At 40.3% G+C, this 288358-nt stretch overlaps 3 protein-coding genes and 2 long non-coding RNA genes across 18 annotated transcripts; 2 read left to right on the top strand and 3 right to left on the bottom strand.

Moving 5' to 3' along the window:
- The first annotated feature begins 1623 nt into the window (after positions 1-1623).
- REEP5 (receptor accessory protein 5) lies at positions 1624-28746 on the top strand. The gene is made up of 5 exons (XM_038402718.2): positions 1624-2153; positions 2891-2984; positions 21547-21685; positions 26101-26269; positions 27886-28746. The coding sequence occupies exons 1-5, from the start codon at positions 2036-2038 to the stop codon at positions 27933-27935; spliced, it is 570 nt and encodes a 189-aa protein (XP_038258646.1). The 5' UTR covers positions 1624-2035; the 3' UTR covers positions 27936-28746.
- On the bottom strand, positions 25918-43338 carry LOC119855867. Its single transcript, XR_006281446.1, has 2 exons — positions 36291-43338; positions 25918-26428 (listed from the first exon to the last, which is right to left on the bottom strand). It is a non-coding gene; the product is annotated as an uncharacterized LOC119855867 (long non-coding RNA).
- Positions 40196-44749, top strand: LOC122460251. Its single transcript, XR_006281447.1, has 2 exons — positions 40196-40331; positions 43294-44749. It is a non-coding gene; the product is annotated as an uncharacterized LOC122460251 (long non-coding RNA).
- A 4937-nt stretch (positions 44750-49686) lies between these two features.
- On the bottom strand, positions 49687-61072 carry SRP19 (signal recognition particle 19). 4 transcript variants are annotated; one of them, XM_038402716.2, is made up of 5 exons: positions 60830-61072; positions 58007-58082; positions 56383-56454; positions 52128-52239; positions 49687-50328 (listed from the first exon to the last, which is right to left on the bottom strand). In XM_038402716.2, exons 1-5 carry the CDS (start codon positions 60871-60873, stop codon positions 50195-50197), a joined length of 438 nt encoding a protein of 145 aa, XP_038258644.1. In that variant the 5' UTR covers positions 60874-61072; the 3' UTR covers positions 49687-50194. The 4 variants fall into 4 exon arrangements, with proteins under 4 accessions (XP_038258644.1, XP_043370672.1, XP_043370673.1 ...); XM_043514737.1 differs by lacking the exon at positions 60830-61072 and adding an exon at positions 59114-59133; XM_043514739.1 differs by having other exon boundaries at positions 50252-51982; positions 52080-52239; positions 60830-61057.
- A 16750-nt stretch (positions 61073-77822) lies between these two features.
- APC (APC regulator of WNT signaling pathway) lies at positions 77823-269387 on the bottom strand. Of its 11 annotated transcripts, XM_038401208.2 has the most exons (19): positions 269056-269345; positions 259408-259525; positions 223108-223193; positions 214253-214459; positions 212180-212332; positions 185952-186036; positions 185230-185431; positions 163410-163518; positions 147774-147887; positions 132148-132231; positions 117511-117615; positions 108645-108758; positions 103447-103825; positions 102114-102209; positions 99236-99375; positions 94701-94778; positions 90935-91051; positions 86402-86616; positions 77823-85280 (listed from the first exon to the last, which is right to left on the bottom strand). In XM_038401208.2, exons 5-19 carry the CDS (start codon positions 212312-212314, stop codon positions 78686-78688), a joined length of 8568 nt encoding a protein of 2855 aa, XP_038257136.1. In that variant the 5' UTR covers positions 212315-212332; positions 214253-214459; positions 223108-223193; positions 259408-259525; positions 269056-269345; the 3' UTR covers positions 77823-78685. The 11 variants fall into 11 exon arrangements, with proteins under 11 accessions (XP_038257136.1, XP_038257138.1, XP_043371494.1 ...); XM_038401210.2 differs by lacking the exon at positions 259408-259525; XM_043515559.1 differs by lacking the exons at positions 214253-214459; positions 223108-223193 and having other exon boundaries at positions 108669-108758; positions 269056-269382.
- Positions 269388-288358: the final 18971 nt, after the last annotated feature.

The raw sequence follows: 288358 nt of genomic DNA, 5'->3' as shown, positions 1-288358 counted from the left end.
AAACTGAAGGACTTCTTACACCAAAATAAAAGTATTCACACAAGGTTTGCACCAGTTTAACTAAACTGGTTTAATTATATTGGTGTAAGTTTGAATATATACAATGCCTCAGAACCTGATTGTGTTGACTTGGTGCAACCCTCATATATGGACACTTATTTCAGTTCAATAATACATTATAATGATTTAGCTTAAGTGATTATTTATTAACTGACATTTGTCATGCAGAAGGTCAAGGTGGGTAAGGTAATATCTTTTATTGGACCAACTTCTGTTAGTTAGAGAGATACATTTTTGAACTTACACGGAGCTCTTCTTCAGGTCAGCTCACTAACAGAAGCTGATCCAATAAAAGATATTACCTCACCCACCTTGTCTCTCTAATATCCTGGGACTGACATGGCTACAACAGCACTGCATACATCACATAGCAGGTGTCAGATCAGGTAGTTTGTGCCATTCTGTGGTCAATATTGTTCCTATTTTCAGATGGCAAGTGGAGCCAGAACAGGGTTTGATCACTAAAGAGAGAAGAGACTAAAGTTGGAGAAAGAGACTGAAGAGAATAGATATGAAAGAAAGAGGTGGAAATGCAAGGGACTCCTGAAAGAAGAAAAAGTTTTGCAGTGCTAGGTATATTTGTCTGAGTCCTTTGCAAGATGCACTTCTCCATAGACTACAAGAAATGTGCACTTGAGAGGAACAGATAGCAAGTGTGAAAAGTTATACCTTTGAAGGGAGGCTGTGCTACTTACATTTGAAACATTTCCAGGTATGGGTAATAAGCAGCAAAGCCTCCTGAGAAAGCCATCTTGTCATTTGGCCATCATGGCCGATTAATCTTTTTCTGCATGTTTATGGCTTACAGAGATTTGAGGGAGGTCTGAAATCCTTTTAGTTAGAAGCTCTAAAGCTGAGTCACATGAGTAAATGATATCAAGTAGCTTCTGGTAAGGGACCAGGGCCAAAACAAAAGGGTTTACTGGTCAGCAGGCCAAGAAAGCTTCCAAGATTGCATCATACTTTGTAAATTACATACTGTTAGGAGAGAAACTGTTTTAAACCTGTGGGAGATGTGACTTCCAGGGTAAAGTTACAAACTTCTAGTACTACTCTGATGCAGTCATGCAGCTTCCCAGTACAAGTGAAGTCATATTACCACAAACTTTATTCTTCCTCACCTCATCCCTTCCCTAGTTTGTTACCCTAACTCATTGCTTCAAATTTATAATTAGATTGTCAGCACTTGAGAGCACAGACTGGGTCGTCTATTTAATCTGTGAAATCCGTATACAATTTTGGGTACTGTAAGCCCTGTCAAAAGTAAACAAATATAAAATAAGACTGGATTCCAACCAAGAATGATGACCTAGGCCTATTTGCACAAAATATCACTGAAGTTCAAAAAAAAAATTCAGCACCTTCCCAGTGACAGGTCTTCTTGACCTTTCAGCTAAGCATCCAATTAGTACCCGTTTACTACGTGGATATCTCACTGCTAGAGGGGCCAGAGCTGCGTTTGGCGGAGGGGGGATGAGACCTGGAGAAGGCAATGCCCTAGATCGCCGCCGCCATGCAGCGCATGCCCTAACCCCGCTGGGTGCGCTAGGCTGTGTTTACTGAGGGCTTGACGTCCCGGGAAAATGTGTCCCCGGCCCGGCCCGGCCCGGCCCCGCCCTTCAGCCCACAGCCTGGTCCGGTTGCCTGTGGCTGCTCATCCCCCAGCACCACCCGCCTCTCTTGCCATAGCAGCCGCAAAGGCGCCTGCAGCACGGCAGCGGCCGGGGCCGGGGCCGGGGCCGGGGCTGGGCGTGGTGTTTGCAGTGCGGCCCGGGCGGGGGAGGGCAGCCGGGCCGGGCCGGGCCGACGCTCGGATCACGTATCCCGTGATGCTGCCGCGTGCCACCGCCTGCTCCTCCTCTCCACGGCCCGGGTTTTCCAGCCCGCAGAGCAGCCGCCGCAGCCCCGGCCTCGCAGCGCCAAGGCTGGGCGACGGGACCCGGGCGTCGCCTGCTCTCCAGCCAGCGGTCTCGCCATGACGGCGTCCATGAGGCAGCGGTTTGATAAGTTCCTGCATGAGAGGAACTGCCTGACCAGCCTGCTGGAGAAAATCGAGACCAAGACCGGGGTGAACCGATCCTGCATCGCCATCGGTGAGTGAATGCCCCCTTGCCGCCGCGGGCCCCTGGGACACGCCCGGCCTGCGGGCAGGAGCTGGGCTCGGTGCCGCCGAGGAGCGGCCTCCCTGCTCTGGGTTTCGGCGCGGAGGAGGCGGCGTGGGGAAGCCTCCGGCCGGCCAGAGGGGCAATGGAGGCGGAGGCGGTACGTCTGGGATTGCGTGTCTGCAGCAGCTGAGAGGCGCGACAGCAGCAATGTTGTGCTCTCCGGTTACGCCAGCCCAGCTCCCCCCGGGTCCGTTATTGCTTCCCCTGCCTTCTCCTTGGGGCGATTTCATGGAAGCTGCTGAGCCATATTGTCAATTCCCCGCCCCCCCCTCCCCCCAAAAAAAATCGCACGGAGAGAAACCCCTTTCTCCGGGGGAAACCCTCCCTAGTCGATGGCATCTGAGCCGGCGCCTTTGCGTGCAAGGGGGCGGAGGGGAAAGAGCGAGTTACTCCCAGGAGGTGGAAATTGACTAGCCAGCGCGGCTGGTGTGTCTGCTTCCCCGCCCCGATCCGGCGTGGTGTACCCCTTTAGCGTCACGGGTTAGGAGCTGCTCCCCGGGCTGGCAGTGGCCGACTGGGGCTCCATGCGGCAGTGGGGGAGCGAGTGGCTGACTCCAGAGCTTGGTTTCTTTCCCACCCGTCGCGAGCCGTTGAGAAAACGCCCCGTCTATATATAACCGGTCGCTTCCCCCCTCTAATGCGCTCTCTGCTTTCTCCCTGGGGAGCTGTCATTGGCGTGCTGGCCGTGTACCTGGTGATCGGCTATGGAGCATCTCTGCTGTGCAACCTGATCGGATTCGCTTATCCTGCCTACATCTCGTAAGTGCCTCAAACGCACCCTCCTGCACAGTGCCGTCCCCGAAACAGGCCATCTGAAAGGGGAGGAGGGAGAGAAAACTATTCCATTGCTGTTTTTCCTCCATGGGGACAATTTTTTAGGCAATGTTTGTGGCATTTCAAGTTTATGGTGATTTTGTCCTGTTCATTATTTTCTCCTCTGGCATTCAACTTGTCCGAGTTTGAGACAATCTGGTGGATGGACGTGCTAGTGAAATGTGCAGATGGTGAAACTTCCCAAGGGCCTTATGTTCACAGTTTGCGAAAACATTGCCTGTGGCTTTTTAAAAAGACAAAGTCTCTATGGATTTCTGACTATGAGAACAGGGTTCCTTACTACAAGGTGAAACGTTAAGTCATTGGGTGCTTATTTCTGTAGGCTGGCCCTTGGTATAGATTATAGCTGTTAAATTAAAATTTGAAAGTCATAATCTATTTCTTAAATTAAATTAAAGACTTGCCACTTCAGAACCAGGGTGGGCAGACGTTGTTACAAAACAATGTTGAGTAAACTGATGAGTACTGTGAAGTTGAGACTCTGCCCAAAAGGCTAATAAAGAGTTGGAATTTCGGAAACATACATGAGATCAAATACTGGTTGGATGGGGAGTGCCTGTGATTTTAAAAAAAATATTTCCATGGGTTTTGCCTTTTCTATCATGAATGTTAGCTGATTTATTTTATTTTTTGAAACTTTGTATTAATGCAAAGTTACAATAAAACATTAACATACTGCATCAGACATTACTTATTCAGGATCAGCATAATATTCAAAGAACTTGGCTAAAGATTCTAGCTTGCTGGCTAGGGGGCTTTCCTCCTTTGAGTATGGTTGAAAGGATGGCCACATTTCTAAATACCTATCCTCTTTTTGGTGCTTTTCTTGTGTACGAATTTGTTGTGTGAACTTTTCCATTACAAGAACAATCTGTTTGACTATACCTCAATTCCATAGAAGGAAGCGATCACATTTTTCCAATTTTAGTGGGTATTTTTTAAAGATTTTTTTTTTTAATTACCATTGCAAAATGGCAGTCATCTAGCTTAAACTCTTTGTAGTGCCTGTGGCATCGAAGTGCCATACTCCTGAATTTTATCACTCCTTTGATCATTTTTAGTTTATGTTAGTCGGTAATGAGAAAACTCACTTGAGTTTTTATATGGTTAAAGTGGAAACCGTGAAAATCTGTCATCCCCCTCATTTTTTTTTCTTCATGTGCTAGATGGTAAGGTATTATGTTAAGCAATCTTTATGTTTAAAAACCTGTTCTAATTATGTTCCAGCTTATGGTTTTGAAGTGTAATGTCTTAATGAAAGGTTGAATCATATGTTGCATTTGCTTTTAGTGACAGAAATAATTACTATTGTTACAATATTGGATAAGACTGATATGGATATTTTAGTTTAGAGTACACTTTGAGATATTCACTAGAGCAGTGATCTAGTGTAAGCATACAACCTAGGCCATGATAAAACAAACAGCATTGTATAAAGGATCTGAGAATAGATCCATATTTAAGGAAGGCTCCTTGCTCCAAAATGACTTTGCTATTGAAGAGGCTAAAAATTATATGAAGGAGCAGCATTTGACAGTAAACATCAGAGAGAGAAGATTTAAAAATATTTTAAAAAATCCACAAGTCAATATGGGGATGCAGTCTGAACTTGTTCTGTAGCAAGGGCAGTCAATCTGGTACCTTTCACAAGCACTACATTAACTTGTTACAAATACATTTTTAACATATGTGCCTTTTAAGTTAGATTTTATTGTTTCATGTTGAATGAGTACTTTTAAAATTCCATACTACAGGGTCTCCACTAATCAAAACTTGCTGTAAGGATAAACTGTTCCTTCTTACTAATTTAACAATGCTATCTGATTAATTTTAGTGCATAACTTACTGGATCTTCTTGAGAGCTATACACGTATTTGAGTATGCTGAATAGTATAACAATACTAGTGAAATCTGCCTTAAAGGTGTTGGATAAAAAAGTCCTGTTCATTAATAACACGCTCTTGGGACACTTGCTGTAGGTAAAACTGAAAGCTGTGGTTCATGTTGGAGGTGGGAAAACAAAGTGAGCTAAATTCAGCATATTGTCACAGGGTCTTAATATGACTGCTACCGAAGCAGTTAGCTGCATCATTGTTAAAATGGTTCAGATCTCAGAAGGTGATGGGGGAAAAACAAATTTTTCCCAATTAATTTTTTTTCTAGAACAAAGTGGGTCCAAGTTTCATTTTCATGGTATGTCTAATAACTTGTCTCATTTTAAAGTTACATTTAACAAAGAACTCAAGCACACTGCTGCAAAAACATGCTTTCCTTGGCTACTCGTTCACGGGATGCGTATGTTGCTCATTTGTATTTAGACCATATCAAGTCCCCATCTCCCCTAACCCAGTCCGCACCAAGCAGACTGTGGGAACACATTTAAATGTTAGCTTCTATCTCTAACTTCTATGACACTACGATTTTAATATTGGGTGGCTTCCTGTGGCAACCACACTCCTTCCTCTTTTTTTTTTCCTTTTTTCTTTTTAAAACAGATATTCACAAAGGATTTAGTCAGTTTCAGAATGCAAGTTTGAAAGTAGCTGTGCATTCTCACACAAGTCCCCTTATGAATTTGTATGGTTTTATAATTAACTGTATTTTCCTATTAAATTTTCTCTTCCTTGTTTTTGAGAGTCTTTCACGCAACAGAGATATGAGCTATAGAGTGAAAATGAATATAAAGTGTATCAAATGCACAAAGTTAACCGGCGGGGAGAGGGGGAATCTATTTTTTCCAGTTAATCTAAAATCACTATAATGGAAAAGAAATGTTGTTTGTAATATTATCAGGTAAAAATTTTCAAGAAGATTGATGTTCCTTTATGTGTGTTTTGTGTAAACTACATTGCCATCAGTGGCCGATTATCTTTTTTTGGTACCTGAGGAAGATTCTTTTTTTTTTAATGTCTAAACTTTTTCCTCTTGTGTGATACGATCAAAGACCCAATCCTACTGTCCTTTGCCATAGAACTTAGAAGGAAACTTTTTATTTCCAGCCACCTTTAACTCTGAAAAAGGGAATAGCTAGACTGCTAAACGAGGGAAGAGGTGAATATTAGAAAACATTTTTGTTGGCATTGCTTAAATAATGCTATTAATACTTTCTCCGCTCTCCTATGCGTTCCAGAGCATTAGTCTGTTAAATGTAGCCCCACACGTAACCAGTGGTGGTGAACTACCTAACAAAAAAAAATTATATATTAAAAAATTCCTAGCTGTGTGTGTATGTAAAATATGCATACACTTAAAAAATGGAACAGGAAATGTCTTTGGTGATTAAGTGATGAGGATCATCTGAAACTTTCTTTTAATGTGCTTACTTTTTCATTTTTTTCCTAATTGCTAAGAATAAAGTCACTTGAAGCAGTAAAGCTGCCTAACTCCTAGTGCTAATGTCAAAAAGCAGAAAATCAGTTAAGTATAATTAAACTCTGCTGCTTTACATTTTTGGTGGACCCTACTATGTATGTATATATATCACAGACGTGAAATGTAGCCCTGTATCTGGAGGGTGGCAGTCATAGTCCAGAGCACAAAGCGTGTCAGTGGTAGGAAGGGAAATCATTACCAGGCTTAATTTATGCTATTAATATTTTGATTAAGCTACATTTTTGCTACATCGGAAAAAACTAACAGAAATACCCATGTAATGAGAGGCAGCATAGTCTAGTGGATTGAGTTTAGGGGTTGGGAACCAGAAACTTGAGTTCTAATTCCAGCATTGTCACTGGAGCCTTGAGCAAATCATTTTAGCCCTTTTGTCTCCATTTTCTCCATCTCAAAATGGGGATGATACTGTATTGTGGAAACCGTTCAGCATTTTGAAATGTAAAGCATTTATGTAAGTGCTAAGAATTAGAGCAATGAGTTTCTTCAACTTCTCTCTTCTCCCTCTTTCCAAATCTGATGGGGGAACACTATTTACTTTTTTCCATATAATTTTTCTCATAAATTTCCAAATGAAAAATGGCCCATTGCGTCTCCATTGCTGATTATGAAGAGTATATGAGAAAATGTGCTTGAGGAATTTGATTTTGAATTTAAATTTGAGAGGAAAGCTGCTAAATCTTGTTTTCAGAAATGTTTTCATTTCTACCATTTCCCACTTCCTATACTCCTTGTTTTTAATGAGTTTTTAAACATTGAATAGTATATATCAACTTGATGCATGCTCTGCAGAGTCAGGTCTTCTCAACCTGTTTACCATTTGAATTTCTGAATCTTGTGTCTTAGGATTTTTTGTTTGAACAAATCACTGTATCTGGTGGTTAGATAAGTCATAAGTTTTCTTTCCAGTAATGGTACGAAAATTAGAATTGCTCTTTATCTTCATATTTTAAGTGGCTCCTCATCCTTTCACAGGGAAACTGAACAGACTTTCCTTACCAGCTTATAAGTGATGCAGATATTATATATATTTTTATGATATATAGGGGTGTGTGTGTGTGTGTGTGTGATTATGTAGTGCTTTTTTATAACAAGTGAGCAGATACTCAGCTAGTGTAAACTGGTGTGTAGCTCCACTAATGCTGGGGGAGTTATCCTGATTTACATCAGCTGAAGTTCTGGCTCAGTATAGTTCTAAAGTGCCTTTGATCCTTAATGATCTCATATGCAATATTGCCAACCCCAAACATTCAAAAATTATGAGTTTGGCATCAAAAATCAGGAGGCTTTTAAAAAAACACAAAAAACAAACCTGGGGTTTATTTTTAGTTGACTTCTGTTTTTTGAGATTTTTAGGGTATGATTTAGTCACACCTTTAGGCTTTTCTCCATAGCTGTGAGAGCTAAAACCTTACTTTATCTATTTTTGTGTCTAGCAGTACAATATTGAATATTGTGAGACTCTCAGTAAAAATACAAGAGTTGGCAATGCTGCACCAGCCCAATGGAAATGCAGCCTTCCTCTGAGTTGAGAGCACCAATGAGAATGTGCTAGTATCAGGAGGGAAAATTTTGGCCAGGGACTACAGGGCAGTCTCTTACTCTTAAGAAAATAAGAGTGTCAGTGAATCTTTGTTGTCACTGTCCAAAGCTGCAGCTAAAAACTTATTTTTTTTTAAAAAAAGTTTTCTATGAAAGACTACTACGTAATTGAGTACCTTGCAGTTTACTATCTAGCTTCAGATAGATGAAAGGTTGAGTAGGCCATGCAGGGATTTGAATCCAGGAGTCTATTAGGTCTTCTAAATCTGAAGATTTAGACACTAAGCCATCCCTCCGATTGAATCTGGTATTTCTGTGGTTATTGGAACATAAGAATGGCCAAACTGGGTCAGTGGTCTCCAACCTTGCTACTCCCAAGATTACTTTTGGAATTTAAGGGCAACCCAGGATTTACCCCGCCCCTTCCCCAAAGCCCCACCCTGCTCACTTCATTCCTTCTCCCCCGCCCCCTGTTGTTTGCTCTCCCCTACCCTTACTCACTTTCACCGGGCTAAGGTAGGGGGTTGAGGTTTGGGAGAGGGTGCGGGCTCTGGGCTGGGGCCGAGGGATTTGCAGTGTGGGAGGGGACTCTGGGCTGAACCTGGGGCAGGGGTTGGGGTGCAAGAGGGGGCTCCGGGCTGGGGCAGAGTGTTGGGGTGCAGGAGGAGGTATAGGGTGTTGACTCTGGGAGAGGCATCATGGCTGGGGCAGAGTGTTGGGGGGCAGGAGGGAGTTTGGGGTGCTAGCTCCAGGAGGGGGCTCAGGGTTGGGGTGCAGCTTCCTGCACTGCCCCTATCTGCAAGCACTGCTCCCGCAGCTCCCCATTCCTGGCCAATGGGAGCTGTGGGGGCAGTGCTTGCAGGCAGGAGCAGCATGTGGAGGGAGACCCCTAACCCCGGGGTCATGCTGGCCACTTCCAGGAGCGGCCTGGGGCCAGAGCAGGCAGGGAGCAAGCCTTAGCAGCAGCCCTGCTGCACCACCGGAGATTGCAGTTGATTGGGAGATCCTCTAGGATTGACTGGTAAGTGACCACTGAACTAGTCCAATATCCTGTCTTCCCACGGTGGCTCATGCCAGATGCTTTAGAGGGAATGAACAGGACAATGCCATTTATCGAGTGATCCATCATCCCTTGTTGTCCTATCCCAGCTTTTGGCAGTCAGAGGTTTAGGGACACCCAGAGCATGGGGTTACGTCACTGATCATCATAGGTAATAGCCATTGATGGACCTATCCTCTGTGAATTTATCAAATTCTTTTTTGAACCCAGTTAGACTTTTGCCCTATTGGAAGGATGAAATACTTGTTTTTTTGGCCCCATAGCAAAATAACTGTTCTCACTGCATTCCTTGTGGCACCTTAGAGACTAACAAATTTATTAGAGCATAAGCTTTCGTGAGCTACAGCTCACTTCATCGGATGCTGTAGCTCACGAAAGCTTATGCTCTAATAAAATTGTTAGTCTCTAAGGTGCCACAAGTACTCCTTTTCTTTTTGCGAATACAGACTAACACGGCTGCTACTCTGAAACCTGTCACTGCATTCCTGATTCAACATATCTACCAACATCTTGAGGCAAACCAAATCACTTTTAATTTAAATAAACTGAATTGGGCCTTGCCAAAATCAGGATCTGCTCTGATTCTAGTGATCAGTGTAGACAAGTAACCACTCTTTGAATTAATGTAGCTGATGCTGTGGTTTCAAGGAAGGGTAGACTCCACCGGTGTGAGTGGTGTCTTTGCCTGCCAAGACAAAGGTTGCACCAGGCAGCTAAGTCACTGGCTGGAGTTAGGGCAAATCACCATTCTAGACAAAGCCTTTGGCTGCTGATGGAGCAGGAGCCTACAGTTTACTGGAAGGGAGAGGAGCTTCCATGTAGGCCTGCATTATTGGAACCTTCAGCTGCACAGGGAGAGAAGCTGGAAGCTCCTGCACCATTGTCAAGCCTCCCAGTTAGTATCTGCCTCTCCAAATACACAGATTCTTCCCCCCCCTTTCTCCATGAATTAATGTGCTGCTACCCCCCCCCCCACAGGGAGTGTGTGTTGCACATGTGAAGGGGGGGATGTTGCAAACTAATTACTTGGGTTAGAGAGAGAGAGAGTGAGTGTGTGTGTGTGTGTGTGTTGGCAGAAAGTAATTTCAGGTAGTATCTGGATACAGTTAAGGTTTTTTGGTAGGGATGGTAACCAGGAATAAAGATGTGAGGTAAGAGTCAGTATTTGATGGCTGAAAGAGTGAGAAAAGAATCAAGAGCGAAGCATATATAAACATGGGCACCTTCTGCATAAAATGTGATACCCTAGTGTGAATTTAGATAATTTTGCCAAGGGCAGGATGTGATAATGAAGAAGACAAAGAAGGAACTATACTTGAGAGATCTGTTAGTGGTAGAGTTCATTGTCAATTGCAAAAAATATGGCTAAAAATGCAAGTGCCATGTGGTTGAGAAAGGTCTGGTTGGTAGTACGAAATGCTAAGTTCAAGGGGAGAGAGAGACTGTGGAAGGAGGGCTGCACATTAGTAGGGTGTTTCAATATTGTGTAGGTGAGAAGGTACTGGAAACAATCAAGGAAGGCTCTAAACACAAGTGTAGTGGATGGGTAGGAGTTGTGTGTGTGGTTTCAGAGGGGGTAGGGAAAGAATCATCCTTCAGGTTTTTCTTTTTTAACAAAAAAGGAAGATCTGCAAAATTCATGTTTTCAAAACAAATATCAGTAACTATAAACACACAATAGTCTATTGAGTATGGTGGAATGTTAGTTCATTATTGCAAAAGGAGTCTGTACCATGTATTAAAGGGTCCCCACTAAATAGCAAGCTTAAGTATGCAGGAGTCTACAGATGCCAGCTATTGTTTTCTATCCCTATGCCTTTTAAAGCCTTTCTATTTCCTATGGCTATGTCTACACTTAAACCGTGGCAGCTGCTGCGGTAGCACTTCAGTGTAGACACTTACTACAGCAATAGGATGGGTTCTCCCATTGCTGTAGTTAATCCACCTCCCCAAGAAACTGTAGTTAGGTTGAGAGAAGAATTCTTCCATTAACCTAGCGCTGTCTACATTGGGAATTAAGATGGTTAAACTACTTTGTTCAGGAGTGTGGATCTTTCACACCACTGAGTTGTAGCAGGGTCAACTTAACTTTTAGTGTAGACCTGGCCTAAGATTGTGTGTATTTGTATATTTTAACTAGTATGCTTTGTGGGGGAGGGTGTTGCTTCTCTTCCTGGTTGTAAAGATATTTAGTAAAAAGTTTATCACTTGAGAAGGAAAGTGGGAACGGATATGAACGCTTCCATTTCTTTCCCCTCCAAATTAAAGTATTATTGTTCCAGGTTCTCCCCCACCCCTTAGTTAACTAATGGTGCTGCCAGGAAAGTGTTTATCTTACCTATAGGTGGAAAAACTTGTGTTTGGTACCACTTGAAATGTGATAGCAATAGTGTCCGTATTCTCTTTTATTGACAGGTTTTCTCTGTGTGACTTCATTTTCCTTGCTCTTTATATATTGATACTATCAGTTTTAAAACAAAAGCTATTTTGTATGTAGACCACTTTGTGTTCTCTTCTGCACTAATTAGACTGATGACATAAAATACTGAAAACATGAAGCCTGTAGCATTCATCTTAGAAAAGTAAGCAATGGAGAAAGTGGTATATCCCTAGTTTCTTAATTCTGCACATCTATAATGGGCTTTATTTACATGAGTGATCTGGTGTGCACTGTAAATTCCAAGGTTTTCCCATTTCCCATGACACTTACAGTAACTGCTTTTGGCATCTCTCAATTGCTGGACTCCATCCTTTAATAATAAGCAAAAGAATTTAAAAGGATATATAATGCCTAATACGCATAAAGGGAAGTACTGTATATGTGGATTGCTAACTTTAATTATAGTAATAATTAGTAGCATCACAGCTTCAGAAAGCATCACAGCTCCAGGTTTTAGCCTTTCCCTGCCAAATAGCTGAATCTTGTCAAAAAGGAATCTGGTAACTTAGTTTTCTGGCTTAGTTAATTCACTTAAAATCGGAAGATGGTTACAGTAACTCTTTTTAATTAGCTGGTTGCAGAAAACGTGAGCAGTATTGGTTTAGACTTCTGTTTGACTAATTCCATGATACAGACAATCCAATAGAGCTGACGTTCTCAGTCTCAAAGAGAGATTAGCTTTCTTTTGTAGCATTTCTTCTATTGGATGTTCATGGATTTTTAAAATAAATGTAGCCGTGGTATGATTCAATCTGCTGGAAACTGCCTCTTGTATCAGAAAATGCTGTTGAGGAGCAACACATTTCTGTAGGCACCATTGTCACATCCTGTGTGCCATAGTCACAGGAGTTTTTAAATAAATCTCCTACAGTTGTTTTATATCTCATGTCTACATAATATTTTTTTGAACAGTTCAATCTCCAGACAATGATTTGCACTGTTATTTGGTCATACATCAGTGTTATAGAAACTTTTGGATTGGGGTGGGACTGGGACTGGCAGCCAGTCCATTTTTTAGGTTTTAATTAAAAAATATAAAGCTATCCCATGTGATTTTTAGGTATTTCCTTCCTTTTTCAATTCTAAGAACATTGTAGTTTAGTAGGTCTCAATGCTAGAGCTACCATAAATTATATGTTACCTGTTCTTTCAGGATACAAATAACATTGCAACAAAGATGTCTTTGTAAAATAACCTACCTTTAAAATTTGCATACTAAAATTGCTCTAGTGCCAGTATCTCACAGTCTGACTTCATCTGTAATTTATATTCCTGTCACTTGTTAAGGCAGATGATGTGCTGAATATTATACTGAGTCATGATTTAAGATAAAAATAAAATGTTTTTGGTTCTTTTGTATTGTGCATGACAAGGTCTCTCTCTCATGTTAGTTGGAGACCACTGTCCTGTTGCAATATGATATACTATAAATGCTGAAGTTCAGTAAAGATATGTTCAGAAATAAATATTGAAGAGAAAGTGGAGATTGTACTGAAACAACTTATTTCTATAAAAATAATCAAAGTACCCAAACTACTCTAGCTGCAATAAAGTATTAGTTCTTGGTTCATCACTATTGCAATCTGATTTGCTCAGTGAATAGATCATGTGGGCATTAGCCACTTGTGAACATCTCACTTGTTCCATGTGCATTTTCATACTTGAAATATTATTTATTCTTCAGTACACATCTTCCACTTTAGTAGTGTGTTGTTTGGGTTGAATCAATAAAGCAAATCTAGACTCCCTTGCTTGTAGTGCTGTTGATAATGAGATTACAAATTTCATTTCACTTGTTTTGGATGCAAAACAAACCTATGCTCGCACAAATTGCACAGGAATATTAGCGTTAGCACGTTATTGCTGAAACTTCATCATTTAATAATGCTCTATAGAGTCACATTAACTAAAATTTGGTAGTTTTTAAACAAACAGGAAACTTGCTGGTGACTTAAGGGCTAGAAATGTATTGAAGGTTCCATAAACAACTTAATTCTGATCCTCTATCTCTGCCCAGGGGTTCACTGTAGGTCAGAGCCACATTAAGGCAAACGTATATAATAATTTCGTGGCGTGAAAATTTTTATTTTTTCTGAACAAAGGACTTTTTTTGACAAATTCATTCAGAAACTATGAGCCAGCTCTAGTGTCAATATAATACATATAAATATACTTTTTGGATGAAACCAGAAAGCAATGGTTTTTTTAGTCCCTCTGCCTTTCAGGTAAAATGGAAAAAATGTTTTGACACTGGAGTTCAGCCTGAGTTCCAGTCTGTGAGGCTGTATGCGAATCTGTGAATTTAATGTTTTACGTCAGTTGATTAATGGACAGTATTAAGGCTATGTCTACCCTGCACAGTTAACCTAGGTGATTGGCATCTGATTCTGGACATCCAGGTTGACCCAGAGGGATGCTGGGTGCATCCCCACAGCAAAATCTCTACCTGCATTATTATGTGCTTACTGTATCTGCACTTGCCCATGTGTATCTGGGGGCATATCCCATGGTTCCTGGTGCTGAGAAACATCCTAAGATTTTTTTTTTTTCTGCCCAATCAGTTTTCAATTGAGGGAAAAGTTATCTGTCCTTCAGGGAGGAATTGTGGGAAGGACATTCAGCACTAGAGTGACTTTTGCTTGCATCCTCCCTGAAAAGTGGGTGGGTTCTAGCTCAAGTTAAAGCAAAGCCTGGGCTCTAACCCACACCCTCAGCAAAGTAAGCTATCACTTCCAGACCTATGTCAGAGGTTATTTTCTTGCACTCTGTGTGGACAGTAAAGGGGGCAGGGGTTAAGGTTAAAACTTGGGTAAGAGCCCAGGTTAACTGCACAGTGTAGATACACAATTATCTATTTGGTGTAACAAATGCCTCCTTTTTATTGCACATAACCATAAAAGATTGTCTTGTTTTATAAATCCAAATATCCCTCTTATCATTCATAATTGTGGGGTTTATCTGTATGCTTCTAAGCAATACAAAGAGGTAGGTAAATATCAGCCTCATTTTATATTCATAACTTGCAATTTACAACACAGGCTCCAAAGGAAACATCAGTTCTTGGGAACAAGTGCTTGCTTTCGGTTTTGCTTGGCAAGGGTGGAGTGGTGGCAGATACTCTCTCCCACCAGCACCACTTTCAAATGGTGCAGGGATTCCAGTCCACACAAGAGATCCACTTCCTGGACGCTACGGTGCTAATAAGCGATGGTCACATAAACACCACCCTATATCGGAAACCTACTGACCGCTATTCCTACCTACACGCCTCTAGCTTTCATCCAGATCATACCACACGATCCATTGTCTACAGCCAAGCTCTACGATATAACCGCATTTGCTCCAACCCCTCAGACAGAGACAAACACCTACAAGATCTCTATCATGCATTCTTACAACTACAATACCCACCTGCTGAAGTGAAGAAACAGATTGACAGAGCCAGAAGTGTACCCAGAAGTCACCTACTACAGGACAGGCCCAACAAAGAAAATAACAGAACGCCACTAGCCATCACCTTCAGCCCCCAACTAAAACCTCTCCAACGCATCATCTTCAGGATAGGTTGTAGATCCTTGGACGACCCATCACTCTCACAGATCTTGGGAGACAGGCCAGTCCTTGCTTACAGACAGCCCCCCAATCTGAAGCAAATACTCACCAGCAACCACACACCACACAACAGAACCACCAACCCAGGAAACTATCCTTGCAACAAAGCCCGTTGCCAACTCTGTCCACATATCTATTCAGGGGATACCATCATAGGGCCTAATCACATCAGCCACACTATCAGAGGCTCGTTCACCTGTGCATCTACCAATGTGATATATGCCATCATGTGCCAGCAATGCCCCTCTGCCATGTACATTGGTCAAACTGGACAGTCTCTACATAAAAGAATGAATGGACACCAATCAGACGTCAAGAATTATAACATTGAAAAACCAGTTGGAGAACACTTCAATCTCTCTGGTCGCTCGATTACAGACCTAAGAGTGGCTATCCTTCAACAAAAAAGCTTCAAAAACAGACTCCAACGAGAGACTGCTAAATTGGAATTAATTTGCAAACTGGATACAATTAACTTAGGCTTGAATAGAGACTGGGAATGGATGAGTCATCACACAAAGTAAAACTATTTCCCCATGTTGTTTCTCCCCCCACCCCCCACTGTTCCTCAGATATTCTTTTCAGAGTAGCAGCCGTGTTAGTCTGTATTCGCAAAAAGAAAAGGAGTACATGTGGCACCTTAAAGACTTACAAATTTATTAGAGCATAAAGTAGCTCACAAAAGCTTATGCTCAAATAAATTTGTTAGTCTCTAAGGTGCCACAAGTACTCCTTTTTTTTTTTTTCCAGATATTCTTGTTAACTGCTGGAAATAGCCTACCTTGCTTGTCACCATGAAAGGTTTTCCTTCTCTCCCCCCCCCCCCCCGCTACTGGTGATGGCTCATCTTAAGTGATCACTCTCCTTACAGTGTGTATGATAAACCCATTGTTTCATGTTCTCTGTGTGTGTATATCAATGTCCCCTCTGTTTTTTCCACCAAATGCATCCAATGAAGTGAGCTGTAGCTCACGAAAGCTTATGCTCTCAAATAAATTTGTTAGTCTCTAAGGTGCCACAAGTACTCCTTTTCTTTTTGTAAATTTGTAGTGCGGTTTGGGGGAGACTTAGTTTCTCAGTACTCTCATCTTCAAGCATTCAAGTTGAGGCTGGCTTAAAAAACACGATTTAAAAAAAATCAACTTGGGTATGTTTTATTTTCCATATATTTTTTGAGCCTGTAAGGTTCATGTTTTCATACTCTTCTTTGAAACCAGCAGGGCTAGAAATTTACCTCGCCCCCCCCTCAAAAAAATAAAAGCCCAAATTTCTCATATAATTGCATGATTCCAAGATCTGGGGTTTAAGAAATGCCCCAGATATCTCAAGTGTTGGCAACATTGTGCAGGCTGGCACCCAAGAAGCAATTGACTGCTTTACTGAGATAGTGAGCTCCTTGGAGCAAGGACTGCCTCATCTTGATTGTTTGTTTGTGAAGCACCTAACACATCATGGGCGCTACCAAAAACAAATGTTTAACCATAGGCCGCAAAGCTGGGAGGCCTCAACACTTTTTCAGGCCCTGGAGCTTGGGCTGAATCAGGGAGGGGTCAAGGTATTGTTTGGGGAGGGCCCTGCTTGCATGCTGTGTTGAAAGACAACTGGCCAGAGCAGTGAGCCAGGCCAGCCCTGTGGGACAGGTGCCACTGTGGGGTGAGTGCGGGGCAGACTTGTTCTTCCACCTTCCTCTGTATGCCCTCCCCCACTTTAAATGGCACTCTGCAGCCCTTCTATTTAATTCTTGCTATTAGGCCAAAATAGAGAAGAGCAAATCCAAATGTAACTCCTTCTCTGTCAGCTATTATTCACTTCCTTTTTGGGTGGGTGGGGCTGTCTCCCTCACTTCTTGGATTTCACACTTTTGTTCTTTCTTTCTGTGCTCCTTTCTTCCCCAGGGCCCACACAGGTGCAGCTCTCTCTCTGAGTTGATTAGGTAAATTGCAGCTCCTTCAGCTGGCCACAGTAGATTACCAAAGACTAGAGCACTTCCTCCTTGCACAGTGCTATTTCAACAGAGCTCTTAGTCCTTATTGGCTCACAGAGAAAGGGCACAGATTCTCTATCCCAACTAATATTGGCAAATGCAAATAGAGCCCTATGTATTCCGTGATATCCTAGAACTGCCCCTTACTGCGGAATTGTAGAATTCATTTAAACAAACAAACCAACAAAACAAAACATAATAGTCTCCATGTTTGTGAAGACAGCCTTGGAAATGTGAGCAGAATCTCAGCAAATGCAGTGGTCTCTTCCTGAGTCTGGAGAGCCTGAACCATGCCTCAAAATTGTTAACTATTTAATAGCTGATCACTTTAGCACAAGTATCCAGCTGTGTTTGCCCACAATCCCAAATGTCCATTTTTAATATAAATGCAACTATTGAAGTGTTTTCAGTCTGTGCCATTAGAGTGAAGCAAAAACTTTGCCATGGAATTTAGGTCCCTATTGGCATTAAACATGGGGGAAGGCTTTGCCATTAGACCATCTGTGCAGTTCTTTTCTCCCTCCTCTCCTGTCTGTCACTGCTCCAAAATCTCACCCAGCCAGTGGTGTAATACTAGTGCTGTGTTAGCGGAAGCAGCAGTGGAGTGGAAATGCAGTCCTTAACAGCATTCTTTGAAAAGCCTGTTCTTCCAGTTGCTGTGCCAGTAAAGTGGCTTGAGCACCACAGGTTAACTGTGCTGGATGGGTCACGGCAGGTTCTGTTAATATCCCGCTGTGGGATCTCAGAAAAATTTGAGTACTTGTGGCACCTTAGAGACTAACAAATTTATTAGAGCATAAGCTTTCGTGAGCTACAGCTCACTTCATCGGATGCATCTAAGTCAGCCATAAAAATGTTGGCATACTGTGGGGCCATGCGGGTACCCATTGCAGTGCCGCTGACTTGAAGGTATACATTGTCCCCAAATGTGAAATAGTTATGGGTGAGGACAAAGTCACAAAGTTCAGCCACCAGGTTAGCCGTGACATTATCGGGGATACTGCTGCTACTCTGAAAGAAAAATTTGAGGATGTTTACTCTGTCCAGATAACGAATAAGTTAAATCAATATATTTGTGTCATACTGTGCTTCAAGATAATTTGGTCAAAGAGAGCTAAGTCAACCGGGGAGTGTTTTTTCCAGTGTTTATTCTAAAACATAAAATCAATAGTGTGACAAGGTTGTTTTTTTTTTTTAACGTGTAGAACCAGGATCTGAAGCACTATAAAGAGTCTAGCATTTCATAAAACAGAGTGGTATTCACAGGCAGCACTGTCAGTAGCTATGAATTACAGGACTCAATAAGCATTATTACAGACTTTCAAAAAAAATCTTGTGCAACTGATGATCTCCCCCCCAGACTCAACAACAAACAATATTAAAGGAATAATATATACAAGAAAATTACCAAACAAATTGAGTAAGTACACACACTTTATCCTATTACTATAGAATTATCCAAAAGAACATTCTTTCCAGTACTACCACATTCACAAATAAATTGTATATCTGTTAACCTGGGTCATCTAACTACTACTCAATCCTTGGAATTTCCCTCAAACTTATCCAAAGCGGTAACATTTCACTGGTGTTCTCTAGGACTTATAGGATTCCTAGATCTCCGCTCTTTCTTCAAAAAAAGAAAAGGAGTACTTGTGGCATTTTAGAGACTAACAAATTTATTAGAGCATAAGCTTTCGTGAGCTACAGCTCACTTCATCAGATGCATACAGTGGAAAATATAGTGGGGAGATTTTATATACACAGAGAACATGAAACAATGGGTGTTACCATACAGACTGTAACAAGAGTGATTTGTGTCCATTTATTCTTTTATGTAGAGACTGTCCAGTTTGGCGAAAAAGAATAAATGGACACAAATAAGACATCAAGAATTATAACATTCAAAAACCAGTTGGAGAACACTTCAATCTCTTTGGTCACTCGATTACTAAAAGTGGCAATTCTTCAACAAAAAAGCTTCAAAAACAGACTCCAACAAGAGACTGCTGAATTGGAATTAATTTGCAAACTGGATACAATTTAACTTAGGCTTGAATAGAGACGGGGAGTGGATGTGTCATTACACAAAGTAAAACTATTTTCCCTTGTTTATTTCCCCTCCTACTGTCCTTGTAAACTGCTGGAAATGGCCCACCTTGATTATCACTACAAAAGGTACTCCCCCACGCTCTCCTGCTGGTAATAGCTCACCTTTCCTGATCACTCTTGTTACAGTCTGTACGGTAACACCCATTGTTTCATGTTCTCTGTGTATATAAAATCTCCCCACTATATTTTCCACTGTATTCATCCGATGAAGTGAGCTATAGCTCACGAAAGCTTATGCTCTAAAAATTAGTTAGTCTCTAAGGTGCCACAAGTACTCCTTTTCTTTTTACGGATACAGACTACACGGCTGCTACTCGGAAGCTTTCTTCAGTAGCTCACCCTATAATGTGAAGACACACACTACAGTTTACTCTGGTTCGGGTCAAACTCCATCCAGCCTCTCAAGCACTGTGTACTAGTTACAATCTAGAACTTCATTCCAAATATTACAGAAACTCTGGCAACTCTAGATTGCCCTCTCTAGAAAGCCCAAGGGCTACAGATGTAATATTTACAACACTTAGGTACATGCTTGGATCCAATTTAAAATAAAGGCTACTACCACCTTTCTTCTGGCCCATAAAATAACGAGCAAGTTTGTTCACTTAAAATTCAGGCTCTGGTAAGACTTTCTTGAATCCACACTAGCAGCCTTGGGTGGGTTCGGGGGGTACTGGCTCCAGGTCCAGGGTGATAAACGGTTCTTGGCTGCTGGGAAAACCGGTTTCTCCGCTTGTTTGCTGTGAGCGATCTACAACCTCCTCATCGTCGTCTTCCTTGTCCCCAATACCTGCTTCCGTGTTGCCTCCATCTCCATTGAAGGAGTCAAACAACACAGCTGGGGTAGTGGTGGCTGAACCCCCTAAAATGGCATGCAGCTCATCATAGAAGCGGCATGTTTGAGGCTCTGACCCGGAGCAGCCATTCGCTTCTCTGGTTTTCTGGTAGGCTTGCCTCAGTTCCTTGCCTCAGCACTGCTTCGGGTCCCTGTTATGGCCTCTGTCCTTCATGCCCTGGGAGATTTTCACAAATGTTTTGGCATTTCAAAAACTGGAACATAGTTCTGATAGCACGGATTCCTCTCCCCATACAGCAATCAGATCCCATACCTCCCGTTCAATCCATGCTGGAGCTCTTTTGCGATTCTGGGACTCCATCGTGGTCACCTTTGCTGGTGAGTTCTGCATGGTCACCTGTAGCTTGCCACACTGGCCAAACAGGAAATTGAAATTCAAAAGTTTGCGGGCCTTTTCCTGTCTACCTGGTCAGTGCATCTGAGTTGAGAGTGCTGTCCAGAGTGGTCACAATGGAGCACTTTGGGATAGCTCCCGGACGCCAATACCATCTAATTGCATCCACAGTACCCCAAATTCGACCCAGCAAAACCGATTTCAGCGCTAATCCCCTTGTTGGGGGTGGAGTAAGGAAATCGATTTTAAGAGCCCTTTGAGTCGAAAAAAAGGGCTTCGTCATGTGGACGGGTGCAGGGTTACATCAATTTAAGGCTGCTAAATTTGATCTCTACACCTAGTGTGGACCAGGGCATAGTTTCACGTTTTTGCCTCTGCTTGTATGAAATTTGGGTTCTTGCTCATGCAGAATCATTATGTGCTAAGATAATCATTGCACTTTAAAAGCTGTTAGTCTAGAGTTCATTCGGCTTTCGTCTAGGGAGCTGTAGTACAATCACATCAGTAGCTTGCACAGATCTGCATTTCATTTCTGCTGTTTAGACTGTAATAGTATGCAGAAGCACTACGTGCATTCCAATGATTGGAGGGGGACAGTCTCTGTACTATTTCTTATGGAACCTGTGAGTAACTTTCTTTAGTAACCAGCAAGAATGTAACAGCAAATGAACTTTCTGCGAGCCGTATCTTGTTGTCTGCAGGGAACTGGAACATTTTTATTATCTTAGCATGTGAACAGAAAGATCATGTGGTTCATTAATGTGGAACACCTTTGGTTCAATGGTAGACTCTCCACGTTATTCCTGCTAACATTACCTAACCTTTTCTTAACTATCTACTGGAATGGAAGGCCACAAATAATTTGTCTGTGTTTGATGTCTATGTATGTATGTTTTATCATCAAAGTCAGAAGTAGGAGACCTAAAAATATATTTATCGGCTTCTTTCGTATATAGAAAGGTTTTAGTGTACAAAGATCTGGGGCAAGTCCTCTGTATGAAAGGAATGTTTCAGCCCATCCTCCCACGTACATATGCACAGGCAAATCAAAGTGATCGGTCTCTCCACTGTATCATAACAGATTGGGGACAAATCCTTGTATCTTGTAAATGAGATGGCATCACTGAACTGCTCACTTGTTATGCTTTCCTTTTCAGAATCAAGGCTATTGAAAGCCCCAACAAAGATGATGACACACAGTGGCTGACCTACTGGGTTGTGTATGGCATCTTCAGCATAGCAGAATTCTTCTCCGATATCTTTCTGTCTTGGTTCCCTTTCTACTACATGCTGAAGGTTTGTTGGTTCACTCTTTTTCCCTTAAAATAAGAATATATCTAATGTAGAATCCACTAAAGAAGTAGATGGCAGTAAGATTCCCCAATACTGGGTCATAGTTAACTTTTAAACTGATTAGCATATAAATTGTCACTTTGGCACAATGAGCGTGAACTCTCGAGGTTAGGGGGAGAATGAAGAGAATGACAAGAGTTGCAGGGAGGAGGAGCACAGCATGTACAACATAGGGAAGTTGAGTCCTTAGTCAAATTAGGGAAGTTGAGTCCCTAGCCATATTTTTTAGCTAGGCTCAGACAAGATGACTGTGTGTGCCCATGCAGTGAAGGGACCTAAGGCATTTGCCCCCACTTCATGGGATTAGCAGAAGTAACTCCGAAGACTACAATAAAAAGTATAAATCCTGTGTATTGGGTGGTGGGGTTGTGAGAATCAGGGAGTGAATATATAGATTTGGATCATATGGGCTTCAGATGTCCTTTAATGTGTCCTTGTCTTTCTGAAAGAGCAGAGTTGGAGTTACAGTACTTTGTCACTAAACTATGTTTGCAGCACTATGAACGCTTTCAGCAGGCTGTAAATAATCAGCTACACTTTAACTACAAACTACAACTTGCCTAACATGCTTCAGGCTGTCTTTGCCAACAAAGATGTGATATTACCAGACTTTCAAACATTACATTGTTTGTGTTCATTTCAATAGGCTATCTTTTTAATACACTTCTGGGTGGAGGAAGCTCTAGGTAACTGAGTAGCTTTTTAACTGAGCAATTGACTGTTATGTACTTTCTGGGTTGGCTGCTTTTCTCTCTCACTTCTCTCTCCCCACACCTTTGCACTTTGCTATTTTTGTCACAACTGTTTGCAAAGAATGCTGAATTCTAAGTGTTAGTTTAGTCCATCAAGGTTTTTGCAATTCTGACTTGCTTTTAAAATTGTATGATTGCAATATGATACATGGTTTGATATTCTCTCCCAGGAAACACCTTATGTTAAAGCCAAGATTCTACTCAAAGCCCTTAACTGAACTGTTCAGTTGATCCTGGCTAAAGATTCAGAGGAAACTATTGTCCCTCTCTTGAGAGGGCCATGCTTCTTTCTCTCAAGGGTCCAGTTAATAATGCAATGTTAGGTCTTTTTATTCATTTCAGAAAAGTTGGGTTTTGGGTTTTTTTTTATACATCAATTTAACTATCTTGTTGTAAAATCCTAGTGGAAAGTAAGACAAGTTACAAGCCTGTGAAAAATTGCAGTTCGCGTACAATTAGTATATATGAGAGTTTAGCTTCTAAAATCTTGAAACATTCTTTGTTCACTTAACATTCTCCATCCCCTGATTGAATATACATCCCCACCCCTGCGTGGCTAAGTATGCTCCAGCCAATGGCTGGAGGGGTGAAACAGGACTTCCCTGTGACAGCTGCTTTCAGCTAGAGAGAGGCCCTAGAACTGAGTTCTCTATGCCCCCTGCTGGCGCCTAGACAGCACAGAGAAGTAAGCTGCCTGACTCAAATACATAGGGACCAAAAAGTCAGATGTGGAAGTGGAATAGATTGGAACAAGGAGCTTGAGACTGAGACCAGTGGGGGAGGGAAGAGGGAAACTGACTGGGCGTTCAGGGTGAAAGGGAGACTGGGACTGGCTTGGAAAGGAAATTGGACAGGGAGACTGTGAAGGAGTCTAGACAAGAGGTGCTAATTGAGCCAGTAGGATGGGAGTGGGAGAAGAAGCTGGGGTGGCAAAGCAGAAGTGAACAGGGACCATTAGAGGGTACTGGGCAAAAGGGGCCAAACTTTTAGAGAGGGAGAGGGAAAAGAATGGGCAAGAAGGATCTGATCACTGGAGAACCCTCCCTTTCAGAACCTGGAATTGAATTCCTGAGTATCTTCATTCCTCTGCTGTGAGTATATCTATGAAATCCACTGGCAAAATGTCTCATCCACATAGAGGAAGACAACCTAATATTGCTGTCAGTTACCTTACATGGCAGAGGTCTGTACTATGAATCTAAAGGTTCCAATCCTGCCAATAACCGATATGGCTGTCAACATGATTATACGTGATGGGATTTGTTTTTTCAGTAAAAACTTAGGAAATTGCACCAAAATCTACACTAAACATTCAGGTTGCAAAATCAAGCACTTAAAAAATTAAGAAATACTAGGATTAAGGTGCAACCTTATTTCAGCCCATTTGTGTGCTGGGTTATCATACACTCTTGAATTACTGTCATCCCCCCCTCCCCCCTTACCTCATTCAGAGTATAAGATGAATGGGGCTCACTTAAATGAGAACCTATTCAATATTTTGTTTTCTCCTTGTTCAATATGTGGCATGGGTCTGCCTTACAGTACTTCTCCAATGTTAATTATCTTTACAGCACCTCTGTGCGGTGAGTGGAGTGGTGGTTATCCCCATTTTCCAGATGGAGAATTGAGATGCAGATAGGTTTCAGAGTGGTAGTCATGTTAGTCTGTATCAGCAAAAACAACAAGGAGTCCTTGTGGCACCTTAGAGACTAAGAAATTTATTTGGGCATAAGCTTTTGTGGGCTAAAACCCACTTCATCAGATGCATGGAGTGGAAAATTCAGTAGGAAAATATATATATACACACACAGAGAACATGAGAAGATGGGGGTTGCCATACCAACTCTAACGAGACAAATCAATTAAGGTGGGTTATTATCAAAAGGTTTTTTTTTCCTCCTGCTGATAATAGCCCACCTTAATTGATTTGTCTCATTAGAGTTGGTATGGCAACCCCCATCTTTTCATGTTCTTCAGGTGCCCCAAGGGCTCCTCATAGTTTCTGAGATGCAGATATTAAACTCAAAGGATCTGCTATTTTGGGTGCCCAGTCTGAGACACCTAAAACTGGATTTTTCACAGTACTTAGCATTTTAAGCTCCCGAAGCACAGCTCTCATTGATTTCCATTGCAGCTGAGAGTGCTCAGCACTTCTGTAAATCAGACCCCAAGTCTCAGGTTGAGCACCTAGATAATGAAGAGAACTTTGTGACTACATCTGAAACTTGGTTTCAGTGACCGGCCCAGTATCACATAGGAATTCTGTAGCAGAGACAGGGGTGGCATCAAATACTCCAAGGCAGCATTCAACTGCTTAGCCATCAGATAGGGGACCACAGAAAGAGAAAAGAGTCTGCACCTGCCAAATCTTGCAACAAATGAAGTAGGTGTCCTTCAGAAAACAGTCTCCTTCACTATGCAATCCTGATTCATCCTCAGAGCAGGTCCTCTTTCACACTATATATCAGGGGTGGGCAAACTTTATGGCCTGAGGGTCACATCAGGGTTCCAAAACTGTACGGAGGGCTAGGTAGGGAAGGCTGTGCCTCCCCCAAATCCTAACCCTGTCTGCCCCCTCCCACTTCCTGCCCCCTCCCAGGACTCTACCCCCTATCTAAGCCCCCATCTAAAGCCCCTTTCAGAATGCGGCCCTACAGACATGGGCGGAGGACTTAGGAGCAGCAGGGGCAGCCACGCAGCCGGAGAGAAGTGGCGGTTTCTCCTTCAAAGTGCCGCTTCTCTCCAGCCGGTGGTTGCGGCCGCCTGGTGCTCCTCCTGAGTCCTCCGCACACGTTCACTGCGCTCCTGCCTGCTCACCCTGAGGCTGTAAGTGAGCCTTCCTTCCTGCTCTTCCCTGCCCCCCACAGTGCAGCCCCCTCCCATGCTGGCGGCGTGGCATGCTGAGGCTGCGGGGGAGAGGGGACAGCAGGGGAGGGGTGGGGGACTAGCCTCCCCAGTCGGGAGCTCAAGGGCTGGGCAGGACGGTCCCGCAGGCTGTAGTTTGCCCACCTCTGCTATATATGTACCAAAAGTCTTAATTTAGGGTGCATAGGTGCTGACTTTGACTAATTCTGATGTTGACTTTGCAACCTAAATGTTCTTTTTGGTATTTGTACTGGGATGGTTGCCATAGAAATGTGTATAGTGCCAATTCCAGTAGTGCATAAACCTCTCATATGCTAAAAGATCTATCCTCCCAACATTCTTGTGAGGTATCCTTTTGTTACAGCCAGGGAATTGAGTCACAGAGACTAATACTTGATTGAAACAACAAAACCATACCCCTGACCCAGTTCTACAGTACAGTCCCCTACTATGGATGCAGTTTTACTGGTATAAACAAGCCGTAAACAGATATAGCTTATTTTTCCCCTTCTCATATGAAAATAAGCGATATCTGTATAACTGAATCCATGCTGGAAGGGGGTTTGTGCATATCACTTTACTATATAGGTTAATTAAACCAGTACAGCTTTTGTGTGTAGAAAAGGCAAAAGTGACCTTAGCAAGTCACTGAGTCTGTGGCAGAGTAAGGGACAGAACCCAGATCTTCTGAATCTCATCCTTCCTCTCTCAACACCAATATTGATTGTTTTTTCTGAGCAGTGTGGCTTTCTGCTATGGTGCATGGCTCCAAGCCCTTCCAATGGAGCAGAGTTTCTCTACCACCGAATTATTCGCCCTTTCTTCTTGAAGCACGAGGCTCAATTGGACAGCGTTGTGAAGGATCTGAAAGATAAAGCTGCAGAGACTGCGGATGTCATTACTAAAGAAGGTGAGACCAAGAATGTAAACTTACCTCAAGGAGTGGGAATTTACCTTTATGATTTCAGGGCTGATGCCTTTAAAATGATTATTTTTTGGTCTTAAAAGATGCTGCTTTTGCAGATGTCTGGTGGGATGTGTGTTGTCTTGATTTTTGTGAGGAAATTCCCTTTGGAGCAAAGTAAAGGAGAGAGACTATTGTAGAGGGCATAGATGCAGCAAGTACCACTTCTTTAGTGTGCGTCTACATTAAACAACAAGTCCCTTGAAGGACACTGCTTGTGTGAAATGGTCTAGCTATTTTGCTTGTTCCTACAACAGCTTAGCACGTCCATAAAGTGGTGTTACTAGTCAGAGAATCTATTCAGCACATCACACAAGGCAATCCATACAACTATGGGTATTCTAGTGCATTCTAGGTCACCTGAAGTACTTTGAGTTTGGTGTTGTGGAATAACTGCCAAATGTTTTATATGGCAAACTTGTTAACATTACTTGGAATTCAACACGAGGTGAAACATTACTACCTATTAAGTGTTTGTATTTTTCCCCTCCCAGAAACCAAAATGTCTCAATCCAACTTTTTCTTTAAAAAACACAACAAAAAACACCAAACAAAAAAAAGTGATTTACATCTCGGGATAAAAGTGAAATCTCCATAGCGACTCCTGGCTGTACAATTGCTGGAGCTCAAGCAGCATGCTAAAATGGTTCAGAGGGGCTCACATGGAGGAAAGAAGTCTGGAGGGTGTTCTGCACTTATTTAGCTCCCAAGGAACCCAGGCAAGAAATTTGCACTGTAAATGCCTCATGTAAAATATGGATGAAGGAAGGAGATGTAACTGAACTTTCTGAAGTGTTTGAATCTAAATCTGAAGGGGGAGAGAACCTTTCATAATTTTTTAGGAGTTTTCTTTGATTTCCCTGTTCTCTGTCTTACCTCTGTTTTCCTACTTGATGTAAATGACTCACTTTCCTATTTTTCCTACATTTCTGATGCATGACCTTTACTGAGACAAACATCTGTTTGGTAGACAAGGTTTAAAGCACAATAATTTATTTCTTCAACTATTCTTGTTCTCCTAGTTATTGCCTGTATTCTCTATTCCTGTCTTTTTTCATGTTCTTCCTTAAGTCTTGACCTCTTGTTCTCTTTTCCTTCTCTTTCTCCCCTTTAAACACCCTCAGACACTAAGGTTTGCATATATCTGCTTATTCAGTATGTTATTATAGCCCATTCTGACTGATGGGCTGCTTCATGCTCTGGACATGTTATAGTGAAACTTTAAAAATATACACAGATCTTCAGGTACTACAGCTACACCTGGTATAGCCCATATTAAATAGTGCTCTTTTCTTAAGTTGGTCTGTGATTTTCACTGTGGTGCTATCAATCTATGGCTGGTTTGCTGTAATGATTTTCACAGACTCTGTTTCTACAAAACTTCACAGCTTTGATCCACCCCTATTGTCAATTTTATTTGTCTATTTTAAAATGGCTGGTTTTCCCCAGCATTTGGAGGTAAAATGTAGATTTTTTTCTCAACTGCAGCCAATAGTGATTACACAGGCCTCTTATTTGTAGCAGGATAGAAATTTAACATTTTGTTTTCTCCCCTCCTCCAGCCAAGAAAGCTACAGTGAACTTACTGGGTGATGAGAAGAAGGGCATTTAAACTGTTAGCAGGATGAAGAAAGTTGCCCCCCCTCATCTCCTTTATACTGCTCGATGTTACTGGGGGACTGCGGTATAATTTTAATGTTGCCTTGGAAACATTTGATATATTAAAGGAACGTGTTGTAAGTTTGCTTACTTTTATGTTGTCTGTATAGAAAGTAAGCACTTTAAATGCAGTGCAATGGGCAGCATCTAAAACTTATCTTATTCATCTCTATACGGGAGAGAGACCTTTCAGTAGTGTCTCATCCTGCCATGAACACACTTAAATAAAATTATATCTATATCCCACAGGCTCTGCATGTTAGTTTTTCTTTGTGCATGCATTCTCTGTATTTACAGTTAACATTTGACTGGTTCTTCCTGTAACGATCATTTTTGTATGCAAAAGTAATGCGTTCTACTTGGATTTTCATGCACATGTATTTGCATATACAGGAAATAAATTATCAGAGGGAAGTGGCTTAATACAGCTCTTCCCCACCAGTGAAGCCAACTGCACTATGCACTTGGTCAAGGAGATTCTGTATTGTTGCATGTACCACTTGTAACCTGCAGTATTTAGTACAAAGTATGTGTGTTCAATATTAAATGGGTAGTTCTTAAACACAGAAAAGAGCACGTTAGTGCAAATGACCCAGGTTATACTGGTGTGAAGTTATTTGCCAGAAATGGATGCATTGAACTGCTGGTGCAAACTGACTAAAGCATAACCCCTGACTTGTTTGTTAAATGTAATTGGCATGTGAAACAGTTCAGGAATAGAGTACCTTACAAATAAAATTACACTCAAGCAGAAAGCAACTGTATAAAAAAAAATCAGATCTACTGCCATGATTTATAGAAATATCTGCTGAAGTCTATTACAATTTACACTGTACTCATGGGCCTTGCCTCTTATCTTGTTCCTATCAACCCCTTCCTCTGTGAGCTTTTTCTGCATGCAAAAGGTGCTGTCTGCTCTGGCTACGTAAGGAGATGTGGGTCTTCCGCATTACCCACCAAATCAGAGCCCATGAAATGCATGGGCATCAAAAAACCTCTTACAGGGGAAGAAATAAAACATCTAGGTTACTTAGACAGGACCAGAGAAACACAAATGTGACCAAAGCCTTAAAAATAATTCCTACAAGTCAAAACACTCTGCCCCTTTACAATCTGTGCTTGCATCTACCTGTTACCATTGCTATTTTATTTGAATGATACATTCACACTGTAGACAACAATTCTGTAGTTTTACATGTTCTCTTCCTTGTCATTATGCCTGTGATGTCTCCTTAGAGCTTGCTGGCTTTGCAGCATTTTTAAAATATAAATAACTTTTCCATATTTATAATTGTGGCCCAGCCCATCTACCTTAAGGAAAATGCATTAATGTAGAGAAGCAAATAAAAGCTGTGAAGGTTTCTAGTTTCCCACAAAAACACTTTGAATTCTCCAACTGGAGAATGAGACAGCAAGGGTTAATCCATCTGGGATCTCTCAATGCATGAAACAATTCAAAAATGTAATATAGCAGCTTCAGGGTTATATCTGAAAAAAGATTTTTACATCAAAGCTAGACTAAGAGTTATCACATACATCTTAGAGTATAATCTGTAATCAAGAGAGCAATTTAAATAAAATGGGAGGTAGTGAGGACTCATTGCTAGTAAGGAATGTGGGTGACTTAGGTATATTCCCCCCCCCAAAAGGCAAGGTTTGCATGCTGAATGGAGAACTTGAAATAGCATAGCTTGCACACAATTATATATTGTGTATATTTGGCTGGTAAAACTCAAAAGTGCTTTGACCACTTTTTGCTACAAGCTGGCCTAATGCATAGAACAACAGATAGAGGTAACTTTGAAACTGAGCAGGTGGAGCAGTGCCACAGGCAGCTATCCTCACTAACTGTGACCTACCCTTAAATAATTGTTGGGTGCTGTTGTAGCATTCCCTGCCTCCTCCATCCTCTAAAGTTTAAGGGGAAGGGCTGTTGGAACTTTCAGTTCAAACTGAGTTTCTTGCCCTACTTTTAGGGATGCCTCAGAGCAAAGGTTCTAGGTAGAAGAGCTCAAGGTGTGGGGTCTTCTATATCTCTTCCCATGCAAACAGGAAGTTTTCCCTTTGTCTCCAAAGGCTACTGTGGACAAAAGAGGGGTACAGTGTGACTGCAGGTCACCTAAAGTTGGGAAGGTTGCTATTTCCCACAAACTATTTTAGCTGATGAGGAAGGGGTCAAATCAGCCAATCCCCAGCATTAAGCCCAGGATAGCTATAACACTGGCTAACTTACAGCACCCCTGCAGCTAACAAAAGTGTGAACAGCACAGTATGAACTTAGCTAGGACAGCAATGGAAGTGCAATAGTAACATTAAAAAAAAACCTCATAGTAGTCCTCTGGGTTTCACTTCTGCTAAGAATTGCAGTGTAAAGGTAGTCTGAGGAAAAGCTTTATCATCATCCTCAGTGCTACATTTTAGTGGAATTTTGTGGGGGTAAAAACCCATTTTAATTTGTTTTATGCACTTTAAATCAACTCTGCACAAGCCTGTCAGCTTATGTGACTAACATTGCCAGTTTCCTTTTTAGAAGGATGTTAAAACACTTGAGAATTTTTAGGTTTAACAGCAGCAATACCCATGACAAAATACCCATGCTCAGTAACTGAAAAGAACTAAGTTCTGTATAAGTAAACAAATGACACTTCATAGGGCCTTAAATACTGTCCCTATTTTAAAGAGGTGGGAAACGAGAAATTAGAGACTTTCCAAGGTCAGCAATCCATCCTTGTAGGGACACATCCTAAACTTCCTGATACTCAACCCAGTTGATTTTTATTCTGAAGAATCCCATCTTTTAAACTTCACCCCAATCAGTGGAGCAAAGCCCTTTAAAGGGAAGTTTAGTATTCTTAAATAAGGTTCAGAACTGAATAGTTAAATGTTTTCTGTGTTTACAACAAAGCTCTCTTGATCAGACAGCTGTTAACACTATGTTTAGTGCAACACCTCCCCCAAGTTTTGTTTTGTTTTTTTTAAAAACAATTCTTTGTTCCAACTTATTTACAGGTTGATACGCACATTAAATGGCTTAGTGCTGCTTGTTAAGCTGAGTGCATTACTGCTAATAAGTTGCTGTATGGGAAATTCAAATTGTACAACAACTTAACATTCTCTTAAAATTGCTTTTGGGCTTGATATATTGAACCATTAGGTAAGTGAGAAGACTTTTTCAAAGGTATGCAAATTAACAGGACCTGTTCAATCAAGTAGTCTTAAAAGGGAAGGGAAAGATTGCTGCAGCAACCCATTCTGTACTTGCAAATAACTCCTCTGGGCACTGGCCATTCAGTAAGTCTTCTCCCAGCAGCTGTTTGAAAAATTCGTATATCTTAGCCAATTTGTCTATGCTGAAGATGTAATGTACTGAACAGAAAGATGCAAATAAAGAGCAGTATCTTACAGTATTGGAATAATGCCTTTCAATATGGTCTTAAATAAGTACCGTCTGCTCAACTCTATGGAAAACTACTGGGTTAAAAGGGCAAGGAATCTTTACAGCATACATACTTTTCATCCTTGCCCCCCATTCTAGCAGAGCTCAGAGGTACCTAATACTTCATTGCCAGAGCTCTTAGTTTGTGTGCCTATGTGTTAGAGGTCTGCTCCTCTAAACAGCTGATAGTGGACATCTATAGTATAGGGCAGGGGTAGTCAATAGACAAACTAGGGGCCAAATCCAGACTGACATGTTTTAGAACAGACCCCCCCCCAAATTTTTTAATTTTATTTTCTTCTCTGAAGCCTGGACCATGACTAGACCTTGACAAAAAGTAATTGACTGTCCCATAGGTGGTAGTGAGCATCCACAAGTGTATTGCAATGCCAGCCTGGATTTTCTGACTTTCAGTGACCTAGTGATCCTCAAGCCTTGGGTAATAAAAGGGCTATGCAGAGAAGAAACATTGGATATAAGCTACAGGGAATTCAGACAGCTTTTTCCTCTCCTGTAGGTTTGCCAGTCTTTAGGAAACATATAGGCCCAAGTGACATGGAATATTGCAGGGGTGCTCAAATGGTAGATCGGAACAATCATACCCTCCTTTCAGCTAGCATATACATATTCCATCAATTTCAACTCATTCCATGCAATTGTAAACACAATATAGCAATAGCTTCAAGAAGGAAATGTAAGCAATGCTGTAACCACTAAATTAATTTTTCCCACTAATAAATTAAACTGTGATAATTCACTCATTAAAAGCAAAACAACTGCTGTATCAAAAATCCTTATCCTTTTCTATTTCTATCCCCTCTTACCAAATATCAATTCTTAGAATGAAAGCTGTAACAAATGCTGGGTTCTCAAAACCCCCACTTAACTTTTTCAATTTGATACTCAATTTCTTAAGTCTGCATTCCAATCTGTCAGTGCAACCTGTTAGTTAACTATTCTGCAAATTCAAGGGAAAATGGTGTGCAGAGGTTTTTAACTTTGCCGCACCTATCTCTCAGATAATCAGTCCCCCGAGCAAAGAGGAAGTACACAGTCAGAAGAGCTCCTTTTATATAACGCACAGATGTCAATACTCTAACAGTTATAGTTAATTACACACACACCCACAAATAAGAACATAAGGTTGCAAAGTTGAGCACTCATTTTGTCCCCTTTTGGGTATGTATTGTGATTAGGGCTGTCAAGTGATTAATCGCAATTAATCACACTGTTAAACAATAATAGAATACTATTTAGTTCAATATTTTTGGATGCTTTCTACATTTTCAAATATATAGTGATTTCAATTACAACACAGTATACAAAGTATAGTGTTCACTTTATATTTATTTTTATTACAAGTATTTGCACCGTAAAAAACAAAAATAGTATTTTTCAATTCACCTAGTACAAATACAATAGTGCAACCTCCTTATCAAAGTTGAACTTACAAATGTAGAATTATGTACAAAAAAACCTGCATTCAAAAATAAAACACTAAAATTTTAGAGCCTGCAAGTCCACACATTCCTACTTCTTGTTCAGCCAATCACTCCAGTTTGGTTCCAATTTGCAGAGATATAATGCTGCCCGCTTCTTGCCACCTGAAAGTGAGAACAGGAATTCACATGATACTGTTGTAGCGGGTGCCACAAAAATAGATTCATAGGTCCCTTCATGCTTCAACCACCATTCCAGAAGACGTGTCCATGCTGATGACTGGTTCTGCTTGATAACTATCCAAAGCAGAGCAGACCAATGCATGTTCATTTTCATCATCTGAGTGAGATGCTCCCAGCAGAAGGTTGATATTCTTTTTTGGTGGTTTGGGTTCTGTAGTTTCTGTATGCAAGCGTTGCTCTTTTAAGACTTCTGAAAGCATGCTCCCCACCAAGTCCCTCTCAGATTTTGGACAGCACTTCAGATTCTTAAACCTTGGATCAAATGCTGTAGCTATTTTCAGAAATCTCACACTGGTACCTTCTTTTCATTTTGTCAAATCTGCTGTGAAAGTGTTCCTAAAACAAACGTGCTGGGTCATTATCCAAGACTGCTATGACATGAAATATATGGCAGAATGCAGTTAAAAACAGAACAGCAGACAATTCTCCCCTAAGGAGTTCAGTCACAAATGTAATTAACGCATTATTTTTTAAAAGGAGCATCAGCAGCATGGAATCATGTCCTCTGGAATGGTGGCCAAAGAATGAAGGGGCATACGAACGTTTGCACCAGCTACAAAAGTGCCATGTGAACGCCTGTTCTCACTTTCAGGTGACATTGTAAACAACAAGCAGGCAGCATTATCTCCTGCAAATTTTAACCAAACTCGTTTGAGCAATTGGCTGAAGTAGGGTTGAGTGGACTTGCAGGCTCTAAAATTTTACATTGTTTTGTTTTTGAATGCAGTTATTTTTTTGAACATAAAATTCTACATTTGTACGTTCAACTTTCATGATAAAGAGATTGCACTACAGTACTTGTATTAGGTGAACTGAAAAATACTATTTCTTTTGTTTTTTACAGTGAAAATATTTGTAATGAAAATATAAAGCGAACACTGTACACTTTGTATGCTGTGTTGTAATTGAAATCAATATATATGAAAATGTAGAAAACATCACAAATATGTAATAAATTTCAATTGTTTAACAGTGTGATTAATTTTTTTGAGTTAATCGCGTGAGTTAATTGTGATTAATTGACAGCCCTAATTATGGTACAGTAATTATCATATACTATTTTGTCTAAGGACCCCTAATTTATTCAGTGCACAGGATGGACCATCTGTTTAAAATAGTAAATGCTTGCACAAAACTAGGTCTTTAAAAGTTCCATCATGTGGCATCATACTGACACCCACATAGGTCACCAGCAGGGTTGGAACCTTAGACTACCACTTGAACAAAGGGGCTAACTGACTGTAATAGTAGATAGGCAACTTCTATGTGGACCAGCACTAAAGGAAGATGGGGCATTTTGCAAATGTCTTTCATAATTATTTGCTGACAGCAGAGGAATGCTGAGACTGAGGAATCCATTGCAGGCTGTGGAGGGGAGTGCTTTCTAGGGGGCAGACTACTGTGCCCTTTTCCCTCAATCTTGACCCTTTCAGCCCCAGTGGTTAATTTGTGCCAGGGCTCTGCCCCAACACCTCTTCTGTCAGTGGCATGTAAGGTGTGACCTTGCACACATCATATGTACAAAGTCACGCTGCCCCTCTTTCTTTAGAAATTAAGCACTGGTCAGCCCCATCTCCTCCAGTCCATCCCTCTCCCTTCCTCATCCCTAATCCTATTCCCACTCACACCTCATCAGTCTCCACTCTTCAGGTTTCTCATTCCCATCTCCATCCCAGTCTCCTTGCCCACCCATTTCCAGTTCCCCTCCAAAAAAAGCTTTATCTCCAGTCTCTTTGCTTAATTCAGTCCTAATTCCCTAAGTGCTCCTCATCCAGTCTGTCTTCCTCCACCCCCGCCCATGTTGCCTGTCTAAATTCCCCTACTGAGACTACTCATCCAATCTCAGTTTGTTTCCTCCATCCCAGATCCTATGCCAGTCTCTTTCCCCAGCCAGTCCCTCCTGTACCCCAGTTCTTTGTCAGTTTCGTCTTCTGTCCCTCTCCCTCCCACTCCAACTAGTTTTCAGTCTCCTTGCCCAGTCAGTTGTAGTCTTGCCTCCTGCATATCAACTCCCAGTCCCAGTTTCCGTTTCCCTCCCTGCAAGCCTTCAGTCAAAGTTTCCATCTCTGTCCCAATCTGCTCCCTCTGTCCCCCAAAGGCCCAGCACTTGTCCTTTCTGTATTCAAATCACCCAGCTTCCTCCTTCACTCTGCTGGTAGCTAGTGACAACTAGCTAGTGTAGTCACTGACAACACAGGCAGGCTCCCTTCTCTCAATTTAGGTGGCTGCACCTGGTGTGGCCCACAGCAGCCCAGACTTTCATTTGCAGGGAAAATCCTCCTCATCCCCAGATGGAACCTGACTAGCGTTGACTGAATCTTTGGGGAATTTAACTGCTAAAATCTTAGAAATCCTTATTGACCTTGTGCCAACTCCAATTTTTCAGAGGTATATTACCTGGCCAAATTTTGACATTTTCACAGGGATGGCAAAAGATCTATCCTGACACAAAGGCCACCACCTGTTAAATTTCAAGTCCCTGCTCCAAAGCATGGGGCTGCTAGAACTTTTCATAAAAGAAGTGTTTATTTGTTTTTTAAATGGGCAAAACAAGCTATTTTTCTCTAGTATCAGTCTTAAACAGCTGACCCATTCTGGCTGAAGTTTTTCCAAAAAGATTAAGTCTGAGGTAGATACCGGACATGGAAAATTTCAGTCTGAACAGTTAGAGTTTGGCAAAGTTACAGGTTACTGAAGACAGGGCCTTGTAATGGAAAGTGTTAGGTAACCTTAATAATAAGCAGCACTACCAACCCAGCCATTAATAAGAGATATTTTATGGAAAATGCTTCAGTTGGCTTATTTGAAGGAAAAAAGCGTCTTAAAAGCAGTAAATGTTAACGAACAGCATATTCTTTCCAAGTTTTAGGTATACAGACTTTCATTATTTCATGGTAATAAAGTCGGATAGTTTTAAGAACAAAAATACCTACGTCTTAAATATTGATTTTCAACAGTAGATCTCAAAAAGCATACATCATTATCCCCATATTACAGATGCCAAAACTGAGGCAGAGGTGAAGTGACTTCTCTTAGGTGCTATTAAAAAAAAAAAAGTTGTTTTCTTAAAGTTTTTCCTCTGAGATTAACACATTGTGGATAAGGCTGGAAAATTACATGTAGTAATTTTTAAATGCCATTCCCCAAATCAAACATACATTTTAAAATAAAATATTTGAAACTAACTCACTTTCTTTACATCAAGAGCTTTGTGCAAGGGTCTGCATTTCCACTGCAGCAGATTCTGCCCTCAGATATCTGAAAAAAGTAAATAAAGTGCCTATATATAATCTATCACACTGTTGAATTCTTTCATTCATTTTTAAAGAAGCCTTTTCTTTCATTGTGTGACTTCATTTTTCAAAGCAGTCTTTGCTCTGTGCCTAATATCAATCTTCTTACCTACCGATCTATAGAAAGTGTTACACGAACACTGTCAGCTTGGGAAAAAAAAAAAAATCACACTCCTGTCAGAAACTTTCATACCCATTCTAGTTTAAAGTAACAAAAATGTTATTATAAGAAACAAAGTTACATGCCCTGCAATCACCTCTTTTTTTTTTTGCTGTATATTTTTGTGCAGTTATGTTTCTTTCCAGCCAAAGAGATTCAGATGTTGACACAGGAGCTGACATGCTATTTAAAGAGCACAACAGAAAAAACTGCAGTATTAAAAACCTGTTATTTAAAAAAAAAAATCAATCAAGTTGATAGTATTCCTAAAACATGATGGAAACATTTTATTAGCACACAAGGTTCCCCTCCCCCCCCCGGCAGATTTCTTTCACTACTAATAAAATTCCTATTACTTTACATATAATAAAATAGATTATAGTATTTATCATGTATATTTTATATATAAAATGTTGCTTAATATTGTTAGGAACTGGATGTAACAACAGTGTCACATTGTCAAATACAGAAAAGAAGAAATCTTGAGACTTCTAAAGCAGAATTAAGAGGATTCATAAGAATCACGTTATGAAAAACAGAAAAGCTTTTAAATGGTATGACTTGTAATTTCAAATATACATACAAAAAATTAAGGTGTATTGTTTTGCTATGGCAGCAAAAACTATGTACAGATATCAGACTCCTAAAGGCAGAAGTGTTTTGAATGAACATACAACTACTTATTTAAAATTCCCAAAGTAAAATATGTTAGAGAAACTTTGATTGAACTGGTCTCAAGTAGTGCTTTTAAAAATAAATGACAATGAAGGAGAGACTTTGAACTGTTACAAAAATTTTCCTAGCTGTAGAACAATTCTAAAATTTTCTATCATTAAACAAACCAATTCAGTACTTGATTTCAGTGGGAGCTGAAGCTGCTCAGTGCTTATGGAAAATTAGGCATCTTATTTACATGCCTAAATATGGATTTAGGAACCTAACTTTATGCACCTGTTTTTAACAATCTTGGCTATTATTTTTCAAGAGAAACATTACCTTTAAGATATTCCACACTTGCATGGGACAGAGCCTTTTAATTCCCAGAATGGATTTATGCCTTTGCCAATACCGCCACCTGGAGGAAACAGATAGTTACCTTTTCCATAACTGGTGTTCAAGATGTGTTGCTCATGTCCATTCCATATTAGGTGTGCATGCTCATGTGTGCACCAGGGCCGGAACTGTTTCCCTTAGCGGTATCCGTAGGAGACCGGCTCTGGTGCCCTCTGGAGTGGCGCCCGCATGGCGCGGTATAAGGAGCACTGCTGGCTCCCCTCACGCTCAGTTCCTTCTTGCCAGATACTCAGACAGCGGGGAAGGAGGGCAGGCTGTGGAATGGACATGAGCAACACATCTCAAAAGAATACCAGTTATGGAAAAGATAACTTTTTTCTTCTTCAAATGCTTACTCATGTCCAGTCCATATTAGGTGACTCCACAGCAGTACCCTTGAAGGTGGGTAGGAGTTAATGGATGTGTAGATTGCAACACAGCTCTGCCAAACTCAGCATCATCCCTGGCCTGCTGAGCGATGGCATAGTGAGTGGTAAACATGTGAACAGAGGACCACATTGTGGCTCTACAGATGTTCTGGATACGGATGTGCACCAGGAAGGCTCCCAAAGACTCCTGAGCTCTCATCGAGTGGGCTCTGACAATCAGTGGCAGTGGAACCTCCGCCAGGTCTTAACAGCTCCTTATGCATGAGGTGATCCAACTGGAAATCCTCTGGGAGGACACCGGAAGGCCCTTCCTTCCTGTCTGCTGTAGCGATGAAGAGCTGAGTTGATTTACAGAAGGGCTTGGTATGTTCTAAGTAAAAAGCCAAGGCCCTTCAGACATCCAGAGTGTGAAGTTGCCTCTCTTTACTGGTCGTGTGTGGTTTGGGACAGAACACCAGGAGGAAGATGTCCTGGTTCATATGGAAGGTGGATACCACCTTCGGAAGGAAGGCTGGGTGGGACCACAGCTGAACTTTGTCTTTGCAGAAGACTGTGTACAGTAGTTCTGAGGTCACGGCTTGAATTTCAGAGACCTGTCTCGCGGATGTCACCACCACAAGGAATGCGACCTTCCATGACAGGTGGGAAAAGGAGCAGGAACCCAGCAGCTCGAAGGGTGAGCCAGTGAGCCTAGAGAGGACCAAGTTAAGGTCCACTGTGGGACAGGAGCCCACACTTGCGGGAAGAATCTCTTGAGCCCTCTCATGTCATGTCATGATTGTCACGTCATGGGAAAACACTGCCTGTCCTTAGATTGGCGAGTGAAAAGCAGAGATGGCCACAAGATGCCCTCTAATGGAAGAGTGTGCCAGGCCCTGGTTCCTCAAATGGAGCAGGCAGTCCAGAACAGCCTGTATAGAAGAACACGAGGGAGAGATGCCACGCTTGGATGCCCAGCGGGAAAACCTCATCCTCTTGGCCAGGTAAGTCAGTCTAGTTGAGGGCTTTCTACTTCCAGAAGGACCTATTGGACTCCTTCCGAACAAGTCCTCTCCTCCGGGTTGAGCCACACACATCCACATCAAGAAGTGGAGGGACTGGGGGTTGGAGTGTAGGAGCCAACCGTGGTCCTGTGACAGCAGGTCCGGTTGGTTGGGTAGGGGCCAGGGAGGGGATGCTGACAAACTCATGAGCATGCCGAACCAACACTGGTGAGGCCACGCCAGGGCAATCACGACAACCTGCACTTTGTCTCTTGATCTTTGCCAGGACTCTGCTGATGAGTGGAATTGGACTGAACGTTTACATCAGGCTTCCTGACCACAAGAGGACAAAGACATCAGAGAGGGAGCCTGACCTTGCTCAGACCTTGGAGAGAACAGAACCGGTGGCATTTCCTGTTCTGTCTGGTGGCGAACAAGTCCACTTAGGAAGTTCCTCACCTTTGGAAGATCATGCAGGCTACCTCTGGATGGAGTGAGCACTCGTGGTGAGAGAAGACGTCCCTGCTGAGTTGGTCCGCCAGTGTATTCTTGACGCCAGGAAGGTGACAAGCTTCCAGATAGATTTTGTGGCTGATGCAGAAGTCCCACAGATGGAGGGCCTCTTGACAGAGAGCCAATGGGCGTGCCCTCCCTTGCCTGTTGATATAGAACATCGAGGCTGTGTTGTCCATCAGGACCCATACCACCTTGCCCAACAGTTGGGGCAGGAAGACACCGCACGCCAGCCGGACTGCTCGGAGCTCTTTGCCATTTATGTGCTACTTCACCTCCTTCGGAGACCTCATCCCCTGTGTCTGGAGGTCTTAGGCGTCCGACACCAACTTGATGGAGTGATGGGGGTTGTCGAATGGAACCCCTCCAGGACAGTCTCGTGATCGGTCCACCATCGCAGCGAGGTAAGTATCACCCGGAATGGTAACGATCTTTTCCAGAGGGTCTTGGGACTGGGAATAGACCATTCCCAGCCACTGTTGCAGGAGCCACATCCAGAGCTGGGTATGGTGGATCACATAAGTGCACGCCGCCATGTGGCTCAGCAGGCACAGATAAACCCTGGCTGTAGTCAGAGGGATCACGGAGACTTCCACGATGAGGTTCGTCAGCGTGTGGAACTTGTCCCATGGTAGGAACACCCTGGTGCAGGTCAAGTTGAGAACCACTATGATTAACTCTACCCTCTGCACCAGCATTAATGGCAACTTTTTGTCGTTTACCAGAAGGCCCAGAGAGTGGCACGTGGCTTGAAGCACCACATCATCCCTTTGGACTTAAGACCTGGAACTACCCTCAATCATCAAGGTACGGATAGATCGGGATACCCCAGAGCCTGAGGTAAGCCGCTACCACCGACATGCACTTGGTGAAACACTCTCGGTGCTGTCACCAGGCCTAATGGGAGGACCGCAAACTGGTAGTGGTGGGGCCCCACCGTAAACTGGAAGAAGCATCTGTGTTCTTGAAAGATCACCTATGTGGAAGTATGCGTCTTTCAAGTTGAGGGCAGCATACCAGTCTCCCAGAACCAGGGAGGGGATAACAGAAGCCAGGGAAACCATGCGGAACTTCTTTAGGTATTTGTTGAGGTCTCGCAGGTCCAGGATGGGCCATAGACCACTCTTGGCCTCTGGGATTAAAAAGTACTGGGAATAGAACCCCTTGTTCCTGTACTCGAGAGGAACTTCTCCCACCGCACCCAGCTGTAGCAACCCCTTTACCTCCTGTGCAAGGCGACTCATCAGAGGGGTCTCTGAAGAAGGATGGGGAAGGTGGGTGGGAGGGGGGGTAGAAAGGAACTGGAGAATATAACCCTGTTCCACTGTACTGAGGAACAATCGGTCCAAGGTTATAGCAGTCCAAGGAGGGAGAAAAAGGGAAACGCAGTTGGAGAACACTGGGACAGATAGATTCAGGGAATAGTCTGGTAGGCCACCCTCAAATGACCATTTGGTCCCTTGCTTGGCATGGGTCGGGCCTGACTGGGCAGAAGATGGAAGTGGGTGGCTCGGACGTTGCCTGTAGCCATTGGCTCATTTGTGGGGCTGCTGAGGCTGGCTCCCCTGGCCCTACGGCTGCTGCGGTCTGAACTGCTTACATGCTGGGGCTCGGACGTAAAGACCCAGGGTTTTCAGGGTGGTGCGGGAGTCCTTTAGGCCATGCAATTTGCTGTCTGTTTGCTCCACAAATAGGGCTCAGCTGTCAAAGGGCAAGTGCTGCATTGACTGCTGAGCCTCAGAGGAGAGCCCAGAGAGGAGCAGCCAGGAGGCTTGCTGCATGGAGATGCGGAAGCCATGGTGTGGGCAGCAGCATCAGTGGCATCTTATGCCACCTGGAGGGCTGCCCTGCTCGCGGTCGTGCCCTCAATGAGGGTTGCTCATAACTCCTTCTTGGAAGCCTCGGGGAGCGACCCTTCAAACTTGGCCACGGCTTGCCACATATTAAAGTCATACCAGCCAAAGAGGGCTTGATGGTTGGCCTCTCTCCGTTGAAGGCTAGAAGATGAGAAGGCTGGAACTCTTTGGACATAAGATTTATTCAAGTCTTTATTTTTGGGGGTGGCCCCGGTTGCCCTGGCCTGTCTTTGTGGTTAACTTCTCCTACCACAAGGGAATTAGGGGCTGGGTGGGAGTATAAGTACTCATGCCCCTTGGTTTGCACAAAGTACTTGTGTTCGGCAGTCAGAGATATGGGCCAAGGAAGAGGGGGTCAGCCACAGGACATTAGTGATTTTGGAAACCCCTTCACGAAAGGCTAGGGCCACCCTGGCAGGAGCAGAGGACATCAAACAGAGTCTAAGAGCTATTCCAGTTCCTCTGCCTGAAGCCCCAGGTTGGAAGTGACCCTCTTCAAAAGTTCCTGGTGCACCTTGGCGTCAACCTGAGGAACTGGGTGAGGGGGCCCCATGATAGCCTGGTTTGGTGACGATGAGGACGATGCTGGTGCTGCGGGAACCTCCATGTCCACTGGTGGTCCAGCAGCTTGCTCCCCTGGGTCCTCCTGGACCTACGGATTCCTTCCCCCTGAAGCGTCGAGCACTGGAAGGGGATGGGATACCAAGGCTGCTGGCCTCTGAGGCTCCTGACACTGATCAGGCAGCTTGGGATGGTTGGGTGAACCCCCAAGGGTTCCACAGGTACTATGGCACCGGCCATGGCCCTTGAGGCCATGGAACAGGTTTCAGTGCCGTCGATGCTGGCGTCACTGTAGGTACTGGGGCTTGTCCCACAGCCAGGGAACATTGCTTTGTGTTGGAGCTGTAAGCGGAGTGGTTGGTACCAAGCAACCAGGAACAGGTGGCTCTTGTCCAAGACTGCGGTGCCGGTCGCTGTGACCCAAAGCAGACCTGTCCGAAAGACTGGTGTCTTGGTCGGGTTTTCAGAAACTGATGGCGTTTGGAGGATCCGTGTTGGAAACCTGGCAATCTACACCTCATGCTGCTTGACCAGGACCAGGAGCCACTACAGGCCAGCTGTCGGGAGGAACTTTGTGAAAAGGGCAATCTCCTAGGAGACGGACAATGGCTGGGTGATTGGTGGACTCTGCTCCCCGATCAGTCCTGTGATCAGTATCAGGCCTTTGGAGATGGTCAGGGTCAATCCCTGAGATCTTCCCGGGCAGCATGTGCCCTAGAGGGTCTGTGCCAATCCGCCAGTGAGGAATGCCTCGAATCCCTCCATTGGTGTCCCCAGTGCAGGGACTGAAGGGGGCTCCACTGAGCCTGCTGCTCTAGTCCCGAGGCATGACGCTATCTGGAGTTGCAAGCAAAGTACAGGATGGGCTGCACCGCTCAACTTGAGCTGGGGCCCGACTTCCTGAAGGGGGCATTGAGCTGCCCAGTACAGGTCATGGCTCGCCCCCAGCCCTCTCCTTTCCCTTGCAGGAGGTAGATCATCCCTTCACTTTCTTCTTCAGCTTCATGACTGGAGCCATGGAGGGACACCAGTGCTGGCTCGTGGACGGCGCCGGCAGAGCACTGCGCACGGAGGCCATGACTCACTGCTGGAGTGAGTGCCAACTCCATTAGGAGCGCCTTAGACGAGTTTCATGCTCCTTCGTCCTAGGTTTAAAGGACTTGCAGATACAGCACTTGTCACTTATGTGCCCTGTGCCTAAGCACCTTAGGCAGCTGGTATGTGGATCGCTGATGGGCATAGGCTGTTTACAGCCATTGCAGGGCTTAAAGCTTCTGGACTGGGGCATCCCCCGGCTGAGTCCCATTCAGGACTAACGAAGAGTTGAAAACTACTATTAAGGGTTTAACTAAGAAACTACTAACTATATATAAACTATTTTACAGGTTTTCAAAGTTTGCAAGAACAGAAAATGAAATAACGCTAGCCGAAGCAGATGTTCTAGTACCATCACTGGCAGCAAGAAGGAACTGAGGGCGACGCCCCTTATACCATGCCATGTGAGCGCCACTCTAGAGGGCGCCAAAGCTGGTCCCCTAAGGATACTGCTAAGGGAAATACTTCCAGCACTGGTGCATATGGTGAGCACACACACCTAATATGGAATTGACATGAGCAAGCACTCGAAGAACTAGTTTTTCTTAGCTCCAAGCAGCAAATTTTGAAGGCTTGAGTGAGTTTTTACTGTCCTCATGCCAGTAAACTCTCATTGGCCAAAATGTAAGCTAGGCTAAGAGCTACAATGGATGCCAGATTCTGAATTCCTTAAGAAGTCATCTCTTATCACCCAGGTTTTGAAGCAAAGCAGGTTTACTTCCTGAATTGTTGATCTCAACACCTCCAACAGGATTTTCATATGGCACTTAGAATATCTGCTTCCTCTCCTTTTAAAATAGAGGATACATGACTGGGTTACATGAAACGCACACAAGGCAATGGTTCCATTTTCACCACTGAGAGGAAAAAACACCTGGAGAAGTTTTCCCGCCCACAGCCAGTTATGATAACTTGAGGAGTAATTTTGTAGCTATCTAGCATGCTATTGAACCAAACAACTGCATTCTGTCCTTACTTATAAAGTAAAAAGCTGTATTCGCTATAGTACAACCTGTCTAAATTGCCACCCCTATTTAAACAACCAATTTGTCAATCTAATAAAAAGGCAGAACAGAATCATATTTGATCAGTTTAGATTCACCCCTACAGACAAAGCTGTCCCTAAGAAGGGATGGACATATATGGAACATCTTTTAGAGATGGTGCTCTAAGCAGCAATATTTTTGGTATCAGCCCTGCTCGCCACACACCACATAATAAAAAGCAAATAGGGGGTCGCAGAATTTGCTCAGGGTCCTAAGCAATTGCTGAGTCTGTTTATGCCTAGTGTCGGCTCTGCCCCAAATCAGGCTTCCTAAACAAGTATTTCTTTGGTGACCCCAGGCAATAGACAAAGAAGGTTACCTAAAGGCACACTGCATAGCACAATAAGAGGTAAAGCAGCATTATTAGATCAAAGTATAGAAGACCTGGAAAAATGAGCTAGGTTAGAGACAATTGGTGCCATTTAACTGCTGCCTTATGTACATCATGATGTGGAAAAGATGATGAAAATACGTTTAAATGGCCCACTCTCTTAAAAAATAAAAAAGAGGTGTTTCACTAAGTGAGGTCTCTTGTCAAAGTTTCACTATTTTTTTTTTTGTAACTGACTTTTTTTTCCCAAATATTTATTAAGAGACATTGTTGAAGGCTAGAAGAGTCTGAGATTCCATTACATACAATGAGTGGAGCATGTTTATTGAAATGTCCATTCTATCTGAGAAGGATGTCATGGGCGAGGAGGAAAAAAAAAGACTAATAGGTTTTAGGATCAGTATCCCCTAACAGTCTAATACCTTTGTTGTCTTTTACAGCTCTTAGTATTTGAGAAGTTGTTCAAAACTGAAGCCTAGAGACCAGAAAATTACAAGCCAATCCGTTTCATCTCACGGAAAGAAGGGTCAAAGTTTAACTTTAAGATGCTCCTGAAACAATTTATGGAAGTTAGATCATTCATGTTAAACTTGACTTCACACACAGGAGCTGTTCTTAAGCCACTGTGTACATAACACATTCCTGAACTTATTTGTGAGTTAAGAATAGCCTTTTCTAAAAGGCCCCAACACTGTCAGCTGTTTAATTCTCTAAACACCAGATGTCTGTTCAAGGGTATAGCCAATTTTGTACCTAGCAACTTAGAACAATATTTTGTTAGTTTCGTTTAATCTCAGCAGTTCAGAGGTCAGTCACCCCTGTCAAAGCATTACAGTATGGTCATTGCAAAGTATCCATCTCAGCTCCTTTTCAAAACATATAAATGTATTAGGAGTCAACATGGACTAATTTTCTTTTACTACATATTTACTATATTTAATAACCAAGGTGGCAATGTAATTAAAATGCTTTTATTTATCAGACAGTACACCAAAATAGAGGTTGAATTGTACTCTTCGCTACTATGATCAGTAGATGCACATCCGATCAGTATTTAACCTCATACATTTTTTAATACACCAATTGCCTAAATTTGAACATTCAAGTTTTGTTCACAAGGATAAGAATTAGGTAGATCACAGTCCTAAGGAGCCTCACTTAGCTGTCACTTATCAAAACCATGGTGCCAGATTGTCCCCTCCTGCACAGAACTTTCTAAGAGGAAAAAAAAGATAATGTTCCTGGGGCTTTCATTTTGCAGAAAACCAAAGTCAATCCCTCCTCAACAGTGGACAGGAGCTACCACGAGGGGGGAAGAAGGTATAGCATGCTGTTGAGCCCCAGTATTTGGAGTGCAAATGCCATGTCTCCCCTCTTCCTTTCTAGCATGCCTTGTAATTACACTGCCGTTCACTCCCCCATTGCAACTGCACAATCCAACCCTTTCTAGAGACATATAAGGTACATAATGGAAGTTAACTGTGACCAAAGTAATAACTCCTGCCACATTTGCCACTTCCCAGGAGAGCATGCCACTGACTTGCACCCCATGTTTACCATTCATCCAGCTCAGCCAGACATACACCTACAGTGTCCCAACCACATAGCATTCACATGGTAAGGCTTCCATCAGTTCAAGCATTCAGTATAGATGCAGCTTCTTTCTTTAACTGTTACTTTTGGAAATCTCAGTGCGTGTTTACAAAGAGAAAAGGAGTACTTGTGGCACCTTAGAGACTAACAAATTTATTAGAGCATAAGCTTTCGTGAGCTACAGCTCACTTCATCGGATGCATTTGGTGGAAAAAACAGAGGAGAGATTTATATACACACACACAGAGAACATGAAACAATGGGTTTATCATACACACTGTAAGGAGAGTGATCACTTAAGATAAGCCATCACCAACAGCAGGGGGGGGAAGGAGGAAAACCTTTCATGGTGACAAGCAGGTAGGCTAATTCCAGCAGTTAACAAGAATATCAGAGGAACAGTGGGGGGTGGGGTGGGAGGGAGAAATACCATGGGGAAATAGTTTTACTTTGTGTAATGACTCATCCATTCCCAGTCTCTATTCAAGCCTAAGTTAATTGTATCCAGTTTGCAAATTAATTCCAATTCAGCAGTCTCTCGTTGGAGTCTGTTTTTGAAGCTTTTTTGTTGAAGTATAGCCACTCTTAGGTCTGTGATCGAGTGACCAGAGAGATTGAAGTGTTCTCCAACTGGTTTTTGAATGTTATAATTCTTGACGTCTGATTTGTGTCCATTCATTCTTTTACGTAGAGACTGTCCAGTTTGGCCAATGTACATGGCAGAGGGGCATTGCTGGCACATGATGGCATATATCACATTGGTAGATGCACAGGTGAACGAGCCTCTGATAGTGTGGCTGATGTGATTAGGCCCTATGATGGTATCCCCTGAATAGATATGTGGACAGAGTTGGCAACGGGCTTTGTTGCAAGGATAGGTTCCTGGGTTAGTGGTTCTGTTGTGTGGTGTGTGGTTGCTGGTGAGTATTTGCTTCAGATTGGGGGGCTGTCTGTAAGCAAGGACTGGTCTGTCTCCCAAGATCTGAGAGAGCGATGGCTCGTCCTTCAGGATAGGTTGTAGATCCTTGATGATGCGTTGGAGGGGTTTTAGTTGGGGGCTGAAGGTGATGGCTAGTGGCGTTCTGTTGTTTTCTTTGTTGGGCCTGTCCTGTAGTAGGTGACTTCTGGGTACTCTTCTGGCTCTGTCAATCTGTTTCTTCACTTCAGCAGGTGGGTACTGTAGTTGTAGGAATGCATGATAGAGATCTTGTAGGTGTTTGTCTCTGTCAGACTCCAACGAGAGACTGCTGAATTGGAATTAATTTGCAAACTGGATACAATTAACTTAGGCTTGAATAGAGACTGGGAATGGATGAGTCATTACACAAAGTAAAACTATTTCCCCATGGTATTTCTCCCTCCCACCCCACCCCCACTGTTCCTCTGATATTCTTGTTAACTGCTGGAATTAGCCTACCTGCTTGTCACCATGAAAGGTTTTCCTCCTTCCCCCCCCTGCTGTTGGTGATGGCTTATCTTAAGTGATCACTCTCCTTACAGTGTGTATGATAAACCCATTGTTTCATGTTCTCTGTGTGTGTGTGTATATAAATCTCTCCTCTGTTTTTTCCACCAAATGCATCCGATGAAGTGAGCTGTAGCTCACGAAAGCTTATGCTCTAATAAATTTGTTAGTCTCTAAGGTGCCACAAGTACTCCTTTTCTTTTTGCGAATACAGACTAACACGGCTGCTACTCTGAAACCTGTGATTTTACAAAGATTCTCCAAAAGTAATTCACAGTAGATTATGCTTGCAAGGCCCATACAAAGAGCCTCTATAACTAAAAGTTTTAAAATAAACTCACAAAAAAACCCACAAAATTGATTTCCTTCTGTGGCCTTCAGGCCCCTTTACAGCAGGTAGCCTTGTGAGTTATTGCCCCGTTACCCTGGCTGAACTCCATAGCACCTTTGGCTATCCGACTCTAGATTTGTCATGAATTTTTGAATTTGCTCAGCTGCAACAAGGATGAAACGGTGTAATTAATGTATAATTAAGTATTGTGTAGTTAGTAAATAAAAATTCTCACCCTTTGTTGTTGTGCAAAATTTAAGAGTAGTCATGACAGATTTCAACTAACTGTTACAGAAAAAGAATTCTGTTCCCAATTAGAAGACTACATAGGAAATTAAGTATTTATCAGTCCAGATTGCCCAAAGTAACAATGACACTGATTCCAGAAAGTGTCTAATTCCCCATGCCACCTGCAGGTAAGATATCCAAAGAGCTATCACGACACACTGACTTACAGAACAGAAGAAATGGGTAATATAAAAACTAAGATCTGCATGGAGACTTTAAGATAGATACTGTAGCTACTATATCTTCGCATGACTGAGAATGTCCTAGCATACACTTTACCCCCATAGAAAAAATACTAGTCAGCTGTCACACTAAATACCTATTGTATTTCAGCTGCTTACGACAGAAAAAGCAATGACCGTATAGCAAGTGCATCTACTTTCCCAAATTTTCCAAACCCAGTGTCAAAACCTACCATAAAACAAAAACTACCACTTTTCAGGGCCAGTGCTTTATGTATTTTTTGTAAGCAGTCTTTAAAAAACCCTCAGTGCTATATAACGAGTCAAATTGTAGACACTCACATTGTCTTACATTGCATATCAACCATTATCTATGTTTTAATAAAAGTTGAAGATCACCCGCTGAAATTCTTGTGGGGCTTCTCTTTATGCGGTCAAGAATTAAAACTCTGATGTCATCCCACAGCCAGGCTTTTTGATTCCTCACAGTGGCATACACAGGTGTTAGTAACACTGGCTGGGATGGACTGCAAGGTCAGTGAGGTAGGAACTGAAATTAAGTGAGCATATCCTTGTGATTTTATAATCCACCACAGCCAAATCTAACACTCCATACATTTAAACACTGCTTAATCAGCTACCACATAAAAGATGCATGTCAGGGAAGACATGCAGGAGGGAAGAGAAAAATATCATCCTTAGATGGAAGGCCTGCATCACAATTTACATGCAGGTATATGGATAAAACTGATCAGTTTCCAGTGTCTGTAAACACACGCTAACAAGCACTATATTCACTTTTACAGAGTTATCCTGAATGGAAACAGAATGATTATTTAATAAACATGGAGGTTCACTCAACATGTAAGTGGGGGAAAAAGACCTACATGAGATCACTTATTGAACAGGCTCTGCTGTTTCCTCTCCAATCTCTCCCTCTTCATGCTCCCAAACCATCCCTTTCTCTGAAACTTATAAAGTACACTTTTTACTCTCTGCGAGGCCCTTCCTTCCAAGAGTCTTCCTTATTTTGGATTCATCAGCTGTGGGGAGTAGGATAGATCAGCTTAAGCTTCTGCACCAAGTGAACTTTTCCCCACCAAGGCAATATGCACCTCTAATAAAATAAAACAAAAACAGATATTTGTATGATGACGACATTAATAAAGTTGTTTCCAATATCTGATTGTAAGACTAAAGATAGATGGTACTTTCTTTTTAAAGACGAAAGAATATTAAAGTCAGTAAGCCCTTTCTCAGATACATGGCAGCATAAGAGAATCTGTGACATTCTATCCCACAGTAGAATGCAGCCAGCCACAAGCTTTTAATGGGCGTGAGATGAACAAAATATCTTCTCTTCAAATAGGCATCTGGGGGGAAAAAAAGAGTGATGAAGCTCCAACTAAAGTATTTTATACAATTAGGTTTTCAAAATTTGTTTTTGCCACCTTTATTAGGCTTAACATTTGTGAATGATTAAAAAGTGAAATGTACAGAGTAATGATAACTTCATTGCTAATTTTCCTAGTACAGTGATATATAAGGTCCAGATTTAAGACAAATTTATCTTTATCAGCATAGATACATTTTGTACTAAGGCAATCAACTTCAGATATCCAGCCTGCATAAAATAAACTTTGTTTTTATTTTGAAAGCCAAACAACTGCATATGTATCCGTGAAAATAATCATGTTTCCACCCTCAAATTATCTATGTTGTTTGTAACTTCTAAAACTAGCTGCTACCTTTGGATTTGGGGTTCTGTGATTACTGTTACACGTCAGGCACAGGACACGCATTCCACTTCAGTAAAAAAAAATATGAAGACAATTCTGTACAGCTTCACCAGTTTTCTTGTTTTTTAGATCTCAGTTGAGATTCACAAATAGTAACGTCCATCCATATCTGCCATAGAATGACTATATAAAGTAACAATTATGCCAGAGACAGGCTCACTTCTTCTTCTTCCCTTTTCCTTTTTTGCCTCCCTCTCCTGGCTGGAGATTTTGGTCACTACCTCCCATTTTTTGTGTCCTTGTTTTCAGTTTTGGAATTGTTTCTGCTGCATACAGCATCACTGATTTACCTAGAAATCAAAGGCAAGGGTTAATATTTGTAACACTTTGAACATTAGAATCCCTAGCTAATGTTCGGGCCTACCTGGAACCCCTGTCAAGTCGGATACGAAGTCCCAAGCTCTGCTTCTTTCCCCTGTATCCATGGGATACTAGGTGCTCTCTGGAAGTAAGCACTCAGTGCTTACTGGGGGAACTTGCAGAACAGTTTTAAACTGAATCATTAGAACTAAGAGAATCCAGAGCAAGCCTAGAGAAGTGTCACAGTAATTTGGGACCTAATCAAGGAATTGAGTTGCTTTTTATTAATCAGATTATGATCTAGCTCAAGGGTTCTCAAACTTCATTGCATTGTGACCCCCTTCTGACAAGAAAAGTTACTACACGACCCCAGGAGGGGGGACTGAAGCCTGAGCCTTCCCAAACTTCACCGTCCCCCATGGGAGCCAAAGCTAAAAGGGCATGGCCCAAACCAGAAACCCAAGGGCTTTAGCCACAGCCAGAGGACCTGAGCCCTACCACCTAGGGTGGAAGCCCTTGGGCTTCAGCCCTGGGTGGCAGGGCTCTGGCTTTGGCCCCAGCAAGTCTAATGCCAATCCTGGCAACTCCATTAAAATGGGGTCCTGACCCACAGTTTGATAACCGCTGACTAGCTTGCACAGACAGACAATGAGGCACAGCCCCCGCTGCCCCTTACTTTCCCCTAGCAGTTACTTGCCTTAAAAGGTAAAAGTGCAGGGAAAGACCAAGCCTCCAAAAAGCCACCACATTGCCTTCCGTTTATATAGACTTGGCATACTAATATTGTAACTATCTGGGGCTAGTGTGGACCTCAAAAGGACAAGTGGATGGACAACCAAAACATGCTACAGGGGAGCAAGATCCTGACCCAACTATTTGCTCCCACCAGAAGACTCCATGGCTCTATCTTCCCCTTCTGATCAGTGGAGATTATGAAGCCATCACACCATCAATGGCACTTTCTAGTTTCCAGCACTTCCATTCTCTCTTTCTGTAGATTAGTCTTTGCCCCCTATTCTTTCTGCACACTAATTCCTCACTTACCTGTCAATATTAACAAAGCTTCTTTAGTTAGGCCAGTTAGTATTTTAGATTTCCTATGAGCATTTTAGGCAGAAAACTGCAATATCAAACAGGATTACTACATCAGTTTATCAACTGCACTGAAATTTAACTGAGGTATGACAACAGTTTACACAAGAAAAAACTAAGTGAAATACAGTAGTTTTAAAGCAGAATTTTTTTTTTTTTTGGGAGCGAAACCGTCTACCACAACACAGTACACTAAAGTAGCACTACTGCTTTGTTGGAGACAGTGGTCACACAGTGTGCCCAAAAGAATGTTCAATTCCCAATTTTTAAAATGAGAATGAAGCACCATCTAAGGAAAAACTGGACTGACGATCGTACCCTAAAACCGAATCACTTCCTCACTAACAGGCTCTGGCTCATCTCATTTAGCTACCAGTTTATATGGCTTATAGTGGCCAAATGTTTCAAATGGTAGGAACTAAAATGCCTAACGACAAAGTTCTCTATTAATGTTTTAACAGACTGGTCACAATAACATTAGCATGGGAGACAAACACAGCCTGACATTATGGCAACAGACCCTAACTTTTTCTAAATAGGTAAAAATATATTCACAAAAAGAAAAGGAGTACTGGTGGCACCTTAGAGACTAACAAATTTATTTGAGCGTAAGCTTTCGTGAGCTACAGCTCACTTCATCGGATGCATTGTTACCCAAGTTTTCTCACTGCACATACCCCCTCACTACTGCACTCACGTGTTGGAAACTGAGGTAAACATAGGTTGCCATCTTCCAGCTTGAGTTGAACTCGTACTCTGCCTCTATATTGCACATCACGGTTCCACTCTCTAGGGTACAACTTGTTCTTCTAGCAAGTGGAAAAAAAGACCACCACAGTTAAAGTAGAGAATAAGAGGCAAAAAGGCATTTCATAAGATAAGCAGACATTAAAGAAATCTGAATTTAAAATTGCTATGTACTAAAATGTCCATAACCAATGGACACTGCTCACAGATGTACCTTTTTGAGAGAGGTGTCACAGCCGTGTAGACTTTAGATACATGCTTTGAAAGTGAAGGGTCACACATGCTTATTGGGAAAATGTGATAATACTCTGCACTTTATAACTAGCACCGTGGTATGTATGCTAAACTTCAGAACAAAATTTCAGAAGTTAAGGCAATCTTCGTCTGGGCTGGACTAGTGAGGATGAAGTGAATACTGTTAAACCACTGGAAAAAAAATTCTTTCAAAGGAAGCAGAATAGTTTATCCTCACCCATATTTCTCTTCACAAAATAATTCATATAGCACAAAACCAGAGAGGTGTTTGAAGACATACTGATAAAAGTAATTTACAGATGACAAAGATTGGTGAAGAGTTAAATAATGATGTAGACAGGACAGTCATACAGAGCCATCTGTATCACTTGGTAATCTGGGCCCATTTGAACAAAAGGCATTTTAATGCAGCCAAATGCAAAGTTATACAAGTAGGAACAAGAAACGAAGGCCACACCTACAAAATGGGGGACTGTACCATGGAAAGCAATGACTGAAAAAAAAAAATTAAAATTGTAGTGGACAGACAGCTGAATATGAGCTCCCAGTCTGATGCTGTAGCAAAGAGTCAATGTGATCCTTGGATGCATGAAGAGGGGAGAAGTGAGTATGAAGGGGATTTTAGCTTTGGTGAGACAAATACTGGAATACCATGTCAGTTCTGATGTCCACATTTTAAAGAGGATGTGGAAAAATTGGAAAGGGTGAAGAAAAAAGCGACAAAAATTATTCGAGAACTGGAGAAAATGCCTGTGAAATCTCAATCTGTTTAGCTCAGTGGTTCTCAACCTTTCCAGACTACGGTACCCCTTTCAGAAGCCTGATTATAGTTTCTCAAAAAAATTAAAAGATAACTTGATTACAGCATCTAAGAACTTTCATGGGGAGAAAGTACTGAGTAATAAAAATAACCTTAATCTAGTGGAGAAAGACATAAGAACAAATGGCTAGAAGTTAAAGCCAGACAAATTCAAATTAGAAATTAGGCACAATTAAAAACAAAAATAAAAAAAACCAAATCAACCACCAATAAAAGCCACACAGTGAGGGTGATTAACCAGATGAACAAACTACAAAGAGAAGTAGTGGATTCTCCATCTGTTGGAGACTTCAAATCAAGATGTATTTTAGCCAAGCCCTAGTTATTAGTCTCAATACGGGGTAATGGTGAAATTTAATGGCCTGTGACATACAGGAGGTCAGACTAGATGATCTAATGGACCCTTCTGACCCTAAAACAACAAAAAACCTTGGTCTATGACATATGGAAACCATTTATAGGGCTTAGAATTCAAGTATGACAATCTGTATTACTACATTTACTGAAGAATATCAAAGATTTTATCTTTAAAAGACATTACCATAAATTAATTATTTATGTTTGTCTATTTTCTGTGTAAGTTTTGTTTAGAATTTAAACACACATTTTAATGATTGTTAATTGTGTTGTGAACGTACTAGCAGTTATGAGAGGAAAGTTATTTGTAACTTAGCTGCATACCTATTTGTATTTAAACATCCCAATCAAGTCACTGCTCCCAAAGTTCCAGAGATAAGCCACACAACCTGATAGAAGTTATCTGAAAGGAGGAGTATGAAACATTACATCAGCACTGCATTTTGATAAATCTGATTAAGATTTTGTCAATTTTATGTTAGAAGTTTGTAATTTAGAAATGAAGGGGGCATCATTTGAGCAATCCATACAGAATACTGAGGGAAGTGTCATCTAGACACAAGGGAAAGATCTAAACCTTTGACATTCTTCAAGACAATAGAGAAGATTGAATGCTGCACATTCAGAGCCCAGGGGCAAAGGGGCAAGGCTTTAAAAGCCTTGAGATTCTGGGTAGTTCGAGCACTGAAACCGCCCCAGGCGTAAGTTTATCTGCCTAAATTATAACAGTCCCATATGGGATTCCTCTGAGCAGCTCTACAACACAGTGCTATGGCCCTATCTCCATCATACTTCCCATGCTTGACCTGTGAGAGCCATAGGCTGTCTTACGCAGCAACCACAGCTGAAGAACTCTTCTCCAGGTAGCTAAGGGGCTTTTATAACTCCTATCCAGCACACTGGGTCTAGGTCAGGAAATGTCTATATGCATCAGAGATGCACAGATATGCTATAAGTGACTACTGCGATCATCATAAGATAGAGGTACTTGAAAGTTCCCTTTCAAACAACCAATCTTTTAAATTTTCCTGAAGATGCTGATGAAAGCAATCTAATGCATTAATTCTTAAAAACTGTTACTACTGAAAAATATGACGCTCACTTGAAAGTTTTGAAACCCTTTTTAATTCCTAGTAAAGATTCTTCCTCTCTCTTATTTGTTTTTGCTCCTGTTACAAAAGTAACAGTCAATATTTGTGTGTCTCCAAGGGATAAGAAAAATACAGACAGTTCTCTGAAAGCATAATGATAAAGGTATATATGCTTTAAAATATATCAAGGTCCACTTAATTTCCAATTTTTATTACAATAATGCTAGCAACTTTGATCGTACAGATTAAAGAAAAAAATCTGATTTATGAAAATTTAAGATGGCGCTGGCAAAATCTGTACCTGAATGAGCAAGTTTTATGGTACTACTGGTTACATTTTATATTAATGGGCATTTCATGAGAATAACTGAAGTGCTGTTTACTTCTCAGAAAAAATCTCTTTATATTTAATTATGACTAGTGACTTGGTTGATGTTTTCAGGGTATTTGAACGTATACATTAAAAGGAAGATCTTACTGATGAAAACCTAAATGGTTTTATGAGGATACAAGTTTTACAGTATTCACTTTTAGGTTAATGTAAGGTACTGGAGTAATTACTCTTTTCTATTGCCAAACTGCACTTTATGCGCCAATGCACTTAAACTATCAGAACTTTAATGCCAAAAGAGACATCTATGACCTGTGACATACAGAGGTCAGACTAGAATTGCACCGTTACCCCTGCATGAAGCCCAATAACTTATATTTGGCCAACACATATCTGTGAGAAAGGCATCCAGTCTTGATGTGAAGATGCCAAAAGGAGAGTAGCAGCCGTGTTAGTCTGTATTCGCAAAAAGAAAAGGAGTACTTGTGGCACCATAGAGACTAAAATTTATTTGAGCATAAGCTTTCGTGAGCTACAGCTCACTTCATCAGATGCATTCAGTGGAAAATACAGTGGGGAGATTTATATACACAGAGAACATGAAACAATGGGTGTTACCATACACACTGTAACCAGAGTGATCACTTAAGGTGAGCTATTACCAGCAGAAGAGTGGGGGGGGGAATCTTTTTGTAGTGATAATCAAGGAGAATCCATCACGTCTCTTGCTAGTTAGTTCCAATGGTTAATTACCTCCAAAGTTAACAAAATTGTGCCTAATTTCAATTTGAATTTGTCTGGCTTCATCTTGCAGTGAGAGCTGTCCCTTGAGTAGGGCGAACTGGGGAAACTGCCCAGGGTCCTGGCTTTGCGGGGGCCCATGTTTCAATAAAATCCTGATATTTAGCCCTTTGTCCCACGTCCTGACCAATGTATGATCGGGACGCCCTTCGTCCTGATATTCAGGTGAGGAGGTAAGACGGGAGGGATAAGGCAGAGAGCAGACTAACAGGGAGGCTGATTTGTTCTGGGCCCCGCATCCCCATAGGGACGGCCCTGCTTGCAGCCATTGTTTTCTGTTATGCCTTTCTCCAATAGGTTAATGTACCTTTAGTACCTGTATTTTCTCCCCATGAAGGTACTTAGACCCTAATCAAGAAAACTCTTCATGTACTTTTTGATAAACTAAACAGATTGAGCTCTTTAAGTCTATCTATCTGTAAGGCGTGAGGAACTTAAAGAAATCAGAGGACTTGGTTAATAAGTTTATATGACAGTGGTTTTTCTACAGCACATTTTTTTCAATTAAAAAAAGTCTTTATCAAGATGTATTCATAAAGTTTCACATTACCTCTACAAGCACATTGAGTCCAATTGCTGCACATACATCTTGGATTTCTGTAGATGTGGGATTTTCAATGGCCTATTAAAATAATGTTTTAAATTACTACATTGCCTTTTTTAAAAAAATTAGTCTACTGCTGAAAAATAAATCCATCGTAATTAGGTGTTGATTGGATGAGCTCCTGAAACTCCTCTGGTGAAGCAGCAGTCAGGGAAAGGGAGGGCACAAAGATGGATCAGGGAAAACAGATCTGCTTGCTTCTCCACTTATGCAAGTTATTTATGAACCAGGACATATACATTTTCTGGAATATATCAGAAAGAAAGGAACAAAGCACCAAAGGAGAGGAAAAAATAAGCATGGGCTCAAACATTAGCTGTAGATAAGCCTGGGCAAGAAACCAGGAAGGAGTGGGGACAGAGTTAGTACTTTAGAAAAACAATTTTGGTTTCTTTGGAGTGATATAGGAGTAAGAGATTTCTTTGTGTGTGGTTTAAGCAATTAGAAGGGGGAAAAAAAAACCCTAAACCCAAACACCAACCTGCAGCAATGAGTCTCAGAGCCCAGGCCTACAGAGTTGGGCTTTTGTGACGTTCTCACTTGGGCTGGAGCCTGGGCTCTGAGACACACTCTGCTCAGTGGGTTTCAGAGCCCAAACTTCAGATCAAGTGGGTATGTCTACTCTGCTATTTTTAGCCTGTAGCACAAGCCTGAGTCTATGAGACCCAGGCTCAGAGACTTGCTGCTGCAGGGTTTGTGTATGTGTGTAGACACACCCTCAGCTACAGACTGAGGAACTAAGAAAGGATTGACTTAGTGACAGGCATCTCTTGCCAAGGATTCAGCTAGAGATTGAAGAGAAAGGAACAGAAGGCCAGGGCATCAGTTATCAAAGATGTAGGGGCCTGGTCACTCAAGTAACAGACTTAACTACTAGTTCAAGTTAAAACAACTGACTTTTTGCTATAGCAGGAAAAACATCTAAGAAAGTATATGGAGAATATGGATGTTTTAGTAGTCAGTGTTTAATCAGTGGCACTTCTCGGTAAGCCACGTACTATATGTCTATTCCACTATCAGCTGGGCTCCTATTGGAGCACTAGTTATGGACTCAGAAGTAACAGACAAGAAATGGTACATTACAGACTGTGACTCAAATGTGTTCTATTTCCCATCATCCTTGATATTACAGGGGGCCTCTAGGGTCAAAACAATAGTGCAAAACAAGAACATCTGAACTAGTTAGATAATGAAATTACAAGCAAATTATTAGGCAGAGTTACAAAATCCTTCTTGACCAGGTGATCCGTATCTGTTTCCTTCATCACTGCAAGGACAGGCAAGAAGATTTTGTACTAGTAAGTTTTCAAGAGATTTTCAAGGTTGCATTCAGTCTCTCCCAGCTGATGTGTTTGAGCCTTGCTCATGTGAAAATAAGAGGTTCTGAACGCAGCCTTTCCCATGTTGAATTCACATGTTGACACCAAAGGTCAGTCTTCAAATATATGTTACAGAATTCACTCATCAAAAAAGCTTAAGTAGCCTTGTTCACAATTGTTAGTTCCTTCCCAAACTCCCTCCAAGCTATCATGAAGCAAAACTTAGTTTTCCCATGCCACCCACAAATTACTTTGTCCATAGGTATTCTTCTTCCTTCTGCTATTGTCTTCTTGTTATTTAAGTATGCTGGATAGATGCAGATGAATCTTTAAAAAAAAAAAAAAAAAGAGCAATATAAGTTCTGGAAAATACTGTTTTTTGTAATATCTTCTAAAGCACATAAAAAAAACACAAAAGGAATGCCCACTTGTAAAACTTGGAAACTGTCGTACTAGATAAACCAATGGTTTGATCTGGTATAATTGCCATATTGTGAAAGTACCACACAATTCAGGGGAAGATGCAAAAAACCACATCGTGGACAATGATGGACCATAGGGAGAGATTCTTCCTAATACTAGGATAGTGGCTAGCTAAAACCCCGAAGCGTGAGGTTTTTATATCCCTTACAATTTTGTCCTATTTTAAGCAGCTGTATAAATTATTATAAAAAACAATTCCTTTGCTAAATCCTGCTAAGCTCCAGGGTTTGATATCTTGCAACAGAGAACTCCACTGTCTAATTATGCAAAAACAATAAAACCAACCAACTAACCAAACCCCTTGTTAATTTTAATTTGTCTTCCAATTTTGTTTGGAAACCTAAAATATAGCATTATTAAAGAGTAAATAGGAATTCCGTACTAACCTTTTCTACATTGATGATTATATTGAAGTTGCCAGACATTTCCCATTATATGACACTGCCAGAGTTGGAGCAGAAGAGGGAGAATGGGGAATGATGGGGCAAAGAATCTATGCAAATAGGTGGGAAACCTACTGGCAATGTGTGTTCTCCCTTCACCTCTAGTGCTGGTCTACACAGAGGATGACAACCTACTATTTTTATCAGTTACTCCAGTGGCAGAGGTACGTGGAGTGAATCTAAAGGTTTCAACCCTGATGATGATCCATATGGCTATCAGTATGATGCTACGTGACAGAGTTTGTTTTTTCAGTTTGCCTTTTTTAAAACCTAGGCAACTACATATAACAAATGACAATAAAAGAACATAATCAAGGTGACAAAAATCAAGCATTCAAACGTTAGGACATGGCTGAATCAAGGTTGCCCTTGCGCACATGCATTATCTTTATATACACAATAACTCCTATTTTTTCCCCACAGGACCCATGCCTCATCCAGTGCACAGGATGGACTGACCTCTAGAAATGAATCAGGGTTGTATAGTAAAGGACACTGTTTTCTGTATAATTCCCACCTTATTTGTCACCAAAATTGGAAAGTATGTAGTAAACAAGGTAGCACACAGCAGGAAGATATAGGATGGTTCACATGATTAAAGCAGATGAATACTGCTCTGGATTAGATGTCACTGCCACAGAGTTCTTGTATGCTGTTCATCAAGTCACAAACCCAGCCTTTCATAGGTTGTCACAAATTGTTTGTTCCTCATTTTCTGGGGGCCCAAATTGAGACCCTGGGACCTGACTTGCAGAAGTGCTGAGCACTCACAACTGCAACAAATATCAGTGGGAGCTGTGCTTGAATATATAAAGCGTTATACAACACTAAGTACCCTGAAAAAAACAGGTCCTAGGCACCTAAAATTAGTGGATACTCTTCACCTTCTATTCTCTGTGCTTCAGTTCACCATGGGTAAAATGAGACTATCATCACCCCCTCACCTCACAGGAGTATTGCAAAGATAAAATTCATCTCTATGAAGCACGCCGACACTGCAGTGATAATCACCATAGAAAAGCCCATGAAAAAATTAATAACTCTGTCTTCAGAGTAGGGTTTGAATAGTGTGCAGCACATAAGGCCTAGGGCTGCACAATGAACAATAGGAAGAAAACAAAATACTGAATAGTGGCTCCCTAAGTGAGCACAGCCCATTCGGCCCACTGAATGAGGCAGTGGTGAGTCCTAGGGAAAAAATATTTCTGTGACCATGTAACTAGACCAGGGTTTCTCAAACTGGGGGTCAGGACCCCTCAGGGGGTTGCGAGGTTATTATATGGGGGGGCATGAGCTGTCAGCCTGCACCCCAAACCCCACTTTGCATCAGCATTTATAATGGTGTTAAGTATATAAAAAAGTGTTTTTAATTTATAAGGGAGGGCCGCACTCAGAGGCTTGCTAAGTGAAAGGGGTCACCAGTACAAAAGTTTGAGAACCACTGAACTATAGGCTGTAGTATAACATAGGTGCCCCAGGGGACAGATTTTAGATTCCCTGTGCCAACTCTTGTGGCACCTTAGAGACTAACAAATTGGGTTTTAGCTGACGAAAGCTTATGCCACAATAAATATGTTAGTCTCTGAAGTGCCACAAGGACTCTGCCTTCTTTTTGCTGATACAGACTAACCGAGCTGCCACTCTGAAACCTGTGCTAGCTCCGAGTGCCTGACTTCGCAGCCCTGCTCATTTAAGGCAACACTGGCTAGGCGCGACTGTAAACACCTCTTGCTGCCATCTATTGCCCCCCTCCACGCTGGATCACTTCGTTACACCTCGCCGCTCACTCGCGGCCCCCGTTCAGCCCCATACACGTTTCCGCCACCCCTCCCAGAGCTCCTTCGAGGAGCTGTGGCGCCCAGCCCCGCACGCAGCTGCCACCGGCTCGCCCAGCAGGTGGGTCCCGGCCCCCTTCCCCAGCCAGGGAGCGCGGGGCGGGAGCAGCGCGGGGGCAGCGCCGATCCGCCCAGGGCCTGCTCGCGGGGACCAGGCCTACAGGACGCGTGAAGGCCGGGGACAGAGTAGCCCCAGCGCCTCCTCCCACCCCACCGGCGCAGGGGCCACAGCGACCGCGCAGCCCCGGAGCCGGAGCCGGAGCCGCCCCTGAGGTACCGGAAACATGGGCTGCCCCCCGCGGGGCGTCGTTACCTTTCCTTGTCCGCCGGGGAGGCGGCGGCGGCGGCCCAGGCCATGGCGGTTGGGGGAGGGGGGCGGATGGCGCGGCGCAGCACCGGCTCCCCCACTGTCACCCGCTACTACTCGCTCACCCCCCACAAACACAGAGCTCTCGCGAGAGGCGAGCCCACACACAGTCTCGCGCAAACCCTCGGCGTCACGTTCCTATTGGACTACAGAGCTGTCACTCAAGGAAGACTGTACACGCGGCATCTTAGGGGGCGTGCTCTTGAACTCTCGCGACATTTGAATGGGGCTAGCGAGAGGCTGGGCGAACAGCTTCCTGCCGGGGCACGACGCGCGTTTGGTTGCGCGCATGCGCTCTTTGAGTCAGCGGGGCGCCGTGGAGGGAGGGAGGCCGGCGGTGCGCGGCTTGCTGCCCCCACCGTCGCAGCGCTTCGCGGCCCGGGGACGGCCTTGAGGCCGGAGTGCGGTTAGGCCTTCGCAAGGGTGGCCGCAGGGCCCAGTGCTCCTCCAACGGCCCTCCACAGCGCGAGGGGCGCTGAGACCGCGCGGGTCCGCGCTGCTCTGTCCGCGGGCGGCCGGGCTGTGCCCACTGCTCAGGCTCCCCGGCGACGCAGCGTCTGATCCCCTGCCCGGGGGTGGATGGATGGAAGCGCGATGCCCCAGGTCCTGCTGGCAGATGAGTCGCCGCAGACGCTCCCATTGAAGTAGTTCTTCCAGCCCTTGCCCTTGCCGATTCAAGCTTCAGAGCGTGAAACCCAAAGGTTCAAAGCCCAGCTGGCAAATGCAGAGCGCCCAGGCTTTGTGAAAATCACATGGCATGTACAATAAGCTAATGCCTTCCTCGGGGGCTGACTCATGATTTTTGGAAGCCCGGGGTGGGCAGTCCTGGCTCAGCTTCCACTCAGTCAGGCCAGCAGTGATAACAATTTATGGCAAGACTACTGCTGACCAAAGTGAACACGAGGACAGTATGACGTTGCCAGCATCTCGATGGAAAGGGCTTAGTTTGGGGGTAGTTGGTTTGAGTATCACTGGTTTCCCCCTCTAATCTGAATTCTTACAGTTGAGCAATGTATGGCAGAAGTTGCCTATAGGGTAGAACTTCAGTATATGCAAAATCGGTTCTAGCCTGGAGGAAATAGGTGGATGGACCTTATTGTATAATATAACCATCTATTTTATTAAAGGCATGAAATGTTGATGCAAAGCCTTGGCATGACTGCTAGTCTCTGCAAGGGTAGCGATGCTACAACCACTGAAACCATTGACAGTGTTAATTCTGTATCCACGTCCCTAATTTTCTTGAGATGGGAAGAGTTGCTGTGATCATCCAATTCAATAATTAAATTTAAAGAGGCCTGCAACACATTTATTTACATGACTTATGCTGTGATTTGCCATACCCATTATTAAGACAGACTCTAACCCTTTCTGTTTTTCTCACTTAATTGCCTGATAAGTACAAAACTACACTACATGTGTGTGACAAACCAACAGTAGGTGGTAGTATGGCAATTGTACCTAAGTAGGGTTGGAAGGATTAGATCATAAATAAATGTCAATTTCACCATACATAAAAATGATGAAAAAATATTTTCAATAAAATGTACATATAGGCAAAGTAACAAATGCTATTTGAGAAATGTTTGATTTAAGGAGATATATACACACACACACGTATATTTTGATGTGATGTTTACAGTTTATTTTAACGGTTATAAAAGCTTTAACTTTTTGAATCTCAACATTTACAAGTCCCTCACCCCCCCAATTTCCAGTAACCACGAAAGTTTCAAACATTAAAAAAAATGCTTAAACCACATAATTTTGTGCAACTGTGAATTTAAATCAATAAAAATAGAAAAAATGCTTAAAAATGGATATTTCAAAATTATTTTTAAAAAAATCAAATTGTGCCACACCTATATGTAAGGCATATATAATTCAGCAGTACATCACATTGCGAGTCAAAAGGAATCAGTGTTGTAATTTAAATTAAAATTTGTTGTCCTAATCAGAATATAAACCAAAAAGGTGCTTAGGATACTGTTTGCTAGGGGGCTTGAACCAAAGCCCAGTGAAGTTGATGGAAAGGAACCCATTGATTTCAATGGGCTTTGGATCAGGCTCCAAATGACTAATAGTGAAGTATTTTAAACTAAACGTATTAATTATTAACTATTATTAAACTAAACGTATTAATAAAAATATTAATCTTATTCTGTAGAGTTCTATGATAGTCATACTTTCCTTTTAAATTCATGTTTTGTGATCAAAAGCTTCCTCTTATGGATGGTGGTGTACAGATTAAAAAGGCCCTTATAAAACCCACTAGAGTAAGAGAAGTTGAAGAGCGGTTAGGGCTGTACTGAGAGGCAAGCAGAAGAAAAAATTCCCTCACCTGGATTGGCTGTTGATTAGGGTGACCATATTTTCCCAAAGGGAAAACAGGATACCACTTGGGGCCAGCTGGTGGGCCCTCCCGCAACATGCAAGCCCAGCCCTTCCTGCCTCCTTCCCACACCAGGCTGGCCTGAGGCCCTCACTCCTCCTTCCTCCCCCATGTGCTAGGCCAACCCAAGCCACCTGCCTGGGGCCGGCCAGAGGTCCCTTTCCTCCTTCCCCCGACACACGGGGCCAACCGAAGTCCCCCTGCTGCCCACCCACGCAGGGCTGGCCCAACTGAGCCACTCTCCGGAGTCCTCCCTTCTGCACATGGCTGGCATTGCCACTAGCCCCCCCCCCCCACACACATTCCTCCATGCCCTGCTAAGGGGTTGCACCCCACTTTTTTGGCAAAACTGCACATCTCCAGTTTGGTCTTTGCCAGCCAAAACGGGACGTGTGGTCACCCTACCGTTGATAGAATATGGAAATGTTGGTTCTTTAATGTTATAGTAGAAGGATTCCTATTCTATTCCTATTCCTCATATACAAATTTAAAATCTCAATGTTTAGAAAACACGCTTGACTGCACACAGGCCAAAGTAGCTTTTTTCAAATGCTTGGGCTATTATACACTAGAGTAACCAGCAGGAAAAGGAAAAGTTGGCTTCCGCAGGCAGAAGCTTGATTTTTTGTTTTTGTTTTTAGAAGGAAGGGAAAAGGAGATTCTGGAAAATATATCAATGTGAAAATCAGACTTTGTTTGAAAATTGTTTACCTTCTATTGTTACATACCCATCTAAGCTTACTATAGAAAAAAGTTGGCAAAACTGTTTCTCATCTATTTTGTGCATTTGGTAGGACTTTATGTAGTCAACTAGGAAAAAGCTGACTTAAAGACTTAAACAGGATGTTAGAAGAGCTCTTAAAAAAAGTTAAGGAACTTCTGGATATATTGATGTGATGCTCTAATAGAAAATTGCAATTTTTAAAAAATTCAGTTTGATAGTGTATCTTTAAATATTTCTCAGTGTCTGCATGGAGTTAGGAAATGTTGTAAAGTAAACTTGTTTGAGCTATTTGTGTGAAATGAAAGCGGGAAAAAAGCTGTGTGGCTGAGAAGTACATACACTCCAAATGTTTAGGTGCTTTTCTGAATTGGAGTTTACATGAGGGGAGAAGTAGATGTTCACAGAGAGGCTTTGGAAGAACCACTACTTAAAAAAATTGCTTAATGCTATAGCCCACTATTGGCCTGTGTTAAAATTGAGAGATTTATCAAGAAAGTGGTAAAGTAGCTCTAGCAATATTTAGCATCTTCTGGTTTATTTCCCATAGGTCGGTTTGTTGTTTTGCTCTAACTATGGGACTAAGAGTGCATTAGTTGATAACATCCTTTTAGTAGTAGATGAAAATAAAGTGTCCATACTGATTCTATTGGATCTAGCGGGTGCTTTTGATACAGCTGATCATGAGATATTGATGTGATTATGGTCCCTAGCAAGAGCACTTGGAAACATTTCAGATTGGTTTAGCTCCTGTTTGTTTGAGAGGGCCCAGTAGATAATTATGGACCATTGTTCATCAGAGATGAGGAGTGTGGCATGAAAGGACTGCAGGGTTCTGTTCTGTCCTTCTCCCATTCAAGTAGGAAAGAAATAAATCTGATGTCTTTGTAAAAGATCCGTTTATTGCAGTACTCCAACACTTTCAAATTAAGCCACACTTTTGTCAAACTGTTTTATGCTGTAGCATTTGGTAATTTACACACTTGTTTTTTCCTTTGAATGCTGGAATTAACATAGCATATTAACAATAGCATTAAGAGTATTAAGGAGTTGTCTTTCTGCACGTCTTTAAAACATCACTGAAAGCTGTATTTCCTATATGAAAATTTGTGTGTGTATTAATGGTACAGAGATTAAATGAGTCATGATCATTTCAGTTGGAAAACAAATTAAAATGACAGCTTTCTCTAAACAAATATTACTGAGTTTGTTTACTTGTAAACTGAATTATATTCTGCACATGACCTACCCCACCAGGGCTAGCATCTCAGCTTTTCTACAGGTCAGCTGGCTACCATTATTATGCACCATTCTAACTTATTGGTGCCAGGGTTCAGGATTTTCTGAAACTAAGTGCCTGGGGTGAATTGTTCATACAAGCATGTCAATTTAATTCCCACCATTCTTATAAAATGACTTCACTGAGTATATGGCATCCACAGTCACTGCACTTGTTCTAGTGTCAAAAGTAATCTATTCATATCTTGAATTCTGCATATTTATGGCCTGCAGAAGTCAGAGTCAAAAGTAGGTCGGAAAAGACACTAGATCAGGCAAGATACAGCAATATGCATTCTCCAACTGTCCAGTGCCCCTGTCAAGGTTCCTTCCCCACTCTGAACTCTAGGGTACAGATGTGGGGACCTGCATGAAAACCTCCTAAGCTTACTTTTACCAGCTTAGGTTAAAACTTCCCCAAGGTACAAACTATTTTACCTTTTGCCCTTGGACTTCCACTGCCACCACCAAACGTCTAACCAGGTTTATTATTGGGAGAGTGTCATTTGGGAAAGTCTTTCCCCCCAAAATCCTCACCAAAACCTTGCCCCCCCTTCCTGGGGAAGGTTTGATAAAAATCCTCACCAATTTGCATAGGTGACCACAGACCCAAACCCTTGGATCTTAAGAACAATGAAAAAAACATTCAGTTTCTTACAAGGAGAATTTTAATAGAAGTAAAAAGAATCATCTCTGTAAAATCAGGATGGTAAATACCTTACAGGGAATTAGATTCAAAATATAGAGAATCCCTCTAGGCAAAACCTCAAGTCACAAAAAGACACAAAGACAGGAATATCCATTCCATTCAGCACAGCTTGTCTTCTCAGCCATTTAAAGAAATCATAATCTAACGCATATCTAGCTAGATTACTTACTAAATTCTAAGACTCCATTCCTGTTCTGTCCCCAGCAAAAGCATCACACAGACAGCCCCAGACCCTTTGTTTCTCCTCCCCTCCAGCTTTGAAAGTATCTTATTTCCTCATTGGTCATTTTGGTCAGGTGCCAGCGAGGTTATCTTAGCTTCTTAACCCTTTACAGGTGAAAGGGGTTTTCCTCTGGCCAGGAGGGATTTTAAAGGTGTTTACCCTTCCCTTTAGATTTATGACAGCCCCTAACATCAGAAACTCAACAAGTAAGCAGTGAAGTTCAAAACCTGATGGCTTGTGCATCTTTTTAAAAGCAATATGAAGCTAAGATGCAATTGCTCTTGCATACTGTACCTACATATGCCTGAATATTAAGCAAATTTACACAATTCTTTATTAATTCCTTGTCTTTACACCAAAGATATGCAGGTTGCAGAGACTTATATAGACTCATGAAATTATTGTGTGTGCCATGTCTACATAATGCTAGATGTGGAAGTGGTAGGGCACTGAGAAGAATGAAGGGGTAACTTTGCAATATATAAAGCGTGTATTTCAATTGAGGATTCTGTAAAATTTGCTTGTAGTACCCAATGTCAGCACGGAGTTAGCCACCCACTCAGCCAGGCATGCATTGTTTTGTCACTATTAAAGACATCAGGAAGGGGAAAAATTCAGTAGTCAAGATTCTAGTGAGCTATAGGACTTCTAAATTCTGTTCCATTTTAAATGCTTATAAAATTTAGAACAATGACATTATTAAAAAAGGGGGTAATATTTTCAGGAAGGCTAGTGCCTGAGCTTCTCCAAAGCATATATAATACAAATCATATAGGAGTGATATGTTGAGTGAAATCCTGGCCCCATTAAAGTTTTGCCATTTACTTCAATGGGGCCAGGATTTCACCCATGATCTTGAGAGTTGCAGTGCTTCACAGAATGGAGAGGTGGGTAGGACTAAAAGAAAAGAGGTAGGAGCGGGAGATATTAACTGAGAAGCTATTCCAAGTGCTGCATCAAATAATGAACTAAGTTGGAAATGGACAAAGTCGTTAAATGGAGTATTTGGGAAAATCTTGAGTGTTAAGGAGAAAAATGCTCATGTAGATCTAGGCAGAATTGGGTGAGAGTGATTTGAAATAAGCAGAAGCTTGAACTTTATACAAAAAATGAGGGGAAAATAATGCAGACATTGACCGAAGATGGGAAGTACAGTCAAAAAAAAAAAGCGGGTAAATGTCATCATTATAATCATGTAAAGTGACAGGACTGAAACTCTGCAGTACAGAATATGCAGGGGTAGACAGGTATGCAACAAAAAATGACATCTTACTCTATGTTGCTAATTGGCTTGTAAAATGTTGACTGCTTACAAACTGGTTTTGTGGAGATTGTAGTATAAAGTCAAAATAAATTTCACAGAGTGAATTTCACTTGTGTATCATGGTAACAAGATCCATGTTCTAAAAGTCCCTCTCTGGTCCTATTTTGCGGGCTTGGATAGGGACTTAAGTATTGTGTAGACCAGTGGTTCTCAAACTTTTGTATTGGTGACCCCTTTCACATAGCAAGCCTCTGAATGCAACCCCCCCCCATTGAAATTAAAAACACTTAAATACATTTAACACCATTATAAATGCTGGATGCAAAGTGGGGTTTGGGGTGGAGGCTGACAACTCACGACCCCCCATGTAATAAGCTCACAATCCCCTGAAGGGGTCCCAACCCCCAGTTTGAGAACCCCTCATGCAGACTATTTGTGTTTGCCTTCTGCACAGAAGTGAATTTTGTCCAGAACTTTAGGGTTCTAAATGTAAGCTTTTCAGCTACTATGGACAATCTCATACAGATCTAATTTACTGCATTCAGCTCTGAGGAACTTCAGTGATGAGCATTACAGAAATGTCTTATACAGAAAGTGTGTGTGAATGCAAGAGGTAAGATAACCTGTGTATCCCTGCATATGCTCCACCCAGATGCATGAAGCACTTACACCTGCAGGCAATACAACTTTAGTAGGGACACTGAGCCATATACTTCCACTATGTCCCATTCAATAAACTATACGCATCAGCCTCCCAAATACAGTAAGCGTCTATTTCACCTCCACAGACTCTCCTCCAATTCTCCCCACCTTGACAAGCCAGTTACACAAAAAACTCTTGTCTCTTAATTTACACATACACGCCAAAGCTCTGTCCCATACCCTTCTCACTTCTACAATTCAGGAAACAATGTTTACGCATCTCATCTTTATCATGACACAACAGAAAACCTTCCACTGTCCACCAGTACAGTGGAGTCCTAAAATCAATCTCTCCCCATAAATAGCTGGGAATAGCCCTAGAATTTTCAAAAGCTACATTATACTTAGCTTGTTTTACTGTGCAAGTCCTGGCCCCTACAGTGACAGAGAATCAAATATTTACCTTGAATCGGTATACAATCTGCAGAACTAAAAGTATCTGGAAACAGGCTCGATTGGCTTAAACCTTAACTAATTTACATAGAGAAGTAATTTATAAAGTGGAAATTTGTATACAATGGATCACTGGGGTATGGTGTGGCCAGTTTGCACCAGACTGTCAATGGATTCTCCTTCAAATCCTAGTTTAACTGGCTACAAGAGCAGTGACCTAGTACAAGGCGGATCCTTTGAAAATTAATAGGGGCTCTTGCACCACCATTCTCATTCCCTGCTATTTTTATCTTGTCTCATACTGCTTTAATTTATGCTGGGGAACCAAAACAAGCACAGAATTGGTTTAGGATTGGGAGAAGGCAAAGGTGCACTTTACTCTTATCTTTGCATCTTCCCTGCAAGTTGTGCCATGTGCAGTATGGCCAAACCTCAGGATCTATGTCCACAGAACTTTGTAACAGTCTGGAAAATATGCACAAGTGAATGTGAAATTTAGACACTTATGTACAATTCAAGTTTATTTCACACTGCTAAACTTTTTTAGATTTGTATTTACAGGGCCATATCTTATAGAAGTAGTGCAAGTTGTCAGGCTACGGGGAAGAATTTAGGCTGCTCTGGGTACCTTAACTGCATTTCCATGCTGTCAGATGGTTATTTTAAATGTAAACTTAATTTAAATATAAAAACTTAATTTAGAATTTAAACTGCAGCTTTTTAATAGATTTTTCCATATGCTATTTATGAAAATTTACAAAATAAACTAATTTATTGAAATTATTTATCTGTAAATTTTCTTTTTTTATATAAAAACAAAATTCCCTATTTTATGAGTTCAATCCTTGAGGTGGCCATTTAGGGATCCGGGGAAAAAATTGGGGATTTTTCCTGCTTTGAGCAGGGGGTTGTACTAGATGACCTCCTGAGGTCCCTTTCAACCCTGATATTTTATGATTCTATGTATTTTTCTTCCCACTTGGCTCTGACCAAAGAGTCTCAGAGGCTAGAAAACTTGATTTTATTAACTCAACAGGAGAGTGTCTTTGGCGTTTAAATGCTCCATTGGAGCGTACATACAGAACCGAATATGAACAGAAGTGAGCTGTAGCTCACGAAAGCTTATGCTCAAATAAATTTGTTAGTCTCTAAGGTGCCACAAGTCCTCCTTTTCTTTTTGCAGAAGAGATTGTGTGTGCAGAGTTTATAATCTTTTTTTTCCTGTAGCAGGGTGAACTGATGTAAATCAAAGCAATTTATATAGCCAATTCTAATGAATTTAAATTAGCAACAATAATAAAGTACAAATGCAAAACAATTTAAAGCAATAATGATTTAAATTATTGCTTTAAATTGTTTTTGCATTTGTACTTTAGTCATTTTCCTAAAGAAAAGTTGATTCACATTGGCTGGTAATCATTAAAACATGTTTATTTGAAACTATAGCCTTTTCATTAAATTTGGTGTTTCTTTTTGCTAACCAGGAAAATACACTTTATCTATAGTTATTTAAGCAATTATATAGCTTAACTTATATTTATTCAGATTCATAATTTTTAAATTCTTTGTTTAAGAAATGGATCATTTACCATTTTCTAATTTACTAGATGGTGATTAACTTTTTACTTGTGATTTGTATCACACTCTATTTGGAACTTCAGATTCAATTGAAATGCACAAAGCCGACATTTTATAAAAGTAAAATGAGAACTACCTTAAATGAGCTAAAAATGTAAGAAAAAAGTTTATCAAAACATATTTTGCATTTAAAATTAACTGAACAAACAAAAAGTATAATCTGTAATTAGGAAATTGAACTGATTATTTCTGATCACTTTATCCTTCATGATTCTAAAACTTGTAGATCTCATCTTCTCACATCTAGTTTTTGCTTATAAATTGGAAGAGGAAAACAAGTTTTCCTACTTTTTCAACTCCCCACTGATTTTTTTTTTTAAACTTTGACCAAGCTATTCTGGTCAAAAGCTGGTTTAGCACTTCAGCAAACTCTAGTTCCAAATGCTTAGCCAGTGACTTCCATCAGTTCAGTGGTTTGATTTCGGACTTGGCAGCAACTACGTACTGCTTAACATTTTTTGTAATTAATTTAAATGATTTTAATGGATATGTTTAGGCCTTAATGTAGTTTTAATATCACATTTAATTTTAAATAGGTATATTTTAAAAACAAACCTGTATTTAATGTAAATAAAAAAATCTGCATTAAATTGATTTTTATCCACCCAGTCTTGTGGAGTGCAAGTGACAGGTTCCCAGCCCCAGCACCACTCTTTGATGAGAGATGTCCTTTGTGCAGAGGAGGAGGTTTAGTTAATCGAAACTGTACTGTGCTTAAAAATATCAGGATGAAATAGGCTCCCTTCTGCACAATTTATAAATAAGGCTGAGTGTCTGTCATGGAAGTCACCGATTCTGTGACTTTTTGGGACCTCCGTGACTTCTGCAACCAGCAGCTGTGACTGACCCCAGGGCCACCCGAGCTGCTTGGGTGGCCCTGGGGCCAGCTGCACCAGCCCCAGGCTGAGTCCTCCCACACCTGGCAGCGGTCCCAGGCTCCCTCATGCCAGCAGCTGCAGTGGTGGTCCTGGGCCAGTGGGGCCTTCCCCAGCCAGCAGCAGCGGTGATCCCAGGCTGCCCCATGGCTGTGGCGGTCCCTGGCCGCCCTCCCCCCCACCACACACACACCAGCAGGCACTCTGAAGCCCCCAACCCCAGCACCAGCGAGTGCCCCAGAGCCTCCCCTCTAGAGCAGCAATTGCATCCCTGGAGCCCCCCAGAACACCAAAGATTTAGTCAGGGGTATATAGTACAAGTTATGGACAGGTCACAGGGCCGTGAATTTTTGTTTATTGCCCATGACTTGTCCATGACTTTTACTAAAAATACCCATGACTAAATCTTAGCCTTACTTATAAATGCTGAAGAAGAATGCTTGTTGCATTTATATGCTCTGCTGGAGAAAAATTTCCTCTTATGAATCTTATAAAATCTGCAGGAGAACAGACAGCTTTTCTTACCTGTGAATGATATTTCTTGATTAAGTAATTTTACAACTTAATGGGCTTTTCTCCATCTACTTAGTGGGGATAGAGCGCTAATAACTGATGACATCAAGAAAACGGAGGTATTTAATGCCTATTTTGCATTAGTGTTCTCTAAAAGTTAATTGTGAACTGATACACAACACAATTAATATTAACAACACGGGGGAAGGAATGCAGGCCAAAGCAGGGAAAGAACAGGTTAAAGAATATTTAGATACATTAGATGTATTTGAGTCAGCCGGGCCTGATGAAATTCATCCTATGGTACTTAAGGAAGTAGCTGAAACAATTTCAGAACTGTTATAAATTATCTTTGAGAACTGCTAGAGGACAGGTGAGGAGGTCCCATAAGACTGGAGAAAGGGAAACATAGTACCTATCTTTAAAAAGAGGATTAAAGAGAATCCAGGGAATTATAGACCAGTCAGCTTAACTTCAATACCTGGAAAAATACTGGAACAAATTATTGAATAAAGCACCTGGAGGACAGCAGGTATAAGGAATAGCCAACACGGATTTGTCAAGAATGACAAACGGCAAACCAACCTAATTTCCTTCTTCGACAGACTTACTAGCCTAGTGGATAGTAGGGAAGCGGATGATGTGATATATATTGATTTTAGTAAGTCTTTTGACAAAGTCCCACATGACATTCTCATAAGCAAACTAAAGAAATATGGTCTAGACGAAATTACTATAAGGGGGAGGGCACTGGTTGCAGGACTGTAGTCAGAGTGTAGTTATCAATGGTTCTCTGTCAAACTCGGAGGGCATATATAATGGGTACTGCAGGTGTCAGTCTTGGGTCCAGTATTATTCAATATTTTTATTCATGACTTGGATAATGGAGTGGAGAGTATGCTTATAAAATTTTCAGATGACACCACACTCGGAGGGGTTACAAGCACTTTGGAGGAGAGCATAAGAATTCAAAACCACCTTGACAAATTGGAGAATTGGTCTGAAGTCAAGACAAAATTCAGTAAAGACATATGCAAAGTTCTTCACTTCAGAAGGAAAAATCAAACACACAACTACAAAATGGTAAATAAATAGCTAGTACTACTGAAAGGGATCTGTGGGGGTTATAGTGGAACACAAATTGAATACGAGTCAACAATATAATTCAACTATGAAAAAGGATAATATTCTGGGGTTTATTAGCAGGAGTGCAGTATGTAAGACATAGGAGGTAATTGTCCTGCTCTATTTAGCACTGGTGAGGCCCCAGCTAGAGTACTGTGTCCAATTCTGGGTGCCACACTTTAGGAAAGATGGGGACAAATTGGAGATAGTCTAGAGGGGAAGTACAAAAGTAATAAAAGGTTTAGAAAACCTGACCTATGAGGAAAGATTTAAAAAACTGGGCAAGTTTAGTCTTGAGAAAAGACGACGGGGGGGGGGGGGGTGTCGGGACCCTGCTGTCTTCAAATATGTTAAGGGATGTTATAATGAGGACAGTGATCAATTGTTCTCCATGTCCACTGAAGGTAAGACAAGTAGTACTGGGCTTAATCCACAGCAAAGGAGATTTAAGGTAGACATTAGGAAAAACTTCATTGGAGGTTTTTAAAACCTGGTTGGACAAACACCTGTCAGGGATGGTCTAGGTTTACTTTGTCCAGTCACAGCACAGGGAACTGGACTTGACTTCTTGGGGTCCCTTCCAGCCCCACATTTCTATGATTCTATGTTTGAATAGGATACAAATAACCACAAATGAAATCAACTGGCCTTTTTAAGCATCAATTCAGTTATCCTCTGGCATATCCTAAGTGCCTCATCAGCAACTGCCTTTGCAATTAAATCATAATACTGACAAAGGAGACAGACACTGGACCTAAGTAAATGCTAGAAAAGAAAAAAGTTCCGCTCTGACAAAGTGCAATCAAAAGAAATTTTATATAATACCGCAAGTAATAAATAAGTTTTGCATAGCAAGACTAAATCCAGAATTAGAATGTTAAACAAGATACAATCAAATACTGTTGAAGGAAGGATACATTATAGAGTTAGGACATCAGCAACAAGAATGAGTCTCAAGCAGAAGCAAAAGAAAACCGAAGGAAAGTTTGTTGTGGATGGAGCTTATTAAAAAGAGACGTAACATTTTTGGATGGGGGAGAGATAGCTTAGTGGTTTGAGCATTGGCCTGCTAAACCTAGGGTTATTAGTTCAATACTTGAGGGGGCCATTTAAGGATCTGGGGCAAAAAAAAAATTGGGGATTGGACTAGATGACCTCCTGAGGTCCCTTCTCCAACTTTGATATTCTATGAACGTTCTATGAATTTGAAACTTGTCTCTGTGCAGAGAGCCAGCATAAAGCTTATGCATCACTTAAATCCCATTAAAAATCTCAAAATAGTGTTTAAGAGATAGTTAATTGGTGTATAAGCATTGGGCTGGCCCTCTGCACAGGAGCCAATTTCACAAGCTCTCGCTGGGTCTTCCTGGGATCTTTATAGCAATCCCACAGCCACAAGCAAAAGGATTCTTTGTCAGGCAGGGAACAGTTCCCCTGAATGCTGCAGAGCCATAAGTACCTACATTCAGCATGGTTTGGAAATTATAAGAGAACAAACTGGATCTTTAAAAATCTATTCTAGAGGGGGATTACCCACCTTCTTCTACAAGGTGGCAGCACATCCTGTAGACTGAACCTGGACAGGGCAGGGTTGACTTTAGGAAACATGGACATCAGCAATTCACATTTATATTCACCTAGACATTTTGTTCTTAAGAGCATTGTGACCTTTTTTGGGACTTCAAAATAAAGAGATGAACTGTGCGCTTGCATTTAATTAACACACAAGTTAAGGTTGCAAGTGAAAATCCTGACACAGTCATTTAGAATCAACACAATCGCCAATTAAGGCAACATAAATACCAATCACCACATTACACACTGACTCTTCAAAACCATAACTCCCTTGTACTTCCAACAAACCACAGTAAGCACACAAATTCCTCTACCTCCCACTCAGATCTCAACCTTAACTTCGATATAGCTAAATTAACATTCATTATAAACATGTTTAAAGTCTTTAATATGTTATTACTACTTGAGAAAGTATGAAGTCACAGTGTAATTGTATGTTTGAATGATGCAGAGAAATTTGGTGTGGGCATCGTGATGGGTTATATCGTGGAGGTGTAAAGGAGTTGGTGGCAGTGATGAGGCATCTGAGTGCACTTGGGGAGTTTGGTATCAAAAAGATCCCAAACAACCACCTTTCAGCCTATTGGAAGGCATTAAACTTGAAATTGGCTGACAGTTCTCCACTGCCTCATAACTTCATTCAGAATACACTGCTCACCATGAACATAGTCATATAGTTGGAATCATGCAAGGCATCCCACATACAACAGTACATGAAACCAGCTACAGAAGGTGAGTCTCCTTGGGACCTTTAGATGTGATCTCCTGGTAGGGAATAAAGAACTCAAACTGTTCAATGAAAGCCCTGGCTGAGAACAAACAGTAGATGGTGGCATCAAGTAACAAGAGAAGCTATCAGTTGACCTTTCACCATTGGAATGTCCATCCAGTGGGTAATATGGTCTTCGCTAGGGAAGGAATTTTTTTCTCTGAAAAAACAACTACAAACAAATTAACTCAGGACACACAAACTAGACTCTCTTTACTAGCAGGACAGAAGGAACTTTTACTGTTTTTTTTTCTTTATATATGTGAGGCTTTGCCAATAGGATAGGACCCTCCACCTCAGCTCTGACCATGACAAAGGCTTTTGCAAGCAGGACTGCGAGAAATAAAAAAGGAAGGGAAACATCTATTCAGTAAGTTGGATTCATTAAGTATTAGTTCTGCCAACTCTATTTTTGGACTGCTTACCTCTGGAAGACTTCCTCTCACCAGCTGAGGGTGAGTGTGCAGAAACTGAATTTTTTTTGCTGCCTCAATGTCTATGGCAGATAGGTCTGAAATGTCACGTTAGACAAAGACGCATGGAGACACCAGCTAATAAAGTCTCACCACAAGAGACATCATGTTCATTATCCTTTTGGTTGTCTCCATTTTCCTTTCCCTCATCTGGGGAAAAACTAGATAGGAAAATTCTAGAATGAGTAAGAAGGAACTCAGTGGTCAATTTAGCAGACAAAATATTCTGCAGTTTCACTGCCCACATGTGACAAGCAAACATTCATTAATTTGTGGACTAAGTTTGTTCTCCCTCCTGTGCAGTTTATAAGATCCAGAGGAAAAGGTGAAAAATTCTCAAATCCTATTCACTGCACACGTTTGGCTATGAAGTTTAATTTTCCAAAACCACCTGTGAACTTCTTAAATTCTGGCAACATGAGTTCCATTTTAAATCTCTAGTAGGCTGGTGGAATGGCTGAGCAGAAATAAAACAATAATGAACAAGAGTAAATCTATAGCAACATGTATCAAAACAGGTTACCATTAAGCAGAACATACATAATAAAATTCCCCTATCTGGCGTTTGTCTAGCATCTGGATGTACTTCCCACAGCCTGACTTTTGAATTTTTTTTTCTCTCCAGCAGCTGTTTTTATAGCTGAGCTGTACAAGGGAAGAGGAAGTGAGGCTAGAGTTAACCCCTTGAAACCAGAGTATGTGATTGAATCCTTCATGGGTCCACGGATAATGGATGCTGAACATAATGTATATTTAGATATACACACATTTAATGTTAATTAGTTTCATGATATGGATGAGATTTAATTTAACAGGAATCAGACACTGGGCTAGCGTAAACTGAACATCCTGTACTATTGTGGTATGCCTTGATATATCTTACTTGATTAAAAGACAGACACAAAAATTACATCCCTGATATGAAATGTGGTCTTGCAGCTAAACTACTAGACTGGAAATTCTGGGTTTTATTCTAAGACTTCCTGTGTGACTTGAGCAAGACATTTAACCTCTCTTTGTACCTTCATTTCTTTATCTGAAAAATGAGAACAGTACTTATCTCACAGAGGTGTTGTGAGAATTAGTAGTTTGAGACCTCACATTTAGCGTATTATTGAAATGTAAGGAATTATTTATTATTACATTCACCAACACTTCTACATAAATAATATGTCTAGGAATGTTACAGCAAACAAATGGGAAGGGAGACAAAGTACAAAATAGCGAATTTAAACATTTTCTCCTTCATAGAGGGCTTTTGGAGTCTGCATTCAGTGTAGCCCAGATTGACTTTAATGGGAATGCTTTGTCTGCAGTGGCTCGTATGTTTTGAAATGCTACAGGTCATAAATATTCAAAATTGAAGATAAAAATAGATTAATTTCAACACTAGATCAAGTGCAACGGCTATGGATGCCATATACTCAATACAACTCTGTCATATGCTGTTAAACTGACGTTTGTATGAGTGCCTCACCCCTAGGCACTTGATGTCAGGAGATCGTGAATGCTGGTACCAGTAGTTAGATTGACGATTTTGTAATAACAAAAACCAGTTACGTTTCAGAAAAGCTGAGTTGCTACTCCTGGTTTGATCAATTGTGCATAAACATGTCGATATATTTGTGCAGAGGACTTACTGTTATTTTATCTGAGGGTTTCCTTCAGAAACAGTTTAATAAGCATCTCTACTTTAAACCAAAGCTCATTTCACTTCAAAAGGCTGCAGGCATTGAATATCATAGATCAGGAACAAATCTGATTTTTTTACCATGACACTGAAGATTTAATATCCTAGATCTTATTCCCTCCGCCTCTTAATTTTTTCAAATAAATCCAAAATGTATGGAAGTTTGAAATCAGAATAAAAAGTTGTCAGACTCCCAATTTTATATTTTCTCAATTAAAAAAAAGAGAAAAGAAATAACCATACTTTTAAAAAAAAATCTCCATGTTATACACACAATATTCCAGGCTATGCAGTTGTGAAACAACTACACTTCTTGGCTCCTAGACATACTCTGCCTTTAGTCTTTTTACGCACCTGAGATGTGTGAAAGTCTGTCAACTGCAAATAGAGTACAGAAGACCTAGGGCCTGATCCTGTAGCCTTACATGCATTTGTAACAAACCATTGATCAATGGAGGATAAAAGTCAGAGAGCATGAGGTGTGTCTAAGACATGCTTGATCAGGCTTTAAGTCTAAGTGCATTATACAACATATTTTAAGGTGACATCTCAAAATGAAATATTGATTTCTTCAGCAGTGCAGAAGTAACACAACAAGATTTACATACAGTAATAATTTATTCTGAAATTTCATTTTAGTTTCTGTTGAGACATCACCCACGTCTCATTAATAATAGAGCAGCCATCTCACCTCAAATACCAGAATATACAACGAGTTACAGCATAGCAAAAATTCTATCTACTTTCAGATAAAATCTAGTTCAGGTAAAATAATTTTGTTCAAGGTTTTACAGTTACACAGATTTCCTTTTTTGCAGAACATAAAGAAAGTGTAAATTGTTACACCATAGCTATCTATGCACATTATGTGACCACAGAAATGTTAATCATTACTTCAGAAAATGAACCATCATTTCCATTCATGCAGAAAAGCAGGCTGGGAAAGCTTGTTCAGCAGAAACCATATTACTGTGAATTTCACAGCCACATGATTAATTATAGGGTTAGATGGATTCACAAATACCAAAACTGAGTATATTTTTTGCATAAATACCACCAATTTTTCCCTGATGTCGTTTAGTCAGTTTGTAATCTCGAAATGATTGAAACAGCAATATAATTGTATCATCTCTATCTGTAAGTGTTCATTATTTCAAGACAAGCAATATTTAAAGGATCATGGAATGGGATGCTAATTAAATACATGTAAAACATACTGTACAAATATACTTGCTTGTAGCGATTTTATTCCAAACTATCAATCAGGTATCCCTCCAAAATTTACCAGTGAAGACAAAGTATACTATCAAATATGGCTTCCAGAACAAGGACCCTCTACAGGAATCAAACCTATTTACAAAAACAAACAAAAAACCCCAATCCCCAGTCTTTTAAAGTTTCATTTGAAACAAAATTTCTACATAGCACTTGTAAATAATACATCAGGTTTTTTTTAATTTATTTAAACAGAAGTCACCAGGTAAGACCCAGAATGACGTTTAGGACTCTGAGTTCCACTAGAGTCTGTATTTTCAGTCTTTGAATCTCGTTTCTTTGTGCTGTTATTTACTGGTGTTGGTATCTGTGATGGTCGAGCAGAACTGTTGTCTGCACTGCTCTTTCGTGGACTTGGATTGTAGTTGAAAGGAGTTACTCTTGCTGCAACAGCTCCACTAGGTGAACTGTGTTTGCTTGAGCTGCTGGAACTGAATGGTGTACGTTCATTAATAATGCTTTCATTGGTCTCTGGTGCAGGAACAGGATTACTCAGCACTGGTTTTGTTTCAGTTCCCTTCTTATCTGGACTATCTATCTGAATGAATGAATTCAGGCGATTTTCTAAACCCATTATGCGAACAGGAACATTTCCATTCCCTGCATTTTGTTTTCCCTGAATATCTTTAGAATCTTTACCATTCGCATTCCCCTTCTCTAAAACACTGTCAATAACTGGGGGAGTATTTCCAGTAGGTGATCGTCCAGATCTAGGATTATTAATAGGGCAGTCTTCAATCCTCACCCACACATCCTCAGTCTTAGAGACAGCAGGTGCCATCTGGTAAATTAAAGTTTTTGAATCAGCACCATTTGTAGCATCTGAAGAGGAATTATGAGAAGGATTACTCATTATCTGAGAAATTTCATTTTCCTTTATCTTTCTCCACGTCCCTTTTGCTGGTACTTGACTTTCTTTAGTTTGTATGTGTCCAGAAAAAGAACTTCCATGTTGCTTTTCATCTTCACTTTTTGCCTTTTCACTGGATTCTGAAGAAGCAGACAGAATTGAGGAAGAACTTCCAGTTCTACGCCAAGTGCTAACACGAGGAAGTGATGAAGAATGCTTACTGTGCTCACGCTTCCATGTTCCTGATCTATTGATTGGCAGTCTAGATGGACTCTCAGAATGAGAGCGAGCTATATCATGACGTTTTGCTGGTCTCCCATCATTATATTCTACAGAAGAGTTAAGATTAGGAGGTAATTTTCGCCAACCACTAGCCTGTACAGTTGAATGAGAAGATAAGGACATATCAGGAAGTGACGGACTTAAAACTGGGGTCTGTATTTGGGATCGGATGGGAGAATCGGGTCTAGAAGGAGACAAAGATTCAAATGAAGCCGACTCTTCTAATTTCCTTCGTAGAGTTGGACTTGGAGCTTCTTTAATAAAAGTTGATTGGCGCACTAGAACAGGTCTCTCTGATCTGTCAGATTCACTTCCACTGGATTTTGTGGATGACATTCTAGATAGTTCAATCTTTTTGTTTGAGCCACTACTACTAAGAATTTGGTTCAAACCTTTTGAGGCAGACTCACTTCTGGGAATACCACTGGCACTTTTGGATAACCCTGTTTGTTTTGCAAGGTTTTGCTGGCTCATCTGTCTGCCTGGTGACGTGTATGACATTCGTCCTGAACCCGAGGACTTAGTTGAAGCAGTACTGGGAGATGAAGTCCTTGGCAGTTGAGACAGTTTATTAGGAGGGCTTATACCATTTCTGCCTGGGGAAATTGAGCTTCGACCTGGAGACTGCAGAGGTCTGCTTAATGGCTGCTGTTGAGGTCTAGAAGGAGTGGAATCTCTAGATCCTGACCTAGAAGGTCCTTTACTTGACCCACCCTGTTGAGATGGCTGCCTGGTTATAGGACTTGGCTCTGATTTCACTGATGACTTGGCTCCTCTCGGGGAACTAGTGGAACTCTGGCCTTCATTGGGACTTTTGGAGGCTGTGTTCTTGAGTGGGGGCCCTTTTTTTGAAACTGGACTTGTACTGGAAGAACTATTTCGAACTCCTGGTATGTGAATCATTGTCCTACCTCGTGAGATTGAAGGCATATTTGTTTGCTGGGGCTGCTTCAACTGGCTTGAAACTTCTGAATTAGAGCGAACTTTTCCTGTAATCATACTTTTATACACTTTCTTTCCTCCTTTGATTCCTTTATTTTCCGACTCTACTTTTTTAGTTTCCAATGTACTTTTCTCCCCTGGCTTAATAATTCTCGGACCTTTATTACTAGTAAAGGGTTTTTCTTCTTGGTCTGGAGTAAGATGAAATGGTGACCCTAAAGAAATTCCAGATTTTAGTGAAAGGATGGAATCAGAGTCTGACGAAGCTTGTCTAGACAGTGAAGCAGCAGCAGCAGCAGCAGCTTGGTGTAAGCTGCTAACTATAGAATTTGCACCTTCTTGAATAGCTTTCCAATCAAAATTTTCTGAATCAGGTGAGAAACCATGTTCTGAATCAGGCCTCTTTATATCTCTCAAATCTAGTGTCAGGTCTTCTGCCAATATACCACCCATGTTTCTGGAACTATTCTTTTCACTTTCATTCTTTACTCTTGAGGGCTTTTTCTTTTTAGGCATGGCAGAACTAATGCATTCCTGCAAAAGGTCATCTTCTGAGTCAATACTAAGAGAACTAAGAGAACTGTTTCTAGAAAAACACACAGGTGTATCTTCAACATGAAATGATTTGGGTGCATAACCAGAAGCCTGTGGTCTACTTGATTCTATTTGTGAATCAGGAGGTTCAGTTCGTTTTGTAGTTTCACTTTCTTTGTTGTTGTTGTTTTCTTGATCAATATCACTGAGAGAACTCAAAGATGAATTGCGAGAAAAACAAACGGGGGTATTTTCGATAGCAAAATTCTGCATTTTCTCATCCATAGCTGCGCCTCTGTCCGGGATATCTTTGGATGGTTGAGGGAAAGGGGTTTGCTTCTGCATCAAAGTTTTAGGCTGACTTCTGCCTGTTGGATGTTTTTGAGCTTGTGTCCTACTAGCTGACTGCTGATTTGAAGTCTGTTCTGTATCAGTGCAAGCTTTGGTTTCTGTTTCCTTAGTTTCTTTTCCTTTTCTTAATTCAGCCTTCTCCCTAGAAAGGTCAACATCATCATCATCATCAAAGTCTAGTGAACTTAGTGAGTCATTCCGTGAAAAACAATAAGGAGTCCCCTCAATAGGCGTGTAATGATGAGGGGAATCAAATGCAAAGCTTCCTCTTACACGTTCCTCATTATTTGGAAGTTTATCAGTAAAGTCTCTTGAGTTATTTTTGAAGTTCTGTTTCTTTGTATCTTTGTTGTCTGAATAGGTTCTTTCACTACTAAAATTACTTTTTGGCTCTGTGTTTTTTCTTAAGCGTGCTCTGTACTCATTACTTTGGGGCATAGGCTTTACTGGAGATGTTAGCTTCTTTTTCTCACCTTCTGGTTGGTTTATACCACTTACAGATGAAGATGCTGACGCTTGTTGAATCTGATCCATTATCTTTTTTACCCTGAATGGCTTGTGGCTTTTTCCTTTTGGCATAGCAGAGTTAATGCACTCTGCAAGAATGTCACCTTCTTCTGTTTTGTCATCATCCAATTCTGAGGTAGACACAGTTGAGTCTTTCCCTCTTTGAGCATCATCTGTACTTCTACCTTCGGTAGGAATGGTATCTCTCTTTTCAAATTCACCTGATTCTGCCCTTGTACCCACATTCTCCACATTGGCCAACTCATTTGGTGGTGATTCTATTGTGAGATCACTCAGAGATGTAGCTGTTGAAAAATTTATTGGTGTACCTTCAACACAATACACACGTGGAATATCATCTCCAGGTGTAAAACTAACATGCTTTTGAGACTGCAATCTATTTTGTGAAGGGAGGAGTTTGTACACCGGCAAATGGCTTGGCTTCCTGGCTACAGGAGGAGGTATTTTTGAAGCAGTTGTTTGAGAAAGCTTTTTGGCTTTGCGTGAAGATTTTGTTGGCATAGCAGAAATAATACATTCTTCTAATATTTCAATATCATCATCATCAGAATCATCTAGTATATCCTTTTCTGTTTCAGTAGGCTTCTCTGCTTTCTTCTCTTGGTTATCCTTTGTATCTTCTGGCTGTTCAGGTTCTGCTTCATTTCCATGGTCATTTTCATGAACAGGAGGCATTATTCTCAACTCTACATCTTTCTGTATAAATGGTTCATCAAGACTCAGAGCACTTAGGCTGGAGGAACAAGAAAATCCATCTGGTGTACTTTCTGTAGCGAAATGTAACAATGTATCAGCATCTGGCAATACCTGAACTCTTTGAACAGCTGCGTTTACAGCTGCTTGTCTAGAACCAGACTCTCTCTTTTCAACATTGGGTACTTTACCTTTAGCTGTTTCTCTCTTTGCTGGAACTGCTTGAGCAGGGGGTGGGGTTTTACTTCTACTTGGCGGCATTGTTTGTCCAGGGCTATCTGGAAGATCACTGGGGCTTATAATACCACTTACCATTCCACTGCAAGGCTCACTTTGAACAGAGCTAGCAATGGAACGGCTTTCAAAACTATCCAAGGAACTTACAGAAGTACATCTGCTAAACATAAGTGGAGTTTCCTGTACGTAATGTTCTGGTGGACTTTTGGGAGTCTGAGCACCACTTTTTGAAGGAGATTTGGCACCTGAAGAAAATTCAACAGCTTTATGTCTAGATGAATCAGAAGGAGATAAACTAGAAGCCTGAAGTCTATTGGATTTTGTTCTAATATGTTGTGATGTTGATGGGACTTCACTAACTGCACCTTCAGTTGACAGAGTCACACTATTGTCTTTCAGTTCTGCTATCTGCAGTGTGTTACTGGCATCTGTTACACGTGTGGCTTGATCACGCCCTATTTCATCTTCAGCCGAGGACAAAGATGACAAAGAGCTACATCTTGAAAAACATATTGGTGTATCTTCCACACAATAAGTCTGTATAGTTTCCTGGTTGATGGAGGGAGTCTTACAGGAGGCAGGCTTCTGAGCATGACCCCCTCTCTGTGCAGCACTTGGATGAAGCTGGTTCTGTCTCTTTGAGCTAGCTGAAGGGGTTGATGTGTTCCCACTGCTTGATGAGATATGATCAGTTTTAACGCTTTGTACTGACGAACTCTTTGAAAAAGAAAATGATGGGTTCTGAGAAGAGGGAGGAACTTCTGTTGAGTATTTCAGACTATAATCAATAGGTTGATCTACATGGTGCTCCTCTTCATTGTACTTTATACTGTAAATAGTTGGTCTGTCTTCTTCATCTTCATGTTGTTCCCCCTCAGAGTAACGCTCACTGTAGTTGGTTGGCTTATCATCATCGTAATCATCAACCTGGCACAAGGACTGGTTTACTTTCTGATTCATTCCATGAGTAGTGCCTACTCTGTTTTGTTCTGAACTGTTGGATCCTCTTGATCTGAAAAGATCTTGCTGGCCAAAAGGTGACTGGTATTTCATGTGATTATCATCACCACCTTCAGTGTATCCAGGATAGGTCGTACTTTGACTTCTTGACTGCCTTTGTTCATTTTGTTTTATTTCATCTTCTATTATATGTTTAGGTCTTGCCCATCTTTCATTCTGTGAGGGGCTTTGCCTTCCAGAATTCAACTGTTCATCTGAATATTTAAGACTGTAATTGATTGGAGTGTCCAGTTCTCCATCATTGTCATCCATATGATTTGCGCTATGTATCTTGTGAGCTAAATCAGCTGGATATTGTCCATAACTGCAAAATTTACTTTCATCATCTTCAGAGTAAGACTCAATGGAAGGTTTCATTTGACCTCTTTTACCATAGCCATCACTACTACTGACACTATTTAAGCTGTCATTTGAAGCTCTCGTATATTCCATTTTTGCATAAGGCACAGGACATGCCCTGTTTGAATTCTCAGATTTAGGAAAGTTATAAGTGTTCGAATGGGCATGGGCAGTGGATGTTCTTCTTAATGCATTCCTGTCTTCTGTCAAGCAGTGCATTTCAGCGGTGGATCCAGAACTTCTGTCTTCTTGTGGAATATGCATATTCGTTACTTCTTCCATTACTTTGGCAATCTGAGCTGCAGCAGTAGAGATCTGCATTCCTATTCGCTTAGAGGCATTCCCAGCATTTTCTGTAGCAGGGTGATAGTTGCCTAATCCCATTGTTCTCTCTCTGTCCACATTTCTGTCCTTTTCAGATCGAGAGTTTTCTATATTTCCTCTATTGGAGGAAGAGGAGCCAGGCAATGCTGTAGTATTTAAATATGGTGAAAGTACAGTCACGCTACTTGTATTAAAACTCTCAGTCCTGCAAATTCCATCATCATGCCGACTAGAATCCAAAACATATTCGCTATACAGATTTTGCTTATGTCTCTGCTTATTACGGTGAGATGTTTTGGGGCTTAAATTATCAATGTTGTCAAAAGTCTCAGACAAATGCTGAGCATCTAACTCTGCTTCCAGTGCCTTTTGCTTTCTAACATGAAGAGAGGGTAAGCTTGAACCTGGAGACATAATATTGGCATCCTTATACTTTGCAGGCCTATTTGCCATCAAGTTCCTTAAAGCTGCAGCACTGCCCATAGCTATCATTTTGTGCTTTGAATGAATGAGGTTTTTGAGCATGCTAACTGCTCCCATGTCCCACAATGCTTCCTGGTCCTTTGCATTTCGTGCAGAGAGGTTCCACAGGGTTCCACACGCATTACTGACTATTGTCAAGCTGTGTGACTTCAAATGCTGTAACAACGTTTGTAAGCAGCTGTTCTCTCTCAAGATTTGCCTGGAATTAAGAAATTGAAAGCAAAAAAAAGAAAAGAAAAAAAAAATCAGTAAGTGGCATTTCAAGAAGACAAACAAAAACCTATCAAGGCTGTAGCCAAATTTTGTCCTTAATCAAGATAATTAATATTATGATTTCTGCAGCACAAAAGTGTGTTACTGTCCTAAATTACAGACGATCAAGCAATTTCTTAAAGCAGTTATCACTTCATTGTTTTTTTTCCCCCCTCCCCTACCACCTTCCTCTATGTCAACAGTCTTTTCCCGGGGTTTCCTCTGGCTGACCAGATGGATGAAAACCTATCTTTGCAGGATACACTAATGTTACTATTCAGCATTTAACAAGCAAAACTGACATTGCCAGGGATGAAAGTAATTTAAAGGACTTATTGGTATGCAGGGTGGCCGGGGTCCTGGGCAAGGTGTGTGGGGGTGGCGGCTCTGGGCCCCTGGAAGGGGCAGGGCCTTGAGCAGAAAGGCCAGGGCCGGGGCCAGACTCCTCTAGCCAGCCCTTCAGTGCTGTCCAGCTTACACCGCCTGGGGCTCTGACCGTGATTTACAGGGCCCGGGGCTTCGGCTGCCAGCATGGTATGGCGTACCAATAAGAAAGTGGCCACTAGTACACAGCCAACCACACTGGCAGGGCCGCTGATACGAGTGGGGCGGGGGAGGCAAAAGGGGCAGCTGCTCCAGGGCCCACCGATTTAAAAGGGCCCGGGGCTCCTGGCAGTGGCCAGAGCCATGAGCCCTTTAAATTGCCGGGCCCCGGGGCAGCTGCCCCTTTTGCCACCCACGCCCCCACATCAGTGGCCCTGCTGGTACGGTCAGCTGCGTACTGGCGGCCACTTTCTTATCGGTACACCATACTGGACTGGAGCAGCTTACTTTCACCTCTGGATACTGCATTTATCTTTTCATAGACTATTACTATCTAAATGGATGGTTTTCCTCACCAAAGCCTTTAAAAATAAAATCAATCTTGATTATGATACTTATTTGGTATATATAGTCACGTTAGAACACTTCTTTATGAATTCTCTTGTAAATAAATTTCTGCTACAGATTTCAAATTTTCAGAAAAACAGGATGCTTGTTTCTTGTAAAACCAGACGGTGCATTTACCTGTGATCCTCATTTGTAGCAATCAAGCTAGAAACATTCCGTAGTATTCCTCCTCCACTTTCAATGATGGCTAAAGTATTTGTTTGGCTTCGGTAAGTCAATGTGCCAACTAAAAAGGCCAGAGCACCATCCACAGCACATATATCAGCTTTATTCTCAGTGCAATGAGCTGACAAATTCCATAAGGCACTCAATACACTTTTTAGGGTGGATTCCTATGACAAGAGTAAAAATGACAATTAGACCAGGGGTTTTCAACATGTTGGCCATGAGCCTCTGGGAGATTCACAAACAGGTTTCAGGGAGGTCACCATCTTTCTCCCATTTTCTAACTCTAATGGTTGCAAAGATAACCTTGAAAATGTCAACAAAACAAACTGATTTAGTGATGCCTGCCTGAATCTGCAGATAGTCTGAAACAACAGCTCTAAGAGGTGTGAACTGCCTCACTGATCTCAATTAAGGCCCATGAATTATGTAATTCAGTAGCTATGGAATCTGGCATTTTTCCAATTTGCTACAAAATTTGGAATTTGTGTCATGGAATTCATCCTTTAGCTACATTCAGGTGCATCTAATGTTTTGCTTTCTGTCTTCCTGTAGCTACCTCTATTTCTCCAGCTTTTCACTAAAAAAGGGAATTAATTTGATTACAGTGCATACTGCCTACACTGTTACATGGAGCCAGGGAGCTGAGCAGTTGCAACTACCTTCTCTTTTTTACCTTCTTCTGTTGGTCTGCTGCTAGCAATCTAACTTTGTCTAACAGATTCAGACCAAAATATGCAGCAGAATGTTGGTCCTCTACCACAGTTCTTCAAAAGAGTTGTTAAAGTAGCTGGCAAAGGATTCTGGTAGGGCTCTCAATTAATCACAATTAATTGCACGGTTAAACAATAGAATACCAATTGAAAAATATTAAATATCTTTGGATGTTTTTCTATTTTCAAATATATCGATTTCAATTACAACATAGAATACAAAGTATACAGGGCTCACATATTTATTTTTGATTACAAATGTTTACACTGTAAAAATGAAACAAAAGAAACTGTATTTTTCAATTCACCTCATACAAGTACTGTAGTACAATCTCTTAATCATGAAAGCACAACTTACAAATGTAGGCTTTTTTGTTATACAACTGCACTCAAAAGAAAACAATGTAAAACTTTAGAGCCTACAGCTCCACTCAGTCCTATTGCTTGTTCAGCCAATCATTAAGAGAAACAAATTTGTTTACATTTATGGGAGATAATGCTGCCCATTTCTTTATGTAACCTGAAAATGAGAACAAGCGTTCACATGGCATTGTTGTAGCTGGCGTCACAAGATATTTACGTGCCACATGCACTAAAGATTCATATGCCTCTTCATGCTTCGGCCACTGGAAGTGCTTCCATGTTGATGACGCTCATTAAAAAAATAATGTGTTAATTAAATTAGTGACTGAACTCCTTGGGGGAGAATTGTATCTCTCCTGCTCTGTTTTACCTGCATTCTGCCATATATTTCATGTTGTAGCAGTCTCGGATGATGACCCAACACATGTTGTTCATTTTAAGAACACTTTCATTGCAGATTTGACAAAACGCAAAGAAGCTACCAATGTGAGATTTCTAAAGATAGTTACGGCACTCAACTCAAGGTTTAGGGATATGAAGTGTCTTCCAAAATCTGAGAGGGACAAGGTGTGGAGCATGCTTTCAGAAGTCTTAAAAGAGCAACACTCCAATGCGGAAACTACAGAACCCAAACTACCAAAAAAGAAAATCAACCTTCTGCTGGTGACATCTGACTCAGAGGATGAAAATGAATATGTGTTGGTCTTCACTGCTTTGGATTGTTATCGAGCAGAACCCGTCATCAGCATGGACGCATGTCCACTGGAATGGTGGTTGAAGCATGAAGGGACATATGAATCTTTAGCTTATCTGGCACGTAAATATCTTGTGATGATAGCTACAACAGTGCCATGGGAATGCCTGTTCTCACTTTCAGGTGACATTGTAAACAAGAAGCAGGCAGCATTATCTCCTGCAAATGTAAACAAACTTGTTTGTCTGAGCAATTGGCTGAACAAGAAGTAGGACTGAGTGGACTTGCAGATTCTAAAATTTTACCTTGTTTTATTTTTGAATGCAGTTTTTTTGTACATAATTCTACATTTGTAAGTTCAACTTTCATGATAAAGAGATTGCATTACAGTACTTGTATTATGTGAATTGAAAAATACTATTTCTTTTGTTTTTTTACCGTGAATACTTGTAATCAAAAATAAATATAAAGTGAACACTGTACACTTTGTATTCTGCATTGTACTTGAAATCACTAATTTGAAAATGTAGAAAGCATCCAAAAATATTTAAATAAATGGTATTCTATTATTGTTCAACAGTGCCATTAATCGCAATTAACTTTTTTAATCGTTTGACAGCCCTATTATCTTTACATTCATTGAATTCTTCAGAGAAATCAGAAGAATCCATTGAAATCCACTGAATTCTTCAGATAAATCAGAAGACTTATTAAAGAGCAACACCATTAAAAAAGGTCAGCTGGTCATCTTACTTGGAATCACTAAATAGTGAAAGCTGCCAAGCCTCGCAAGTAGGGAAACAGTGACTGTACTTTGTGTTTGTGGGATCAGTTGCTGCCAGATAGTCAAAGCAACTCCCTTCTCCAATGATCTAGTCAGCTGATGTATTCATGACATAGCTGCAAATATTTGGGAATAGCCATTCTGAAAATTTAGGAGACCTTGTACCTAATACAACTAGAAGAAACTACCAATGTATCTTCTTCTGCCCAATTTTTAATATTTGTCCAGCGTGAGTAGAAAGGATTCCTACATGAGGACTTCCTGTTTTTCTGTCCAACTCAATACACGAGATATGGGAAGAAAAGTATTTGAAGCCTTCCTACAGTTAGTTCTCACAATTAGGTTGAATTGGCTTTGCTTTTTTGTTCTTTGCACTGAAGGTTTCTGAGATATGACAGGAAAATACATACATAGACTAATGACTAAAATCCTATCTATTCCAACATAAGCCATTCAGACACTTTATGTAAATAATCATGAAGCTTTGAAGGCACAGAAGATTGCCAGAAGAAATTAAAATTGTACTTTATGAGGCTGTAAAAGCTGTGAACTTAAAGGTAAGCCCAACAATGCACACATTTCACTATTTTATGTGAGGAAATGAGCACTCAAGATCAGCAGTTCCTCTTCCCCAATAAGGCTTTCATGGTAGCAAAGTTTTGGATCACTTGTTTGATCTCAGAGAAGACAAAGATTTCCCTTGACAAGTAAGTCTCTGATCAGCATCAGCTTGCTCTGAATGATTCTCTTCAAGGGCGAGACATGCATGGATTCTCAACCCCAGGGGTCAAAACTCCCAGCATGGTCCTGAACAGATGTCAGGGGTCGCAACCACCCTGCCCTTCCCATATTGTAAAATGGGAGAGGGTCTTGACAAGGTCCTGGAATGGAAAAGGCAGAGAACCACTGGATGAGACTATTTTAGACAGCATTTGCTCCTTACATCCTTACTCTAAAGTATGCAGAGATGAATTCGTAATTCAGCATAAGTAATCTAAAATTCAACAAACTAGCCTTCCCTCTATCTTTTAAATAACAATGGTAGTCCTGACAGAAAATTAACAATTATTTGTATGTGACCAGTGATGTTTTTAACATGACAATATCTCCTTCTGGTAATTTAAAGTCTAAATTACAATTAACTTATAAATATACAGTATTTATGCCATATTTTAGTAGTAGTGGTAAAGCACACAAGGTAGTAACTTTAAGGGAATAGCAAATGTTTATTTTAGCTTGTCTTAACTGAGAAGTAAGAAATATCATACTATTTTGATGGAGGTTGGATGAAACTTTGTTGAAGCCAGTAGGCACGACAGTCACCCTTCATTCAGGATAAATGAAAGAAACAGCTAAGCTCCTTTTTGGAATAAGATAGCTGAAACAATCGTCATCAAAAACACAAACTACAAGCAAAGCTGGTTGAAACTGAACTATGCAGTTGGAGGGGTTTTGCTGAGTATCCTTTGATGGAGGTGCGTGTGCCTGTGCCTGTGATCAGAAGTTCCCAAAAGCATCCAGAGAGCAGGCAGAGAGAAGCAGCCAAATATGCCAAGTAGACAGCAAGAGAAGAACTGAAAACATGGTCCTGAGAGAAAGTGAAGAGAGGGAGCTTTTTGGGCAATGGTGCTGGCTTGAGAGAGACTTAGAAACATGAGCAAAGGAACTGCTTCCAGTTTGGTTCTAACTGTGGTTAGGGAAACAGAAATTTGTGTACATTTTTTGTAAATAATCAGGATTGCACCAAAGTAGTACCTCACTCTCTCATCAATTCTTCCTCCTAATGGAAACAACCCGCGATACCCCAAATATCGGATAGTCACTTTGGTCAAAAAGAGTAGCAATACTTTTTCTGTTGCTTACAAAAGAATAGGAAACATTCATACAGTCTCTTGAAAATATATCACCCAATAGTCCTTTAAAACCTTTACCTTTTTAACTTCCAAAGCACATTCCATCAATGCTTTCACACTTCCAACTTCACGCAAAGTCTTTTTACTGTTTACATCTGCTCGCCAGGACAAATTCCTCAAAACACTTGCAATAACCTGCAAAATGTAAAAGGAAAATAATGTATCGATATATTTAATTCTTTACTAGATTATCATCACTCCATTAATAACCTCTGGATGCCAAGAACAAGTATGTATTCCATTAACAATTGCACTTTCTCCAAGGCTGTACCTTAAGTTTGCTTTTGTTTTGATGTCTGTCTTGGGCTCACATGCAAATACCAAGCTTGATATCAAAGTGTATTTGTTTGGTGTCAGTTGTGTGTGTGTGTGTGTGTGTGTGTGTATTCTTTGTTTTGTTTTTTGTTTTGTAAAAGAAAAATATTTTGTAGGGAAGGATAGTCTAGTGGTTGAAACATTGGACTGGAACTCAAGACCTTAGTTCTATTCTTGCCTCTTTATAGCCTTCTTGTGTAACCTCAGTTATATGCTTAAATTCCCTTTTCTTCAGTTTCTCCATTTGTAAAAACAGAATAATATTTCTCTACCTCATATAGCTGTAGTGTGGCTAAATTTATTAATGTTTATACAGCTCTTTGAGGTCTTCTGATGGAAAGTTCTAGAAGTGAAAAATACTACATTTTAATATAATATCCCCAAACTACGAATGAGCATACAATATTAGACCAACAATCCATCTAGTTCAGCATCCTGTCTCTGAGACCAGCTTGTACCAGATGCTTCAGAGAAACATGCCAAAAAAACACCCCATAGTGGACAATTATGGAACAAACTAACCCTATCAATTAATACATAGTTAAGCCCTGAAGTATGATAATTAATATCCCTTATTGTAAGCAGGACTAGTAGCACTGCCTATTATGGTTGCCCAACATTTCCCAGTTTAAGACCCTATTTTCAGTTACTTTTAACTTTCAAAAGCTGTTTGGTCTCAAATTTTCCATGATGGGTGTCTGCCTCAGGTTGAAATTCTTGGGGGGGATGGGGGATTTCAGCCAAAATGGTTCAGCTATTATTGAGAATAAGAGTAGGGAAAATAACGTTTTTCAATGTTAAAAAAAAATTCTGGTGAACTATTCTTTGGGGGACAAAGTCCCCATGCTTTAGTGCAGGGGACCTGAAATTTGGCTAGGGATGGCCTATGTGAGAGAGATGTGCCTTTTTGCTGTCCATGTGAAAATTCATTTGACTGAGGCCAAGTTATAAACCTTTGAAAAATCACAGTTCACACATAAACTCTAATGAGTCTCTACTGAGTATCAGCTAAAATCTCTGAAGATTCCATCCTCTTTGAGCATGCTTGAACCTTTCACAGCTCCTAGTGCTGACCAGGCTGCGCATGCACCATTCTCACAGAGTATGCTCCATCCCCTCACATCTCTTGTGTGACTAAATTGTACATGCACCATCCCCACAAAGCAACTGAGCATGCTCCTTCCCATGAATGCAAGAGCTAAGCAGGATTTGTGATGTAACTGCTCCGTCCAGTTGCCAGAGGCTGCCTCTCTTGTGTTCTCAGTGCCTCCCTACTTGTGCCCAGATAGTAAGAAGGAAAAGGAGGAAGCACAAGGGAGCATATATGCACAAGGTATTTCCTAACTTTTCTGTGCTTGACTTTGCCACCTTAATGTTCTTTTAATGAAGTTGTTGGTGTAGTAAAATATATCATAAAATATATGGATGTTCTTATTATCCATATGTGTGTAATCCATTTTTGAGTCTTGCGAAGTTCTTAGCCTCAGTGATATTTTATGGCAACAAGTCCTAGAGGTAATTATGTGCAGTTTTTAATTTGTTATTTTTCAGTTTCATTGACTGTTCCCTTGTTCTTGTATTAGGGTAAATAGGAGGGCATAATTTATCTTCTTTATACCATTCATTATTTTATTATACCTCTCTCATGTCCTCTCACCAGTCTCCTTTCTAAACTGAATAGTCCCTATCTTTTCAGTTTCTCTTTCTACTGAAGTCTTTCTAGATCTCTAAGGTTTCAGAGTAGCAGCCGTGTTAGTCTGTATTCGCAAAAAGAAAAGGAGTTCTTGTGGCACCTTAGAGACTAACAAATTTATTTGAGCATAAGCTTTCATGAGCTACAGCTCATTTCATCAGATGCATTTCTCTAAGGATTTTCCTCACCCATCTCTGGTCACCTTATATTTCTGCAATTTTATCCCCACCCATAGGCTGACCAAAGATAAATTTAGTATATTAGGTGAGGGCATTTTAATAGTTTCAATATTATTTTCTATCTCCTAAAATTTTGTTTGGTCTTTAAACCCTTGCTGTATACTGAGAAGTCCCCACAAGGATGTCCAGCACTTTCCCTCTGTCCTGAATGGCTTCAGTTAATTAAAAACCTAAAAGTGTATGAAGATTTTAAAATATTTCTTCCAATTCATTTGTCAATACAGAATTTCATCATGCTACCCATTCTTACTTCTGTTAGCTTCTTCGGAATATCCTCACAGTCTGCTCTAGTCTTGACTAACCTAAATATTTCTGTGTTATCTAAAGACATTGGCATCTGATCCCCTGTCCTAAAATCAAATCAGGGGACATCTCATTGTTACCCTTTATTGTCTCAGCCACTTTCTCATCTACAATTACTTAGTTTCTTTAATAATAATAGCTTGTAAGGAACTTTGTCAAAGGTTTCTTAACAGTCTAAATTAATTCTATCTACCACTACTTCTTTCTCTTTATATTTCTTCAAGTGCATCAACAAAACAGTAGATAAATAGAATTTTCCCTTCTAAAGGTCATGCTCATTTGTTCCTATCATATTTCATCTAGGTGGTTTATAATTCTATTTTTAAATTATCCAACAGTTTTCATGGTACCGAAATAAGGCTTATTGGTCTAATGTCCAGGATCACTTGTACCACTTGCTTTAAAAGAGTTACTTAAAAGACTTGTATTAACTAAATTTTTTTCTTTACCTGGTACAAAACATTAGGCTAGATACTTTGGTGCAGCATGGCAACTTTGTAACAAATTGGTAGCTGGTTCTGACCACAAAGTCTGCATATCTGACGCTAGGAGAATCACGCAGTCCAGTGCAAGGGGGATTTATTCTTTGGAGTGGAGGCTTCTATACCACCATTCTCTTGCTGTTGGCATAGGGGAAGTCTAAGAGGATAGAAGGCCTGACCATGCTGTCCCCTATACTGCACTGATCCCCAGCTGCAATTTCAGTTCCTTAGCAGCCAGCTAAACAAGCACTTAGGCAGCTCTAACTTATCCCAGGAAATCAGACTTCTATTCAATGGCCCCAAGATCAGAAGCATAAAGGTGACTTTTATATCACTAGTACTGCACACAGTTTTACCAGAAACCAGAATTTAGTCCATGATTATGAGGCTTTTATATGGTAACAAAGATGTACACAGCACTTTATAGAAGACAGACACACATCCCTGAACCAAAGAGCATCTAATTTAGCACAGACAAGACAACTAAACAAAACACAGAACAGCAACTGAGGATAGAAAGAAAAGTGTTTTTGAAGGGAAAGAGAGAGGGCTCTTGGTGGACAGGGTATGGGAAACCTTAATGAAATCAAGCATGAAAGGAGGAAACGTAGAGACCATTAAGGAGGATTGGGAGGAAATGTAAGAAGGAAATCAGAGCAGAGATGAAGAGTTCAGTATAATGTGATGGAAGATATAGCAGGTCACAATGAAAGGATCGAAGGTGGGGCAACTTCTTCTCAATGAAAAATTACCTGCTGCAAGTCTTCACTTTCAGATTTTAATTGGGCAACAAGCGCTCTCATGCAGCCCTTCATAGAACACAATGTAGCCTGTTACCAAAAAAGGAAAGAAAAAAGAAAAAGAGAGTCTATTAAATGAAAGATTAGGCAACTTGATGGTGCAGTGGCTTAATATATTAAACTATTCACCTGTGGCGATCTGGGTTCCAAAACAGCTTAATTATCTCAGTCTTCCAGCAGTAGACATTTGATTCACATCATAAACCACTAAAAAGTTTTGTAAAGCACTATACTATCATCTTTTATTCTGGGGAGCTCTGCAAATGGCATAGCTATCCTAATCAGGGATCCAAATTCTCCCTCCCTGATAACAGGTCTCAGATGAGACCTGGAAGAGTTTACTAGTCCTGAAGGCATTCACAGAGTGTTCCCAGAAATACTGGATATTTTATTTACTGTCTAGATCTGGCAATGTATCATTACCCATTGTCTATTTAAATTCTACCTATAGGTATGCTTTCTCCTGATTATACTTCCTCCGTCCCCCCATCTCCTGCAGCAAATAATATTTTGAAGCAGATCATCTTGACCTCTCTGAGGAGAAAAAATGACTTTTTAAAACTAGTAACTAAAATTTATGCAACTTGCATCAGAAATTAATCTAATGTGCCAAGAAGCAGGAGAACAATATACATTTCTTAAAACAGAAACAAGAATAAAAATAATAATATACCTTGCACACGAAACAATACAATCTAAATACTGGTTTCAGAGTAGCAGCCGTGTTAGTCTGTATTCGCAAAAAGAAAAGGAGTACTTGTGGCACCTTAGAGACTAACAAATTTATTAGAGCATAAGCTTTCGTGAGCTACAGCTCACTTCATCGGATGCATTCCGATGAAGTGAGCTGTAGCTCACGAAAGTGTATGCGCTAATAAATTTGTTAGTCTCTAAGGTGCCACAAGTACTCCTTTTCTTTTTGCGAATCTAAATACTGTAATAATTTAGATGTTTTGATATAGACATGGAAATCCTATACTTACAGGATAGTCAAGAAGGATATACACAGGGATTAATAATTGAATTACATCCCACCTCCAGCTTTCCTTTTCTTCCTATCCTCCTGAGAGTCTTTCCCCTGGAAAATACTTAGTGCCCTCCCCCCATCCCTATGGGAAAAGGTAATGATTTATAACAATACAGTATATGGTTTATGTACAATATGTTTCTTAGTATTATTAATTCTGTAATAAGATACATATCTACACGTGCCAAGACAATGTAATTGCAATGTCATTTTATAAATGACCCAAATATTAATAAATAAAATAATCTTCATTTCCACAAACAAAAATATAATTCAGTTCAGAACTTCATTATTCCTTGGCTGGATAACTCTTGCATTACAACACTCAGCATCTGGGTCTATGCTGTAAGATCAGTAACACTGATATTACTGCATTTACTGTTCAAATGATTTTAATAGCGAACATTTCATAAACCACTTCACTTGTGTTAGAGATTAATACATTATTCTATTTGAAAGCTGGGATTGAAAGCTTTAAGATTATATAAAGCATTTGTTTATAGTTCTATCTCTTCTTGAAATAGCTCCCACTAGCAACCATGTCTAATATGAAGCAAGAGGAAAACTGCAAGATGGTTATCAAAATAAAGTTATTTTAAAGTCCAATATAATATCTTGCAAAATTCTTAGGCTAGAAATTAATAAGGATTTGTATCACTTGAAAGTGAGTCACATGATAGATTTCCGTTTTTTCTTTTTCATTATTTATTTGAATTAGCACTCACTATGTTCTACACACTTTTCAAACACTTAAGAATGATGTTCCATCCTTCAAGAAGCTCACAATCTAAGGAGATTTTCCAATTATTTTTCCATCTTTTTAAATGGTTAATTTAATTCACATAATGAAAAATATTCTTAAAAATAGTATAGGTAATATAAAAGCTGTTATAATTAAAACACAATCTGGCTTAACACAGAAAGGCACATTTCCACGGTTTAGTTTTGCTTTTGTTTGTTTTACACATTTCAGTAAGACAGACAGATTTTAAATTTGACAGGTAGGATAGCAAAGCCTTTAATAAAAAGGGACCCATTTGTCCTGAGGCTTTATCAAAAGCAAATACATATGCCCACTAGTGAAATAGTTGCCCTCCTTACTGAGGGCATGTTGTAACCCCAAAAACCCCTCAAGGCCAAGGCTGTTCTGTAACAGCGGCAAAGAGTCCTGTGGCACCTTATAGACTAAAAAACATATTGGAGCATAAGCTTTCGTGGGTGAATACCCACTTCATCAGATGCATGTGTTCTGTAACAGTAACTCCTATCAGGCATGACAAAATCAGCACACTGCTTTCATGGTATTTACCCACAAATGATGTCATGTACGAGTTAAATGAAAGCCAGGATCATACTGATCATTAATATCACAATGAAATGTATGTATAGATACTATGTAAAAAGTTATATATGCATAATGAAAATACGTTCCTAAAGTCTGAATCAAGGCAGGATTGACCAACAGGTTTCTTCCAGACAAAGGATGTATGTTCACTTGTCTGCCTTGGTTCACATGTAAATTAAGGATTGTAAGCCAATGCAAGGGAAGTCCTGTTCACATAGGGAAGTCAACACGAGGATGTGAAGTCAACATGAAGTCAGCACACCAGGGAAAAACCCTGAGGGGTCATCCTGTCTCCGGGGACCAAAAATGGATTTGGGGGGATACAAGGAGAAGGTAAAAGGACATCTCTTTATTCTGTATCTGATGAAGTAATAGGGCAATGCGATTACATTCATGAAAATGGGATCCCAAACTGCCCCAGTTAGGAGTACTGTGAAGGACATTTAGGGGAGAATAAACTGCTTTTAGACAGTTAGTCTGTTAAAGTTAAGACAAGTCTCTAGAAAGCACGTACTGATTTTGTTTTTATATGAAACCTTTCTGTTTCCATTATTCTTACTCACTATCTCTTAAATCTTAACCCTTGACAACAAATTTGTGATTTAACATACAAAAGCTAGTAGGAGAACACTTCAATCTTCCTGGGTATTGTATAACAGATTTAAAAGTAGCTATACTTTAACAAAAAAACTTCAGAAACAGACTTGAAAGAGAAACAGCAGAACTAAAATTCATTTGCAAATTTAACACCATTAATTTGGGCTTGAATAGGGACTGGGAGTGGCTGGCTCATTACAAAAGCAGCTTTGCCTCTCCTGGAATTGACACCTCCTCATCTATTATTGGGAGTGGACTACATCCACCCTGATCAATTGGCCCTGTCAACACTGGTTCTTCACTTGTGAGGTAAGTCCCTTCTCTTCATGTATCATTATGTAATGCTTGCATCTGTAATTTTTACTCCATGCATCTGAAGAAGTGGTTTTTTTACCCATGAAAGCTTATGCCAAAATAAATCCATTAGTCTTTAAGGTGCCACCGGATGCCTTTTTGTTTTTGTGGATACAAACTAACACGGCTACCCCCTGAAATTTGTGATTGTTTCACTATAAATATATCTCAATGCTGTGATGTTATATAGGCGCTGATCCTCACGTGAATGATACAGGCTGGTGTGTACACTGTCCCCTTGGGAGTAGAAAACCTGGTATTTCTGTGAGTAGCCAGTTACAAGGGCTGGATGTCACAGGGGAACATTTCAAAAGGGGCTGGGATGCACCTATAGTTAACCTACAAAGCAAAGTAAGGGCTAGCATTGCACAGAGGAGATTGTTTGGGTTGCTAACAGACTGGAGGTGTCAGGGAACTGATTCCCAGTTAAGCACCAGCAAGTCTCTCTCTCACTGGAGACAGGGCTAGTAAGGCAACTCAGAGTCCTAGGCACTCCTTGAAGTATCACAGTTGTGTAGCTTCAAGCAGATTCAGTTGCCTCAATCCCGTTGCAAATTAGACAAAATGGTGGATATTTTGAGTAAGGGGAAATTATGAATATAATGGGAAAGAGAACATACTTGCTAATAACTTTGCTTAATTACAGCCTAATTTCCTAAATGTACCCCAAAAATAGTTACAATGAATTTTTATTATATGAAAAGTGTGAAGTATAAGAAATCAGCCATTTGTTAGCAAAAGGGTTGCAAAAAGTGATCAGACTGAAAATTTTGTAAAGTTACCATTTCTTAATTTTAACTCAAACAGTTACAGCTTTAATAAAAAATCCACAGAAAATTCAATCTTTCTCAATAGATTATGTGTTGTAAACTTGGGGAAGATAAACTGTGTTCTTCATACAAAAATAAAACAAAGAGGATTAATCTCTGCTTGAGTGACAAACTGAATTTAACCTGATTTAATAAGAGAGGAGCTATTATGCTTATAATGTTAGAAGTAAAGTACAAAGGCAGAGTTGTTTGGAAAATTCTGCTCTCTGCCCAGCTTCAGTATGCTACCCCTACAGATTCTCCCTCTCACTCTTCTAAGAGCTAAAATTTAAACTCAACTCTCTAATAAAATTATAAAATTAAAATTAGATGCAAATCTAATTTAAAAACTTACCTTGTTTGCCACATCTCCAAAAGTCAAATTTGTTAGAGCCATTCCAGCATACCGTCTTAATGTAACACTGTAGTGGTCATTTGTAAGCCCATACATTTCACAATCCACTTGCAACAGTTCTGCAATAGCCTGCAACCCCCCTACATAAATCATATGATTGAAGCCAATGTTAGGAGTACAGTATTTTAGTCTTCCTTCTCCAAAATGGAAAGACAATAGTAGCAGCAGGATAATTAAAAAACATTAATGCCACATGCACACTAATGTCAATTTCTGAGACACGGTCTCGATTAAGAACATATTTTAGGCAGCGCTGGAGGTATCACCTACTGCTGAGGTTGCAAAACACTTCCCATTACAAGACACTGTTTTCAGTTCATCATAACTTTACTAAATGTTAACCATTCACGTTGAAATTTACCAAACCAAGTGTCAGCCTCAGATTAAATTTTTTTAGAAAGTTTCATATAAAATGGTTCAGCCATTTCTGAGAATGAGGATAGGGAAAAATATACCATTTTGCCTATATTAAAATTTCGTACAATTAGGGCTGTCAAGCTATTAAAAAAATTAATAGCAATTAATTGCACTGTTAATAATACAATACCAGTTATTTAAATATTTGATGTTTTCTACATTTTCAAATATATTGATTTCAATTACAACACAGAATACAAAATGTAAAGTGCTCACTTTATATTTATCTTTGATTACAAGTATTTGCACTGTAAAAAAAGCAATAGTATTTTTCAATTCACCCAATACAAATACTGTAGTGGAATCTCCTTTTCATTAAAGTTGAACTTACAAATGTAGAATTATGTAAAAAAAACAAAAAAAACAGCATTCAAAAATAAAACAATGTAAAATTTTAGAGCCTGCAAGTCCACTCAGTCCTACTTCTTGTTCAGCCACTTGCTCAGACAAACAAGTTTGTTTACATTTGCAGGAGATAATGCTGCCTGCTTCTTGTTTACAATGTCACCTGAAAGTGAGAACAGGCATTCCCATGGCACTGTTGTAGCCAGCATCACAAGATATTTACGTGCCAGATAAGCTAAAGATTCACATGTCCCTTGATGCTTCAACCACCATTCCAGGGAACATGCGTCCATGCTGGTGACAGGTTCTGCTCAATAACAATCCGAAGCAGCGTGGACCAACGCATGTTCATTTTCATTATCAGAGTCAGATGCCACCAACAGAAGGTAGATTTTCTTTTTTGGTGGTTCGGATACTGTAGTTTCCGCACTGGAGTGTTGCTCTTTTAAGACTTCTGAAAGCACGCTCCACACCTCGTCCCTCTCAGATTTTGGAAGGCACTTCAGATTCTTAAACCTTGGGTTGAATCCTTTTGCTATCTTTAGAAATCTCACATTGGTACCTTCTTTGCGTTTTGTCAAATCTGCAGTGAAAGCGTTCTTAAAATGAACAACATGTGCTAAGTCATCATCTGAGACTACTATAACATGAAATATATGGCAGAATGTGGGTAAAACAGAGCAGGGGACATACAATTCTCCCTCAAGGAGTTCAGTCACAAATTTAATTAGTGCATTATGTTTTAACGTGCGTCATCAGCATGGGAGCATGTCCTCTGAAATAGTGGCCGAAGCATGAAGGGACATACAAATGTTTAGTATATCTGGCACGTAAATACCTTGCAATGCCGCTACAAAAGTGCCATACAAATGCCTGTTCTCACTTTCTGGTGACATTGTAAATAAGAAGAGGGCAGCATTCTCTCCTGTAAATGTAAACAAACTTGTTTGTTGTAGTGATTGGTTGAACAAGAAGTAGGACTGAGTGGACTTATGAAGTTTTACACTGTTAGGGGCAAGGGTATGAACAAATGAGAACAGGAGGAAGAGGAGCAGAGTGGGACAGAGACAGGAGCCAGTGAGGTGGAAAGGAGCAAGGGGTGGTGGTGGTGCAAAAAGGTCTATTACTATTTGAGAACACTCTCCTCCAAAACTAAGAATTAAACCCAGGATTTACCATTCCTCTGCTGTCAGCAAAACAGCTGCAAAACTCATTGGAAAAGTGTGCATCTAATCCCCCTCTAGTGGCTAGTTCACAGAGAGGATAATAGTGTACTATTGTTACCAGTTACTCCTTCAGTTCAAGTGGCAGAGGTCTGTGCTGTGGATCTAGAGGTTCCAGTCCTGCTGGTGACCTATGTGGGGGGGGGTATCAATATGTTCAATATGATGGGTCTTCTTGTTTCAATAAGTTTTTTTTTTAAATGTAGGAAATTACACATAAAACAACATTAAAAGAATGTTAAACTTGCAAAGTCAAGCATTGAAAAGTTAGGAAATGCCAGAATTCCTAACTTCTGCAGCCCTAATTCAGCCCCCTTGTTCATGTGTATTATCATATGATCTTTACATCACATTTTCCCACTGAATCCCTGGCTCATTCTGTGCACAAGATGAACTACGAAATGAATCAGGGTTGTGTAGTGAAAGAGGCTATTACCTGCAGGGCCTTGCCTCATGTGTTGCAGAAGCTGGAAGGTGAATAGTGAATGAGGCAGAGGACTGCAGGAAGAGAAAAGATGGTCTCATGGTTAAAGCAGTTGAATGCCACCCTGGAAAACTGAATTCTACCCCTGTCTCAGTCACAGAGTTCCCATGTTATGCTGGGTAAGTCATTGAAATCAAATTTGTAAAGGTGAGCACTAATTGTACTCATTTTCTGGGTGCCTAAATTAAGACATCAGGGGCCAGATTTGCAGAAGTACTGAGCAATGACTGATCGATCTGAACTGGTGACAGAGAAACCTACTGGATTTCTATTAAGTGTACAAGAAAAGAAAGTTAAAACTTTTATCAAACTTCTCAACAGCTGTATAGAGAAAAATATTTCATCTTACCAAGCTCATTCATCGCGTGCCTGTGTTCTTCATCAAATGAAAGTTTCATCAGAACACACACTGCAGGACAGATCTGATGTTCAACTGGAGCTGGCCCTGTCCCCCCAAAAAAGGCAACAATTAATACTGACTTGGTCTTTTACAAGGGCATTGTCAAAATAATAAGCCTTACCAAGAGATTCAAAGTTTAAGGTAAATATTTAGATCACTTTTTCAGGATCTGGATCTCTGAGAAAATGCAAGAGAAGACAAAAGTCACTGAGTATTCTAACAAAAACCATTTCCACACTCTCAGACTTACAAGAGACAAATTTTAATGCTGATGAATTTAATTTCCTAATAATCTTGACAATGGCTTTGGAGTGTAGAGAGTGGGATAGGTAAGGTTTTCTGGTTGTGTTTAATAATGCAATATCAAAAATAAAATTGTATTGTTCCTTCCTTCTGAAGGGTAATCAGCATTATCTCACACTAGGAAGCATTTGTAGTTCTCAACATTTTTGTACCAGATTTTGTCTAGGCCACAGATTGTTTTAGGATGTCATCATGAGCTCTGATTCTGCAGTCTGATCCCTGTAGTTAGATCAGATTTCATCCAGCACCCATGCCAATCCCACTGATTTCAGTGGTACTCTCTGTGGGCATGAAGAACCATCAATATAGAACATATTGGAGGATCAGGGCCTGTTTTTGTAATTTTCCCCTAAATCAGAAATGCAATTAGGGAAGTTAAAGAGTTGCATACATTTTCAAACCGATCTGAAAAAACTTTATTTTACATTGACGAGGCCGTGATTGTATGTCAGAAACATCAAACAAATATCAAACTGTGTTTTTAATAATAGTTTGGATTATACTGAATTGATTGGAACAAGATTGCTCTTTTTGTGCCTACCTTAACCTCCCCAACAACTAACCAATCAAGACAGGATGAGAAAAGGGTAGAAAAGGGAAAAAAACAACAGACTTTTGTGTACCACAGTATTCAGAACATACATTAAAGCAAGACAAAATAGCACAATGGGCATGAATACAAATTTGTATCGAGTATACAAAAAAAATTACCAGAATTATACCTTTTATGAGATACAAAGTCTATGATTTAAAGGTCAGTTTTACACAGAGCATTTACAGACAGTACGTACTACAGATGAGACATTTTGTTTTCAGATATTACTTTGACTTTTGTTTAAAAAAATTTCATATGAAAAGAGATCCTTAATTCAGGTATATTTCTACCATACCAAAAATTCAGCTTAAAATGGAACTCACGGTTTTAAAATTTTTGTATAATATATTGTTAGCCATTTTTAAAGCTTTATGACAGACATACTTGGATTTTTGTCTTGGTCCATGCCTTGTTCATGTACCTCCTGCCATTCCCAACATGTTTCACAGTAAGCTCGGATCTGTTCCAAAAGATGGAGTACACGGATTTCCCGCCTGCCTCGCTTATCATCAGGCTGTGAGTGAATGATGTTATGCAGTGCTGCACTGGCTCTGGCACGGGCCTCCTTACTGCCCCGAGAGTTTCCTAACAACACAGAGTCTTTATCGTTGCCATGTAAAAGCTGGATGAGGAGAGGAAGACATCCAGACTGACGCATGGCTATGCAGCTGTCTTGGGAGCTAGACATAGCTAGCAAAGTTCGTGACATGTCATCCTTATCATGAGTACCAAGCATTGACAACAAAGAATACACCATTTCCACCTGTAGACCAAATGATTTTAAAAACACAGTTACATTTTCTAAAAAAAAGATGCATCAAATTGAAATGAAGTGATGGATGATATATAAAAGCAAGGGAAAAATCCCCCACAATTGTGCAAGAATCAGTATAATTTAAAAAAAATAATTGCATAATTATGACTAGTTCTTTAGTGTTTATAACATGAACATACAATAAATCCACTTGATAGTAATGTGAATGAAATGTGATCTACATTTTTGTTCATCTAGACCTCTAATGAACAGTTCTGGATTTTAATTGTACTATAGAATTAAAACAATAGTATATTAATGAAAATGTGCTACCCAATAATGTTTTAGCCTGAACAAGCCAAGATATGTCTACTATGAATTCTTTTTCTTTCAAAGAAAAATTTATCTACATGAATAATACTTTCATTTAAAGGCTGCTCTCCAATGACAAATCATTTGCTAGAGTGAAAGTTAAATATGCTTATAGAGCCATAGTTTCCACGGCCAGAAGAGCCCACTGTGATCATCTAGTCTGACCTGTACAGCACAAACCATAGAACTTCCTCAAAATAACTCCTAGGACAGATCTTTTAAAAAAATATCTAATCTTGATTTAAAAATGGTCAGTGATGGATAGGGGTCTGTGTCTGTCACAGATTCTGTGACTTTCCGCGACCTTCGTGACTTCTGCAGATGCCAGTGTGGCTGATCCCAGGGCCAGCTGCTCAGGTGGCCCCTGGGACAGCTACAGCAGCCACTGCTCCAGTTATTAAGTGACTCCCATATCAGCTGCTCCATTAACTTAAACAGGATCAATCTCAGGCTGACAGTCTATAATTACTGTGGTTGTCCCATTTACCCTTTTTAAAAATTAACACAAATGTTAGCTTTTTTCCAGTTTTCTGGACCTTCCCCAATGTGTCAAGACTTACTGAAAAATCAACATTAATTGTCCAATGAGCTCCCCAGCCAGCTCTTTTAAACTTAGATTCAAGTTATCTGAACCTGCTGATTTAAAAATGTCTAACTTTAGTAGTTTCTGTTTATCAACCTCCAGAGGTACAAGTGGAATGGAAACAGTGTAATAATCATAATATGGAGAGACTACATCAACTGTTTCTTCCCTAAATATAGAACAAATATTTATTGAACACTTCTGCCTTTTCTGCATTATTATTGATAATTCTACCATTTCCATCTAGTAATGGACTGATATCATTGTCAGGATTCTTTGTATTCCTAATACATTTAAAAAACTCCTTCTTAGCATCCTTAACTCTTAGCATCCTTAACTCTGCTGGCCATAGATTTCTCCTTGTGTCCCTTGGCTTCACTTATCAATTTTCTACAATTCCTAACTTCTTATTTATATTCATTGCTGTCAACTTCCCCTTTCTTCTATTTGTTATATAATTAAAATGTTTTTTTTTGTTTACAGCTGCTTTCACTTCCCCTCTAAACCAAGTTGGTTTTTAAACCAGCACAGCCTTCTTCTTCAATTGTGGCTTTTGGGGCATCTAGTAAAGTATTCTTCAATAAGTCCCAATTATCATTCACATTTTTCTGATTAAATTCTTTCTCCCAGATGATCTGGTTCATAATAGTTTTCAGCTTTGTGAAACTGACCCTATTAAAGTACAAATATACATATTACTGGGATACCAAATTCAGAACACCCTCGTGGATTTCACATCTAAGTATTAATTTAGGAGGGATTCTTGAGGCAGTCACATAAAAACATTAAAAACCCATGGTTTGAGAAGCTACTCATAAGCAGGCTACCCAGTTGGGACAGGAAAGAAGCAGTTGATGAGTCTCTGCAGAGTGATACCTCCCATATGTACCAGCTAGACAAGAAATCAGATTTGCCAAATACTAAGTTAGATCAGATTCTCTAATCCTAGCTAAATTGCTACAAATGGTCACAAGTTCAACAAAATATCCTATGACACATATGAGAAAATCTAACATCACTGAAGGTAAGATCAAACCACTGTGTTGTACAAGATTTAAAAGTTTGAGTGCATCTAGGTAATTTATACTAGACTGAGTATTCAGAAAATCACATATTTTATGAACACTAGGATAATCAATGAAATCGCTGAAAAAGTAGAAGTATTAAACATTGTAAAGTTATACGATCATATGGATCCACAAACTATTTAATATTAAATGTAAAAAAGACAGAATCAAAACCTGACAGAGCCCCTGAGCCAGCTTTGTGACAGTACAATGGCATGTGCCTGAGAAATGAGGTTTAGAGAGCCTCACTTCCTGGACTGGGAACAGTCAAATATGTTATGGAGGTGGCACATTGATAGTCTCAAAAGAGAATGAAAGCTATCTACTTAATGTATGCCTCTGGGCAGATCCCTGAGGGAGCAGCTTTAAAGCTTGTCTACACAGAGATGTTAGTACACAGCAAGCTAGGGTGTGAATTTACAGCACAGTAGCTAGTCTACATTAACTTACTCAGCACTTTACTGTGCAGTAAGTGTCCAGATAGGGAATTAGTGTGTAATAGTTAATGTGCTGTAAATTCACACCCTAACTTACTGTGCACTAACTTCCCTTGTACACAAGACCTTACTGTCTACCTCAGAGACTAGATCTACTAGTAACCATGGTTTAGGAGAAAAGGATTATGTAAGTTTGTACAGTCTACTGCAGTAGTGGGCAACCTGCAGACCATGGGCTGCACACGGCCTATCAGGGTAATCTGCTGGCAGCCCACGAGACAGTTTGTTTGCACTGACTGTCCACAGACATGGCCGCCCGCAGCTCCCAGTGGCCACGGTTCACCGTTCCCGGCTAATGGGAGCTGCAGGAAGCAGCGGGCTGCACGTCCCTGAGGTCCGTGCCGCTTCCCGCAGCACCCATAGGCTGGGAATGGTGAATCTGTGGACGGTCCATGCCTGTGGACGGTCAATGTAAACAAACTGTCTCACAGGCTGCCAGCAGATTACCCTGATGGGCCATGTCTGGTCCATGGGCCGCAGGTTGCCCAGCACTAGTCTCGTGCCTCTAGACCAGTGGGTCTCAACCTATTTACCATTGTGGGCCACATATGCGACCCACAATATGTTATGTGGGCCGCATCCAATACTACCTGTATGGCCCTGAGGATGTCACACGGGCCGCAGCTCAGTGCTGATTGGGCTGCAGGTTGAGAACCACTGCTCTAGACTGTAAGCTCTCATGGACAGGGATCTGCTATTAGCACAGTTTACTTAGTGGACAGCATAGTCTACAATAACTACATAAAATAAATGATCATGTATTCATGGGCATATCAATGTTGTAAGGGTTCTCTGCAGAACTCCTCTGAAACCATGTCCCTGACATACTATGGATTCATTTTGGGAAAATCTCCCATCTCTAGATGATTTTTTTTATTTATTTATTTATTTTAAAGACTCAACCACATAAGATTCAAGTATTGAGTACTGAGACATTTGATATCCCAAAATCCTACTGGTGACACATTGTGTCTCTTTAACAAGGCTCAGATATCAGTCTTCTTCAGATATTGCTAAAATAATATTTTTAGTCCTGCTCATAAGCACCAACTCTGTGGATGCTGCAGGGCTGGAGCACCCATAGGGAAAAATTAGTGGGTGCTCCAGGTGCAGCCAAGCCCCCCTGCCCCCACCCCCTCCTCCTCCCCCGAGTGCGCTATGTCCCCGCTCCTTCCCCCTCCCAGTGCTTCCCACCCGCTGCCTAACAGCTGTTTGGTGGCACTTAGGACTTTCCAGGAGGGAGGGGGAGGAGGCAGTAAAGAGGCAGGGCGGGGACTTGGGGGAAGGGGGAGGAATTAAGGCGGGGCGAGGGGGTCGGGGGTGATCGAGCACTGATGGGGCAGAGGAGAAGTTGGCGCTGCTGATATAGAAGCAATTTCTATCTACACTAGAAAGAAAATTGAAGGATTCAAGCCTTCTCCACTTCTCCTATCCCACCTTTTAAAAAAAAAAATTTGTATAGATTGCACTTAAAATTTCTAATACCATACTCTGTAAAGGCAATTAAATGTTTGATGTAATCAATATCTCTTTGGTACCTCTTTGGTACACAAATTGTGTGATTGATAGTATTGTTATAAATTTTTGCACTTTTAATTAAAGAATATTTAATACAGAAAGTGGTTTTTCTGCCCAACACACAGTTCTCAAAAAAGAACTCCTTAAAGTCTTTGCATTGTTGTGTCCCATGTACCTGCTATGAAGAACAAATGCATGCTGGAAATCTACTTTTGGCACAAAATGAGGTCCACTTGAACCTATCTTTCCATTTCAAAAATGGAAGTAAGATTAGGAAATTTTACTGCAATGTTAAATTCCCAGTTTCCTTTAATTTAACACCTCTTTAGTCAATGAGACTTTTCTTTCACATACTGTAACTGTAGTGAGACAATGCTGATTTAGCAGCATCAATGGCACAGGTCACATTTTTAAAAGTTTCTCAATAACGACATCTATTTCAAGAATTCAGTCTTGTATGAGCATTTCAAATACCAAAAACTTGGTCTTTAGAATGGGTTCATTTTCACCAATAATCTGGATCATCTAGTAACAATACAAGGTTTTAAGGTGCTCCAACAATTTCCTGCAATCAAATTTTATTCATTACAAATAATTTTACCAATGGGAATTCATATTTTCTTCTAAAATTGAAGGATTTTTTAATGCATACTTTTAAAAGCCTGAGAAAAACTATTTAAAAAAATTAAATTCCATGAAATTAGTATATGTGGAAAGATCAATCAGTGAATATAATAGTACTGGTAGAAACAATGAAGTTATTGTATTAGTAAAAACGTAGCGTTAGCGACCTGTGGTTTGTAATCTTCGGTTACCTTGGTACCCAGATGACTTGTCAGTCTTCGAGGAACGGAATAGGTACTCATAACACTGGCTGTTTCATGGTCCATTCGAGCAGTTGAACCCTACAAGTTTAAAGAACAATTAGGTAGCATCCAAAAGTTTTTTTTACTGAAGGGCCAACTGTTGACTATTTTAGTTTCAGCATTTGACCATTTAGTCATGTCTGCAACCATAATTTTGTCACCATGTGTTTTAGTTAATATATATCTGCAATACAGTTTGGAAATTACTTAAATAAAATTCACAAAGATGGCTTATTACTCATTAGTCCCTTAATTCTCTCTCAAAGCAGTTCTATATTCTTACAGAATTAGTTCTAATTATTGAATGAGTTTTAAAATAACTACTTTTATCAGGAGAAAGGAGAACTGAAACAAACAAACAAACAACAAGCAGTAGATAAAAGCAAGAACAAGGGACAACAAACCAGACTCTGCTTTTAGGCCATTTTATACAGAACAAGTAGGAATTTCTGCATCAGTGATATTACAGATCTGGACCCTGCTTTTCACAACCCCACAGTCAAAAAACTCGACCACTTCAAAATACAACTAGTCATTCAAAAACTGACAAAGAAAGAGATTCTGTGGGTCAAAAAGGAAAGCTGCTAGACAGTGTCACTAACAAGGGAAATCTGTGGAGGATACAGTTCTGGTTTGTCGAGTGAAAAGAGGTTAATTGTGTTTTTTAACCTTTTTATTTACTGGAGACCCTCTAGAAAAAAATTGTGAATGGGTACCCCTTTTGGCTATATCTTGACACAGTTGTCACCATTACTTTTTTTGTCCCCTTTGTCTCTTTCCTGTTCTTTATTCTTCTCTTTTCTCCTTCTTGTCCTGTCTTTTTATTTTATGTACATTTTTTTTCTTTTTTGGCTTTGTGTTTATAATTTTTTAAAAGTTCATTCTAGTTGTTTGCTTCTGATCCCTGATAGCTCCCTTCTCATTCACTTAATGGAAGGTTACATGCTGTTTGGGGCATCTAAGAGTAACTCTATTGAGTTGGACTACATGTTATCTCACAACTGAGCCGAGTGCCACAGAAGCAGAGAATTTTAGCTGAGTTGGTGCATGGGCCTGCAGCCCTCTACTATGTGAGCTTTTCCCATAGTAGCTACCTACAATAGAGCGAAGGCAGGAGACTTCCAAGGAGCTTCCCATCCTTTCACCTGGAGCTCTGGTAACACTTTACTAATGGGACATAGTAAGGGGATGACGCATCCAAAATTATGCAGCCTCTCCATTTAGGCCAGCAGCACAAAACAAAAACTTGTAGTTCTTCCAAAAGTTAAAAGATTAAATTCTCTCATGCTTTTCTAGGCCTCTAGAAACCTCCCCGAGTAGTTTTAGAGCTCCTTCTCCCTAAGGCATAAATGCTTTTCTTGCAATTCATCAAAGGAACTCTTATACTGACCGCAAGAGTCACAGCAGAGAGACGTTAGACACTTGCTCCTCTGCAGCTGAATTTTCTGCCTCTGCAGAAATCTCAGATCTCTGCTAGCCTGGAATTCAGGAGGTAGAGATCTTGGATAGTTATTGCAATTTGCTTCTGTATCACCAGTAAAAATATTAACATAACCAGTCAACGTCAGATGTCATTGATAAGATCAAAGGACAATAATCACAATTTTATTGTTTTAAGATAGGGCTATTTTTAGTGGCGTTTAAAAATTATGGCTATTCATATAGATACAGATATTCCACAGTGAATATTAACTTTACAACTGAATTTTTACTGAAACTACTACTAAATAATTATTTTTAAAAACTGGTATTTAAAACTAGAATAAGGAATTGAAAATCTTAAACCAAACCCCACCACCAGGCTAAACGTTTAATAGAACTATAGCAAATCAAATTCAAGTTTTTTATACTCTTAGAGAGCCTCTTTAGCTTTTTCTGTTCTAGTGTGGTTCCCCTCCTTCTCAGCAAACAAGTGAGAGTGGCTAAAGAGAATCTGTTTAATAGAAGAGAGAGATATGAAAGACATGCATATTTGTACAGTAGGTACTGTGATAGAGACTTAGGCTTTGTCTGCACTAGCATTTTTGTTGGTAAAAATTTGTCACCCAGGGGTGTGAAAAAAACCCACTCCTGACCGACATAAGTTTCACCAACCAAAGCGCTGATGTAGACAGAGCTATGTCAATGGGAGATGCTCTCCCACCAACATAGCTACTGCTGCTCATTGGGGTGGTTTAATTATGCTGGTGGGAGAGCTCTCTCCCGTCAACATACAGCGGCCACATGGGAAACCTTACAGTGGCGCAGCTGCAGTAGTATATCTATGCCGCTGAAAGGTCTATAGTGTAGACATAGCCTTATACCAAAACCACACCAGTATACTGCCAATCTAACTAATTCTACCCTTAAGTCATCTAAAAATTAAACTAGACTCAATTGGCTGTTATAATAATTAAGATTTATAGGTACATAAGAATGGCCATACTGGGTCAGACCAAAGGTCCATCAAGCCCAGTATCCTGTCCTCTGACAGTGCCAATGGCAGGTGCCCCAAAGGGAATGAACAGACAGGTTATCAAGTGATCCATGCCGTATCACCCAATTCCAGCTTCTGTCAAACAGAGGCTAGGGACATCATTACTGCCCATCCTAGCTAACAGCCATTGATGGATGCATCTTCCATGAATCTATCTAGCTCCCTTTTGAACCCCGTTATAGTATTCGCCTTCACAACACCCTCTGGCAAGGAGTTCCAGAGGTTGACAGTGCGTTGCATGAAAAAATACTTGCTTGTGTTTGTTTTAAACCTGCTACCTATTAATTTCATTTGGTGGCCCTTGCTCTTGTACTATGAGAAGGAGTAAACAGCACTTCCTTATTTACTTTCTCTATACCATTCATGATTTTATAGACCTCTATCATATCCCCCCTTAGTTGCCTCTTTTCCAAGCTTTTCCAAAAGTCCCAGTCTTATTAATCTCTCCTCATATGGAAACCGCTCTATACCCCTAATCATTCTGTTGCCCTTTTCTGAACCTTTGCCAATTCCAATATATCTTTTTTTTGAGATGGGTCGACCACATCTGCACGCAGTATTCAAGGTGTGGGCGTACCATGGATTTATATAGAGGCAATATGATATTTTCTGTCTTATTATCTATTCCTTTCTTGACGATTCCCAACATTGTTTGCTTTTTTGACTGCCGCTGCACATTGAGTGGATGATTTCAGAGAACTATCCACAATGACTCCAAGATCTCTTTCTTGAGTGGTAACAGCTAATTTAGGTCCCATCATTGTATATGTATAGTTAGGATTATGTTTTCCAATGTGCATTACTTTGCATTTATCAACATTACATTTCATCTGCCATTTTGTTGCTCAGTCACCTAGTTTTGTGAGATCCTTTTGTATCGCTTCGCAGTCTGCCTGGGACTTAACTATCTTGAGTAGTTTTGTATCATCTGCAAATTTTGCCCCCTCACTGTTTACCCCTTTTTCTAGATTGTTTATGAAAAAGGACTGGGACTAGTACAGATCCCTGGGGACACCACTATTTACCTCTCTCCATTCTGAAAACTTACCATTTATTCCTACCCTTTGTTTCCTATCTTTTAACCAGTTACCAATCTATGAGAGAACCTTCCCTCTTATCCCACGACTGCTTATTTTGCTTAAAAGCCTTTGGTGAGGGACCTTGTCAAAGGCTTTCTGAAAATCTAAATACACTATATCCACTGGATTGCCTTTGTCTGCATGCTTGGGTGAGGCATGATTTCCCTTTCCAAAAAACATGTTGACTATTTCCCAACAAATTATGTTCATTTGTGTGTCTGACAATTTTGTTCTTTACGATAGTTTCAACCAATTTGCCTGGAACCAAAATGAGAATTACTGGTCTGTAGTTGCCAGGGTCACCTCTGGAGCCCTTTTTAAAAATTGGCATCACATTAGCCATCCTCCAGTCATTTGGTACAGAAGCTGATTTAAATGATAGGTTACAGATGACAGTTAGTAGTCCTGCAATTTCACATTTGAGTTCCTTCAGAACTCTTGGGTGAATACCATCAGGTCCTGGAGACTTATTACTGTTTAGTTTGTCAATTTGTTCCAAAACCTCCTCTAATGACACCTCAATTTGGGACAGTTCCTCAGATCTGTCACCCAAAAAGAATGGCTCAGGTTTGGGAATCTCCCTCACATCCTCAACAGTGAAGACCGACGCAAATAATTCATTTAGTTTCTCCACAATGGCCTTATACTCTTTGAGTGTTCCTTTAGCATCTTGATAGTCCAGTGGCCCCACTGGTTGTTTAGCAGGCTTTCTGCTTCTGATGTATTTAAAAATTTTTTTGCCATTACTTTTGGAGTCTTTGGCTAGCTGTTCTTCAAATTCTTTTTTGGTCTTTCTAATTATATTTTTACACAACTTGCCTGAGTTTATGCTCTTTTCTATTTTCCTCATTAGGATTTATCTTCCACTTTTTAAAGGATGCCTTTTTGCCTCTCACTGCTTTTTACTTTGTTGTTTAACCACAGTGGCTCTTTTTTGTTTCTCTTACTATGTTTTTAAATTGGGGTATACATTTAGGTCAGGGGTCTCAAACACGCGGCCCAAGGAGTTATTTCCTTCGGCCTGCCATAGCTCTCCTCACCCTCTGCCCCCCCGCCTCAACCCCCCCTGAGCATGCCACGTCCGCCTACCTACAGCTGTTTGGTGGTGCTTAGGACTTTCCAGGAGAGAAGGGGAGGAGCGGGGACATGGCACACTCAGGGGAGGAGGCGGCGAAGAAGAGGCAGGGCCAGGATGGGGACTTTGGGGAAGGGATGGAGTAGGGGCGGGGCAGAGAGGCAGGGCTTTTGTATCTTTGTATGAAAAGGTGTCAGTGATGCAGCCCTCAGGCCAATGTACTAGTCCTCATGTGGCCCTCGTGGTGTTTTGAATTTGAGATCCCTGATTTAAATTAAGCCTCTATTATGGTGTGTTTAAAAAGTTTCCAAGCAGCTCGCAGGGATTTTACTTTTGGTACTGTATCTTTTAATTTCTGTTTCACTAACCTCCTAATTTTTATGTAGTTCCCCTTGAAGGTACTTGAAGGGCCTTAACTTTGAAAAAAACAAAAAAAAACCTAATTGTGGTGGAACCATAGATGCAAATCCTACAAGAAACAGGTTATTTGTTTTTATTTTATTGTTTAATTTGCAGATTAAGTCGCATTTAAAAGCCTGTACAAGAGTAATTTTAAAATGTTTTAATTGTAGGTTTTTGGGTATTTTTTAAATATACTAGTTTTAAAAGATGATTCAAATTAGAAAGAGAGATTGATTAAGAGGTTCTTCAGTATGATCTTAGCCCAAAATTTTCTAATATAGGTGACTAAAGTTAATTACCTAAATTCTTATTTGTGCACCAAAGATTTTCACAGATGCTGAGCACCCACCACTCCACTGGCATTACAGGAAGCTCTGGTGCTCAGTTTCTCTGAATATCTGACCACTAGCTAGGTGACCCCATCCTGCAACTGATCGTGCAAAAAATAAAAATGAATGTATAAAATTATTAGCATTATTTTAAAAATAAATTATTTTCAAACTATTTTATTCACTCAAGGTCATTTTTTCCAAACAAAACATTTTCTAAGATCTAATTAATAGCTGTTTTGAAACCACAATTTCCTTGAAATGCTTTATAAATGACCAATACAGTGTAAGAAAAACAATTTAGTATTTCTACCATTTATGGACAAACAGAAAGAAAATGTTCACAACACAATTTTGAAAAACAATTAGACAATGAAAATAATAGTAATACTTAGAACTTAACACCTTCCATTCAAGAATCTCAAAGTGCTTCACGAATATTAATGAATTAAGTCCTACAATATACTTGTGAGGCAAGGAAGTATTCTCATTTTAAAAACAGGGAAATCAAAGACTGATCAGATAGTATGTAATGGAGCCAAGAATAGACTTTTGACTCCTAATCCTGGTGTTTTAACAAGACCAGCCATGCCTATGGTATACAATTTGTTTGTGAATAAAAACAGTTCTACAGTACAATAGAATAAAGTGAAATAACATACTGAATAGCAGAACAACAACTGCTCAGTTTGTAAATTCTATCAAAACCTACTTTTAGTCACATAATCTCATTGTAAAATTTGTCCCAAATTTAGATTTTACATAAACTAAGTCACAAAAAGTCATTCTGATTCTAGAATAAGTGTCCACATGAGGAATTACACTGGTATAACTATAGCAGTTTAAATTCACATCTTTCCTTATACAAGTATAATTTTTCCATATAGACAAACCCTTATTTCCCTGAGAGAAATTAAAAAATTAAAGAAAGTTTGCAAACTGTGAAAGTATAGTAGACTTCTACAATTCTTTCAATTTTAATAATCTAAGATATAATTATTAATACTATTTTTATCTTGACAGCATCTCTTTCCGCTCAACTTGATTTCAAGTTGTGATCTAAGGGTTACACACTCAATGTATTTTTTTTAATTCAAAATGTGCCAAAAATGTTACACTATTCATTAATTGTAATATGTGCATTCTACCCAAGAAGGTAAAAAAGTGGCAAGTTGGAAACATTAGATATTGAAGCCCATTATGGGACAGACAGAAATAGCACACATTTTTCCATTCTGTCCTAACAATTACATCAAGCCTGACCTGGACAGGCTATTTTGTTCAGAGCTTAGAGTTAGTTAACATGATAACTGAGTCTTTTGGCCCCTTCTACTTTGCCAAGAGGCCGAAATCAAACCCAATTATCTTTATTACTGGTGCACCAAAGACTGAACTGAAATCACTACTACCAAAAATAGGTAGTAACTGATTTGACAAACTGGCAAGAGACCAAAGTTGATAACTTACATGCTTCTTGTGTAGACTCTTTTCTCTCCCCAATTTTCATGTGCTCTCCCTCCACCCACCTTGCTTCAATCCCATTCTTGTGTAGCATCCTTCCCTAAAATTTCTCCTTTTATTCTCCTTCCTTTTAATATTATATTCTTTCATGCCCTTGTTGTTGTTTCATCTGTGCTTTATTTTTTCCTTTATATTGTTTTCCTGTATTTTGATGCAGTTTACTAATAAAGCAGTGAAATTCATTAAAATCCTACAGACAGCTTGCAAAAAAATCAAGATTTTAGTAAAGTTCATTTTGCTGTCAGCACAGTACTGCAGAGCAGAGGAGGTACAGAAGAGAACCAACTGAGTCCTGAAAAATACTGTCCACAATGGGCAAATCTTCAATTCACATTCCTCGTCTTACCGCTTACTGTTAGCTAGCCCCAAACAATTAGGTTGATTTTTTTTTTTGCATTCTATTTAATCCTCATTGCTCAAGGATACAAGGTGGATTGTTCTGGGTTCCCAGAAATAAAACACTCGTGGTCAATCCATTAAGCCTCCTTTCCCTGCCCTTGCACTAAAAGTAAATAATCCCCTTACGTCTCAGAGCGGCACAAATTCAGATCCCACAGCCATAATATTTTCCTCCTGTAGCTTGATATTAACTACAAACTGCTCAAATTCTATGCCCCCCAAAAAGAGAACTACTCCATAACTGATATGATTCTTTCTGGGTACAAGACAGGCACTCCTTTCCTCCCCCTCTAAAAAAAAAAACTCTCTCTTGTCCAAAATAAATTCCCATTCACATGAGAAAGAACATGTGGCCACAATGCATGAACACATTATGCTTTCAGCCGAAAAGCATCATTGAACTATTTTTTTCTCCTTTAGAATAATGCTGTCATCAGGATTAGAATAGGGGCCTCAGGCAACTGCTCAGATGTAGCAAAGAGAATTGGGTTACAAACGGTGATGAAATAGATCTTAATAGAAAAATTAGGGACTGTGCTTAATGTTTTATCTAATGAAATATTTGAGCCATACCACAGACATAATCCTTCTCACAAATCATTGTGTGTGCGATGCTTTAAAAGGGATTGAAATAATTCCACAAACACAAAGTAAAAAACAGAAAAATCTTACATATGAATTGCACTGTCATATTATTGTTTGAGGTTATGAGAACCTGCATTACTAAAATGAAAGTATGAGCAATACTTGTAGATAATGAAGCAAGTGGTATTGTAGCACAGTAAAATAAATCAAAATATAAAATTATTTAGTCAAAGAAAACTATCTTACTCTTGATGAATATTAAAGAAATCTGCATTTAAAGAATTAGTGTAGTCCTAAATTTCATCCAGTAATATATTTAAGTATTAAAGGAATAGCAATGACAAATATGAAATGAGCATGTACATAACCCTTCAGAACACATGCAGGACATTACCTCTGATGAGATTTTTGGTTCCAGAGGTTTATGTAATGCATTTAACTTAAAAACAGGAATTATTTGTAATTATAATAATATTTGTAATTATTTGTAATGAGAAACTTGTCACTTAATTTTTTAAATAGTGGTGTTTTCAGTGATCATTTCTGAACTGAAATTTTTGAGTAAATTCCATCATTAAATCATAACAAACACAGATAGCTACAAATAGGAAAAATCATTTTTTCTAGAAAACTATTGGCTTATCCCTGCTTAAATGTATCCGTGTTAACCATTTTAAGCAAAAGAAAATAGAATTTAAATATTCCATAACACAAGACTTTATCTCATTAAATTATCCTTTGTAACAGCTTTGACAGCTTTCTTCCTTCCCAATGGAAATAAAGAAAAATGTCAGCCTTTTCAGAATTAATACATCTGAAGAAATCCATTGAAGCACAATTACATACAGCAGAATTTCCAGATCACACCCATAAAAGCGACACTGTTTATATATTTTAAAATGTTACCAATAAATATTTACTTTACCTGACCATTACCAGTAGTTGCCAGGCTGATTTCTGCTGCTCCTTGACCTTCATTCTGCCTCTCTGCTTCATGTGAGCCTGAATCATGCTTGCTTTGAGGTGCCCTCTGTTAATGCAAGAGTTTACGGCATTATATATAGAAATGGAGTACACTTTATCAGTCAAAGCTTTCTAAGCTATGAATGCATCAATGTCGTAGCTTCACAAAGCCATTGAACTGTGCTTTGTATTTCATAACCTCTAACCTCAATAATTAGCAACTGAGACTGACTGTCTTAGCGAAATTGCAAGATGAAAGCAAAGCATGTCCTCTGAGGATTATAACCCTATAAGACAAAGGATTTGCTGTGAGACACAGAAACACCATCCTCCACCAGCTGTGCTCACATCACTATCAGAAATATAACAGAATTGGAGCAAACAACTGTCTCCTCTGCACTGTCACACAATCTATGCATTTACTGGAGACTAAGGCTAGTACAGTTAACTTATTACTTAAATTTCACAACCAAATACAAACACTTTCTGGGTGGAAAGAATGATACACAGACGGTATATCTATACCATACTAAAGGAATCCACATTGTATTGTTAATGTGAGAAACACAAGTGTATCCATCTTAATGTGAACAAAGCTTTAACAACATGGTCAAACCAAACCTAATCTTTGTATACCAAAATAAATACAAATGATGTAGAAAACCTGGTGAAAACAGACGCTTCAGTTCTTTAAGGAAGTAAAATCTTCCTCTGTTTAACTGAATGAAAACTAGATTTTTGTCACTACCACTACCAATACCCCCTTCTGTTGGAGCTTCTCCTTTCTATGATTGCTTAGTTATCATTGATCTCCTCACTGTGGATTCACTCTCTTATGGCATGCCTTTTTGGTAGCTGACCCTTTATATTTGGGAAGGAGAAGCTGCTGAAGCCCGAAAGTGGCCATTTTACATGTGACTATTGCAGGCTGCACCTGGCTTAATATCAGTATTACCAACCCCAAACAGTGAAAAAAAGAAATCACAAGTCAACCTCCAAAAATCACGATTAAAATAAAAGATAAAATCATTTTTAATCTGTTTGATTCCTGAACTTCCCCTGCCCATCAATATGTTTGTGAGACAATCACAATGTTGTCAAGTCTTCCCAGTTTATAGCAAGTAAGGCGATTCTGGCTCCCAGTATGAGAGCTCTGGTTAGAGGATCCAACCAAGACTGAGGCCCTGTTGGGCTAAGCACTGTACAAACACAGAGTAAGAAATAGCTCCTGCCCTGAAGAGTTTACAATCTCATACAAAGCATGGTGGTGAGTTTAACATGTGGGAGCTGCAACTGGGACTCAACTATCCATTAGATGGGAACAACTTTTAATCTCTGCTGAACAAGGCAAGATTTAGACGGATGACCTAGAGGTGAAAACCTTTATTGCTCATTAGCTATGCCCCGAGACAGTTGGTGAGAATAAGCCTTGCTTTCTGGAAATATAAGTTTATTAAATCAAGTTCTGACTTTCCTGGAATTTACCCAGGCCCCCTAGGTCTTCCACACTTTATACGTGGCAAAATTTCATACACTTGCTCCGTATCTCAACCACATTCTCAGTCTGCTACAACTTGTTCTTAAAGGGACAGCTCGCATTAACCAAAAACACACACAAAATGCAACAGTGAAATAAATATTAACGAAATATCCAAATTCACTTCTAAACATGTTTTACAACATCTCCTTCCAGATGATGTCATGATATCCTCTCACACTGAGGATACCCCTGCAGAGGAGGGGACCCTAGTTATTAGGAAGAAACAAGTGATAGTAATGGGAGATTTGATTATTAGAAATATTGTGATGACCAGAATCGCCCGGTGAATTGTCTGCCAGGTATGAAGGTTGTGGACCTCTTGAGACATCTAGATAGATTTATGTGCAATGCTCAGGAGCAGTCAGTGGTCATGTAGGTACCAATGACACAGGGAGGTAAGAGAGAGGTCCTTGAGGCCAATTTTAGGTTGCTAGATAAGAGATTAAAGTCCAGGAATCCATGGTAGCATTCTCTGAAATCCTTCCAGTTCTATGCACATAGCTAAATAAATAGGCAGAACTGCAGGCTTTCAATGAGTGGGTGAGATGATGGTGTTGTGAAGAGGGATTTAGGTTTATTAGGAAAGGGGGAAACTTTTGGAAAAGGAGGAGCCTGGAAGATTGGGCTCCACCTAGGCCAAAACAGAAACAGAATGCCAGTATGTAAAATTAAAAAGGTCATAGAGAAGTTTATAAACTAAGGGCTGGGGGAAAGCTGACAGGTGCAGAGGAGCACATAGTTTGGACAGACACATCCCTCAGGGGAGGATTTATTAAAAGGGAAACTCTATATCCTAATAAAAAGGAAAGGATAGAAGTTGATAAAGTACAGGAACTGAAGAGAAACAGTCAAATGAAAAAGGGTCCCATTCAATTACATCACATGAAGGCAGACAACTCGATATTGACAAATTTTGTAAGTGCTTATATACAAATGCTAGATTCCTAAATACTAAGATGGGTGAATGTGAATGCCTGGTATTCAATGATGATATTGATATAATAGGCATCACAGAAATTTGGTGGAGTGATGATAATCAATAGGACACGGTAATACCAGGGTACAAAATATATAGGAATGAGAGTCTCGCTGGTGGGGAATGGCACAATATGTGAAAAAGCATAGAGTCAAATATAGTAAAAATCTTAAATGAATTGAACAGTACTATAAAATCCCTGTGGATAGAATTGCCATGCTTGAATAATAAGAGTATAACAGCAGGAATACACTACCAACCACCTGACCAGGATGGTGACTGCTGATGGTGAAATGCTCCGGGAGATTAGAGAGGCTACAAAAACAGAAAATCCCAGTAATAATGGGGGATTTCAACTATCTCCATATTGACTGTGTACATGTCACCTCAGGGCAGGATGCAGGGATAAAATTTCTAGACACCAATAATGACTGCTTCTTGGAGCAGCTAGTCCTAGAACCTACAAGGGGAGGCAATTCTTGAGTTAGTCCTAAATGGTGCACACGATCTGGTCCAAGAGGCGAATATAGTTGAACCGCTTGGTAATAGCATCCATAAAGTAATTAAGTTTCACATTCTTGTAGGGGGCAATATACCACAGAAACCCACCACAACAGCAATTAACATCAAAAAGAGGAACTACACAAAAATGAGGAAACCAGTTAAATGGAAATTAAAAGGAACAGTCAGAAGGATGAAATGCCTACAAATAGCTTCGAGACTATTTAAAAACACCATAACAGAAGCTCAGATTAAATGTATACACAACAAAACAAACAGTAGGAGAATCTAAATAGCAGAGTAAGAGGTGGTTAGAGGCAGAAAGACACCCTTTAAAAACTAAGCCAAATCCTACTGAAGGAAAAAAAAAAGGAACACAAACTCTGGCAAGTCATATATAATTAGGCAGGCCAAAAGAGAATTCAAAAAGCAACTTGCAAAAGAGACAAGAACTGACAGCAAATACTTTTTAAAATACATGAAAAAAAGGAAGCCTGCCAAAAAGTCAATAGGGCCACTGGATGATCAAGGTGCTAAAGGAGCTAACTTTAAAAAATTAAGTGAATTAGTTAGGAAAGTGGACTGGACTGAAGAACTCAAGGATCTGAATGTGGAGGAGGCTTGGAATTACTTTATGTCAAAGTTGCAGACACTATCTGAAGCCTACATCCCAAGCAAGAGGCAAAAGTTCATAGGGTAGGGTTGCAAGGTGGATGAAGATGAGGAAGCATCTCAAACAGGTGATTAAGAGAAAGCAGAATGCCTACAAGGAATGGAAGATGGCAGGGATCAGCAGAGAAAGCTACCTCTTGGAGGTCAGAAAGTGTAGAGATAAAGTGAGAACTGCCAAAAGCTAAACAGAGTTGGAGCATGCAAAGGGAATTAAAACCAGAAATAAAAGGTTTTATAGTAGGGTTATCAAGTGATTAAAAATGAATTGTGATTAATCACACTGTTAAATAAGCTTAAAATCAAAAAGGAGGCTTACAAAAAGTGGAAATTTGGACTGAAGATTAGGGAGGAGTATAAAAATATTACTAGAACATGCAGGGATGTAATCTGGAAGGCCAAGGCACAACTGGAGTTGCAGCTAGCAAGGGATGTGAAGGGTAACAACAAGGGTTTCTACAGATATGTTAGCAACAAGAAGGTGGTCAGGGAAAGTGTGGAACCCTTAATGAATAGGGGAGGCAATCTAATGACAGATGATATGGAAAAAGTTGAAGTACTCAATGCTTTTTTTGCCTCGGTCTTCACAAACAAGGGCAGCTCCCAGACTGCTGTACTGGGTAACACAGCATGGGGAGAAGATGAGCAGCCCTCAGTGGTGAAAGAACAGGTTAAGGACTATTTAGAAAAGCTGGACATGTACAAGTCCATGGATCCAGATCTAATACATCCAAGGTGCTGAGGGAGTTGGCTGATGTGATTGCAGAGCCATTGGCCATTATCTCTGAAAATTCGTGGCAATCGGGGAAGGTCCCGGATGACTGGAAAAAGGCAAATATTGCGTTCAGTTTTGGTCCCCCCACTACAGAAGGGATGTGGACAAATTGGAGAGAATCCAGCGGAGGGCAACAAAAATGATTAGGGGGCTGGGACAAATGACTTATGAGAGGCTGATTTAGCTTATTTAGTCTGCAGAAGAGAAGGGGGGGGATTTGATAGCAGCCCCTTCAATTACCTGAAGGGGGGTTCCAAAGAGGATGGAGCTAGGCTGTTCTCAGTGGTGGCAGATGACAGAAGCAGCAGCAATGGTCTCAAGTTGCAGTGGGGGAGGTCTAGGCTGGATATTAGGAAACACTATTTCACTAGGAGAGTGGTGAAGCACTGGAATAGGTTACCTAGGGAGGTGCTGGAATCTCCATCCTTAGAGGTTTTTAAGGTCCTGCTTGACAAAGCCTGGCTGGGATGATTTAGTTGATGTTGGTCCTGCTTTGAGCAGGGGATTGGACTAGATAACCTCCTCAGGTCTCTTCCAACCCTAATATTCTATGATTCTATGAATAGAATACTATTTTTATAAATATTTTTGGATGTTTTCCACATTTTCAAATATATTGAATTCATTTACAATACAGAATACAAAGTGTACAGTGCTTACTTTATATTTTTTATTATAAATATTTGCACTATAAAAATTAAAAATAACATTTTTCAATTCACTTAATACAAGTATTGTAGTGCAATTTCTTTATTACAAAAGTTGAACTTTTCAAATGTAGAATTATATACAAAAAATAACTGCATTCAAAAATAAAATAATGTAAAACTTGTAGGCTCTCAAGTCCACTCAGTCCTACTTCTTGTTCAGCCAATCGCTCAAAAAAATCGAGTTTGGTTACAATTTGCAGGAGATAATGCTGCCTGCTTCTTGTTTACAAGGTCACCTGAAAGTGAGAACAGGCGTTCACATGGCACTGTTGTAGCTGGTATTGCAAGATATTTATGTGGCAAATGCGCTAAAGATTCATATGTTCCTCTATGCTTCAATCAGCATTCCAGAGGACATGCGTCCGTGCCAGTGGTGGGCAAAATTTTTGGCCTGAGGACCACATCTGGGGATGGAAATTGTATGGCGGGTCATGAATGCTCATGAAATTGGGGGTTGGAGTATGGGAAAGGGTGAGAGCTCCAGCAGAAGAATGCTCTGGGCTGGGTCCAAAGGGTTCGGAGGGAGGGGGATCAGGGGTGGGACAGGGGGTTGGGGCATGGAAGGGGGCCAGGGGTGCAGGCTCTGGGGGGCACTTACCTCAAGCAGCTCCTAGAAGCGGCAATATGTCCCCCCTCTGGCTCCTATACAGAGGCGCAGCCAGGCGGCTCTGTGCACTGCCCTTTCCACAGGTGCCACCCCTGCAGCTTCCATTGGCTGTGGTTCCCAGCCAATGGGAGCTGCGGGGGGCAGCGCTTGGCGCAGGGACAGTGGGTGGAGCCCCCTGGCTGCCCATATTCATAGGAGCCAGATAGGGGACATGCTGCTGCTTCTGGGAGCCTCGTGGAGCGGGGGAAGCCCTCGACCCCGCTCCCCGGCTAGAGCAGAGTAAGCCCCCAGACCTCGCTCCCTAATGGTAGTTCAAGGGCCAGATTAAAATGTCTGGATGCGGCCCCCGGGCCGTAGTTTGCCCACCCCTGGTCCATACTGATGCTAGGTTCTGCTCGATAACAATCCAAAGCAGTGAAGACCAACACGTATTTATTTTCATCATCTGAGACAGATGCCGCCAGCTGAAGGTTGATTTTCTTTTTTGGTGGTTTGCGTTCTGTAGTTTCCGCATCCGAGTGTTGCTCTTTTAACATTTTTGAAAGAATGCTGCACACTCTGTCCCGATCAGATTTTGGAAGGCACTTCAGATTCTTAAATTTTGGGTTAAGTGCTGTAGCTATCTTTAGAAATCTCACATTGGTACCTTCTTTGAGTTTTGTCAAATCTGCTGTGAAAGCGTTCTTAAAACAAAGAACATGCTGGGTCATCATTCGAGACTGCTATAACATTAAATATATGGCAGAATGCAGGTAAAAACAGAGCAGGAGACATAATTCTCCCCCAGAGAGTTCAGTTACAAATTTAATTAACACTTTTTTTTTTTTTTAAACGAGTGTCATCAGCATGGAAGCATGTCCTCTGGAATGGCGGCCAAAGCATGAAGGGGCATATGAATGTTTAGCATATCTGACATGTGAATATCTTGCAATGCCAGCTACAAAAGTGTCATGTGAACATCTGTTTTCACTTCCAGGTGACATTGTAAATAAGAAGCGGGCAGCATTATCTCCTGTAAATGTAAACAAACTTGTTTCTCTTAGCAATTGGCTGAGCAAGAAGTAGGACTGTGGGGACCTGTAGTCTCTAAAGTTTCACATTGTTTTGTTTTTGAGTGCAGTTATGTAACAAAAAAAAAAATCTACATTTGTAAGTTGCACTTTCACAGTACAGAAATTGCAGTTGGTACATCTATGATGTGAATTGAAAAATACTATTTCTTTTATCATTTTTACAGTGCAAATATTTGTAATAAAAATAATATAAAGTGAGCACTGTACACTTTGTATTCTGTGTTGTAACTGAAATCAATATATTTGAAAATGTAGAAAAACATCCAAAATATTTAATATATTTCGATTGGTATTCTATTGTTTAACAGTGTGATTAAAACTGCAATTGTGATTCTTTTTTTTTAATCGTGACTCATTTTTTTGAGTTAACAGCGATTAATCGACAGCTCTATTTTCTAGCTATATAAATGAGAAGAAACTGAGGAGGGGTGGAGATTAAAGATTATTTAGGCATGGCCCAACACCTAAACAAATACTTTGTCTTGGTTTTTAATTAGGTTAATGAAGAGTTTAGGGGTAGTGGCAGAGTGGCTAATGGCTATGAGGTATTGAGGTAGAAATTACCACATCCAAGGTGGAAGTCAAATTCAAACAGTTTAATGGGACTAAATTGGAAGGCCTAGATAATCTCCATCCAAGAATATTAAAGGAAATGGCACATGAAATTGCAAGCCCACTAGCAAGGATTTTTAATGAATCTGTGAACTCAGAGGTTGTACCCTATGATTGGAGAATTGATAATGCTAATTTTAAGAGGGAAAAAAAGTGATCCAGAAAACTACAGGCCTGTTTGACCTCAATTGTATGCAAGGTATGCAAGGTCTTGGAACAAACTTTGTAAGAGAAAGTAATTAAGGATGTGGAGGTGAATGGTAATCGGGATAAAACATAACAGGGTTTTACAAAAGGTAGATCGTGCCAGACCAAACTGATTTCACTCTTTCAGAAGATAACTGATTTATTAGACAAAGGAAATGCAGTAGCTCTAATCTACCTGGATTTCAGTAAGGCTTTTGATACAGTTCCACATGGGAAATATTAGTTAAACTGGAGAAGATGGGGATTAATATGAGAATTGAAAGGTGGATAAGGAACTGGTTAAAGGGGAGACTACAACTGGTGTTACTGACAGGTAGAGTGTCAGACTGGAGGGAGGTTACTAGTGGAGTTTCTCAAGAAGTAGTCTTGGGACCAATCTTATTTAACATTTTTATTACTGATGTTGGCATAAAAAGTGAGGGTATCCTAATAAAATTTGCAGATGGCACAAAGTTGGGCGGTATTGCCAATACGGAGGAGGACCAGAATATCATACAAGAAGATCTGGATGACCTTGTAAACCAGGGGAATAGAAATGGGATGAAATTTAACAGTGCAAAGTCATGCATTTAGGGACTAACAACAAGAATTTTTGCTATATACTGGAGACTTATCAGTTGGAAGCAACAGGGGAAGAGAAAGACCTGAGTGTATTGGTTGATCACGGGATGACTATGAGCCACCAATGTGACATGGCCGTGAAAAAAGCTAATGCAGTCCTAGGATGCATTAGACGAGGTATTTCCAGTGGAGACAAGTATGAGTACCATTATACAAGGCACTCCTGAGACAGCATCTAGAATTCTGGTCTCCCGTGTTTAAGAAAGATGAATTCAAACTGATACAGGTGCAGAGAAGAGCTATTAGAATTATTCAAGGAAAGGAAAACCTACCTTATGAGAGGAGACTCAAGGATCTTGGCTTGTTTAGCCTAACAAAAAGAAGGCTGAGGGGAGATATGATTGCTCTCTATAAATACAGAGTAATAAATACCAGGGATACTTTCAACGCGTTTCGGCTCAAAATTAGGAGAAGGTTTCTAACCATCAGAGGAGTGAAGTTCTGGAACGGCCTTCCAAGGGGAGTAGTAGGGACAAAAAAAAAAACTAAATGGCTTCAAGACTGAGCTTGTTAAGTTTTTGGAGGGGATGGTATGATGGGACTGCCTACAATGGTCTGTGGCCCATTGGCGACTGCCAGTAGCAAAAATCCCCAACGGCTGGAGATGGTACTCTATATGGGGAGGGCTCTGAGTTATTATAGAGAATTCTTTCCCAGATATCTGCCTGGTGGGTCTTGCCCACATGCTCAGGGTTTAACTGATTGCCATATCTGGGGTAGGGAAGGAATTTCCCCTCAGATCAGACTGGGAAAGACCCTGGGGGTTTTGCTTTCCTCTACAGCTTGGGACATGAGTCACTTGCAGGTTTAAACTAGTGTAACGAAGTCTTTAAACCATTATTTGAGGGCTTCAGTAACTCATCCAGAGCCTAGGAGTTTATTTACAGGCGTGGGTCAGTGAGGTTCTGCGGTCTGAAATGTGCAGGTCAGACTAGATCAGGGGTTCTCAAACTTCATTGCACCGCGACTCCCTTCTGACAACAAAAATTACTACACAACCCCAGGATGCGGATCGAAGCCTGAGCCTGCCTGAGCCCTACCACCTCAGGCGGGAAAGGGGTAAAAGCTGAAGCCCCACCGCCCAGGGTGAATCCCTCGGGCTTTGGCTTCGGCCCCGGGCAGTAGGGCTTGGGCTTCAGCCCTGAGCCCCTGCAAGTTTCAGCCAGCCCTGGAAACCTCATTAAAATGGGATCCTGACCCACAGTTTGAGAAACACTGGACTAGGTGATCATGATGGTCCTGTCTGACCTTAAAGTCTATGAGTCTAATTTCTGTTGGTGAGAAAGACAAACTTTGGAGCTTACACAGAGCTCTCCTTCAGGTCTGGGCAATGCACTCAGTGTGTCACAGCTAAATACAGATTGTTTAATCTAAGTAGTTAACACATTTAATGGAATCATTCTAGGTGACTTGTCCAGTAAATACCTCTCCAGTCACAGGGGGAAAAAGAGGGGGGAAAAAAACCTGTGTGTGGGTGGGAGTTAGTGAGTTACAGATTCTTGTAATAAGCCATAAATTCAGTGTGTCTATTCAGTCCATGATTTTTAGTGTCTAGCAAAGTTATGAATTTAACCTCCCATGCTCATCTTTTGAAGGTGTTGTGCAGGTTTCCTTTGAGGATGAGGACTGAGAGGTCAAATATAGCGATCGCTTTGTGAAAAGTGTTCATCCACAGATGATGTTGTGTTTTTGTCTTTTATTATTTTTCTCTGAGAGATCATTTGAAAACATAGTGATTGTCTCATTTCACCCACATAGCTATTACTTGGGCATTTAGTGCACTGGATGAGGTACTCTATATGTTATGATAGGCGTGTGTGGACCCAAAGATCTTGAAAGGTGTGTCACCCAAACACCCCGAAAGAACCTGCTTCAATATAGAAATAAAACCCCCTCCCCGACCACTCCCCCTCTTTGTCACCTAGCACCCCACACTAACCCATATAAGGTATAATTAAACAATTACAACCCATACTCAATGGGAACCACATCCTGAAAGAAGTCTTTCCAAACCCCTCTTCTGGCCTTCATACAACCCTCCAAACTCTCTTAGTTCATCATCAGAAGCAAATTCTCCACACATCAGACTCAAAACAGCACCAGAACCTGCCAGAACAACAGATCCAAAATCTGTAGATATATCTCCACAGCTATGATCAATGATCAACACTCCCACAACACGCCTTTCAAGATCCAGGGGTCCAACAAATGGCTATCACATGTGGTGTACCTCATCCAGTGCACTAAAGAAAGGTTCCAGAGGCATTCCTGGCAATTACAGGCTGGTAAGCCTATCTTTAGTACCAGGCAAATTGGTTGAAACTATAGAAAAGAACAGAATTATCAAACACAGATGAAAACAATATGTTAGGGAAAAGTTAACAGCTTTGAAAAGGGAAATCATGCCTCACCACCTATTAGAATTCAGTGATCCAGTGCTTAGCAAGTGACTTCCACTAGTTCAATGGTTTGACACTCTTTAAAACTTTGGTAGCACAATGAACTGCTTAATATTTTATTTAATTTAAATTATTTTAATAGCTTGTATTAAGTTTAGGACTTAACAGAGGTTGTCAATTTCAAATTTAATTTTAAATAGGTTTATTTGTAAAATGAAAAATATTTAATTGAAATCTAAACATCCAATTTAAATAAAAAAAATCAGACTAGAATTAAAAACTTGATTTTTATCCACTCTAGCCTTGGCTCTGTTATATTAGAAGCCTGGTTCTATTCAATTACTGCCTAAAATAACCTTGTGCAACTTATCTTATCTGAAATGGATGAATAATAGTTATCCCTTAAAGCAGCAGTTTGAGACCCTGGCTCATAGTACGGGTTGTGAAGTGCACAAAAATATCAACAGCAGTTGGTGGAAAAGCCTGGGCTAGAACTCATAGTCTCTGGGCTTGCAGGTTAGTGTACCTTCTACTAAAGTACAGGGCATTGCATGGGCAGAAACAAACACACACACTCTCCCTCCTTCCTGAAATCTGTTCCAATAGTGGAGCTTTTATCATCACTGTACTGATTGGCTAGCAATAACTCTAATTTTGAACAACAGTGACTAATTATTTGCAAAGGTAGTCCACTGTTCGCTGCCACTGATGGCTTTTCTGAGCAAAAATGAATTGTTATTTCATAATGCATTTTATTTTTTTGAGTTTCAAACACTGAAGGTACACCCCCATTCTGAAGATATGGAAAGAATAAATGTTTGTTTTACTGTAATTCCACCACAGATTACAAAAAAAAAAATGAAAACAAAGGATACTGGATGAACAGAAAAATAGGGTCCAATCACTAGACTAAAACAAATGAAACTGAATTTTGCTGCTGTTGAATCACAAAGAAAAATACTAGCTTGCCAAATCCCTAACAGCTGCAATTACTCATGTTGCATAAGAAAAACAGTTTAAAGCTTGATGAAAATAATCTCTGGGTAAAATAAATCCTCTCTCTTTTGTCTACAGCAATCATCATCATCCAATGAAAACACACTTCTACTATAAATTATGAATATTATGTTGGCAGTGCTTATACCTATACAGTAAATTAAAACAAAGTAAAATATTTAAGGAAGGCATTTACAGTAAAATGGCTTTTTAAAAAAGTAATCTGTATGCAAATTTACATTTGTAATTGCCAGCCAAAACTGTTCATCTTTTGAGGTGCCCTCACTCAAAAATGTACTGCGAACAGAACAGGTAGATGGCTCCTAAATATAGCTTAAGCATTTCATTCCACAGAATATATATGTAACATGGGTCTTAAAGGCAGAGGTGGCAGTGCCACCTCTGTAGGTAAAGTTCCCTGACACTTTTCATTATAATATCCTGTTTTCAGTTGCTTATAAAACTTTGCCAAACGTTAACCTTTTGGACTGAAATTTTCTGTTCTGAATGTCTCCTTAAGGCTGAATTTTTTTGGTACGATATATTACCCAAGCTTATATACTAGTACCTACTGGTCCTAGATTCTACAAGGATAGGAGCCTAATATATACCACAAAGATGCCAACCTAATGGAACAACAAATGGTTGCTTATTTATAATGTAGTAGCATCTAAAGACCATAAGAAAGTTGGGCCTCACTATAGCAGGCACTGTAAAAAAAACATATTATATGTCCCAAAGAGCTTTAAATTTTATAGTTTTCAGTAAAAACAATAATGATTTCACTGTTACTGACACTCTGACCACCACCAAATAGTCACATATATTTCTTGCCCCTAAAAGCAGCTCTTTCTGAAGTTGCATTGATGTGATATGCTGCCATGCTCTAAATACTCACTGGCAAGATAACTTAAGTTTAGATAAAAATGGTCCTTAATTCTGTAGTTGTGTCCAAGTGCTATCAGGGTCCCTAAAGAGCGGGTGGGTATTACATATTGTACTACAATCCTCCAGCAGAATGGGGGAGGCCTTGTCTACACAAGACATATCAATTGGTGATATAGGAGCTGAGTGTTTGACAGTGATTCTTCTTCCAGATCGAATGAGCCCATAGCACCCACACTAACTAAATGTAATATTTCCATGCTAATCCATGCTTGCACTGCCTTACACCAGGGGTGGCTATAATATTTGACAGCAAGATACCATCTGCCTCAACTAGTGAACCTCCTGAGTCTGTTGGCAGAACCTCCCTCTCTTTCCCCTCCCCCTTTAGCCCCCAAGTTTCTGAAATGCTCAGCCATGGTTCCCATATCACCCTGCGCCAGCTCTGCAGATCCTCAATTGGTGATCCAGGTGTGGATGACTAGCTATGATTGCTATCTCGGCCCCTTAGAATAATTTCTTGCTCCAGCCTTGCTCCCCCATGCATGCTGCTCTCCAGTAGCATCCCCAGATAGCTGGAGATGAGCTGCAAGTAGTTTTTAAGTGAGGTAAAACTTGGGGGTACATTTAATCTGATGAGATTCAACAAGGACAAGTGCAGAGTCCTGCACTTAGGACGGAAGAATCCCATGCATTGCTACAGACTGGGGACTGAGTGGCTAGGCAGCAGTTCTGCAGAAAAGGACCTAGGGGTTACAGTGGACAAGAAGCTGGATTTGAGTCAACAGTGTGCCCTTGTTGCCAAGAGGTCTAATGGTATTTTAGGCTGTATAAGTAGGAGCATTGCCAGCAGATCGAGGGACGTGATCATTTCCCTCTATTCGGGATTGGTGAGGCCTCATCTGGAGTAGTGTGTCCAGTTTTGGGCCCACACTACAAGAAGTCAGTTAGTTATTCTCTGAAAAACAAATCAGAACTATTTTTATATTAGAAAAAAAGCTAGTTTTTAATCCTCTCAATTCCAAAATGGTGAACATTTTCTTGAACTTGAAAACACAATTTTGGACACAGACCAACTATGGAAAATTTCAGCCCCAGTGGTCAATGTTTGGGTAAGATACATGTATGTAAAATGGGCTCATAAAGGAAACTGATTTACAACTTAAATACAGTGGCTGCTACCGGTGACCACTATAATAGATGTTGGCATGTAATAACACAGGAATCCCTTAATCTTTATTTATATATCAGTATTTTCCTGTAGAAGCGTGACATAAGACTTCTAAAATAAGGTCTGACACAAACTGGATAAGCATTCACCCTTTTCCCATCTGTACTTCTCAGAAGATTAACAAACCACATAATGCCTTATCAGATCTCTAAATTTAGAAAGAGAATTACTATACTCCAACTTGTCAGATATATTAGGAAAACAACATGACAAATCCTTTGACCAAATAGTTTGGCTATAATAGTTACTAGCTAAATCTTAGTCCTAACCTTTCCAAGGTACTGCAGTCTTGTCTCTTTATTGAATTCTTGAACCTGGATTTTTAACTGAAATATCAGTACTTACCAGACCCGTAGAACAGCGGTAACCCAAGCTGCTCTCTGCATCTCTAGCTTTAGCTCATTTGAAGTACACTGAAGTATTATCATCAAAATGTACCGCCAAGGAAGAGAGAAGGCTATCACTACAATTCCCACTGATTAATTCATAAAGCTACAATGGTTGAGAAAGCAAGAGGCACCCATTTTCTTGGCTGAAGCAAAAGAACAGTAGTACTAGCAGCAAAACTAATATTTCTTCCTCCCCCGCAAAGATAAGACTAGGAAAAGAAAGACTACAGCAGAGGAACCAACATCAAGATATACTGTAATTACATCACGTCATTTATTGAGCCAAAATATTCTAGCCCACCCAGTTCACTCTATTAAGTGTTGATGGATTGACTTTTTGCTTTGTTTTAAACATACAAACACATGCGCACACATCCTCTAAGCAAAAAAAGGCAAATGCTCACTAACCTCTCCTTCAGCTGCTTGTGACTGCAAGAGCTGTCGTATACGAAGTATGTCTTTCTCTATTTGCTGAATTCTTGCCACCCTTACCTAAAAATGAATAAATTTTCAAATTTATAGTTTTTTTTTAAAAAAGAAATATTTCCTGTAGAAAATGACAATGTGAAAAAAGAGTTTATGGCAAAAACTGTTGACTAGAAAACAGAACTACTTCATTAATGTGATAATTTCAGTAACTGCGCATACGCATGAAAAAGGCATACTTGAAAATACTTTACACAGCGTAATGGTCAACTGGATTTTTAAGACAACTGACATTAATTTGGATCTATTATTAAACTGACATACTATATAAACTATTAAAGTATGGTTAGAGACATTAGCCAGAAAACACTTTTTCCGCCTAAACAGTTTCCTCTCTGTCATTGATGTATCATGTTGTCTTGGGAAAGTTACTTCACCTCACTGTCTTAGATGCCCTATTTGTAAACTATGGATAAAATTAAATACATAGCTATCCTACACAGAGGTTTTGCGAGGATTTACATTTGCAGAGTGTTTTCAGCCTGTAAAATGTTGAATAACTTCCATATATTATTAGCCATTCTTTGGGCAAACTACGTATACTACTACAATCCTGTGTTAGCCCTATCACATTTACTTCCACATTACTGAAAACTGACTTCAGAAACAGCAATTTGCATAATAAAAGGCAATAAGACAGTATTATATACAGAAGTCTTACTAGGTAGCAACAATAGGAAACTAAGCAAAAAGATACACGTAAACTTAAGAACTCAAGAGTAACAGTCTGATATTAACAGACACTAAAACCAGATCTCTCTCATAGTTTTAGGGTTGAGAAAACATTTTCATCCTCCCAAAATGGGAGTTACATTATTTTTTAAAGGTATTCTGTTGCTACTATAAAGAGTCCAGTTTGTAAGCAATTAGCCTGTGACCAGTTGTGGGTGTCGCATCATATTGTTACTCCACTCTGTATGACTTATTATTGTGAGCACGCAGAATATTGAAATATTTGGAAATACTTTTTTCTACTCAAGCATTTTTGTAAATGTCATATTCAACTTACTCATAAGAATGGAACTGGAACATTTGGAAGGACTGCCTGATAATTTTTCTGGTGCTTATGAATAAGGTTACATTTTAATCATGGGTATTTTTAGTAAAAGTTATGGACAGGTCATGGGCAGTAAACAAAAATTCATGGTCCGTGACCTGTCCATGACTTGTACAATATACCCCTAACTAAAACTTGGGTGCTCTCAGAAGGGGTCGCGGCTCAGGGGCACTGCAGGTGCTGGGGGGGAGGTCGGCCCGGGTGCTCTGGGGGGGATGCCCCGGTACCCCTGCTGCTGCGGGGGGTGGGCAGGGCTGCAGGCACCCTACCTGGCTCTGCACAACTCCCCGGAAATGGCAACATGTCCCTTGGCTCCTAGCCACAGGCGTGGCCAGGGTGGCTTTGCGTGCTGCCTCTGCCCTGAGCGCCGGCTCTGCAGCTCCTGTTGGCCAGGAAGGTGCCTGCGGGCAGAGGCAGCGCGAATAGCTGATGGGCTGTGCCTCCACCTAGGAATCAAGGGATGTCTTGCCACTTCTGAGGAGCAGCCTCAAGGCAAGCACCACTAGGAGCCAGTGCCCCAATCCCCTCTCTGAGCCCCCTCCCACACCAACTCCTGCTGCTACTGGGAGGGGGGTGGCCGGAGACTGCTCCAGCAGCAGTCAGAGCAGCTGGTCCAGGAGCTGCCCAAGCTGCTCAAGCGGCCCCCGGACCAGTCGTACTGGCTGCTGCAGATGTCATGGAGGTCACAGAATCCGTGACTTCTGTGACAGACTCGCAGCCTTACTTATGAATCAAGAAGTTTCCACAGTTGTTGTCATTAAATAGTCAGCCTTTGCCAGTTTTCTATATACTGTGACAAAGTTCCTGCTCTACCTTGGTGGGTCTTGCGCTTATTGGCGGATTTGCTCGCCTTGGAGCTTCACAGCAGCCCTTGGCCGTTTTTCTGAATTCACAGTCCAGGTCGAATCCTCCTGTGTCTGACCAGGAGTTGGGAGGTTTGGGGGGAACCCGGGCCCGCCCTCTACTCCGGGTTCCAGCCCAGGGCCCTGTGGAATGCAGCTGTCTAGAGTGCCTCCTGGAACAGCTGTGCGACAGCTACAACTCCCTGGGCTACTTCCCCATGGCCTCCTCCCAACACCTTCTTTATCCTCACCATAGGACCTTCCTCCTGGTGTCTGATAATGCTTGTACCCCTCAGTCCTCCAACAGTCCGTGTTCTCACTCTCAGCTCCTAGTGTCTCTTTCTCCCAGCTCCTCACATGCACACCACATACTGAAGTGAGCTCCTTTTTAAAACCCAGGTGCCCTGATTAGCCTGCCTTAATTGATTCTAGCAGCTTCTTGTGATTGGCTGCAGGTGTTCTAATCAGTCTGTCTTAATTGTCTCCAGAAGGTTCTTGATTGTTCTGGAACCTTCCCTGTTACCTTACCTGGGGAAAAGAGACCTACTTAGCCTGGGGCTAATATATCTGCCTTCTATTACTCTCCTATAGCCATCTGGTCCGACCCTGTCACAATACTTAAAACAAAACAGAGAACATCTATGTGTGTCAACATGTGCCAAATGTTGACTGTTTAATAGTTTTTGCTGTAGTTTTAGCTCAGCATAGCTTTGTTAAAGTCCTTTTAATGAAGTTTTAGGTAAAATGTTATAATCTATAATCTTGTTTCTTGTTTTGAGACAATGAAATAGTTTTGAGTGTAGATTTTTTGAAAACGTAATTTTAAATACCTGTAGCTTAATTTTAAGTTTTGCAAGCATTAGTGCCTCTTGCTTTCTAATGCTTGATCTGTTTTTTAAATGTATATATGTGACACACTATACAGCAAAGTAGCACCCTGGATCTTCCATGTTCACCACTGTCACATGTTTATGAGATGTTTTGTATGATGCATGCCTTGTGAGGTATCATTTTAAAAGTCTTGATATGTTGGACCTTAATATCCTGTTGAACTCTATGTACTATCATTGAATGTGAAGTTATGAAGTATTGCTATATGTGTTACTGAAATATGTTGTGAGGCTGGGAGATGCCCACAGATTGGGCCTTTCAGTAGCAACAAAGGGGCAACTATCACTGGCCAGACAGGCGTTGATGGCCCATCAAGAAGAATCCATTATCCCAAAGACTTCTTGAAGAAGGCACCTACACAATGACGTCTGCCTTACCCGCCACATCACACCAAGAATCTTTCTAGCAGCCGGAAGAAAGTATAAAAGATGGACAGTGACATCATCACTTGGCATCTCTCCTCCCCACTTCAACACCTGGAAGACTGTCTGGAAGACAAAGACTTGGAACTGGAGAGATCGGTCCCAGGCTGGGAAGGGAATCCAGCCTGCGTATTGAGAACTGCAAACTGCCTGTAACATCTATTACAGTGAGAGACTGCTTGATTCAAATCTTGCTTAGTCTGTAGAATTTAGACTGAGTTTATTCTGATGTAAGCAACTCTGAACTCTATGCCTGCTACATATAATCACTTAAAATCTATCTTTCTGTAGTTAATAAATCTGTTTTATATTTTACCTAAAACAGTGCGAGTTTGTTTGAAGTGCTTGGGGGAATCTCAGCTCAGATTACAAAAGCAGGCACATGTCCACTTTCCTTTGACAAAAGTGGCGAACTAATTAATGAGCTTGCACTGTCCAGTGGAGTCTTGAGCAGTGTAAAATGGGATATATCTAGCTGGGGTGATTTGCTGGTGCCTCTCTCTATATGACTTATGAGTGGCTCAGGGAGCATTCATGCGATTTAGCTGGTTGTGGGGCTCCACATACTGATGGCTGAGTGATCAGTGCCTGGAGGTGTTTTGCTGCTTGTCACTGGCATAGCATTGTGTGAGACAGCCCAGCCTGGAGAATTAAAGGGGCACAGCAGTCCCACAGTTCCAGGTTGTACCCCGGGGTTCCTGTCACAGTAAGGAAAAAGAACATTTCAATGAAATAAAATGTATAAGTACTATATAAAGCCATATTCCCCAAATCGTAAGAGGACATTTTAAATGTGTTTACTGTTTTATGATGTAGGAAAGCTAAGAGGAAAAAATAACAAAAAGGAAAAAAGAAAAAGTTAAGGAAAAATGGGAAAAGATCAGGCACAAAGAACAGATTATGAAAGACAGGTGGTTTTCCTGAACCTTTTTTTAAGGCCAAAAATGAAGACTCCTCATGACATACTCAGAATTTGTCCTTTTTAATCAGCCTTTATCTGATGAATTTGTGAATTCAGCTGAGTCTTGACACAAAACTCAACTATTCCACTGTAATCACACTGGGTTTGACAGAGTCAAGACACACATACAAAATCAAATCAACTATAAAACCAAAGTTAGTGGTTTTTGTTTTCTTGGGGTTTTTTTTGGGGGGGGGGGGGAATAAAGTTCACAGATGTTCAGAAAAACATGAGCAGAACTAAAATTGCACCCTGGATTGCATGATTAAATTTTGTTCCAAAATACTGAACATCTTATTTATAGACACTCACATTAATGTCTACTTAATATTTCCCCTTAGTTTTACTATAAAAAATACAAAAATAATAGCATTAAAAATGTGACCAGAAAAGCACAAAAAAGCAGGATTAGTAGCGCTGGTTAATGCTGTACAAACTTTCTCACACAGAGTTCAGTTACTGTAGAATATCTATATTCTAATTTGTATTTCTCCTGCTAGTTTGCTGGGGAAGAGAGAATATGGCTTTGTAAAGGGAAATCATGCCTCTCTAATCTTTTAGAATTCTTTGAGGAGGCCAACCATGTGGAGAAGGGTGGTCCAGGGACATAGTACACTTAAACTTTCAGAAAGCCTTTGACAAGGTCCCACACCAAAGGCTTAAGAAAAGTAAGCAGTCATGGGATAAAAGAGAAGGTCTTCTCATGGATCAGTAACTGGTTAAAAGATAGGAAACAATGGGTAGGAAGAAATAAATTTCAGAATGGAGAGAGGTAAATAGTGGTGTCCCCCAGGGCTCTGTACTGGGACCTGTATTGTTCAACATATTCATAAATGATCAGGAAAAAGGGGTAAATAGTGGTACAATCAGATAAAAGGGGGTAAAGTTTGCAGATGATACAAAATTACTCAAGATAGTTAAGTCCACAACAGATTGTGAAGAGTTACAAAGGAATCTCACAAAACTGGGTGACTGAGTAACAAAATGGCAGATGAAATTCAAGATTGATAAATGTAAAGTAATGCACATTAGAAAATAATCCGAATTATACATACAAAATGATGGGGTCTAAATTAGCTGTTACCATCAAGAAAGATCTTGGAGTCATTGTGGATAGTTCTCTGAAAATATCCGCTCAGTGTGCAGCGCTAGTCAAAAAGGCTAACAGAGTTTTAGGAACAGAAGAACTTTCTTAATTATACTAAAAACATTAAAAAAAAATGTATTGTCGGGAACAGTCTTGCATTGGTAGAGTGATGGAATGGATACCCAAAGAGGTTATTCTATGTCTGACTGAAACTGCCCCAAAATTGGGTTTAAGTGCTATTAGTAATTTATTGCTCAAAACCAATGGGAGAAAGTGGGTCCATAAAAGAAAAAAAATTCAGACTTCTCAGGATTTGAGGCAGCTTTTGCCACAAACAGATGCAACAAAACTGGCAAAATAAATAATCTAGCAGATGTAATGGAAATATTTAACTAGGTACTTATATGGCTTTAATCACGGTAGTATTTGTGTACCTCACAAACATTAAAAAAATTATCTCTACAGTACCTTGTGCAATAGGGAAATATCTCCATTTTACAGATGGAGAAATGGAAAAATTAAATGATTTGTACAAATTCAACACAGGAAAACTGTGACAGAACCAGGAATTAAACCCATATCATGTTACTCTTGGTGCAGTCATTTAAATACCAGACCATCCTTTCCTCTTTAGTGTTTGAAAGTATGAGTAGAAAAGTGTTACAGTAGAACCGCAGAGTTACGAACACCAGAGTTATGAACTGACCAGTCAACCATACACCTCATTTGGAACTGGAAATATGCAATCAGGCAGCAGCAGAGATTTTAAAAAAGCAGTACAGTCCTGTGTTAAATGTTAAATGGTTTAAATGTAAACCACTTAAAAATATAAAGGAAAAGCAGTATTTTTCTTCTTCGTTGTAAAGTTTCAAAGCTGTATGAAGTCAATGTTCAGTTGTAAACTTTTGAGAACAACCTTTTGTTCAGAGTTACGAACAACCTCCATTCCTGTGGTGTTTGTAACTCTGAGGTTCTACTGAATCTAAAAACAGCATGATAAGAAATGGAAAAAATAATATATCAAGAGGAGGAGGAATTCATGGGGAAGAAACATTGTTTAAAATCTTAACACATTTCCTATTCTGTGTCAGAGATGGTCTCTTATCTCAGAGGCGCTGGGGGTGCACAACCCCCACCCTGCTCTTCTCACCCCCGCTGCACCCCCGCCCTGCCTCTTCCCGCCACCTCCCCCGAGGACACCCTACCCTCATTCCCCACACCAAGCACCTCCTGTATGCTGCGGAACAGCTGATCGTGGTGGGCGAGAGGCGCTAGGACGGAGGAGGAGGAGCTGATCGGGGGCGGGGGAAAAGGGCTGCTTTTAGGTGCTCAGCACCCATCATTTTTTTCCCTATGGGTGCTCCAGCCCCAGAGCATCCATGGAATCAGCACCTATATCTTATATATTGTGACAAAGTTCCTCCTCTGCCTTGGTGGATCCTGCGCTTATTGGCGGATTTGCTTACCTCGGAGATGCACAGCAGCCCTCAGTTTGGCCACTTTTGCTAGTGGCTCAAACCTGCTGTCCACTCAGCTAACCTCATCACTGGTCTGCATGGGAAAAAGGAAGGAGAACAATTCCCGCGGTCTCTGCTGGCCCACCTAGTGGGTCGGTGGACAGGCCAGGAACCTTCCCCTCTGGTGGGGCCCACAGTCCAGGTCAACTCCTCCTGTATCCAACAGGGAGTTGGGGGGATGGGAGGAACCCAGACCCGCCCTCTATCCGGGTTCTAGCCCAGGGCCCTGTGGATCACAGCTGTCTACAGTGTTTCTTGTAACAGCTGTGTGACAGCTACAACTGCCTGGGCTACTTCCCCATGGCCTCCTCCCAACTCCTTCTTTATCCTCACCACAGGACCTTCCTTCTGATGTCTGATAATGCTTGTACTCCTCAGTCCTCCAGCAGTACGTCTTCTCGCTTCCAGCTCCTCACACGCGCCTCACTAACTGAAGTGAGGTCCTTTTTTAATCAGGTGCTCTGATTAGCCTGCCTAACCTAATTGATTCTAGTACCTTCTTAATTGGTTCCAGGAGTCCTAATTAGCCTGCTTGCCACAATTAGTTCCAGCAACTTCCTGATTGTTCTGGAACAGCCCATTATCTTACTCAGGGAAAGGGGACCTGCTTAATCTATGGCTAATGTATTTACCTTCTATCACTCTCTTGTAGCCATCTGGCCTGACCCTGTCACAATATGTACGTACAGTGTCTGCCACAATTGGGCCCCTAAATCCCAATCGTGGCTTTTAAGTGCTACCATAAAATAACCGCTTATGTTTACTGTTATTAATAATAAAGGCTATAAAGAAGTCTGGAATCCTGTTTCATTCACACACTGGTCCAAATCTGAAATAGTTTAGTCTAACACAGAAAGAATCACTGAAAAAGCATAGGAAAATTATACTTTTTCACCTGAGTCCATGCCGAACTGTAAAATATTGAGGGATATTTATCAGGATCTGAGTAAGAATATGTTGAAGTGATTTCGATTATAAAGATAAGGGGAAGACAAAAAATGTCCAGGCAGAGTTTCCGTTACTGGAAATCGTATGAGAAATTTGGGATAACATTAAACAAAACTCTTGTAAGTATTAAAATAGAAATTTCACAACATGAAGTAAGCCACACTGAACAGCAACATCTACTTCCTGAGCAGATGCAAGAAATAAAATATCATTCCCAGGAGGACTCACCATCTATAATCCTTTGACTACTACATACAACTCCAAACATGCTGAACAGCTCTGCCGAAGGACCTCAGAAAAACTAAGGAATTATCTTCTGTACCTTAGATACTCCAAAAGGGACCTTCTCAAAAAAGAGACCAACACATGCTCCAACACACTGGAAGAAAAAAAAATCAGGAAACCTACCTGGACGTCTTGGAGGAAACCCAAAACAACTATCAAATAACTCAATGACAGCCATCCAATACAAAAACAAAACATGGAACCAACTACAGTAACTCCACAACTAACAGACCACCTCTGAGAAAAACCAAGAGACCAGGACCCACCACACAGACACGATACGACACTCCAACCTAGTCAATCAATAAAGATCACCCCAAAAAGAACTGAAGTATCTTCACTCTCCAAAGGACTGAACTTCTGCCCTACCACAGAACCTGATACCATACTAACAAGTGGAAAACTAGAAGAATTCTTCCGCATACGCCACATTGAGGAATTATTTAACAACAATGATGACACCACTCCACAATAACCACATTCCCGCTGATGACCATGAGGAAAAAAGAATCAGTTGACTGGACACCCCCCAGTGGACGAAACTACACACTATTTTTACATCAATTGCTGCTTCCTCCAGAAACTTTGCAGAATTAACAACGTCCCCCAGAAAATCATTCTTGCCACGATGGACGTCACCTTCCTATACACCAACATCCTTCATCATGACAGCATCACTGCCTGCCTCAAATACCTACAAGATAACGTACAACACTAGGAAATCCACCCTAAACACATCACCAAACTCAACCATTTCATCCTCACCCATCACAGTTTTACATTCAGCAACAAACTCTTTGTCGAAGCCATGGGAACAGCTCGCGATACTAGGAGATGGCTCTCCAATGCAAACCTCTTCATGGGCTACCTCAAGAAGTATTTCTTGAAAAATGTACTATGGAACTAATGATATACCTGAGACACATTGATGCTATTTTCATCCTCTGGAGAGATGACCTAAATGCTGTCTTACATTTCCACCACAACTTCAACAACCACCAACCACCTAGAATACTAGAATACTCCCACACTAGCATCAACTTCTTGGATGCCACGATCAGCTTCAACAATGGAATGTTACAGAAGGGCTATATCCAAGAAAACCCTGGATCACCACACTTAAATAGATCCAGTAATTAACCCAGACACACCAATAAATCTGTTATGTGCAGCCAGGTACTCAAATACTACAGAATTTGCTCCAAGGCGAAAGTCTGGGATACATACTTTATCAAACTTAAAACCACCTTCAGCAAACAAGAACACTCCACTAGAGAAGTAAATCGCATCATAGAATGGCCCACCTAAATAGCCCAGGACAACCTGCTTCAATACAGAAAAAAAACCCGCTGACCAAACACCCCTAATTTTCACCTACCACCCCACATTGGAACCCATATGGGGTACCATCAAACAATTACAACCCATTCTTGATGGAGACCCTATCCTGAAAGAAATCATCTTCCCTCTTTTGGCCTTCAAACAACCCCCCCAACCTCACCAAGCTAATCATTAGAAGCAAGCTTCTCACAGACCAGGCACACCAACTTAAAGCAACACTAGACCCTGTTAGAACAGATGCAAAACCTACAGACATATCTCCACTGTTATGACAATCAATACTACACAACAACACACATTTCAAGATTCATGGGTCCTACTCATGCCTATCACAAGTGGCGTACCTCATCCAGAGCATTAAATGCCCCCAACAACTATACGGGTGAAACCAGACAACCACTACACTCTCAAACGAACTCTCAGAGAAAAATGATAAAAGACAAAAATATCATGTCATGCATGAGTGAACAATTTTCACAAAGCAATCACTCCATATCGGACCTCTCAGTCCTAGTCCTCAAAGGTAACCTGCATCACACCTTCAAAAGGCAAACATGGGAACTTAAATTCAGAACTCTGCTAGACACTAAAACCAGGAATTCAAAGACATTGGTTTTAAGACTGATGACAACAATTGGTAATACACTTCTCTGCCTCCTAACCCTTAATTGTCCATTTTATTTTAAGTGGTCTCCTACAGCATGTGTGAGCCCCTTATGTATAGCTATCTGTCCCCCCCTGGATTTAGCTTAGACACTGATTACCTTCCTCAGACATGAAGAGCTCTATGAAGCCCAAAGTTTGCATCTTCCACCAAGAGAAGTTGGTCCAATCAGAGATATTAGCTCACCTACCTTCTCTTTAATATGACAGAAGACTGCGTCTCAAACAAATATGAGAAATACTAACACAATGGGCAGTTTTCAGAGTAGCAGCCGTGTTAGTCTGTATTCACAAAAAGAAAAGGAGTACTTGTGGCACCTTAGAGACTAACAAATTTATTAGAGCATAAGCTTTCGTGAGCTGCATCCGATGAAGTGAGATGTAGCTCACGAAAGCTTATGCTCTAATAAATTTGTTAGTCTCTAAGGTGCCACAAGTACTCCTTTTCTTTTTACAATGGGCAGTATTACTGACATAATAGATAATGTCTAATTTTGTACTGATAACCACTTCGCTTGGGTCTTACTGATACTTTGAGCATGATTTTTAATTAATCTTCAAGTGTTCCCTTAATCTGTTTGAATATAGGAATGCTCTTTTAACTTTATATCCTTTACATGAAATTTCCATTTTTTTCCTTTGGTTTCTCCACAATATATTCTATTTGGGCTGTCAAGCAATTAAAAAAATTAATCACATTTAATCACGCTGTTAAATAATAACAGAATACCATTTATTTAATTATTTTGGATGCTTGCTACATTTTCAAATATATTGATTTTAATTACAGCACAGAATACAAAGTGTATACTGCTCACTTTATATTATTTTTTATTACAAATATGTGCACTATAAAAATTATAAACAAAAGAAACAGTATTTTTCAATTCACCTCAAAGTACTTTAGTGCAATCTCTTTATCATGAAAGTTGAATTTACAAATGTAGAATTATGTACAATAAAAACCTGCATTCAAAAATAAAACAATGTAAAACTTTAGACCCTACAATCAGTCCTACTTCTTGTTCAGCCAATCGCTCAGACAAACAAGTTTGTTGACATTTGCAGAAGATCACGCTGCCTGCTTCTTGTTTACAATGTCACCTGAAAGTAAGAACAGACACTTGCATGGCATTGCTGTGGCCAGCGTCGCAAGATATTTACATGCCACACATGAACTAAAGATTCATATGTCCCTTCATGCTTTAACCACCATTCCAGAGGACCTGCGTCCATGCTGATGACAGGTTCTGCTTGATAATGATCCAAAACAGTGTGGACTGACCCATGTTCATTTTCATAATCCGAGTCAGATGCCAACAGCAGAAGGTTAATTTTCTTTTTTGGTGGTTTGGGTTCTGTAGTTTCTGCATCAGTGTTTTGCTCTTTTAACTTTTCTGAAAGCATGCTCCACACCCCGTCCTGATCAGATTTTGGAAGACACTTCAGATTCTTAAACCTTGGTCCAGTGCTGTAGCTATCTTTAGAAATTTCACATTGGTATCTTCTTTGTATTTTGTTACAAACGAGTTAAGTAATAAGGTTGTGGCCTAATTTAACCTTATCCCTTGCATCATCTTTCTTTCCGCATGTTTTTCTTGTCTCAGTGCAAGAGGCTGGACTAGATCAGTGGTTTTCAAAGGGTGGATCGTGACCCAGTACTGGGTCGTGGTATGTAAGGCACTGGGTTGCCTTGCTCAGCACCCAGGAACCCCAGCGGCTCTGGTCAGCACCACCGACCGGGATGTTAAGAGTCCTGTCAGTGGTGATGCCCAGCTAAGGCAGGCTAGTCCTAACTGTTCCGACACCATACTGCACCCTGGAAGCAGTGGGTCCAGCTTCTAGGCAGGGGGCCACAGGGCTCCACGTGCTGCCCCCACCCTGAGCACCGGCTTCGCACTCCCATTGGCCAGGAACCAGCCAATGGGAGCTGGGGGAGGAGGGGTGGTGCCTGTGGGCGAGAGCTGCATGGAGCCACTTGCACGACTCCACCTAGGATGCAGCAAATATGACCAGAAAGAAAAGTGGAGTTGTGAAAAAAAAATCTGTGAGGCAGCTGGCAATGACATTGTTTGGAATCACTGCTTCATTCACTGCGAAGCTTTGGCGTCCCCAGGGGTATTCCTGCTGATCTTATGGCAGTACTGAAGGAAGCAATTAAAATCGTAAACTTCATTAAAGGGTGCTCACTTCACAGCAGGCTTTCTGAAGTTCTATGCTCAGACATGGGAACAGAACACATGCATTTACTGTTTCACACAAAAATAAGTGGCTGTCATGGAGCACTGTACTTACCAGGGTGTAAAAACCCAGGAACAATATTTATTTTTTTGGGTGGGGAAACAGTAACTTGGCAACTTTGTTTGACGATGACAGTTGGTTAATAGGTTGTCATACCTTGCTGACATTTTCTTGATTTTAAATGAACTAAACTTGAAGTTACAAGGAAGATGCAATGATTTGTTTCAACATTGTGAAGAGATATAAGTAATTCAAAAGTCATTGGCACTGTGGGAAGCACGTCTGAAAAGTAATTGGCCCAGCTACTACATGGTCCCAACACTGTTACAACACATTGAGGAGAACACCACCAGTGAGGAAAAAGTGAATGAAATGAAAATTATCATACAGTTACATCTTGCAGCTCTGTCTGACAGTTTTAGTCGTTATTTCCCAAAAAGGAGTTTGAATATTTGAATGAAAAACGCTGAGTGAAAGATCCTTTTGGTTTCAAAAACCGTGAGGCAATAATGGAGCTAAATCTCGCGTCTGATCAAGACAATGAGCTGCTGCATCTCACCTGTGATAACACTCTGAAAACACGGCACAAGTCAATAAACCTGTCATCATTTTGGATCAGTGTTTTCAAAGAATATCCACAGTTAAGTGAAGTAAGTGTTCTCTTGTTGCTACCTTTTACAACAACCCACATGTGTGAAGTTGGATTTTCAACTTTGACAAGATTAAAAAACTAAAAAAAGAAACTGACTAAATAGTGGACCTGATATGCTGGTAGCCCTTTCATCCTTCAATCCTGACTGGAATGAGATCACGAGGAACACACAGACCCACCAATCACATTAAGTAAGTGAAACTCAACCTGATCGCCTTTATAGTGTTTTGTTTAAAAGTAATGGCTTTGTCTAGTGTTAGTTATGTAAAGTGGGTTAAAGCTGAAATGTATTGCATTATTATGATTTTATGAAAATTATATCTTTTAACTAGAGTTATGTTGGGTGGTGGGCATCAACAATTTTCTTCAAGTGGATCGCGAGGAAAAAAAAATTTGAAAACGCTGGACTAGATTACCTCTCAAAGTCCTTTCCAGGGTTACATTTCTATGAATATACGTGCAGGACAAATAAGAGCCTTCTCATTTTTAATTAAAGTAGAAACAAAATTTGTAAGGGCAGGATTAAAATTTTTAACTTTTAATCTCTCCAAAATATTAAAGAGTTAAGATCCATGATTCTAGTTTTGACCTCTTTCTATTAACAGCAGCAGTATTACAGAATTGTTCAAAGGGTCAAGTTAAACAAAACAATCAGGTTAAATCTGGTTTCTCTTTTTGTCAATTCAAATCTCCTAGTTATGAACTCTAGGAAGCGGACCAAGTCAGTTTATTATAACTTCCTTAACAACTATTTAAATGGCTAACCTCCTTTCTAATGAGGCTCTTTTAATTGTTTTCACATTTTTATATGGCTAAATTGTTTCTTTTTCCACAAGCTTAGCGTCAGATATACATTCTGACAGAAGATATTGAAAGCTTAGAAAATCATGGAGCAGAATGAAAGTTGCAGAATGTATGAGTTCATTGCATTTGCAAGTTTGAATAGCCTAGTTTATATTACTTGAACACTATGGTGAACTAATCTACATAGAGTTCATTATCAACATGTCAGTTTACTCCTACTTATCTGAAAGCCAATTAACTTTTATCCATTTTTAATATCATAATTTCTACCCTTGATATGAAAAATCCAGGATGAGCTTGAGGTCATGTTCAGAAGAAAGTTGTAGTTTTCTTGCACACACACATATCTTCCCTTCTTTTTTTGAACTTTGTAGAAATATAGGGATGGTGCTTTGATTACAATCAACAGGACAGTGAACATTTTTAAAGGGTTTCATGAACAAAGAGCTACCTATGTTAATTCCTAGCAGAAAACAGAACATATAAGGAGGTAGCTACTTAGAGATAACATCCTTTCAAAGTAATAAAGTTACAATTGGGGAGTGGAGGGAGAGAAGAGAGAGGTAGAGCGTTTAAAGGTTAAAACCAGTGACCAGATATGATGTGCCATTTTAAATATATCCATTACTACTACTTCAAACAACAGAAGCGGCTCTTTTGAGTGCCCATAAAAGCTAAGCATCCAGGCTACAGTTCCCACTCATCTTACTTCACCATACCAAAGTGTGCATAATAAAGGTCTACATTTAACACTTCTGCTGGCAGTTCAACATTGCTTTCTCCTACAGCCTTAATCTACACACCTGAAAGAGTGAGTCTTAAAATGAGAAACTACAGATTATGTTGCCAAAAATTAATTTTACATAAACCAGGGATACCAGAAAAGTCCCACTAGTTTGTTTACCTGTTTCATTATGAAAAATCTTAAAAATAATTGGACACTTGACTAATTAAAATTACTTCATATTTATTAAAGTGTTAAAGTGAGAGTTCAATGAAGAAAATGAAGATTGAAGAGTATATTACTTTGATTAATTCATTTTGATAAAACTTTCAGCTATTCTGCTGAGTTATTTACTTAAATGCTTTGGAACTGGTGGTAATGAATTATCAAGGTTATCCAACATTGACACAGTGACATCAGCCTGCATCAGCAGTCAGCAATTGATAATTTCCATTTCTGGTGCCACACAACTCCATTTTGGGTTCTATTTTCAAATATGGGTGAAATGGTCTGCTTGCAAAATTATGCATGCATTCACGAAGGCAAAACCACCCGTTGCTGAAGCAAACAGGGATTTATGGGTACATGAGTTTATGAGTAGGAGTATATTTTTGTTAGTTCATCTGGACTTAATGATGAGCCCTTTATACATGTACTTTGGCGACAAAATTTAGCAAAAGCAGTGGGATTTTATTTCAAACTCAATAATGCAAACTAAAAGAAGACAGTATAGCAGAATAGAAAAAAATGCAGTTTCAGACACATGCGATTTAAAATTACAGTAATAATACTCATTAACCAATAATTAAAAATACTCCCCTTTTGGAGGGATTTTCTACCTCAAATTCTCAAAACTGCTCCTAAGTCTTCTACTAATCCAGTAGAGGGATATTTGTTCACTTACTGTAGAGAGCAGGAATTTTGTACAATACATGTTTTGATACCCATTTTTATATTTAAAAAGTTCTCTACGTGGAAAAACTAAGACACGGCTATGTTCTAAACAGTTCAAAGACGCAATTACCAATAATTTAATAAAATCAAAAGGATAATCCATTCTATTCAGTTTAACTTTAAAAAGTAAAACATAGTTTAAAAAAAAAATTACATTACCTGTGCCCGCTTCTCCATGTCCTGACAAGTACCTAATTGTTCTTCCATGGCAGCTCTGATTTGCCTTGCCTCATATTCTAACTGCCTTCTTGTCATGTCTGTCTGCAAGGAGAACTGGAATCCAAACATGGAAAAGACATTTTAGCAAGCAATTCTGCATAAAAACTATCCTGAAAAAAGCTATTTTGGGTGCTTAATTTTTGGAATTGTGCCTTTAAAATCTAGCAAAAGCCTAAGTTCCAGATGCATTTTCTTTCCTTTTGTTTTTAATAAAATTTACCTTTTTTAAGAACAGAATTGTATTTTTGGTGTCCTAAGAGATTTGTGAACATGTTGTTTAATTAGCTGGTGGCAACAGCTTATTTCCTTTGTTTCTTTCTCAGCTCTTCCCCAGAAGGGAGTGAAAGGGCTTGAGGAACTCCCAAGTGTTCCTTCCTGGGTTCAAGAGGGTTTTTTTGCATTTGGGTGGTGGCAGCGTTTACTAAGCCAAGGTCAGAGAAAAGCTGTAACCTTGGGAGTGTAATACAAGCTTGGAGTGGCAAGTATTAATTTTTAAAATCTTTGTGGGCCTCCACCTTCTGCACTTGAAGTGCCAGAGTGGGGATTCAGCCTTGACACATCCCCTTCTACTAGGGAAAATAAATCCTTGAAGAGGGATAATGGGGTATGCAAGGGAAGTTTTGCATGTCCAGGATTAGAGTAAATCAGGGTACTGAGTGTTGAACTAGGGATAACCTACAGTCAGCATCAAGGGCCCCAGCCTTTGGTGGATCCCCCAGGACCTCTGGGTGGAACCCTGAAGCATTAAGCATGGTGGAAGATAGAAACAAACCTCACTTCTTGATGGGATTACCACCCCATACTCCCACACTATTAAGGAGATCCTGTAGAAGTTCCCTATCCCACAAACTACTTCCAGTGAGTATTTCTGTGGACAGATATGTCCTAGGCTCCTGATTTTAGCATTTTAATATATAGCTTTTTAAAAATATGGCAATGGGCAGAAATTTGGTATACGATTTGCCTATTTACACATTATAAAAAACTAAAAAATAACAACCCTTGTTATCCTGCTTGAGATGTATCTCAAAACTTTATATTTGCTAAATTTAGGTTTACGTTCCATCTCATACGTTGCACATACACTTTGGCCTCTCTTCAATTCTGTTTCTTCAGTGTATCTGAGATTTATCCTAACTCCAGAATATTGGAATGTGTTGGAATTCTTTTCCCTAGGGCATTCATATAGTTAATAATTATAGAGCCAAATTTAAAATTACTTTTCTAATCTTTTAATACAATGTTATTTATTGTCATGTGCCATATATTTTATTTACTTGCCTGAAGGGAAGAAATACTTTTTCCACAGATCAAACTTCACTATACATGAAGCTTCATTAAAAAAAAAAAATCAGACTACATAAAGGTTTTCAACCATACACAATCATATGTAAATGTATATAATTAGGGCTGTCAATTAATCACAGTTAACTCATGCGATTAACTCAAAAAATTAATTGCAGTTTTAATCGCATTGTTAAATAGAATACCAATTTAAATTTATTACCTATTTTTGGGTGTTATTCTACATTTTCAAATATATTGATTTCAATTACAACACAGAATACAAAGTGTATACTTCTCACTTTATTTTTTTATTACAAATATTTGCACTATAAAAATGATAAACAAAAGAAACAGTATTTTTCAATTAATCTCATAAAGTACTTTAGTTCAATTTCTTTATCGTGAAAGTGCAACTTACAAATGTAGATTTTTTGTTACGTAACTGCACTCAAACACAAAATAATGCAAAACTTTAGAGCCTACAAGTCCACTCAGTCCTACTTTTTGTTCAGCCAATTGCTAAGACAAACAAGTATGTTTACATTTACGGGAGACATAAATGTTTACATTTACGGGAGACTCTTCCTGTTTACAATGTCGCCTGAAAGTGAGAACACGTGTTTGCATGGGACTTTTGTAGCTGGCATTGCAAGGTATTTTCATACCATATATGCTAAACATTTGTATGCCCCTTCATACTTTGGCCATCATTCCAGAGGACATGCTTCCATGTTGATGACAGTTATTAAAAAAAGAATGCATTAATTAAATTGTGACTGAACTCTTTGGGGGGACAATTGTACGTCTCCAGCTCTATTTTACCCACATTCTGCCATATATTTCATGTTATAGTAGTCTCAGATGATGACTCAGCACTGTTCTTCATTTTAAGAATACTTTTGCTGCAGATTTCACAAAACGCAAAAAGATAGCAATGTAAGATTTCTAAAGATAGCAACAGGACTTGACCCAAGGTTTAAGAATCTGAAGTGCCTTCCAAAATCTGAGAGGAACGAGGGGTGGAACATGCTTTCGGAAGTCTTAAAAGAGCAACACTCTAATGTGGAAGTTACAGAACCCAAACCATCAAAATCAACCTTCTGCTGATGGCATCTGACTCAGATGATGAAAATGAACATGTGTCAGTCTGTACTGTTTGGATAATTATCGAGCAGAACCTGTCATCAGCATGGACACGTGTCCTCTGGAATGGTGGTCGAAGCATGAAGAGGCATATGACTCTTAAGCGTCTCTGGCACGTAAAAATATTGTGATGCCAGCTACAACAATGCCATGTGAATGCCTTTTCTCACTTTTAGGTGACACTGTAAACAAGAAGTGGGCAGCATTATCTCCCACTAATGTAACAAACTTGTTTGAGCGATTGGCTGAATAAGAAGTAGAACTGAGTGGACTGTAGGCTCTGAAGTTTTACATTGTTTTATTTTTGAATGCAGTTTTTTTTGTACATAATTCTATATTTGTAAGTTCAACTTTCATGATAAAGAGATTGCACTACAGTACTTGTATTAGGTGAATTGAAAAATACATTTTCTTTTGTTTCTTATAGTGCAAATAAGGCCTGGGTAGAGACCGTCGAATCGTGGAAGTCAACGAATGGCTACGCAGGTGGTATCGGAGAGAAGGCTTTGGAGTCTTTGACCATGGGATGGTGTTCCAAGAAGGAGGAGTGCTAGGCAGAGACGGGCTCCACCTAACGAAGAGAGGGAAGAGCATCTTCGCAAGCAGGCTAGCTAACCTAGTGAGGAGGGCTTTAAACTAGGTTCACCAGGGGAAAGGAGATCAAAGCCCTGAGGTAAATGGGGACGTGGGATACCGGGAGGAAGCACGAGCAGGAGAACACGAAAGGGGAGGGCTCCTGCCTCATACTAAGAAAGGAGGACAAACAGCAAGTTATCTCAAGTACCTATACACGAATGCAAGAAGCCTGGGAAACAAGCAGGGAGAACTGGAAGTTTGGCACAATCAAGGAATTATGATGTGATTGGAATAACAGACTTGGTGGGATAACTCACATGACTGGAGTACTGTCATGGATGGATATAAACTGTTCAGGAAGGACAGGCAGGGCAGAAAAGGTGGGGGAGTTGCATTGTATGTAAGAGAGAAGTATGACTGCTCAGAGCTCCGGTATGAAACTGCAGAAAAACCTGAGCGTCTCTGGATTAAATTTAGAAGTGTGAGCAACAAGGGTGATGTCGTGGTGGGAGTCTGCTATAAACCACCGGATCAGGGGGATGAGGTGGACGAGGCTTTCTTCCGGCAACTAATGGAAGTTACTAGATCGCAGGCCCTGGTCATGGCAGACTTCAATCACCCTGATATCTGCTGGGAGAGCAATACAGCGGTGCACAGTCAATCCAGGAAGTTTTTGGAAAGTGTAGGGGACAATTTCCTGGTGCAAGTGCTGGAGGAACCAACTAGGGGCAGAGCTCTTCTTGACCTGCTGCTCACAAACCAGGAAGAATTAGTAGGGGAAGCAAAAGTGGATGGGAACCTGGGAGACAGTGACCATGAGATGGTCGAGTTCAGGATCCTGACACAAGGAAGAAAGGAGAGCAGCAGAATACGGACCCTGGACTTCAGAAAAGCAGACTTTGACTCCCTCAGGGAACTGATGGGCAGGATCCCCTGGCAGAATAACATGAGGGGGAAAGGAGTCCAGGAGAGCTGGCTGTATTTTAAAGAATCCTTATTGAGGTTACAGGGACAAACCATCCCGATGTGTAAAAAGAATAGTAAATATGGCAGGTGACCAGCTTGGCTTAACAGTGAAATCCTTGCTGATGTTAAACACAAAAAAGAAGCTTACAAGAAGTGGAAGACTGGACATATGACCAGGGAAGAGTATAAAGATATTGCTCGGGCATGCAGGAGTGAAATCAGGGAGGCCAAATCACACCTTGAGGTGCAGCTAGCAAGAGATGTTAAGAGTAATAAGAAGGGTTTCTTCAGGAATGTTAGCAACAAGAAGTCAAGGAAAGTGTGGGCCCCTTACTGAATGAAGGAGGCAACCTAGTGACAGAGGATGTGGAAAAAGCTAATGTACTCAATGCTTTTTTTGCCTCTGTCTTCACGAACAAGGTCAGCACCCAGACTGCTGCACTGGGCAGCACAGCAATGGGAGGAGGTGACCAGCCCTCTATGGAGAAAGAAGTGGTGCGGGACTATTTAGAAAAGCTGGACGAGCACAAGTCCATGGGGCCAGATGTGTTGCATCTGAGAGTGCTAAAGGAGTTGGCAGATGTGATTGCAGAGCCATTGGCCATTATCTTTGAAAACTCATGGCTATCGGGGGAGGTCCCGGATGACTGGAAAAAGGCTAATGTAGTGCCCATCTTTAAAAAAGGGAAGGAGGATGATCCTGGGAACTACAGGCCAGTCAGCCTCACCTCAGTCCCTGGAAAAATCATGGAGCAGGTCCTCAAGGAATCACTTAGAGGAGAGGAAAGTGATCAGGAACAGTCAGCATGGATTCACCAAGGACAAGTCATGCCTGACTAATCTAATTGCCTTCTATGATGAGATAACTGGCTCTGTGGATGAGGGGAAAGCAGTGGACGTGTTGTTTCTTGACTTTAGCAAAGCTTTTGACACGGTCTCCCACAGTATTCTTGCCAGCAAGTTAAAGAAGTATGGGCTCGATGAATGGCCTATAAGGTAGCTAGAAAGCTGGCTAGATTGTCGGGCTCAACAGGTAGTGATCAATGGCTCCATGTCTAGTTGGCAGCCGGTATCAAGTGGAGTGCCCCAAGGGTCGGTCCTCGGGCCAGTTTTGTTCAATATCTTCATTAATGATCTGGAGGATGGTGTGGATTGCATCCTCAGCAAGTTTGCAAATGACACTAAACTGGGAGGAAAGGTAGATATGCTGGAGGGTAGGGATAGGATACAGAGGGCCCTAGACAAATTAGAGGATTGGGCCAAAAGAAATCTGATGAGGTTCAACAAGGACAAGTGCAGAGTCCTGCACTTAGGACAGAAGAATCCCATGCACCGCTATAGACTAGGGACCGAATGGCTAGGCAGCAGTTCTGCAGAAAAGGACCTAGGGGTTACAGTGGACGAGAAGCTGGATATGAGTCAACAGTGTGCCATTGTTGCTAAGAAGGCCAATGGCATTTTGGGCTGTATAAGTAGGGGCATTGCCAGCAGATCGCGGGACGTGATTGTTCCCCTCTATTCGACATTGGTGAGGCCTCATCTGGAGTACTGTGTCCAGTTTTGGGCCCCACACTACAAGAAGGATGTGGAAAAATTGGAAAACGTCCAGTGGAGGGCAACAAAAATGATTAGGGGACTGAAACACATGACTTATGAGGAGAGGCTGAGGGAACTGGGATTGTTTAGTCTGCAGAAGAGAAGAATGAGGGGGGATTTGATAGCTGCTTTCAACTACCTGAAAAGGGGTTCCAGAGAGGATGGATCTAGACTGTTCTCAGTGGTAGCAGATGACAGAACGAGGAGTAATGGTCTCAAGTTTCAGTGGGGAATGTTTAGGTTGGATATTAGGAAAAACTTTTTCACTAGGAGAGTGGTGAAACACTGGAATGCGTTACCTAGGGAGGTGGTGGAATCTCCTTTCTTAGAAGTTTTTAAGGTCAGGCTTGACAAAGCCCTGGCTGGGATGATTTAGTTGAGGATTGGTCCTGCTTTGAGCAGAGGGTTGGACTAGATGACCTCCTGAGGTCCCTTCCAACCCTGATATTCTAGGATTCTATTTATAATCAAAAATTAATATTAAGTGAGCACTGTACACTTTGTATTCTCTGTTATAACTGAAACCAATATATCTGAATATGTAGAAAACATCCAAAATATTTATATTAAAAAGATCACACAATTCATCTTTTTAATCACTTGACAGCCCTAGTTTTAATGTTATATTCCTTGCATTTATACAATGTTATATGTGGACTGTAATGTCTGTAATATAGTTTAACAATCTGGAGCAGAGACTAAATCTTCTAAGTTTTGTACAACGGCAGGCAATTTTTTGGAGTTCAAATATATCTGAGTTCCATTACAAGAGTCCCTCTGTGCTAGGTGCTTGCCCCAAAGAGATAATCTGTCTAATGCAGCGATTACCAACCTGTGGCTCCGCAGCCATATGCGACTCTTCTGAAGTTAATATGCAGCTCCTTGTATAGGCACTGACACCAGAGCTGGAGCTACAGGTGTCATACTTTCCAATGTGCCAGGGGGTTCTCACTGTTCAACCCCTGGTTCTTCCACAGGCCCTGCCCCCATTCCACCCCCCTCCTTTGAGCCTGCCATGCCCTCGCTCCTCCCGCTCCCCCTCCCCGAGCTTCCTGCATGCCACGAAACAGCTGATCAAGAAGTGCAGGAAAGGAGGGGGAGGCGCTGACTGGCGGGGCTGCAGGTGGGCAGGAGGCGCTGGAAGCGGGGAGCAGCTGACATATTACTGTAGCTCTTTGCAATGTACATTGCTAAATTCTGGCTCCTTCTCAGGCTGGCCACCCCAGTCTAATGGGTAACAATGGAATTTTGACTGCTAGCACCTGCACGAGATATTTCTTCAACTACCCTACTTAAATATAGTATACTGTGTATGTGATAACTAAAATCATGGGTAATCTGCACGAACATTCCAGATCGCCAATGAACAATGATAAATAAGAAACCAGATAACTCAGTAGGAAACAATGACATGAATGCTAACATCTTTAGTTTAGGCTCTTGTGACAGCAAATGAAAAGATGATTTGAGATCTTAAAGGATGCAATGTAAAAAAAGAAGAGAAAAGAGGAGAATCAACTGTAAATTTGGAATATAATGATTATTTGCTTGAAGTCAAATTAACAAAGTAAGATTCAGAAACAGTAAACAAACTGGGTGGTCAATTTTATAATCTTCTGATTTATCTTGCCTCCAACACTGAAAGCAGTGTCTTTTCTTCCAACTAAGCAGAGGGTACTGGAAGACAGTCAGGAAACAGGGACAGTGATTTTAATGTGCTTGAAACAGAAAGAGCACAATAAGATTTTAAAAGAAAAGAAAATTATTATAGTGAATAAGTCTTGCATACCAGCACATGCTAAAGCTGAACCACTGTTCTTCCTCTGCACAGATTACAAAATGTATCCTGAGCTACGCACACCCTCTCTGGTTGAGGCACTGTTCAATAACTTACTCTCCCTGATCATGTTAGCACTCAGGAGGTAACAATTCAGGATGTTGGACAGTAAGAGTAAGAGCGTAGTTGGAAGAGGAAGAAAAGAAGTGAGAGAGGTGGATAAGTCTATTTCTATGAGGTGCTAAGAACTCATCGCCCAGTGAAGTTAGTCAAACCATGTCTAGTGCTTTTTTCCATGACTTTAGTGGGAGCTCAGGTTGCTCAGCACTTTGCAGGATCAGGCTGTCTGAATTGGTGGAAAATAGAATTAAGTGCATATATTAAAATGCACAATATATCTTTATTTTAGTAAGACTTTTGATACAATCCCACATGACATTCTCATAAGGAAACTAGGGAAATGTGTTCTAGATGAAATTACTGTATGGTGGGTACAAAATCGGTTGAATAAACCATACTCAAACAATAGTTATCTATTAGGCAGTCATTGTTTACATCAACACATTTGTAGATAGCTCACTAAACCAGTCTGTATATGAGGGAGGAACTGCAGATTTCCATTTTCTCAAAATAACTCTTTTGACCACTAACACAGTTACTGCAATTCGTTTCCTAATGTTAACTTGTAATACCAACTCATCCAGCACCCCTAAACTATATAAGCTTGGTAAAGGAAACAGTGACAAAGTTTTTGAGTGAGCACAAACTATATAGCATTCCAGAACACATGCATTTTCTGACAGGTATACAGAATACTGTACTTGACATGTGGCTGTTTGCATCTCCAACATTCACTGTGCGTTGCCCATTTAACCTTAAACAATTGTTCTGGAGTCCAGTGTACCTTTCTAATATCTTGTTCTGGAAGCATCACAAGGATAAAGAACTTGAAGTATATTTCACATTAACCTAGATATCCTCCCAAATTTCTGTTGAGATGGTGAAGATAAACTCTTTTCCCCATTTTTCTTTGAGACTGAGATTGAGAGGGTACTGCAAAGCATTAAGTCAGTCACCTATAAGTAATTCCTACAAGGTGACTTTTGTTTCCTTATTTCCCAATATGTTCTTCAAGAGGTAAGAGAATTGAAACAGACGAATTGTTCCCTATTCTTGCATGAATCCTTAAGCATAGCCACTGAAAGAACTGTGAAACAGCAGTAGCTGGTATTTGTTACACATGTAATTTAAGGAGATCAATCTTGTATTTTATCTTTAATTTTTGTTAATCCTTCTTCTATCCAAATTGCATGGATGGAAAGTGTGAGGCTGGCCTTGATCCTTAGGCATGGGTTTTTCCATAATGATACAAGAAGAGATTTAGCAAGACTGGATGATGTAATTGTCATAATATGTTGCAGGATGCCCCATGAAGTTGCAAAGATTAAAACTTTCCCTTTGGGTGTGGGTAACCTCTCTATGTATATAAAATAAGAGAGGAAAGCAAACAGCATAGCTAAACTTTTTTTTAATCTCGAACCAGACTCGCGTGTATTTAAAGCTACTGGAAGAGTACCACCTTACAAAAGGACACATTTGGAATTCTAGATTATATAGATAAAAATCTGGCAACCCAATGTCTCCAGTTGCCCAAGTTTTTAGGGTATTGTGTGAAAAATGAGGATGTTTTTTATCCCATATAAATTGCATGATAATCCCACTTATTCGAGCAAAGAGCGAGGGAGAGACCTTGCAAGGCAACAGGCTAACAATATAAGTCAATCTTTGGCAGATATTCATTTTGGCTATTTCTGTTCCCGCGGTAAAGATAGAGGGAGGAGATGCCAGCTCTCTACATCCTTAGAAATTTCTTTTAATATATATATATACTTATTTATTTTATAGCCCATATTTATAGAAACAATTTTGGGAAGATTAGGACAAATCTTAATACCTAAATAAGTTATTTCCTTGTATATCTAAAATGGAAAATGCTGAAACTGAGAAGGATCTGGTCTTTTGCATATATCCATTGCTTGCAATTTATTCCAGTTAATGTAAAAACCAAAGATGTCAACTATACGGGACTGATGAGAAGGGATTTTTTAACAGTACAAAAACGTCATCAGAATATAAACTGATTTTGTGTTCTTCCCTGTTTATAAATCACCCCTTCAGTGTCTGAGTGCTGAAGTAAATACATTGCCAGTGGTTTAAGAGAGCAATTAAAAAGGAGTCGCATCCCTTTTTTTAGCTGAAGTATGGGAGAAATAATTCCATTAGTTTATACTAAAGCGAAGGGAGAGTTATATAATACACTGACCCAATTCAGGAATATTGGTCCAAATCCGAATTTTTTTTTTTTTAGGACAGCCATTAGATAAAGCCATTCAATCTTTTCAAAGGCCTTCTACACATCTAGAGATAAGGCTATGGAGGGAACATTTGATATCTAAACTTTCTGGATCAAGTGATTGATTTTTCTCCTATTATCAGCAGCTAATCTTGCTTTAATAAAACTGCTGTGATTTGAGCATCTATTGATGGGAAGATGGTGTTCAGTCATGTCATTAAAATTTTTGCAATTATTTTGCAATCTGTGTTCAATATAGATATGGGGAGGAAGTTATCACCATCTTTTTTGATATTAAAGTAATGAAAGCAGTTCTCATTTCATGAGACATGGTTCCTTTTCTGGAATGTTTCAATGAAGATCTTTGAAAAAACAAAAAGGAGTATTTATGGCACCTTAGAGACTAACAAATTTATTTGAGCATAAGCTTTCGTGATGAAGTGAGCTATAGCTCACGAAAACTTCTGCTCAAATAAATTTGTTAGTCTCTAAGGTGCCCCATGTACTCCTTTTCTTTTTGCGAATACACACTAACATGGCTGCTACTCTGAAACCTTTGAAAGAACAGAAGATGCTAATTACAAAATGTTTTGTAGAAATCTGCCAGAAAGCCATCCATCCCAGGAGCCTTGCTGGAATTCATATTTTTTTGTAGCCTGTTCAATCTCTTATTTTGTGAAAGCTTTGTCCAGAAACAACAATTGTTCAGAAAGGGGTATTAAAATGTAGGCCTGCAATGAAATGATCAAATGTGTAGAGTCAAACTGGTTGTCTGATTTATATAAAGCTTGACAGAATTGGTTAAATTGATTATTTAAATCTGTTGATTCAAGGATGGCATTCCCGTCTTCTTGTAATAAGGAAGAAATGTTGTTGGCTAGTGCCATCCTAAGTTTTATGGTGAGCAGCTTACATGCTTTATCTCCCCATTCATAATATCTTTGTTTGACTTTGTTGAGTGTCAGTTTGACTTGGCTGGATAAGCTTTCATTATATTTATATTTGGTATTGATTAGAGAACATAGAAGGTTTTCATTATTTGGGTTAATTTTGTGCATTCTCTGAAACTCACCTACTAGATAGAAAGTCTAGTAAATTGAGTCCCTCTCTCTCTTCTTTTGGGTAGCATACTTTATGCATTCACCATTACAGTAGCTTTCAGAGTTTCCCCAAGAGATAGTAGCTGAGGAATTGTGTAAATATTTTCTTGTACAATGTTAGAGATGACTGAATCAACTATAGAAAATATTTTTGCATCTTTTAGTAGCAGTGTTCAGGTTGCACCCAGAAAATTTCAATGAGGTGTAATCAGCTTCTATAGTAAGTAGGGCGGTTACGCGATTAAAAACATTAATCATGCGATTAATCGCACTGTTAAACAATAATTAATCGCACTGCTAAACAATAATAGAATACCATTTATTTATTTTCTATGTTTTCATATATATTGATTTCAGTTACAACACAGAATAAAAGTGTACAGCGCTCACTTTCTATTTATTTGAATACAAATATTTGTACTGTAAAAAAACAAAACAGTATATTTCAATTTACCTAAGTACTGTAATGTAATCTCTATCATGAAAGTTGAACTTACAAATGTTGAATTATGTATAAAATGTAACTGCATTCAAAAATAAAACAATGTAAAACTTTAGAGCCAACAAGTCCACTAAGTCCTGCTTCAGCCAATCGCTCAGATAAACAAGTTTGGTTATATTTGCAGGAGATAATGGTGCCTGCTTCTTGTTTACAATGTCACCTGAAAGTGAGAACAGTCATTCCCATGCCACTGTTGTAACCGGTGTCGCAAGATATTTATGTGGCCGATATGCTAAAGATTCATATATGCCTTCATGCTTCAGCCATCATTCTAGAGGATATGCATCCATGCTGATGATGGGTTCTGCTCAACAACAATCCAAAGCAGAGAGGACCGACGCATGTTCATTTTCATAATCTGAGTCAGATGCCACCAGCAGAAGGTTGATTTTTTTTTTTTGGTGGTTCGGATAGTGTAGTTTTCGTATTAGAGTGTTGCTCTTTAAAGACTTCTGAAAGCATGCTCCACACCTTGTCCCTCAGATTTTGGAAGGCACTACAGATTCTTAAACCTTAGGTCGAGTGCTATAGCTATTTTTAGAAATCTCACATTGCTATCTTCTTTGCGTTTTGTCAAATCTGCAGTGACAGTGTTCGTAAATCAAACAATATGTGCTGGGTCATCATCCGAGACTGCTATAACATGAAATATATGGCAGAATAAGAGTAAAACAGAGCAGGGGACATGCAATTCTCCCCCAAGGAGTTCAGTCACAAATTTAATTAACACACTATTTTTTTTTTAGCAATCATCATCAGCATGGAAGCATGTCCTCCAGAATGGTGGCTGAAACATGAAGGGGTATATGACTGTTTAGAATATCTGGCACAGATACCTTCCAACACCAGCTACAAAAGTGCCATGCAAATGCCTGTTCTCACTTTCAGGGGACATTGTAAATAAGAAGCAAGCAGCAGTATCTTCTGTAAATGTAAACAAACTTGTTTGTCTTAGTGATTGGCTGAACAAGAAGTAGGACTGAGTGGACTTGTAGGCTCTAAAGTTTTACATTGTTTTTAAGTGCAGTTATGTAACAAAAAATCTACATTTGTAAGTTACACTTTCACGATAGAGATTGCACTACAGTACTTGTATGAGGTGAATTGAAAAATACTATGTCGTTTATCATTTTTACAATGCAAATATTTGTAATCAAATATAAATATAAAGTGAACACTGTACACTTTGTATTCTGTGTTGTAATAGAAATCAATATATTTGAAAATGTAGAAAACATCCAAAAATATTTAATAAATTTCAATTGGCTTTGTATTGTTTAACAGTACGATTACTCGCGATTAATTTTTTTAATCGCCGTTAATTTTTTTTTTAGTTAATCGTGTGAGTTAACTGTGATTAATCAACAGCCCTAATGGTAAGTATAATTGGAGCATGACATGAAATTAATCTATCATCAATAGTTGCTTCTAGGCATGCCGGAATCAGTTCTGAGTACACAAGAAAAAAGTCAGTTCTGGAGTAAGACGAATGTACTATGGAGAAATATGTATAGTCATGCTCCTGGGGGTGTCTCAGTTTCAATATATATTTTAAATCAAGTTAATTCATTAATAATGAGGGTTGGCCTATTCTGCTTTGTAATTGAATTTGTCCAGATGCCTATCTAGCATAGTATTCCAATTGCTTCCCAGCATTACAGGACAGTCTTTTTTTTTATTAGAAAGAATGTCTGCAGTGTTTTTGAAAAATTCAGAATTACCTCCACTTAGATTGTTAATGCTTCCTAGAATTAGCTTTCTGAAATTGATACAGCCTTCAAGAAGAATGCATCTTCCTTCAGGCTCAGACCAAGTCCGTATACATTGAAAAGTTATACTTTTATGCATTAGAATGGATGTGCCTCTCCTCTTAGAATTCAGTGATGAATGATATTCCTTCTTGATTCTATTGGCATCTATTTCTGCTAGATGAGTTCCTGCAATAAAGCTACCTAGCACTTTTTTGATCTGTGGTGTATCAGAATTTTAATTCTCTAACAGAAATGTTTGGAAGAAATATGAGGATGTCTGGTCAGACATGAAGCAATTGCATACTTTTGCAATTTAAGTATATATTAGTCCCTGATACTCATAGGTTATGGTCTCGCTTATTTATCTGTTTAGTCACTTAAATTAATCAATCTCTGGCATGACTTGAATGGGGGTTCAGGGTTTTTTGTTTTTTTTCCAGGTCTGGTAAATAATGAATGCTGAATTTTGTTATTTATAGGCTATTTCCATCTTGTGCATGTGTTTATATTTTATATAAAAACAATAAAAATAAAAGTTTAGAAGAGTGGTTATCAATGGTACATTGTCAAACTGAGAGGACACATCTAGTGAGGTCGTAAAGGGGTCTGTTCTAGGTCCGGTACTATTCAATACTTTCATTAATTACTTGGCTAATGGAGTGAAAAGTCTATGTTTAAAATATATGCATGACACCAAGAGACAGGTTGCAAGCACTTTGGAGGACAGTATTAGAATTCAAAACAACCTTGAAAAATTGGCCTGAAATCAACAAGATGAAGATCAATAAAGGGCAAAATGCTACACTTAGGAAGAAACACACAAAATAGGGAATAACTGGCTATGCCAATTGTTCCCAAACTTTTTGTGTCGTGACCCTCCTTACCCATAATGGAACCTCTCCGTGCCCCACAGGGAGCTGCGGTTGGTAGCTGGGGCCAGGAGCGGGGGTCAGGGACTACAGTTCAAGCTGCGTCTGCGTCCAGGAGTGGGGCTGCAGCTGCGGCCGTGGCTGGGAGTAGAGGCTGAGGCCTGGGTGGAGCTAGGAGCAGAGAGGAGCTGGGTGGTGCTCCCTCCCCTCTCCCACATAGGGGCTGGCCCAGACCCGGCTGCACCCCATTGAATATTCCTCTGTGCCCCCTACAGGGGTGCGCCCCACCATTTGGGGACCACTAGGCTATGCAGTAGTATTGCTGAAAGGGATCTGGGCATTGTTGTGGATCACAAACTGAATATGAGTCAATATGTAATGAAGCTGCAAAAAAGACTAACATTCTAAGGTGTATCAACAGGAGTATCGAATGTAAGACACAGGAGGTAACTCCACTGATCTACTCAGCCCTGGTGAAGCCTCAGCTGCAATACTAATCTCCAGTTCTGGGTTCTATACTTTAAGAAAGATGTGGACAAATTGGAGAAAGTCCAGAGGAGAGCTACAGAAATTACAAAATGTTTAGAAAATATGACCTATGAAGAAAGATTAAAAAAACTTGGTATGTTTAATATTGAGAAAAGAGAACTAAGGGGGGAACTGATAACAGTCTTCAAATATGTTAAGGGCTATTATAATAGGGATGGTGATCAATTGTTCTCCATGTCCATTGAAGATAGGACAAGAAGTAATGGGCTTATTCTGCAGTAAGGAAGATTTAGGTTAGACAGAAGGAAAAACTTTCTATCTATCTATAAAGATAGCTAAACATTGGAACAGGCTTCCAAGGAAGGTTGTGGAATTCCTGTCATTGGACATTTTTGAGAAAAGGTCAGACAAACACCTGTCAGGGATGGTCTAGATACATTTGGTCTGGCTTCAGTGCAGGGGTCTGGACGAGGTGACCTCTTGAGGTCCCTTTCTGACCTACATTTCTATGATTCAAAACTGTTTTGTTCAAAATGTGATACAATTGGCATAATATGACGTGTGTCTTTACCATTACATATTTACTGTTAGAACTGTTTCAGAAAAGTTTAATAATACAGTACATGTTTCCTGCTAAAGTCCTCAGCCTTAATTATTCATAGTAAAAAAGTCAATGTTGCTGTAGTATTTTTTCATTCCCATTTATTGTGCTGCAGGTGACAAAGCGAAGGCCCAGAGGGTCAGCTGCAGCTGCAAAATCTATACCCATATTTCATTACTGAAGTTGTATCTTTGGCTAACATAATACTGTTCTCAAAGTTAAAGAAAATTATGAAGCTGCTAGAAATTAAGGACTTTAATGTAGAATGTCAAAAGAGTAAAAATACCATATTTTAATTAACCCTGCATGAGATTTTACCATGTTCCTCCCTATGAGGGGGGCTTCTTGCATGGATTTTTCCTTGTAAAATGACATCTGAAAGCAGGCAATTGCTGGTATTGGTGCAATTATAATTCTTTAAACAGAATATTTGATATTTATTTGGAGCATAGGAAACACTTCACCAAAAAAAGAATTTTAACTAGTTTATAAAATATACAGAACATCAAAATGCACATCACAGCACCAGTTACATGAGACAATAAGCTGCTATTGTAGATACTTACAGTTTCAGTAAGAGGGAGACTATCTATCCTCTTAGTCAGGTTCTGAAGCTGAGCATAATACCAGTCCTTTTCTTTCTCTTCCTTTTCAAGCTCAGCCAGCAATAGAGATCTATTAAAAAAAACAAAATGAGGAAGTGTCCCATCAGTAAGTTTCCATTAACAATTATAAATAAGGCTGCGAGTTTATCATGGATTCTGTGACTTTCCATGACCCTGTGACTTCTGCAGCAGCCGGTATGCCTGGCTCGGGGGACAGCTCAGGGATGTGGCGAGCTTTGGGAGGTGCTTGCCTTGGGGGGCTCCCCAGAAGCAGCAACATCCGCCTGGCTCAGCTCCTGGGCAGAGGCATGGCCAGGCAGCTCTGCGCACTCCCTCAGCCTGCAGGCACAGTCCCCCGCCGCTCCCATTGGCTGTGGTTCCCAGCAACGGGAGCTGCGAAGCCCGCGCTCTCAGCAGAGGCAGCACACAGAGCTGCCTGGCTATGCCTGCGCATAGGAGCTGAGCAAGGTGGACGTCCTCGCTTTCTGGGAAGCGTGGCGCCAAGTAGAGAGCCTGCCTGTCAAACCCCCCGCCCCAGCACCAGCTGGGGTCCTGGGCTGTGCATTGCCACCTGCACCAGCGGGCATCCTGGGCCGTCCTCCCTCCCTCCCAAGTCCCTGCAGGCTGAGCACCCAGAGCACCCCGGGCCAACCCCCACAAGATTTAGTCAGGGGTATATAGTAGAAATCATGTACAGGTCGCGGGTCGTAAATTTTTGTTTATTGCCCCTGACCTGTCCATGACTTTTACTAAAAATACCCGTGACTATAACAGCCTTAATTATAAATATGGCAGCAAATACACAGTAAACCTTGATATATACATAAAGTGTCAAATTGAAAAGATGAGACTTGGTGATGAAGGAACTGAATGAGAAGTTCAGAGACCTGTGTTCTGTTCTTCTGTCCCTGGCTCTGCTGTGTGACTTTTGGCAAATCATTGGAAACGCTCTGTGCTTTAGTTCCACTGTAAAATGGAAGTAGAACACCTCTCTTTCTTTGTAAAAGCATGGTGAAATCCACAGATGAGAAGCATTATAGTATTATTAGATCTGTGCTAATTTACATCCTGTGCAATCCATTTGAGACCATTTTATTTTCTCTTTTTGGTGGTATACTTCTCCCAATGTAGCAAACTAGTTACCTTTTTAAAAAATAAGATACTAGCACTAAAGGAAAAATCTATATACCTCAATCCTCCATTATAGCAAAGTCCCCAAAATATTTGCTGTCTTTATACTATCCTGTTGTCTCCTCCCTCCCATTCCAAATGATGGATTCAAAATGAAATAAATTGATTAAATGGTGATTACAGACCATTTCTTTTACATTTATAAGCATTTATAATGAGTTAATAAATTACAGATATTTACAAGCATGTTACAGACATGGGTAGTATGTGTTATAGATGGTTATAAGCACAATCTATAAAACTGATCACCCATTTATCCAGTTCTCTTTATTATTCTTTTTATGAAATATAATTTTATTCCAATATAAAAAGTGTGACTATTTTCTTTACTGCAATTCCCTATTGTTATTATATGGTACAGACATACAAAAATAATAATTTCAAGGCCCTGATCCTACAACTAGATCCATACAGGCAGACCCCACTTTGATACAAACCTCCACTGAGATCAGTCTCTTCTAAAAATCTACTATCAGTAGTTTCTTCTAAAAGTCTCTCCTGTTACTACTTTTCCCTTCTGAAATGCTCATATTGCTCTTTGACAGACATTAGAGAAAAAGAAAAAGATAATTGTAGGTCCAGGTAAATCTGTTTACATTTCAGACGAATCATTGCTCCAACAGGTAGGGTTTTCTCAATCTAAGTTCCTATAAACATACTGCAGTGGTTCCCAAACTTTAACAACCAGTAAACCCCTTTCACTAAAATATCAAGTCTTGCGAACCCCCTCCTAAAAATGAATATTTCCAGGTATTTTCTCCTTTACCTGAGTATAAATTATAAAAGCAGTGATCTTGGAAATATAAATTTTGGTTTTATGCCATGCTTATTACACACTATTTATTATTAATTGTTATTTATCATTACAGTATTTTTATTACATTATGAAAATGGCAACAGTCGTCCAAGATCTCACTTTTGTAGCTTGTATCACTTTGAATAAGCCTATTATAAGACAAGGCTCCTATGTTTCATCCAGGAGTATCAGAAACGATACATCATGATCAGCATGATCATGAAACAGCATGAAGGTATTTAAGAAGCCAACTCAAAGAGTTCCTCCTGTACAAGCATTCAGGTCTTGAGCAGTCCAGGTAAACAACGCACATTACAACAAAGCTTAAACTTGTTCTTCATAATAATTTTAAAAACAATACTAGCTGCCTATTTAATTTTAAAAACAGCAAAAAATATCCACCTCCCTTTCCATTTCTTATAAGGAGTCTTGAAGTTTAAATCTCCTCAGCGTGATAGATATGCTTGCTTTGATATGCTTAGCTCTTGGAAGTCCAGGGGCTCCGGGCTGCTGGCCCCATGCTACCTGGGGTCCCTAGGGACAACTCTGTCTGCCATTAGGGAATGTTTTCCAGAGAACAACCTGTAACATTTCGCAAACCCCAGTTTGGGAACCACTGACATATTGTTAACTTTATCCCAATAGTAATGGATACAGCCTTCCCTAAGATAGCAACTATTCAGAATTCACTACCTAATGTTTCAGTATATCTAGACAACTGGACAAAAAACTCTCCAGGTGATTTATTTTAAAGCATTAAGTGAATACAGTATTCATAAAAAGGTACTGGACTGAAAAGCCCGAGAACTGAAGTCAGCTATTTAGCAATAGGATAGGACGTTAACATATTAAATTGCCTGTTGTTATTTTCCTTTCCCTAGCCTGTGTCTTTCTCTCTCTGTCCTTAGATTGTGAACTCTCTGGACAGGACCCACGTTCCTTCTTGAATCTTTGTCAAGCACTGAGCACAGTGCGCGCACTAAACAAATGTTTTTAAACCGAACAGATAGCAGTAGTACAAGCTCTTTCTACTACCCTGTCAATATTTCCATGCTGACCTGGACCTGATTAAGCTTCCAAGCCTAAGGACTAATTTAGAACAGTGTTCAACCTATGTTTTAAAATAGTTATGCTTGGTATTCACCACACTGGCAAACTGTTTAAAACCTGCTTTGCTGACAAACTCAATATTAATTACAGAAAGCACCTTAGCCACAAGTTACCTTAATTGGACTCAGAATGGAAGCTTTGCAATGGTATCTAGATCACATTATTAATTCCCTAAACTATCCCCTGCGGTTATTTTCTAATTCATGGATACTTTGGTGAAACTGAGAACAATACCTACTATGTAAATGGCAAGCTTTAAAATATCTGAGAAAACAAACAGGAACCTAGTTATTCTGGATCTTTTTTAATGGCCTATATAAAAAGGATTATCTGGAATTCCCAAAGCTAGCATAAAGACATCCACCAAAAATGAATTGTAACCTTAATGAAAGCCACATTAGTCTTAAAATAGATTAATGTGCAGCACACTATTCTACTAACTTCTCATTCACCTAGCTGTTTTCCCCTCATTTTAGACCCAAAAGACTGGGGTGCCGAATATATTTAAACATGAACCTGATGAAATCTCTTTCCATATCACATTGTTGTAGTTTCAGTTAAGCTAAACCAGAACTGCTCACATAACATGAAGATAGATGAGACTTCATATTTAGACAGACAGGTTTTATACTCGGAATAGTGAGGAAAAGACAAAAAAGGGTACTTATTCTAGTGTTGAAGGAAGGAACAGAGGTGACAGTTGTGAACTGAAATCTACAAAAGTGCAATTAATTCTGTCTTTAAAAGCAATTTTTATTTGTAAAAAAATTTTCTGCAAGTGGGATTCAGATAATTCTCAACTACTGCTGACTGTAGATACATTAAGAATGCAAACAAAAAGATTACCTGATTCGGTCTACAGACATCAAATTATTTGTAGTAAAAAATGTGTGTAGAAGATGTACTGTTTTTAGTATCTGCTTGAAGATTTATCCACTGATGTTTCTTATTGACAAGAAACAAAGATTAACAAAACAAATGATGGAAAGCAAAAAAGGGAAGCTAATGCCCAAACAAAATAAAGGAGAGAATAAAGATGATGTACAGGGGGAAAAACAGCTCCTACACAAGTAGTAGCTGTGTCCCCTTAAATCCTAAAAGATGGTTCAAACAAGATTTGGAATTCTATCTGCTAAAATGCAGACATCAAATAGTGCACACAGGTTGTTAAAACAACAAGTTAGCTTAAATGACTTCTAGTATTTACCCCATATTTTAAAGGTTTTGATGTACTGAAGCATTTTTGAATGTCTTGCCCAGTAATCTTTTGAAATCCCAAAATTATATTATGGATTAAACATCAACGGAGGCAAGGGAAAGCTCTAAAAATATTTCAGATACTAGAAACAGTTTTGTTCCCCCTTTATCGTTCTCTCTCAAAAATGGTACAATAAATACATGATTCTCTTTGATTCAGAGGCAAAAGTTAATGAGACTTTACTAGTAATACCTTGCACGATCTATGAAGCAACCAGTATGTAATGCTACAGAAGATACAGAACAGTTGCAAGCGCAGATCATTTCTCTAGCTGTCTAATCTCTGCATAAACAGGACAAGTGCATCAAAAGCCAAGAACTCATTTAATAGGCCAATGGGCTGCCATCAAGTTAGCTTCACATTTTAAAGAACGTTTTGCTATTATTTGGATGTGATCTTCTGAGCAAGAAATCACGGTCAAAATTAAGCCTCATACTTTGTGTATAAAATTTACCAGTGCAGCTGAAATTCTTGATTATGCATTTGATACCATAAGAGTTCTATACTTGTGGCAAAAAGCACATTTGAACATAAAAGCTATACTCTACACACAAAGGTCATGTAAGGTAGACTTTATTTCGTACTTTTATATCAGGGGTCGGCAACTTTTCAGAAGTGGTGTGCCGAGTCTTCATTTATTCACTCTAATATAAGGTTTCGCGTGCCAGTAATACATTTTAACGTTTATAGAAGGAGACCTTCTATAAGTCTATAATATATAACTAAACTATTGTTGTATGTAAAGTAAATAACGTTTTTAAAATGTTTAAAAAGTTTCATTTAAAATTAAATTAAAATGCAGAGCTCCCCAGACAGGTGGCCACAACCTGGGCAGTGTGAGTGCCACTGAAAATCAGCTTGCATGCTGCCTTTGGCACGCGTGCCATAGGTTGCCTATCCCTGTTTTATATATTACATTTGCACCACTACTCACATAACCACAGAAAATGTGAAAATGGCAGAGGTGCTTAATGACTTTTGTTTCAGTTTTCACCAGCAAGGTTGGTGGTGATTGCACGTCTAACGTAGTGAATGCCAGTGAAAATGAGGTAGGATCATAAGAGGCTAAATTAGGGAAAGAGCAAGTTAAAAATTACTTGGACAAATTAGAGGTCTTCAAGTCCAAGGCCTGATGAAATGCAACCTAGAATACTCAAGGAGCTGACTGAGGAGATAGCTGAGCCATTAGCGATTATTTTTGAAAAGTCATGGAAGATGGGAGAGATTCCAGAAGATTGAAAAAGGGCAAATATAGTGCCAATCTATAAAAAGGGAAATAAGGACAACCCAAGGAATTACAGACCAGTCAGCTTAACTTCTGTATCCAGAAAGATAATGGAGCAAATAATTAAGCAATCAATATGCAAACTTCTAGAAGACTATAAGGTGATAAATAACAATCATCACAGATGTGTCAAAACCAAAATCGTGTCAAACCAACCCAATAGCTTTCTTTGACACAGTAACGAGCCTTGTGGATGGGGGGAAGCAGTAGACGTGGTATATTTTGACTTTACTAAAGCTTTTGATACTGTCTCGCCTGGCCTTCTCATAAAGAAACCAGGGAAATGCAACCTAGATGGAGCTACTAGAAGGTGGGTGCAAACCTGGGTGGAAAACTGTTCCCAGAGAACAGTTATCAGTGGTTCACAGTCATGAGGACAAGCGATGAGGATTGCATCCCAAACAGTCGCTGGGTGGACAACAGTGTCAGGAACATTCCCACGACCGAGACCGATGCCGCAGCGGGGGGCGACTGTGGAGAACTCAGTGGTGGTTTGCCTCTGGAGCGGGGGGGGGGCGACACCGGCTGCATTCCTGGTCCCGGCATGGTCATGATGTCTCTGGCCGCCTGCAAGGCCTCCGGCCTGGACAGCATCCAGACATCCGGGAAGGCCTAGTCCGACGCGGCTGGGATACTCCGCTCAATGTGAGTCGGAGGCCTAGAGGCTGGAGGGGATTGAGGACTGCCCAACACGGGTCTAGTCTCTGCCTCTGGTTTACCTCAGTGCCGCTGCAAAGAAGGCACTTTCTTAGCTTTCTTATGCCCCATAGACGGGAGCGATGCTGATTAGTCGAAGGCACTGGGAGGTCGTTGCGCAGCGATGTGGCGGTGCCTGGTGCTGACTCAGAGCTGTGCGCCGGAGCCGGGGTCGGCGCTGACTGCATGAGAATGGCCTGGAACCTAATGTCTCTTTCTGTCTTAGTCGGAGGTTTAAACGACTTGCAAATTTTGCAACCATCACAGATATGGGTCTCACCCAAACAGCGTGGACAACCTGCATGCGGATCAGTCCTCGGTATAGATCGCCTACAAGTGTTGCACGCCTTAAAACGCGGGACACAGGGCATGCCTGGGCCCTCTAACTAAATGAACTAACTTTAACAGCTAACTAACTACAGGTACTAGCACTGAACGAACAAAAGGTTCTGGGGACGAGCTACAGCAAAGCTGGAGCAACACAGTTCCGTTGCACCTTCATCAGCGGCAAGAAGGAACTGAGGGTGGGGGAGCATGCAGCTCTCCTTATACCACGCCATGGAGGCACCACTCCAGGGGTCGCTGGGGTGCTCCCCCTACGAGTACAGCTAGGAGAAAAACTCCTGGCACTGATGCATTGTGTAATACACATGAGCAATCACATGAAGAAAAACGATCAGTTGTACACATACAAAATGGGAAATGACTGACTAGGAAGGAGTACTGTGGAAAGGGATCTGGGGGTCATTGTGGACCACAAGCTAAATATGAGTCAACAGCGTAACGCTGTTGCAAAAAAAGTGAACAATCTTCTGGGATGTATTAGCAAGAGTGTTGTAAGCAAGATACAAGAAGTAATTCTTCCACTCTACTCCACACTGATTAGGCCTCTTCTGGAGTATTGTGTGCAGTTCTGGGGACCACATTTCAGGGAGGATGTGGACAAACTGGAGAGAGTCCAGAGAAGAGCAACAAAAAGGATTAAAGGTCTAGAAAACATGACCTATAGGGAAGATTGAAAAAACTGGGTTTGTTTAGTCTGGAAAAGAGAAGACAGAGGGGACATGATAACAGTTTTCAAGTATGTAAAAGGTTGTTACAAGAAAGAAGAAGAAACATTTATTTTCTTAACCTCTGAGGCTAGGACAAGCAGCAATGGGCTTAAATTGCAGCAAGGGAGGTTTAGGTTGGACATTAGGATAAACTTCCTAACTGTCAGGGTGGAATAAATTGCCTACTGAGGTTGTGGAGTCTCCATCATAGGTGATTTTTAAGAGCAGGTTAAACAAACACCTGTCAAGAATGGTTTAGATAATATTTAGTCCTGCCATGAGTGCAGGGGACTGGACTAGATGACCTTTCGAGGTTTCTTCCAGTTCTATGATATGATTATTTGAAATGCGAGGCTTTGGACATCACAAAATATTAATCCCTAGAAATGCTTCTATTGACATGAAATAAACTTCGAGCCTCTGAAATTAAATTCTTTTCAATTTTTACACTGACGTCAATAAAATAAACAGAACTAGTATATCTGAAAAAAAATTGCAGTAGTAATATACTACTTTAAAAACTACATGGAGATTTAACTTAAAGGAAGTAGAACAAAATAGTTGTATGAAACATGAAAAATGTGCCAGATACCCATTTAAATATAGGAGGTACAAAGATATGAGATAAAAAAAATTCTGTTAATCTATAATTCATCTGGCCATTTTGAGAAGTGCGTTAAATTCACTTCCAAACCTCCACTTCTTCCTTTCTCTTTATTAATAATGTAATGCTCATGAAAAGTGCCAGATTAAACAGCTCTGGAGACAGGAATCTGCTTATTCACAGAACAGGTATAGCATCAACCCACACAGCACCCTGCTAGCATGCCTCAACACTTAGAGGAACCACCTCTAAGAACACAACGAGTTAGTATCCATGCTTATTCAATCTTAGGACTGTCTGCTGAAACTGCTAGCAGGGTGTCAGTTAGTTCCATGTATGATTATAGTTTGTATGATGTGCAACCTCTCTGTCAGAAACTGGATTGAGAACACTAGCTTACTTAATGTAGGCCACAGAGCAGCCAGCAGACAGTAATAACTTCCAGTCATAAGCAATCTTAGCTTGATTGGAACCAATGTACTAGAAATGAAAGACTCTTTCTCAGGAGATTTATATTGGGATACATTCTGTCCCCTACTTTCTATGGATCTGATTTTTTTACCCTCACTCGATACCTACTACAACTGCTGAACTGTCAGTACAAATGAGGATAGCGTGAAGAATACGAGTTTTGAACAAAAGCAGAGCTCTCAAACTCATCTTAAGCTCAATGCCATTGTTGCAATTTGTTTTCCACTTAGGTTCACAGTCTCTAGACTTATTGAGAATGAGAGGTTTCTCCTAATTCTACTGTTGGCATCTGTTGTGATCACCATGTAATGGGGACCTTTGCAGACAAAGTCCCCAAAAAGAATTGGTGGAGTTTTCTCACTAACTCAGGAAACCCTTTCTGTTACCATGATCCTGTTCCCAAAGTCACAGTCCTCAAGACTCCATTGAGAAAGCAGGAATAATGTCAGAGGTTCAGAATGTCACCAGTCACTTGGTACCTGCTTTGTTATGGGTGACATCATTTCCAAAGGTTTCATAACCTCTGGATTGAAAAAAGTAGCTACCCAGAATTTATCACGTCCATGGTCTTGACATCTGGTTCTTTACTGGGATCACAGTGACCTTACCTATATTAAAAAGAGCCCCCAGATGTACCAGTAGTTGAGATGGGTCCAGGGTTCTTTTCTTTTTGTTAAAAGAAAAGGAGTACTTGTGGCACCTTAGAGACTAACAAATTTATTAGAGCATAAGCTTTCGTGAGCTACAGCTCACTTCATCGGATGCATTTGATGAAGTGAGCTGTAGCTCACGAAAGCTTATGCTCTAATAAATTTGTTAGTCTCTAAGGTGCCACAAGTACTCCTTTTCTTTTTGCGAATACAGACTAACACGGCTGCTACTCTGAAACCTTTCTTTTTGTTGATGACAAAGTCCAGTGCCCTGAGGGAAGAGGACTTCAGTTCCAAAACCTGAAGAGCACCTTGTGTTGTTGCTGTCCTGATCAATCAAGTGTGGAGGCAGATGTGTATCTTTCTATACCCGAGAGAAACTGCTATCTTGAAAATACTCTGAGGTTAGAGAACAACCTGAAGCGTTTTCTGCTGTGAAATGCAACAATCTATAGAGCCCTGCGTCGATACAAAATTTGTATCCACATCCAATCAGCAAACATGGTCCACAGTTATCTGCAGATTTGCAGGGCTCTAACAATCTATCATTTTAGAATACAGAGATAATCATCTTTAACACTGGTAAATGCAAGGAAATCTCCTGGCTCAACTGCTGCAATTAGGTCTCAAAGGGCCTCTATCTTTAATTTCTTATATGTCACCTAGCCAAATTAGATCAAACTACCTGGAGACAACTCCTCTAGAATCAGGAACAATAAATAGGAAAGAATATATACTGAATTTCTAATGATCTGGAAGCAGACAAATACCCCAGATTAGTTGTATGTTGCTGATGGCTGTAACTGCTGCCCCTCCATTTCCTGGGATTCAAGGGGAATTAACAAAGTCAGCTCTTGGTTGGGTTTAATTCTATGCGGTATCCCGATGTGATGTAACAGGCTTTCGTGTTTCACAGTTCTTGAAAAAGCAGTGAAGTCTATTCCCTAAAAAAACCAAATATATGGCTTTCATCTCTGGTGTCTAAAAGATTCTTTGTTATGCTTGACAGAGCCTGACATCCTGATTCAGCTCATTGGATCTGGCTGGAGAAGCCTCTGGATCTGAACCTGAATATGGATTTCAACAATGGACAAAGCATGGGCTATTCCTCAAAGAGGAGAGGAGTAAGGTTACTTGTTATCTGGCAGAGATGCCTCTTGTTTTGCATTCCAGCAAGACAGATGGTAACCCAGCTCCTGATGTCCCACCAGGGAGCCCTGTGGTAGCACAAGATGAGCCTAGCTGAACAGAAAAAATACTGTGGCTGAGGAGTGGTTGCATGAGCTGGGCAATGCAGATCTCAGTGACAGCTCCTCCAAAGCTGTAGGGTAAAGAAAGCAATGACTGACCAACCTTTGAGCAGGTTTCCTCCTTTTATCATACCTCATTCACTCAGTCTTACAGAAGAGGGACAGGCTTCAACAAGCTGCAATCAGTGACAATCCTGACTTCCTTTGAAAGGGCTTTGGCAAGGGCTGTATTAGCTAATTCTGGTCTTTGTATGACAGAGAAGTTAGCTCAGAACCCTCTACAGGTCCCTCATGGATAAAATGTCTGTCTATACTCTTAGAAAGTATTATCTTGGAAGAGCCCTGGCCACAGAGCACAGGAGGCAGCTAGAGGCAGGAGAAGCACACATTTAATTTTTTTTTCCTTAAGAAAAAGCATTTTGATGCTCTACGTAAGTTCAGGACCCCACTATGCTAGGTACTGTACCAACTGTATAAATACAAAAGAAACATGGTCTCTGCCACAAGGAACTGCAAATTAATTCTTTCACATCTTTACTGATTTAAGTAGACACTGATCAATAAACTTCTCTATAACTGAAGAAATTTCATTTTTCGTTTTGTCAATCCCTCTCAGATAATTTCAGGAACATTTCTATAAGACGCCATGTTTGACTGCATAATCATTTAGGAAATGCAGACTGTTTAATTGTCTTCAATGACTGATGTGACTTCAGTAATAAATTTTAAAAATCCAACAACTAAGCAAAAAACAAACAAAACCATCACTGTCTTTTAGTTAAGAAATAATCTAATTTGGTTGACATCTCAATAAATCAATTAGATGAGACCTCCATTAAAAAGCAACTTCCACTTTCTACCCTAATTATACAGCAGTACAATTTTTTTCATTAGGGAGCAGCGGAACATGTACATTCACTATGATTGCATAAAGAAAGTTCTGGGAGCAGTGGCTGGGAACCCCAGGCCCTTTAAATTGATGCCAGAGCCCCGCTGCTGGAGCCCTGGGGTAGCGGCAGTGGGGTTCTGGTGGCTATTTAAAGGGCCAGGGCCTTTATCACTCCTGTAACACATCAGCAGAGAACTGGACTGGACGTCTTGTCTGGGACTGACGAGATGCTGGTAAATTGTCTAAAGTATTCTTATTTCTTTTTTTTGTCTTCTGGTGTGTGTGTGTGTGTGTGTGTTTTCTCTGACCTTTCTCACCCTTTTTCTGTGTCTGACCACTACTTGCCTCTTTCCTAGGCATTTCTAATGGCTGCCTCTACCGGCTCTTTAAATAGCTGCCGGAACCCCACTGCTACTCCAGGGCTCTGGGAGCTATTTAAAGGGCCCGGGGTGGTAGAAGCAGGGGAGTCCTGGGCCCTTTAAATAGCCCCAGAGCCCTGGAGTAGCGGCGGGGTTCGGGGGCTATTTAAAGGGCCTGGGGCGGTAGAGGCAGGGGAGCCCCAGGCCCTTTAAATAGCCCCTGGAACTCTGCTGCTGGAGCCCTGGGGTAACCAGAGTTGGCCCCAAGCCAGCCCCGTACCGGTAAGTCCCTATTTCTACTTTCACCCCTGCCCAGATCCCTTTCCACAGTACTACTTCCTAGGCAGTCATTTCACATTTTGTATGTGTGAAACTGATTGTTCCTTCCTAAATGGAGTACTTTGCATTTGTCCTTATTGAATTTCATCCTATTTACTTCAGACCATTTATCCAGTGTGTCCAGATCATTTTTAATTTCAATCCTATCCTCCAAAGCACTTGCAACCTCTCCCAGCTTGGTATCGTCTGGAAACTTTATAAGTGTACTCTGTATGCCATTATCTAAATCATTGATGAAAATATTGAACGGAACGAGACCCAGAACTGCTCCCCCACTCATTATGTCCTTCCAGCATGACTGTGAACCACTGATGATTACTCTGTGGGAATGGTTTTCCAACCAGGTTTGCACCCACCTTATATCTAAGTTGCATTTCCCTAGTTTGTTCCCTAGCTCCCTCTAGGTTGCATTTCCCTAGTTTGTTTAGGACGGTGGAAACACGGGAGAAAAAAAATGGAGGAATTATCAGGGTTCCATGAACAATGTAACAAATGCCCTGGGGAACTCCTCTAATTTCGTAATGACAAGGTGAGTGAGGTCGACCTGAAGAAGAGCTCTGTGTAGCTCAAAAGCTAGTCTTTCTGACAAATAAAAGTTGGTCCAATAAAAGATATTACTTCACCCACCTTATCTCTCTAATATCCTGGGACCGACATGGCTACAACAACACTGTAGACAGCAATGGAAGATACCTAATTTAATAATGTCATTTTTGTTACTGAGCAAGGCTTTGTATTTGGCTTAGTAGTTTGGCATCACTGCTCCAGTACAGGAGTTCTAGGTTTAAGAGTGGTCTTAGATCTCTCACTCCCCAGGCAGAAGAAGCTAGGCAGCATTGTGGAGTTGCTGTACTTTCTTTTAATTGAGAGTGTGGTATCAATTCCATGCAGAGATGCATCTGATTACCTGATTCATGGACTGAAATTTGTATCAGACACTTAGGAGAGCACTTTACCCACCTATCCAGAAGCAAAGCTCCTTTTAACTTGAGAGTTTAAGGTGGAAGAATTGTTACAGATCAAAGGAAAAATATCAAACACACAAATGTTCACCCCATTTTTGTAATTGAAGATTTGTCATATCTATACACACAACACACTGGGCCATACTCTGTTCTCAGTTACACATGGGCAAATTCAGTGGTGTTGCAGCAGTGCAGATGAAAGCATATCTTGGACCATTACATCCATAAAATTTCTCATTATAAAATGTTGCTAATTTATTCTGTTATATGCTAACCCCAATGGAATAGCATAGGTAGCAGCCACATAAGCTTCTTTTCTGACAAGTTAGCAGTTCCCAAGGCATGTCCATATGGGTTCTTTCTTGCAGCACCCAGAGCTAGTGTGGAGGATAGGCACTGCCTTGTTTTTGGGAATCAATAATATCCCTATGTTAAAAGAAAGGACAGAAACAAAACATCAACTACACTGTTTATATTATATAACTGCACATATAATAAATATTCTCAGTTATATTCTTAGGCCATAAAATGAGAAAATGAACATTAAAACAAATCCAAAATCCTAAAAATAATTTCCTATAAAAATGACTGATATTTCACCAACTACAGTAACTTCTGCTCAATATCAAAAACAAATCATGCATCTCTTCTAAGTAGCTAATGCATAAAACATCTATGAACATGAAAAATCTTTGAAGCAAAGTAGCTTGGAAAAGCAACTTAAATGTATTAGGCAGTGATGCTTAAACTAGCCAAAGCTGGGATATACTATTAGTTTCTACTGAAAATACTGTCAGAAAGTTTCAGTCTAGTATGTAAGAAAACTGACATTAAGTTTGTTCAACCTCTGTACTGTACTGAAATACTGTAGCATAGCTAATACTTAGACTGAACACAAACTTTGTACCTTTGGAACAACTGAAATTGCATTAAAATCCCCTAGTACAAGCAAGCATTACTGGTAGCCATTAGAAATGCCTAGGAAAGAGGCAAGTAGTGGTCAGACACAGAAAAAGGGTGAGAAAGGTCAGAGAAAACACACACACACACACACACACACACACACACACACACACCCCCCCCAGAAGACAAAAAAAAGAAATAAGAATACTTTAGACAATTTACCAGCATCTCGTCAGTCCCAGACAAGATGTCCAGTCCAGTTCTCTGCTGATGTGTTACAGGAGTGATAAAGGCCAGGGTACTAAACTCACTAAACTAGAAAAAACAAAAAGGGCTCGACCTTTACTTAACAGTTGGACATGTGTGACTGAAAGGATACTGTTTCACTCTGAAATGAGCTTTGGACAAAACAGAGAACATGTAATACAACATGAATTCTAAGCATGTGAAAGCACACATTTAAACATATTTTACAGCTATAGCAGTGCAATTTACTTGAAAGTTGATTTTTCATCCATTTTATTTCTACTTAGTAAAAATGTGTGAATCTGGCAGGGAGTTGAGGGCTATGATGGGCATATTGGGATGAACTTTATAGCTATAATAGGTCACCGGAATGGGAACTTTTTTCTCTTTTTGGTTTGAGAAAATTGTTCTACTTGTTTTTCTCGTTTAAATTGTTTTAAACTTTTAACATATGTCAAAGATTCACTGAACTTTCAGAAAGCTTTGGGTTTTTTAAAATTACATAAAATACATATCTGATAAATATTTCTATATTTAAGAATAGAAAATTAGCATGCAAACATGTCAAACAAATTTAAAAACACAAAACATAGGAAAATAAAGTTACTTTAATGTAACTAATCTAAAAGTATTTTAACTGTAGTTCTTCAAGATGTGTTCTCTTTATATAGTACACTGTTCTTGTGCATGTGCCCCAGGCACTTGAGTTTGGATTCTTCAGGCCAGCAGCATCCATTGGGGGCTGCACCTGTACTCTGAGGGCTGGTCTTCACTACGGGGAGATCAATGCTGCTTATTTAGCAGATCTAGTGAAGACCTACTAAATTGAAGGCACAGCGCTCTCTGGTCGACCCAGGTACTCCAGCTCTCTCAGGAGAGTAAAGTAAAATCGACCGAAGAGCATCTCTCATCGACGCAGCGCAGTGAGGACACTACGGTAAGTCGACCTAAGCTACATTGACTCCAGCTATGTTATTCGTGTTGCTGGAGTAGCGTAACTTAGGTCGATTTACCCTGGAAAATCAAGCCCTAAGGGTCATCGTGCCTCTAACCAAGGGAGTAACAGCAAGGCAATCCCAATCATCCCTCAGTCCCTTCACCAATGCAGAATCTAGGTGTTCTCAGACTCCAGCAGCAGAGAAGGGGGGTGGGGTATGGAACACATCTGGACAAACATCTTGAACTACAGTTACAGTACGATGAATAACAGTTTTTTCTTCTTTGAATGCTTATCTATATATATTCATTCCACTTTTGGTCATTCATAAGCAGCAACCTAGACCACAGGACATAGGCACTAGGAATTTATTTGAACAACGCTTGTAAGATGGCTCTGACAAAATGAGCATTGGATCTTGATGTTTCTATTATAAAGTAATGTTGTGTAAGCATATGCGTATAATTCCAAGTTGCTGTCCTACATATTTCTACTATTGGAACACTTTTCAAAGAAGCTGCAGAAGCTGCTTAACCACAGTGGGGTGAGTGGGCTGTCGTCCTCGAGGGTGGACCTCAGTTATCTATTTGATAGTCTAATTTAATACAAGCAGAAAACTAGTTCAATAGTTTGTGTTGATACACTCTGACCTTGCATACTCAGCCATACCTACATGAACAACAAATAATCTAGGGGATGCCCTAAATGGCTTAGTTTTATCTAGACAGAAGTTGTCATAAATATAAAGGGAAGGGTAAACACTTTTAAATCCCTCCTGGCCAGAGGAAAAACCCTTTCACCGGTAAAGGGTTAAGAAGCTAGGATAACCTCGCTGGCACCTGACCAAAATGACCAATCAGGAGACAAGATACTTTCAAAGCTGGAGGTGGGGAGAAACAAAGGTTCTCTCTGTCTGTGTGATGCTTTTGCCGGGAACAGAAAAGGAATGGAGTCTTAGAACTTAGTAAGTAATCAAGATAAATATGCATTAGATTCTGTTTTGTTTAAATGGCTGATAAAATAAGCTGTGCTGAATGGAATGTATATTCCTGTTTTTGTGTCTTTTTGTAACTTAAGGTTTTGCCTAGAGGGATTCTCTCTGTTTTGAATCTGATTACCTTGTAAGGACCATCCTGATTTTACAGAGGTGATTCTTTTACTTTTTCTTCAATTAAAATTCTTCTTTTAAAAACCTGATTGCTTTTTCATTGTTCTTAAGATCCAAGGGCTTGGGTCTGTGTTCACCGATGCAAACTGGGGAGGATTTTTCCTCAAGCCTTCCTCAGGAAAGGGAGTGTAGGGTTTGGGAGGATTTTGGGGGGGAAAAGACGTTTCCAAGCGGGCTCTTTCCCTGTTATATATATTTGTTAGACACTTGGTGGTGGCAGCAATAAAGTCCAAGGGCAAAAGGTAAAATAGCTTGTACCTTGGGGAAGTTTTAACCTAAGCTGGTAAAAATAAGTTTAGGGGGGTTTTCATGCAGATCCCCACATCTGTACCCTAGAGTTCAGAGTGGGGAAGGAACCTTGACAGAAGTGTAAACTTTATTTTTGCCTTTGTTGGAATGTGGCTTGGAAAAAATACAGGCATGTATATTACTTGGTTGAAATGAAAGTCAAAGACTAGCTTTGGCAAAAACTTTGGGGAAGGCAAAAGGTCATCCTGTCCCTATGAGGCACCATATACGGAGGTCCCATCACTCTACTGCCTTTCTGGCCAATGTTATAGCCACTATGAAGGCTATTTTGATGGACAAGTGGAAGAGGAAACGTAGCATGGGGCTGAAAGGATGGACCCATCAGAACTAAGTCGAAATCCCATGGAAGGAGAGGCACCTGCATAAGGCTCTTCAAGAATCTAGCTACTGTGGGACATGAGAATGTTCAATGGCCCTGAATGGGAGCATGTCAAGCTGAAATGGCTGCTAGGTGAACATTAAGGGAATTTACAGACAGTTTTGAATTCTTTAAGGACAGGATATATTCCAGTATATCAGGTATGTGAGTTTCAGAGATAATTGACGTTGGTGGGATTGACTGAATAAACCAACCTTTGAAGAGTTCTTTCTACTGTGGATAAGGATATTCTGTACTTCTACCCAGTAGCTTCTCTCTCTACCAATGTTAGCCTGCCAGGATAGAATGGCCAGCATGGATAATCTGAAGGGACCATCTACCCCTTCCTTTTTGATATTATATCTGGCTGAAGAGGTAACTGGACTGGAGAACAAACAGAGATTCATCAGGTCTGAGAACCAGAACTGCCCTGGCCAGGCTGGTCCAGCATGATCATCTTGGTTTAGTCCCCAGATGACTCGAGATTAGTGGAATCAGAGGATATATGTATACATTAGATTTGGAGTCCAGGGGACTCTAATCACTTCCGACAGAGATCCCTGGTCCTGGCCACATCTGAAGCAGAATTTGTAACGTTTTTTATTCTCCTTTGTCACAAAGGATCAATCCCACTTTGTGAATATGATTGTCTCCTTCACTGACCATTAGTGGCTGCTTGAAAACTCCCTTCTGGAGTAGTCCACCATAACATTCTGCAAACATAGTAAGTGAAGTGCTATTGGGGTAATCTCATGCTACATGCACCAATTCCAAATGTGTACAGTCTCTTGACACAGATGAGCATATTTTGCTCTCTGCTGCTTGCTGATATAAAGCATCACTGTGGTGTTGTGTGTTGCAATTTGAATGACTAAGCCTCTGAGAATCATTAGGAAAAAATGGTCCTTAGCTCTAAAATGTTTGCATGTAACCAGGCTTCCTGAGAATCCAAAGGCCTTAAGTTTGAAGATTGTCTAGGTGGGCTCCCCATCCTAGACTGGAGACATCTATGATTAGCATCTTGGATGGCTATGGTGAAAGATACTTGCAGAGACTTCTTCCACCACTTTAATGGTGACAGAACTTTTGGAGGAAACTGCACCTTCATCTCTATATGTTTGTTGGGCTGATACACTGACTTCAATGACCTTTGCATGCACTGGAGGGGAAATCTGGAATGGTATGTTACATATGTGCAGGAGGCCAGGGACAACAGATATCTGAGACAAGTTCGCAACAATGTCTGATAATGATACTGTAGGCAATTGTCTAGATCTTCTATGGCTTGAAATCTTTTCCTGAGGCAAATAGGCCCTTATTGTAGGGGATGCCAGAACTGTCCCAATAAATTCTATCCTCTGTGTTGGAATTGACGCGGATTTCTTTCTGTTGACTCTGAGGCCTAGCAAGGCAAAAAGTTGTATGTTGTATGTTACATTGAGCCTGTTACTTGTAATAGAGACTTTCCCTGAATGAGCCAATCATCTAGGTATGGGTAAATCTGGACCCTTCATTTCTCCAAGTAGGTTGCCACTACTGCAATGCATTTGGTAAACATCCTGGCTGCTGTTGATACATCAAATGGCAGAACTCTATATTGATAGTGTAATTTGCTCACCTGAAACCTTTCATATTTTCTGTGGGCAGGATGGATTACTATATGAAAGTAAGCATCCTGCAGATTGAGAGCTGCATACCAGTTCTGTGAATCTAGAGAGTGAATTATAGAGGTTAGTGTAACCATCCTGAACTTGAATCTGAAGATGGAAGTGTTCAGCTGTCTCAATTCCAGAATGGAGCACCAGCCCCCTTTTTTCTTGGGTATTAGAAAGTAATTGGAGTAAAATCCTTTCCCCCTTATGCTCTTTAAGACTGGAATTGGATACAGTATCCACCTCTGTGTTTCTAGACACCCCCAGCTGTATGTAGTGATGGTGTTCCAAGCCCCACAAAAATAAAAACAAGTGGTTCCCAAACAGAGGCAAAATAAAAGGGATATCCAACAAAAGTTGTACACATGTTCTGACCAAGGAGTCAAATCCGCTGCTTTGATGAGGTCATTACAGGGTAGTAAGATAATGCAACTGAAATCTCCTTTGAAACCCGATACTTCTCGTGAGGCTCAGATGGTCTGTGCTGTGCAAAGTAGGAATACCTAGGGTATAGTTGAGGCCTGACTTACTTCCTTTTTAAAGTGTGTGTGTAAACCTCCAAAGACTTTAGGGTCACCCTAGAGTTGGTTAGAGAATGTAAGGACTCATCACTTCTTGGGTTAAAAAAAAAATCTCATCCTTCAAATTGCACACTCTCTATTATTGATTGTACCTCTGTAGGGATGCTAGATTGGAGCAAGAGGACTGGTCACTGAGATGGCCATGGAGCTGGCTGTTGTGTCCGACACATTGAAAGCTGCATCAACCAGCTGTCTCTCCAAGATAATGAACTTGGATACCTCTTCGATGTCATGATGAATCTTGTTGGAAAATTTGGAGATAGTGTCTCAATTTTAATAGTCATATTTCACCAAAAAGGTCTGATAATTGGCAATTCTCAACTGCAAACTGACTAAGGAGTAATTTTCGCAACTGAATTGATCTTGTTTATTGGGATCCTTATCTCAGGGTTTGATTTTAAATGACCCATGATGGTTGGTTCTCTCAGGGACCTTTGCTAAAACCAAAGATCCAGGTACCAGGAGGGTATAAAATTGCTCAATGTATATAGAGTACCTGAAAATGGTGATGTCCCCATTTTGATGTCATCACTAAGAAAGCAGCCACTTGTCAATGTAGCTTGTTTGACTCCAAAATGCCCTCATTTATAAGCATTGTAAGGCAACCCGGCAGAGATGTGTAAGATGTTCAAGTGTTTGTGTGACTTCTTCTGGATACTGCACAGGATCATGGAAGTTAACTCCTAAAAGGTCTTATAGTCATCAGCCTATGCACTGGACATTGAAGGTACCACAGCCTCATTAGGAGATGATGATATATGAGTTGGCACGGCGTGGTCATTAGTCTAACTCTTCCTTAACAAAGCCTTGTTTCTGCTGAGCAGTAGGTGGACCCCATACCTCCTGATGGCTCAGAAGAGAGGGAGACCTAGCTCTAGACTGTGGCAGCAGCAGACTTTTTGACAGGTTGTAGTCCCCATCGTGCTCAGTATGAACAAGGCCCTGGCAATGATATGGCACCCATTCAGGTAGGTACCAAGAGGCAGTGTTTCTCCTAGAACTTTTGGGCACTGGATAATAGCAGTATGCCCTAGAATCCCTTTCTGATATGTAGATAGCAAATGACCTACACCCTAATGAATGAGAAGGTGGCACCTCCCTGGTACAGGCAGAACCAGAGGAGGGAGAAAGAATAATCCTCTTCTAGTGCAGAAGCAGTTGTAGCTGAGGTGCTAGGCAATCACTCAGTATACTGTCTATTTAGTACTACAAGTGTGCTTGGTACTGGAAAGGCAGTAGTGGATGGTACAAGAGGAATTTTGACCACTGACAACTGCAGTGATTCCAAGACCACAGAGACTCTGCGATCTATCAAAGCCATGAAGACTCATGTGAATGGAAATGGTCAGTACCAGAGTAATCAGTACCAAAAACATCAGTATCAGGGACCTCTGTGCTCCAGTGGCAGAGCGGCCAGCATCTGAGTGTCAGAGTCAGAGTTTAAGACCAGAAGGGATCACCAGATCATCTAAGTCTGATCTCCTGTATATCACTGGCATATCAACACTGCCCCGCCCCGCCCCCGCCCCCCGCCATATCATGGGTTTCAGAGGGACCCTCCCTGGGCCTTGAACTACCCTTCTGAGCAGCAGAACAAGAGGGTTCCTGCTGTTTAGTGCGAGGACCCGACGAGGGGGACCTAGATCTATACCCTTTAGAGGACCAGTGATCCTTTCTTCCCCTATCCACAGATGTTTTACTGGACACTAAGGAAGATCCCTCTGGGTATGTCTACACAGCAAAGAAAAACCTTTGCTGGCCCATGTCAACCAACTCGGCTTGTGGAGCTCAGGCTATGGAGCTGTTTCATTGCCATGTAGACTTCCGGGCTTCTGCAGGGTCACAGAGCTTGGGTTCCAGTCCAAGCCCAAAAGTCTACACAGCAACGAAACACAGTTGGAGCCACAGTCTGAGCCCCGCGAGCCCAATTTGGCTGGCATAGGCCAGCTATGGGTTTTTCTTTGCCGTGTAGCGATACCCTCAGAAACAATGGAAGACTTTTTGTAGAAGTCTGCTCAAGGATTTTAGTTCCAGACACTCCAGGAGATGACGAGCGGTGCATAGTCATGTTAATTAAAAACAGCTTCAGGTAAACTTCTCATTTTTTGTGTTCTGTTTGAGAACAACTTGCAGATGGCACATCTCTCTAGAATGTGCCCTTAATTGCTGAGACATAATATCCATTATTATGGATGTCCATCATTGAATGTCCATCATTAAGGGGCATTACTGCCTCAGAAGGATGACATCTTAAATCCTGGAAACCTCTGTTCTATCATAAGGGCTGGACAGTACCAGATGAAGTCCTTCAGAGAAAAAAGCTTTTTTATGCCTTCTGTTTTTTTTTTTTAAATCAAAAGGAAACACTAAGTATCAAACACATGCTAACACTAACTTTCAGACACTGATGGCCAAAAGAATCCAAAATCAAGGGCTTAGGGTGCAACAGTGGAACACACATGGACAAACGTTTGAAGCAATAGTACATGTTTTAATTGCACTTTCTTCTGTATTTAATGGAACCTAGAATCTACAACAGGTTTAAGTGTTCATCTAATTCAGAGTATGCTGTTGCCCAAAATAAATACAAGTGATGGCTGAATAATATTAGTGTAGGGGGATATTTTTCATTTTATTTTAAAGATGTCACCAAGTTTATATTTTTAAAATTAAAAGAAGTTGATGCACAATGAACACCAATTAAAAAGTTACCTTTCTTTCTCTAGTTCTTCTAAATAACCAGTGCTCTCTCTGCTTCCATTCATAAACCCTCTTCTTGGAAATGATCCCATGGGAACAGGGCTGCACTCTCCTGAACGGCTTGACACGGACCCTTCCCTGCTTCCATATGAACGCAAGGACATCTTTGGCCTTAGCTTCACTCCAGGAAAGTTACCACTATCCAAGTTCAGTTCTGAATGAAAAATAAAGAATAAAGCTTTGTAGAGCAGAAGCTTAATAGTAGCAAACCTAAAAAATTGTTTACACCTTAATTTTATATTTTGTGTGTGTCATGTAAACATTTTTTTGTCTTTAGGTTGGTGGAAACAAACAGGTTTTTCTACAGATCCCAAAGGAAAATATTGTGTAAACCAACCAACCTTGATAGTACAGTTGGAGGATCATGTTATTAATCTAAACAAAAAGGTAAAAAAACCCCTATTTGAGCAATACAAATCAAGTGCAGTTTTATGGAAGTTCAATAAAATGTAGCTTGTGTATCAATAGTATTTTGCATGGAGACTTAGGATAAACATTTCAAAAAGCAACTAAGTGATTTAGGATCTTTAGTCCTACTTTAAAAGTGACTTAGGTACTTAGGAGTCTTACGTTTCATTGAAAGTCAGTGGGATTTGGGATCCTTGAAAATATTACACCTCAGCAACTACGATTGGCAAGCAAGTAATCCTACTTAAAAATCTTTCCAAATTTACCTTTAAGTCGCTCCAACAAATCAATCTGTCCAGAAGAAGCCATTGCCTCATCTTCAATGCTTCCTTGTAGCTGTTTCAGCACCTCCTGTTTTAAAAAAAAAAAAAAAAAAAAAAAAAAAAGGAGCACAACTAAAAAAAAAATCCATACCACAACAACAATTGAAATACAGAACAAATGTATCTCTTCCTCTCCAAATATCAGATTTCACTGTAATAACTAATGCAATATTGGCACAAGCCCACTGCAACATTTCATCTGAACAGTAATCCACTGTCATTAAAATTTTATTTGATTTGATTTCAATATTCTTCCAAATATGATTGCATTCAGGAGTTCATTCCCTTAAAATAGCACATCACCTTTTACAGCACAATTCATCTCAGTATTTCAAGGAGTTAGGCGTTCTCTTTATGTTACACATGGCAAAATCAAGGTGCACAGAAATGAAGGCCAACGTTTTCAAACTTGTGTGCCTAAAATTAGTCTTATAAATCTATTATTTAGGCACCAAAATAAAAGTAGCTTAATTTTCAGAGGAACTGAGCATCTTTAACTCGCAATAACTTATGAAGAAGCATAGGTGCTCAGTTGCCAAAGTTTTTCCATAAAGACTTATCATTGCAGTAACTATGTAAGGGTCATAACATATTACAGCTGCTACTACCTGGCCTATGAGAAAAAGATTTAAGACTCATACATGTACAGCCTAGGATTTGAAGCAAACATCTCTTTCCACTCTATACTATAAAAGCAATGTTTGATCAAATTATATAACTGAGCAAGAAAAAAACAAAACACGATGCAGAAAAGATTCACTGTAAAAACACTGATTACCTCCAGGCTCCAAATGCTCAATGGCCTAAATTTAGGTGGACAATAAAATGTGAGTTAGGTCTGAAAGCTTTTGCTATTACAATGGAGACTCCATCAACAACAAAAATAAATTGAAAAGAATTGCCACAGGCAAACGCCTCCCCCCCACTCCCCACAGGAATAAACTATTATTCATCTTGTCGCATGGTTTAGAAACTGCTTTTAAAAGAAGCAGTAGTCAGAGAGAGAGACCATGTCCAAATAATTAGAGCGGTACCCCTTAGCTATTATATATGGATAACTGCTCCTACATCAAGAAATGTGCATCTTTTTGTTTACTGTTACAAACCTAAAGAATTCTAAACAAACAATTAAAAGCATCTTCGTCTAGTTGCTGTCCTTTGTATTTTAAGGAAATGTCTGCTGAGACACTCTTCCTCAACGCAAACAATTCCCGGAACACGTACAGCAGAGATACCAGATACCTTGTACTCCACTAAGAGATAGGGAGGAAGAGAGAAAGAATGGATTCCCTTAGAAGCTAAGATGTACTATATTATGATAAGGGTGCAACCTTGAAGTCCTATTCAGGCTCCAATTATTGTCCCCAATACAAATTTCAAGTATTAGGGTTTCGAGGAGACAGTTCCACAGGGTAGGGTGATATAATTTTCCCTGCACCAACTAGGGGTCAGAGCATGGAGGAACTACACAGCCACTGTGCAGTCTCTGGGCTGCATAAATAGTTGTGGCATACTGTTCAATTATAGGCCAGTGTTTCAGCCAATGGAACTATATAGTTCAGACACAATAACCTGACCCCCTTGATTCCCATGCTGCTGAGGGCTAGAGGTGGGGAGAAAGTCTTTGAAATGAGTTATATATTTTTTAAACTCCTGGAGAACAAGATAGAGAATTTATTAAAATAACACTAAAAATGGGTTGGTGTGATGTTGTCAAAGGGAATTGCTCATTCATATATTCTCTTATTTCTCTAGCCTAGTCAAATAATTTGTTAAACTACATTTTATCTTTTTTTCCATTAGATTAAAGGTCAGGTAGCAATTTTCTATCCTGCCAAATTTAAGAGTTGTCACAGATGGTATAAAATATTTTACACCATAGTGATGCAAATTAATTTTTTTTTTTTTTTTTTTTTACACAAGTCCAGGACCCAGTCTGCAAGCTTTTCTTCTGCTGTACTCCTACTGACTTCTGCAGAGCTAGTGTTGGGTTTTGAAATTATATCTTTACTCAAAACAACTGAGGTACAATTTTGGTGATGTCATTTTTGTTAGATATGTATTGTATCATTTTAACTAGAAAAGTGTGTTTTTAAACCTGTGCAAGTGAGTGCATACATTCCTACTTCAATATAACTCACTCTTAGATGGATTTAGCTTAAGTCATAGATATTAAGGTCAGAAGGGACCATTATGATCATCTAGTCCGACCTCCTGCACAATGCAGGCCACAGAATCTCACCCACCCACTCCTGCAAAAAACCTCTCACCCATGTCTGAGCTATTGAAATCCTCAAATCGTGGTTTAAAGGAGCAGAGAATCCTCCAGCAAGTGACCGGTGCCCCATGCTACAGAGGAAGGCGAAAAACCTCCAGGGCTTCTTCCAATCTGCCCTGGAGGAAAATTTCTTCCTGACCCCAAATATGGCAATCAGCTAAACCTGAGCATATAGGCAAGATTCACCAGCCAGATACCCAGGAAAGAATTCTCTGTAGTAACTCGGATCCCACCCCATCTAACATCCCATCACAGGACATTGGGCCTATTTACCATGAATACTGAAAGATCAATTAATTGCCAAAATCAAGTTATCCCATCATACTATCTCCTCCATAAATTTATCGAGGATAATCTTAAAGCCAGATAGGTCTTTTGCCCCCACTACTTCCCTGGGAAGGCTATTCCAAAACTTCACTCCTCTGATGGTTAGAAACCTTCATCTAATTTCAAGTCTAAACTTCACTTCTTTACTGATTTAAGTAAAACAAAATCACCCAAACCAAAATAAAGAGCATCTACAAAGGGTTTTGCACCAGCTTAACTAAACTGGTTTTTAAACAGTAAAAGTTAAATCATTGCAAATTTTGTATTTACTTAATTTAACACTATTTTCCTTATTTTGGGTCTCCAGGAGGGTGGCATCCTAAGTACGAAGGCTCCAGAAGATCTGAGTCCATCTGTATGAAAAAAGAAAAGGAGTACTTGTGGCACCTTAGAGACTAACAAATTTATTAGAGCATAAGCTTTCGTGAGCTACAGCTCACTTCACTGCAGTGAAGTGAGCTGTAGCTCACGAAAGCTTATGCTCTAATAAATTTGTTAATCTCTAAGGTGCCACAAGTACTCCTTTTCTTTTTTTGAAATGTCAGGAAGACAGATACCTCACTTTGCCATCTGTTTATTAATTGATGCTCTAGGCATCAATATCTAGAACCCTACTGATTTGGGTGGGGGAGGGAGGGAATCAGAAAACCAAAAGGGGGAGGAACATGGGGAACAAATAGAGCCCCTGCCATTTGATTAGCAGTCACAGCTTTAAGCACCTGTGGAATGTCTATAGATAAAACTGGTTGATGGCACCAATTTATGCCTTTCTCTATAACTATACCCCTGTTCAGCCTCCCAATAAAATTTAATATGTTGTCACTCTAAATGATTTATCTCCCAACAGAAAGGATCTGAGTTACTATAGAAAATTCTTTCCTGGGTATCTGGCTGGTGAATCTTGCCCATATGCTCAGAGTTTAGCTGATTGCCATATTTGGGGTCGGGAAGGAATTTTCCTCCAGGGCAGATTGGAGAGGCCCTGGAGGTTTTTCGCCTTCCTCTGTAGCATGGCTGACCTTGAGGGAGGCTTCTCTGCTCCTTGAAGTCTTTGAACCATGATTTAAGGACTTCAATAGCTCAGACATAGGTGAGGTTTTTCATAGGAGTGGGTGGGTGAGATTCTGTGGCCTGCGCTGTGCAGGAGGTCGGACTAGATGATCAGAATGGTCCCTTCTGACCTTAGTATCTATGAAAGCAAAATAAAGATGGGGGAGGGGAAATGGGAGTCAAGAGGGGAAGGGGACATGCACATAGCCCTTGCCCCAGCTCACTAAAAACACAAGTACATTCACACCGGGTAAGCCCAATGGTCCATCTAGCCCAGTAACCTGCCTTCAGATAATCCTGGTGCAGACCCTTCAGAGGGAATCAACAGAACAGGGCAATTTATCAAGTGATCCATCCCCTATCATTCAGTCACAGCTTCTGGTAGTCTGCTGGGTCTGGGTTTATTATGACAGAACTGTCACTGTTCTTTACATGTTTTGTTTCTTTAACTTTAATGAGCTTCTGTTTGTTGCATACTTTCATTTATCTGAAAATTTAAATTTATTCAGACTGTAGCAAAATAAACCAATACTTCTCCTGAAATAAAATTTAAGGTAGATGTAAACAGCTGCCACAGATATCCCAATTTTGGCATCAAGTTGGGTTAATTTGCAAAAAACAAGATATATTGAACTTTCTGGGCCATTTAAATGTAAGCTCTTATTTTTAAGAGGGTCAGTCATTAAATTCAAGTGAGCTTTCCTTTGAGATGCAAGGGAAGTGCAGACATTTGTCAACATCAGGAAAAAGCCAGGTATGAAATGGCTTTAAAAGACACAGTCAGCTGTCTGGGTTGGTGATTTTGACTGATAGCTCTGGGTACCTAGTCAAAAAGAATTTAGAGCCTGATTTTGCATATTTAGTGACATGGTCTTCATATCTGATGTTCCAAATATTATCTGTAAATGTACCTGGCCTTGACTGAATGATATTCATTTTCACACTACATCACACCTCATTATACGTTTCTTACCATGTTTGTAATCAGAATAGGTTTAAATATTTATACGTAAAAGCAACTTTTTCTGTTATCAGATTAAGAGATTGCAAACAGGCATTTCTCTCAAACTGTACAAAACAAGATTAAAACTAGTACATATTCTACATAATTTAGAAGGACAAGATTTAGAACTGCAACCTAATCAAAAAAGCACACAGAATTTTTGCATCTCGCACTCATGTCAGCAAAAAAAAGGACCAATGTTTACTTGTGTTTATATTTTTAAACCAAAAATGCAGAAAGTTTCCTAATGTTTGGTAACTGCACACAAAGGTGGATGGATCTTTCATATTCATCTCCAGTTTTGTGCATCTCTCCCATTAACACAGGTTTTTAAAAAAATAGAAGCATGGCTGTAAAATGTAAATATAAAAACAAACTCAAACAAGTCTATTGTCAAATGTACTGAGCAACATTTAAAAAATATTGAAATAATGGGGAAAAAAACCTGAACAATTTGTTATGCATTTGTGGAAGTGTGACCAAGGGACCACTTGGTGTCAACTGGCAGAGGGCACAGGTGTAAATAAGGGTTACAGGGTGTGGTTTCTACATACTAGTTAGTCAAAGAATGTAATGTAAGGTCTCTACTGAAAGCCTGCGTCACACTGGTACTTAAAGATTGTGAAATGTATAGATGGATAATACATAAGGGTGTGGGAGGGGGGTTGGGGGGGTAAGTTTCTTCCAGACAGGAGACACTTAATCTACCTGCCTGGCTATATGGAGGTTGAGTATTGTATACTTCTCAATGAACATATATTTATAGTCTGAGCAAAATGCTAATCAAGCAATTGCAAAGTCTTCAAGGGAGATTCTAGACAGGAATAGCAGGGGTAATTTTTTTTTAAACAAGTGAAGACAATGGATCACTGGAACTATATTGAGGGTGCAGAGATATAACCAGCTATCCTTCACTAAGGAGACAAGCTGCCAGCTGACTTGTCTTATGAACAGAAGATTACAGCTGGTCTGGCTGGCTGATTCTGGGAGAGAAATTTCAAGTGACCCAACCTTTTTTGAGACAGGAGAATGGCTTGTTTGGGCTCTAGAAAGCATGCTATGATTTTATTTTATATGTAATCATATATTTCCATGAATTCTACTTACTTCTTCTTAAATCTCTGTTCTTTGTTAAATAAACTTCTTGTTTTTACTATACATGTATCTAAGTGCTGTGTGTAGAGCAGAGTGGTGATCCTGAGGTGAAACTGGTAAGCCAATACACTATTCATTTGAGAATAGCAGATCTGTGAATTCTGAGCGAGTCCAGTGGAACAGGGGGACACACTGTGCTCAGGGGTTGGAGTGTCCCTATCATTAACCTCTAAAGGGAGAGCAGGGCCTGCAGAAGCCTGAAAGGCACTGTTTGTGTTGCCAAATGCTGGCAGAGTTGGGGAACTGACTCCTGACCCACAGCAGGCACAGACAAGGCTTCCTCACACTCAAGGCAGATGGTAGAAAGGTGCCTTAGAACCCCGCTTCCCAAGGGTACCCATCACTGAAAGTTCCTCCAATATTACTATAACTTTAAAGGATATCTTACGTGATCTCCATAAAAATCTGAACTTGAAATCTGGTTAGTAGCACTGATTATAGTAATAGTCAATAGCACATTATTGCCTGTTGAAACACTATGATAGCTCAACTTTTCACTTTAGGAAAATATAATTTCAGTTCACATAACAAAGGCTATTAACTTATCAGATTCTTTGGACAGTGATGTTTTCAGTAAGAAAACTAGTAGCTGTATTCATCTGATGTCACTGTGCTCCAAAGCTGTCATTTTCTGTAGCTACATATTGAATTCTGTTCAGTTTTTAGTTTAAGTCCAATGTCAGATCAGTTTAAATAACCTATTTTGTGCTGAGCAAGAATAGCATGTCCAAAGTCATGTCAGTGACTATAAACATCACCAGCTCGATCTTGCCTAATACTTTTCTCACAAAAATAAGTGTTTTTATTTGGTTATCCAATCAATTGGGTTTCTGCATGCAACCTTTAGAACTATCTCCAAAAGCCAATGCTTCTGGAAATGCAGTAATAGAAAATCACTAATGACTCTGTAAAGACAAAAAACTCAGTCACAGAAAAGGCATCCCTTCCCACTTGTTTAAATGCACATATTCAATGATATCTGAAACTGAAATACAGCTGGCAAAATTCAGCATAAAAATATATTTTCAAGGTATTCAAAGTTTAAACATTATTCAGTGTATATAATTATGGAAAAACCCATCCCAATTTGTCAAATTACATTAGCTGTATAATCACACAAGAGGAATAATTCTTAGAGTGTATTTGATTTGATTTCTTTTCCATTGACTAGTATAGTAGGTCTTAATAAAAATGCTGATATTTTTGTCTTCTAAGTTTATCTGTGTTTCAAGCCCAATACTTTTTGGTTGACCACTATCAGATTTTATCCCTTATATGTAAATAGCATATTCAGATTAAAAATTGCCTTCTCTCCCCTACATCACGGCCTGCTTGCAGTTCCCTCTTCCCTTCTGCATGGAAAGGATGGATGGGATCTTTGAAAGTGCACTGCAGATCCAATGGAGGGGACTGGCCTGGGGAAGGGAGGTGGGCAACCCCACATTGCACAGAATGGCATATATTATCCCCCACACCAACCCTGACTCAGGAAAAAATAATACAACCAGGGCATGTACTACCGTTTCCATGGAGAACCTTCAATCCTGATGAACCTGGAAGCAGAAAGATATTGTGGGTCCACAGACAGTGAAAGAAACACAGGGCCTCCAGATGGATGGCCTTGGTGAACCTCCAGGGCATTTTGGTGACCCCAGAGGCTCATTCTGCCCGGGGTGGGGGCAAGTGAGACAGTCAGCCCCCTGACAGAATAGTGCAAGCAAAACTTCTTGAAGAGAACCTCACAGAAATCATTCTCCAACTTAGCCTTACTCAAAGGCATAAATGTCTGCAGGCATAAAGACATAAATGTCTCCAAGATTAGGACTTCAGTCATTGCAGAAATACTTTATATAACATTTTCTGAAGTACATTCAGAGACCAAATGAAGCTCCCAAGGAACTCAACAGGCGCTAAGTGCTGAACACTTTTGAAAATCAGGCCACTTATTTAGTAACCTAAATATGGGCTTACAAGTCAAACAGGCACCAATTTTTGAAAATCTTTTCTATTACTATTACCTTATAAATTAATATACTAAAGTATGTCCCACTTCTGTGGCTCCACATGATCAACCATCCAATTCTAAATGATCAAAGAAAAGAAAAACTTTCATAATGCAAATGTACAACAACAGAATTAGCCCTTAGAAACCTTATTTCCCAACGTTGTGATTAAGGGGACACATTTACTTTGTCTATGGCCTTCAAAGGTTTAAGACTGCTGTGTGAAGGTTGACTTTACATTTTCAGATATAACATTGAATTACTGTAGGTGAATTCAATTTTAAGTTAAGAGAAAAAAGTTGAGGGGGTGTTTTTGTCTTTTTACATTTTCAAAACAAACCCAGTCTCTCTCTTTAGGAGACCACAAATATTGACTCCACAACAGACTAGCTTTTTAGCACTTGCAAACAGCCTAAGGAGTTAGAAAATTTTGCTGGACCAGTGTTGACCATTTTTTTAAAACACTCTTTAAATGATCAATTGCTTACAAGTTTGTAAAGGAAATTTTTAAAATTAAATGTAAACAAGCACATCTTTGAAAATAAAAAAAAAATTGGTGCATTAGAACAGCAGGCACTTGACGATTCAGAATTTAGCACCCAATCCTGAAAGGCCATAATGGTAAGTAATTTTACTTATGTTCAAAGGGACTACTCTCTTGTGTAAAGTTACTCTCCAATTTAAAGTGTCAAAAGTTTCAACAATATTTACATGAGTCAAAATTACAAATACTTAGAGTTTAAAATCAAAATGGTTATGATGAATGAATGTTTGGGGAGCACAAAGAGTTTATCAATGAAAATAGGAATAAAAGTGAAGTTATGAAAATGACTCTTGTATGCTCCATTTTCAATAACTGGCATTTCTAAAGTTTATTTTCTAACTAGGGTTAAGCATCTATGTCTGATGAAATATAAAGGCCAACTAAGTGTTACTGGTCATGTCCTGATATTTTAAAACAAAGCTGTTCATTCCATGGCTTAAGAAAAAATATCTTAAATCCAGTATTGCTTCCAACCTTCCTTCCATGTTTTAGTGATAGGAAATAAACAAACAACATGATTAACTACATTTGGCTAAAAACTCTCTTTGAGACCTTGTCAAGAGTAGGGAAAAAAGGTATTTTTAAAAAAATGTCAGTCAATACAATTTTAGACACCACTTAGTATTTAATGTAGCCTTTAAAAACATGTTACATTCTGTCTACACTAGATGCTAAGAGATTAACAGAGACATGCAGGCAAATGAAAGACAGACACATCGGGTGGGTTTAATCTGCAGGCCACAATTTTATTCATTATACATTTGGGAGGAGTCCTACAATGCCCATTCCCTGCTCTCACAAGGCATTTAATTGGTTCCAGTACAGGTTACAGGGTTTTAACCACAAACAATAACTCACGGTAAACCCTCCCCAGCCTATCCTGCAGCCTGAGTCCTGTTGTGAAAGCTCGCCATAATTTCATGAATAATGGGGGGATGGAGTGACAGAGGCCACAAGGATGGTGGGGAGGTGTTAATTTGCAAATATTTCAGGTCTCTCCCCCACTATGAGCGCAAAGTTCAGCAGCAAAATCCCATGTCTAATTTACCTAGGTGCTTCCCCTTTTGTCCTTTAACCACACTAGATACTAGCTGCAAGTTGCAATGAGTCAGTAGTCTTACCAGCATTATATGAACTTTTGATTTATATTGCTTTCAACCTAACTGTGGCTTCAAGAGGCCTCATGCCAATTTGGCCATAATGGGAAAAATTCCTTCCCAATCCCTAAAACAGGCTATTGGTCAGACCCGCAGCTTCATAAGCAACATGGCTCCTAATCTACTACTAAGAGGAAAGTAGACAGGGCAGCCAACCAGACAGTAAGAGGCTTTTGAAACGTCAGGCCTAATTTAAATAAAAGGAGGGCACCCAACAGCCAAATCAGATGGCTCCATACCATACCCCTCTACCCAGCCAATGAGTAAGTGGAGGACCGAAGGAGTAGGAAGGGCAACCTCCATCCTGCAACACACAGACTCTGGGATTCTCCCATTCCCTGCTGTTCAGCCAAGGTTCTCCCCTGCTGAAGGCAGTGGGAGGGGATAGTTCTAAGGTCACGTAGCTAACATTTTCAAAAAGAACACTCCCCCCCCAGTCTAGACATGACCCTATATTTAGGGAAATTCCAAACTAAAGTTGTTTTTGGTGTCTGCAAAATTTATAAATATTTGAAAATAAGGGTTAATTCCAGCAGGGATCAGTATATGCTAGATTACTGTGGGGATACGTAGGGAGGAAATGCACAATATGTGGTTTTGGTACCAAACACTTAATAGTCTAAAAGAGTTGTGTGCTTATCTAGTTCATCCTGTGCACTGAAGGAGGTGGGAGAGTCCTGTGGAAAAAACAGTATGTGATCATATAATTAAAGACTATATCATAAAACTATAAGCACAAGGTTACACAATAAAAAAATACATTAAAAGAACATTGGAGGTTGCAAAGTCAAACACTCAGAAGTCAGGAAATGCCAGAATTAACGTTGCTTGTGCATGCATATTATATATCTATTTACACATAAATACGTATACACACATTATATACATATATACAAAATTAATGAGAGCAATATACCAAATATATTACTATGTGTGGTAATATTTTAAAGTAATTTCAGGATAGTGAACATACTGTTTTGAGGTGTTTTAAAAAAAACAAAAACAAAAAAAAAACCCTAACCTGATCATTTTCACAAAGAGAATTCATTCACTCTCTAAAACAAACTACCCTGTTGTCTTGTAGACAAGATCAGACATTGCAGCTATATTAACTGAGGAAGATTATGTGGACAATTTAAAGAAACTTTGCTATATCCTTTATGCATATTAAAGAAAAGCAGTAAACTCTAGGATTTCTATCAACTTATACAGTTATCAGGTGTCACTGTTCATTTATTGCCTATTTGATAGTGCCAGACCAATGGCCCCCCCAGAAAGACTGCAGAAAAAGCAACTGAAGGATCACTGGCTTATACTGCTGCCAGCTACTTTTCCTGAGCTTTAGTTCCCCATTTGGGGGGAGTGAAGAACAACTACTGCAATTACTACACTGAATATGTTTTTTTGTCAAAGTAGAATTCTGTTCCAAAAGTAAGTAAAATGTCACTTCACAATTGTACTATTTGATGAGAATTTCATTTTATATTTATTTCCCAACCCAATGTTAACGTAATGTGTATATCTACGCAACTGAATAACCCCTCTAACTAGTATCTGCACTATGCAAATAGACAATTTTCATTACTTTGAATCTATAACGATCAATTACTACTTATTTCTGCTCTCCCCTACTCCAGCTCTCTTTTTGGCACACACTGATTATTATAGTACCTAATATAGGCCATCTTTATGTCATGAGCTCATATTCATCCTCCAACCAAGTGCTTTATCAAGAGACTTATAAGTTATTCACTTCTTTCAATTGATGCATGCAATATTAATTTGTGAATAGTTCACTCAGTGGTTTGATAAAATACTTTATTTTCACACAGTAGTTTGTGAAGCATTTTATATATTTATAATCATACTTCTGAGTTTGGATTATGGATTCCTAGTCTTGCTGTTCCTTTTTTTAAATTAAAAAGATGAAGCAATTCAGATTATGTTTTACAAATAGCTAACTGATTACTGGTTTCAGAGTAGCAGTAGAAATTTCCACCAAATGCATCCGATGAAGTGAGCTGTAGCTCACGAAAGCTTATGCTCAAATAAATTTGTTAGTCTTTAAGGTGCCACAAGTACTCCTTTTCTTTTATCTGATTACTGTTTCTACGTTTAGATTCAAAGGATATTAATACAATATTACACTTTAAATAGTCATTTTCTCCACCCTTTATAGATTAAATTGTGTGCGTTTACTCCAGGGTGGATTTGATTTAAATCAAATTGATTTAAATCATGATTTAAATCACTAGTCAGGAAGACTCGATTTAATCATGAATTTCCACATAAAAGTGCATTCTTGTTGGTTGTTATAACCTTAAAATACATATTCTTCACAACTCAGAGATAGATGTAGGTTTCATTTTTAGAAGGTACACACTATACACATTTTTAAAGTGATTTATGTTGAAAACTTTTCAGATTACTTTTACAGCTACATCAGAAAATGAATGATTGCTTGGTTATTTCATTTACCAAAGGTAACTGAAGCAGATAGTTCACCTCCCAATGACTTCAACAGGTTAATCATTAATATTTGGAGGATTTTCTTGCCATGCTGTATTAGAACATCAGACAGACAGACATTTAAATTATTTTATTTAACCATTTCTCACCTCCATGTGTATATTTATTTATTTAAAAACATTTTTGCTGTTAATAAGCATGTTATCTCTGGAGACACAAATGCACAGTTTGAGAACTGCAAAACTAAGCATTTCTGATGGTATCTTCTAGACTGAGCCCCACTGGGTAGATTGAAAGATTAACCTAAATAATCTATACAGAAGCCCCTGGAACCTCATAAGATTGGGTCCCTAATTCATGAACTATTGGAACTCATTTACAAATCTTTTTTTAAATATTACATGAATATATTGTCTCATACTATAGAATTTATAATCCCTATTCCACGATGAGATATCTTTGAGCTAATGTATCTTTAGATAGTTTTTCCCTCAAAATCCAATTTAAATTAAAAAACAGTTTTTATTTTTTTAAAAATAATCATTGATTTTTATCCACCCTAGTTACTCCAACATCTCACTAAATTCCTTTTTCAAAAACCTTAGCCCTATCCCATGTTTCTTCCACTTTTTTAATTTATTTATTAATCTTCCTACCTTTTCCCTTTCAATTTGTTTCTGCTTCTATCCCAATTAATCTGCACAAGGGCCAGTGACTCCTCTGTTGTGATTGTGCTTTATTAATTTGAATATTGACTTGTAAAGGCAATGGAAAAAAATCAATGTTGCATTACATTAAGCAGAGTCCAATATCCAGTATTAAGGTCAGAGTCTGGATTAAATTCTGCCATGCAAAGCATCTTTTTTTTTTTTTAAATGTTTACAAACAATGGAAAACATTTTTTACTTATCTTGAACAAGCAAAAAAAGGTTCAAAAATTTGTATTTAAAACTGACGCTTGAAACAAATACAAAAAGTATGAATTGCCATTTAAAACATGGAATGTTATTTCTCCCCCCCCCCCCCACCCCCCTGTTCCTCAGATGTTCTTGTTAACTGCTGGAAATAGCCTACCTTGCTTGTCACCATGAAAGGTTTTCCTCCCTCCCCCCCTGCTGCTGGTGATGGCTCATCTTAAGTGATCACTCTCCTTACAGTATATATGATAAAACCCATTGTTTCATGTTCTCTGTGTGTGTGTGTGTATATAAATCTCCCCTCTGTATTTTCCACAAAATGCATCCGATGAAGTGAGCTGGAGCTCACGAAAGCTTATGCTCTAATAAATTTGTTAGTCTCTAAGGTGCCACAAGTACTCCTTTTCTTTTTGCGAATACAGACTAACACGGCTGCTACTCTGAAACCTACTAACACAAAATGTTTCAATATTCCTAAATTAAAATATTTCATCTTGAGTCAGTTTAAACATAGAACATCTACTTAAGGTGCCACAGTGCTTCATGGGAGCTGTAGTTTGGTTTCCTCATGCCCTCATTCTTCCCTGTGCACAGGGCTTCCTGGCTGGACTACATCTGATGCTGTACTACAGTCACATGACTCCCATATGTCATAACTGGAGGGGGGGTGAGGAGAGAATGGCAGTTCATCAAGGGAGATGTTGTCTGGACAAAGAACCCAGCCTACAGAAAGGAATGGAGGCATGAAGCATCGAATTACAACTCTTTGAGCAACATGACGCTTTAGGCAGATAAGGCAGAATGAATGCATCAAGATTTTATTTAATTACTTAGACACCAATGATGGGAGCCTAACTAAGAAATGAGAGCAATTCCAATTCCTCATTTATGAGCATAAATTCAACTTAGTTGATATTACTGAATTCACGATTAGAAATTTAAAAATTGCTGGTTACAATCTATTTAAGAAGGAAGGATGTAAAGGCAAAAGGGGAGGGAAAGTGGCACTCTACAAAAATGGCATTACCTGTTTCCAAGTCACTGACAATTTGGAAATAAATGATCTTGAATGTTTATGATCCGTGTTCTAACACAAGATAAAGCACTAGTTGGTGTCTGCTACACACTATCAAATCACACTAGAGAACAGATGACCGGCTCGTTAGTCACAGGGCCCCACAGCTAAAACCCAGAGCCTGAGCCCCAGCACCTCCCACGGGGCTGAAGCCAGGAGCAGCAGGGCTGAATTCCAGAGACCCAATGATCCCCATAGGGCAGAAGCCATGAGCAGAGTTGGGGGCTGAGTGGGGGAGACACTGGGGTGTCTCAGGGCAGCTCCCAGGGCAGTCCCAGGGCAGCTCCACCCACCCCCTCCACCTTCTTCTCTCCCTGCCCGCTGGCCAGATCAGAGCCGCAGTGCAGGCCAACTGCTGCTCTGTCTGGTGCCATGAAACAGGCAGCTGCAGTGTTCCTTTGTCTCCTGCTGCTGCAGGGGGTTGAAGCTGCTCCTCAACTCCAAGCTCCTTCGCTCACACAGCCAGTAAAATCTGCCTGGGCAGGGGGACCTGGCTCCGTGGCTGGCAGAGCCCTCAGGGAACAGGGACCAAAGGGAAGCCCTCCCAGCACACAGTCCCTAGCTACCCCCTTCCCTGTACCCTGAGCTTACTCCCGTCCCTGCATCCTGAGTTGTTTTCAAACTTTTTGAGCTGAGCCCCCCCACCTCTGATATTTTGGTTGCGCCTACGCTCCACAACCCTGACAGGCTGGGTGGCCTGCTGAGGTGAGTCAGGGGGCATAGGTGGCACTCCCTCCCCGGACCCCGCCGTGCGGAGCTGGCTTGAGCCCTACCATTCCCTGCCCACCCAAAATAGAAGTCAAACTACACCTATGCCCGAGCTCTCACCCGCTCCGGCCCAGAGCCTCGAATGCCCCTCTACCCCACTGGGCCCTGGAGTTTTTAATAGCATGTATTGGGAGGGCCTCGGGGGGGGGGAAAGGTTGAGAACCCCTGCCCTACACCACCTCCCACTGACCTCAGACATAGGGGGCATAGTCAAATGACAGGGGCTATTTCTGGAGCACCTGTAAGCTCCAACAAATTTTGAGATGCCAGAAATTCCCTTTGTGGCCATTGGCAGCAGTGTCTCTTATAGTTGACTATTATATGGGAGTAGGATGGCGTAAAATTGACCTCAGCATTTAGGAGCTGGAAATAGCTCCTTTGCACACATCCTTCCTCTGCTGTGCCTGTTGCTTCTTAGACACATCTGAGAATCCACCCCAATATGTACATGCTTCACAGATGCATTGTTTAGGATAATTTTTTTTTATTGATATAGGACCCAAAAACCATAACTAGAGCCCTGCTGTGATAGACACTGTTGACATATGTAATAAAAATAGAGTCTCTGTTCCAAACAGCTTACCAGCATGTGACAAGAAGCAACAGGCTGAGAAAAAACAAACCAAGTGGAATACAAGGGAAGCACAAGGTGACAATTATGTTTAGCAGCCTTGGTGCACTAACTGCCTAGACACTGGTGGCACAATAAGTTCACAATGTCTTGTAGAAGTAAAGCATTAAGTACTGAGTATTTTTCAATGATTACCTTAACTATAGCCAAATATTCTGACATTTTGTATTATATAAAAAGCTCTACTTTCAACACCTTTGACAACTAAAATCAATACGGCAAATGTTTTTCTGTAATTCTTGGGTAGCATTTATTAAAGTTGATATGTTGCCAGACAGGAGCCAATTAATAAGGGTACTGTATTGGTTTAACTAGAACGTGGGCATTTCTACTATACAAAAAATAGTAGGAGCTACTAAAATTGGTATATAGTTCCCTTAAGATAGATATATAATAATGATTGTATAGTTTATAGTTAGCAATTTGTTGTATTTAAATAAAGCTTTTTGAATGTAAGCAGTTTTTATTTAATAGTATAACAAAGCTACAGAAAACATCCTTATACCTTTTCTAACATTTTAGTCCAAGTTAATGCAAAGCAGGAATCAACTGTTGACAAAAATATACTTTTTGCAGTTTACTCAGGTAATTGCTCTCCAGGACTTTGGACTAGACTTTGTTATCTGTGATTTCTTTGAAGAATCTACCTCAGTTTCTTCTTTCTGTATTAAGTGACAGGTATTTTTGACTACAAAGTTCCTAGTAACAAAACTACTCTAGACCATAACCCATACTAATATAGTTGACTTTTCACCTATCAAAAGGGTACAGTATCTTAGCTCCTAAAGCCAATGAGAGGGACCATTGATACAACTTTTATAGCATACATATTGTTCTGCCTTGGGAACCAGATTCTCAAATGTTTGTTTTGGAGTCTATAATTTTAATGACTAGTGCATAATAAAACACACAAAGAAAAACGTAGCATATTAACTTCAAATTTTAAATAAGCACTTCAGTTACAGAAATCACTAGTTGTAATGTATTTGGTCACTGAAAATAAAAACACACTCATGTTTGCCCAATACCAATCTAATCCATATTAGAACAACATTTAGAACAGCAACCATTATGTGAAATTAAAAACAGAGTTCTCCCTTCCACATCACCAGGAGATTTTACGATTACCAAATCTAAAGGTCAAGTTTTAAAAAGTAGATTTTCCTTTCTCCATACCCTACCAAAACCTTCCACTGTATGTAAAAATATGTTCTCTGCAGTTTTTAGAGTAAAAAGAGGGCATCACAATCACTACACATGCTCTCAAAAGAGCCATGGGTTGCATTAGTTTCTCCACCTTTAGGGCTCAGACTTCTGCATAAAGCTGAATGGGCTTCCACTGAATATACTGCCATCCTGCATGGGAATTATCTCCAACAAGCTTCCAAAGAAATGTTTGCTGCCTTAGGAGAAAAAAAATTCCTTTAGACTCCACTGGAATTTCCTCTTTTGGGAAGGGGCGGGAGGTGAATGGGATGTGTGTTTGAGTTTCTTCTAGCCATGGTCCACCACAAAAAGGAAACTGCCTCAAACTCCCATTACCAACAAGTAGGCCCATTAGTAGGGCCTAAAACACAAGAGGCATCTCCTCTTGGAGACTGGTCCTCCCGGTAGTCTTAGCTGTGAGAAGGTTCTCTAGCAGTGTACCAAAGAAGGTCTTATTGCTAAGGTTACGTTTTTGTCATGGGTATTTTTAGTCAAAGTAACAGACAGGTTGAAGGCAAACAAAAATTCACGAAGCCCACAACCTGTCCTTGACTTTTACTAAGAATACCCTGACTTTTGCCAAGAATCCCCAGCGGGGGCTGTCTGCCAGCTGCTGCTCCAATCCCACACCACTCCTCCTGAGGCATTCATCCAACCCTGGGGACCACTGTTCCTGCTCTGCTGGCCCCAGCAGCGGCTGATACAGCAGCTGATGCTCCTGGGTGGAGGCTGACAACTACTCCAGCCCTGCTGCTGAAGCAGGCTGAAGATATCACAGAAGTCCATTGAAGTCATGGAATCCATGACCTCTGAGACAGAATCAGATCCTTACTTATTGCATTTTCAGAACAGCCAAATAACCCCCTTCAAGTCATCCCACTGCTAGGTGCTCTGAAGCAAGCAAAGAGTTTGTTTACACTAGAAAAAGTGTTCAAGATTAGATCAGGGTTAGTTACAAAATAATAGCAAGCCCCAATCTAGGCTCAACCACTTTTCTTAGTCTAGCTGTAACACAAAAGAGATCAGGACTGAGGGAAGTGGAGATGTGGATGCATGCCCCTCAGCAATTTATAGGGATCTGAGAAGATGCAGTAGGAATTGTAGTGAATGGGAAAGGGAACAAAGGTCAGCACTCTTCCATTGAGCATAAGGATAGCATCAGTTTTCACCAACTGTTGCCCTTTAATTAAATGTTTTATTGGGTGAAGTAAAGCAAAAAGGAATAACCACAATCAAAGAAGAAGACAGAAAAGTAACAAAGTCATATTCACTCACACTGGACAATAATTTATATTTATTCACTGTTTATGTTGTAAGTAAATATATTGTCCAATGTATAACATATGTACACTGGCCTGATTGCTTCTGAATTATATAAACATAAGGTAAATATTCACAAATAAAGTTATGCTAAATAAAGTATTCATACTTAAGTTTTGACAAATGCATTAATTTTTAAATATTGCTACTTTATATCTTTCCTGTCCTTCACAGAAGCCATAAAAAGCTTAACAAAATTAAAATCTTTCTCTACCAATAATTCCTGATGGTTGCATGGTCAAAATACTATTATTGTCTCTATTTTCATTATGTAATTAAAGCAAACCTTCTGGTCCAATTCCATTCTGCCTGTTAATGTTGTGCCCCTTATTTATATCTGATATGAGACAATAATTAAATAAAGTAATTTCATCTCAAAGAGGAACACAAAACAATGCATTCGGTAAATTAAATGTTTCTATAACTTGCATTAAAACTGTCTTAGTGCTAAAATTTAAAGACATATGCTGGAATGCATCTCAATAGTGATCAGAAACAGAGCAAGAAATGAACTGGATAACAATGTATTTTAATGTATTCTGAATTTATGTTAAGGAATGCACCGTAAAACATGTCGTCACTTTATGAATCACAATAGCAGAATTTTATCTAAAAATAGCTGTCATGAGAAATATGTTAACACTTGACTGCCTTCTTTCCCTGTGGATTCTTAGTCTTTTAACTGCTGAGAATTTTTGGCAAGTTTATATAGAATAAAATATCCTCTTTCCCATCACCAAATATCACAGCATATGGTATGCTAAAGCTCTTCCTGATTATTTGCAATTAGATCAAGATCAACATTAATATTCTGTATTTAACTTTTTATAATTGAAATAGATCACATGATTAAGACTACGTTTTAGTCTTGGATATTTTTAATAAAAGTCAGGTCACAGGCAGTAAATAAAAATTCACAGCCTGTGACCTGTTCATGACTTCTACTATATACACCCCTAACTAAAACTTGTGGGCGAGGGGCTGCCCGGGGGTGCCGCTGGTGCTTGGGGGGGGCGGCGCCGCGGGTGGTAGCATGTGGCCCAGGATCCCCACTGGTCTTAGGAGGGGGTTGGTGGGGCCGGCACGCTCCCTACCTGGCTCCATGCCTTCCCCCCTCCCACAGCAGCAGCAGAGTTTGGGTGTGGGAGGGCACACAGGGTTGGGGCACAGGATGGGGTGAGGCGGGCTCTGGGCGGCGCTTACCTGGGGGGCTCCCTGGAAGTGACGACATCCCCCGTGCTCAGCTCCTAGGCAGAGGCGTGGCCAGGCAGCTCTGCACACTGCCTCTGCCCAGAGTGCTGGCTTCGCAGCTCCCATTGGCCAGAAACCGTGGTCAATGGGAGCTGCGGGGGCAGTGCCTGCAGGTGGAGGCAGTGCGCAGAGCTTTTTTCCTCCCACCACCTCAGAGCTGAGTGAGGGGGATGTGGAGCCCCGCAGGTAAGCACCGCTCAGAGCCCATCTCACACTGTCCTGTGCCCCAACCCTGCCCCCTCCCACACCCAAACTCTGCTACTGCTGGGGGGACATGATGCGGTGGCCCAAGACTGCCCCAGTAGCAGCCAGTGCGACTGGCGCAGGCCTGACTCAACTGCCTATGAGCCAGGCACACTAGCCACTGCAGAAGTCACAGAGGTTAGGGCAAGTCAGGGAATCCAAGACTTCTGTGACAAATTCGCAGCCTTAAGCTGATTAACAGAGCACAATCACTGATCGAGGTGCCAAATACTTTGTTTTTACACTCTACTGCTGCCACTGGCTCCGTTTTATTCAACTATGTTATCAGCAAGGTGTGTATTTTTTCTGCTTTTAAAAAAGTATTTAACAGGGCTGGTGTTGAAATGAAAAAGTAACCAATGATTTTCTGGCAGAGCTTAGCTAACTAGAGTTTAAAAGCTATTTACATAGAAACTCTGCAGAACATGCACATCCTGTATTTTTTTCAACTTACTTTTGTTTATTAATTTCATCAAGTGTTTCTATTTTAATCTAAAACTCTGTACTAAACATGCTTTGTTCTCTACTGCTTCTGTTTTTAACATGGGAATATAATTTACATTTAGTACTATGAAGAAAATGAAAAAGCAACTTTTGGATTGACAGCAAAGGAAAAAAAAATGTATGTACATTTTTGTAGTACTGCTCCAAATCATCACTTTAAATCAGTCCAAACAAGAACAGTGATAGGGCACCCTTAAAACATAACCACAATTGTGCACAAACAGCAATAAAAAGTTCATCCTCAAGTTTATGCTGTATAGTAAGAAATGCAATCACAGTAAATACTGAGGGCCAGATTCTGCTCTCAGTGGGGTTACTCCAGATATACATCAGCGTAACAGAGAAAAATCTAGTCTTGTATATTAACTCTTATGAAGGGAATATCTGAGGGAAAGCAGATGGGAGAATTAAATATATAAACCTCTTATGTATTGAGAAAGAATCCAGCTTGCACTCTTATCTCTGTTTTTAACCCCCTACTAAGGTAGATAGATAGCTGCTCACATAAATTAATTCTGATTCCTACACTTAAGTGAAATGATTGACATTTTACTATAGCTACATGTGGATGGAGGAGAAAGGAAATGGAAGCTGTTGAATTTCTAGAAGAGCTATGCAGAATACTATAAACTGAAAAGTGGGGTGAAAACTATTCAGAACACTAAAGCTATCTATCTATATCTATATATATATAAAAAGGTTTTTTTTGTTTTTACAGCAGGATAGCTAATGCCCCTTAGCTATTCTGCTCTAAATCTTAGTGCAGCCAAGACACCTGTAGTTTTTACTGCAAGGTAGCTAGGCAGGGTCAACACTATACCTGCCCCTTCTTAATCTTCCAGTAAAACTACAATGCTAAATATATTTCTAAAAAACTTTAAATAAAACTAAGGTCTGACAAGAAGAGTACCATACTTACAGATGAAAAAGGGTGTGGACAACTTTAATACTTGTGACAGGGTCAGGCCGGATGGCTAGAGGAGAGTAATAGAAGGCAGATATATTAGCCCCCGGTAAATACGTCCCTTTTCCCTGGGTAAGGTAACAGGGAAGGTTCCAGAACAATCAGGAACCTTCTGGAGACAATTAAGACAGACAGGCTGATTAGAACACCTGCAGCCAATCAAGAAGCTGCTAGAATTAATTAAGACAGGTTAATCAGGGCACCTGGGTTTAAAAAGGAGCTCACTTCAGTTTGTGGTGCACATGTAAGGAGCAGGGAGAAAGAGGTGCTCGGAGCCGAGAGTGAGAATGCATACCGTTCGAGGACTGAGGAGTACAAGCATTATCAGACACCAGGAGGCAGATCCTATGGTGAGGATAAAGAAGGTGTTGGGAGGAGGCCATGGGGAAGTAGCCCAGGGAGTTGTAGCTGTCGCACAGCTGTTCCAGGAGGCACTCTAGACAGCTGCATTCCACAGGGCCCTGGGCTGGAACCCGGAGTAGAGGGCTGGTCCGGGTTCCCCCCAAACCTCCCAACTCCTGGTCAGACACAGGAAGAGTTGACCTGGACTGTGGGTTCACGAAAATGGCCAAACTGAGGGCTGCAATGAAGTTCCAAGGCAAGCAAATCCACCAATAAGCGCAAGACCCACTAAGGTTGAGGAGGAATTTTGTCACACACTATACTGCTTTTTTGTTTCTTTATTGATTTTACAGGCTTTTACCAAGAGTAAATAAAGCTGTAAGCTCCAGTTTCCTTCCAAATTTATCAATAGTCTGAATTTTATGTTTTATCATCTAGAATCTTCAAGATTTCTTCAGTTTTTATGGACCAATATAAGCATAGTTTTGATCACTAAACAACACCATATTTGCTCATTTGCAGAGCATATTTTACCTTCTTGCACTGCTGCATCTCATTTGACACACAGCCAATGGCAGCACTTGCATCTCTTCTGTAAACTATAATTGGTTTGAAGAGGGGTTTGTATTTTTTTTTTTTTAAACAGTTAATTCTTGAAATGCCATGAAAGTTTAAAAACTAGTTGGACATTATTTCCTTGATCATTTGTACAATTCCTTACAATACTGACAGGTTTCAGAGTAGCAGCCGTGTTAGTCTGTATTCGCAAAAAAAAAGGAGTACTTGTGGCACCTTAGAGACTAACAAATTTATTTGAGCATAAGCTTTCGTGAGCTACAGCTCAATGCATCCGATGAAGTGAGCTGTAGCTCACGAAAGCTTATGCTCAAATAAATTTGTTAGTCTCTAAGGTGCCACTAGTACTCCTTTTCTTTTTACAATACTGCACATCCAGCCTCATTTACCATTGTAGCTCTCTTTATAGATATAGAGTGGAGTCACATCTTACGCGGGGGTTAGGTTCTAAAGTCAGCGTGTAAGGCGAAAATCGCGTATAGTCAAATTACCCTTGAAAATCCCTTGAATCGCAAACCGGAGTGCTGCAGGGTGGCCAGGAGCATCATCTATGATCATCAACACTTGACTTTAAAGTCCTTTCTCTTCGAGGTACCGCTTGACCACTGGAATGAAACACTTGTGGAACCAACCCAGAAATAATGCTGCCGTCATCCAAGCCTTTTTATTTGATTGCCAGAACACAGGTAGGAGATTTCTGTTCTTGCCTTTTAGGGCACGGGGATTTGCAGCCTTGCAGAGCAAGCTTGGCTTAATTAAATGCCCAGCTGCATTGTCGCAGAACAACACAGTCATACGGTCTTTAGCTGCTTTGAAGCCAGGAGCTTGTCTTTTTGATTTCTAACCATAAGTGCGGTTGGGCATTTCTTTTTCCCAGAAGAGCCCAGTCTCGTCAGCATTAAAAACTTGTTCTGGAAGATAGCCCTTTTCTTGATTTTCTTTAATTGTTTGGGGTAGGCTTTTGCTGCCTCTTCATTGGCAGATGCAGCTTCACCAGTAGTCTGCACGTTTTTGAGGTTGAAGCGGTTCCTAAAACTGTTAAGCCAACCTTGGCTGGCTTTGAATTCCTTCTCATCAGAAGGCTGTCCCTCTTCGGCGGGAGGTTTCAACAGCATGTAGAGGCTGTCTACACTACCCGCTGAATCGGCGGGCAGCGATCGATCCAGCGGGGATCGATTTATCGTGTCTAGTCTAGACACGATAAATCGACCCCCAAGCGCTCTCCCATCGACTCCTATACTCCACTGCCGCAAGAGGTGCAGGCAGAGTCAACGGGGGAGCGGCAGCAGTCAACTCACCGCATTGAAGACACCGTGGTGAGTAGATCTAAGTATGTAGACTTCAGCTCCGTTATTCAAGTAGCTGAAGTTGCGTAACTTAGATCGATTCCCCCGAGTGCATATAGTTGAATTCGCGTAAGTTAAATGCGCGTATGATGCAAGTCACCTGTACACAGAAGCAGTTTCCTTTTTCAGACTTTATATCTGTAAGATTAGCTAATTATAAACTTTTAATTCTATTAAACCCTTGCATTTTTTTTTGAAACTGGCAGATTAAGAATGAGACATCTGCACCCAATATTCTCTCAGCTATCACTTACAATTACATAATTACCAATTTCTTTAAAATATTAACTTTTTTAAATGCTTTCTTTAAAATATACCTCACAAAAATGTGAAATATATTTTCCCTGCATCTGCTAATATTAAAGGATTATGCACAAAACTGTAGGTCAAAGTGACAAATTTAAATAAAGATTTTAACAATCCAGAGAATAGTTAATCTATTTGTGATTATTCTAGTACAGGTCAAATAGAGGAAGTAAAAGATTATGACCATGTTTCTGTAAAAATTCTACAAACCCAGGAGATCAACTATTTTTTTCCTTTGGTATTTTCTCCTCTTTGGGGTTTTATTTGGTGTCAGGTCTGCTAAAGCTCTACATCAACTCATGAACAATGGAAGAGTACATCCCAAAGTAGAGATTAGTCTTTGAGACAGAGTATTTGGAGTTTCACTTGTTCATATGGTGTTGACAGAGCTTTCATCCACTCCATTTGTGTCTACTTCTGCTAATTATTTTTCTTTATAAACATTTCATCCATACTTCATCGTGGCATTTGTGCTATACAAACACTGACTTTAGCTGTGAAGGCAAGTAGCTTCCTCTAAGGGAACAAAATCACTGTCTTAGCCACTGCTAAAAACGATGAAAGAAAAATTAAGAAAAAAGAATTTAAAATATATCTATGGTGCATGCAGCCCAAGTTCACCGAAAGATTGTGAATCCCAAGGCCATTCCCATCCCCAGGTTTACTGCATAAGGGCAACCAATACTACTGATCAGCCTGCAAAATAAATCAAAGCAGGGCTAGACAACTTTTTCATATGCAAGCCAGGGCCAATATCAAAGATAAAGAGGGAAAAAACAGCACACAACATGAGGTCCCAGTTAATGCTAGTGAGAAGCCAGTTCCTATCACAAGCTTCTGCAAAAGAAGAAGGCTTAGTATTCCTACCATGATGCTGTCCCTAGATCTTTCTGGTGATCTCCATCTTTCACATAGACCTTTGGCTACTAAGTGTCTGGTAAATCTGAAACACTTTCCCATCTCTAGGTGTTATTTTCCTGATTTCATCCCAGAATCTTAAGGAGAGAAAGTATCTGCTACTCCCTACTCTTCGTTCCTGACTGCAGTGAAGGAAGCGGGAGATGACATACTGGAAAGCTCTTGTAAAAATATCATCCTTGATATTTTTGAAGGTTTTTTTTAAAATATAATTTTCCTGGTAAATATTCATTGAAAAAACATGACTAGAACTGAATTTAGCATCAAGCAGTTGTTGTAAAAGGCTGTGATTTCATCCCAAACTGAAGCAGAGATATTTTCATAATATACTGTAAAAGGGCAATGCAAGGATTAAAATATATATCTGTAGTGGCAAAAAATGCAATTCTTTGACAAACTATCATGTCTGATGGCAGTTTAGACCAGAACAAAACCAAAAAAAGCCTTGCACTAACGAGGATGTAGTTTTCAAGCTACATACGGGAAAGAGTTCAATGAAAAACATCTTTTAAAAAAATATTACTACATTCAATAGCAAAAGTAAGGAAGTTACCAAATTTTGCAAAGCTATATAAAAAAATGAAAAATTACTTAGCAAACAAAGCTGACATCTGAATTGTGATCAATTGAGGCAGCAAACAAGCAAATGTTGTTCAGCATTTTAGTGCCAGAGAGAGGGTGGAGGCTTCCCAATGTCCCATCCCTCCCACTCCCTGTTCACCTGACTCTTCCCATCTATCCCCATTTATACTCCTCCCCATTAAGCCCCCCCTCACTACACTCCAACCACCCTCTCCATATTTCCACCTACTCTTCTACCCCTAATCACCTACCCTTCCCAGCAAGCACTGCATATATAATTTATTTTCTTTACAGAAATAGTTCTGGTGATTTCTGAATATTCTGCTGTACTCAAATTACATTTCCTCAAAATAAAAACACTCCATGTTGGAGCAACATGCCTCCTTTTTTATTATTATTATTTCTTCAAAATTCTGCTCTGGGTTGGATTTGAACTCATAATGATTATGGGGAGTGCAGATTCATTAGCTACAAAATTTCCTTGGAGCCACACAGGTCCTGTGAATCTTAGGTGCCGGAACACCTAGCTGGAGAAGCAAACTATATGGAATTTGATTTCCCCCAAACAGGTTAATAGATGTCATGCACTTTGTTGGGGTAACCCTCAACCATTGGAGAACCTGGTACAATCTCAGCCACGGTTTATATCTATCTGTGTCCAAAAATTGGCTACCAGAATAAGTGAACTTTAAGAAAAGAAAAAAAAATATTCTGGGCACTGTATCTCAGGAACCTTTTGTTCAAATAACCCCAAATTTAGTTCACTGACCTAAACCATGTACTCCTCTAAGGTACACAATTTCAAGACAATCCGATTAGTCAAAGATTTTAGAGCACTTTGAACAGTAGCACTATAAATAGAAAGTTGGTCTTAATCTTAACTATATTTGTCAAACTATGTCATCAGACTAGACTTCCTGCTAGGAAGTACTGTCGCAAAAAAAAGGCAGTAATCATTAATACACACCAGAATATAAGAGGATATCAAAAACTGGAAGATGGTTCTAAAAACAGTTTTGAAATTGTTTTTATTTTCTTAATGAAAACTTTCTTGAAAGAAATTACACTTGATCAATACACTTCTTTAAAGATATTGCAAGAGGATTTTTGTCAGAATCTAAAACCACATAAGATCCCTAAGCATCTAATAACCCTTAAAATGTTCATACAGAAATATTCCAAAACAAAAAGGTTACATCAAAAGCTTCCATGTACATAGGAACACTCTTTTGATACCTTCATATTAGATGCCTCTGTTTCCAGTTTTGTAAGATGATTTGAGTTGTCCTCTAGTTCTTGTCGTAGGTTTGAGTTCTCCATCTTTAGCGCCTCAACTTGCTTTAACAACTGATCATACGAAGCTGCAGCCATTCTGGGCTACCCCTGAACCTAAAAAACAAAAACAAAAAACAAACAGGTTTTTAGTCCAAGTGTTTCAGAAAAAAAGCATTGTGAATTTTGAGGCAATTCTACCTCTTTCTCTTCCCCAGTTTCTGAAGATTAATATGTATATTTATTAAATTACTAAATTTATAATCAGTATGACAAATTCAAGGAAGAAGGGTTTCAGAGTAGCAGCCGTGTTAGTTTGTATTCGCAAAAAGAAGAAGGAAAGACTTACAAGTTGTTAGAAGTTTTATATTTGCTAATCTTAAAAATACATAAATAAATTGATCAGGAAATATTTATTTAGATATATGATGCAATATCCATTACCATGGCTGCTGTACAAGAAGTTAAACACAAACAAGAAGGAGAGAAAAAAGTATGGAAGAATGTTTGTGTGTCTTAGTTTTGTGAGGACAAAAAGTAAAATAAGTGAGAGGAAAAAATGCTCTAAGTCTTAGGGAGACCTACTGACATCAGAGAAGGCTCCACATTACACACAAGGCGTTGACAAGTAATTGGCAATTTGGCAATTACCTAAATATTTATATCATGCTCATCACTGTGCAATGTAAGCAACAAGAGGAAAGATGTGGCCAAGGTGGTATGAACGCCATTAGGATAATATTCTTTGCTCTGTGTGTATGACCTGAGTAAAGACTTATTAACAGTTCATTTTTAGAACAATCAATAAGCATTTATAAACTGTTCCTGAAAAACATTCATCACCTACAAATCTCAGGAAACCACTGGGATTTCTGGGTAACCAGCACCTCTCAAGATCAGGCTTATGGAGACAGTGGGTCAAAGGATAACAGATATAAATATTCAAGAGACTTAACGCGAAACATCTTAAAACAGTATCAAATGTAGCAGCAGTCCCAACAGAGAGGTTTTGCAACTGCAGCAGTCTGTACTTCTAGAGACCTGCAATATATTTCCAACACTATGTGTGATCTGATTGCACAGCAGCAGAAATAACTGATTATTTTTAAAATTAAGATATTACACATAGAAAATAGGGAGGAGGAGAGCAGGAAAGGGAAGAAATGACAAAATAAAAGGTTGATTACATTGTTATTACTAACATTTTTATCAACAGAAGCTGTAATTGAAATATTACGAATTAACAATACCACTAGCAAATCTACATGGATTGGTCGGTAATCTTCATTTGTGGGAAAGTAATAATATCTGTGATTCCAGCCCAAGATAGTACCACTGCCATGCATGTATCCAAATGCACGTTTTTCTGCCATTTTATAATAATTATATTGCAAAACCTCAAGCAAATTGTGTCCTATGATGACTTTAATAGTTAGCACGCAGTAAGAATTGTGCAACTAACATTCAATAGTATGAAGTAATGTAAATAGGTAAGTTTGATACATTTCACAATGAGAGTTAATCTCTTAATCATCTGCCATTTAGCAGAAAAATAGCAGGCTTAACATTTCATACATGCACACATCATCTTATCACCTTGTCAACCTTACAGAAAGAATTTCCTATCTGAATATGGCATAAGACATTAAACCTACAATTCAAAAGAGAAATATAAAAGGCTTAGAAGTTGGTATATTCATCTTCTAGTCATGACTGTGCTACTTTGGGAATTCCCTTAAATCTAAAATTTCAGATTTAAAATCTTGTCTTGAATACACTGCATACATGTACAGTCTGCAAACTATTCAGTACCTTCAGAACTGTACCCAAGACCACCTAAAAAACTAATTTGTTGTAAATTTCCAGTATACACTTTGAAGTCTCTCTAATCGATTTAAGTTTATTTAGCTCACTTGATGAAAACAAAGCCCACACTGATGATCAGAGGAATAGGAATAAAAGTACATAGATGCCATCTGATAAACCTTCTTTCCCTCTGATTTTAGGAAGCAAACTTTCACATCCCAATCATCTCACCTCATTCAAGAAGCTGGGCTAGGAAGGGGATGAATCATTTGAGGAACTGACTGCAGTGAGAGGGTGCAAGAGTGTCCCAGAAAAATCCCAAATTTCTTCCATGCTGTGGTCACATTAGGAATGAGGCTCCATCTTGGAGAAATTAAGGCTCTCTGAAATCATTAGCTCTGCTCAATGGAGTCTGTGTTGATAAAAAGTTAATTCTACCTAAAAGGCAGAGTGATGGTAAATAGGTTGTTTATCGTATATGATGTTACATGAACATATCAATATTTATATAAAACTGTGCACACACTCTCCCATTTTACATTATTTGTTTTACACATTTCATTTATTTGTTAACTACCTGCCTACCTAAGAAATAAAACTAATAACTGCAGTGTTCTGTTTCTTTCTATAGCTACAGTGAGCAATCCCGCACTAGTCCCCCACTGGACTAGATCTATGAACTTTTCCATCTCTAATTTCTACAACAGTATTTTATCAGTCTTTAAAGCTTGTAATGTCAACACCATCTCAGTGTTCATTTCAGGTTATAGGATTTCACCAGGTGGCAAATTTAATTGATCATTTGTTGCACCTTTGAAATGTCAGGTTTCAGAGTAGCAGCCGTGTTAGTCTGTATTCGCAAAAAGAAAAGGAGTACTTGTGGCACCTTAGAGACTAACAAATTTATTAGAGCATAAGCTTTCGTGAGCTACAGCTCACTTCACTGTGAAGTGTGAAGTTTGCAGTGAAGTGAGCTGTAGCTCACGAAAGCTTATGCTCTAATAAATTTGTTAGTCTCTAAGGTGCCACAAGTACTCCTTTTCTTTTTTTGAAATGTCAGGAAGACAGATACCTCACTTTGCCATCTGTTTATTAAAGAACTGCATTTTAAATTTAATCAACAGGTGATGGTATTATGAGTATTGAGCATCTGCATCAGATTTTATTTATTTATTTTACAAATTAGGTTGGTCAGTGGTGAGAGGGAGAGTAATGAATATGAAACCACAGGTCAGACTCTGCCAGTCTTGCTCATGCTGATGGTTTTTACTCAAGCATATAGTCTTCTTGAAGTCAGTGGGATTAGTTGCATAAAAGAATTATAAGATCCCCAGAATTGAGAATGGAGAAAAATGGAAGATGAGAGGATCTGAACGGAGTGGAAGAATGGTAAGTGAATAACCCTAATTAAGAGATTCTTAAATAAAAATGAGCTCAGAGCTTGTTTGGGGGTTTTTTCGGACGGGGGGCGCAAGGTGTTAAAATCAGTAACGTTCTAATCATGAAAGCTTTTTAAAAAGGCAATGTACCTTTTGTGATATTTATCACAAAGAAAGTAAAACAAATAAAAGATTGTTCCATATACCAAAACTCAGTGAAATCTGAAACAGGTTGTAAATCAGGTAGATTAAACGCAACTCAAATTGGCTATATGTTTTAATATAATCATTCCCAAATCCAGTAAATGATACTAGCCTTTAATGTGTCTTTGGACATAACATACTGTGGGGTCACTTTATCAAATGAAAGGAGAAAAAGTTGCACCCCTAAAACACAGTAATAAAAACTGATTTATTTTTTCCTTTCAGAAAGTCCCTCAATGGTAGGAGTAGGTACTGAATGCTCTCAAGTAAACCAAGTTAAGAGGGGCATGCAGCACATGGTTAATTTGAAGCTTGCTTTTCCCCACTCTGCTCTCAGATTAATTCAACTGAGCCAGCAAACCTCAGAGCTGAATTTAAAAATTGACTTCAGCTGTCCAATTTTGTTTAATTGCCTCAAATTGTTGCTATTAACCAAAAAGCCAATATAAAAATTAGAGAGAGAGTGGGTTCTCAAAAAACTGAAGATTCATTGAAAGTTGAGGGTTTTGTGGAAGTGTGTAATTTTCATTGAGGGGAAGGAATGCATTTTGATAAGATCCAAACATTCTGTTTTGACATTTTGGAACAGAACACTATAATGTAAAATACATTTCTAAATGAAAAATTGACTTAATTTAAAAAAAATCAAAACCAGAACAAAACATTTTGATAGACATGAAAACACTTGATAAATAAATTTCCTTTCACAGGAAATTCTAAAAAATTTTGGTTTTTGTTCTTTTCTGGAATGATTTTTTTTTTGAACTTGTAGAATTTCCCATGAAACAGAAAGTCTTGTTCTCACTCAATTCTACTATTTACATTTTTTCAGTTTCCAAATTTCTCCAGTTTAGAGATACTGATATTTATTAGCTTGCTCCTATATTTCTGTAAAATCTTTTGTGAAAAAACTCTCATACCAGTCCACACACAGAGGGTTATTGTATGTATATGCAGGGGAGATATGGAGCCACTAAAATACCGGACATAATAGCTATGCCTTTTTCCTCAGCAAGGTGGAAATAATTTCTTAAAACAAACCTAAGAAAAAGAAGAGTCCCTTAGTCTAGAAACCATCATCCCTAATTCAGAATTCATTTATGGAGAAAAAGTGGATAAAACTATAGGGACTTCCCAAACATTAAACATAAGATCAAATTTCCAAAAAAAATGCATCAAGACCAGTGTGTCTTGCAAACCAAGGTCACATGGAAGTGAGGGCAGAAATATGCTGAGGGAACAACTCCTCCCTACATGATCACTTCCTGTTCACTGAAAAAGTAAAATGACATTTATAGAAACCCTATACAGTGACCTATAAAGTGAGAGAGATCCTCTTGTCCTGAGGAGCAGGCTGAACCAGATGATGCCTGGCCCAACACGGTTTGCAACTGTGGCTAAGATCTTTGCTTTCAAATCTGAAAAAATACAGCTAAGCTAATCAGACCAGTACCAAATTTAGCAGTTAGAAAAAAGAAAATGTTAGAGCCTGATTAATGCCAGTATTGCCAACTTTGTGATTTTTATCATCAGTCTGGCAATATTTAGTGTTTTGCTTCAAGCCTTAGCTACTGGAGTCAAGTTCTTACATGAGAACCTCAGCTTTTATGATTTTTAAAAATATGTTTTTAGAGGTAGAGAAAAGCTTTAAAATGTGAAATGAGTAACCTAAAGTCTTAAAAGCCAGAAAGCACATAAAAAATTCTACATTTTATTTTTAAATTCACGATTTTTAAGCCAAATCTCATGAATCTTCAGTGTTGGCAATATTGTTAGCCACCTTTTTCTGTGAATTCCATGATCAGGAAAAACCAAGGCTCTATTATGATCCCCCAAAACCTATAATTCCAAGCAATTCACTTTCTCCTCTGTTGCACGGGGGCCCAAAACCTCTGAGAAAACAGACAACCAAGAGTCAGCTCAATGAGGAAAAGAGAACTACAAATTTTATAGTATAATCATAGACTCGGACTTTACGGCCAGAAGGGACCACCATGATCATCTAGTCCAGAGGTGGGCAAACTACGGCCTGCGGGACCCTCCTGTCTGGCCCTTGACCTCCTGGCCTAGGAGGCTCGCCCTGGCCACTCCCCCACTGTACCCCCTCCTCTGCAGCCTCAGCGCACTGTGCCACCAGCACAAGGGCTCTGGGCGGCCAGGCAGCACAGCTGCAGAGCCACAACCTGACCCGGTGCTCTGGGTGGCGCGGCTGTAGCACCGCCAGCCACCGGTGCTCCAGACAGCGCAGTAAGGGGGCAGAGGGGGTTGGATAGAGGGCAGAGGAGTTGGGGGTGGTGGTTAGGGGGTAGGGGTGTGGATAGGGGTCAGGGTGGTCAGAGGGCAGGGAATAGGGGAGTTGGATGGGACAGGGGTTCTGGGGGCAGTCAGGAAGGAGAGGGGGGGTTGGATGGGGCGGGGGGGGCAGTCTGGGGCAAGGGTTTCAGGGGTGGTCAGGAGACAGGGAGAAGGGGTGGTTGGATGGGGGTCCCGGGGGGCAAGTCAGGATTGAGAGGGGTGGTTGGATGGGGCAGCGGGGGGCAGGCGTTTCAGGGGTGGTCAGGAGACAGGGAGAAGGGGTGGTTGGATGGGGGTCTTGGGGGGCAAGTCAGGAATGAGAGGGGGGTTGGATGAGGCAGTAGTGGGTCATCAGGGGACAGGGGGTGGGGTAGGAGTCCCGGGGGGGCCATCAGGGGCAAGAAGCGGAGGGGGGGTCAGATAGAAGGCAGTGGCTGGGCAACGCCTCACTGTTTGGGGAGACACAGCCTCCCCTAACCAGCCCTCCATACAATTTTGGAAACCCGATGTGGCCCTCAGGCCAAAAAGTTTGCCCGCCTCGATCTAGTCCGACCTCCTGCACATTGCTCACCACAGAACCTCATCCATCCACTCCTGTAATAGACCCGTAACCTCAAGTCCTCAAATCATGATTTAAAGACTTAAAGTTACAGTGAATCCAACATTTACACTAGTTTAAATCTGCAAGTGATCCGTGCCTCATGCTGCAGAGGAAGGCGAAAAGTACCGAAAACTGGCATGTCTCTCTGGATGTGCCAGTTATACTCCTAACACAATAGGAAAACTTGCAGACCATTTAAGGATCACTTCTCTTCATGTCTATTCTGCAGGAGCGACACTTGGATACAATATATGCCATTTTTTTTTAACATAGGGCTTCAAAAATGTTCCCATCACCTACTAGCTGAAGCACTAAACCTTCTCACCAGAATGAGAAATAGCCCCACATCCATGTCTTCCAAAAAAACAACCCGCCTTCTCCCCACACACACTTAAGGGGGCTGAGTATACTTTTCTCAAATGAAAATGTCTATACAATATTTTTAATGCCTACAGTCCATTAACAATTACCTTTCCTTTCACCTTTACTCCATTTTTCAGGTCTTAATATTAAATATACAGTGCTTTTCATCTGTAAATTTCAAAGCACTTTATAAAGGGGATGGAGAAGCTACAGATGGAGAAACTACAGCACAGAGAGACAAAGCGACTTACAGTAGTAGTAGCAGAAGAAATAGATCAAACAAGTAGCCTGGGACACAACAGGGAATTGAATCTGGGTTTCCAGGTCCCTGGCTAGCACACTAACCCTGATCATCCAGTCTCTCTCTCTCCCCAAGAGTTTAATAATTCTTCTTCTATAGTGTAACTTCTCCCTCTTACTAATACCCCGTGTCTCAGGTCCTCCACAGCACAATAGAACTTAATATCACTGCAACAACCGAATTCAGTGGCAACATTAATTTATTCCATTGACAATATAGCACACATATATTTGTATCTCTTGCCTGTCTTAGAATGTCGCTCTCTTGCATGTGCATCAGTGAAAGGGGAGCTTGAAGCCAACTTCAATGGTTCATTGCTCCAGCTACTGCACTGTTCTCCATCCTATGCTTCTGGATCTCCATTCTCTGAATGCAAGCTGCCCTGTAGCTCAAAATCCCAGCTCCCCAGCACCTAGCTCCAGTGCACAGTGCAAGGAATAGGCACTGAAATCCAGTTTATTCCTTTTGTGAGGAAAGCTGGAGAGCAACAGGTGGTTTTACCTGGTTCTAGAAGAGTAGGACAACAAAAAAACAAAATTTCAGGGGCCTCCTAACAGCACATTTCATGGAAGAAATGCTGAATTCAGTAGCATCTGAGAAAAATGTCAAATTCCAGTCACAGAATTAAGCTTTCGCTTAAGACTGGCTGCAAATTCAAGCAGGTAACAATGCAGTGGTTCATACTTTGAAGGTTGCCCCCACAACCACTGCAAGGTACCATGACCAGACTTTAAACAAGTTATAAAGCTCTATTACAGGGGTCGGCAACCTATGGCACACGTGCCAAAGAGGGCATGCGAGCCGATTTTTAATGGCACACTTCTGCCTACCGAGTCCCAGCCACCAGCCCCGCTCAGCCCGCTGCCGAACCCAGGCTGGACCCTGGCAGGCAGCAGCGTACCATTAAAAATCCTTCCTGCCCGGGCCCACTCTTTTCCGCCCCTCCACGCCCCCCCATCCCCGGCAGGGTGAAGAAGCTTGGTCCTCTTGGCTGCTGCTGCAGAGCAGGCAAGCTCCCCCCCGCCCCGCCTCTTCCCTCAGCATGCTGGGTTCCTGCCCCTCCTCCTCTCCATCCCTGCCACCAGTCAGCTGATGGCCCTTGCCAGCAAGAGGGAGAAACAGAGCCGCAGCACACTCGCTGCTCCCGGGAGGAGGCGGAGAAGAGACGGGGACGGGGCCATGGGGTGGAATCAGGGCATATCCCCTCCAACCCCCTGCCGTGAGCCACTCAGGGCAGGGGGCTGGGAGCACCCCCATGACCCCAGCCCACAGCCCTGACCTCTGCAACCCCAAGCCCCCTGCTGTGAGCCACTCAGGGCAGGTGTCTGGGAGCACCCCCACGTCCCCGACCCCTGCAACCCCAAGCCCCCTGCTGTGAGCCGCTCAGGGCAGGGGACTGGGAGCACCCCCATAACCCCAGCCCACACCCCCAGCCCTCTGCCCTGACCCCTGCACCCCCATGACCCCAGCCCTGACTCCAGCACCCCCCACACACCCCTGCCCTGACTCCGGCACCCCCCCACCCCACATCCTGACTCTTGCACCCCCTACATTCCCACCCCCACCCCTCGCACCAAATGGGAGCTGCCCAGGTAAGCACTCCACCCCCAAACCTCCTGCCCCAACCCTGAGCCCCCCCCCCCATTCTAGCTCCTGGCCAGACCCTACACCCCAACCCCAGCCCTGTGCTCAGTGCACTCCCACCCTCAGCTCAGTGCAGAGAAAGAAAATGAGCTAGAACCAGGGAGAAGGTACCCACTCTATGTGGGCAGGTCCGGGATCTCAGACCGGCAGCGGGTTGAGTGGGGCCGGCAGCCGGGACCTTGGCTGGCAGAAGCCGGCGGACGGAACCCCAGACCGGCAGTGGGCTGAGCCGCTCAGCCCACTGCTGGTCTGGGGTCCTGGCCGTTGGCCCCGCTCAGCCCGCTGCTGGTCTGGGGTTCTGGCTGCTGGCCCCTTGCCAGCCAGGGCCCCGCTCAGCCTGTTGCCAGCCTAGGTGAACAGAACCCCAGGATGGCAGCGGGCTGAGCGGGCCGGCGGCGTAAGATAGCATTTTAATTTATTTAATTTAATAGCTGTTCTTACTCTTAAGTAGTAGTCTTCCAGTTGGACTCTCCATATAAACGGAAACAGAATGAGATCTTCAAAGTTTGGTCCACAGACCAAATTTTATATGAAAGGATGCAGAAATTATATGAAGGACGAAGTTATGAAACAAGTTTTGTGCTGCCTGGATGGTGTGCCCCCTGGAGTACTTCAAACAAGCAAAATCAATTTAACTGCCTGTCTACCTATACACTATGTCAATATTTATCTGTTTCCCTGAGTTAAGTGAACTGAAAAATATTTTCATTACAAAATTAATTTTTTCTTTCTTTTTAATAAAATGGTTTCTGTAACTGAAAGAATTATTTCAATACCAAATCTTCACATAGGAATGCAGACAATGTAAGGTTACAGCAGTTCAGTCAAATACATCTGGTTTGGCTTTAATTCTTATCATAATTCAAAATACTTTACAATGAGCTTGAATATTAAATAAATAGGGCCCTACCAAATTCACAACCATGAAAAACATGTCAAGGACTGTGAAATCTGTTTCCCTCCCCTTCCCTGTGAAATCTGTATAGGGCAAAAGCACAGCAAAGATCAGATTTCACGGGGGAGACCAATTTGAGAAATGTTGGAGATTCTGACCGAAATGGGTGGGGGTCACAAGTTTATTTTCAGGTATTGCAGTATTTCCACCCTTACTTCTGCACTGCCTTCAGAGCTGGAGAGAGGTAGCTGCACTGCCTTCAGAGCTGGAGAGAGGTACCTGCTGACCGAGGGCCCAGCTCTGCAAGCAGCAGCACAGAAATAAGGGTGGCAATACCACACCATGCCATCCTTACTTCTGCACTGCTGCTGGCGTCAGCTCTGCCTTCAGCTGTCGCTCTCCAGCTGCCCAGCTCTGAAGGCAGCGCCACTGCCAACAGCAGCGCGGGAGTCAGGGTAGCAGCACTTCAATCCCTCCTACAATAAACCTATTGACTCCCGCACACACAACTCCTTTTTGGGTCAGGATCCCTACAATTACACCACCGTGAAATTTCAGATTTAAATATCTGAAATGATGAAATTTATGATTTTTTAAAATCCCATGACCGTGAAATTGACCAAAATGGATCATGAATTTGGTAAGGCCCCATAAAAAAAGCTTAGATTTATCACAGTAGAAGTGTTAACTAGGATGCATCAACTACATATTAATCCTATGTAAACAACACATTTGCTTTTACATCATAAAAGAAATTAGAATATATGTAGATATTTTACATTGACTTTTTATTGTATCTCCATACAAGAGTTTAAGAAAGCCCAACTGTTAAATACACCATAAAAAGCTGTATTGTCATTACTTTGTGTTCTTGAAAGTCTTCATCAGCCCTAATTGGGAGGGCGGGGGGGGGGGGCGCGGGGGGAAGGGGAGAAGCAGGAAGTGGCACATTGGGAAGGGATATCCTCTGCTTACTATCATGCTATGATTTCTAGGCATTTTTAATTGGCTACAGAGAAAATGAACTGGATATGAACTTTGTGAGATGACATTTAGGTAAAGGATGTGAGAATCTACTGCTGGCAGGTTAGAATGACTTAATAAGTAATTAATCTGAGTAGTTTACAATAAGCAAAATGATTCTGTGCAAGACTGATGGTTTTTCGTAAAGTTTATAGGACAATTTATTTTAAAAATTTTAGCGTGCTTTAAAATTCAATGTTACAGTGTTCCCAGCCATCCCAACTTTTTATGTAAAATGACATTTTTATACAGCCTCCATTTTAGTCTCTCTCAAATCATTCCTAAAACTCATTCTCTTTAGCATGTTATACAAAATTGAATGTCCATATTTCAAATTTTAATACAACAAACCCTTATGCCACCAAAAATACATATTCTAACCTGAGGCCAATGCATAACCGCTGTAACCTGTGCCTTTCTTCAGTTTTATATCTTGTCTGTAATCTGTCATCATAGAGACCACAATCCTGTAGATGTGTAGAATGTTTTGTTGTGATTATTTGTTAATCAGAAAAAATACACACAAAAATACAGAGTACATTGTTTTACAGAACCCTTTTAAACAAAATTTGCAACAGTCTAAAAACTAAGTTTCTACATACATCCACGGCCCCAATTATTTCCAAATTTAGACATTTAAAAATGCTAAGCACTCTAATAACGTTAAATTGCTATGTGCAGAGCAGAACTACCAGAAGTTATTGGAGTATTTCAAATTTTCACAATCTTTAATTTAGAAAGTGAAGTAACATTAGTGGAACAGCTGTGAGCTACTGCACAGATTTCTCAATTTAGTATAAAGTCAAATAAATGCTTATTGGTTCAGAGATCATTAAAAACATCAAACTGAAATTAAGGAATCTTAGGTAAGGATTTTTATTAAGGAAGCTTAAGTCAACCAGAAAAAAGAAAAATTATTTTTGCAGACCATTTAAAACTAAATCCATTACAATCCAAATCCATAATCCACAGAGTCCTTCAAGGCACTGGTCTCAGCCTTCTAATACTAACGAGCTGAAATGGAAAAATATATTTACCACTTTCTCCTCTCTGATCCATCTACAGTTTAGTAGTACTCCTGGATTGCTCATTGACACTAAACTCTTACATAGCAGCACCCATGAGTAATGCTTTCTATCACCTCTGGTTGGCATGGAAACTATTCCAATCTGGCAGATGATGACCTGGCCTCAGTAATACACAGCTTTGTCACCTCCCATCTAACTACAGCAATTCAATATTCCTGGGCATGCAGCCATCAGCCTTAGGAAATTGCAACTAGTACAGAAAAACAGCAGAGCATCTCTTTAGCAACATGGGCTACAGTGAGCCTATAAAACCTGTCCTACATATTCTCTAAACTGGCTTCCCAGAGAACACAGCTAAGTTCAAGAGCTTGATCCCCATTGTCAAGGTGCTCAATGGCCTGGGCCTAAGATACCTAAAAAGATCATCTAAATCTCAGATAAAATAGTGGTTCACAAAACTGCCCCTCAAGCACAACAGAACTGTGTATCACAAAGGTAAAAAGTCATATTGTAGACATCAGAGCCTTCCTGGGAACTGGTCCAGACATTGGAATGAACTCTCACAGGAACTAAGGACTATCACAGACCTCCCCACCTTCCATTCCAAGAGCAAGCTTTTTTAATGTTGGCATTGGTAATAGAATACCTACCAGTGTGTCCCTATTAAAAAAAACTACACTACATTCATCCACTCCACATGGGGGAAACTGTATGAGAAAGAATGAACCACATGTGACAGATGTTAGTCATGTCACTTAACGCACTCTGGAATACTCCCAGATATTACAGCGATGAGGACAGTATACGACCCAGAATGAAATACTACACTTTGTGCCTATTTCCATGTATCTTTTTCATCAATGAACTCCTGTTCCAGCTTCCTCTAGCTGAGTATCTAAGTCTGAGGTCTTTTAATCATATTTTCAGTAACATTTTCTCTAATACCATTTCAACCATCTCTTGCTTTTACCACGTCCCAGAAACGGGCATTCTCCTTGACCCCAAATTAATCTCCTTTCATCATATCAACAATTTCTTCAAGAACTACCTTAACCTCCATAATATTGCCCATATTATCTACTCATGATACAGTGGACAGGGCACTGGATTGGGACTCAGGAGACCTAAATTTTATTGTTGGCTCTGGCGCTGACCCGATGTCAATCATTTTACCTCTCTCTCTCTCTCTCTCTCTCTCTGTTTCCCAGCCTGTAAAACAGGTCTAACAATACTTATCTCCCTTTGTTAAACACTTTGGGATCTATGGATGAAGCACTAAGAACATGTTATTACTATTCTCCATCTGCTCACTGTTATTCATGCCTTCATTCTCTCCACTTTAGATCAGCAGATTTTCCTCCCAACTCTTCTCTTGCTTTTGCTAACTACTTTTAGATTCTACTCCCAACTTGCCACTCAAGTCATTTTGTGACCACACTATTCCCTTTTGCTGTATCTGTGTACAATTAATAAAACAGTACAGGGAGATTTTATATGAAAGATAGTATACAAACTAAACAGTGATTAACTCCATGTCTCTCTTTCCATCAAACTGTCTCATTTCCTTGATATTTAGTCATCTCTCTGGAAGTGCTCCATTTTACTGCAGAATTCTCCTAGCAACAGAAAACCACAACCGTGTTCCTTCTGACAGCCTGCTTCCATGCAGAATGACCACTTTGCATAATTCAGACAGCTAAACAAAGGTCTTCAAAAGTCAGATTTTTTTTGTCCAGCACTAAACTGAAGATTCTTCAGCAGCACTGCTTTAGATGTATACAGCATTAGATCTGAATAAGGACTTCTACAATTGTCAGTGTAGAATAGTAAAAGAATCGTAAAGGAACTCTATAACCTGGAACTTAGAGGGTTTTTAGATTGAAATCCTAATAGATAGAAACAAAAATAATTGACTTCTATGAAATCTTATGAGTCTGCATTAGCCAATTCCTTTTTGTTAGAAATCAAGTAACATATTCAATATATTGTAATCTGAACAGGTTCTGTTTAAGCAGCCCAGTCATGACAGTCTGGGATACACCAGGAGCTCTGAATTTTGGTTTCATAAAAATATTTCTTTAAACTCCTTTAGTGATTTATCAGCCTAAACAACTACTTTTGTTACCAATGGCTTCAAAGTTTTCAATGTAACATGTTGAGAATACATAAACCTTGGCCTTGTCAGAATCCAGAGGCAACAAAATGTTATAGAAGGTCAAATTAAAAATCTACACAACTTGTTTAATCTAAAATTTCATATATGACATTATAGGTGGATTAATAATGATCCCTGTAGTTAAGGCTGGCCAACACTTTCCATTGTAACCCTTTGTTTTCAAAAAGAAAAGGAGTACTTGTGGCACCTTAGAGACTAACAAATCATAATAAATAAATCATAATAAATTATACCGAAAGGACTGAAGGTAAAAAATCCATTATAATCTACACACCACACAGACTATGCTGACAGCTTGTGCCACACACTCTCAAAATTTGTTAGTCTCTAAGGTGCCACATGTACTCCTTTTCTTTTTGCGAATACAGACTAACACGGCTGCTACTCTGAAACCTTTGTTTTCAATTGCTTATGACTGATTAACTATTCAGGTTGAAATTTTTGTTATTTGGGTTGAATTTTGAGAAAGTTTGAACAAAAATGTACAGCTATTTCAGAGAACAAGATTAATAAAAAGAACAGATTTCAGAGTAGCAGCCGTGTTAGTCTGTATTCGCAGAGAATCATAGAATATTAGGGTTGGAAGAGACCTCAGGAGGTCATCTAGTCCAATCCCCTGCTCAAAGCAGGACCAACACCAACTAAATCATCCCAGCCAAGGCTCTGTCAAGATAGTTTTTCTAAATTAAAGAAACTTGTACAGTTCTAAATCCTCCATGATTTGGAGTAGAAAACATAAATTTGACAGATATTTCTGAGGTCACAGCAGTGCCTTTCACTGTCCCCCAGAAAATCTGACCATATTGTGAAGCACAGAAAATCATTCATTGCATAAGCACAACAACTTGTTAAAGGCTCTTTTAATTCCAAATGCACAGCCCATTCTCCTAGGCCCTGTTAAGCCTTCTGTTCCCTCTATCTATGATAAGCATGAGCTAGATTTCCAGAAGGGACATAGGCAAAACAGATCAAGCCACCTTCCCTTCCTCTGCCATCCATCAAAACACCTTACAGTCCAAGGGAAGGATCACTGGGTTAGGAGTCAGAAGACTACCCATCTAGTTCTAGTCTCACCTCTTTCACAGACTAGCATTATCAAAGAGGCAAGCAAGTATTCCTTAATCTCACAAATGAAACGGATGATTTCAAGTGTCATACAAGGTTACTTTTGGCAGAATGGGGATTTGAACTCAGGCCTCTAGTATTGTGGATCCAAGCCTCAATCAGTTAGCTACATTGCCTCTCAAACTGAATATGCCAAAATCATGCAGCTTTGCTAATGTGTCTGTAAAATGGGACTAGTACTCCATGCCTAGTAGAGGAGAGGGGATCTGATAAAGTATCAAGTGATAGAATTGCTTTGTTTTTTCTTTCATTAAAAAACTATTACATTACACACAAAAGCCTCTTTATGTTATATGAATTGAAAGACAATAATTACACGATCACATGCAATTTCTTGCATGGGATATGTACAATATAGGAGACAACTGATACAATACAATATATACAATATTGTATATAGATCCACAAGCACAGTCTACCTTAATAAGGGAGTTAAAATTAGTAACCATTTTTCACATGAATGAAGAATATGGTAATGGGGAGCAGTGTTCCCTATACATAGGACCAGGTATTTACAAAAAATAATTTATTAGACTACCTTCCCAGAAGTTTAAAAATTAAGTATTGTCTCGATATTGTCCTTTTCTCTTTACAACCCTTCTTTACATTTTTTCTCCAATGGTGCTAAAATGAATATAACTGATTTTGTTTAGTGCGTTCATTGGACAGCCCTGAAAGTAGTATTTGTTCAATTAAGACAATTAGGAAAAATATTTTACATCAATGTTGCTATTTCTACAGAAAGTTTTCAAAAAGCAGTAAGATTTGAAAATTTACTAAAGCACAAATTTGTATAACACATCCTTTTAACTATTTTAAAGTTTATACTAGGTTATTGGTTTGATGGTATCCATTACTAACAAGTACAAGCACTAAACTGTACCTTTGAAAAAATATTGTTCTCAAATGTAGTGCTTGTAAAAAGTCCCTTACTGTAAATAAAAATAAGATGTCAGGTTTCCTTCATGATTAAATTACCACATGGGAGAGAAAAGTGTGTTTCTTTATATCATATTGCCAACACACATCAGTCCTGACCTGGAGGATCTAGAGGGTCCACCTCTAGAGGTTAGAGAATTATTCCGTTTTCAAAGTCCAGGAAAACTCAAGACTTAAAACTGAGCAACGGAATCTCACATTTTTCCCCAGTTGCCACGTGAGAAAAATTCTAGGTTAACATCTGGGGTTGTCAATGCTCACGAGAAGATGAGATTTTATTTATAATACCATCTGTCTGCTCCAACACTTATCTCCTAATTTTGTAACTTGGTAGAAAATCTCTCACAAAAAAAATAAAGTCCTGCTTAACATCTCAGTGTATTGATAATCTACAAGTTTCTATTTTCTGATACAATAGCAAATGAGATCATTAGGAATCAAAATTCAAATATGTTTGTTAGGTAGGTACATGTAAAGCTCACTTATTTTTTTTGTAAACACACACCAGAGAGGTATTTCCCCCCATTCACTCACTCTTCTTTTCTTTATGTATCTTATGTCACGTCCACTTAACCATTTCCATGCAAATGACGCTCCTGTGTCTTCCTTTCCTTTTCTTTGCACACCAGAGGCTAGTTTCACTCTGCAATGTGTATTGCACAACAGATCAGACCTCATGTTGGAGAGATATGTAAGCAGTGGGAGGTGGCACAGAAGGAACAGAAAAGGTAAGGACACAAATAAGATTTGCAATATCACGAGTTGTAAATGAACTTTTAAAAAAATTCTATGACAGAAGAAAAACCAACAGGAAGAACATACATCACACAAGAGACCAAAAGGAAGAAAGACTGCTACTACATAATGACAGGTTTCAGAGTAGCAGACGTGTTAGTCTGTATTTGCAAAAAGAAAAGGAGTACTTGTGGCACCTTAGAGACTAACAAATTTATTAGAGCATAAGCTTTCGTGAGCTACAGCTCACTTCATCAGATGCATTTGGTGGAAAAAACAGAGGGGAGATTGATATACACACACAGAGAACATGAAACAATGGGTTTATCATACACACTGTAAGGAGAATGATCACTTAAGATAAGTCATCACCAGCAGCGGGGGCGGGGGGGGGCGGAAGGGGGAAAATGTATACCTTCAAATCAACGGCACTGCGATGGGTACCCGCATGGCCCCACAGTATGCCAACATTTTTATGGCTGACTTAGAACAACACTTCCTCAGCTCTCATCTCCTAATGCCCCTACTCTACTTGCACTACATTGATGACATCATCATCTGGACCGACGGAAAAGAAGCCCTTGAGGAATTCCACCAGGATTTCAAAAATTTCCATCCCACCATCAACCTCAGCCTGGACCAGTCCACACAAGAGATCCACTTCCTGGACACTACGGTGCTAATAAGCGATGGTCACATAAACACCACCCTATATCGGAAATCTATTGACCGCTATTCCTACCTACATGCCTCTAGCTTTCATCCAGATCATACCACATGATCCAATGTCTATAGCCAAGCTCTACGATATAACCGCATTTGCTCCAGACAAAGACCAACACCTACAAGATCTCTATCATGCATTCCTACAACTACAATACCCACCTGCTGAAGTGAAGAAACAGATTGACAGAGCCAGAAGAGTACCCAGAAGTCACCTACTCCAGGACAGGCCCAACAAAGAAAATAACAGAACGCCACTAGCCATCCCCTTCAGCCCCCAACTAAAACCTCTCCAACGCATCATCAAGGATCTACAACCTATCCTGAAGGACGACCCATCACTCTCACAGATCTTGGGAGACAGGCCAGTCCTTGCTTACAGACAGCCCCCCTATCTGAAGCAAATACTCACCAGCAACCGCACACCACACAACAGAACCACTAACCCAGGAACCTATCCTTGCAACAAAGCACGTTGCCAACTCTGTCCACATATCTATTCAGGGGCCGCCATCATAGGGCCTAATCACATCAGCCACACTATCAGAGGCTCGTTCACCTGCGCATCTACCAATGTGATATATGCCATCATGTGCCAGCAATGCCCCTCTGCCATGTACATTGGTCAAACTAGACAGTCTCTACGTAAAAGAATGAATGGACACAAATCAGACGTCAAGAATTATAACATTCAAAAACCAGTTAGAGAACACTTCAATCTCTCTGGTCACTCGATTACAGACCTAAGAGTGGCTATCCTTCAACAAAAAAGCTTCAAAATCAGACTACAACGAGAGACTGCGGAATTGGAATTAATTTGCAAACTGGATACAATTAACTTAGGCTTGAATAGAGACTGGGAATGGATGAGTCATTACACAAAGTAAAACTATTTCCCCATGTCATTTCTCCCCCCCCACCCCACCCCCCACTGTTCCTCAGATATTCTTGTTAACTGCTGGAAATAGCCTACCTTGCTTGTCACCATGAAAGGTTTTTCTCCTTCCCCCCCTTCCCCCCCCGCTGCTGGTGATGGTTTATCTTAAGTGATCACTCTCCTTACAGCGTGTATGATAAACCCATTGTTTCATGTTCTCTGTGTGTGTATATATCAATCTCCCCTCTGTTTTTTCCACCAAATGCATTCGATGAAGTGAGCTGTAGCTCACAAAAGCTTATGCTCTAATAAATTTGTTAGTATCATAGAGTATCATAGACTTTACGGTCAGAAGGGACCATTATGATCGTCTAGACTGACCTCCTGCACAATGCAGGCCACAGAATCTCACCCACTCCTGAAACTAACCCCTAACCAATGTCTGAGCTATGAAGTCCTCAAATTGTGGTTTTAAGACTTTGAGGTGCAGAGAATCCTGCAACAAGTGACCCACGCCCCACGCTGCAGAGGAAGGCGAGAAACCCCAGGGCCTCTGCCAATCTGCCCTGGAGGAAAATTCCTTTCTGACCCCATATATGGCAATCAAGGTGCCACAAGTACTCCTTTTCTTTTTGCTACTACATAAATATTTGTATCGTGGTAGTGACCAAAGATATGAACCACTGTTGAAGGGTCTTGAGGAAGGACCTGAAGAAAGAGAATATGGCTAATTTCAGTATGGTTTTTGGAGGTGTTTTGTAAGTAAGCAGTGGTATGGAGGAAAGCACAAAGATACATCTCAGAGAAGTAAAGCAGGAAGCAGATGAGGGCACCAGTTCAGAAAGTTAGGAGAGTGGAGAGCAACTTGATAAGATACAGTAGCAATTAGAGAGGGACAGAAACAGAAAGGACCTGAAGGCAAGAAAACATTCTGAATTTGATGTGGTGGGAAAAAGGGGGAGTCAGTGGAGGGATTCGATTATCAGAACGATGCACTAAGATGACGACCTTGGCAGCTATATTTTGACTGGAGTGGAGGGGGCTGCGATGCAGGTACCAAGGAAACTAAAGAGGCAGTGGTTGTAATAGTAAAGACAGGATACAATAGGTCTGATGAAAGTTTCAGATGAGTGTACTGAGAGACTAGGTTGGAATTTAGTGATGTGGAGGCAGCAGCAAGTCAGGGACACTGCCTAGATTTATGGGACAATAGAGCAAAGTGTAAAAATGGACACCCAGATTGTGGATTTAAGTGACAGTGAGGAGAGTGACGTAGTCAACAGCAACAGAGAAGTGAGACAGTGGGGAGGGTTTGGGAAAAAACCATTCAGTTTTGTCCACGTTACACTTACGGTGAGACAACAAGAGAGATCAAAAACAGCCTGAGATGCAGGATTTGAAAGACTACCAGGAAAAACTGGAGAGGTAGATTTGAGAATCATCTGCATAAAGGTACTAGCTGAAACCATGCAAGTGAATGAGACCCTTAACAGGAAGGGTTGAGAGAGAAAAGGATATCTAGGACAGAGCACTATGGGATTGCCCACAAAAAGTAGAACGTGATACTGAAGGAATGTTCAGAGAGGGAAGAGATCCAAAAGGTAAGTTATGAAAGCCAAGGAAGGACAAGCAGTTTCAAAAGCAACAGAAAGAAAAGAAAGATAACAATGAAGTATGGGTTCATCTATCTGGCTAGTAAGAACTCAGAGACCTACATGTAAGCAATTTCACTAGAACAGAAAGGGCAGAAGCCAGATTAGATGAGATCCATGATGAAGTTGGAGAAACCTGAGGCAGCTTTTACAAAAAGCACATTCTGATTAGCCTAAAGATGAAGGCAGGAGATGAGCCAGTATTTGAAAAAGGGTGAAACTGCAGAACAGTTGATTGAGAATGGAAGGACTATGGTATGCTTGTATTGTGACAGGCGCTGGCTAAAGGAGAATAAAAAACCTTATCTGGGAAGTAAGGAAGAGAATAAGGATAGGGGCAAGGGAAGTCAGCAGCTGGAAGAGAATGGAGTCACCAGGGCAGGTGGTGGGCATACAGGAGAGCAGGAATCAGTGACAGAAGAGGAAAAATGAAAGAGCAGAGGGTAGAGGAAGGAAAAGGGGGGAGGCGGGGAGAGATAAAGAATGGGAAAAGTAGGACATTTATCAGCCATTGTACTGGCCTAAGATGTATAGTTCCATATTCCCAGCATTTTATTTCTGTTAAAGATTGTCCCCAATTCTGTTAATTTGGAGATGGAGAGGTTAAACAGGAGAGGATAGTAGAATATTCATAGGATTGTCAAATAGAACTTTCATATTAAAAGCAGTGACACTTGGATGTAAAATTACTGAAGAGTTGGGATTTCCTTTAAGACATTTTCTTTTAGATTTTTTTTAAATTAAGAGTTTAATAGTTCATTATAAAATTTCAAGCTATGTGTTTGTTCTGAGAAGTAAGAAAACATTTATCAACTGGTAAACATACAAGAAGGGTCAGGAAAATTGCTATGTGCATAGTCAGTGTTAAGACACCAAAAAGTTTGTTTTAACCTAAAAAGCTGATTTGGTATTTAAAGTTTGTGATAGAAAGAATTTTCACTGGGCCACAGTACTCCATTTTTCTCTCAAAGTAGCTTCACATAGCAAACATATCACTCTTTTTTAAAGTGCTTATTTAGCCCTCATCAACACAGTATCTATCGGGAGTGCCTCCAAAATATTTTAAAATAAAAACAAACACAGGACAGGAGAAATATTTTGATTAGTTTTTGTTTGGCTGGTTGTGTGTGTAGAACTTGCCAAAGTCCAAAAAAATGAGTTATATTTATAGCTTTTTCCTGTAAGCTGCTCAGTCCCTTCTGAAAAAATTACTGAACGCCCTTAACAATCACCGGAATCAGGCACTTTGATTTTAATGTAGTGCGTATTTCTTGCAGGGGTAAATCCCATATTCTAGGTCCAACCCCTGTAAAAGTTCTGTCTTCTCAACTCACAAGCCTCCTCCTATTGTTCAACAATTTCATTGCTCTAATGAAAAATAGCTATCATAGCTATGGAGGAAGATATAACAGCTCAAGAAGCAAAGGCTAATTCCATGTAGGACTTTGAATATCAGGACATGTACCTTGAACTAGACTTCTCAAAGGCTTTGGATCAGGGCCTAGGTAGCCAGCTCAGAAAGCAATACACCAAGTGATCTATTATTAGGAAACCGGGCTGATAAAAAGATGTGTTCACACAGTGATTAATGCTGATGCTTTTTAATTGCATGTGGCTTCTTTTCTAGATAAAACAGACTGCAATAATCAAGCTCAAAGTTCAGGCATGCATAGATTAGTATAGCCTCTTCAGCAGAGAGGCAAGTTCTCCAAAGTACTTCCCTCTTCCTATCAGCTTCACTTCACCCTTGTCTGGGCTTAGATTTAGCCAACTGCTCTTTATCCAGGTACCAATTTCAACTGGAAGCTAGAAGACAGTGCTCTGTTTATATCTAATGCAAAGGATAGATATGGCTGGCACTTCACACGGTTTATCTCACCATTTGTCTCATTATGAAGAGGGGTCTGAACTTTAGTTGCAGAGTCCTCTGAGGACTATGCCTGTAATGACCCTCTGGCGAGAGGACATATCTGAGTCATTTCAGGGTATATCAGTTTATCACTGGAGGCTATTAGAAGCAGAACAGGAATATATAACTATCAATGGTATCAAATGATAAAATAGTTCTGCAAGGTAAATAGAGATACGTCCATTGTATGTGGACAGGAGGTGGTCATTCACCAAAGCAACAAGTGCTGTGTTTGTCCTGTGCCTTGACCTGAAGCCTGAGAGAAGAATCCAGGATAATGGCAGCCAATAGGTGGCATTGTAGACTTTGTCAATTAGCTTGCTTAAGCTTTTTTTTGGTTAAACACTGGGCAGGAACTCATGCAAGGTCTCTAACATCAAGCGGTGCTTTTTAAAGAATTGTTTGGATTACTGGATTGTGGAGAGGGGCAGATTTCCCATATCAAAAGAGGTGCTGACAATCTCATTACGGGGAGGGGGTCCTTTGTGTTGCCTACTTTAAAAAAAAAACCCTCATAGGAAGGCATGGGTCAGATTTAGAGCTGGCAGCCCTGACTGCCATCAGTTTCTAACTACTACTTGTGAATGGATCAAATCCTTGGAAAGAATGCACTATGTTTCTGGTCTCAATCTCGGTCCCCCTACTCCATTCTTGGTAAACCATAAAATGAGATGACAATTCCTAACAGCAAGGGCTGCTTCATTTGAGGTTTGAGTGGACAAAGTATGGAATCAGTGTATAGTCCAAAAAATTTTTCCAGGATACTTATTGCTTTCTTTAGAAAGGCATAAGCTTATAGAATTGTGTCCTCATCTGTATCAGACTACATTCTTCCTTCCTGGTGGTGGTGGTGGTGTTTTTTCCACAGTTAGTGACAAAATTAATGCAATCTGTGTGAACTATGAAGTGAGGGAGAGCACTTCAGTGCTGAAGTAAATATAGCAGTAATGAGAGACTGTTGTAATGTCTTGCTAAGACTTCTATTCTTTGGTCTCTTGGCTGATTTGAGTTTTTATGATTAAATTTTGGAATTTAGCAAAGACCAAGAGTTTTTGGGAGCACACCAGGACAATGGTTTCCTCTTGTCTTGTAAAGGTAAGAGTTACTTCTGCTTGCAGAAAGAAGTGGTCTTAACCCTGAAGAGAGGAGTCTCTCATATTTATGAACACATCCAGGCAAAGGATCCAGTCCAGGGTATGTCCAGCCTTACACCATAGAGTGACCTGACCATGATTCCGGATCATTAACATATTAGTTCTTACTACAGAAAATTATAGAGTGCCATTATTTAAAGATGGCCTGTATTTATGCCAATCCCAAAAGTTAGCATGAGAGACCTTGGAAAGTATCCTACTCTAGCCTAGAACTCCACACACTATCCCCTAGCAGCAACTGTCTTTGGAACAGCTGCTCCTGGCCAGACCTCACGTACAGCATAACAGCAAAATCAGTCTTCAGGGTGGTTCCTCTTAGCCAAAACTTGCTTTCCTCAGGAAGATCTCAGAAAAACGGATGAGCTATGTTCACTGCGCTCTTCAAATATTGGAGCAGGGGACCACACCAAGGGCAGTACGGATGGAGATTTGATCTTAACTCTGAATTCCCTTGCTTGTTGTGGGTAGGGGAATCTTATTTTAAAATATCTGTTCTGGTCTTGTAAGAATCGAACTGAGCTTTCTTCTTCTAAATCTCACGTATAGATATTGAAAATCATCATATTACTAGCAAAAAATAAAGTAGGAAAATTAAAAGTCATGAATTTGAACAAGTTATATACAGGCACGTTAACTTCAGCTTTCATTAGCAGCCCAGGAAAAAAAATATTCTTTGCTTTAGAATTTTGGGTTGGGAAGTTCCCTAGCTTGTTAGTCCCACTGCATTCAGTCCTTGAAAATAAGAAACAATCTTCCCTTAGACGAGTCTCTAACACAAAGTATTTCAGACAGCTTCTGAATCAAACTATACTGGACCAAGGATGATTCACAAATATGTACACTCATTCTTAATCATCATTTTGGCTAAATTACTCATGGGTCATTAGCCTTCTCTATGTATGCCTTGTTATTTTTTATTTCTTGCAACCTTCTATTTATTTGACTTTTGAAAAATGATTATTATTTAAAAGTCCTAGGCATCAATATCCATAAAAGGCTCATTTGTAACACTGAAAACATCAATTTCAGTCACAAACATTTAAAAAATTGGACAAGACAAAAACATTTTTTATTTTAAAATATCAAGTATTATTAAGGGTCTGTACTGGATCACCCTTAATCTTTTTGTCACACTATGGTGATCCATTAGTATCATCTTCAGCCAACACCTAAAGAGAATGGGAAACCATTAGTCTTCAAGGAAGTATGTTAGCTACACTATGAATCTTAAAAAATACAACCAACTGGAAGTCGAGTCTTTTTTAGAGCGACAAGGTAGGAGAGGTAATATCTTTTATTGGACTGACTTCCACTGGTGAAAGAGACAAACTTTTGAGCTTATGCAGAGCTCATCTTCAGTCTTTTTGACACTATTAATCTCCCAGTTTCCTACCAGCATGACCTACTTAAAGCTACACCCCCAAGAACGAAGAAGTTAGTTTTCACTAAATTCATGAAAAAGTAATCAACTTGATTAAAATATTAATACAGTTGAGTTTAACAGAAATATAAACCCCACAATAAGTAGTCGTAGACCAAAGGGGTCAAATTAGATCTATTTATTTCCCAGACTACACTGAATTATACTGAAGTTACACCATGAATTATGAATCATGCTTTTTGACTATAAACATGAAGGTTTGCCTTGAATTTACACTTGTTCTATGAGGTTGCTCACAAAATGCATCCTTTTAGAAACATGATTCACAAATATGGTCTATCACTCCATGTAGAGAGTCATTATTTGTGGAATTGGGGCCTACATCGAGTAACTGTCTTTTACTCATGATGCTACTAGAAACTGTCCCACTGTTAGAAATGGAAACTACTTAGCCAGGTGTACAAAACAGTTCTTGTACGGTTTAAAAAATAATAATAATTCAAGCAAGAAACATCCCCATAGTGTTGTATCTCTCAGGGAATAAAGGAAAAGTGACTTTGAATCATTAGGATTACTAATATTTTGATAGATTAAGCAACTAAAATTCACATTCAGTTTTGTACAACCACCTTTGGTGTTCAGTTGAACACTGTTGAACAGTTGTTACAGTGTTCAACTTCTGATTCCAATTACACTACTGTTTTACAAATCCTCAGCTCATGTTTTAACACATTAACCCAGCTAAAATATATCCCATCATCAGATAGGAAGCCTGAGATCTATACTCAAGCTAATTTACAGTGCGTAGAAAATTAAGGTTTATAGTTTTTTTCAGATAGGGGTTCATTAAGCTAAAAAGCTTCCTATCAGATCCTATTACTATTATGCTTTCATTTGGTGTGTCATTCAGTACTGGTGATAGAAACCTTACATTTAACAAAAATTAAAAAGTTAATGTATTGGCAGGCACTTTAGGATGTTCTTAGGAGCCTCATTAAAAATATTTAAGAGTCCTCTTCCAGCTAACTACTTTTAGTGTGTATATTACAGGCAGTTTAAAAAGGAAGATTAAGTACTTCATGAGACTTCCATTACTCTGATGAAATAATCAGAAGTCTACCGATTATTGGATTTGACAGAAAACTTCACTGTTTATTAATATGTTAAGCAGAAAGAACATTAAGAGGCATTTTCAACCACAAAAACTGATTTAGAAGAAACAGAACAAGTACCATCTCTGTTCATTGGGGTGGGGGGAAAATGCTATTCAAAATATAAAATTAAGTCGTTCTAAAGCACACTATCCACATATGCATAACAGAGTTTACTGAAAATATATCTGTACAAACTGGAAGAGTACAAAATATACTTTTTTTTTTAAAGTATCTTTGAATGTATAAATACCCAAATTAAACACCACAAATTTTGTCTTGCTGATCCCTTAAGAAAAACAAGCTCCTGTAAATGAAAAATGCTGCCTATGGCTTATATTCGGAGTCCAAAGATGACGGACAACTCAAATTAAAATTCAACTAATTTCAAACAGTAAATTTTAAATACTGATTCAAGTTATTCAGCATCTTGTTCACCTTCTAAAAAACTATTTTACATTTTTGCAAAACTAAGTGATTTGGTTACTGATGACCTAATTACTAGAATAAAAGCTGCATCTGCCAAAGAGAGAAAGGACCACTGCTTCATACATAATTTATGAAGATTTCCAAGAGTATTCAGGTTAAATTCACTGATCTGAGCATCTCACTGTAATGTTAAATAAATTTTTAACAAGTCAGTGTGTTCTGGTGTTCAAATATACACTTCTTTTTCATTATTTAAAAAATATCCCTCAATATTTCTGCTGCTACATGGGTTGCAATTGGCCACCGAAACTTATGCCTTAAATGCATTTTTGGGCGTAGCAGTGCAGCACAGCCTCTCATCCCTCTGCAGCTTTTTCCTTTTTCAGCAGAGGAGCAAAAGCTGCTGCAGTCAACTGCAGAATAAGCCACTACCACGTCCTGTCACTAACAAAGACACCTATCTGTAATACCCAGAGATGGCTTTTGCAGATTCACAACAGCATACGTATCGCCCAAAAGCAAAATTTTAACATTTAAAAAGTGCAAGAGAATGCCATGCTCTGCAATACCTGCCTCATCCTCCCTCCAGAATGCCTTCATTGTGGAGCTGTTAGATTCACATCAAGGCATGTCCTTCCCTGCTTTGTGTCCCTTTCTCTGGCAGCCACGGCTGCTGCGGCAGGAGGGAGGACGACGACGACTTCAATGAGCTCAAGCTCATTCCTCCTCGCAAAGAAATCTGCTACATTCTTTGTTGCCCTTTTCCCGTTTCCTTAGATACTGTTTTTTCCTCTTTTCTATGTCAACAAACCTTTTAAAAAACACCCTATTTTCTAGCTACAAAAGCCCCTTTCTTCTCCCTTCCCCAGCTCGCCGTCGCCACCGCCTCCTCCTCTCCTGTCAAACACACTGATCAGAACCACAGGAAACCATCCCGACCTCCTCGCTGCAGCAGCGGGATAAAACAGGCTCCTCTCCCTGCAGCAGCCCGGAGAGGCACACGCACTGCACAGCAACAGGGAGAGACATTGAATATTACAGCGCAGCATGGCTCGGCCGCCGTGCCCTGCCCTGCCCTCCCAGTTTCACCTACCCCATCTCCGAAGCCGGCTGCGCCTCCATTCCGTCTCCAGCGCCCAGTCTCCGCCCGCACCCACTGGCTGCACTCGAGCCGGAGCCAATACAGCCACATTCTAATCACGCGTGCGCCCAGCCTAGCCCAGTGCAGCCAATGGCCCAGCTCGCATTAGAGGACGCGATGCGCCCTGGTCTGCATCCAGAGGATTAAACAGCTGCTTCCCCCCCCCCCCCCACGACTCTGGTCAGTTCCGAGGGGACGGAAGGGGCGGGATCCTGTCAGTGATCATCGCAAAGCACAGCAACAGAGAATGTGAAGAAATGGGAGTGGGAATTGAAGGTGGGTGGGGAGAGTAAGTGGAAAGAGGAGGAGGAGGGAAATATACCCCCCCAATAAAAATGAAAATCTTGCTCTATTTACTATTTGTCAAAACGCTCCCAAACTATTACTTACTATCAGCACATAGAGCAGCATGAGGTGTAACAGATGTTGCCAAAATTAATATGTCAAGTATCTGGGAAGAGGAATCACTTTTCACAGCAATGAGGGTGAATTTTGATAGTCTGTCCATTCCCTATTACGGTCTATTAAGTAAAATAGATGGGAGTTATTTAGAACAGCTATTGTGCTTTAAATTTACACTCCCGGTTAATCCAAATTAACTTTCAAGTGTAAACAACCACTAAAATACCTACACAATTTCAACAGTTCAACTTGAGAGGATGAACACTACTGTTTTTGAGGAAGTAATGCAGAATAAGGTCGGGTGCAAATTTGAAGTGCAAGAGCTATTCCTAAAGTGGACTATGCTAAATTGCAAAAAAAAGTACTCAGAGTAGCAGCCGTGTTAGTCTGTATTCGCAAAAAGAAAAGGAGTACTTGTGACACCTTAGAGACTAAAATTTATTTGAGCATAAGCTTTCATGAGCTACGAAACGCATCCGATGAAGTGAGCTGTAGCTCACAAAAGCTTATACTCAAATAAATTTGTTAGTCTCTAAGGTGCCACAAGTACTTTTTTTTTTTTTTTTTTGAAAAAAAGGTACTCCGAGTACCGAATAAAAGTGTCCACAAGGGGAGTTTGTGTGGAATAGCTATTGTGCTAACCTAACTTCCCTGTGTATTGAATGTCTTAGTTAGAACTTGTCTTCACTTGAACATGGGATTAAGATAGAATGTGAATTTAAGTGCAATAGCTGTTCCTGGATAATTCCATGTGTGGACACTTTCAAAAACAAGTTAAGCTAAACAGAAACAGGCACTCTTATTCTGGAATAAGAGCACCATTCCATAATGAGCTATTCCACTATCACAAGTGGAATTAAATCAAGAACAACTCCAAGCATAGACCATCACCATGCTAAATAATTTTTCTCTTTCAAATGCCAATATGCATTCAACATGGAGCAGCAGTTTTGAAAAGACAACTAGAATCAGACTGCAGATAGGTATACCTGCACAATGGGTAAGCCACCTCTTGCAGACTTGTTTTCTTGCTTTTGAATTAGAAAAAATATTTCAGATACACAAAATTGACATTTCCTTAGCACAAGATGTAAGGCAAGAAACCCCTCAATTATAAATCCTAACTGTGTTTCTCACTCACTTAAATTCTCTCCATTTTAAAAAATTGAGACCACATTTGTCTACATCACAAGATGTTCTGAGGATTATAATTCTAGGATTTCTTCTTTCAGTAAAAATATTCAAATAAAATGCAAAACTGCCCAAGTCTGCAAAAAATAATCTTTTACATTTACGAAGAATCTTATCATGGATAGTTACCACCTTATTTTAAAAACTTTTTAAAAAAAACCTATCAAAGGAAGTACTGAACATTCAACTGTTGGAAATTAGGACTCTGATCCTTCAGACAAGGATGCAAGGAAACAAGTTAATCCTATAACAGAACTAAAAGGCATATGCCTAATACTTCAGTTAATTATTTTTGAAAACCCAAAACAAAGTATTGCTTAGAGATCCATTACAATAATTTTCTTCCCTAATATTATTATTTCTGGATTTGCTTACACTTCAACAGAATGCAATGCTTTCACGTGTCTTCCATCAAACAAGCTTTTTGGTTATATAAACCATAAATTACTTTTATTATAAAGAGTCACCCGATAAATGTGCACTTAAGACTAACACATTATTCTAATTCAATGTATAGTAGTCTGCTGTAGGAGTGCAGCAGTTCTCCAAAAAGGGCAATAATTTTTGAAGTTTAATGTACCCACATCATTTGAATGCTTATTTTATGTACATTTAGATGAGATATGATGTGGAGCGGTCAAGCGATATCGTAAGCTTGTAGGCAAGGTAAAACAATGGTACCCAAAATGAGGGGTTTTTTTGCTGTTCCAGAAACACTGCATCACAACTGACTATAGCTGTTACTCTTTACATTAATTTCAGCATTTGAATGCAGTATTTATTGGTCAAAGTTACCAAATGACAATGTATTAATTTTTTTTATTGGTTTTGCATGGGCAAGGTTTTTCCTCCCCCCTAGAATGATGATGCTGTTTAGCATACAGCAAAAATGGTGAATATCAACATTTTACAATATACTATTATGACATTTTTCATACCCCATATATTCTTAAGTTAATGTATCTCAAGTGATTATAATAGTGTTCTATATTTTTAATTGTCATTTGTTGACCAGATGAATCTCACACTAAAGGTCGTGCACCAGTAGCAGTTCATTCCATACCCACAGGTATGTATTGCATAGTGGGCAGACAAATGTATATGAATTCTTAATGTAATGCTTCTCCATTTGTAATCTTTTTACATACATGTAGCATCTAGTGTCTAGTAGAAGATTTTAATTTGTAAATGCCTAAGTATGCAGTACTAGCCTTTGAATATTCTAGAAAGTAGCTTTTTAATTCAGTGACATTTATGCACAGATCAGTATAGTTATAACAATACACAGATTCATACTGGGCTTCTATCAAAAACAGCAATTTTGATGCCAATATACAAGTCTAATTTAGCACAAGTCTGTATACTTGTACAAATAAAAAATATAGCAATGGTGGTAATGTTAACAATATACTTTGGGAATTCTACCTCTACAGGAAGTTACAGTATATGAAGATTTGGAGAATACAAGCCTCTTAAAACTTATATCAAAGAGAAAGACTCTCCACAAATTTTGAAAAATGGCGTTTGTTCAAGAAATGAAAAAAATCAAGAGAATGAAAAAAAAAACCTGGCAAAAGCCACCAGGTGCTAGACAGAATTCTGTGATACTGGCAGCAGAAGCCAGGAGAGATTAATTGTATTGGCAGCTACTGGATGAATTTTTTAGTTCAGATTGCCACTAATACTCTGTCACAGGGATTGCTTTAAGAAATACTCAAGCAAGTCAAATTTGGCATGTCAGAGTTGTATTGATTGGGGGAAAAGGGAACCAGACTGACACTGATCAGAGAGCATCTTGTTCACCTGCTTCTACAGCCAACAAAAAGAAAGCATATCCTCTACTGATTGATCCTGTTGCATTGTTTGCATGAGAAATGCACACAAAAAAGACAAGAAACTTCATAAAACAGAAATATCTGAGAGAGGAACCAACCTAAAGGACGCAGAATATCAAAAACAATGACATGTCATGCAGACCTATGGAAAATTTGATTGTTAAGGATGCAGCACTCAAAATGTCTTTCTTCCAACTTGAGTAAAATGAACCAAAGCAAAACCATTTCTCTGCAACAATACAGTCACCTTATGGACATTTTTTTTAAAAAAATCAGGATAGGCTACCACTACTGGAGGAATTTCAGTTGTGATGGTATGCCAAGTCTCCAACATTCATGTTCTGGGATTATTTTCTCCACATGCTACTTCAAGATGTCCATGCAGAGTGAGAGGCGATTGGAAACTTCACGTACACACACAATGCCATGCTTCCATACTCCTTTACTACAAAATAGGCCCAACTATGCCAAGTAGGTACAAATCTACATTCTTTATATGTTAAATCTCCTAGAAGTACATAATGTCTTGGAATCTGGGAAATTTGCTGTGCATCAGACTCCTGGCTCTTTCCATAGAATTTGCAGTGTCATGGGAACAGAGAAAACTGTCAGACTCAAGGGCAGCAGTGGGATTGGACTGACAAAAAAGAAGCCAGCCCCTGTCAAATGGACCTTCACAAGACACGTCCTGAGTGAATATGCAAGAAAGACGTGTCCTAACAAGTAGTAGTGAAGACAAAGTCCACAAACAAATCCTTGCCTCTACACTGAATGGGGATAAAGAGCATGTTACAGCTCTTACCAACCACATCATCAACAATATGGCAAACCCTTTTGACCCTGAATTACTTCCAGAGGTGCTTATCAACATATCTACTGGACTGCATGTAACATCAGATGTACAAGAGCAGATGCTGAAGAACAAAGATTTGTGAGAGGTGCACTCAATTCTGATGGGATTCGTAGCTTCTTCAGTGAAGAAATCTGTCATCAAAACATTTACGGACATGGCCAAAACCATCAAATTTAAGTCTAGCTAGGGAGAGAATCACAGCAGCTACCAGTCCAGAAATTGTTTTCCCATAAAGCCCTGTCATTTGCGAGACAGATGTTTGAATGGCAATTGTTCTTAGTCATCCAATAGGACCTGTGCCTATGTCCCTCTTCCATGCTGATGGAACAATAAGAACAGAAAAAGCTCAATTAGGGCATCAGCGAAAAGCACAAAGAATCCATGATCTAAGAGCATGTAACAAAGAAATCAGAGATGCAATGGCTATCATACAAATGATGGCTGGAGACAAATTCCACCACATTTATTAAATTGGCTGCTGAGTACTTGAGGCAAACACTAAAAGCGTTTGACAAAGCTAATTCCATAATTAAAGTCTTTGACAGATAAGACAACAGCAACTCTAAAAACTGCAGAAAGGCCAGGCCAGACAGGATCAAAGTCTAGATGTAAGAAATAGGTGTAATTGGTGGACACATTGTACCTCCATGGGAAAAATTTCCAAACATGGCATCCAACAAGCAAGTCAATTACAAAATTCCTCTGTAAATATATACATTTCAAAATGTACCTGAGGGTGTAGGAACACTCCTCTTTGCTGGAGGTTTTTCCAATAGTGAAATAGCAAAGTCTATCACCAGTAGAGGTGCTGAAGAATCCCATAACTTGTACAGTATATAAGAGGAAGCAGACAAGGATGCTTCTGCTTGTTGTACATGTCAATATGGCTTGTGGATCTCACAGTATCAAAGGAACCACAGTAATTAGAGGTCACTTGATACAGATATTTTATCCTTGCTGTTCACTGATTTCCATAAATGGAACACAGATAACATGTGAATTGAAACATGCACCATTACCAGCACAACTAACAAGCATTGCTTCATACCTGTGCATGCAATTTGTGATGCACTCACTCCTGACTTCTGCAATATACTTGCTACTGTATATACAGTAACAAAATGTGACTGCGTCATCTTATTTTGTATTGGGTGGGGTGAATCTGTGTTCAATGTTGTCAAAACGAAGGGAGCTTACTGTTTCTGAGATCTTGTTAAAACTTGGGAGCGATGGACCAGCTGCACTTTCAGCAGCAAGTAAGTTAGTAACAGTGCGCATGACCAGAGTGAGAGGAAAAAGACCCACAGAGACCTGAATCAATTTTGATGGCTAGACTGAAGCACAATGGACAAGTCACTGGCCAAACTCCCACCATGTGAGGACAGTTTTGAAAGGCATGTCAAAAGAGCATTTGGCAAACAAAGATTTGCATGTCTTCACACACAGGCAAAGTAGATATTACATCACCATTGCAAATTTGAACTTAAAATGTGGATGATGAACTACTTCCTGTATTCTTCAAGGGTCCAATGGCATCTGAGCTTCTACAAGATCTTATTTGAGCCTGTACCCATACAGGTCACAGCACAATCAACAGTGCCTAATCAAAACAATCTTCCCTGTACAGAACTGGGCACATGCCTAGGAAAGCTGGCTTATCCTCCGTTTCAAGGCACACTGATAGAAGAAATAAACAGTTTAACTATTGTCTTAGAAGTTACAAAACAAGAGTGGAGTAGGCATTTGGCCATTTGAAAGCGAGGTGGTGCTGTCTTATGACGAGGTTAGAGGCTGCCGAACAATACTTGCTTAGGATTATAGCTGCATGTTATATTTTACACAATATCTGTGAGAAAGTCTCAGTGATGGGTGGGAGGCTGAGATGTAGAGAATTGCTCAGCAATATGGGCAGCCAGCAAGGCACCCACTACAAAATGTAAAACACAAGAACAATACTGTCAGGTATACATTTTGTTTTTTCTTTGAGACTGGTGCCTGAAAACGTGCAGCTGTGTCTTCAGGGAAAGGAGGGCTGGATTTTGAGCACTGTAGTTGATTTTACAGATGTTAGAAGTGGCACATTATGGTGTTTTTTTTTGTTTGACTGTAGTATGTATGATTTAATAACTGGTTAAACCTGTTAAGTTGAAAACTAGTGTTTGTGTGTCATACATAGTGAATGCTTTGAGACTTCAATGTTTTTTATTGAACAAATTATAACAGTAAACCAGCACCAAAAATAAAACTTTGAAAACACTACAAACTTCTCTCATTGGGATTAAAACATGAAACAGCTCTAAAGTGAAAAAGTGCAACATTCACATGCAGTGCAGTTGTGGGGAGGCGGGAGGGTTCCTGTTCAGAGGAAGGGGTATGTCTTGCATTTGCTGCTTCTAGTCTTTGTGCCTTCTGAGGTTCACTGCCAGGGCTCAGGTTGACTCGAATTTCCTGGCCTCCCATATGGGGATATTCTTGATGCCCTGTGCTGGGGCTGGGGAGGGGACATCAGTGTTTTTCCCAGTATTATCCAGGATCTGATGAACATGACTGGGTCCTCGCTGAGGGCACTGCATTGCCTGCTGGCCTAACAGCAGCATGCATTCCAGCAGAGCGTTCTGCCTGTTCATCACCTCCAGGAGCTGCTTTTGTACATCCTTACCTTTCTCCAGTGTCTTTGGCCATATGACAATGCCGTCCTGGGCCAGTTCATGGTGTCTCTGGATAGTTGCCTGTATACCTCCCTCTCATACATTAAACACACCATCCAGTTCTTGGTGTGGGTTGGGGGGAGGAGCGATGTTGGGGTGTTTGTTTTTTTGCTAGTCTGTAAGTAGGGCTCTAAACATCTCCTCTTTGGACCTCCATTTCTTCCCTCTCAAGTTGCCAGTCACTGAGCCGTTCATGAAGGCTCTGTTCTTGAAGGTACTATGGCTGGGGGAACTGAGAAACGAAAAAAAAGCTATTGTTCATATTAGCACTGTTTCCACAGAAGCAGTGACAGCACATTTCCTATCCTCTATCTCTGAATTCCATCCCCTGAGATTCATTGCAGTCTCAGGAGGCCTCAGAGATAAGTGGTGTGTGCATAAAGGCACAAAGGGCTAAACAGCATGCTGCGATTGGTGTTCCCAGTTTGGGACTTGCAGTTAATGCTGTGCCTTGAAGGTATTTTTATGCATGCAAGATATTCCTGATTGGGGCACTGAGATGAAGGTAGGGATGAATCAGGAGGGAGCTGGATAGCATGACCCTCTGCATCCCCTTTAGGCTGTCCTGACTCTTGAAGACTTACACTGAGGCAGGTGACTAGGAGCAGAGAAGGGGCTTAAAAGGCAAAGGGTAGACAAGAGATATGTTGTGAAGTATTCACCAAGATGGTTCTCTCAGAAGTGCAAAGGAGTTGCAAGCTATACCGGGAACAATGGTAATGCTGCTGAATGTCCATAGTAAAATTGAGCACTTTCTCAGTCTTCAGTCTGTTCTCTCTCTCCTGCAGAAATTCAGAACATGCAAAGAAAAGTAGACTGGGTTCTACATTAATTAAACCTTAACAGCTTGCAGTCTTTTTCTATTAAATATATAACCTACAGAAGGCCATTATGCCTCCTTTGTCTACTTTATTGCAATAATGATTAAAAAGTGATATTTGATATACCTCTGTCAATTGCCTTAAGAGCTGTAGTCATGCAATTCCTAACCTAATCTTTTCCTGCAATGCAACATTGTTACAGACTATATACCTTTCTGCAAGAATCATTAGCTCTATTAGCTATATAGGCATGCAATGCTGTAACAGGGTTCACAACCTATCCCTCTTCCTGAGGCTTGCCCTCCCCAGTAAGGCTCAGAGAGGCTTCAGGGTTATGCAACATCCATGTCTTTATTTACTTAACTTCATCCCACCACCAGTGTCCATCTATGTACAGGATTAATCTCCTCCTTTACAGGCAGAGCCAGCCATCATTAGGAGGCCTCCAATTCCCTCCCTGACTGGCTGCCACCCTGCCTTCTGGCTCCCTCCCAGCCTTTATAGCCCTTGGCTTGTCAGGTCAGCAGGTGTTTCCAATCCTCAGGCCAGCATCAGGCCTTTTCCATCAGCCCCAATCTGTTTCCCTTGACTGGAGCTGACTGGGCAGGGGATAATTAGGTGCTTTTGTACCAGCACTCTGCTACAAATGCCTATACCCATATATACCTCATGTAAACTGAAAACTAACCAAACTTTCTTTTCCCCCAAATGACTGTCTTAGAAAACTGTTGAATTTCACACACTACATAGATTCAAATGAAACTATCACACTATGGAAGGGGAACGTTGTAGCCATGCCATGTGGCCACCATTTTCAGCATGCGAATAGAGAGAAGGGGCAATATTTGCTAAGAAATTAGTAGATGGGTAATCCCTTCATGACATGGGTTTGTGAACAGCTGATGGTCAGGGTATTAGCACAAGATAGAAGTTGATTACCTGACCCATCTGCCATTTTGAAAATATTTTTAGGGAAGGCAGAACAAAGGGGAGGAAGTATTGGGTGAGGAAAGGAGGCTCAGAAAGGCTGGTAGTTCACATACAACCCAAATGGCAGCCGCCATTGGGCACCCAGAACAGAAGCTAGCACAGCTGTATAGCATAATAAATTGTAAAGATAGATACTTACATGAAAAAGTCTCCTGGAGAGGATCTTCCTGCTGTAACCTGGGCTGGGACACAGGCTGGAAATTGGGTCTCTCTCAGGGTCTCGACTGCTGAAGAGATCCTGGCCATATGAGGAGATCACTTCATTGTCCTCCACCCATGAATTGTGACTATCCTCAGGGGGCCACAGTATCCTCAGCAGGGGCACCACTGCTCACAAGGGGATTGGGTTCTAGTGGCATGCCAGCAAAAAATCCTGCCCAGCTCTTCATAGAGCAGATTGGTCACATGGGACTTCTGGACTTGTTTCTGGCATCCCCAGGGTTTTTTGTACATTTTTCTGAGCTCTTTGATCTTTATATTGTACTGCTTAACATCCTGCTGTGACCCTTCTTGGCCCTCTGTTTAGTGTTGTTCTCAAAAGATTCTTATGGTGGTGTTAGGACAGCAAGCTTTTGCAACCAGTCATTTCTCACCAGATTGCCAGATCAAAAAAAATCTCACCCCAGTTCCTTGTGGCTGCACAAATATTGCTGCAATGCTGATATACTGAATCCAGGAGCAAATGGGCCGATCCTGGCCTCTCACCAGTTTTTAAAGGGTGGAGGAGACATCCTGTCAACTTGATCCCTGAGCAGTGGATGGCACAGGTAAACAGACAGGTCAGTTACAGATACCCTCAAAGCAGTGTGGGATAGCAGTGGAAGGACTGCCAAGCAATGTACAAAAATATTGTGGGCACATGAACAACAATCTGCACTAACTACATTTGCAGTGAACTTACTCCACTCTGAAAGCAGAGAGCAGAATTTGCAGCAAATAATCACTGTGCTTTAAGGGTTTGCATTGTGTGTACACAGGCATTTTCAATTCACGCTAACTTGAATTAATGCTAACAAAACCCCCTGTGTAGACAAGTCTTAAGTCTGTAGGGAGCTTCAAAACAATACTTTGGAGGTGTGAATGCCCCAGTATTTCAGTGGAGATTTAACTCCAAGAGCCACTATACTAGGAATTCTCATTCTCTCCCCTGCCCCCCCAACACACACACCCCAAAATGGAGGGAAGCTGCCACCACTCACTCCAAATGAAGGGTGGCATTACTATGACAGAGAGGAAGAACCCACAAGGATTCCATGTCATAGTGTCCTAGAGTCCTGGATTGCATTCCCTGGCCCTGCTTAGAGCAGAGTGCCACAGACTAATTTTATGTTGTTGGGGAAGGAAGGGAAGGAGAAGAGAACGAGAGTATTTCTTTTTCACTAGATTTGCTGTTTTACCCTTTGACAGATTGTCCTCTTGTCACTGTATTAGGCTTTGTCTACACTGGCACTTTTGTCATTAAAACTTTTGTCGCCCCCCCAAATGACAAAAGTTTTAACGACAAAAAGCACCAGTGTGGACAACACTTCATGGGGGAGGGGGGGATCCGCGCTCCTGGCGACGAAGCTATTGCCCCTGGTTGGGGTGGTTTTCTTTTGTCACCAGGAGAGCTCTCTCCCAGCGATAAAGAGCAACTATCCAGCACACCTTATAACAACAGCCACACAGTTGTAAGGTGCGCACTGTAGACAGTCTTAGGAAAAAGGATATACAGCTATTCCCAATCTGCCTTTGCTAGACCATTCATTCATTGTTTTGAATATCTTTATTTCCTCCTCTCTAAAGTAAATGGTCTCAATCTTTTCCATCTCTTCCTATAGGAAAAAAAGTCAAGGTGTACCATTTTCACTGCCAGAACCCCCTCTATTTCTACAAATAATGGAAATAATAAGAGTTACAAAAGCTAAATTCAGTATTCTGGATCACTGTGACCAGGTCCTCATCTGGGAGGAAGGGAAGAAGTTTCCTAGCAAGCTGGAATTGAAAGGCATTTTTAAAAACTGATGCAACCTGGTCATGCATACTAAGTGGGGAGTCTAATGCCATCTTGACAAATGGGAGCTGTATGCCTTCAATAAAAGATGGAGACAACATCTCTGCCAGTTTTTCTATTCATGTGTCTTTTTCTGATTAGCATCACTTTAGCCTTCCCTGGGTTCAGCTTGAGGCAGCTGTTCTTCACTCAACAGCTAATTTCTTTTTGGCATTCTTAGGTTAGTAGTGGCACTGACTGTATAAGTTGAGAATGATGTATATAGTTGAGTACCATCAGCATAGTATTGGCAACTGAGCCCACGAGGTCTCACTCTACCCACAGCGGTCTCACATAGATATTCAAGAGAAGACAGAGAAGGTATGGATCCTTATGGGACTTTGCAGGTGAGGGCCTTTGGAAAGGAGGAGCAGTTACCCATCATCATTCTCTAAATTCTGCCAGAGAGAAACTATTGCAGCCGCTGTAGTTCTAGACCATCTACTCCTGCTATGTCATATAGGTGTGCTAGAAGCACCTTGTCAGTAGCACTGTGTCAAAGACTGCAGAGAAGTCCAGCAGCCTACACATGAATGTTTTGCTGTGTCCATGACCATAAGGTGGTCTTTTAGAGCCACTAGAACCATCTGTACTGCGCCCTGGTCTGACCGCTGTCAGTGAGGCATCCAGGATGCTGGCTGATTTCCATTTTTCTAACTACTGGTTACACCATGCTGATTTGAATTTTATCTGCTATAATTGATCTTTTACTATTGACATAAAATCCACAGAGCTTAGTGTGTTCTCTTATCTAATAACTGAGAAATTCTTTTATAGACTGTTATATGAAGTGCTGTCCTTTCCACATAAAAACTATGCTAGTTTGGAATGAGAATATACATATTTTCTTTTTTGCAGTCTCAAGAAACCATTGAGGAGCTCAGCTAGATTCAGCTATTGATCGCCTCACCTCCTCCAGGACCCTATTGCACTTTTAGGTTTCCTTCCAAAAAAAGGACCAGGAACTCATAGAACAGTGGCTTCCAAAAAAATTCCTCTTGGACCACGCAATAACCTGACGTTTCAGAAAGATCCAAATGTATATTACTGCCTGAAGGGCCAGACTGGTGTGGTTAAATATGCATGTTTAGAAATGCGTCACTGATTTAGGAGTACGAACAAAATAAATTGATGACTCAGTTTCAATTAGCTAGATGGCCAGTCACCTCCAGTCCAGAAAGTAATCCTTGTCACTCTAGTCTATTGAAAGAGATTTAAACAATACAAATTTCACTAGATCAAAGAGCAATAATGAGAACACACTCCTCTGCCAGAGAATCTACCTAAATCTGCATTATAAATATGTATATATGCCTTTTAAAGTCATCCTCTAAAGTTACCGTTGATGCCTCTTTCTTGGTGCAGATAAATAAATGTCGTATCTGGTGACTAACCAGTCAGACAAAGAAAACAATGAAAAATGACTAATGTTTTTTAAATGGTCAGATGCAATTAGAGGCTACAGATCTATGAAGATGATACAGCAGATTAAACTAGAAGATCCTGCTGTATTTCTGACTGGGTTCTGATCTTTATTACTGCATGTATAGTAGTTTGTTTCACATGTGTCTTTAGTACATTTATATCATTCTGGGCACCAGTTCAGAGCTAGAGAAAAGAATTGGACATTTTGTTCCCTTGTAAAATTGAGAAATGGATCTGGAACAGTATAAAGACAATCATGTACAGAAATCTACTTTTTCATGGAAATAAAGCAGTTCACAAATCTACTGGTTAAAGAAGTAGACAAGGATTCTTTCTCCCCATTCAATTCACTCTTTTCAATTTCTTGCACTTGAAACATTTTTTGGAAAAAGCTTAATGAATCAAGTTCAGTTCTCAAGGTCCCAACAATGACATTCAGACATTTAATTAGTAGGCCATCACTTGAGTTGGCATCTAAACCTTTTGTCAAAGACCTAATTCCATACCAATTCAAACACCCGATTAGTCTAATATTAACTACAGGAAACCATATGACATCTTAGTGCACAGATTGCACTGAATGCACTAATATAACACTGCAGTGACAGTTTAAATGAATGCAAGCATACAGACCTAAGATGTATAAATCTTTTGAAGCTGGTAACAGTATTCCATGTCTCTGCAAAACAAACTAAGACTTACCTGTGTACTCAAAAGGTAACCGTGTTTGATGCAAGGCTCAAGAGAGGCCTGTGCTTCTGAGTCTCTGGCAGTCCAGGTGCAGATCTTTATCTGGATGTAACCCTGACATAAGTATCTGATCTCTGAAGATTCTGTATTTTGTTGATTCAAACATTACCAGTCAACCACTGCTGACTTCAGCAAAGATACTATTTACCCCCTGGAGTGGATAGGAGTGCTGTTGAGAAGGCCAAGCACCTCCCTAGGCCCTTTCTAGCTATTATGTAGAGGCTTGGCAGAATGCTCTGAAGCCTCAGACCCTGGAAACAGAATCTTCCATTCCATTCACAGGTGAGAAGGAAGAACACAGAAGAAAAATTACTGCACTGCACAAATCTAGATATTAATCATACAGCATTTTATTCTTATTTAATACTATCCAGCTGCCAGTGGTTGACAGGTTTGGTATTTGCCTTTACCTCCACAGCTAAGCACACCTTCAAGATGATGACCAGTAAAACCTTAAAACAAGAACAAAACCCCAAACATTTATTTCTGATTCAGCTGCATCTTCAGAATGCAAGTGCCACGCAGGTGCTGAACTGAGGTGAGTAATAAAAGTCAGGTATTTATTTTGATCAGTACAAATTAAGACCGTACAATGGACCAGATGGGCAATGGCAGCCTAACATAGATGTCTGCGTATGGGTACAATTGGAATTTCTGTGCAAGACCCAGATCGGACTTTAATTCTAGGAACCCAAAAATATATTGACAGGTTTCAGAGTAGCAGCCGTGTTAGTCTGTATTCGCAAAAAGAAAAGGAGTACTTGTGGCACCTTAGAGACTAACAAATTTATTTGAGCATAAGCTTTCATGAGCTACAGCTTACTTCATCCGATGAATTTGGTGGAAAATACAGGGGGGAGATTTATACACACACACATACACAGAAAAACAACAAACAACGGGTTTTATCATACACACTGTAAGGAGAGTGATCACTTAAGATAAGCCATCACCAGCAGCAGGGGGGAGGGAGGAAAACCTTTCATGGTGACAAGCAAGGTAGGCTATTTCCAGCAGTTAACAAGAACATCTGAGGAACAGTGGGGGGTGGGGTGGGGGGGAGAAATAACATGGGGAAATAGTTTTACTTTGTGTAATGACTCATCCATTCCCAGTCTCTATTCAAGCCTAAGTTAATTGTATCCAGTTGGCAAATTAATTCCAATTCAGTCTCTCGCTGCAGTCTGCTTTTGAAGTTTTTTTGTTGAAGAATAGCCACCCTCAGGTCTGTAATCGAGCGACCAGAGAGATTGAAGTATTCTCCAATTGGTTTTTGAATGTTATAATTCTTGACGTCTGATTTGTGTCTATTTATTCTTTTACGTAGAGACTGTCCAGTTTGACCAATGTACATGGCAGAGGGGCATTGCTGGCACATGATGGCATATATCACATTGGTAGATGCGCAGGTGAACGAGCCTCTGATAGTGTGGCTGATGTGATTAGGCCCTATGATGGTATCCCCTGAATAGATATGTGGACAGAGTTGGCAACGGGCTTTGTTGCAAGGATAGGTTCCTGGGTTAGTGGTTCTGTTGTGTGGTTTGTGGTTGCTGGTGTGTATTTGCTTCAGATTGGGGGGCTGTCTGTAAGCAAGGACTGGCCTGTCTCCCAAGATCTGTGAAAGTGATGGGTCATCCTTCAGGATGGGTTGTAGATCCTTGATGATGCGTTGGAGAGGTTTTAGTTGGGGGCTGAAGGGGATGGCTAGTGGCGTTCTGTTATTCTCTTTGTTGGGCCTGTCCTGGAGTAGGTGACTTCTGGGTACTCTTCTGGCTCTGTCAATCTGTTTCTTCACTTCAGCAGGTGGGTATTGTAGTTGTAGGAATGCATCATAGAGATCTTGTAGGTGTTGGTCTTTGTCTGAGGGGTTGGAGCAAATGCGGTTATATCGTAGAGCTTGGCTGTAGACAATAGATCGTGTGGTATGATCTGGATGAAAGCTAGAGGCATGTAGGTAGGAATAGCGGTCAATAGGTTTCCGATATAGGGTGGTGTTTATGTGACCATCGCTTATTAGCACCGTAGTGTCCAGGAAGTGGATCTCTTGTGTGGACTGGTCCAGGCTGAGGTTGATGGTGGGATGGAAATTGTTGAAATCATGGTGGAATTCCTCAAGGGCTTCTTTTCCATGGGTCCAGATGATGAAGATGTCATCAATGTAGCGCAAGTAGAGTAGGGGCATTAGGGGTCGAGAGCTGAGGAAGTGTTGTTCCAAGTCAGCCATAAAAATGTTGGCATACTGTAGGGCCATACGGGTACCCATCGCAGTGCCGCTGATTTGAAGGTATATATTGTCCCCAAATGTGAAATAGTTATGGGTGAGGACAAAGTCACAAAGTTCAGCCACCAGGTTAGCCGTGACAGTATCGGGGATACTGTTCCTGACGGCTTGTAGTCCATCTTTGTGTGGAATGTTGGTGTAGAAGGCTTCTACATCCATAGTGGCTAGGATGGTGTTTTTAGGAAGATCACCAATGGACTGTAGTTTCCTCAGGAAGTCAGTGGTGTCTCGAAGATAGCTGGGAGTGCTGGTAACGAAGGGCCTGAGGAGGGAGTCTACATAGCCAGACAATCCTGCTGTCAGGGTGCCAATGCCTGAGATGATGGGGCATCCAGGATTTCCAGGTTTATGGATCTTGGGTAGCAGATAGAATACCCCAGGTCGGGGTTCTAGGGGTGTGTCTGTGCGGATTTGTTCTTGTGCTTTTTCAGGGAGTTTCTTGAGCAAATGCTGTCATTTCTTTTGGTAACTCTCAGTGGGATCAGAGGGTAATGGCTTGTAGAAAGTGGTGTTGGAGAGCTGCCTAGTAGCCTCTTGTTCATACTCCGACTTATTCATGATGACGACAGCACCTCCTTTGTCAGCCTTTTTGATTATGATGTCAGAGTTGTTTCTGAGGCTGTGGATGGCATTGTGTTCTGCGTGGCTGAGGTTATGGGGCAAGTGATGTTGCTTTTCCACAATTTCAGCTCGTGCACGTCGGTGGAAGCACTCTATGTAGAAGTCCAGTCTGTTGTTTCGACCTTCAGGAGGAGTCCACCCAGAATCCTTCTTTTTGTAGTGTTGGCAGGAAGGTCTCTGTGGGTCATTATGTTGGTCAGAGGTGTGTTGGAAATATTCCTTGAGTCGGAGACGTCGAAAATAGGATTCTAGGTCACCACAGAACTGTATCATGTTCATGGGGGTGGAGGGGCAAAAGGAGAGGCCCCGAGATAGGACTGATTGGATATAGAAGCCCTCTACACCAACATTCCACACAAAGATGGACTACAAGCCGTCAGGAACACTATCCCCGATAATGTCACGGCTAACCTGGTGGCTGAACTTTGTGACTTTGTCCTCACCCATAACTATTTCACATTTGGGGACAATGTATATCTCCAAATCAGCGGCACTGCGATGGGTACCTGCATGGTCCCACAGTATGCCAACATTTTTATGGCTGACTTAGAACAACACTTCCTCAGATCTCGTCCCCTAATGCCCCTACTCTACTTGCGCTACATTAATGACATCATCATCTGGACCTATGGAAAAGAAGCCCTTGAGGAATTCCACCAGGATTTCAACAATTTCCATCCCACCATCAACCTCAGCCTGGACCAGTCCACACAAGAGATCCACTTCCTGGACACTACTGTGCTAATAAGCGATGGTTACATAAACACTACCCTATATCGGAAACCTACTGACCGCTATTCCTACCTACATGCCTCTAGCTTTCATCCAGATCATACCACACGATCCATTGTCTACAGCCAAGCTCTGCGATATAACCGCATTTGCTCCAACCCCTCAGACAGAGACAAACACCTACAAGATCTCTATGATGCATTCCTACAACTACAATACCCACCTGCTGAAGTGAAGAAACAAATTGACAGAGCCAGAAGAGTACCCAGAAGTCACCTACTACAGGATAGGCCCAACAAAAAAATAACAGAATGCCACTAGCCATCACCTTCAGCCCCCAACTAAAACCTCTCCAACGCATCATCAAGGATCTACAACCTATCCTGAAGGACGACCCATCACTCTCACAGATCTTGGGAGACAGGCCAGTCCTTGCTTACAGACAGCCCCCCAATCTGAAGCAAATACTCACCAGCAACCACACACCACACAACAGAACCACTAACCCAGGAACCTATCCTTGCAACAAAGCTCGTTGCCAACTCTGTCCACATATCTATTCAGGGGACACCATCAAAGGGCCTAATCACATCAGCCACACTATCAGAGGCTCGTTCACCTGCGCATCTACCAATGTGATATATGCCATCATGTGCCAGCAATGCCCCTCTGCCATGTACATTGGTCAAACTGGACAGTCTCTACGTAAAAGAATAAATGGATACAAATCAGATGTCAAGAATTATAACATTCAAAAACCAATTGGAGAACACTTCAATCTCTCTGGTCACTCGATTACAGACCTGAGGGTGGCTATTCTTCAACAAAAAAACTTCAAAAACAGACTCCAACGAGAGACTGCGGAATTGGAATTAATTTGCAAACTGGATACAATTAACTTAGGCTTGAATGGAGACTGGGAATGGATGAGTCATTACACAAAGTAAAACTATTTCCCCATGTTATTTATTCCCCCTCCCCACCCCCCACTGTTCCTCAGATGTTCTTGTTAACTGCTGGAAATAGCCTACCTTGCTTGTCACCATGAAAGGTTTTCCTCCCTCCCCCCCTGCTGCTGGTGATGGCTCATCTTAAGTGATCACTCTCCTTACAGTGTGTATGATAAAACCCATTGTTTCATGTTCTCTGTGTGTGTATATAAATCTCCCCACTGTATTTTCCACCGAATGCATCCAATGAAGTGAGCTGTAGCTCACGAAAGCTTATGCTCTAATAAATTTGTTAGTCTCTAAGGTGCCACAAGTACTCCTTTTCTTTTTGCAAAAATATATTAGCATCCCTTTTTCTATTTTAAGCATCCTAAAAGTAAATATCTTTCAAATTAAAAACATAAGCGAGAGGTTACATAAAATGATTAAGGCATTAATTTTAAATATGCATCTGATGGGTAAAGAGTCATCTGACCTTCCCTCTAGTACCCCACATCAAGTCACAAACCCACTTGTTATTCTATTCAAGTTCTTATATCACAATCAGCTCCTATTTATGACTGCATAACATAGAAGGAAGTTGTATTCTTGGAAATGGTCACTTACTACAGTTATGGCCAGTGTAGTCACTAGGTATTTGGAGTTTTCATCTCAAGCAACTTTATACATCAAGACAAAAAATAAGCTATACCTTTGCTCCACAATCTATTCCAATTTGAAGGTGACCAACAAATTAATACATATGAAGATCCAGAACATCTTGATGTATAAGATAAGCAAATAATTGATGTATTGATTATTCCATTCTTTAAATATTTAAGCATCATGAGTCCCTCTTATTTACATTATACTTAATAAAATTTTGCATGTACATGATATATATAAAAAAATTAGTGAAGTTTGATTTTTTTTTTTTTAGACAAATTGGGGACTTGCTAAGCAACAACTTAAACACCTTGTACACAAAGCAACACCAGTTACTTGAAAAAGTAGTAATACAATTAACCCAGTAACTATTCTTCAGTGTGACTACTAATTAAAGGAAAGGCATCATTAGCTACCCTAGTTAGACATAGGAGCAAATCTGAAACAAAGCCATCTGAAAGATACCAGAGAAAAAAAAAATTCATTAAAAACATGCTTTGCAAAATAATTTTGCAAGAAATCATCACTTTGTATTCTATACCTGATGTAGTAAATTGGTAAAACAGTCTAGAAACAAGTTTCTTTGTAGAAATGTATTGTAAACATAGCTTTATACACACACACACACACACACCCCCACTGAAAGCTCATGCTGCTGCATAGATGTGGCAGTTGGGCCTCTCTCATACAACCAAAAGAGTTGCATGCAAATTAGCTGTTGAGTAAGGTTGGTGATTGGCTGAGTTACCTCTGGTATCATAATGGCCTACAATTCCTGGGATGGCATAGATATGTGCCTTACCGTAGCTCTACAGGGTACAGGTACAATTAATAGAGTCAAAATCGCTGAGATCTTTAAAATTAGATGCTAAAAGACTGCAAATCCCACTGATGATTCAATTTGGTGATACTCTCAACCATACTTGGTAGCGGTTTCCTTCACTTCACACAGACTCAGACATTCTTGCTTTCAGAATGAAACACAAAGGGTACATCTACACTGCAACTTAAGACCAGGACTAGCAGAACTCAAGGTAACAAACCCTGGGTTTGTAGGGTTTGAGCATCTATACTCTTGTAATTCCAGATTAGGAACTGCTGAACACCAGGTCTCTAGGTGGCATTATGCAGGCCCCAGTCCAAACACCCATTTCGTAGATTTCTTAGCACCCTCCCAAAATGTGGCTGCTGTAGCCCTTTGTTCTTGGTGCAGTATGGGAGAACTTGACTGTACAGAGGACAAAAAAAAAAATAGTGCCATGGGCTCTGGAACGGTTATGGCAGACTCCCTGAGCATGAATCCAGTGCGGCTGCGTCTACACGGCAAAGCAACAGGGCTTGAAGCCTGGGTTCTGGCTTGACTCAGGCTCGAACCCTCCAGCCCCACAGAGTCCTGTGATCCTGGATCTGAGCCCTGAGTTTGTATAATTTGTGCTTAGATGGAAAGGTGATCAGGCTTGAGCCTGAGCTTGAACCTTCAGCTTCCATTGCAGTGCAGACATGCCCAGAGTGACCATCCTAGAATATTCTTATAGATACACATGGCACAAGCTATTTTAGTTGGTTAGAAGGCTAACACCACACTTTATATGGTTTCTTCTTTTATTTCTGGTGATTATAGTTGGAGGAAAAAATTAGATCACGAAACTGTTTGGGAAGGCAAGGAAATGAGAGTGAATGATGAACCACTTTTACAAAAGCACCAGTGATATGTTAATATTCAAATACAGGATAAAAATGGCAAAAATCAAATGTATCTCAAATCTTGCTTATATAAGCAAGAAAAAGTCTCAATCCATCTCAGTATCTGTTCCTACTAAACTTGTTTTACTTTTTCAATATTCCTAAATTAATCTAAAAAAAGACAGTTGTATAGTGACATCACACAGTCCATGAGATTTAAACCAGTATATGAGGGCTAGGGTCAATTTCAATGAATACAGCAGTTATTAAGCCCTTCTCTTCACAAAAGAAAAGGCAACATTCAAAATTCAAATCTGACAGGATCTTAAAGAACTGTACCTGCATGATGAAGGATTTGTTTTGCCAGTCAAGAGTCCAACATATATAGATCATACTGCATTTTCTCTGATGCACTCAACTTCTGCACGTGACTGATTTCTCCACAAGGAAAGGAGCACTAGATAGTATGAAATATAAAACATACAAGCTACGGTATGCTCCATGTCATCAGACTGCATATCAATATTGTGCCTCAAATCCCAATCATTAACCAAGGGGTTACATTTGGTGTGCCATCACAGAGATCCCACATTTCCCATATATCTAAACATTTTTGTAATTCCTCTATACGAGATAAATTGTGCCAGTGATTCTGCTCGTGGTTCAAGTGAGCCAAGAGAGGGGCAACAGCAGAACAGCAAAACTGACATCAACAGCAGCCTTCTGAGATAGTAATCCTCCACCGCATCTGGCAGTGATGCAGTATGAAAAAGTTCTCTATTTTACAATCTATGATTTCCAGTAGCAGTTTACCGGATTTGAAAGCACTCTAGTAATCGCTCCCTCACCTTTTCTTATTGATGATGTTAGTAGTAGCAGCATGGATGGGTAATAATGGGAGTCACATGCACTCTTAACCAACACAGTTCCAATTTTGGCCCTTCCAGGCTGTGGGAATATAGCAGGAAAAAGGGCTATCAAAAGACCTCTGGAGAAGAAATATACCCTTTTTTCTGCCTGAGTGTATGTAGAAAAAGATTAATGTAAGATTAAAAAACAAAAACAAAAAAACCCACAGATCTTGGGGAAAGAAGGGATGAGACTAAAAAATTAAGCTTTAAAACCTTCTAAAGTGGCTGCTTTGATACTCTTCCATTAGAGGAAATTCAAGACGGCAGCTGCAATAAAGTCAATTGAAACCACTTTAAAGCCTTAACCTTTGACTGAAAAAAAAAATTCTGGGTAAGCCACTGAAAAGTTCAAAATTATCTGTCACCTTCACTGGAGAACCTGAATCTTACTTCTATAGTATTCATGAAGTTCTCTGAAGGCAAGAATATATCGCCTGATCTGAACTTGATTCAGAGATCACTTTGATCTCTGTGTTCTTTTAATCGTTTCTATTTCCCCAAATAGTCTCATATTCTATGACTAAGACATGGCAATTTTGCTCAGCCCTCTGCAAGTACGAACTGAAGCCTTTCAGCCTAACCAGTTAAACCATTACATTAAGTCCAAACTTCTATCAGTACTCAACTGGATTCAATAAAGCTATGCACAAACTACAAAAGCTTTGTCCTCAAATATTCACTTAAATTTTAAAACGAATTTGCTTTGTCCATGTTTGTGTCCTTTCCCTATATGCCCTGGCCTATACTACAGGATTAGGTCGAATTTAGCTGCGTTAGGTTGATTTTAAAATGAATGTGTCTACACAACCAACCCCATTCCATTGACCTAAAGGGCTCTTCAAATCTACTTCTGTACTCCTCCCTGGCGAGGGAAATGGCGCTAAAATCGACCTTGCTGGGTCGAATTTGGGCTAGTGCAGACGCAATTCGATGGTATTGGCCTCTGGGAGCTATCCCAGAGTGCTCCAATGTGACCGCTCTGGACAGCACTTTGAACTCTGATGCACTAGCCAGGTACACAGGAAAGCCCCGGGAAATTTTGAATTTCATTTCCTGTTTGGTCAGTATGGCCAAGTGGTCTGGGATCACTGAGGCACAAAGCATGGCAGTGAATGGTCCTGGGTTTTGGTCACATTCATGCAACATTTGGTCTTTATCTTTGTGTCAGCCTCAGAAAAATGGTATTATTCATAGTCACCTGGTTGAAATCGGGGAAGTTTTGTAAGGGGACAATAATCCCCTCTGTTTGGTGATCCCTGGCACATTAGACCCCAGTCATGCTGGGCTGTTTGCGCTTGGCTAGAAGGGATCATCCCAGAGAATAGCCACATGGCAGGGGGAGGGTGGAAGGGATCATCCCAGAGAATAGCCACATGGTGGGGTGCGGGGAGGTGTGTGCTGCACATCCACCCAAAAACTGCAGCCCCTCCTTTTGTGAAATGTGAATGTGAAACCCAGATGGCATTGCTTGCTATGGGAAAGGATGGCACTGCAGTTTAAAACCATTTCCTCATGTTATGAAGGCATAAGGAGCCAATCCCATGTACCAAAACGCTTACCATGACTGCCTGGAAACCGAATTCTGTTGCCCAGCCATGTGTGATGTGTCACCATACCGGCAGAGGCTCAATATAAAAGACAAAATGCAACCTTGTACCTAAAGCACCTGTGCTGTCTGCTGTGAATTGCTTGATTCACTGTGAAAGAGTCTCCCTTTTGTTCTCAGAAATGATTCATCTTAAATTTTACTCTCCCTTTTTCTCCCCCCCAGGTGCAAATGTTTCTATGCTCCCTCTACCATCTCCATCCCTGAGGTTATCGCAGATTAGAAGGTGAAAAAAAATGCACTCGCAATGACATGTTTTCCGAGCTCATGCAATCCTCCTGCATTGATTGGGCACAGCTTAATGCATGGAGGAATTCAGTGGCAGAGGCCAGGAAAGCATTAAGTGAGCACGAAGAGCAGAGGCAGGAAGCGATGCTGAGGCTAATTGGGGAGCAAACTGACATGATGAAGCATCTGATGGAGCTGCAGGAAAGCCAACAAGAACACAGACCCCCGGTGCATCCATTGTATAACCACCTGCCCTCCTCCCCAAGTTCCAGATGCTCCTCACGCAGAAGCCCAAGAACACGGGTTGGGGAAGGGGCGGGGGGGGGAGAGAAGAGGCTCTGGGCACCCTGCCACTCCACTCCAGAGGATGGCCCAAGCAACAGAAGGCTGTCATTCAAACAGTTTTGATATGTAGTGTGGCTACAATAAGCAATGTGGCCTTGTCCTTTCCTCCTCCCCGACCCTACCTCACTCTACCCCACCCAGGATACCTTGTCAGTTCTCACTTTTTTTTTTAAATAAAATAAAGAAAGAATACATGGTTTCAAAACAATAGTTACTTTATTTCGAAGGAGGGAGGGTGGTTGGCTTACAGGGAAATCAAATCAACAAAGGGGGCAAGTTTGCTTCAAGGAGCAACACACATAACTGTCACACCATAGCCTGGTCAGTCATGAAACTGGTTTTCAAAGCCTCTCTGATGCGCAGCATGCCTAGCTGTACACACTTTTAATCACCCTGGTGTCTGGCTGCTCAAAATAGATTGCCAGTCGATTTGCCTCAACCTCCTACCCCGCCATAAACATCTCACCCTTACTCTCATAGATATTATGGAGCACACAGCAAGCAGCAATAACAATGCTTGTTATGCTTGGAATTTTGGTTGGGCTGAGGTCTAACCTCATCAGCAAACAGCGCCAGTGAGCTTTTAGATGTCCAAAGACACATTCTACCACCACTCTGCACTTGCTCAGCCTATGAACTGCTCCGTACTACCGTCCAGGCTGCCTGTGTATGGCTTCATAAGCCATGGGAGCAAGGGGTAGGCTGGGTCCCCAAGGATAATTATTGACATTTCAACATCCCCAACAGTTATTTTCTGGTCCGGAAAGTAAGTCCATTCTTGCAACTGCTCGAACTGTCTGAGTTCCTAAAGATGTGAGCGTCATGCACCTTTCCCGGCCATCCCACATTGATGTTGGTGAAACTTCCCTTGTGATCCAACAGTGCTTGCAGCACCATTGAGAAGTACCCCTTGCAATTTACGTACTGGTTGGTAAGGTGGTCCGGTGCCAAGATAGGGATATGTGTTCCATCTATCGCACCACCACTCGAACCCCATTGCAGCAAAGCCATCCAGTATGACCTGCACATTTCCCAGAGTCACTATCCTTGATAACTGAACGTCAGTAATTGCACTGGCTATTTGGATCACAGCAGTCCCCACAGTAGACTTGCCCACTCCAAATTGATTCCCTACTGGCCAGTAACAGTCAGGCGTTGCAAGCTTCCACAGGGCTATCGCCACTCACTTCTCACCTGTCAAGGCAGCTATCATCTTAGTATTCCTGCCCTTCAGGGTGGGGGAAAGCAACTCACAAAGTTCAAGGAAAGTGGCCTTACGCATGTGAAAAGTTTCACAGCCACAGTGAATCATTCCATACCTGCAACACTATGCAGTCCACCAGTCTGTGCTTGTTTGCCGGACCCAGAATCAACATTCCACTGTATCAATCAGCCCCACTGCCACCATGATGTCCCAACTGCCACAGCCCATGCTTTCAGGAACATCTGTGTCCATGTCCTCATCACAATTGTCCTCAAGCTGGCGTCTCTTAGCCCGGTTCTGCACATACTCCAGTATAATGCACGAGGTGTTTACAATGCTCACAACACCAGCGGTGAGCTGAGCGGACTCCATGCTTGCCGTGCTATAGCGTCTTCATTGGACATTTGGAATCAAAATGCCAAAACTTCAGCAGAGAGGCATGTTTTCAGGCTCTATAGCATCCAATTCTCCATGACAATTTGTGGCCCGTCAATTGAGAGATTTGAATTTAATTTGCAACCCTTAGGTCTTACTCCAAGAGAACCAGAGCTGAGTCTGACAAAGGTGTAAAACTCTAATTAGCAACATATTAACCCTAGAGTGAAAGAATCACATCTATATACAACTCAACTGTGACCTTTGTAATTGATTAGGGAATAGCATTGATTAATTCCAAACTGATTCTTAGACAGTCCTTTGCTCAAATGATAGTTGCTGTAATGTGGTGTCTCAATAATGAAGGATTTAAAATGGGAAAAACACACTGTGAACCTGAGAATTTTTAGCATCCATAAGTTAAGGGAGAGTCAGCTCAACTAAATTATGTTTGCATCATTCATAATTTCTTTACATTCTTATAACACACTAATGAAATGTTTCATCTCTCTTCCATTTCTCCCTCTCTTGCCAGTTGTTGAATAATAGAAGGCCAACCCAATTTTCACACCACAAAGAGCTAAGTTCAGATCTACGTGATTAATATCCTTATGAATCTGTAAGTGAGCTGTAGCTCACGAAAGCTTATGCTCAAATAAATTTGTTAGTCTCTAAGGTGGCACAAGTACTCCTTTTCTTTTTGCGAATACAGACTAACACGGCTGCTACTCTGAAACAATTAAAAGTAACTTATAAATATATTACAGACGTACATTTGTTGACAAGTAAATACATACCCTATGCACTTAAATAATTAATTCCTGAACAACTAGCCTGAAATGACATCTCAGCAGTCTTTCATTTACAATATTTTGTAACTATTGAAGTAATTTAGATCTTTGACAATCCTTAATATTTAGGGAGTGGCACGATCAGACTATTTTATGCATCAGTCTGATTCAATCTTTGCACTCAACTATGAGGCCAGGCTTAATAATGTCATTTTAGTATATTATACAATGATCAAATTTTAAAATTTGATATTTTCCAAGTAGAACACAGTTAGTGTAACTCCTTTGCTGCTACTGCCCACTGTTCCGAAACTATTTTGAAAGAACAAGATTTTTTTTTTTTTTAAATATACTGTGCCTTGGCATGGGCCAAGCGGTGTCCATCTCTTCCCCTTTCCTAAAATACAACTACTATTTGCAAGTCCTCTGGTTCCCACTAGAGACAACTACTATTAAATAAAGCAATAAACCTCCAGTTAGGACACTAAAATGGACAGTCTTGTGAAGTGTCTACTAATATTCCTCCATCAAGTTAAACTAATGCACTATGGCCCTGCACCCAATGCTCAATATCAGAAGTATTACAGGCAAATGTGCTAACAGTCTTGTCAACTACCTCTCTCTCCTTTTATTTGTAGTCCTTGTTAACTGCCTTTCCTCCCTTCCATGTGCCTCCCCACAATACCACATCCACTAAATACAGTTCTCTGGATGCCAGAAAACATTTCTCCTCAACAAGAGAACAGCTTCCACAAATGCAAATTATCAAGGCAAAGACTGTCAACTCAGTTAAGAAAGTAACAAGAGAAGTGTCCAGCCCAAAATAAAAATACTCTTCACTTTCAAATTAAGGAGAACTAAACCCTATCCAGTCATGTAACACAGGCACAGATATTCCCAGCTTCTGTAACAAGATGCAAGTCTACAATTAAAATAGTTTGACATCATATGATCAAAATGTTCTACAGCACTATAGTATGGTTGATAGTTACATCACTATCATAAATTTGTATTTCTTTATCATGCCCACCTTATATTATTTCAATAAAATTCATAATTACAGTCTGAGTTTAACAAGACCAAAAACCTCTAAATTTGCAAAATATTGCTAGCATAGGCTTTTTTTTTTTTATTGTTAAGAACAAAGTATAAGTGTCACTATTATGTGAGGAATTATCAGCTAATCAGATGTTCATTTTAGTAATCAATCCATTAGCTAACTAGCCTTGCCCCATTCATTCATTGTTCATTCATTCCATCATCATCATATTAAAACCCAGATTCTTAAAATATGAAGACTCAAAGTAAAAAGGAAAACACTAAAATTTGTCTCCATTGTGCAACAGACTTAGTTTGGAGTAAAAAAAAACATTTGAGATTTACCACTTTTCCCCATAAGGTTTCAGATACGTGTACAAGGCCTTGGAGTTTGTGATTTCTATTATACGACACTATTGAACTATAGAATGGCTATTGGACACTTTAATTTTCAAAGTGTGTGTAAAATGAACTCTATGCTAAACCTAAGTCTATTAGAATGTCATTCATCATAGTTTTAGAACAAACTGACATTTAACGTACAGAAAAATGCTCTGACAACAAGAATTTAATAATTCTGTGAAAAGTTATTACTTTTTACAAGATGTGTACTCTAAATGGTTTAATACAGAGGGAAAAAGTTAACTAACGATAAGCCAATTTGGGTGTCTCATTTTCACTTAAGCTACCAATATATTTTAAGTCTGTTAGCCAATACCAAATGAACCACATCTACTTTTGTTCAACTTGATCATTTCAACATGTATTAAAAAGTTTAATGCTGATCCAACTGGAAAAAGACAACAATTCAAGATACTAGTTACCACTTATTTTTGGTTATTGATGGACCACTGAAAGGAATATCTGAAGGTGAATTATACGAACAAGCAAATCTTGCAAACAACCCACCAAGGGTATCTGCAAGTACATAAAAAGAAATAACTAATATTAATTTAATGAGTTCTACTAGAATAACAGCATACATAAACTTCAGTAAAAGTAAAATGCAGTTGTCCACTGGGATAAGCAGCTATCAGCATAGCATTGCTCTTGTGACCTGAATGAATGCATCCGAAATGTCATGTGTGAATCTTTTACCTCAAATTTTCCTGAAAATTTCTATTCTAATCAGACAAGCATTTGAGAGAGTTAAAAAAGAAAGGTGATTTCATTTCTTGAACATTATCTCTTTTTTTTGCGCACTTGTTTTAACTTTGAAGTGGTTTGGACTAGACACAAATGTGTTTTTATCTGTTGGTTTCTGGCAAGGACTAGGGCCTATGACCAGCTTTGTGGGGATTCTTTACAGAAGTTAGTTATTAAAAGATGATGCATACAAGCCAGATACAAAACTTGAAAATTGTGTTGTGAACTTACTCTTCCACCACTCAATTTTATTCTCAAATATCTGAGTTCTTTTTTAGCAAGACTTATTTTCTAGTACAAGTTTGATTACTGTATCTTTCAATAAGGGGAAATGCAAAATAACATTGTTTATAGTCTTTACTGTTTGTCTGACATTTTAAATAAAATGAAACTACAATTTTTACAGTCAAAACAAATGTGTCAAAATACAAAAGTTTAGGTATCTAAAGCTAAATTAAATCTCAGATTTGAGAATTTAGTATTGTCTATTCTTGTTTTTCTTTTTCAACATGTAGTTTAATATACTTTTACTATATGTAATAGTATGTTTAGTGTATTACTACAAATATCACAAGAAAAACAGGAACAAAAAATTTCATATGCATACCATCCCAACACTTGGGGAGGCCATAAAGCATCATCATTGTCAGCTACGTTTTTGTGTAGTATACCACTAATTATAGCCATCCTTTTGCCAGGTAAGTCATACACATTCTTTGTGGAACTCAGATTATCCCTGTATTCTTTGAGGTCTCAGATCATAGCTATTATCCTTCCATCAGGAAGATGAGCTTTCAGTTGCAAAGTCCTCTCCCTTGGGCTGAACATGCTGCATGTGTGATGAAGCCTTTTACAGAGTGGGAGGGAAAGAAACATATCAAGGAAAACAGAAGTCAACCCAAAAAAGTAAGATAAAGGATTTTATGACCTCCACTTTAACTTGACTAACATTTCCTAGGTCGCTAGGACTGGCAAGAGCCACTTGACATAACAACTTCATCAAACTCACAGTTTTAAAAAAAGGAAAGCTTTCATGCCACAATTCTTGAAGCCCACGGTAAAGAATAAATTAATATTCCTTTGTAATTTAAATCAGAATGTAGATTATCAAACCAGGATCACTACAAGAAGTACAGTTAAACAAACTACTATTTCAAATATATAACATCATATAAGCAAAGCATGAAAAATCTACTCCCCCACCAGGGGCACAAAAAACCTTTTCATGAGGATCAGGAGTTGGTGGAAGTGAGCCTAAACTATCAGTTTCTGCAGAATTACTTCCCCCCCCCCCCCCAGAAGTCTGAAGGTTTCTAGCCTCATTACTGCTAGGATAAGCTTTTCAAATGTCAACAGATGCAGGACCACCTTCCTAAGGGTGCTGCTACTACCATTCATAATTTCACTGATGCCCTTTGTGAAAGCTAACAGGGCACTAGTAAATTTTAGAGCTGTTAATCAGAACACCTTGTCACCCAGTGAAGTTGGAAAGTGAAACAGACTAGAGTCATGAGCAGAGAGAAGGGCTAGGAACACCTCAAAAACAGAGGTTGTGACATAAAAGGTAGAGTTACATTACACAGACTCATAAGCAGCAGAAGAAATAACCCCCATAGCCTTCAGAAGGCTGTGGAGTCAGGGATAAGCAAGGAAGGTCCTCTCTAGCAACCAGAGCAAGGCGTGAGGTGGCTGGGACTTTACTTTTAAACTTAATACCCATCCCCCCCCCCCACACACTTCAGGGAAGCTAAAAAGAGCTGGGCTTCTCACAGACATTGCTGTCAGGCTTCACTACATACACACTCTGGCATTTGGGAATTTTTTCAAACTCTGCCATAAAGCATTCAATTTATATTGTTATACTACTACAACATGAAAGTTGTATATTGCAGGCCGTATTTGTTACAGGGGAGCTGGGAACTGAGCTCAGATCTGGATAGGAGTCCCAGTCTAGTGCCTCAGCCAAAACATCATCCTTCCTCTCCCCTCCGTTCCAAGGGGTAACGCACAGGACAGGTATTGCGGGAATATCTATTAGCCACCCTCGGAAAGGATTATTTAATCAAATCCTGAAATACTGAGACAGTACCCGGTCAGCAGGTCACATAAGAGGCGGATGAAGGGGCCTGGGCACCCCGGGGGTGGCTGTACCGGGGGGCGGGGGAGGTAGTACCCGGGGCTCTACCGGATGGAGCGCGCCACGGGCGGCAGCATGCAGGGGCGGGCTGCCAAGAGACGGGGACTCGCCGGGGTGCTGCCATGGGGCGCTGCTGGGGGCTGGCGGTGCCATGCGGGGACGGGCAGCAGCCCGCGGAGGAGCCCGGCTCTCTCTCTCTCACTCACCTGCCTGCTCTCTCCCCACCCCGCCGCGGCGACTCCTCCGACGCCAGCTCGGCCCCAGGCAGCAGGCGGAAGAGGCAGCCGGGGCCGGACTCGGCCGCAGATACAGGGCGCTGGGCCCGACAGACACTCCCCCTTCTCACAGGCATGGGCCGGCCCCCATCCCGCTGCCCCGGCTCCTCATCCCCGCGGCTCGGGCCAGGCAGCCCCGACCTCTCCGAGCTTCCCTCCGGCCTCAGTCAGCGGCCGGCCCCACAACGCGGCCACCCCTTCTCACTCCCCCTCCCTGACTGGTCTCCCCGCCGCCATCTTGCCTGAGGGGAGAGCGTAGTGCGCAGGCGCGGCCGGGGGAATCCCGGCTCCAGCAGCCGGCCCAGGAAGAACCGGAATCGGCTCGGGGAGGCGATGCGCACGCGTACAGGAGCAGCAGCCTCTTAGTCTTCCCCCTTCCTTTTGCACACACGTGCCGCGCGCTGCTGCCCTACTTCCGCGGTGCTGCGAGCTGGGCGCGTGCTACTGCTGCGCCCGCGCCCGCCCGTCCCGCACAGTGCTTGCTGGGGGTGGTTCCTGTACTAAGAAAGGCAACACTGGGAAGAGCAAAAAACAGACCCTCGAGGCTGCCGGAGAGAGAGTCTCTGTGTGAGACTAAGCAGGGAGATATGTGCCAAGGTGGGCACCTTCCCCCCGGCCACTGCAAGCTTCGTGACCCCGCAGGCAAACCCACAGAGGAAAGCGGTGAAACAAACACTTTCGGTATTAGCACGCAAAATACAAGAGGTTGCCCAACCGCATAAGGAGCTCAATCTGTTCAGCTATTTATAAAAGACTGAGAGGTATAAGTATCTTCAAAGGAGAAAATAGAGGGTACTAAAGACATGACAAGCACCAGTAGCTGAAAGTTAAAGCCAGACAAACTCAAAAATAAGGCTAATGTTTTTTATAGTGAGGGTGATCAACCATTAGAACAAATTACCAAGGGAAGTGGTGGATTCTCCATCCCTTGCTGTCTTCAGAACCAGGCTTCTTTCTGCAAGTTATACAGTCAAACCCAAGTTATTGGGCTCCATGGAGGGGTAACAAAGTGAAATTCTATGACTTACGCTATAAATCAGTTTGAATGATTTAAGATCTCTTCTGGCCTTAAAAAGAAGAGGATGACCTGTGGCACCTTAGAGACTAACAAATTTATTTAGAATCTGTGAATATCTCTGCATTATCAGCAATGAGGCTTTCCTTAAAAGTGAAGAAGAAAAAAATGTGCCTAACACTGAATGGAAACAGAGGTAGCATCACAGCACATAGGGCAACCTGCCACCACATCAGAAATGGCCATTAATGACAAATGGGCACAGTGGGCAAAAACTTCAACATAATCATGGACAGATGGCTGGCCATTTTACATTTTGGCAGTCTTTGCGTTACTTGTCTTACTAAAGTATTATTGGAATGAATATTATCAGGGCACAGCATATTGCAGACTTCTCTCGGATGTATAGTAATATATGCTATTGCAACATACTGCCTAAATCTTGGCAAGATTACATTTTTATGGATAAGTGTCAGTAATCATCAATTCCTACATACAAAAAAAAACTAAATCACATTTTAGGGTTAAATCAAAATTTACACAGAGGGAAAATTAAAACATACAATGTGTTACATTACATAAAAAGTAAAGGAGAATCCTTCCATGTCTACAATCAGGGCTTATTTGTAGGGCATATTTTATAGCATCAATTCCCACTAGTATTACATTCTATTTGATCATGCCAGTGGCACCCTCAGCGTCAAGTGCCATAGAACTGAGTTGCTATATACCCTGATCTTTACAACAGGTCAGAGCATGCACAACTGAATGGGAGATAACACATTGACCAGTATAGTGGAGATTTAGTTTGATAGACTGACCTAGATGCTCAAAAAGGTTAGAAACTACTATTTTATATATTCTGTGTCATCAAATTATGTTGCATACTGATCGCTGCTGTTTCAAAGGCAATACCTCCTGGTAAATGTCTTTGTGCATTTAATCCCTTTACTATTGCCTAAAAATGAGATGAAAGAGACTCAGTAAGCTACAATTCTAAGGCGGTTGGAATAAATCAGAGAACATCAAGCTGTTTGACAATCTGAATGAACAAGATTTTAAATATCTCAGTAAAACCTTTCCTCATAACGGGGAGAGCCTTTCAAAACTGCCTTAATGCACTTTACAAGAGTCTGTCTTCAAATGACTGAAACTCTGTAGTTCAGGTGAAAAGAGCAGTGTTTATAAGAACAGTCAATATTTAATTTAATTTAACTCAATGTTAAATCAGACTTATTTCTTAGGGTACATCTCATTATTCAGGATGAACACATAAAAAAAGAGGAAAGGAGGAACACTTTTTTTTTAGTTTTTATTTTCTTATGCCGTGTTTTAAAATTGGCTTCCTTAAGGGAGGCATAAGCAAACTGCATTATAATCGGACTTTTTTTAATAAAAGGATTCAGCAAAAACAAAATAATCTATGGAAGTGGTGTTCAAACTATGTCCTGGTGGCGCCTTGCTCTAAACTGTGCCCTTTGAGGGAAGCTATGAAGGAAATTTGCATTAGATTATATAACAGAAAATGAGCTACCCCCTCTGATTTTTAAATTGAAGTGTTGGAATCAGGCCCATCACTACAGGGGGCACTACCACACATCACATCACTGCCCTTGCCTGTGCAGCTCCTCAGCAGCTCCCTCACTGAACACTTGCTGGAATGCCAGGAGGGAGATATCAATTCTACTTGCTCCATCAACAGCTTTGGTGAAGGCTGTAGGAGCCCCAGAGAAAGGATAGGCCCTTGACTGGGTCTGCCTGACCCTAGTAGAATACCTAGCAAAGGACACGCAACCACTCAGGAAAACCCAGGTGAGGTGAAAGAGGAGAAGCTGAGAATCAATCTCCAGACTCTAGTTATGGTTTCCTGGGGGTTCTCTGCCTCAGCCCTGTCTGCTCTAACTTGTACCAGCTGGGTATGGTTTCCAAGAAACCATATGCCACCTGAGATTAGCTAGATGAAAGCATGTTCCTGTCACTCTCCCTCCCCACTTCTGCCACACCCTTTACGGGAAGGAAGTGTGGGAGTTGGCTATGTGCCTGCTGCGGTCCCCTTCCCCCGCCCCCAGATTGGGTAACTGTCTGTTATGGAACCTGTGGGTATTGTCCACTCCCTTTGCACAGCAATGCAAAGAAAGAAAAAACAGAATATCTGCCCCAAAGTATTCATCGTGCCCCTTTAGCTTGAAATAGTATGTTTGACTGGCAGGCTGAAAAGGTTGGAAACAAAAATCTATTCTTATTAGGGCTATCAAGCAATTAAAAAAATTAATCACTATTAATTGTGCAATTAAAAAAATTAATCATGATTATCATGAGATTAATCACACTGTTAAGCAATAACATAATACCATTTATTTAAATATTTTGGATGTTTTCTACATTTTTAAATACATTGATTTAAATTACAACACGGAATACAAAGTGTACAGTGCTCACTTTATATTATTTTTAATTACAATTATTTGCACTAAAAAAACAAAAGAAATAGCATTTTTCAATTCATCTAATACAAGTACTGTAATGCAATCTCTTTATCATGAAAGTTGAACTTACACATGGAGAGTTATGTACAAAAAAACCTACATTCAAAAATAATGTAAAATTTTAGAGCCTCCAAATCGTCTGAATCCTACTTCTTGTTCAGCCAATCACCTCAGACAAACAAGTTTGTTTATATTTGCAGGAGGTAATGCTGCCTGCTTCTTGTTTACAATGTGAAAACAGGCATTCACATGGCACTGTTGTAGCCAGTGTCGCAAGATATTTACGTGCCAGATGCGCTAAAGATTCATATTCCCTTCATCCTTCAACCACCATTCCAGGGGACATGCATCTATGCTGATGACGGGTTCTGCTTGATAACAATCCAAAGCAGTGTGGACTGACACGTTCATTTTCATTATCTGAATCAGATGTCACCAGCAGAAGGTTGATTTTCTTTTTTGGTGGTTTGGGTTCTGTAGTTTCCGCAGCAGAGTGTTGATCTTTTAAGACTTCTGAAAGCATGCTCCACACCTCATCCCTCTCAGATTTTGGAAGGCACTTCAGATTCTTAAACCTTGGGTTGAGTGCTGTAGCTATCTTTAGAAATCTCACATTGGTACCTTCTTTGTGTTTTGTCAAATCTGCAGTGAAAGTGTTCTTAAAATGAATAACATATGCTGGGTCATCATCCGAGATTGCTATAACATGAAATATATGGCAGAATGCAGGTAAAACAGAGCAGGGGACATACAATTCTCCCCCAAGGAGTGAAGTTACAAATTTAATTAACACACTATTTTAACGAGCGTCATCAGCATGGAAGCATGTCCTCTGGAATGGTGGTAATAACATGAAGGGGCATACGGATGTTTAGCATATCTGGCACATAAATACCTTGCAATGCCAGCTACAAAAGTGCCATGCAAATGCCTGTTCTCACTTTCTGGTGACACTATAAATAAGAAGAGGGCAGCATTATTTCCTGTGAATGTAAACAAACTTGTTTGTCTTAGTGATTGGCTGAACAAGAAGTAGGACTGAGTGGACTTGTAGGCTCTGAAATTTTATATTGTTTTGTTTTTGAGTGCAGTTATGTAACAAAAAAAATCTACATTTGTAAATTGCACTTTCATGACAAAGAGATTGCACTACAGTCCAGGTTAAGCCTCTCTAATCTGGCATTCCCTGGTCTGGCAACGTCCGTGGTCCGGCATAGGTGCCAACTCAGTGGGTGCTCTGGGACCGGAGCACCCATGGGGAAAAATTAGTGGGTGGAGAGCATCCACTGGCACCAAGCTCCCTCCTTTGTCCCCCTCCCCCCGCGCGCTGGTGGCCCTGCACTTACCAACTCCTCCTCCTCCCTCCCAGTGCTTCCGGAGCTGATTCAGGACGTTCAAACAGCTGATTCAGGGTGTTCAAGCTCCAGGAGGGAGGGTGAGCACTTGGGGCTGACAGCTGGGACTCCAAGCAAGGGGCCAGTGGCTGGGACCTGGGGCCAGCATCGGAGCCCCCGGGCAGTGGGGCCCCTGGGTGGGGAGCCACGCTGAGCTCAAAGCCTGGTGGTGCTGCAGCACCCCTCACACCCCTACTTCCCACCCGCTGGCACTCTGCACTCTGCATTGACCTCCTGTGGTTCAGCAAATTCTATGGTTCAGCACTGGTCAGGTCCTGAGTATGCTGGACTATTCTATTACAATACAGAATACAATATATATGAAAATGTAGAAAAACATGCAAATATGTAATACATTTCAATTGGTATGGTATTGTTTAACAGTGCAATTAAAACTGCGATTAATCATGATTAATTTTTTTAATCATGATTAGTTTTTTTGATTTAATCACGTAAGTTAACTGTGATTAATCAACAGCCCTAATTGTTATTATAGATTTGTTTTACAGTATCATTTATAAATGACAATCAAGATCAGAGCGCCATTGAGCTAAGTGCTATAGAGACAGATTCCTGCTCCAAACAGCTTACAATCTAAATTTAAAGACAAGACACCCCAAATGGATTTTAAAAAGTAATGAGACAAAAGGATGAGAGTGACAGTAATAAAATTTGTTAGATAGGTGTGTCAATACTTTGGTAGGGCAGCTAGTGCACAAGTGGATGAGGATGTCAAACACAGAACAAGTTACAACTCTTGCTATGTTTAAATGAAATTGGCCCACCAAAAAGAAAAATTCACTAGCCGTCATGCCTACATCTATAAATATTTATATAAGAAGGACCATTTTGAAAAGCTTTTTCCAGGGACACTTTCACAGCTCCCTTTTCAAAAGTGCTTACATTCAGCTATGTTATGGCTAAATAAAAGAAGTAAACTGATCAGTAATTAAGTTAATTACATTAGTAAATACAATCATCGTACTTATTATCTCATCCTACAAAGGAAATAATTTCTTATAATTGGCAGGTGCAGTGTTGTAAGATGGAAGTGGATTTAAATGGCAGTTTGTAGTAGTCATTTGCCATTGTCTGCCTCAGAGAATGAAGACCAATCCAGATGAGAGTGGACGAACCATAAGAGCACTTCATCCAACTGACGGTTCTACAAATACCTATTATCAGTGTCTCATCACTCTCTCTTCAGAACATGCCAATATACTAAGTAGATGATCTCTAAAAGAAAGCTCGTTGCTTCTTTATACATCTGGGTTTTGTGATTAATGAGACAATATGACAATGTTTTCTAGGATGTTCTCTTATCTTTATGTATCTGAGAGCATACAAATATGTTTTACCTTATTTTTACATCTTATTTGAGAGGCATCATGATCTAGTGGCAAGGGCAGTGGATTGGGACTCAGAATAATCAAGTTCTATTCTATCTCTTCCCTGACCTGCCATGTGACCTGGAGGAAGTAATTTCACTTCTCTGTGCACTGTCTGCCTTCCAGCCTTTGTCTGTCTTATTTATTTATATTGTGAATTCTTCAGGGCAGGGACTGTCTCTTTTTATGTGTTTGCACAGTACCTCACATGATGGGGGTCCAATCTCTGTTGGGCCTTCTAGGAGATACCATCATACAAAAGATAGTAATAATTACATGTCCCTAAAAAAGTCTTCTACAAGTCACAAAATGTACATGTTTTACATTTCCTGCATCAACCATCCTATGCAGAGAGAGTATAGAATCTGAGGAAAAGGTAGGTAATTTCTATTTAGGTTAACATGAAAGTCTGAAAAGTTGAAGATGAAAACAGGAGGTGAATGAAAATAATTCTACCTGGAGGGAATAGCAGTTACTAAAAAGGCTACTAGGAACATGAGAAGCTACCGTGGTATAAATGTAGGATTCCAGCTGGCAGGCCACATAAATTGTAGAAGATGACAAAAGATACTATTTGGGGGAAATACAGTAGTTCTGAATCTGAGTTTCTGTAACCACAGAGCCCTTAAACATATTTTTAGCTATAAAAGGAAAGGCCAGGTTTTAAAAACCTAAAAGGATATGTTGAACAAGTGTATTTGCTGCTGTTGCACAACAGACACAAACTTCTAAGTTGAAGCCCTCCCTCAAGAATTGGTTCCTCAGTTGGTAAACCACAAGGCTCAAATATGACTTTAGAGATGGATCAAAAGGGTACCTGGCCTTGATATAGCAAATCTAAGTTCAGGAAGGCTCCACCACTGAATTCATTAGGTCAGAAAACCTGGATCAGTGAGACACTAAAGAATTGACACTGGTCTGACTTAGGAGCAAAAAAAAAAACAAACAAACATCTGCTCTCATGGTCATAGGATTGAAAACTGAAGCACATCCATGAAGCCCCATGTTTCTTTGCATTAGCGTAAAACAGAAGCCAGCCCACCAGGTTCTGTGAGTCTGAGGGACAAAAATAATTGCATGGAAAAGGCCCACACTTTTCTGCACTAGACTAGGGAAGGTGTGAGAAAGAAAATAGGGAGGTGAGAAACTTGAATATTTATGAGCAAGGACCTTGAGTTCAGTCCAGGGAATGACTGACTCTGAGTTCTGCACAATCCCAGACATCTGAAGACATTTGGGCTCAACAAAAGGAGCAGTGCTAGCCAAGTGCCTACTGCCTTCCAACAAGGCTGTTGACTGGCATAAGATATAAAAGGGCAGGGAGATTATTCAGCCTCCCGACCAAATTCAGTGGTGGTACAAGCATGTGGTCCTCCTACTCAAGTCTATGGCCTTAAAGGCCTTAAGTGGTGTTTGCTCTGGAGCATATGGAGAAAGAGGCAGAGTGCGAGCCTCAAAAATAATTCCTTCAGTTACTCAAAAACTAGTGTGTTGCACCCAGTTGAAACCAAAATGACAAATAAGAGAAACCTGATATTACTAGGAAGAGATTCAGAGGCTGACCAAACGTTTATCAAGCTGGCTCTATTAATGGAAACAGTGCTTAGAATTAGATAGCTCTTTTGTAGTGGTTTTATTAAAGTCTATAAAAAACTCTTACAAGGGCAGAACACATTGTGGAGTTTGCAATGGAATCAGAGTCCAGCTGTTACATCACAAATGCCTGTGATTCACAAAAGAATTATTCATGGTGGCCCTAGCCACTAAACACTGTCAAAAACTACATTGTGAGTAAAGCAGACAGCTGGGAAACTTTAGAAATATTATCTGAAATGTCACAATAAGGACTGACTTGTGACTAAACTAGTTCTGAGATATTAGTCAAGTCTACATTGCCCTAGTAATAAATGCAATATAACTAGCATGTCTTAGGGCCCAAGAATGTATTTCAAAAGCCCATCTGACAACCACCACTGTCCTGTAAGTAGCATCTAGGCAAGTAGTCATGGAACCCATAGAAGAGGTGCCTTGGGCATAAGGGCTACATAGTAGCTACCATTTTAGGGAACTGCAAAAAATAAACCAAAATGACAAAAAAGAGAAACCTGATATTACTAGAAAGAGATTCAGAGGCTGACCAAATGCTTATCACGCTGACTCTATCAATGGAAACAGTGCTAAAGTAAGTCACAGACCACCTGTACCCTCTCAGACCCACCACAGCTGACTGCAGGTCTTTGGAGGGCTTCTCCTGGGCCCTTGCACCATTTACCCTCAACTTCCCGCTTTTTAAAAAAGTTTATCTTGGCATCAGACAAAGATATTTTCCTCAAAATGAAAAATTTCTCCTCATATCCCATCTTTTCCTATCAACTTATTCATATGAAGTCTTACTATTCCATACACATTATCAAAATCATTTCCATGGCAAGAGACTAATGCATAAACAGAGAATTACGTTTTTGCTACAGAATTAAGCTAATAGAGAAGCTGGGCTTCAAAAAATAAAGCTCTTTTTAAAACAATATCTTAAATGCAGTAATTGGTAAAGATAATTCATGTCTGAGAATACAGTACTCCATAGTGCTAAGCACATACTCAGTGCTCCAATAATTATAGTGAGGGGACTATGGATACATACTGTCAGAGTAGCTTGTTTATATCTTAGTTTTTTTCTTTGTTTAAAAGTTGGCACCAATTTGAAAAATCTTCTTTAAAGATTCCTTAAAGATGGTGTGAGTCCTTCAGCCAAAATATAACATTTTTAAACTATCTTTTCTCAAAACAAATGCTTTACTTATTCCAATTTAGAGCTTAATCCTGATATTAGTTACATGAGTATGCATTGCCACATGTTGTAAAATCCCTTTTACAATCAAACAATGATGGACCAAAATAATACGGTAACACTTTTGTAAGCCCTTTTTGACCATTGCTGTACATTGCTGTCATATTCCTAATAAGAGAGGAACTGCTGATGCTCCTACTTCATGAGATTCTATTTACTAGGAGGGTGGTTGTCAATGGCTAATAATTGTTTTATGCACTTTTAAAAATGATGATGAGTGATACTGAACATCCTCCACTCCCACTGAAGTCAATGGGAATATAATATTCAGCATTTTGCAGGATTAAGAAATTTAGTTTCTTATGGTAGCCATATTTTTCTACTTTACTTGTAATTTTATATTATGTGGACATTAAAGGAATGGAAAACAAGCTATAAGCTTATGGTATGGGAAAGCCATGTATTGATGACCACATACTATTTGGGTGTCTTGTTTTGTGGTTCTTTTCTACCATATTATGAAAAAATAGGAATTAAAAATTGATTGGATTTATTCAGCCGTGAACTGGATTAGCTTAATTAAAAACAAAAGTTTAAAAAGTGATTTTTCCAATACAGTAAGAGTTGTACAAGCTTTCAGTGTTAAATTTTTAATGTTTAGAACAATTTAAAATTAAAAACAACGGGAACTGTACATCAATAACTACTTCGTATGATTTCTCACTTCAGCTCAGTTTCTTCTTACTGTAATTTGGGAAGTTGGCAGCTTGTTTAACATTCCACTGGGGACTTCTTTGGGTCCAGCCAAACTGCTTGCAGAATTACACTTCAATGCTGGAAAAAAATAGCATTGGCAGGCAGTTTATACAATAGCTAATATAAAGCTCTGAACTCATAAAGTAGATGTGCAGGAGTCTGCTGACTTAATCACTTAATCAAAGAAGCAGCACAGTCAGGTTAGAAAGGCCTTTGCCCTCCAGTGATCTGAGTACAGCAAAAGTGAAAGATTATAGCATGTGGATTTCAACCAGAAGTAAGAGCAATGAAAACATCATATTTACAAAAAGTTTCTATGAATTGTTCCAAGTGAAGACATGCCCTCTTAATCCTCTCAACCTTTTGCTTATGATGAAATGCAATATCTGACATATCCTTTATCAGGGAAGTAAACCCTAAACTTGCAGTGGTGTGGACTCCCTGTTCTAACAGGTATTTCCCATCTCTAACTGTTGCAATTCAGCCCAAATGAACCAGTACTGCTGTTGTTTGCATTTTGAGTACCCTATTAGAAAAAACAATATATTTTTTTGGATGGGGAATGGAGCATTTCTATATTCTGCTTTCTAGAACACAACTTTATTTTGTAAATTTAAAATATCTTCAACTTCCATCCTGATATCTTTATAGTCTGATATGTAACAGGAGTTTTTGTCCCTTAATAACCCTTTAGTTCTGTGAAATTCAAATGAACGTCAGTAGTCAGCACAGTATGTTGATTAGCAGAATGTGTTTTGTCACCATCATTTGAATAGCCAGGAGATAATGCCTCAGTACAATAAAACAGTCAGTAGTATGCCAGAGAGATGCTTCTAGGAAGCTCCACTCTGGTTGATAATTTCATGTAAAGGTCTTATAAACGTCATTCTTGGCCATTACCTATACCAGACATTTTTTCTTAAAATTTCCTGCCATTGCTACCCCAGTGTAGCTGCACTCATGGGAAATTTAGTTTAAATAGGCTTCCAGTCATTTTTCCATGGTGTCATGTAGATATGCAGTGTGCAGTTAGACAACACAGTGGTTAAAATGCCAGGAGCTAGTTTATATCAGCACTCCCAGTGTTGCTACTATCAAGAGTTAAATCAATTATGCTATGTCTACACTGGCCAGAGAAACTGTGTTAGTACCTCTGTAATGAACCACAGAGGTTCTAATAATTTCCCTGATCAGTGTAGGGCATTACTGTGATGTAAACCAACTTACAAAACAGTAGTGATGCAATACATCCCTGTATTCAAACCCTAAACATTATTGTAATAATCTTTGTACAAAGTATGCCTTGTAAGGTCACATTTGAACACTCTTAGTTTGCTGGACAGTATTGTCCTGGTAAAATACACATGGCAACATTGTATGTGAAGTTATAAGATTCTCCTGTATGGTGTTATTAACGCATGCTCCAAACCCCACAGCTTTGCCCAAACAGAAGTTGGCAAACAGATCTGTCCTAAACTAAGGAATGTGTGCTTGCCTTACTTTGCAGTTTAAGCAGTAAACAGAGAAATCAAGAAAGGGTGTAAAATAAAGGAAGTTCAAACAGGTGGAAAAAAACAGCAGGGAATGTCCTTCCACATAATCTCTTTCTTTTCAAGCGGAGGACTGAAACTATAAAAAGTAGGGACAAACACCCCAAGGCACCACCCTCTCTCTCTGTCTCTCTGCCCAATTTATTCACTGCACTTGAACAGACAGAGGAAGCAGACTATGGACTCTGGGGTAGGAGTCTTGACCTAGCGAGTTTGGTCAGTAAGGCTGCTGAAAGCATGTGGTGAAAAAACTTTGCTTTGAATCTAATGTAGTTTGTTAAATTGGGCATCAGTAGGCATTTTATCTTTATTTTTCTTTTAAGCATTTCTGACTTTTATGCCTCATTACTTGTACTCACTCAAAATCTATCTCTTCGAAGATAATACACTTGTTTTATCTAATCCAATGTGTTCAAATTGAAGTGTCTGGGTAACTCCATTTGGGATAACAAGTGCATATTATTCCTTAAGGGCATAATGGATTTAACATATTTGTACGGTCCAGGAGAGGGCTATTTAACCATGTTTTGCTAAAGAGATCCTAAAGATGTTGGTGCTACTATACATGGCTTTGCAGAAGCGTCTTTAAAAAGGGACAATGCTGCATTCCTGCAATGCCTTTCAATATATCCTATAACTCTTGAGAACAGTACTTCATACACTCTATTTAGGAAAATCAAATTGGCATTTTTAATACTCCAAAGACAAGAGTTTCCAGTTCAACTAGAGATAAGATATGAATGTGTATTAGAAATAGTTACATATTTCTGTGAAAGATTAACTTCAAGCATTTTAGTCATGACTAGGTGAAAAATTAAATTTAAAAATAGCTAGTACCATCAATACTAATTACTTAATTCATCAGAATAATTCTCAACAGTACATATCTCCTAGATGTACATTATGTCAGAAGTGTCCACTAATTTTTGGTCCTTAGTTTTTTGGTACCCAAATATAACATCTAGATCTTAATCTCCAGAGACATTGAACATGTAAAATTCCAAATGAAGCTAAAAAGAAGTGGAGGTGCAAGTGCTCAGCTCCTCTGACAAACAGGATCTTAATGTAGATTCCTAAACATTGAAGCACCCAAAGTTAGTGGATACATTTGACAATTTTAGCCTATGTGTCTTTGATAGGTATTTAGACACACTTATCCTCCCTGACTTTGGATAATGGAGCTGTTTAAATTGTTTGCAGAAATTAAGAGTGACTGGTTAAATGCACTATATTCCAAACTCATACAGAAAGTTATGTACATTAGTCACTAAGTGGGAAATAATCTTAATATGTCAAGCTAATGAATATTTAGCATAGTCATTATTCAGGGGAGTTTTATGAAAGTTATTGCTATGCTAGTTTAGGAATCCTGTATTACTTGCACATCCAGGTATCTCACTCACCCAAGTTCAGTGGGAGTTTTGGGTTCACAACATATGGAGGGCCAAACTCTTGGGAAGTCATTTTTATGTAGCTAAAAAACTCAAATGTTTTAAGAATTTCACTATTGCTATATGCGCACTGGATGAGAAGGTTTTTGAAGAAACTTTTCCAGAAAAATATATTAAATTATGTGAATGAATTGAAACTTGTCAGGTCAAATTCAGAAATTATATACAAGGTGTTGTAAGTTAGATCACTTCTTGTTAATTTAGGCCTCGTCTACACTGGCCATTAAGCAGATTCGCTTTTATGGATATGCACTAGGCCTTTAGCCTTTTGTGAAATTTAAAACACAGGAATTCAAAGTAGATGACTGGGGAATCTCCTGCACCACAAATAGGAGGAGTGAGAGCTGTTGGTCCCAATGGTGAGGGTGTGTAATGACAAATTTTTGTAGCATTCATTTCAAAGTCTGGTTGAAATACTCCACCAGACAGTCTGTTTGGGGATGATATACAGAGGTGCAAATGGTCTTGATTTTTAGAAAATTGCACAATTCTTTCATCACCAATGATGTGATGGTCTCCTGATCTGTTAAGATCTCTCATGCACCCCTACCCTGGCAAAGAGCTTCATCAATTCTGTAGCAATGGCTTTAGAGTTCATTGAGCATACTGCAACAGCCTCTGGGTCTTTTTTGGCATAATCTATTATTACCAAGATTTATTTATACCCCTCTTTTTGAGAGGCACAGAAGGTCCATCCCTATATTCTTAAATGGGGTGTCCACCAACAGGAGGGGGACTAAAGACCCCATCATTATTCCCTTGGGAGCAACTAGATATCTTCCAGGTATGAGGCACAGAAGTCAGTGACAGCTTTATACATTCCTAGCCAGTACAAACAGGCCATAATTTCCTCCTGGGTCTTCTCTTTGTGCAGATCTCCTGCAAAAGGCATTTAGTGAGCCAACCACACAATTTCGTGATAATGTGGCCATGGAACTAGAAACTGTGTCCAGAATCCTCCTCCCCACTCCACCCCCATCTGTTGGTCTTTTTCTAGGTTGTAAAGTTGCTCCATGTGGAACTCAAACCATGGATGTAGACTGTCCTTTTGAGGGCCAACTATTTCCCCATTCACCTTGGCCATCTGACTGTATGATTGATTCAAGGTTTCATCTACTCGTTATTCCTTGACAAAGTAGGAGAAACTCATCAAAATATTCCCTCCTCCCTTGTAGAGTGGCTGCTGCCAGCTTCTTGTCAAGGTGGGAGACTGAGGGGACACTTTGTTGTCTGGGACCCCCTTCTCCACAGTCCATCTCCTCGCCTACATTTACGAGACTCTTTGGGTTTAACCCCCCCTTCTCTGGGATACTTGAGTCTAAGTATAAGGGGTTTCTGGGGGGGCCCTGCATACCTCTTCTATATGTCCCTGAAATGCTCTCAGTCCCTACACAACATGACTGGGTAGGTGAGGGTGGAGGCTAGTCTCACTACCAAGTACCTAACCACTATACAGCACCACCAAGTGCTGCCCATCACACACCATAATGGAGTTGAGCATCTACTATACATAATAATATACACACACACACAGTTTACATTAAAAGAAGGTTAAAGTTAGAAAATCAATTAAGACATTAAGAAATGCCAGAATGAAGGCTACCTGTGCAATCTTATTTTGCCCCCTTTGTAGTAATGCATTATGATACAGTCTTTAATTACACGATCGTTTATTATTTTTTCCACATGACCCATGCCTCATTCAGTGCTCAGGATGGATGGCGGTCACTGAAGGAGCAGTTATTCAATATTTTCTCCTCAGTGCTCAATGTGTGGCCCTAAGTCTTCCTACTTCACTCATTATTCAGTTTCCTATGTTTTTAAAAAAGCAACTTGAAAAACAGAGATTCCATCATGTGGAATCATACTGACACCAACATTGATCAACAGCAGGCTTGGAACCTTTAGATCCACTACCCAGACCTCTGCCACTTGAGCTAAAGGAGTAACTGACAGTAGTAATAGATTGTCATCCTCTATGTGGACCAGTCACTTTGCCAGTGGGTTTCACACACATTTGCTGACAGCACAGGATTGTTGAGACTCAGGAATCTTGGGTTCAATTCCAAATCCTGTAGGAGAGCATATTTTCATGAGCATAGATCCTTCTCTCCCTGTTCCCTAACCCCTTCTGCCATAGTCTTCTTCAACCTGCCCCTAACCTCTTCCCAGTCGGTCAGTCATCCCACACACCACATCTCCTCATCCCAGTCTCTGCCTCCACTCTCATGGGCTTCTCATCCCACTTTTGGCCTACTTGCCCTGTCAGTCTCAATCTCCCCCTTGTGGATCCTAGTCCAAGTTTCCAATCCCTGGCTCAAAGTCTCACTTTTTCTCCCTAGGTTCCTCATCCCAGTTTTATCCCACACAGGTTCCTTGTGCAGCCAGTTCTAGTCTTTACCCCAACCTTAACTGCTAGGTGGCACTACTAGTACTAATTACAATAATAATTAGAGATGAGCAAAAATTGGACTTTCCATCTCACCAGACATTCGTGTATTTGGAAGTTTGGTTTTGTCCTGAATTCTGACAAAAAAATCAAATATCAAAATTTTGCATTATGCAAATTCCACAAAACTTTGAATCAGAAATGTCAAATAATTTAGTTCAGCAGAAATGTAGGGCTGACAGAAACCTTGAGAAGTCAGCCCCTCTCCCTGAGGCAGGACCAAGTAAAATTTCCATTTTGCTGAAACTGCATTTTTGGTCAAAACAATCAATATGATGGAAAACTCCCAATCATCTCTAATACTGCTACAACTACAAATCTCACTTACAATACATAGCACCTTCCATCAAATAATTTCCAACAGTTGTACATAAAGCAGAGGATTCGAAAATTCATCAGAATTGACTACAGGACACTATTTAGCTTTATAGTTCCAGATACAAAGGAAAAGGAGAGTGTCCAGAGCACAGTAAAATGAAAGAAACTTCATCAAGGACCCCAGAAGATATATTTCTTCCTGGATCTGAGCCCAGGTACTCAACTAAAGAAGAAAAATCTGGATCAAGAATGAAGAGAGATGCAAAATACAAGAAAGCCAAGCAGTACCCTGTGAACCCAATGTGTCCCTGGAAAAAACTAGAGAGAGCTTTTGGGTCTGTTAAATAAAGAGGCTTGGAGCTGTAAGCTAAGAAACTGCTCCTTTTGTTTTTTGTTCTTCCTGCATTCAGAGGAAGACTTTGTGCATTCCTTGTAAATAAACAAGATCGCATCAAAGAAAATGCCAGACTCCATCAATTTCTACTTCCAACTGGAACAGCCCCAGGGCCCAGCACTTTGACTAGCTGCTTGGGTCAAAAAGGAGCAATGCTGTATTGCAGGAAAGCTCCAAATTAGATTCACAGGAGACAGAGTCTGCACAGCATCTTCAGGTTAAAATAACCTCAGAAGACCAGACCCAGGTGCTTGACCCTGACTCTGAGTACCCCGAAGATTGAGGAATTTTCTTTTTATCCTATTTGTCTTACAGGTTGATGTTAATAAGTATTATAAAGGTCACTTATAATTGCTGATATATTGCTAGAATCCTGTGGGGAGTTACATTATACATTTAACAGAAGTAACATTAGTATGCCTTTCCATTGTATACACTGCATTAATTTAATGTAGAGACTGAGTTTAATGAGCATCACTATTAATTAGATGGGTCATTTTAAATGCAAAGGGGTCAATTATTTCCTTTGGACAGAACCCTTGGTTTTTCTCATGTATGTTTTAAAGGAGAGAAATTGTTAAGAATTTCAGGGAACCGTTTGAACTGGCATCCTATACATTTCCCACAAACTGCAGATTAAACAAAATGCATAGCAATATGTTTTGAAATGATATGAAGACAAAATTATGAGTCTATTTGAACTTCCATTTACTAGAGTAATTGAATCTAAGATTGATTTTTTTCTCTCTTCTTTTTGAATACTAGCCCTCAATAAAGAGATTGCCTATTTATAAGATTTGTGAATCTTCATTAAAGTCCAGCTCATTTAATGTTCACTCAGACAAAACTCCCAGTGAAGTCAGTGGACATTTTTTGACTTAAATACTTCAGAATTTGACCCTAAATTGGTTAGGAAGGTTGCGGAATCTCCATCACTGGAGATTTTTAAGAGCAGGTTAGACAAACACCTGTCAGGGATGGTAGAGAATACTTAGTCCTGCCATGAGTGCAGGGGACTGGACTAGATGACGTCTCAAAGTCTCTTCCAGTCCTATGATTTTATCATTCCATGTGCAAATCTCTGCAGGATGTGGGCCAAATTTGGCCAGTAGAATTTTTGTTACTAGTGAGTAAGGGTAAGATTATGTCACAGAGGTCACGGATTCCATGACTTTCAAAGATTTCTATGACATTTTCTGCTTCAGACGCAGGGCAGCGGAGCAAGAACTGTCAGTTGCAGGAGGATCCTGGAGTGCTGAGCCACTGGGGCTGTAGTGGGGGCCCTGGAACTGTCAGCAGCTGCACTGCAGCAGCTGCTGGACCCCCTTCCCCTCCATAGTGGTGCTCAGGCTCTCTTCCCCACAGCTTGGGCTTCAGTCATTCCCCCCCCACATTGTTTTTAGTAAAGGTCACAGACAGGTCACTGGCTTCTGTGAATTTTTGTTTGTTCAACATGACCTGTCCGTGACTGATTTTTGCTAAAAATAACCACGACAAAAACTTAACCTTACTAATGAGGTTGCACAAGATAGAAAGAGCCCAGTCTGAAGTTGCAGGATTAACAAGTTGGAAGGAAAACCAAACATGGGACAATCCACAATGCCTTTTGTATAATTAAAATCACCCTTTAATTATACCAGGCACTGTCACAACTACTACAATAAACACACACAGGGCAGGGGTTCTCAAACATTTTCATAGGGTGAGTTGCATCTTCTTAAAGACAGTGTTTCCTGTGCATTTCCATTCCCAGTTACAGTTCCATAAAATCCCTGTGGCAACTTCAATTGCCTTAACTGAAGATAATACTCTGAAAGTATTTATTTTTAGCTGTCTTTTAATGCAGTTTAGCAGCTGGAGAAAGCACCATGTAGGAAGACCCTCTCTCCCTTTACCACTGTTTGGGTACTGCTGCTATAGGCAGATTAAATAATTAACTAGCATACATACACTCACCACCACCATTAGTAGAGGTACATGTCTGACGAGTGGGTATGTAATGATATCCCCTATTCTCATGAAGATGAAACCACAATAAGCTACTTTTCAGAAGTGTGCCAGCTGAAGTAGATCTTCACACTTTTCCCATCTGCAGAGCGATGCAGGGTACCCAATCATACCAGCTCCTAGTGGCCTTGGGAAAGTGATATACTGCACTCCTTTTAAGTGACAATACAGCTCTATTTCTTGTCATTTCATGTGCTCTCAGACACTGTACAATAATCTAATGTGTTGCATTTCTTTGCAGATTCAGAGAAACAGATTTAATTATCCTATCCTCCATTTGTGGTGGAGGTCATCCAGGAAAGGGCTGTCAGCTGCCTCACCCAATTCTGACTCATCTTATGTCCAGAGGTGTCTAGCTTCCCCAGAGCATTAGCTAAGTTAAATTTTGTATATCCGATTAGACCTCTTCTTACCTTTTCCTTTGCTTCACATTCATTTTTTCATTCATGACTTCCCTTTTCTCCATGTGCTGTAATTTGGCTCCTCTTCTCACAGATCACCTGTGTACATTCTGTACTAGTGGTACACTCACATTTGAGCGTAGGATGACAAGCAACCTTCCGTCCCAAGTGCACTGTCTTACTGGTGAGTCAACATAATTTCTTGACTACTTTAGGCAATCATTAACGCATATGGTGTAAAAGTACTATGTCCATCTACATTTCAACACAGCTGGAGATACAAGCTTTAGGGGACCACTCCCTCTCAGTCAGTCCCCTCCCTATGTTATTTATACGCTAACATTGTATCTTACTGCCAATTTCTATATTTATTTTCTATTTGGGAGATTTATTTTGATGGCAGTTATGACTTTTTAATAGTAAGGCAAATTGGTGTTTATCGGTCAGAATATTTTAGTTCCATAAATTTAACATTACAGAACAAGATTTGTAATTAATGGGTCTGATTCATGACTACATTACTTCGGTTGATTTCAATGCAGTAACATCAGAGTAAAGCCAGAGCAATGCATGGTAAATCAGGCCCAAAATTCTGGTCTCACACTGGTTTCACACTAGTGTTACTCACTGATTTTTAATGACATTACTCCTGATTTAGGTCTTGTGTACGTAGACAAGTTGTACCACTTTAACTACACTAATAAAGTTAAAGTGGTACAACACACTAATGTGGACTCAGTTATGTTGGTATAAAGGTGCCTTATACTGGTATAGCTTGTTTTGCTTCCCTACACACAAGTTTTTGTACTGGCATAACTATTTAGGTAAAAAAAATCA

This window comes from Dermochelys coriacea, chromosome 5, assembly GCF_009764565.3.
Source record: "Dermochelys coriacea isolate rDerCor1 chromosome 5, rDerCor1.pri.v4, whole genome shotgun sequence".
Taxonomy (NCBI): domain Eukaryota; kingdom Metazoa; phylum Chordata; order Testudines; family Dermochelyidae; genus Dermochelys; species Dermochelys coriacea.
Note: the sequence above shows the minus strand (reverse complement) of the source record. Positions and strands in the feature narration are given on the sequence as shown.

Coding starts and splice junctions, on each gene's coding strand:
- SRP19 (XM_038402716.2), bottom strand. CDS start 60,873: ATGGCCTGGGCCGCCGCCGCCGCCTCCCCGGCGGACAAGGAAAG. Junction 52,240..56,382: donor GACTCAATGTGCTTGTAGAG/GTAATGTGAAAC, acceptor TCCACTTGCTAG/AAGAACAAGTTGTACCCTAG. Junction 50,329..52,127: donor TTTACCTCAGTTTCCAACAC/GTGAGTGCAGTA, acceptor TTTGATTTCTAG/GTAAATCAGTGATGCTGTAT.
- REEP5 (XM_038402718.2), top strand. CDS start 2,036: ATGACGGCGTCCATGAGGCAGCGGTTTGATAAGTTCCTGCATGAGAGG. Junction 2,154..2,890: donor CCGATCCTGCATCGCCATCG/GTGAGTGAATGC, acceptor CTCCCTGGGGAG/CTGTCATTGGCGTGCTGGCC. Junction 21,686..26,100: donor CTTTCTACTACATGCTGAAG/GTTTGTTGGTTC, acceptor TTTTCTGAGCAG/TGTGGCTTTCTGCTATGGTG.
- APC (XM_038401215.2), bottom strand. CDS start 212,314: ATGGCTGCAGCTTCGTATGATCAGTTGTTAAAGCAAGTTGAGGCGCTA. Junction 185,432..185,951: donor TTTGTTGGAGCGACTTAAAG/GTAAATTTGGAA, acceptor TTTTTCATTCAG/AACTGAACTTGGATAGTGGT. Junction 103,826..108,644: donor CCGAAGATTACAAACCACAG/GTCGCTAACGCT, acceptor TTTGGTCTACAG/GTGGAAATGGTGTATTCTTT.